The 260,648-nt window shown below is 38.0% G+C and overlaps 8 protein-coding genes and 1 long non-coding RNA gene across 24 annotated transcripts; 5 read left to right on the forward strand and 4 right to left on the reverse strand.

Annotated features, from left to right (window-relative positions):
- Positions 1-27,391: 27,391 nt before the first annotated feature.
- Positions 27,392-36,773, forward strand: paqr3a (progestin and adipoQ receptor family member IIIa). 3 transcript variants are annotated; one of them, XM_027138438.2, is made up of 7 exons: positions 27,392-27,575; positions 28,150-28,368; positions 31,469-31,631; positions 32,243-32,398; positions 34,416-34,613; positions 34,825-34,915; positions 35,795-36,773. In XM_027138438.2, the coding sequence occupies exons 2-7, from the start codon at positions 28,181-28,183 to the stop codon at positions 35,935-35,937; spliced, it is 939 nt and encodes a 312-aa protein (XP_026994239.1). In that variant the 5' UTR covers positions 27,392-27,575; positions 28,150-28,180; the 3' UTR covers positions 35,938-36,773. The 3 variants fall into 3 exon arrangements, with proteins under 3 accessions (XP_026994239.1, XP_047674617.1, XP_047674616.1); XM_047818661.1 differs by lacking the exon at positions 27,392-27,575 and adding an exon at positions 27,636-27,855; XM_047818660.1 differs by lacking the exon at positions 27,392-27,575 and adding an exon at positions 27,935-27,956.
- A 539-nt stretch (positions 36,774-37,312) lies between these two features.
- Positions 37,313-75,919, reverse strand: bmp2k (BMP2 inducible kinase). 5 transcript variants are annotated; one of them, XM_027138435.2, is made up of 16 exons: positions 75,107-75,919; positions 55,179-55,297; positions 54,665-54,770; positions 54,136-54,278; positions 53,205-53,326; positions 52,155-52,236; positions 51,023-51,155; positions 50,473-50,576; positions 50,308-50,387; positions 50,065-50,213; positions 49,720-49,904; positions 47,360-47,473; positions 46,282-46,436; positions 46,040-46,194; positions 45,524-45,619; positions 37,313-39,699 (listed from the first exon to the last, which is right to left on the reverse strand). In XM_027138435.2, the coding sequence occupies exons 1-16, from the start codon at positions 75,258-75,260 to the stop codon at positions 38,312-38,314; spliced, it is 3,285 nt and encodes a 1,094-aa protein (XP_026994236.2). In that variant the 5' UTR covers positions 75,261-75,919; the 3' UTR covers positions 37,313-38,311. The 5 variants fall into 5 exon arrangements, with proteins under 5 accessions (XP_026994236.2, XP_026994235.2, XP_026994234.2 ...); XM_027138434.2 differs by having other exon boundaries at positions 45,524-45,622; XM_027138433.2 differs by having other exon boundaries at positions 47,360-47,476.
- On the forward strand, positions 72,059-82,915 carry LOC125145520. 2 transcript variants are annotated; one of them, XR_007143927.1, is made up of 3 exons: positions 72,059-73,939; positions 81,914-82,049; positions 82,777-82,915. It is a non-coding gene; the product is annotated as an uncharacterized LOC125145520 (long non-coding RNA). The 2 variants fall into 2 exon arrangements; XR_007143928.1 differs by lacking the exon at positions 72,059-73,939 and adding an exon at positions 81,631-81,772.
- Positions 79,785-199,180, reverse strand: fras1 (Fraser extracellular matrix complex subunit 1). Of its 2 annotated transcripts, XM_047818657.1 has the most exons (74): positions 198,784-199,180; positions 197,026-197,057; positions 164,510-164,617; positions 163,853-163,945; positions 163,210-163,369; positions 162,074-162,207; positions 160,629-160,712; positions 159,856-159,957; positions 159,231-159,422; positions 157,114-157,203; positions 156,964-157,002; positions 156,684-156,831; positions 153,901-154,047; positions 152,929-153,063; positions 147,720-147,863; positions 146,379-146,519; positions 145,871-146,011; positions 145,089-145,256; positions 140,966-141,106; positions 139,076-139,219; positions 136,217-136,372; positions 134,402-134,548; positions 134,125-134,271; positions 128,857-128,997; positions 127,231-127,371; positions 126,809-126,949; positions 125,266-125,536; positions 124,364-124,448; positions 120,456-120,776; positions 116,536-116,695; positions 115,489-115,664; positions 113,713-113,829; positions 112,811-112,925; positions 112,072-112,209; positions 110,907-110,939; positions 109,039-109,170; positions 108,733-108,861; positions 108,162-108,409; positions 107,814-107,965; positions 106,841-107,003; positions 106,621-106,753; positions 105,446-105,633; positions 105,152-105,308; positions 103,743-104,006; positions 102,930-103,118; positions 102,440-102,559; positions 102,159-102,338; positions 100,689-100,813; positions 98,429-98,569; positions 97,917-98,144; positions 97,299-97,412; positions 95,975-96,125; positions 95,685-95,841; positions 94,699-94,861; positions 94,193-94,439; positions 93,607-93,951; positions 93,235-93,395; positions 92,994-93,141; positions 91,640-91,845; positions 91,258-91,414; positions 90,960-91,160; positions 90,668-90,855; positions 90,140-90,415; positions 89,794-90,026; positions 89,535-89,695; positions 89,163-89,377; positions 88,498-88,648; positions 88,187-88,294; positions 86,672-86,831; positions 86,470-86,586; positions 86,210-86,376; positions 85,543-85,748; positions 82,770-82,916; positions 79,785-81,796 (listed from the first exon to the last, which is right to left on the reverse strand). In XM_047818657.1, exons 1-74 carry the CDS (start codon positions 198,848-198,850, stop codon positions 81,248-81,250), a joined length of 11,976 nt encoding a protein of 3,991 aa, XP_047674613.1. In that variant the 5' UTR covers positions 198,851-199,180; the 3' UTR covers positions 79,785-81,247. The 2 variants fall into 2 exon arrangements, with proteins under 2 accessions (XP_047674613.1, XP_047674615.1); XM_047818659.1 differs by lacking the exon at positions 110,907-110,939.
- Positions 199,181-201,653: 2,473 nt separating this feature from the next.
- mrpl1 (mitochondrial ribosomal protein L1) lies at positions 201,654-207,105 on the reverse strand. The gene is made up of 9 exons (XM_027138306.2): positions 206,884-207,105; positions 205,697-205,808; positions 205,187-205,475; positions 204,777-204,860; positions 204,591-204,662; positions 202,922-203,033; positions 202,738-202,838; positions 202,440-202,521; positions 201,654-201,816 (listed from the first exon to the last, which is right to left on the reverse strand). Exons 1-9 carry the CDS (start codon positions 206,912-206,914, stop codon positions 201,719-201,721), a joined length of 981 nt encoding a protein of 326 aa, XP_026994107.2. The 5' UTR covers positions 206,915-207,105; the 3' UTR covers positions 201,654-201,718.
- Positions 207,106-207,623: 518 nt separating this feature from the next.
- cnot6l (CCR4-NOT transcription complex, subunit 6-like) lies at positions 207,624-223,090 on the forward strand. 8 transcript variants are annotated; one of them, XM_047818743.1, is made up of 13 exons: positions 207,652-207,772; positions 209,718-209,847; positions 211,257-211,378; positions 211,495-211,702; positions 212,367-212,452; positions 212,553-212,642; positions 212,805-212,873; positions 213,895-214,052; positions 214,386-214,540; positions 214,634-214,785; positions 220,038-220,265; positions 220,807-221,009; positions 222,152-223,090. In XM_047818743.1, exons 3-13 carry the CDS (start codon positions 211,267-211,269, stop codon positions 222,359-222,361), a joined length of 1,671 nt encoding a protein of 556 aa, XP_047674699.1. In that variant the 5' UTR covers positions 207,652-207,772; positions 209,718-209,847; positions 211,257-211,266; the 3' UTR covers positions 222,362-223,090. The 8 variants fall into 8 exon arrangements, with proteins under 8 accessions (XP_047674698.1, XP_047674702.1, XP_047674699.1 ...); XM_047818747.1 differs by having other exon boundaries at positions 207,655-207,772; positions 211,516-211,702; XM_047818742.1 differs by lacking the exon at positions 209,718-209,847 and having other exon boundaries at positions 207,624-207,772.
- Positions 223,091-227,056: 3,966 nt separating this feature from the next.
- LOC125145525 lies at positions 227,057-233,329 on the forward strand. The gene is made up of 5 exons (XM_047818685.1): positions 227,057-227,282; positions 231,888-232,046; positions 232,228-232,363; positions 232,618-232,701; positions 233,135-233,329. The coding sequence occupies exons 1-5, from the start codon at positions 227,057-227,059 to the stop codon at positions 233,148-233,150; spliced, it is 621 nt and encodes a 206-aa protein (XP_047674641.1). The 3' UTR covers positions 233,151-233,329.
- Positions 233,330-241,380: 8,051 nt separating this feature from the next.
- LOC125145411 (CCR4-NOT transcription complex subunit 6-like) lies at positions 241,381-244,489 on the forward strand. The gene is made up of 3 exons (XM_047817995.1): positions 241,381-241,678; positions 242,216-242,418; positions 243,551-244,489. Exons 1-3 carry the CDS (start codon positions 241,501-241,503, stop codon positions 243,758-243,760), a joined length of 591 nt encoding a protein of 196 aa, XP_047673951.1. The 5' UTR covers positions 241,381-241,500; the 3' UTR covers positions 243,761-244,489.
- A 5,982-nt stretch (positions 244,490-250,471) lies between these two features.
- LOC113637707 (alveolar macrophage chemotactic factor-like) lies at positions 250,472-251,915 on the reverse strand. Its single transcript, XM_027138531.2, has 4 exons — positions 251,754-251,915; positions 251,437-251,572; positions 251,101-251,184; positions 250,472-250,667 (listed from the first exon to the last, which is right to left on the reverse strand). Exons 1-4 carry the CDS (start codon positions 251,803-251,805, stop codon positions 250,652-250,654), a joined length of 288 nt encoding a protein of 95 aa, XP_026994332.1. The 5' UTR covers positions 251,806-251,915; the 3' UTR covers positions 250,472-250,651.
- Positions 251,916-260,648: the final 8,733 nt, after the last annotated feature.

Here is a 260,648-nt window from a genome sequence, read left to right on the forward strand (position 1 = left end):
GTCACATAACATGGCAACAGAGATTCTACAAGGATTGCTAAGGCTGATGCTATTGATAGCGTAACAGAAAGATGAATCCACACATTTCTCTGATCTTGAGGAAAATAAACTAACAGAGTGGATCATTGTTTTTTGAAAAAAAAAAAATCTTCTAGTAATATAAACATTTCTACCTTAAATGTTGTGTGCAACTTTGATACAAATTTCAACTAAATAATTTATGATTTGACCCACTTATAGGTAAAAAATTATTAATTAATTAATTAATTAAATAGCTAGCTGTTTTGATTGCGCATTTAGACGTTTGGCACAGTGTACACTAATTTCTTTGTCTATTTGTGCCATTATGATGGATCTTTTTGGATGGAAGCGTTCTTCATTAGCGTGGCATTGTTGTTTTGCTTGCCCTTGCAGAAGCTGTGCAGACTCAGAACCTACTAGCTGCTGGGGCCCAAGATGTTTTCAAAGCTCCTCTACTCATGTCTTGCTGAGGGTGGCCATCTGTTTTTTCATCTCCTGGTGTAGCTCTTTCTGCTCTCTCTCTCTCTCTCTCTCTCTCTCTCTCTCTCTCTCTCTCTCTCTCTCTCTCTCTCTCTCTCTCTCTCTTTCTCTCTCTCTTTCTCTCTCTCTTTCTCTCTCTCTCACTCTCTCTCTCTCTGTCCCTCTACTGAAGGACAGTGTAAGCACTTTGTTTGACACTTTCATTTTGCTCAATTTTTTTTTCTTTTAATCATTATTATTTCCCACAAATGTGTCAAGTCAGGCCTTGTGATGCTCTTGCATAAAGTTCAAGTGTCATTTTATTATGCAGTATTAAAGTGTCTCACTATGTAGTAAATGCTGCTGGAGGACACGACTGAAGAGGCAGCATATGGACTGCCAGATTTATAGCTTTATGACACAGCTGACCGTGACATAGAAATTTATTTTATATGAGTGGAAATTTGAAGCTGAAATTCACACCAACAAGAAGCAAATTATGCAACAAAATTCTGCTAAGTAGCAAAACGTAAAATTTCTATAGCGCGGTTTGCACCTGATTGGTCAATTTGGATTTGGATGAAGTAGTTAAACATTGTTGAATATGTAGTTTAACTTTATAGCAATTAGCATTTCACTGTATTCACACCAAACTTCACTGAATAAGTAAACGTAATTTTGTTTGCATCATACTGGAGACCCAAATTAAAAAATATATATTAATCAAATCCAAATGTTTAAAATAATGCACTTTTTTGTAACCATTATTCATACATTCAAGTGCTTTATATTGGTCAGTTTTGTGGTGGATCCAGAGCCTATTCTGAGCAGGAATATACCATGGACAGGACAATATTCACAGAAAACCCACAGGCTCAGGAAAACAAACAGTAGCCTGAGTTCAAGATCGAACCAGTTTGGCGATGGGAGATGGGAACACAATTTCACTATTAGCAAGCAATAGTGTTCCATCTTATCCAACACTGTAAAAATAAAGCATCAGTGGACATATACTTGGAGTGTCCACCCTGCAAAGTCAATTAATTATTTTCCTAATTAATCAGGATATTAAGAAGCAAAAGCAAGAGTCACAGTCAGGTGCTTCCTTCCATAAATGTGCTGATTCCTGTATTAATATGTGAAAGGGTGACTTCAGTCATAGATCAAGGTAATTGCAGTATTAGGCAGAAAATTAGAGCTAGAATAACTGGATGCAAAAGAGGTGACCATATCCCACTTGTGAAGTGCTTATTCTAAGTTCAAGGAGAGTTCAAGCATAGAGGAGATAATGGTGCAGGGTCAAGTACGCTGAGACATTTCATGTTCCGCAGGAATTATCTTCAGCAAATATACGATTTTCAAAAGGGAATAGCTGTCTTTGGGCTTATGGCGGTTCATACCTCATTTGATTTTCCATAAGTCCTTATTTCTTGTGCACTATTAGTGAAATATGTCCATACCTTAGGCATGTGGATAATGTGCTCTTTTCATTGCATACAGAATCTATTGCATATGTAATCTTTAATGCAAAAATATAATGATTGAAATGTCCTTTGTGTGTGTGTGTGTGTGTGTGTGTGTGTGTGTGTGTGTGTGTGTGTGTGTGTGTGTGTGTGTGTGTGTGTGTGTGTGTGTGTGTGTGTGTGTGAGAGAAGTTTTCCTACCACAGAAAAGGGACATTAACCAGATTTAGCTCTTATTGAAGAAAAGCCTGAATTAATCATCTTAGCTCAATTAGTACACTACTGCATTGTATAGTACATTTTTAAACATAGGATGCAGTATGTTTTATAGGATGTTTTAAGAGTAATGAAAATTTTATGAACACACTTAAGGTGGCCCAAAGATTACAAGTTAATATAGTCCTAAATAATTATGATAACCCTTATAATAACTCATCATAATACTACAGAATTTAGTTACAGGTTTGAAGGCAATCTTTTACAATCAGCTGATTATATTCTCTATAACTCTGTTGTATTTAGTCTAATGATTTCTGATTTCTATCTGAACTTACCTGCCACACTCATTAAACACTGAGTGAATAAACACTGTGTTTAAACACAAAATAATGCAGTAATATGCTATTATTGCAGACAAAAAGCTTCTGTGTTCATTATTTATATCCATATTAATAGCTACTGTATAAATCAACATATAATGTGTGGACCCCTATATTTAAGTGACAACAATAAAAATGTTTGTATTACAGATACCAATCTGAACATGAGAGATTTTTTCTGCCAAAACAAGAAAAAAGTGTCACAATGTCTTTCCTTCTAAAATGTTTTTGCATGTGCTCTTGTTTACACAATTTCTGACACTGCTCCAATAATAATCTCATCAACAGAACATTGCCTCTCACCTAGACCATGTTAAATTAATAGCTTCTGTCCAATTTTGCTTTGTAATTAATCCTAGGACTGTGACATCATTTAAATGAACTTTCCAGTCAGTATGTACATTTTAAATACCTTCCAGGCTGCAATGAGTACTACCAAATCTGATCTATAATATGGTCTTTTGACACACATATTTGGAGAGCAAGCCAGGCTTGACAAAGGCCTCTATAAAACACACTCTATATCATAAGAGCTATGACTAAACCCCTTCAGCCCCCACTGCTAATTAAAGAGAAACAACATCTCACAGCCTTCTGCACACATCTAATGGTCTCTGCATGCCAAGAAAATTGATACTCGTTCTTTTCCTCTATCTGAAATGATAGAAATCCTAATATAATATACAATATACAGTGACTCAATGTTAGTCAATTAATAGCATTATCTTTTTGTCTAACAGTTGCACCTGACAAGGGGTGGAATTTATTAGGCAGCAAATAAACAGTCGGTTCTTAAAGTAAAGTCGGTGTGTTGAAAGCAGGAAAAATGAAAAATGGAAAAATGTGTAAGAATCTGAGTGACTTTGTTAAAGGTTAAATTGTGATGGCTAGACAACTGGGTCAAAGCATCACAGCAGGTCTAGAGTGGTTAGTAACTACCAAATGGTCTAAGGAAGGACAACCCGGAGAACTGGCGACAGGGTCATGGGAATGGCCATGAGGAGCAAAGGCTAGCCTGTTTCATCCAGCAGAAGAGCTACTGTAGCACATATTGCTGTATAAATTACTGTTTGATTTTATAGAAATGTGTCAGAACACACAGTGCATTGTACTGCAGCTTGCTTCATATGAGGGCTGAGTAGCCGAGTACAGGACTGAGTACCTTGCCCTGTACACTGATTAATGCGACTACAACGGCCATCAGAACTGGACCATAAAGCAATGGAAGAAGGTGGTCTCTTGAGAATCATGTTTTCTTTAGCATCATGTGTGCATTCTGGGTCATTGGATATGGGCATTGATGTGAATATTTCTTTGACATGTAGAACCTAAAAATTGTTGCAGACCAAATTTACTCTTCATGGTAACGTTATATAGGTAACAGAATATAACATATTCTGTCACACTGCAATAATTGTTCATGAATGCATTCGTGTTATTAAAAAAAATAAACCACCCAGAATATTTTCCACTAACAGAATGCCCTATAATGTTTGATTCCTTATTTATTATATTAATGCTAGGCAGTATGCGGTAGTAATAATATATAATATCTAAGTAATTTTGTTTTATTTTTGTTTAATGGCATAAATAAAAATTGTGTTCAAATGCACTTATCATCAGCATCTTTATTTTATCTCATTTTCTTGTCTGAACCCATTTCCAACATACTGTTCCTTCTATTTCAGTGCTGTGCCTTTTTACACTGGTCTCTTCCAGTTCACCCCATTTCTCATGTGTATTTAAAATGACTTTACATCTGATTCGGACATTTTTCGGCTACCTGCAGCCTCTTTTTTACTGAATGGCATGAAGTTATTTTCTTTGGACTTGTAAATGTATATTGAGTTAGTTTTGTAAATTTGAGTGGAACACATTGAATCTCACACTGGGACAAAAGTAAAGGTCAGAACATTTTATGTTCAGCATCAGTAGGGTTCCACCACATCGGCTTCAAACAAAGAGCGGCTGATTTATCTGCCTTAAAAAAAAAAGAGGTGGTCAGGAATTATCCAGAAAGGTCATCTTCAATTTCAGGATAGAAATTATCTTTTCCCACAATGTAATAAACATTTATCTGATCCTTTTATTGGCTTGATTAGACCTGACAGCTTAGTTAAGTCATTCTGCCTGGCCGTGTGGGGTCACGACAGTTAACGCAGTGAAAAGTTTCATTGGCTAGCTTCTGTATTCATGAAGGTTTAGAAACAGGAGAGAGAGAGACACAGAGAAAGGCAAGGACAGCAGGTCTCCTGCTGCTATTGTTATTGATGTGAAATGAATGTAAAGGCTGACCTGGTCATATTCATTGGGTGCCCATAAATATTGCCTCACCTGATGCTTGATGTGTGCCAGCCAAATGGGCTGTTCATATTCAGCATTTTATTTAGTATTAGAGCTCTTTGAATGAAAGCAGCTACATATAGTGGCTTCGTTTTAACTTCATAACTCATACAAGTGTCGTAATGAAAAACATGTACAAATTTTTAATTCATGAACCAGATTCAAAAACTTCCTTGCTTTCAAATATCTGGCTAAATAACTAACATGACTGAATGGAAAAAAAATTGGTAGCAAAACATATTTTACCTACATAATTGTAACAGCGCCACCCACAACAACAACACCCCACCCCCACCCTCATGTTGTCCATGCCATTATTCTTACTGTGTTTCTACCTATGCTTGCTTTTCGACTATGATTTTTGCCTTACCATTGTATTGGATTTCCTAGTGGATTGAGTTTGATTCCCTGTTTTGTTTTTTTGTTTGTTTTTCCTGTTTCCTGACCCTGCTATTTCTTTTAGTGGATTTACGCTGTTGAATTACGTTTTGGATTTGTTTGTTCGTTAATAAATATTTGCTCATTGATCCTACAAAACCTGTTCCTGGGGCGTCCTTACAATAATACATATACTATTATACAGTCATATGCAAAAGTTTAGGAACCCCTGACAATTTCCGTGATTCTCATCTATAAATATTTGGGTGTTTGGATCAACAATTTCATTTTGAGCTATCAAATAACTGAAGGACACAGTAATATTTCAGTAGTGAAATGAGGTTTATTGGATTAACAGAAAATGCGCAATATGCATCAAAATGAAATTAATAGACAGGTGCATAAATTTGGGCACCCCAACAGAAAAATCACATCAATATAGAGTAGAGACTCCTTTAGCAGAAATAACAGCCTCCAGACGCTTTCTATAGCTTGTAATGAGTGTCTGGATTATGGATGAATGTGTTTTGGACCATTCCTCCTTACAAATCATCTCCAGTTCAGTTAGGTTTGATGGTTGCCGATCATGGACAGCCCGCTTCAAATCACCCCACAGATGTTCAATGTTATTCAGGTCTGGGGACTTGGATGGCCATTCCAGAACATTGTACTTGTTCCTCTGTTTACATGCCCAAGTAGATTTTGAGCAGTGTTTTGGGTTGTTGTCTTGTTGAAATATCCAGCCCTGGCGTAACGTCAATTTTGTGACTGATTCCTCAACATTATTCTCAAGAATCTTCTGATATTGAGTGGAATCCATGCGACCCTCAACTTTAACCAGATTCCCAGTACCGGCACTGGCTACACAGCCACACAGCATGATGGAACCTCCATGTTGCCACCCTTCAGAGGAGAGTCAAAGAGAACAACAACTTGCAATTGGCCACCTTAAATACCTTTTCTCATGATTGGATGCACCTGTCTGTGAAGTTCAAGGCTTAATGAGCCACCAAACCAATTGCGTCTTCCAATTAATCAGTGATAAGTAGTTACAGGTATTTAAATCAACAAAATGGCAAGGGTGCCCAAATTTATGCACCTGTCTAATTTCTGTTAATCCAATAAACCTCATATCACTACTGAAATATTACTGTGTCCTTCAGTTATTTGGTAGATCAGAATGAAATTGTTGATCCAAACACTCAAATATTTATAAATGAAAATCATGGAAATTGTCAGGGGTTCCTAAACATTTGCATATGATTGTACATATAAGTATATAATATTCATATAGGTATATATACATATACTTAAATATCTTACAGAGTATAAAATAACTCATAATCCAGTATTTTGAAAGCTAGTTGGCTAGAAGGTGGTTTAGTGGATAAGGGTTTAGTTTAGTTCCTTCATGATTTAGTTTAGTTCCATCATGATTTATTTAAAATCATGGGTGTAAATCCTAGCACTGCCAAAATGTCAAATACACTAAACTTTTAGTGTAGTTATATCCTGCATCAATGGTAAATCTAAGTTTTTAAATGAGCAAATACACTGGATTGTTTTATTTTATACTATGTTAGATATTACAGTTATTTACTTTACATATCTTTTACAGTTTTAAAATTTATATCCAGTTTCTGTACAATGTAGTAGGTAGACTTTGGATGGATGAGCTGTCCTCAGATAAAGAATTTAAATAAATATACGTGATTGGATTGAGGACCGAATGAATGAATGTTTAGAAATCTGGAGTAGCTGCCATTTTTTCATACAGTTTTTTTTTTTTCAGTTTAGTGCTAAAGTGCTAAATTTGTGACTGCACTAGAAAATCAGGTGAGTCTGATCTGTACTGTATAGAATGAAACAGCATTACACTGTTAGTTTTACATGCCTTGCCATAATTGTACTTAAAATAAAATTAGGAACGTTATCAAAAACAGAAAAATTGCTCACAGACAAGCTACAGTAATATCTATTACATGAAATAGCAGTGCCATCTCCAAACCTCTTTCATATGCTAGAGCAGACTGTGGCACGGCACAGTTTTTCGATCACAATCATCCTTCCAGATGTGCGTGGAGGATGATTTGCCTTAAAAATAGTTTAAATACATCTTTCATCTCTTTTTTGATCTTCAATGCATCTCTCTTCCTTCTACTATTATTTTTGTGAATGAACAGAAACAGTATTTATCAGTATCTCCAGATGTTTTCAAGCGTGAAAGTCCATTGTTTTCTACAGTATGAGGCCATTTTTCAGTTTGACTGATAAGCAGAGTTTATAACATATTTTCAGTTCATAAAACAAAATGCAAACCTACCCTCATATACAAATGCAAGTGAATCCACAGCCTGGTTGTTCATGTTTGAGAAAGAGCTACTTAATGAGATTTATTGCAGACCTTGCCATGGTTCTAGTCTGCGACGTGTCCAAATTAGTCATTGCCCTACAAGGTTAATTAGGTGATCATGTCTTTAAATAGCAAGATCACATTGCTCTTCATCACTGCTGTTTCTCTCTCTCTCTCTCTCTCTCTCTCTCTCTCTCTCTCTCTCTCTCTCTCTCTCTCTCTCTCTCTCTCTATCTATCTATCTATCTTACTCTATCTCACTTTCTCTACTTACATCCTTCTGGGGACACCCTTGCTCAGAGAACCTGTCAGCCACTTTAAGAAAGCTTGGCTCCCTGGCACAGGGAATGCAAGGAAGTTAGTGTGAAAGTGAAGTTGTCACTCAGCGACAGCGGAGGTGCGGTGTGGGCCGAAGAAGCTAACGGCTCCAGCACTGCTCTGAATCCAGACCATCTGTGGCCCCAGCTGGAGCTCCGGCGATGGTCTGGCACTTGTACCGCGCCATATTTACAGATCTAAACACAAATGGCTACTGCCTGATTGTTTCACGATTCATTAGTCAGACAAGCTCCGGTCTCTCGCCAGCCCAGCTGTTACAGAGTAAACCTTTGTCACTTAATAGGGCCGATTATTGTCTTCCATCAAAAGTATTGATCTGTGGTTGCAGCCCCTGCACCATAAGTGACCGAAGGAAGAGGGTGAAATATCGGTCTGGGCGACTCAGAGCTCGTCAGCTATTGCAGGAAAGAAGTGAGAATCAGGACATCATTGCATCGTTGCATCATCTTCGGGAGACCCTGAAAAATGGGACTGGATTTCCTGATAAAGTGGAATCTTAAGATTTCAAACAATCAAAATAATTCTATAGTGTACAATATCACATATATCATATTTAATCACTGTGGACAAACGTGTACTGCATTTGGAGGGATCACCTCGCATATATTTACTGTAAAGTTGCAATGAAATATAGGTCAGTGCCCGAATGTATCATAACCACAATGATACAGGTGAAATTGTGGATTAGTAAAATAATCTGAGATGATTAACACACTTTGCTTTCCAGCGTGCAAAGAGCTGCAAAAAAAAAGACATGACCTTTATCACATGGTCTACTTACAAACCAAGATAATGTGAGGATGAAAAAAATGGAACTTCGGGTCAAGCGTTTTATTCTGCCAGGGCCTATTGATTTCACATTAAAGCTCCCACACACTCGCGAGATAACTCACTGATCAGGATGCTCAAGAACATGCGTTTGTATTGGCTTTCTGCCATTCTCCATCCTGCTTGCCGCTTTGTATTTACATCCCTGTGTCAAAAGAAGCAGCGAGCATATGGCAGTTTAAAATGGCCAGCTGCAATGGCGATCAAACGGTCATTTATTGCCATTTTGTTTTTTGTTCCATTGCGTGATTGATCAGTGGAGAAGGAAGTGGACCACATGCTTGCAAAAGGACTCAGAAAAGGACAAAGAGGATACATGCTAATTGAAGCCTCTCTTTCGTATTAATTTACCGTTACAGTCACAGCTCTCATGACAGTCGAGCCTGAGCACTGAGGGCTCCATGCTAGGCTAAGCATTACACATCTCTGAACTTTAAATACCCGATTTAATTAACATGTTATTACCTAATTAACGCATGTTGATTAATGCTCTATTAATTTTTCCAGACCCAATTGATTCTTTAATGACTATCGGACATCAAAGTACCAAATGTATCATTAGTGTAATGGGGTTCTTTCTTCAGCTGTGTTAAGCTAACGATAATTCTGCTTTAAATCCATAACACCTTTTTTCCAGTTCTCAACCTCTAAACCAAAGATCCTTTGAATAGAAGCTTCATTTCTGTGCCTGTATTTCTATCAGCCATGTCACATAGCAGTCATACTTCCTCATCTCTCTTTTTGTGTTCGTTCTTTCCATCACATACAAAATGCCGTGGCTCTGAGGGTCTGTGAGTGCATGCAGTGGGGTGCACCTCTGCCTCCAGTGCATCCATCATTACTACGACAGCCCAAGTTAACCCTCACACTACTAGAAACTCTTCACTATCGCTGCTTAGAAAAGGACAGATACAGCAAAAATTTAAAGGAAGAAATGTTACAAATATTGCAGAGGAGGACATTGAATGCTATAAACTCGTCCTCTGCGAATGATACAAAATGCAACTGCACTACTGTTTTTAACTGCCTAAGTTCTGAAACACCACCCTGCTGCAGAGATCCCTCCACTGGCTTCTGGTATCTGTACTCATCAGATTCAAAACACTGATGCTTGCCTACAAAGACAAAAATGGGCCAACTCTCTCTTACTTCATCACTCCTAGCATTGCACCTCGCACCCTCAGAGCTACCAGCACTGCTTGACTGGTTCCACCACCTCTCAGGGTAAGATGTACTGTAAGTATACAACAAGACTCTTTTCTGTTCTGGCAACAAGGTGGTGGAATGAACTTCCCCTAGGGGTTCGGACAGCTGAGTCACTGGCTATTTTCAAACGACGGTTGAAGACCTACTTATTCATGAAACACTTCAACTAGCACTTCCTTCCCTGTTGTATGTGTGTATTAAAAAAAAAACTTGGAACAGTGATTTAGGCTCTTAAGTCTGTAACCTAGTGAACCAGAGTTCATGCATTCAATAGAGACTTAAGCACTTTTGTACGTCGCGCTGGATCGTCTGCCAAAAACTGTAAATGTAAATGTACTGTAAACTCTTAGGTTGAATTATTTATCGTAAAGCTTGTTATTTGATAGCTACTATGAATTATTAAATAACTACAATGAAACTTTAGGCACAGCAGTTTAAGGAGTAATTGCCATGCTTGATTCACTCTTTACTAATTCTCGTAGTGTGGATGTGTTTGCATGTCTTTTCTGTTTCACTGCTGCCACCTTTCGCTACTCTTAACACTGTAAGAAACTGTTAAAGTACTCAAACATTCAGACATTTAGACAGTAACAAATTATTTGTAGCCTACACTTCTTAGAATTTTTCTTATTTTTTTAGTTTTGTGAATATATATATATATATATATAAGTTTCCTTCCACATCCCAATCATGCCAGTAGGGTGGAACCACTACGCTAATTGCACTAGGTATTCATGAGTGTGTGAATGTGTGTGTGCTCAGTCCACTGTGATGGTCTAGTGTCCCATGGAGTGTATCCCAACCAGAACTCTCTCTTGCTCTATTAATCCATGACCCAGATCGAGACCACGGTGTGAAGAGGAATAGATGACAATAATGAAGAATCTATTTCGTGCAACAGAATTTCGGCCAATTTATCAGATTATCAGCTTTCAAACAAACCAAACAAATAAACAAACAAACAACCAAATAAATAATATCTTTATTGTAATTTCTTTTAGATGTTTGTTTTATTAAATTTGTGAAAATCATGCAAATTGAAAAAATCAAAAATCACACAGATTTTACCTTTTGGGAAAAAATATACTTCCTTATTCATTTTCTCTGACTTATTTTCTTTTACTTTAACCCCTTTAATCCAAGTTTATTAAGGATTTATCTTAAATTTATCTTCAGGCTGCTTCTGTGCAGGCCGTTAAAAGAAAATAAAGAATATTCTGTTCCGTCACACCATCTCCTCACCACCACCAAAATCTGGCCTTACGGAAGTGTGTGCCAATGCAGAGGTGTAACCTGCTGGCAGCAAGTCCCTGTGCTTTTCACTGCTGTTATTGTCCGTCAGTGCGAATGGAGAGACTGAGAAAGAGAAATGGGGGGGTGAGGAGGTGAGGGGGAGCATGCATGCAGCACCTTCCCAGCAGATGGACACCAAATATGTGCATGATTTATCTGCCCAGTGATTAACTGCGAGAAACAACACCCCAGCACATGGGTGAGAGGAGCTGGTAATGTATTCATGAAAATGTATTCATAAAAAAGAGAACGAGCGAGTGAGAGAGAGAGAGAGAGAGAGAGAGAGAGAGAGAGAGAGAGAGAGAGAGAGAGAGAGAGAGAGAAGGGGGGATTGTGATCAAAGCCTAACTCAGCAGATGAGTCAATAAAACAGCTTAAATTGACAAGCGTTTGTTATATGGACGGCGCTAGGGCTAGCAGATGGAGCGGCATCAACACTGTAGCATGCTGATTGATTGTGGACGGAGGAGTGTGAAGATCCGGAATGTGTTATCTAGCAACCAGACTCTTAACACTTTCGCCCAATCAAAAGTGGCCAGACGAGGAGGAAACTAAAAAAAAAGGATATATCGTTCCTTGACTTTTCAGCATGCTTAGTGTAAATTAAAAGTGAGCAGTTCTTTCCGTCCTGCATATTATTTGCAAAACAATGTGTTACTTTGAAGGTCCAAACCACCAGCTGAGGTGCTTTTTTAGCAGCTGACAGGTTGTAATAGGGAACTGGCTGTTGCTAAAACTCAGACAAATATCTGCCATTACCTCCAGCAAGTCTGTCTGGCACTGCAAGGTGGAAAAACTCAGGGCCCTGCGGGGAGCACAGGAACAAAATACAAATTAATTACTCTCTAATGATATCTATCCTTCCCGGAATGAGCAGATAAGTTTTATTTTGGCGCATCGATTTTGGAGGATTTCTTAATGGCCTGTTTAATGAGTTGGCAACAAGTAGTGTGTGTGTGTGTGTGTGTGTGTGTGTGTGTGTGTGTGTGTGTGTGTGTGTGTGTGTGTGTGTGTGTGTGTGTGTGAGAGAGAGAGAGAGAGAGAGAGAGAGAGAGAGAGAGAGAGAGAGAGAGAGAGAGAGAGAGAAGGAGAGACAAAGACAGAGTGAGGCCTTGCTGGTGGACTTGTGACCTGCTCTGACCCATCTGTCCATGCCAGGTCCATCAGTGGAATTTCCACCTGGGCACAGCACCTGCTTCTGGTGTGTCTTTGCTGGTGTGTGTGTGTGTGTGTGTGTGTGTGTGTGTGTGTGTGTGTGTGTGTGTGTGTGTGTGTGTGTGTGTGTGTGTGTGTGTGTGTGTGTGTGTGTGTGTGTGTGTGTGTGTGTGTGTGTGTGTGTGTGTGTGTGTGCAGTAAATCTTCAGCATTATATCATTTTTGTGCAGGGACAGAACAATTTTTTTTTTATCTGTAATAATTTGTTAATTCATTTCTTTTTTACTTTTGTAATATGTTACGTTTTGATTAATATGCACAAGTAACAGCCCAGGAAAGCCCATAAAATATTTTCTTCACCTGGGTTACTACTCATATAATCTATATCTTGCGTATGTTTAAATCTCAAGCATCCACATACTTTTGACCATATAGTCTATTAATAGTTTTTTATAAGTTGTCAAAGACATCATTAATTATAGGCAGAAAAAGACTTCCCAAACAGGAATGATTTATGGTGTTACCTGGAACCTGTAGCTTTCACAAGGAGATCAAGTCCCTAAACCATACCAGGTTTCAAAATCAGCTTTGGCATTACATAAACCAATCCAAACTTTTAATGGAAACGACTCAGGTCATAAAAAAATGGAATTGCTACGTGGCTTTTGTTCGCACTGTGAAGAGTGTGGCGTTTGATCTATACCACAACTGTGTTAAATGATCAATTCTGTTGGGACTAATTGCTGTTGTTTAGTTTTATATCGTGCATCACAGCTATGACATTAGACTCAACTGCAATGTCTGTATTCATGCTCCTGTTATAATGCAATAACATTTCTGTAGTAACATCTTATACAGATCTCCACATAAACATGCTGTGTTAGTGAATCATGTGTAATTGTTGATATGGTGAAGTTTTCTGTGAGAAGATTATTATATTATTTAGCATTTTGGGAAGGAGTGGTCAATGTCAGGGCTTGTACAGTAGCATGCCATATTCCAGAAATTCCAGATGTTGTCTTTTGAAAAAAAAATTGATGGTCACCTTCTTATTGCTGTCTCTCTAGCAAGAGAATACCATTTTAACAAGTGTCCACCGACTAACATATCAGGGACATTTTCCTACACAGAGGTCAGTGCATTTCCTTGTTCTCTGTGAATAACCATAAGAGAATGGCCTCAGAAAGAGAACATTAGACCTAATGAAGCCTTGCCCAGAGTTGCTGAGTGAGGGAACTGGGCTGAAGCACAGAGATATACGGTCATGGCTTCACTGTATTTGAAACAGTGTAGGAACTCAGCTGTGAAGGCAGTCCACTGCATGAAGGTCAGTCCTCCACCTCTGAGGTCCTTTACTCTGGACACACATCTTACGCTCTCTCCCACTCTCTCGTTATGTACAGGCTGGACTGAGACACTTGCTATTCCACCGCTGTTTTAGAGGAAGCTTGCAGTCAGGAAATATGAATATTTCATATCTGCAAGAATTATATCAATTATTCAGATAACACTCACTTTCAAATTGATTAAATTAATTATGTTGATAGACTCTGAATTGACTTTAAAGGTTAATATGATAATGTTTATATGAAGATTGCGAGTGATGGATTCAAGTCATTATTATTAATTGGATTAATGACAGCAGAAAGCCACCAGGGTCATTTACACATTGTCTTTTGGCACTCTACCTGACGGCATTCATGTACCATCTCCAAAGTTCCTCCTTAAATAATTAGGACAATAGTGACTAGGGGCAAGAGTGTGTGTACCTGATCACAGAACTTGCCCCGTGATTTAGTAGCAATAAACCAAATTTACTAAACAACTAACAGTCTGCTTGAAAAAGTTTAATTCCCTAATTAACATTTTTTTCAATAAAAAGATAGAAAATGAGATAAAGTTGGAGAAATGGTATATTTTATGTTAGACAGATGTCCCTCAACATTATTAACTGGTCCTATATAGATATATACTGTATAAGTTCAATCCTTTTAGAGGACACAGGACAAAATGGGAGCCTGTTCGCTTCATAAGCACTACCTTAACACTACAGACTAGGGGCAAGAGGGCTAAATATCTCTCGGGTGTGACCCCTCGACCAAACACATCAACTCTTTAAAATCATATTACCTTCTCGGGCAGTCCCACGTTTAAAATTTCCCTGTCCATGTCACCGAGACGCTGCTCCGACTGCTACTGCCTCATCATACTTAATCTAGGGTGAAATTTCCTAGTCTGTGCTAAATGACTTGCAGCCGTTGCACGAGGAGCGATATTTATTTTTCTCAGGGCTAATGACCTGTCCTTTGGACCCACCCTCTGATGGTTATTTACTAGGGCCCAGATGCTTGAGCTCAAAATGAGTGGTTATGGCAGCGGGTGCCATCCGTCATGGCCGCTCCCTGATTGAATCCGAGTGATCCCATTGACATTGACTCTGTGACTTTTAAGGCCATTACCTTCCCGCCTGCCGCGCTGTGATCGCCTCATCATCGCTTGCGAGCTGACAGCTGATTAGCAACAAATTACCAACAGGACGGAACTCTGACACTCAGGGGTGGTGTGGGGGGAAGTCGAGCAGCCGAGAGACGAAGAAGGCTAAGTAATAGCCTACATCTGGAACAGTAGCATTAGCAGCAATTAGTGCAGTTGAACTTAGAAATCTAAGGAATCTAAAAAGATGGTCAACACATATGGTTTACATGTTGTTTTATTTAAAGGTTCAATCAGGATTTAGTGTAGTGCTTTGTTTGATTCCAGAATTAACTCTATGTGTAATTTACATAGCATTGTATGTCTTGTGTATAAATTTGGATTTTTTTTTTTTTTTGGATAAGATTGGATTTTGGAATTTGTTTTATTTCTTTTTTTTTAATGTATGAGTGGTAAAAATGTTAGCTCCATTCCTGAGCCTTAGTTTTAATAGTTTAACTTTAGTAATTAAGTTGTGTGAGCTTCTGTGGGGTATAAATCCATTTGTGTTAAATATACCTACAGTAGGAATCATTCCTCTGAGTTCTCTGAGGTAAACTGACCACAGATGATTACTAAAATTTCACTTACATTAGTATACTACATATCCATGAAACATTGCTACATGTCTAGATACAATGACTTCTACATTCTGTAAATGTTTTTGTATTTCTAATCTAACACTGAAAAGACTGGACTAGTAAATTGACAGCAGTGATGGCTCTACTCTCTTTGGAAAAGTATGGACCATTGCTTTTAGATTTGTTACTGATTACTCAGAAGCAAATGGATTTAATGAGGAAAAAACATGTCTCTGTTTTAGCATGATGTTTTTCTTAACTTTATATATATATAAAAATATATAAAAGTACAGCATGCACATTGCATTTATTGACAATAATCAAATCCATGTACACAGTGCTTAAATGTCCATCAAACATCTTTGTATTACTAACTCACAGCTTAATAAATCCATCACCCAACACATTAAGTTGAGGGCAAAAGGAGGGGGGATTGGGGGTTGTGGGCACCTGTGGTGGCCAGCCAAATGTCACTGGGGGCCGATAGCATACCCAGTCTTCCCAAACATGCCCCTACTCATATAGCATATGCACTAATCCATTCATTCATTTTCAGTAACCACTTTATCCTGGTGTGGGTCACAGCAGATCTGTAGAACACCTGGATACACATCTGTGCATTGTGTTACAAGTGTTAAAAGGATATAAATGGATATAATATTGCACACAATAGGGCAACATATCAAGTCACCATGAGCTTCAAGTGATGTGAACAGACCCTACTGTAAGCTCTCTGTACAGGTTTAATGCAAATTGTAAAAAAAAAAAAAAAATAAAATAGATTATTTAAATCAACCAATCAGAAAAATATGCTTAAAGTCTGAGACAGAAATTTCAAACAACTGTAACTACATACAAGCAGTTATACAAGCTATAGATTATAAAGTATTAAGCATAGAATATTTTACCCATCTTATAAATAACAAAGGATAAATTATGACAAATGCAAAACATACTGAATCCCCAGGTGAAGAAATACCTTGACAATGTGCTTACAAATTACTGTATATCCAATTCAGATGCATAACACGTTTAAGCTGAAATCATTAAAATGAACAATTTGTAAGCCAGATCTGCTCCTGTTTTGTAGCTTTAAAAATTAATCATACCCCTGGGTGGCATGGGGACAGGTAAATGCAATAAAATCACTGTCAACCTAGTGTGCTTTGGTCTTTCGTAATTGACAGTAGCTGCATTAAATGGGGATTAAATCAGACATCAAACTGTTCGCTATGCTGTGTGTGTGTCAGAATATCTCTTCCTAACATCTGTCACAGGCTTCCTCTAGGACACATATGATCTCCGAAGAGTGGGGATACTCCATTTGCTCCATGGGATACATTTTTAATGCTCCTAGTGGTTTGAAACTCATTTAATTGCTAAAACAACCTCCCTACACACCAAGAGTAAGGAAGAGTGCATATTGTCATTTTAGTGGAAAGGGTGATGTGGCAGTAGAGGGTCAGCATAAGAAAAGGCATTATAGGCCGTGTGTGTGTGTGTGTGTGTGTGTGTGTGTGTGTGTGTGTGTGTGTGTGTGTGTGTGTGTGTGTGTGTGTGTGTGTGTGTGTGTGTGTGTGTGTGTAAAGTTGCCTTTGAATAACAATTTGTATACAGTAAATTCTGTAAAATTGTCATTATTGCCAGCATAATCCCGCAGTACTGTTGAGGTTTTGAGTAAATGTAGAATTGCAATAAGAAGGTTTATTTTTGTGGTACATTAGCTTCTGTTAGCTGACATTAGAAATTAAAAATTAAAAATACTATTCAATTAAGTCACGTGAGCTTGCTGTGTACAGTACATTTACATTCATGGCATTTGGCAGATTATCCCTATCCAGAGAAACTAACAGAAGTGCTTTTGAAGTCTCCGTGGATGAATACATCAATACTGGTTCACTAGATCACGAACTAAAACCAACATCAGACTAAAAACTCTGTTGGGAGAAAACATAGAAAGGAGCGCACACAGACTTGCAGTGCCAGAGGATCTGAGAGAGCGTGGTGTAGTGCCATGTGTGATGTGCGCTGATGAACGTGTCTTAAAATGTTTTAAATCTGATGCAGTCAGCTACCGGAAGCCAGTGAAGGAAGCTCAGCATTGCAGAGATGTGGGAGAACTTTGGCTGAGTAGTGATATGCATGAATGTAATGAGCTTCTTCTATCATAAATTGAAAACAAAACTGACTGGACTATTTATTACTGTTACTAATTGCTAATTAGTGTTTCTAATACTAATATACATCCATGTCTACAGCACCAACTGTCATATTAAACTGTTTACATGCAGTTTTACACACTGTTTTTGCTCTTTGCTGTCTCACATTTCAGTTGATTGCTGTTCTGCATAATACATTACAATACCTTGTGTAACTGTTGCTATAATACTAATGTGTTCATTTTAGTATTTCTGCACATGCAATATTGATTGAACATACAGTATTAACACTGGTCAGCACTGTTTTTGTGTATTGTCTTTTGTGTATTGTCTTTTGTGAAATGTCTTGTATTTTTTGTTTGCACTGTCTTTTGTCCTGCACTGTCTTTTTGTCTTGTCCTGCACTGTTTACACCAGGTTGACTAATTTATTAAGTCATTAGCTCTGTCTTTGTTTTATGTAGCACCATGATCCTGGAGAAACGTTCTCTGTGTACTGCAACAGCTATATATGGTTGAAATGACAATAAAAGCTTCTTGACTTGACTTGACTTGACTAATACTACTTATTGATTCATCAATAAGTAGTATTAGTCAAGTCTTATTAGTACTTATTAGTACAAGTCTGTAGTACTTATTGATTCATCAATAAGTAATATATAAATATTATAATTATTAGTAAACTTTGCTTCAGTGGAGTTCAGTTAACACGCATATGTCTAATGATTGGATATTCACTTAGATTTGGTCAAAGTTTTGACTCTTAAGAGTCAAATGACAAAATTCCATATCGGTCACAGTGCAGATTTGTCTATTTGATTCAGAAGTCAAGATAAGAAATGAATACCTTAAAAAGTTCAAAGTAATGTTGGGGAAAGAATGGTCACAATGAGTGCTCCTGGGTTCTCTACAATAATAAATATATTTATTGACATATTTTCCTCAATATGTATCCCAGAATTCATTAACATTCTGCTACAAGGATGCAACATATGCATCCTTAACTCCAATAACTCCAGCACAATGCTATAGTACATCATGTGGCAACTGCCCATAAAACACATGGAGTTTTGTTCATGAATTCAAATTACACCTCACACATGCTCATCCCACCAGTTCCTAACTTATTCATATCGCACATTTAGCATGTAGTCGGTTCTAGCCTTCAAAAGCCAATTCCCTAGGATTTAGCTCTCTGTTATCAAAAGTGCATTTAAATCAGCAGGCCCACAAAGGCCTCTCTCTGGCCTACATTAGCAGACAACTAACATTATTCATTCTCATTATTGTCTGTTTGGTTACATGTACAGGTGAATGATGGTGGTTTCTATTTAAGTGGTGAAATTCTGACACCTTTTGATCATCATTTAAGATGGGTGAGTAAACTTGCTACCTCACTGATAGCTGCATTAATACACAAAAAGTGTCATTAACAACTTTACTGACACTTTATTGATATGATGTCTGAAGCCCATATACACCAATGTGAGCTTTAATGAAAATGTTTGGGCTGTTCAATAGTTCAATAACTATACATACTTTTTGTTCTTATTAGAGAACTTTGGAGTCTTGGTTCCAATAAACTTTAATTACATTATAAATAAGTGCATTTTGTTAATATTTAAACAAAAATCAATTAATACGTGTTAATTTATTTTGCTGTATGTTCATTTTAATTATAGTTTGTGGTTTGTTAATGTTAATTTCTGCTAGTTAAGGGAACTTTAAGGTAAAGTTCTAATCCAGTTTTAAAAAAATATCCATTACCTGACTGTTCAATAGCCATCTGTCTTTTTTGTGTTCTCTCCGTACTCATGGATAACAAAGGTTTCACATGTATGCATTCTCTCATTAACAGAAAGCTTCAAAACATTAAAAAGGGGATTTGTGAAAGTAACATTAATTGGAAAGTAATCAAATTTGCTTCAACATTTACAATTTTGGTTGTAAAATCCTCTTTGTTAAAAGGAAATCCTCCATATCACCCATTTTGCTGTGTCACTGGTCATCAGGAATTTTAGCATAAATCATCACACAATGCTGTCCGTAGTTATTCATTCTACTACAACAAGTCATTCCTAGTAATTCGAAAAGGACGATCCTTCACCTAAAACCCAACACATCCACCGTATTCAAAAACAATGCCACACGCCACGAACATAAGCCAGGGCCTTGTCAATTCTCACTGCCTTTCTCTGAGTGACTACTCTGTCAAACACTCGACAGCTACCACATAAAGGCCTTTCAAGTGAAAGGATGGATTTCCCACAACATAGGCTATGATGCTAGAGGCTGAGCTATAGATCTGCAAATGTTTATGCTGTATGACATTTTGTGAGGTTTGAAGAGGCCTCAGGTCTAAAAGGTCACCGAATAAGTAAAATGTATTCGAAGATGTATGAAGCCTCAGCATGAATTTACACCCAAAGGTTCTACAGTGCACACACCGGGCTGTCTGATTGCATAAGTTTAAACACTAGACATGACATATGTACAGTATGTGGCAAAATATTATGAAAATATGATTTTTAAAGAAAACGGGTAAGGGTTTTTTTCCCTTGCGCACAGCTGTGTAACATCTCTATTAGTGCTGGAGGCAATTACACATTTTCTTTATATGGTAATGAAGCGGTAGATTCAGTTGAGCTTGCAATAGTCAAACCAACCCCCAGAGACAGAGAGAGAGAGAGAGAGAGAGAGAGAGAGAGAGAGAGAGAGAGAGAGAGAGAGAGAGAGAGAGAGAGAGAGAGTGAGAGTGTACTCTGTATGCATTATGTCCACATTGACGTGTCAAGTGTTAGATTAACTGCCCCCTCAAGTTCCTTTTATTTCCCTGTTCCAGGGCAACACTCATTTACATAAACAGATAATCCCTGATAAAAATTTCCATTAGACAAAGGTGAAATGGATCAATTTCCTCTGCCAAGATAAATCTTACGTTTTACACCGACAGGGTCATTACCCAGGCCACATTTCAGAAATAATGTATTTAAAAATCAGCCGATAGCAGCCATTTCCAGCTTTCCAATTACTTTTAAGAAAAGCTTATTCTGTGGACAATAAAGCACATTACGGCACAATATGATACAGTCCATAAAGATCATGGTGTTTGATGAGAGGTTAGAGAGAGCTCAGCATATTCAGCGGGGGGTGTCACAACCTCCCCGTTATCACCATAGCGTCCCCATGCAAATGTCTTTTTACACCCAGTCCAAATAGATTAACTGTCCTGTTAAAAAATAAACAGTTTTTATCCCTTTCTCTCATTTTCCCACCTCCTCTTGCCGTCCTTTTCAGGGATGATGAAAGATTGTGGATTGACAGGGCCTGCAAGGTGATGCCACAGTGACGGAGAGAAGGAGAGAATGAAAATCTCATTAGTTCTCCCCTTCTAGCTTAGTTCCCCCATTCACAGATCCCCCAGCTCTGACCTTGAGAAACCACCACGCATCAAGACGGCTTTCTCCTTTTCCTCGTTTTCTAGCCTAAGGTAAGTCCCTTGTGCTGTCTTGGGTTTCTCAGAGAGCTGGATGTTCTTTAGAGCATTATAGTACTGGAGCCAGGTGTAAATATTTTTGAAGAGATCAGGAGAAGAAAAAATAATTAAACCGTGTCTCAAAGCCAAACTGAATGGTTGCTCGTGCAGTTTTAAACAGGTAACATTTACATTTTGAATCTGTTTATTTTGGGAGATGGTTTTATGTACAAAGCTGAGGCAACAGAGTACAGAGTATTACAATCTTCTAGAAGACCAGAAGCAAATCCAAGAACCACTGATGTATAAACCGTATGCAGACATAATACTTCATTACAAAATGACAGTAATTCATATAATTCATCAATATTTAGTATTTGGAGTCAGTCGTATAAACAAAACCAGATTTGAAATGATATTTAAAATCTGTAATCACTTGTTCTATATATTTCTCACCTGTGTGGTAAAAGCAGACACTGAAACCAATAAGTCCTTAACTTACACAAACAATATTAACACAGAAAAATGTAAAAAGAAAAGATAATGCTACATCTATGTGTAAAGTTATATTTGTGGTTATAAGTTCGGTAAAGTTTCTCATTAAACCTAAAATTATACTTACAATATTCTGTAATAAATATCACTTATTAATCTGGTTGTACTGATGGTCATATACAGGTCTTACAAAAAGTCCTGTAACTGCTGCTGATACTTTAACATGACAAAAACATTTAGATTCATAAGTTCAGGTTTTATCTCTGATTCTCTATTTTACTATTGGTCTTTTTGTCATGTTATAATCCATCGGTCACTTTTAGATCATAATTATTACATTCAGTTTTTTGGGAATGCTTATTCAGAAATATATTTACAATATTTATTAGTTTGAAAAACATATTTTAAAAGTGAGGAGACTGCAAAGGAAAGTGTTCAAGTGTGTAGAGAGAGTAGACGTGACAGAAAAGAGCTCATAAGACTCCAACACAAAGAGTTGTTATAGCACCATCTAGTGGATAAAACACACTATTCACATCCTATCAACCAATAACTATATGTGTGTGTGTGTGTGTGTGTGTGTGTGTGTGTGTGTGTGTGTGTGTGTGTGTGTGTGTGTGTGTGTGTGTGTGTGTGTGTGTGTGTGTGTGTGTGTGTGTGTGTGTGTGAATCGTTAAACGAAGTGTTACAGAGGTCTTTATGACACTTGGTGCCTTATTAAGCCTTTATAAATGTTTATGTAAATTCATGTCAAATTTCATGCCTGGCTTTACTTTTAATTCTAAGGAGATATTTACTCTATGCTAGTATTTGCTTTACAGATTTACACATTTACCATTTGTCATACAATTGTGTATAATCTTAAAGAATCGAAGATGTTTGGACCTTTAGATAAACTTCTTAAACATAATTTGAAGACCTTATTGAGAGAAAAAGCTGATAATGGCTGCAGAGTGACATCTACAGGACAGATGAGTGCATGTCTTCATCCTCCTCTCTGTTTAGACCTCTGTACACATACTTATTACAGTAAATATTTTCTCATTAACAACACTACTTTTCAATCATATTTATATTGTGGGTAGGAAAGAATCAGTATATTCTTAGTAAAAAGGAAAAAGCTGTGTTTATATCATGATATCAGTTTCAGTGTAATATAATATTGTAATATATTATTGGTGCTTTTCAAAGAATGAAAAAGAAAAGAAAAATGTATGATTATTATATGGTTTAAATTCTTTTCTGTGAGTTACATGATTTATTTACGTCTAATCTGGAATAGTATATTAGAAAATTGTGTCTGTTTAGAGTGTCTTTGTGTCTAGTGTCAATATGTTATTAATAATCTGCTTTATAATTGTATTAATAAAAGTGCCAATTATTCTATTAATATTTTAATACTAAATAAACTACTCATTTTCTAGTGCCAATTACTAATACTGTTACTGAGTACTGATTATACCTGTAATACTTTAGTGGCAATTATACCACTAATACTCTATAGCTAGTTAGGCTACTAATACTCTAGTGCCAATTGTACTACTGAACAGTGTTATTTAAGGCTAGTTCTATCCGCATAATGCTAACTGGAAAAACTGGAAATTCAGTCTAAAAAAATTACAAAGATATTGGAAATCTGTACTCTGTCATCTTTTGAATTGCTGTGATAAAATAATGACCAATAAAATGCCCAGGTTGCACCTGGCACACACTGTATAGATACTGTAAAGTAGCTATAAAGCTCATTTTTACTTGACCACAGAGAATTACATGGTCTGTTTTCAACTGGTATCTCTGTTTTGGGATTAGATTACACATAAATTATCTATTGAGAATAAAAGCCAAAGGAAAAATCAGTCATTCAGTCAATGTTTTTAGAAATTGGTAGCTGAGGCAGGAATATAACCATTTACTCTGATATTGTCACAGAGATTGTCATGCATGCCGACCTTTAAAATAAATTAAAACAAAAATAAGCAATAAACTGCCTCTGTTATTTTGCTTCAAGACTATTGTTTGACCTCCTGCTGCTATGCTAGGCTAAGAAAGGAGCGTCAGAGCAGAACACATCCCCAGCTCCTGATCTGCCCTAATGTGTCAGCCATCTCAAAAATAAGCCTGTGACCAGACACCAAACAAACAAAAGCATTCAGATCGAGTAAACAGCAAGCCAAGCTACTCGCGCCTTGAAGCCTCTCTCTGTCCTCCATATCGTAGCGATCAGACAGTAGGGAACGAGATCGGCCATGACACCCATCCTATTGGAGGTTCTCATGACGATGAGCCAGACTTCGGAACAAGTTGCAATGAAACCGTTGACACAACCTTTGCGCAAACTGAGGCTCGGCCATAGCAGATGTCTCATGGCGGAGATTATAAATAAAGCTGACGAGAGTTTGGGGGGATGGTGGTGGTTACTGCCAGGCCAGACAGCTTTTTTTCAGTGTTTCTCAGCATGACTTTATGCTGGTCTCTGCTGTGTCTGGAGGTGGCCTTGCAGAGGTTGTTGTCATGACATGGAGGGATTTCTTTTCATGATCAGAACTCAAAAAAGCAAAGGATTTTAACAAATTGGCTTGGATTAAAAGGTTAAATGTCAGCAAGGAGTATCATGTGTTGGGATGTAGAGTTTATGAATAAAGTTTAGCTGAAAACTAGAAGTTTTATTATTGACTTGTTCATTTATGGTTTAAGATTGTATCTTTTTTTAAAGTAAGATTTACAGGACAACTGCTTGAGACTAGACTTTTGGGTCTGTGGGTTCTTCCTCTACCTCTCAGTTTTTCCAGTTTTACAGTGTTTCTTTGGGCATAATAGTTTATTTATTTATTTGATTGTTTGTTTGTTTAAATTGATTTAGGCCACATCTACTTTATATCCACAATATATGGAAATAAACTAATAAATGTAGTAGTATTGTGTATTGTGTACCTGTTTGCATGTAGGATTCTAGGGTGTCATGTTGGCTTTGATTGTGGCATGAGGTGATCAAGGCAACATTGTTTGACAGGATACTGAATCACTCTTTCAAATGAATTTGCTGTCATGCCATGTTGAAGTTCCATATCAGATCAGCACAGAATACTGGAAGGAGACAGCTAAGCAAAAGATGAGAGTTTGATGAAATGTCAAATGTGTTAGCAGGTTGTGTATTGTGGGTGTGTACAGTTTCTACCAGAAGGTTAACTGTTCTCTTTGAGTTCTTAATTATGATTTAAAACTGCTAACCACATAGACATGTTTCTAGACTGATCCTCAGGCCAAAGACACTGGAAGAAAAATTGTGATAGCACTCTGTAGCTGCCATGATGGAACTGCCTGAGTTGGGCAAATTGTGTTGGCAGAGCATTTGACAGCCTGTTGAAGAGCAGTGTGCTGAAAGGTGAATTAGGAGTGTTAATGAAGAACACACTCCCACTTGAGAAGGCAATTATCTTGGGTGTAAAAGCTGAGGGAAGACTATGTGTGATTTTGCCTCTGAGGTGGATCATGGGCACTTCCACCTGAGACATTCGTGGAATAAAAATATCTTGGTGGAAACCTGTGTTGAACGAAGAATATCTTAATTTAGAATTTTGCGATCGCACAAGACAGGGGTGATACTGTTTTGTGTGTTGCTTGTTAGTAGTTATAACCACCTTATTGGTAAAGATAATTAGTATATTTTTGTATTTTTATGTTTTATACTGTGGATACAGTGTAGTTCAGGTAGAAAGGATATTCTAGACAATTGTCTATGATCAGATGTCCACAAACATTCAGTTACATTTTTTATGTTTAGCACTTAACATTTAGAGTCATACTAAATCTGTAGAAACTGCGATTTTGGGTAGGAAGTGGGAATACACCCTGTACAGGACACCAATTCTTTACAGTTAATATGCACACACGTTCACACCTAGTGGAAATTTTGCACAGCCAGTCCACTTACTTGCTCGGGAGGAAAAATGAAAGCCAGGAGAAATCCTATGATGACATTTACTACAGTCATATAAGAAGCTTACTGCTTTCCCTTAAAGGCTTTACTTGGAAAAAATCAAATATCAAATTCATTACTTCTAGAGCATATTTGCTGATGACTGCTTGTGATACTGTTGCCGGGCCTTGACTGAAAAATTCACTGGAATAAATTGATGCAACCTTTCTGTCAGAAGCATGAAGAAAGGACTAATTAAACTAGAGCTCAGGACATGCGTTAAGTCTGTATGTGGTGTGCAGTTCTTGCCAGTTGATTCGCTGACACTGTGACATCAAAAAATGTAGATTTATTTGTTCTGTCCCAGAGTGTTAAGAAAGGCATGGGGATAATGGTGAGCATGGGGATAATAAGACATCCAAAAGAAGCAGAGAAAGATTGCACAACAATAGAGTGTGAAGTCATTAGGCGGTAAGCAATTGTTTCATGACAGTTAACAAAAGATAAACTGGTCCTGTTCTGGCCCTTTTCCTACCGCAATTAAAAGAATAGTACAGGAAAAGTTTTTGTCTGTTAGTGAGAGCCAAATTTTATGACCATTTCCCAGTGGTAGAAAGTTATGCAATACAAGTACTGTAATGTTCCACCTAAATGCAACTTTTGTATATTTTCCTTGGCATGATACTTTCTTCTTTTTTTATAATAAGTTTCAACTACCGATGTTTTACTGTCTTTACACTACATTTGATCTTAGCTTTTAAAAAACCTTACTGGGCTGTATAGCAAAATCAAAGAGGAAGAAATAAAGGAGATTTCACTACAACACAGATTAGTTTCATGTTTCGCTTTTTCTTTTTCTTTTTAAAAAAAAAAGGTTGACAGATATCTTTCTTTGCTTGCTGGGGAAAGAAAAGCCGCATTCATTATTACAAGGTAATGTACAGGTTGCTTGTGCAGCATATTTAACACATTTATTCATTCATCTTTATCAATGGCTCTATCCTGGTCTGAGTCAAGGTTAGTTTAAATTGAATAACTTATTAATATTTTGGAAATGAGAATTATGCTTGGTAAAATATCAGAGGCAGATAAAATCAAAAACTGGCTAAAATAAATTGTCCCTAGTGGTAAAGGTAGTGAATGCATCGTGACCTGTGATGAACTGGCATCCCATGCAGGGTACTTCTAGTCCTCACACCTAAAACTTCAGGAACAGGCTGCTGATCCACAGGAAGTTTCTGCAACTGAGTCAGATACAATATAAAATAATATAGCTTGGAGAATAACCACTTCCAATTATCTTATATAGATTATTATTATTATTATTATTATTATTATTATTATTATTATTATTATTAAGGAAATAAAACAATCATTAATGGTTAAACATGATGCCATTCAATTATATATATGTATATATAATACAGTAAAGTATATATAAGTATATATATGTACAGTAAATAAATATAAAGGCTATTAGGCAGAATGTACAGTAGGGTATATATAGATACACATAAATAAAATAGTGCAGATGTATGTAAGGCACAATATGTGTAGAAAATTGGGAGTATAAAAAATACAATATTTAATATGTACAATACATTGTATGTATAATTGTACAGAAGTTATATACAAAAGTTTTAGGCTACTAAACACCAGCACTGCACTGTATACTTTAATATGTTTTGTTTAATTAAAATATAAAGTTTTGGAATGTTTTATGTCATAAATTTTGTTTTCTTTCTTTCTTTCTTTCTTTCTTTCTTTCTTTCTTTCTTTCTTTCTTTCTTTCTTTCTTTCGTCTAGACATATTTAAAATATGTCACTCTTGCGTGTCATCAAAACTTGAGATCCCTGCATTTGGTCTGTGGTGTAGTCTGCTGTGCTCCCACAGATGAGTTAGCTCATTAGCTTTAGCCACTAAAGAGGTGTGTGTTGTGATTAGCTATCAGACAGGGTAAAGGGTTCGGTCGGTGTTAATGATCTACGTGTTGATATACACAAATGGACTGCTTGGTGCACATATTTAGCTAATTCAGTGGTGAGTAGACTAATTATAAAAACACGTATACACGTTGTTGTGTCTTTCAACAAAACCCCTGACAAATTAGCTGTCCTAAAGTGCTAGCTGTAAAAGCTCTCGACTAACTCATCGCTAGCTAGCCAGCTAGTACAGCGGGTTACTGTTTATAGTATTAGATTAACCCTGGATTACTGGGTGTTTACCTTAGACCATAGGAATAAAATCGTGTTTTTGTGTTTATTTTAGACGTATTTAAACATTCTACGACCACAAACACAGTAGCGTTAGCTCACCGAAGGTTCTTAGAATTATACTTAGCATTATGAGCTACTCATTGAAAACTAGTGTTAGACGAAAAATAAGAAAACGAGGACTTTATTATTAATACCCAGTAAACAAGTCAGTTCGGAATATTTAGCGTGAACATGCACTTTAATGTTGTTTATAACTATTAACTAGTTAGACAGAACACTATAAACAATCTTATGTAGTTATGCTAGCTAGCTAGCTCTACTTTAGCTTTGTTTCTACGTGGCATAAACATCATATTGATGATATTCATGACTAATCTAAACTGAAATTTGTGTTCCAGCTCGATGTAGAGTCACCGTGTTTTATACAAGATGCCTTCAGCGAAAGTGCTGAAGAATACCCAGTACATAGAGCTGGGTAGTTATCAGTACTGGCCTGTCCTTGTGCCCAGAGGAATCAGACTGTACACTTATGAGCAAGTACCAGGATTTCTGAGGGAAAATCCGTACATCACTGACGGCTACAGAGCTTATCTCACCTCTAGGTTGTGTATTAAAAGGTAAGCAATCAGATTATACTTAACACTGAGCCACATTCATTCATGTGCAGTAACAGCTTCATCCAGGGTGGTGTTCGATCATTCAATCTACAGGGAAATGGATTGTAGACTGTTTACCTCCCAGCAGGTATTTAGGATATGGGTGTAAACTGTAGGAAAAGACGCACACAAGGAGAACATGGATTGATGGTAACTTGAGCTCATGATGTAACCTGGGATCCTGGAGCTGTGAGTAGGGAAAGTGTCAATACTTTTAGTTAGTGGTGGTGTATCAAGATGATTGATCCTATCTGGGGACACTTCTTATTGTGCTGTGTGTTCAAGTTAACTTTCACACACTCGACTAAAGCCTTCGCAGAGGTTTTAAGAAGGATGTGAGTGAGCGGCTGAGGTCATGACATACGGTCATGACGCCGTATGTCAAAGGACAGTCCACCGTTTACAGATTACCTGAAATATGACAAAGCATCTACAAACCTCACCGTAAAGAGCACGATCAAGTACAGCTAAGGTGAACAGAGGAAGTAGCAGACAATTCCAATCCTCTGGCAGAATGCTTTAGAGAGCCAGATACCAAGTGGTGATATTAGAGATATTACAAGGATATTACAAAAATATGATGCTGCGTATGTGTGTTGAGATTCAGACTGGACATTTCAAACTATACATTTTACATTAGACTATGTCTGTTTTTGTCTCTTGGTATCTAATGATGGATATTCTTAGTGAAATCATTTCTAAATGATTTATTTATACAACTTTTAAAGTTTAAACATCAAGTAATGCTTGCTAGAGAGTTTATGCATTTATTATTAATTCTTGTCCACCTGTTGCACAGTTTGTCCAGACATACATGTGTATTATATTTTATAGATGTCTCTCAAGAAGCATCAGAAACTACGCTTAGGATGGATGATTGTGAGGAACCTCCAATAGTTCTCAGTAGTAGAAGACATCGGGTTTATTGTATTAGTAACAGCTATTGATGTACAGTACAATATCAAATCCCTAGTGTGAAACAGATGATGAAAGGACCAATTAGCAAAATATATGCTGGCTGTAAAGCCAAACATGCATACCATGCGATCATGAAGGACAGGTTGACCTCATGTTGGACCACAGAGGCATATTGACTATTTTATTGAAAACTGTCAGGGCACAACATATGGCTGACTATTTTGGTGTGAGTCTGAAGAGAGTATGTTCACTTAAGGTGCCTGCAGTTATCACAGACTTGTGCTACAGTAGGTGTGACACCATATGCACTGTGCTTTGCATAAGGCTGGGTGGAAGCACTACCATGTTTTGACCACAATTTCAACTTGTTGGTCAAAGATGCATGCACTAAAAGCATCTCCTTAAGATCTTTCACCAGCTGGAATTGTGTGATTCTAGCAGCATAAAAGCAACAGAGAAGCTTAACCAGATACAAAAGCAAGTGAAAGTGGCAGAACATGTACTTAGGCCACGTTCACACTGCAATTCATAATGCTCAATTCGGATATTTTGCTCAGATCTGATTTTTTTTTGTTTGGCTGTTCACATGATCACCTTTTAAAATGTGGCCTATATCAGATACCAGTGTGAACTGTTTGCTGTTTCGAACTGACCCGATTGCGCAAACGAACAATAACAATGACGTCGCACGCAGCACGCCATTGAACTAAAAAGTTGGCGAGGTTATGGAGGAAGTATTGTATCATCTGGTGCAAGCAAACATATCATGTAATGCTATAATGTGATGTATTCAATGCAAACATTATGAGCTGGTTCACATAACCATATAACACTCTTAACACACACACGTTACCAGTCACGTTTGCGTCACGTTTTCGCCGGCGCAAAATTGTGACGAATGTCGATGTAGATCTGGGCCAGATTTGAGTGTTGACACTGCTCCTGAAGAAGTCTGACCTGGTCACTTGACCCCAAAAAAATCGGATTTGGGCCACTTTTACCTGCAGTGTGAACATGACGTTATTGATTCACATGAGACCAGGTAGAATTCAGTTCTCCAAATGTTGAAGAGATTACATGAGCAAAAGGAACCGTTTATCACAGCCAGCTGTCTACTTGGGACGAGTGACCTGTGCTTTACAGGGCTGTCTGTTATTCATCTGGCTATTAAGGCCTTGAGACCTTTTTAAAGAGACAACATGGACACTATCGGCAGAAAAACATTCTTATGTCTGATAGGTCATTCCTCTTGTGTCATTCCTTTTTAGAGCTGTGACCATCAAGGTAGGTCTGAGCTAGCACAGCAATTTCAGTGCAGATTCCATAGCATTGAAAACATACACGATTTTTCTGCCAGTACCTTCCTCAACATATGATATATATATATCTATATACACATTGCATTTCGTAACAAGATCCAGGTAGAAGTTGTGAAATATGGAGTGCAGTTTATCCGACTACAGGATGCCCACTTGTCTGAGCTTCACCTCAATACCTACAGCAAGTTGTGCCTCATGAGTGACTCTTCCATCAACCTCATATACTGTACGGCTTTAAATCGAGCTATTGGAGGCATATGGGAGGACTTCCAAGTTCTGTTAGCTTGCAACAAAGCACATCAGTCCATGAGCACTGGTCTGGTACAATAATTGAAATGTTCTTCTATGTAGAGGAAACATTCATTTCTGTATTATGTGTCTGTATATATCTGTATTATAGGTAACATAATCTATACAATTTTCAGCTCATTCTGGTGTTGCAAACAAAACTAATCACACATAAACTTTATGCTTATCGGCTGAAGAGATTACATGAGTGACATTCAGAGTTTGAGCTCTGCAATGACCCCCATTCAAAAACCAGAGGATGGCAAAATATAATGCAAGGCTACAAATAATAACGAACACATTCATGGCATAAACTAGGTCTGTCACCTATTTTGGTAAACGTATTGAATCCGATCTATCAGTGTTTAAAGGTTTTAAATCCTGCTAACAAAATTCTGTATTGGAGTGATACATATAAACAGAAATAGGCAGGCTAACGAGTGCTGGTGACATGTAAACGGCACAACCCTGCCTAAATAAAACCTGCACTTTTGTGGTTTCCTCCAGCTGTACTGTAAATCCTGTTGTTTTTCTAGTCTTTTCATCCTTTCCAATGAGACTGTGAACATCTGGAGTCACCTGCTTGGGTTTTTCCTGTTCTTCTCCCTGGGAGTGTATGATATGGTAGCTGTGCTGCCTATGGTCGGAGCCTCCAGAGAGGATTACGTCATCTACTCTATAAGCCTCTTCTGCTACCAGGTTTGTTTTGGTGTTTTTTTTTTTTGGGTGTTTTTACACATGCTTGGAAAACATATTAAGGAATTTATAAAACAGCAAAGAGTATTTTTTTTTTGTAATAATGACTTTTGTATTAGTATTGCACGGAGTACTTACTTAACACACGGATCTCAAAATTTCTAATCTAATGTTAGGTATGTCATGGCCAAGTAGCACAACATTTTGTTTTCAAATTATCACCTTTTGAAGTCAGCTAATCTAATGCTTGTATTTGTTAGTGTGCCATACTTCTATTTTCAGTGGTTGAGCTCCCTCCTAGTTTGGCAGTTAAACTCTCAGGCATAAGGATGTAGCTTAGAGACTCTGCTAATTCCCAGAACATACACTTTGAACATCATGCCAGAATAATCAGAGGGAGAAGAAAAAAACCGCATCAGTGTGCGTATGCTAGGTAGGCTTAAGATAATCGCATAATTGAATGACCTCAGAAAATACAGAACTGTGGGCGATCCATATTGAACCGAATATCACAATTGGGTGGGCGCTTGTTTGAAAACATGAAATTGGCCTGTTGTATATCTTTATTTTTAATTGGCCCGCATGACTGAAAACATGGGCTCTGGTTTGTTTAGGTGTGCATGCTGTGCTCAGTGGGATTTCACCTGTTCTGCTGTCATCGCTCGGAAAAAAACAGCCGGCGCTGGATGGCACTGGATTACGCAGGGGTTTCTATCGGAACGTTGGGCTGCTACGTTCCAGGTGTCTTCTACGCTTTCTACTGCAATAACGTACGTATCATAATGTACATCTGGTCCGTAAAATGTTTTAGGGCATCATGGCATGGACTTTTTTCTTTTCATTTTTTTTTTATTCGTTTTCTACTTAACCAACAACAGGAACAATGTGACATAGACCTGTGTTCCAGGGAAGAATAACAAAGTAACAGGAAGCTGAATAGAGCCCTTCAGGCTGATTGCGGGGTAAAAGGTTTGATGCTGTTTCACGTTGACTTTGTGAACTGCAGTCTGAATTCCAGTGCTTTCTTAGTATCATTCATTCACAGCGAAACACCTCGGAAGTAATCGTACATATCACTTTTAGAACTTTGAACGATTGAGAGAGGAGCACAAAGACAAATAACACTCACAAACTCAAAGTATGGTATTAACATACACAGATATTTTTAAAAAACAGATATTCAGTAAGTCAGTTCAGATCCTTATGACTCATGAGCGAGTCACTTAACTCTTCACTGAATCTTGAACTCCCAATGAATTTTGGATTGCATGCTGCCTCACCTGAAAGGAAAAATGTAATCAGATGGATTTATCTTCATTGTGTAACTGGCCTGGAAACTACTGCAAAGTTGCTTTCAGTCATTAGCATTTAGCTGGAATCCAATTCACACAGAAATAAACTGTCCCATGTGAGTGACATGAAAAGATGAGTGTTTATACTGTGCCTGCAGTGTGTGTGTGTATTTGTGTGTGTACGCGGGGTGAGATTCAGACTGGGGTAGATTAATTAGTTGGCCTGAGAAGCATCATCCCAAAGCGGTGTGATAGCAGATGGTCAGCCTGCTTTTGTTGTGGGCATACGGTACCTGTGCAACAGATACAGAGCAAAAGTTCACACGTTTGTGTAGGAAAACACGTGTGTGGGTTCCTGCGGATGATGCATACAGTTTTTATATTTGTGAATATTTTGATAGTCTTTCTCAAACAGCTAACCGTATCTAACTTTACTGCAGAGCAGCACTTTTGATGTAGTTGTTGTATACATGGTGTATGTAATATCTGCTGTGTTTGTTGCGTTAAATTCTTTTTTCGACTTTCTCCTATAAAGTACTTCTTGACTAAACAGATTTGGCTGTGAACAGAGTATCCTTTGTCTCGAGCAAGCGACGAGCGAGCTTTTAGAGAAACTTGGATCTTGAACATCCCGAGCAGGCTGCTCACTCTCGTCCTCCCACCCCCCAACTCCCACTTGCTCTTTGCGGTGGGCCGCGCGATTGGCCACACCGCTCTGCACGCGCACACACACACACAGCACACTCCCTCCCCCCACATATTGGAAGTGCTGGCTTATTGTGCCCCAGAATGCGGCGGAAATCTGCTCCAGCCCAAAGCAGATGGCCATGTTCGAGGACCCGCTCTGTCACTCCTGTTCCCCACCATATGACATTCACACACGTGGGTGAGCCATCTCCACTCTACCCCTGCCAAGTGTTTAGCTCTGCTTTTTGGGTGACTACTCAATCAGCCAAGTCCCCCAAGAGAAAGAGAGACTGTTCTCTCTCTCTCTCTCTCTCTCTCCCTCTCTCTCTCTCTCTCTCTCTCTCTCTCTCCCTCTCTCTCTCTCTCAATATTTCCTCAAAATCATTTTCTTTCTCTAGCAATAAAGGAAGTTTATTTAGGCTGCAGTGCTGTACTGTATGTCCTAAAGGAAGTTTATTCAGGCCTTGATTTATGGATACATTCTCATTCAATTAGTTGAACTTTTAAAGTAAGTAATTTAGCATTAAGTGCCTAAGATGCTCATTTGCCATGGTGTGGGTGGGACACATCGTCCAGAACAGTCAGCAGTTTGAACACTGTTCTGGTCTTTAATACATTTTGCGTTAACCAGTAACAAGGCACTTGAACTTGTTTTTGAAATGCTGTTAGACTTAATTCTTAATGCTATTACTTAATTCTTTACCACGGTGTTTATACTGTTCATCATTTACAGCAATAGCCCTGTGGGTGGACTGTGTCTCATTTTATTTATTTATTTCTCCCCCTTCTCTGCTCCCATGTTTTTCAGTACTGGCGGCAGGTGTATTTGGTTATGGTCCTGGCTATGACACTAGGAGAGTTTTTTGCTCAGATACACCCCCTTTACTTGACAAAGAAGTGGCAGAAGCTACGTTCTACCATCTTCTGCTCCGTAGTGGCCTACGGCCTCATCCCTACCATCCACTGGATCTGGCTTAGTGGAGGTTTCAGCTCAGAAATAGTGCAGGTACACGTAAGCAGCGGCCTGGGTGCCAATACTTTCTGATTTGGAATTTGCTTTTTTGACATAGTAAAATGTACATACAAGGAATTGTTGTAATGACGTATACAACTTGGTTCTAGTTTTTCAAAGTAGCTAGCAAATAATTTAATTATGATCTCATTAATAATATATAATTCATAAATTCTTTAATTCTTTGTTGTTGTTTTTTTTCCAGGATTTTATTCCCAGAGTGCTTATAATGTATCTGCTTGCTGTAGTTGCCTTCATCTTTTATGTCTCTAAAGTTCCTGAGCGCTACTTTCCAGGTGAGAGACAAAATATGTGTGTGTATAAAAATATATACATATGTGTGCGTGTGTTTTTTTTTTTTTTTTTTAAGAAGGTGAGTAGTTTGTAAAAAGTTTGTAAAGTTAAAATTTTTGGACATCTTTTTACATTTTTTGTCTTTTCAATAAAGTTGATGTTTATTGGACAAATACACAAGCACACACAGGACAGTTATCAACAATATGCCTGCAGGGACAGTTTACCATCCGGAATCTCATTTTCTTACCACATCCCAGTGTGTGAATGATCTGTTTCCAGGCTTTTCCTGATGACATGACAGTACTCCTTCTATCTCCTGGCATTAATGCTTATCTTTTGTTCGATTGACTTATCTTTCACAGTCAAAATGTGATTTATGTTCAGGGATATGGTTATTAGTGAGCTTACAGAGGACCTGAGACCAAGATTGAGGCATCTAGAGATGTTCCAGCTCCAGTTAGTCTCTATACTAAAGAGGAAATGCCAACTCCATGTGGTCTTTGAGGACAACCTCCTCATCAATACAACATTTATCAGACTGTATATTTATAATCACACCCTCCAGTGTCACCCACATGAGGATGAGTTTCACTTTGAGTTTGTTTCCTCTCAAGGTTTCTTCCTTACCATCTAAGGGAGTTTTTCCTCCCCACAGTCACCTGAGTCACCTCAGACTTGCTCATTAGGGATAAATACAAAAACATTTAAAATATCTCTAATATTAATCTTTATTATTCTTTATAATAACCTTTTGTTCTATGTTTATGTTCTGTAAAGCCGCTTTGAGATGACGTCAATTGTAAATAGTGCTATACAAATAGGTTTGAGTTTAGTTTAATTGAATTGAACCTAAAACATTGGTGTTTTCTTCCCTACAGGTCAGATGAACTACGTCGGCTCCAGCCACCAGATCTGGCACGTATTGGTGGTGCTCATGTTTTACTGGTGGCATCAGTCTGCACTGTTTATCACTAACTACAGACACATGCACCCCTGCCCTGTCTACCTCCAGCATGCTTAGAGCAGAACGACCAGCTCTGAGAAAGCAGCACAACTGGAATATAAATCACACTAGAGCAGTTTTTATCGTACAGCTTGTTGCATAGTGAGGTTATTCCAGGTGAGCTTAATTATCACTCCATTGCTCAAGCTAATCATGACTACGGGCCATTTTCATCACCATGAGGGTCTATAGTGAATCTCAAATGTGTTAGCTTGCATACATGTTCAATTTTATCTGTAAGTATAGTAGAAGTGCCTAGCGATTACATCCGACGTGCTTTAGTTTTAAAGGACCACGCACTACTGTAGATGATGATACAGTAGGAAGTACTTCTACAAAAAACACGACCATGTAATGATGGCTGTATTCATCGGTAAAGTCTTATATGTGGGCCATTATGAATGATGATAGGTGGTGAGAGAACGATTTTCATCAGTACTTTTATTATAGTTAGGAAATGATGAGTCTGTTCCACTGACATAGAGTGGAAAAGGGGAGAATATGCAGGAAATTCGGTTGTCAGCAAACTACCCAGTGGTATTTTAGATATCATACCAAAGATTTAATGCTGCAACAGTGAAGTCTAGAACTAGATGTTTTTACAAATAAAATAAACAGCTTTTCGTATGCTGCGATTTACAGTACATTGGTGAAATTGAACCAGGATCATTTAATATTTGAAGAAAAAAAACGGACTGTGACGCAGTGCAGACTCATCTGATGCGATGCAAAATGTATGTTACGTGAGGTTCATTGTAGCTCTAAAATGCTGTGGTACAAAATTTCTTTCTTTCTTTTTTTGACAAGCTATAATAGACACTGGGACCTCAATTAAAAAAAATATTTTGTATTAATAATGTCTGCCTTTTTACTGCAAAAACTAAAGTATCAGCTTTTTAAATGTACCACCTTCCTCAGAATGTGTTGTACTTTTAAAAACTGTTTGTATTATGTACTTTTTTGGTAGGCATTAATCATTGTGCAAAATGTGTAATCCTGCATAATTTATTTTAGGTGTATTGTCGAGACTGCTGTGATAGATTAGTAACACAAGTTTTCTTTTTATATCGTGACAAGCATTTGCCTTTGAGAGATTTCCTTTTTCAGGTTGTTAAATTGTAAACTGTACACTGTCTTATTATTATTGTTTATTTTCAGTGAAAAGCTTGAGAAATGGCCTCTCAAAAAAGTGATTTAAACATGAACAAAGTTAAACCAATAAGAGAATAAGAATTCAGTATTTTATTGCATTGTTAGAGAGCAGTGTAGCAAGACAAATCAGACAAATAAGAAAAATAAAGACAGTAAATATTGCAATGCTAGTTGATCAATTGATAAGCTAACAATGTGGCTGTAGTCAGTGATGGTTTCCCAAGTCTTTGTTCCATTTTTATACTGAAAAACACTGTTTTCTGTTCATTTCCAGTTAAATTAAGTACGTTTATATGCTTTGTTAGTTGAATTCAAGATTCTGTACAAAAGAAAACTGAACAAAATACATTCAAAAAGTACAAACATCATGTCCATTCCCTTTTTATGTGTATGAAGGCCTGTCTATGATTGTAGGTTGATTTCAAAAGTGTGTGTGCAGGACTGACATTCTAGTTATTAACATGTTAAGTATAACATTAGGCTTAATGTCTCTTGTGTGAAACTTCACAATGAAACCCATAACAGTCCAAGGTTCTTTAATATGATGAAGCTAAAACATCAATCACTTTGTCGAGTCTCGCTTTTTAGTCTAAGATTTTAGGAGAAAACAACCATTTAAATGCACTTAAAATGGTGCACTATGCATAGAGAATGGTACATAAAGACTAAGAATGAAAAAGGCCTACACAGAAATGATTCTGTTGACACAAAAGGCACCAAAACAACCATTTGTGTATTTGAGGTACAATAAAGCAGGGTGGAGCAAACCCATGTAAGGCAATATGGTGTGAAACTGACCCATCAGGTAGCAACAATCTACACAAGGACCGTTGATAATTTGGTGGTCTGTGATTGAGCACGCATGTAGATTCATTCATTGCTAAACCTGGGCTCTAAAAATAACAAAGGATACCGTCACCTTTTTGCTAATGTTTTCTTAGAGAACATTGTTCTGCAGCATAAACAGCTTCTCAGCAATGCAAAAAAATCAATCCATACACAGATTCAAGTCAAGTTCAGGAAAACGTTACTCAAATATCAAGTTAGGTGTTAATAGTTTAAAAAGCTGTAAATCTGAATTTCAACCAAAACAAAGGCCTGTGATCTGTTGGACCACGGCCTGAGATCGCACCACACAGCTGCCATCTGTTAGGTACATTTCAAAAAGAGTCTTTTTGACTTTGCATAATGTAGCAGCATTTGTGCATGTGCACTCTGCGTGTGCCGGAAGACGAGACATTCATTGCTTTGAAGGAAATGGTGCAGCTCCAAAGGGGTCAAAATCCATTTGTGTGGGCTGCTGAGGCTTGCTATGGATCACCATTTCAGTGAAGGGCACAGCCCCAAAGTCATCCATCTTGTTCCCATCAAATGTTTCCTGCAGAGAACCAGTCCGAGATCTGCTATTGGCTGAGCTGACATCACTTTTGTTGTCCCCCATGCCTGGGTGCTGTACATGCCGAACACTGTCTTGTGGATGGAAAGGCTTGGCGCCAAAGGGATCCAACACCGCATCTTCAGAAGGCAAAGATGGCCCTTTCTCTTTCACTTCCCCCATGCTGATGCTGATGTTCTCTTTAGAGGCACTAAGGAACTCACTGCTACTTTGCGAATCCCTTCTTCCCACTTTCTTGTGCCGCCGTGCACGCTCTGGGGTACGGAAGCTGGGCTTGTTGCTCTTTCGGCCACTTGTTGGGGTACTGTGGTGGCGCTTTCCATTACCACTGCTGGCCTCCTGTTTGGTACGCCTTTGGCGTGAAGAGAGTTTCTGAAGGCTTCGTTGCTTTAGTTTCTGCTGCTGTGGGCTTTGGGCCTCTTCAAAAGGCACTGGGCCAAAAATGTCTTCCTGGCTTCTGGAGGTGTGTATGGTGTGGCTGGGTTGGAAGGGCAAGAAGCCAAAAACGTCTACACTGGCTGGAGAGATTGGGGGTGACTGTCCAGTGGGAACATCACTGCCCCTGCTTGACTTGGAAAGATTCCTGTTAAAGGGAGCTTTGGTGAACACATCAAACTCTTCTGTGGTACTTTCCTGACTTGCCTGTCTGAAAGGAGCCTTCGCAAAGACATCTATGTTCTCTGGTGGTGTTCGGGGCTGACTACCACCAGTAAAGGGCATTGCACCAAATACATCTACTGTACTCGCACTGGTCATGGCAACACTGGGTGAGTCCGGAGGGGTGATTAGATTGGTTCCAGGTTCACCTCTTGCACTTTCCTTAGCAGAAACTTTGTCTCCTAGTTGTCTCCTAGTAGTAACTTTTGCTTTCCTCTGGTCACATTCAGAGTCAGAGCTGTGTTTGTCCTCCTCTTCCTCAATTTCTTCCTCAGAGTCCATAAGCAGTGGCCTCTGGCCCAGGTTCTCAGGCTCAGTGTCTTCATGCTCACTGTTGAGGCCTTCTTCTTCCTCCACCTCTTCTTCTTCACTGCTTTTAGGTGAGGGAGGATCTGACTCAAAGTCACTCTCTGACTCTTCTCCTGTTTTATGAGGAAGTGGACTAGCAGAGCTGGATTTTTTCACAGGCGTTTGTTCCCTAGTAACTGGTGGTTGGACGTCTTCTTCATGAGCAGATAGTACATCAGTGGCAGTATCAGACTCTGTGTTTTGTTGATCTGTTTGAAGATCAGGTCCTGATAGAGACAAGACAACAGGAAGAGTCATATGCAAATTATATTTAATTCTATTAAATATTATATATAGCACAGTTTCACCGGAATCTGGAGAGAAATTCGAGATTTAGATCCAAATAAGAAAACATGAAGCAAAGGTATGAACTGCCTGGCATGATATTGGGAGAAAAAACCTTTAGAAACATAAGTGTTGCAATGTGGGAGATGGGCCATGTGTTAATATGAAAATAGATCTAGAGGTAACAAAAAAAATGTATGTCTTAAAAAAAAAAAAAAATGTATGTCTTAAAAATGAGAACCTGTTCAAAGCTTGCTCTATATTACATAGCGGTCGTATACATCATTTTTGAAATAATCGATTTTAAACACAAGGACCAGCAAAATGTGTAAAAATATAATGAGTAACAATTACATATTAACCAATAAGCTTAATTTGAAGCAAAGCAGATATTACATAAACAAAACAAACAAGTGAAGAATCGACAAAGTCGATGTTTTTAAATTGAACGTCAAAATGCTTTCCTATTCTCTTGATTCATGTTGCATTGTAGTACACCAATCAGCAAGATTAAAACCACTGACGGGTGAAGTGACCGTCAACGGGTGGAATGAGGATGGGACCGAGCGAACGGTCAGTTCTTAAAGTTGAGGCAAGCCTAAGGATCTGATGCTCTTGGCAATGTTCTGCTGGAAGTCCATGGGTCCTGGCATTCATGTTGATGTTACATTGACACACACCTACCTAAACATTGTTGCAGACAAATCCAGCAGTATATCCTTAATGGCATTCCCTAACTCTTTCAGCAGGACACAGAGCTGTTTTGAGGAAGGCTTTATGGTGACTTTTGATAACTGTCTAAATCTCAGTCTTATCAAGCAGTGTTAAAATGGCACTGAAGTTGTTTTAACAAACTGTATTTTTTCCCTCCATACTGTGTAAACTCTAGATGTTGTTGTGTCTGAAATATTCAAACAAGCCCATTTGACACCAACACCTATGCGACATTAATCACAGATATCATACTTTTTCTCCTTTCTAACATTCTGATGTTTGATAACACTAACTGAAGGTCTTGACCTGTATTTGCGTGATTTTATGCATTGTGGTGCGGCATAAATGTAGAGGTGTTCCTATTTAAGTGCACTGTAAATGCATATAATGTCACAAATTGAAGTTTTGTAAATCCTCATATTCGGTGCTCTCACACACACGCACAGAAAACAACCGAGCCATTTTGTACCACTTCTTTCTCATTTCAGCTCCTCAGTATAGCTGGTCAGAGCCATACCTCATGCTGTGCAGGCAGATCTGCAAATCTGTTACTGACTAAACTCTCCAAACTGGCAGGACTAGACAAAGGGTTAGCCAAACATAGTGTTATCTGTGAGTAAGTTTAGAAAGGGGAGTGAGCTAAAAGGCTAGAGGGGATAAAGTTAAAAAGTAATAGGGAGGGGAATTTATTTTATCTTGAACAGTTGGTGTGAAAGCATTACAGATGTTGAATTCAGCATCTGCTTAACCTGTATTGCTGAGATTACAACTTTTTATTACACTGAAATTTCAGAACACAGGTACTTCCAGGGCAGTGCAAGTTTAATCATCTGAAATCTAAAGCTGAAAATGTATTGCGGGATGTTCTTTTGCAGAGACGACGGATTACACTACGATGACTACCTGTGTATTACGCAGGCCTGTTTATCAGAGGTCAGCAGATGCTCAACTAGCTGCTGTGTTGTCTGTGCTCGTGTGTGTGTGTGTGTGTGTGTGTGTGTGTGTGTGTGTGTATATATATATATATATTCATATTATTAATGCACGATCTTGTCGTCAACCCAACCTGCTCGAAATCAACCGTAAAGTTCAACAATTTATAAAGTGGAAGCAGCAGAATTAAGGTCGTTCTGAACCTTCATTATTGAACAATGTTTTGAAACTAATTTGATTTCCTGGGCTGAGACTTTTTAAGTCATAAAACATGATGGGGCATGTATTCATTGGAACGTAATTAGTGACTGAGTGACAGTATGATTTTTCATTTCCAACATGTCCCAAGAATGTTTTATTCCTCTTCTACCACAATGTTTTATTTTCCACAATTGAACTTATAAAATATATAAATGGTGGAAACACAGTTTACTTATATTTAACATTGCTATAATGCCCACAAACATTTGCTCACTCACCAGTCTCTGCTTTTTCTCCCTCTTGAAGTTAATCGACCAAAAAAACTGTTAAGGCTAATTACTGGAGTAAAATTACTGTTAAAATTGTTGACCCAAGAGAATCCTTCCGTAAATGCTAAACAAACATCTCAGAGAAAACATCACCATATCAGTGCTATAGAAATAACTAAGGAGAGGCAAACGTATTAGGACGAGCACATTAAAATAAACCTGATTTAAATCACAGGCAAATCAGATCTGAAAATTGGACAGTGCTGTGGCACGAGTGCTCAGCTTAATTATATCATGTGAGAAATAAAGACAGCCATGCTCATCCTATGACAAACATCTTGATTATATGGTATAGATTTCAGACCAGAAGACACTGGAATCTTTATAACAAAAATCAACAAAAGTGTGTATTGATTTTGGATAGATTTTTATTCATCATTAGCAGTTTGTAAAGAAATACATCGCAATACATTATGATACATGAGCATTTACATTTCTGTCTTATGAGAACAGAACACTCTAAAGACCTTATTGAACTATGCTTATATATAAATGTATGAAAAGCCTACTGATCTATATTTCTGCTATAGGTTTATAAATATTTGGCCTAGGAAGCATCTCGGACTCCCAAAAGCTCCACAGCACATGAACCTTAGATGGCAGAATGAGTGTTACATTAATTCCACCATCGTGATTGTTGGTGTGCTACAACATTTTAAGAATTATAACCACTCTGCACCAACAAAAATCTGCAACACTGGAAGCTGAGTGGCTACAATAAACTAACCCCATAGACTAAACTACACCCTTATTTTCAGAGACAACATGAGAGTATTGATCAGCGTTAACACCTAATGATGGAGGAAGTCTACAAAACAGCCCTTTTACAATCTAAAACTCCATTTGCCTTTTTTTGAGCTAACCATGGCAACGTACCGTTTTTGTTCTTATGTGCATGCATGTTTCTAGTGTAAAATATGGCTCAGAACAAATGTATTATTATTTTTTTTTAATCCCACTTTGCCTAAATTTCAAAATGTGTCCCACTGAACCAAGATGTCTCTGAGAATGGCTGTCTTTATCTAATACATCATCAGATAGTAGACAGGTTAAAAAAAAAAAAAAAAAGTAAAATGTACCTGTCATGTTCTGATGGTCAGAACCGAAGTAAACAATGAGATGAATGAATAATCATAAAACAAACAAACAAACAAACAAACAAACCAAAATGATAAGAAAAAAACTAGAACATGAACTGTCTAAATTTGACAACTTACCTTTGGTTAAACAAAACCCAAAGCAAAGAGGTGATGTTTGTACCCTTTTCTGCACCCAGCTTATATCTAGCATGGGTTTTCAAAGAAAGAATCCCTGAAACAATTTAATCCAAGCGTGACCTTAATCTCTGCTCAATAAGCCATCCTTACATCGTAAACGTATTGATTAATACATTTGTTTATGTCAAACGATACAAACATCCACTTTATTAGGAACATCTGTACATGTGCCCATTCACGCAATTATCTAATTAGCCGATCACGAGGCAGCGGCACAATGTGAATCGTGATGCAGATACAGGCCATGCGCTTCGGTTAACGTTCACCTCAAATACCAGCATGGGGAAAATATTACCGTGACCATGGTATGATTGTTGGTGCTGGATGATCTGGTTTGAATATTTGACAAACCGCTTACCTTCTTTTAGTCACTACAATAAGCAAAAAATAAAAAATAAAAATAAATAACCTCCAGTGAGTAGCAGTTCTGTGGCCAGCAATGGCTAATTGATGATAGAGGTCAGACGAATGACCAGACTGTTTCAATCAAACAGGAAGGCTACATTATTACAAATAATCACTGCAATTCTGTAGAGAAGAACCATGGGACAGAGGGGGAAAAAGAAAGAAATCCAAGCAAGTGTGTCCTGTGTAGCCATATATTCCTGTACTTGGTTTAAATGAGTGGAACCCAATATGGTCTTGTGCTGCTGCCACATGACTGGCTGACTGGACAACTGCATGAATGTGCAGCTATTCCTACTGAAGTAGTTGGTAAGTGAATGTTTGTACGTATACACCAGCAGGTTATTAGGTATTCCCTATGTAGTAACTAATAAAACAACACCTCCCTATTTGGTCATACTGAGTTAGTGAGATATCGTTCCTTTGTTGAATGAATAAGCACCAATTAAATATAGCATGTGTATGATTTTTTTTGTTGTAACACAAAAGTCCATGCATTCTCAGACACAACCTGGTTCTATGGCACGAAGTAACAAGTGAACAAGAAAACGTGAATGCACACAAACATAGGCTACATAGCAATGCATCACATTCAGAGATGGAAGAAGGAAGAAAAAAAAAAAAAGAAAATGAAGGACTTTGCACATTTAGATCCTACACAGATCCAACAGTCCTCCGATTATGTTTCTAAACTCATCCTAACTTAATGAATCTGCCAGCGTTCCATAAATTGGCAACGCAAAGTATCTTCACAGTTAAAAAAAAAAAAAAAAAAAAAAGGAATAAGGCTCAATGAGGGAATCAAAGCCAATTTTAACACTGGAGAGAAACTTGTGATTAACTCCATGCAAAATTGGCATGTTAAGGACAAGTAAACACAGTGGCGATGAAGATCCCTGGAAATGTTTCTTTAAGTGAGATCCATGAGTGTGTACCTGAGAAATCCTGGCTTTCGCCACAATTATCAACATGGAAAAAAATGTTACTAATTGAGACACAAAATATGTAGCTTTTAATATAAGTGAAAAACAGTTTGCTCAAGAATTAAGAGGACTATTCTTTCATGCCAAACTGATGCAATTTAGTGTGAAAATGCCAAAATGAATGAATCCAACATTTTTATTAGCAGCACTTTATATTAGTGAATTGTAACGAATCTTGTCGCACTTCACCATCATATAAAGTTACTTGCGGCTGAAAGGTTCATGGTTTCCCAACACATGCTCCTTTGAACTTCTTAATAACAAAAATCGGACTATTTTAAACCTAAATCCTACTTACACTGAAGTGGCACAAATTACAGGCCCACGATATTCTGCTTCTGTTAATGAGATTTTGACACTTTTGGTACACAGCTAAATTGTTTAGTGATTAGTTTTTTAAGATAATTAAGTTTTTGTCCTATAACAGTAAAGTGCAGAAGCCTCCCCAACAAATGTCATAAAGGGAAAGGCAAGCTAAAAAGCACAGAGGCAGTACATTGCCTATTTGGCCTCATTTTAAAACAATAAGAGCATGGTCCTGTTTTCGGTAGAACACACCAAAAGAAAGTAGAAATATTGGTACTACAAACCTTGATGCTGTTTATGCCTCATGTAGTACAGAGTAGAAAAGAGATGTATAGATCATACACATTTTTGCAGTCTGCGAAGGCTATAACTATTGCTATTTAACATTTTTCTACATATCAGGCCTATCAGGGCCTGGCTTGTTTATCTTACTCATCAACCCATCTCTGTACTTTAGGGACTTCTGATCTTGCCTCACTCCAGGGTCCAGAAGTGTAAATCCGGAGAGTAGGAGCAGAAAGGTGCAGTGGTAAGTTGAGGAGATGGACAGCGTATAAGCAGAACGAGACAATAAGAGGGTCAGAGTCTTTAGTTTGAGGCATAGCCGTTAAAACTTGCCTGCGTTGGCCACAAAGGGCACAGAGCCGAATGGGTCCTCTGGCAGCAGGGTTGTGCCACCAGCCTGCAAGCTTGCTGCTTTCTCCACTTGTTTATCTGCTGGAGAGAAACAGAAACCATTATTTATGACACAGGGCAACACTGAATAAAATGATTCAAAGAACAATGAGTAACAGATGACAAATAAGGAACACAAGGAAGAACAATATGTGCACTAAACCAAGGCAGACCTAACAATGGTGAAGAGAAATAAAAAGTAGGGAAAATAAACAGTGTACTTTCAATATAGCCTTTCACATATCCTCTGTCTATACAAACTTGTATATGCTTATACTGTGTATACAAAGTGACGTGTTAAAGAACTGAAATTATACTGAAATTGCCACTCATTTTTCTTCATGTTAAAATTATGACTGCATATTTGCGAGTAATATTGCAGTGTACTCCAATGGTAAAGTAGTGGCATAGTGCTTAGCGTAATCCAGCATAAGATGAGGATTATTTTGTAACACTTGCTTGCTCTGAGAAGGTCAAACTCTCTATCCAATAGCTCCTCTTCAGTGAGTTTCGAGAAGTTGTCCTCTCCAAACGGGTTCCAGCGAGACATGTCAGGAGGATTACTGACAGGTTGGAGAGACGGACTGACCAACTCTGAAGTAGGCAGGGCCATTCTGCAACCAACAAGAGAAACATTGTGTGTTGTTTCTTAAAGCTTGTTACAGATAACGCACAGTGGTGGAAGCAGGTGGAGTTTCTACCTGGTGTTGCTGAAGGGTGCATCCACAGGTGAAGGTCCAGCAGGGTTGTAGGAGCTCAGCGATGCATTAAACTCTAGCGGGGAAAAGTAGGGGACTTGCTGTGTTGGCACACACTGCTGCTGCTGGCCAGCAAATGCCTGCTGATACTGATGGATCTGTTACAGAGGAAAAAGAGGGCCATAATATGAGCATAATGGACTATAATGACAGAGATGGGGATGTGGGATTCAGTGTGACCTACTGAGGACACACAGATGCACACAAACACAGACAAGGACAGTGTGAGACACACATTAAAGTGGTACAGTTCCATTTTCTTCCAGTATGCTTTTTTCAAACCAGTTTTTTCCATTACTTTTTAAATACTCTAAAATCTTAAACAGCTCCCAATAATGCTTGGTATCAAAAAGGAAAACTAGACCCGGTCCTTTTCGACCCAAAGTGACCGTTCAGGACATGGAGACAGCGAGAGTGTGATGGATAACCGCATAGATTTCCCTACAGTGTAATTGCTTCATATGTTACGATTTAACACAGAGAATCGGTCGATTTCACCCCCATTCAATCCCCTGATGGCTTTGCATGGAGCAGATTGCAGCTGAAATTAAACAGATGGTAACCATTCGGTGGAAAATGAGCTAAAAATTGTGCCGCCTTAACATTATGTATTTAGAGGAAGCCTGGTTGCGTCGCCTTCGTGTTTAGCGTAAATACGTTTCTGGAGGAATTACTGATGGATGCGACCGACTGGCATCGACTTGGACTCAGCTACCATTTGGCACAAAGAGCTTTTGCATGGCGTACAGACGGCCAAATTAGTATTTGAGGCAGAGTGGTGCCATCCAACTGGACTTTTCTTAAGTGAATAATATCTGCATGCATTCACATGTTGGTGTTTCAACCCAGTGCATGGCTCATGACGGTGCTCTAGAGAGAGCTAGTGAACTCCAGTGCATCCATAAGCACACTTAGATTTAAAAGAGTTGAATATTAGATTGATTTATGCTATATAGTGGTCTTTTCCTCTTAAAATGTGAATGAATGTCTCTGGCTGCTTTGTAAATGTGTGACTACTTACCAGAGCTGCATAATGCTGCTGTTGTGGTTGATACATGGACTGCTGCATTAGCATCTGTTGGTGAAGCAAATGCTGCTGCTGCTGCATCTGGAGGCTGTGCTGCATGGCCTGATACTGCTAAGGAAGATGACCAAAGGAGGCACAAAGACAAAGAAATGTGAAATATTCCTCTTTGAGGAAACTCCTATACAGCTGTAATGAGCCACACAAAGGTCTTGTACTGAATTTCAATGAATTAAATTTGAAATGAACATTTGTTTAACTTACAACAGTCACAGAGACTTCTATTACACAAAACCCTGGACCTTAATTACTGACATTAATGCGGGAATAAGAAAAGCATGCTGGTTTCTATAAATAAAGCAGAACCGACCAGGGTTAAGCCCCGTTTAGCTAATACCGAACACATGTCCTGGTCACAAACGGACGAGAAGAGAAAACTGCTTTTGAGCATTTGTAAAACAGCTGTGTTAGGCCATCTAGCCCATTAAGAGAGTAATACACAATTAACCAGCTGACCACCTGCTGTGTTCCCCAATACAGTCTGTCTGGTCTTCATTCAAACACATGGCCCACACTGCCATCTGTCTGTGTGTGACTGAAACAACTAAAATTAGAACTCTGCCAGAGTCAATAATCTCACACTAAACCAATTAACATGGGGGCATTTCATGAAGCAAGCAAATAAAATAAAAAAAACCTATCTGAAATATCTTCGCCTAAAAGTCCATCTAAGGTCTGTATCCACTAATTCAAGCCAGAATGTACTAATCGAAGTTCAGTGCGGTTTACAAAATAACCAAACCACCGCTTGGGATTCTCCATGACTAACCAGTTCATTTCATATAAACTACAAAAGGTGAAAAGTGTTGCTTCATTAGTCAATTAATCTGTGGCAGAATTACATTACAGGACTGATGTAAACTCATGCAAATAACTATTTTAACACTTGTAACCTCAAACGTATTTGAACAGATACAATATACTGTTTAAAATACAGTAAGTAGGTGTTCTACATACTCTCTTATTCAGTGACTGTGTATAACTGAATAAAGGTATTTTTCATTTAGAGGGAAAATATTTTGCTTCTTTTATATACATTAACAAATTAAAACAACTAATGAAAAAAACAACGCAAGAAGATATCTGTTGTAAAAATCCATCCATCTGTGAGCTAATATGAATAATATAATCTAAATATATGATTATAAGAATCAGATTACAAAAATATGAGTACTTGAGTGCTACAGAATACAGACATGGCAAGTACTGTTGTGGCAACCGTTTGGTGACGAACCACATATATAGGTGATGTTCAGGTGCTCACCTACTTTTTGCCATATAGTGTATATAGAAAAATAATTGTAGAAGCATGTAAATGAAAATACAAAGAATTATGGCATGTCAAAATCATGTATATAGATCAAGTCCACTGTTTTGTCAACTAAAATAAAGAACATTTTTTAAACTGACATATATATATATATATATATATATATATATAGCTTAAATTCTGAAAGCCATACTGGCCACTGACACATTGCTTTATTTATGAATAATAAGAACTAGTTGATAATTAGCATGAAGAGCAAAATGTGGCCATGTGCATACGTGTGAAAAATTACAGATCATAACATATATTTTGAATAACTGCCAGTACACAAATGTGGTTCGTGTAGTACAAGAGTGTGTTTTGCACAAATTCTGGTAAACCATATGGAACACTAGCTTATTTTTATACTTCATGTCGCTTTACATGCTAAAATAAGTGCAATCATGTTGTTTAGTTGCAAGATCAGGAGCATGTCGGCTGCTAATGAATCCAAAATGCAAACTTGTACAAAAGTTTTTAAGGTTGTTAGACTTAATCATATTACTCAGAGCTTCACGGTGATTTAAATCAGTTACACTGCATTTGTAGGCAAGAAAGGTCAGTGGACAAAAACAACCATAAATGTATTAGCATGTCTTAACTTGCACAACAAGCAAGGATTGTTTACAAAGCTAAAAATCGATTGCTAACAACGTCTTTAATTTAAAGTTTAGGACCCTTTTATAAACCAGGAGCAATCTATGGTTAACATTATAGCTGTGAACTGTGCTGTGAACTACTATGACTCCTTCATTATTTTCAGTAACAGTTAATAACAGTTATTGTGCTGCACAGTTATAGTTATTATATAATTAGTTATATGCTACGAGGTTCAGTTTTCAACAACTAAGAGTAGTTCTTCTCAGTCTTCAGATTGCTCCTATTATATCTTCTAGCAACTACTAAAATCCTACAGTCCAAGCACGTAAGCTGCATGTCTTGGGTGCTCTGTCCCCGGTCATACAATCAAAAAAACCCTCACAATTACCTGTATGTATTGCATCTGCTGTGGACTGACTTGTTGCTGGTGGTGCAGGTTGTGGTGTTGTTGTTGTTGTTGTTGATGATGGAGTTGTTGGAGTCGGAGGTCCCCAGGCTGCAGCTGCTGTAACACTCGGTTGTGCTGATTGCTGCTCTGCATCTGCACAGCTGCTTGCTGCCCGTTTCCTTGAGCTGACGCAGGCACAAACAACCACACGCAAATTATGAGTCTAATGCTAAACACTGTCCTTAATTCATCTGCTGTGAGGAAAAAATATGGAACTCTAGTACACATTGGAACAATATGGATTGAGTATGTACTGGACAAAAGAAATGGGGAATAAAGACATACATTTCTGGCCGTTGCTGACTGTTCCAGGTGGGGCACTCATTTTCACAGGAGTTACAGTGTTGGGAAGTGGCAGCACGTTGCTGTTGGCTGCTTTTGGCCTTTGCCTTGGTGCAATGGAGGTTTCCGTAGGGCCGACAGAATCTGTTATTCTGCGAATATCATATTTTTTTTATTTATTTACAAAATTCACAGAATCCAATAAAACTACTTTCAAAATAGAATTATGATGTACATTTTAAATACCTGGCTTTTGTCTGGTTCTTCTTAGCAGCAATGTCACTGGCCGTTAGTGGCTCTGGCAGTGAGGAGGGAATGGGGGAATTCTGCACAACAGAACCCAAATATTCATCAAGTCATTGCATAAAGTTAATAATACAATTGTGAATATAATATAATGACAGAACCCACAAATAGATTTGGCACTGGACACTCCCTTCCAGCTAGTCTGAAGGCAAAATAGGAGACTTGATAAATGTCTGGTCTTTTCTCTGGATCAGGCTCCAACATGTATCCTACAGTTGTCAGAAATAAAACACCACAGTTTAGAAAAAGTTGAGAACTGTATTCCCTTTGTTTGCTTTTACTTTTGTGTTCTTTTTGGGATCACATATTTTGAAAAATATTACATTTTACAATTTTTAGATATTATTAGTATAAAACCTACATTGTTTAAAGAAAATATGAATGGAAGGATTTGTGAACGAATATTTGCCACAGGGAAAATAATAGGTACAATGTTTGATAAATACCAGGAGAGGGCAGTACAACAAAAGTAAATATCTAACTGAAGGCTGATCCCAAATACAGGAGCATGTGTTTCAATGCAGATCCGTCAATTTTGCCATATGGGAAATGAACGTTTCAGAGCAGAAGATTTTCCTGAGCAGATATAAATCATATCTGCTCAGGAAAATCTTCTGATCTGAAACTGATCTGATAGACAGTGTACGGAACTTACTGATTAAACAGTGCAGTTTGGAAGAAAACTTTGAGCTATCTGGAACACTGAAGATTCCGTCACATATGGCGACCTGACTCTCCCCAAATGGAAGTGTGAAGAAACACAGCTTGTACAACAAGCATCCAAGTGCCTAGGAGAGGTAGAGAAAGTGAAATGTAAACTCATTCATAACTGCACCAAAACAAACAAGGCACCTTACATCAAACTGCACACGGATTGCCATGTAAGGAAACAAACAAGCTGCCGTCAACATTGTGGATGAACTTGTACTATATTTAATAGAAGACAACAAGGGTCAGGAAACACTAACACATTTCCTGTACTTATCTGCGCCTGCTTTGACATGACTACCATAAAGCTGAGGCAGCGAAAAGGCAAAAAAAAAAATCCTTCTTTCTAAAAGATTTATTCTTGTATATTTTCCTCATTATGTTTGCTTAGTTAGTTGAAGGTGGAAAACAAGCTGCCTCAAATCTTTAAAGTTGAACCAGGAAATTTTCTCTTCCTCTGATTTTTCTTTCTCATGTTTATATGACAGATAAAGGGCAATACCTCAGCTTAGGTTTCATAAACTAATATTTTTTTGTCAGACTAGTCTTTTATAAGCATAAAATGATTAAATATGAAATGTTCAACTTAGATCTGTCACATGAGTTCTCATGCATGGGGGAATCTGGCATCAATTGAATAAATGGCGTTTGAAATGCTAATTACAGAGATGTCACACAAGGTATTTGAGAATAAACAAAACATTGGCTGTGGTAACCAGCACTACGGGTGCTAACAGAACAGTACTTTATAAATATAAACATGCAGAGGAATAAAGCACTGAGGCAAAGTGCTGCACCTCACATTGCTAAACTTTAAAGGAAGTCTCCTCCCATGCATTTTGACTAAATCTATTTTTTTCCCCATGACCGGAGGTGAACATAAAATAAAGCAATCCTTTCAATCAAATCCCTCCCCATTGCGTACATAATTTCTGAAGAAAACCGGTTTGACTTCTGGGTTTGTGTTGCCTGTCTAACCAAACCAGATCCTCAGCATAACAGAGAGTTTAAGCAAGCCACATAAACCAAAGACAGGAGGGGGGATTTTTTTACATGTGGATTTGTGTACATGTACCTACCCAGATATCAGCCTTGGTTGTGATGGCTTTCCCTTGGTACAAGTTAATCATCTCTGGGGCTCGATACGACAGGGTTGTGTACCTGAACACAAAGAAGAGCGGATCAAAGGTTCTTACTAGTTTCTGTTCCCCATAAACCTAATAAATTACATAACTTTCACTCTGAGTAAAGTCTGTTTATGAATCATTAAGGCTTTAGGGATGTTTTGTGTCTGGAGATTCAGGGACTTTTGTACGAATTGACAGCATAAGCTCAATATATTTTCTTAACCAGTTGAAAACACGGTTGCCTCAACCAGGAGGTTCAGAGATGGTCACTGTGTGCTTTCAACAAGCTAAAGAGACAAACCTGCTTAAAAATCTTAAGAAACACAAATTCAATGTTTTTCTTCATGAACACAACTGAAAACATGGATAAACCTAAAAACATGAGAGCTAAAATGTTCTGCATGTGCTAAAGACTCTCCAACCTTGTTTGACATTACGGCATGAGACTTTGTGCTGTTATCTTCTCCAAGGCAGGAGGAGCATTAGCTTTAAAGGTATTAATTCTGAAACCAGTGTTTTATGGGGAAAATAAAACTATTAAAAATACCTGTGTCTTACTACTATGTCTGGGCTCAAAATATCACAGTTTGCAGGCGTGATTAATGTATGGATACATTTATTATTTTTTACTTATTTATTTTCATGAAGGGTGCAAGTATTTTGAAAGGCGCTGTAATTGCATATGCCACAAATATATGGTTGTTGTTGCAAAAAAAGAAGGAAAATAAAATCAAATCTGAATGTATTTTTCATTTTGCAGAAAGAGAAAATGAAGAGGGGATATTTTTTTTTTATTAAAGAAGCCACCCTAAGAAAAAAACAACAAGAATGATGCAAAGTAATTCAGTTGGACTCAATACAATGTAGCTCCTCGTGTCTAAAATGATGACTTGAGAAGGAAGAGTTTCTCATAAGACAGAAAAGTTGTAAATCATTACCAATCTGATTGCTCACAAATTCCATTAAACACCTCAACATTTTCACAGGCTACCTCACAATTACCTCTTAATCTCGTCCTCCACAGCAGTCACGCCATCTTTGAGTGGATGCAACACTTTGTGGGTGGCACTTCCAAAATCACACAGCACATAGTTCCCTTGGTCATTCAAGAGGATATTTTCCACCTGCATGAAGACAAGTGTTTAAGAAGTGCTGAGAACGGCCACTAATCATGAAAGACAAGAGTGGAGGTGACTAAAGGTGACTGGAAAACAACTTTGACAAGTTCCTGCAGCTGTCTGCCAGAATATGTCCTTGATCTGGTCAGGCTGAGCCTAACAAGCCTGTTATGACTGGTTTTCCCTAAAACTTGTTGCTAATAACATTAGCAGGAGAGAATAATTGTCTTGGGTAATGAGGCCTGGTGTCGGTTAGAACCAATACCGGTCAATGTGTTCATTTTTGGCTTTCCTTTCGTCCCTGTTTATGTATAATTACACACAGAGCAGGGCAGGATGCCAAGAGAACTGGAAAAACAAGGAAAAAAAAAAAAGAAAAGGGAAGACAAAATTAGAGAGCACAAGCTGAAGCGAAGATGCTTAAAGATGGAGTAAAGTCCTTACAGGCTTTTGTGATATTAAGCCCAGACTATTTTTGAGTGGTATTACAAAAAATTGTATATATCACTAACATTAACTATGCATTTGTTAAGCTGTTAGTCAAACATACATTAAACTGAGACCTACGATTACTAATAGGAGACAGGGTGAAGGAGATTCCAGCAATTTCACTAATAGACTTTAATACACCACTGTTGACCATTGCAGATTTAGAGAGTCTCATATGTTTTTAAAGAGGATTGCTTATAGCAGTGTACTCTAGTTTTCACATGCAGGCTTAGAACCATGTTTATGGCAGATGTAGATTGTTGATTTTCACAGCTAAACCCACTAATTTTGGACTAAAGACTAAATCAACTTGTGCTGATTAGTACCTTCAGGTCTCTGTGGATGATTGCTGTTTTGCACTGGTGCAGTCTGGCCACAGCCTCACAAGAGTCACAGAAGATGGTGAGAACTTCAGCCTCCGTGAAGCCACCGTTCAACCTCTGATTCATCTGTTTCACTACCTGACCCGCTGGTTACAAAGGGTAAGACAAAGGGTTGTCATTTTAAGTGGCGACAAGTATTATTTTAGTATGTTTACCTCAGCCTTGTAACAGAAACAAGTAAATAAATCAATCAATCAATCAATACCAGCATCCTGAGAGGGCTCAACAATCTTGGGTTTATTGTCTATCAATTACTTAATAAACAGATTGCTTCTATTTTAGCATTTCCAAATGAAGCTGTAAAAGTTCCTATTTTGAAAGCATCTAATAAAGAATGCATAGGAACTGCATAAATTAACATTAGCAAAACAACAGAGAATTTATTAATTAATGAATGAATGAAGCATGCCAGAAACAGTGTACTCACATTTCCTATATATAAAGTACTAGCATGTTTAACATTTGTCCAGACCTTTACAGTACTCCATAAGGATGAGGACCTCCCACACGCTGTCTCCTACTGTGTTGATGATGGAGTCCAGGTAGCTCACTATGTTCTTATGGCCTGACAGCTCTTTCTGTTGAGACAAAAAAAATAAAGTGAATTCAGGTAGGTTGATTTGAGCAACAGAGGGAATTATCAATCTTAAAACAAAATAAAACTAAGTGTTGCCCAAGGGTTTGATAAAAAAAATGATCTATTAAAAAATGAATCCGATCAGCTCCTTGTTACTAAGCAGCACTGGAGTTAGTGGATGCTTGCAGAAGGACCAGTGATGTCAATGACCTTCTTAGATTAAAACAATAGCTATAAATGGAGATCGTCTCATACTGCATACAGAGATTAAATAATGAAACGGCATGTTTTAGTCATAAAGATCATTGTTGCGTCCAAGAACCAGATTTGGTCATTCGTACAGTACATAAAGTACGCAGTGAAAAATTTCATGGTGTTCTGAGATTGTATCTGGTAATGTGCAGCTCACCATAATCATAACCTCTCGCTTGAAGATGTTCAGATCAGGAACATTATTCACATACATCCTCTTCAGGGCACATCGTACTCCACTGTGGGTGCGTGCCAGGAACACCATGGAGAAACCCCCTAGGAACACACAACACACACAAAGCAAACGCAAGTGTAAGCTATTAGAAATGCTAGTCACGGCAGTACACAATGCTGATGTCAAAGTGCAGCCCAGATGCTGTACAGACTGTCCTGGGAGAAGCATCTTATATACCATGCTCTAGAAAATTAGTCCTTCATAGATAAATAAAAAGCATCATTACTGAGAACACATCGTTTCCACCGTCAGTCATTACATCCACTCCATTAGCCATGCTAAAATTCATTACCTACTCCACACTCTGAGTCAAGTCGACATCTCTTGTGCCCCTTCCTGATTAGTGACACTATACGTCTAATTCTTGAGCAAGTCTTCACCAATTTCTTTAGCGATAAAACATGAATAGGGTCTTTCTTTTAAATACTGGCTTTCATGTTTATCTGAGAGATTATAAGGACCAAAATAATGGAACAAAAAAAAAGGAACAAACTTGCTGTTACAGGAAAATAATCGATGACAGAATATTTATGTGCAATAATCAATGGGGAACTTTATTTTAGCATTTTAAAGGCTGTAAGCGTAACACACAATAGCTTGTGCATGTATTGCCCACCAATATCCAAACTAGCTATCTAGCAAATAGTCAAAAGATTAGTAGCACTTTAGAGATGCCTTACACTATATGGCAAAAGGTATGTAAATGCCTGACCATCACACCATTATGTGTCTGTCTATTAGCAGAGTTTTCCCCTTTGCTGTTATAAAAACTTCCATTTCTCAAGAGCATTAGTGAGGTCAGGCGAAGGGGTAGACAGCGTTCCAGGTCATCCCAGAAGTGTTCAGGGGGCTCTGTGCAGGCATTCACTCAAAGGCTTGATCAGCTTTTGAGAATTATTTATTCAAAGAAACCATATGGCTAATTTTTGGAGGGTTCTTTGTTTAGTTTTGTTTTTGACACTACAGTAGCCCTGCACAGTGGCTATTTTTAAGTTTATGAGTATGTTGTCCACTTCCAACATAAAGTGGGTTCAATTCACAAAATAAGATTTCAAAAAGCAAAAAAAAAAAGAAGGAAAACAACACAACAACAACAACAAAAACTCACATCAAACCAGAGCTTCTTGCCACCATCTGATGTGTGAAGCTTTCACACAGAGATCCCAGTGACAGAGACAGGGAAACAGTGGCAAAAGGAGCCATGCCTCCACAAGGCCTGGACCATTCGAGGAGGGGTGAATGAACCGTAGCAGCGTCTGACCTGCCAGCCATTTCTCATTAACACCAAGCTGAGTCATGCTGTGGGACCCACAAAGCAGATCCTACAATGGTTTGCTTGTTGCCTAACAAACTCTCTTAGCTGATCTGAATAGGGAACGTATTTTGACTGAGAGCCAGCAGAACAGACCTGGGAAAAAATGAGGACCCACAAAGCTGCTTTTTTGCTATATCAAATGGTGTCTGTGATCAGGTTAAAATAGGGATCTGATATAATGGGGACATGGGTTTATGGAATTATCTACAATGGAAGGCCATTACTTGTAGTTTAGCACAGAAGCTGTCGTAGAGGAAAACGTATGGCTAAGTCGTGAATCTGGAGCGAGCTCCGGCAGCCATTAGCAACCTGCCACACTTCAGTAAATCAAAAATAAGGAAGTCACGATTTTATAAATGAGATGTTAAACAGAATGTAAATATAACCAACAGAAACATTCAGATTTGAGCACTGCTGTGTATGCAGGCTTGACTAAACACAGCTAGCTTTGCAAGATTGTCTTCATGCACCAATTACATTTTATTGTGCTTTTAATAATCTTTCAATAAAAAAAAAACTTTATTAAACTTTTCCCTTTAACCAAAACTGCATATATGATTATGTTTGCCTTTTGAAAATGTAGAGGATACAGCAGCACAAGCCAAACTGCTCTGCACATTTGTATCATTACCCCTCAGGAGATATGCTTATCTCTGCATGCTACAATGAGCAGCTAATCAACTCACTGAGAGTGCAGATACAACAGAGAGAGAGAGAGAGAGAGAGAGAGAGAGAGAGAGAGAGAGAGAGAGAGAGAGAGAGAGAGAGAGAGAGAGCGAGCATGTCTAGCACCCAGGCTATGCAGCTAAGGTATTCTGCAAACCCCTAGTTTTGCTCTGCAGTAAAGGGGACACTATCTTGTATCGCAAAGATGTGTCGAAGGTGACAGAGCAGGCAGAAGTGAGCACACTCAAAGCTGCATGTTTATTATTCACACTAAACATTGTGCCTTGGTCTCAGCCATATCTCATTCTGAACACACAGCACCAACCATGTAATTAGGGTTTAGGTTGCACTCCGATTTGGACTTGAGTTTAAACAGTGGCATCACTAGATAGCACATCATAAATTGCATTAAGTTATTACTCAACTAAAAAAAAAAAAAAAACTGCATTGTCTGAAGTGGAAACTCTCTAAATCATATAATGGGAATGTTTTATAGAAAAGGAAGTCACCATCTTCGGGAACAAGAGACCTGGGCATACCCGTAAAACCGATTTCCAGGAACAACAAAAGAAAAACCGTGACCTGAAACCACATGTAGTGTCTTGTGAAAGTAGAATTGCTTTGATCCAAAAGCAGGATGTTCGCTGCATTGTTGCCCAGTTAAAAACACTAATAGCCTTAGCCATGATCTAGATTTGGAAAAGGTTTAGTGATGTGTAACTACTGAGAAACACTGTAGGTTTGTCAGTAATGCTTGCAGAAGTGAAGATGGGACTATAAATAAACTCAACAATTTATTAGTTGTAACTAAGTTTTTGTCTCATTATAATAAGAGAACACAATTATATAAACCACTTCATGTGCTCGGTGTTGACCAGCAGTGGAGATGCTTATTGAATTGAATAGATACACGAGACAATAGGAATATAAACTACTAAATAAGTATTGCAGCAATACTGGCAGCAGAAATGTGCTCCATAATTAAAAAAAAGGGATCTGATGCAGCTTTGTAAAGTGTGATGAGTACTGCTATTGAGTTCTAACGGTTGGAAATGAACTAAAATGTACTGTATATTTTGGGCTGTCAAACTTGAAATGCTCGATCCATTTCAGAAGTAGTTTCAAAAGCAACTCCAGTCAATTTCACAACAAGTTCTGATTTTGAACAACAGTAGTAATCTTAGAGGATAGTTTAAAAAAAAAAAAAAAACTAAAAAAAAAACAAGCAAAACACTTGGGCTTAGAAAGTGAGTAGCGTCTGTGAGAGCTGCGTGGTCTTGTTTTGTTTGTACTCTGTCAAAATACATATTTGTTCTTGTCCAATTTGGCTTTTCAGCAGTCTATAATAATGGAAAATCTAGACAACGCGACGACGACTAATCTCTTTTCTACAGCATAGGTTTAAAAAAAAATGCATTAAGTCAACGGATTTATTTGTCTTAATACAAAAGGTCTTGCAAAACCGTTGCACGTGCATCCAGGATTTCCAATCTTCTTTTGTTTACCCTTCTAAATATTTTCCCCTAACGTGGTGCCCAAGATACGATAAAATAACTCCTTCAAATACATTTAACGTCAAACAAAGTTCAATGCTCAGCAACTACAATTCATTCATGGCTCATAACCTTTGATTTCTGCACAGATCAAACTTTTCATTTTTTATTTAATACATTGTTCAGTTAGTCGATCCTGGTGCATCATTTCCATCTGTGGTCAATAAATATATGTGCAAAAATGACTGTATTGGCCTGATATAAACCTGTGGTTAAAATGAGTATTTATTAAAGTCACTTAGAATGCTTTAATACGTTTTGAAGATTATGTAGTGGTTAATTTTAATCACATTATACTTTTATAGTTAAGTTTTGTTGATGTTCTGTGATGACGTACTGAGTGTGAATTTGTTCACATTTATCAGTTAAGCTGTTAGTCATGCTGCAATGACATTTTTTTTGCTATGCCAGAAAGATTTTTTTACAGGTTCGAATGATTTCCAAAACTGACCTGCAAGTTTAGAAATGTCTGATTGATATTAGTCCTGTCTCGAGTTATCAATCAAAATGACTTTAAAATTTTAATAACATAACACGCCTAATGGCCAAAGTACGATTTGAGGTCTTCCCACACACAAATACCCAAAAGCAGACGAAAACAGCATTCTTCATATTGTCAAAAAAGCCAATGGACTAACAGGTGAGAAAACACTGCCATTTTTTCCACAGGCTATTTTTACTTCTCTGGTAGTTTCAGCACAACCATAAAGCCTTTGTAAATTATAAAAACATCTAAACGAGCTCTACTTTGTAAACTAAAAATACCATTGAGAGACAAGAACCCAAACTTGTTATGGCAGGACATTTCACTAAACTCAGAGGCTTTGCACTACGCCTGGAAAGCCCCATTTACAGCATCCACCATTCCACAGTCCAGCTCTGCTCCCACACACAAACACACACACACAGCTGTCACGTATCTGTCCATGGTCCCAAGGTGAGGAGCCTTGGGACAGCAGGTGGCTTAAGAAAGCCAGGACATTTTCAGTCCCAGTGGCGCTGCTCGCCCATGGATGGAGTCCATATGCTCCAGGGTCAGGTTCTCAGTAAATCACTGTGCTGTGGATTTTCTTCCCACTCTTCTAAAGCTTTTTCTGTAGACAAAGCACTGCATGCTTCATTAATTCCCTGAGAAAAGGGGAGGGTGAATAGTGCAGAATTGATTTGAGAGAGGGCTTGCTGTCATAGGACAATGAGGGCAAATTACTATTTGTGTGATAAAACAGTAAATAAGACAGCCACCCTTGGGACTCTGCTCCCAGCTAGAGCTCTCTGTACACACAAATACATATCAAATGACTTCATGTTTATGTGTAGATTAGACTCCTTAACTTCATCACCACAGTAACAACAAACAGGATTCCTAAAGTAAAGTTCTCAGTTCATCATAACAGCACAGACGCCGGCAAATCATCAGCAGAATGGTGTGTCTACGCTATTATTGTTTTAATTCATAGTCATGGTCATGCAGTGAACCTCAATAATGAAGCTATTCAGCAACAGTCCTGAATCCTGATGCAAAGCATACACTGGCTGAGGCAAAACAGGATTTATAGTAGTTAGTGTGCACAGTTGACTGAGCACGCAGTTATGTAGAAACAAAAAAGTAAAGCGTTAACCTGCCATTATACTATCCTGCTGTAAGTTAATCCCCTTGTAATTAAACATGAACAGAGAAAAGATACAAGCCAGACTCGAATAACATTTACATGTGATGTGATGACAGAACGGAACAACTTTGGCCAACAACTTTTTATTATAGGTGCAATCCGATGATCATAAACACATTCACATCCTTCAGTCTGTAATAATATACAAACTAGCTAAGCACTGTACATTATGCTTTTGTCTAGTTGCTCCAGTTTCCTGGCAACTAAAACCTGGTCTGGGGAACACAGTGGAGCTTGTACTTATAATAATACAGTTATGATTTTCCTACACATAAATATTTCACACTCACCTCTTTGTTGCATCAGTCTCTGAGGACAATATAGTTCAAGTTAAACAATAAAATTCCTCACCTGATCCACCAATGTATCTTTAAAGCCCAGCAATCCAGGAAAGTGCTGACTGCCTAGCAGCTTCATTAACGGTCAGCACAATTGCGCCTAACGAGGTAGCATTAGCAGAACATTGTAGCTTGTGAAGAACATAGCTTGTGAAGTGAGAGACAAATGCTGAGACTTTATTAGGAAAGCAGGAGATCCTGTCCATGAGACCTGATGCTAGAGGCTTGCAATTCTGAAGATTTTTACAAGTACATTATTATGTTGGCTTTGTAGAAGGCAACATTCTGTTTTCCTATTGAAGCTTAAACAAAATTATATCAAGAGTAACTCCTCCTAGGGCTTTTGAGCCACATGCACCAAATTTGGATATGTTGTAGACCCTGGTCTGATGTTTGTTGCTATTACTTTTCTAAGCAATCCTACTTTTCTAAGACGGCCTTTTTTCCCATAGCCTCCCATTATAAACTTTCGAGGTTTATAACTCAGCAAGCTTTCGAACTAACTACACCAAACTCGGCCAGCTCCTTTAGGGTGATGCTCTGAACAAAATTTTAAATTGGTGTACCAACTGGCCTTTCATTTGGGCTGCAGCCCCACCCAAAATATGCAAAATCAAAATACTTTTTACAACATGGACATGTGACATATCAAAACACTCAGCACAATGAGGAGAACTGCCTCACGTGTATTCTGGTCACGTCACATGAAAAAAATAATTAACACAACATGAACATTTGACATATCAAAACACTCAGCCCAATAAGGGGAACTTCCTCAAGATGACGTCACATGCTCATCTCCGTTTACCTCCAAATGTTTTGGCACCCTAGCTTTCTGTCTACTTGCTTCCAAAAGTAACACTGACACCCATGTCCACTCGCCTCCAAACAGCACCAGCCTTTGCGAATACTTGCATCGTCAAAGCCAACATCAAAGATTGTCGTGACAAACTTTACAAATCTAGTTATTATTATTATTATTAGTCGTAGTAGTAATAGTAGTAGTATTCCTGCAATAGAGTTCCGAATACACCTTCAGGGTTAGGGTTGATTGCTGGGTGTGGGTTTTCCTGGCTTTATGGGTAATGCAGCACTGGCACACATGTGAGACTAAACCTTGAGTGTTTTGCCAGGCAGGTTAAGACTGAGCTTCTCATGAGGCCTCACAGCAGAAGAATCTGGGAACCAGGTTTAGTAGTTTGACCAAGACAACACATTCGGAATCAGACTTTCCTTTCAGAAAGATTTCAAAGTATATGAATTCTAACTGATTTACCGAAGTTCCAAAGTTTTAATCAGCAACATCCATAAATGCTACATTGAGAGAAACCAATGCCTTAAGATAAAGATAGAGACGCTTTACTCTTTCTGTGACCCATGACATCATCGGTCACACTGGATGTGCTGTTGCACTGCTCCCCTCCCTGCCTCTAGGGTTTTGGTGAAACTACTCCTACAGACATCTGCACTTGTATTACTAATATCCCACTATTTACAGATTACTAGAATCCTTTACATCACAGACAATCCCTTACATGTATTGTGTGGCAAATGTTACGTTATAATTGCCTTGTTGTAGAGACATATCTGAAGTGAATGGCTAGGTTTGAGCTGACAGGAGAGTCTGTGGTAACACAACTGTACACAACCGTGGTAAGCAGAAAAGCATCTCAGAAGACAGAACACATTACTTCGACGGCAGAAGACCACATCCGGTTTAAGAGTAGGAATCTGAGGCTACAGTGGGCACATGATCACAGAAACAGGACAGGTGATGATTGAAATACAAGACCAGGCAGTAGTACAAATCAGTGGCCCAGGCACATTGAACAAGCCGATTAGATATGCATGTTTGTAATCAGTGGTTCGTCACACCTTGATGCTATAGCTACAGTGAATGCTACTACTTCCAAATTCCACTGACTGATGCACTACATACAATGGGTGGGGTTGAAGGTAGAAAAATTGTTACTGGACATATTATTCAGTGTGCAACAAAACCAAGCAACCAAAAAAAAATAAATAAGATAAAATAAATTATTTTAGTACAAAACTGTAAGTAATAAGTTTGCTGTAAGCAAAAATAACACCTAACAAAACCTAACATCGATAGCAAGTCTCAAATAATGCCCTTTATGCCTGTACATCCTACACGTTTATTTCTCTTACTCTATATTAATCCACTTAGCTAACTAACTATCTAATCACTTTGGGGCCTAGTAACAAAGAATTTATACAACCACAGCATGAATCTGGTGTACATCGAATCTTACGTGGCTAGAGGGCTAGTTAAAAAAAATTATAATTTGGCCACACCTACTTCCAATTAACGTGTTATTACATCCCAAATATTCTGTGTTTTGGTAAATACCAGCAGCTTCCCACAGCAGCTCGTTATGAGGAAACTGTGAATGTCAGCATGTTTAATAGCATATTTAATGTTCTGATTTGCAGCAGGGAAACGAACACAAAGCACAGATGTGAAACGAACACGTTCGAAAAAGGGTAAGTGTCTAACTGTCTATGAGTGAGATGTCCACCCAATAACAACAAAATGGCTAACCCCTGGTGAGATGCAGGCTGGCAGTTTCCATGTCTCCATAGGAATTCCTCCTGAGACAGACAAAAGGCCCCATCGAGCCCTGTTTCCAACAAGGATCTTCCTGAACTGAGGTAATCGCCTTTGACATGCAGCTCTCTCTGCAGCAGATGTGAACACTACACAACACTGAACACACCCTTTTCATGTAACTATTTACCACATATTTAAGAAATACAAGGAAGTAGCAGTAAGTTTTAAAATATCAAGTCAAAATCTATTTCCTGTGTTTCCCTAGCAGAAATCAGAAACTAACATTCTATAAATATTTTGTTGCACGTATACGGCTGTTAATAATAATCTAAGAAGTCTATATATAGTACAATATGGTACATAAGCCTTACACTATAGTATACATCTTGTGAACCTTAATTGTCTTCTGCATCATTGTGCCAGAAGTAAAAAATAATAATAATAAGGCACAATTTATATAATGTAGCGCAATACTTGTAGGTCATTAGAAAAAATAACGTACTAAGTAATAGACCACTTTTCAAATAAAACTGAAATGGAGAGATGGGATGTCTGGTTCACTCGAGGAAAAAGAAGCAAGGGTGACAGCCAAAGTCTGCAGAAAAACTGTGGCAGGTTCACCAAGAAGCTTGGAAAAACATACTATGTAATTTTCTTATAAAACTGCATGACGGTGTATCTAAAACCGCGATCCAATTTAAAAAACGAGCTATGGTAACAGCAAATGTCAACTTGGTCATGTTTAACTACTAACTGCACTTTACTGTCAAGTTCTTAAACACAGGAATGTTTCATTTCACATTTTTTCCCCTTTACTTGAACATACGCCTTGGGTAGGATAGTGTATATTCCTGCATGAACATTGGATTTTTGTGGAATAATAAATATATAATCAAGCTTAATATCAGGGACTACAACGTTCATGACAGATCAATTACTATCTAAATGTACATCCAGTAGTCATATGATGGTTAAATTAAATTCCTACTATGGCAAATCAGAGATGTGAACTTCAAAATGAAGTCAAGCATATTTCTTTACTAATTTTTATATACTTACGGTTTTAAGAATGATGCCTGATACTCAAGCTTCGAATGGTACCTCATCTCACCGTGTAATCTGTGATGACCTGATTTATCATATTCACTTTACCCAGGTTCAGACATAAAAGGGAAGGGGAGAAAAAACTGCAACTTTTGCTCATGCATCATTCCACACCGTGTGGGTATGCCATCCATCTTGCACTGACAGGCAAGTTAAAACGATCCCACATACAACTCACAAATATCTGCTAAAGAACACTGTTTAATCTGTTTCCCACATGTGACAAAGTTACACCACAATGATGCTCACAAATTTATCTGCCTGAATACTTGCGAGGCTAAAAATAGTCCCGCTCACTTTTGGTGTACACTTGAGAGATTCTGCACGTACTGATGGCTCCCCTGACAGCACAGCGGGATGACTGTCATCCTTCTGGAAATTTACAGCCAGTTTGTTGGGAGAATTTGCCTTTAATATTTCTCAGACGATTCGTGTGTACATGAGAATGTCCTATGAAAAGTGAAGCGAATCTATTGAAGCAAAAATAAAACACAGAGGGAAATGAATAGCATTCTGATACAAAAATCAAGTAAATGAATGTGAAACTACCACCTATTTTCCACCAGAAAAGTGCAGAACACACACACACACACACATGTGCACACACACACACACTAGTTATGCAATGCATTAGTAACAAAAGGACATGATATATACATTTGTCCCAGTGAGACCACACAAAATAGCCTAATTACTCACATGGTCATGACTGTGAGCTGTACCATGATAATCAGGAGCGTATGACTATTATCCATAACTTCCTCAAAACCTGGCACAACATTCTCCTACACTAAATTCTTTAAAATCAAATAAGAGGGATGATAGTGATATAATCCTACGCCAAACATCTGAAAAATAGCTGCAGGACTGCAAATATAATGTCAGGTATTTATCACTTCTAATATATATTTTGAGGCAAAAGGACTGTGTTTTAAAGGATCACCTACTCATTCATGCAATTATACAATCAGCAGTGTAATGCATAACCTCATGCAGATAAAGGTCACGTTAATCTTCACACCAGACATCAGAATGAGAAAAAAAATAGCAGTAATGGTTGTTGGCACCAGACAGGTTGGTTTGTTTATTTCAGAAATTGTAGATCTCCTGTAACACACAACATTCTCGAAAGTTAACACCGAATAGAGGGGAAAAAAAACATAAAAAAACAAAAAAACGACATAACAGTCCTACATGAATGCTTTGTTAATAAGAGAGCTCCAAGGTGAATGGTTTGAGCTCACAGGAAGTCTACAATAACTCAAATATTCACTCTTTAAAACTGGGGTGAGCAGAAAAGCAGGTCAGAACACAAAACATGTCAAAGCTTAAGGCACATTGACTACAAAAGCAGAAGACTACATCAGCTTCCACTCCTGTCAGCCAAGAACAGGAAACGGAGGCTACAGTGGACACAGACTCACTGAATTTAAACAGATGAAAACTTGGACAGACCCGGCGATGTCTTTTCCAAACTTCCGTAACCTTTAGCAGGCATTCCATGCTAATTTTCTCAAGATCGTGGCTCTCTATGGCTCAGAAAAGATCAGATGATTTATTGAAGATGTTTAAGATTTAAAATGTTCCTCGAGAGATCGTTGTTATGGAATCATAGAACATCCGAAACAAACTTCAAACATGAATTAAAACTTTGGGGAGTTCCAGTATCTGTTAAGAAAGATAGGAAGACTATCTGTGGTAACTCGGACATGAAATTTACATATAAAACCTCTAACAATGTTTGTTTCCCATTGCTGAGAAAACTTGTCTCTGAGGAAGTGACTGACTAGCTGAGAGTTCATTTGCTTTACTTTTTTTTTCTTCAGAAGTTGAACATGTCAGTAACAGCTAGCATCGAGACCTTCCAGAGCATCTGTTCAGCATCACTGTCGAACTCGGGCATGGTAAGGTCATGTAAACAACCTGCATAATTGCACTGCTGAGGTCCAAGCTTTAGACCAAATGATAAAGTTGCCTAAGCAATGGCAAAAAAAATAATAAATCTCTTGTTACCATAGCAGCCGTGATGCGCAGAATCAAACAAGTTCAGATCAGAACACTTTCCAAAATGTCAACATAAATAAAACTCAGCAAGAGAGAGAAAACTCATGTCCAGCACTGACGGTGGTGAAACACTTCAAACATTAGTTCTATTCACTCTAATAACAAAAGACAGCTGTGGTGTTTAGACGTACAACAAGAGAAGTCACAAAGACTTTGCTGTAAACCTGCCTGAGGGGGAAAATAATCATAATGCATATGTTTTCTGACTCTGTTCTTTCTCTTAATGACATTGAGAAGGGACATGTTGACAAAGTTGGTCTCTTCTTTTTTAAATGTGTAGGTTGGGTCAAATTTTAGGTTAAAATTTACACTTAGAAAATCCCAGGATTAAGTTTACATTAGATAATTAGATAGATGGATAGATAGATTGAGAGAGACAGAGAGAGAGAGAGAGAGAGAGAGAGAGAGAGAGAGAGAGAGAGAGAGCGCATGTCTAGCACCCAGGCTGTGAACCCCTAGTTTCGCTCTGCAGTAAAGGTGACACTATCTTGTATCGCAAAGATGTGTTGAAGGTGACAGAGCAGGCAGAAGTGCGTGTTACTGTGGTATAAGAATAGTGCACACTTTTTCTTTAGCAAATATTATGAAAAGTGAAATCTAATATGTTCATCTTTCAAAATTTGAGAAGTCAGCCAACTTCTTTTTTTTCTCTAAACAGCTGCTTCTTGCTGTATCACAGGGCCATTCGTAGGAAAGTGTCACTAAAGTCCTTCCACATACATGAGCACACAGATGCCCACAACAGGATATGGCCCCTGTGACTGAGAGGTTAGAGAGTAAAGTTCACCATCTATCCCACCCTGAGAGCGTGGGCACTTTTGTTCCCTTGTCTCCTGATCACTATTGGCATCTAAATCTATCAGATGATTTCCTGTACAGTTATAAGAATATGTACTTAGCATTTGATTTTCAGTGCTACTCTCTGTGATGCTTTTACAGAAAATATTAACATCTTCTGCCCAATCAGAGAAGATCATTTAACAGTATTTTGGTCTCAATACTTACTGTACTAAGAACAATAAAAAAAATAAATAAAAAAAACACAATTATCAGAAGTAAAGACATTTATCAAAATACTTCTACCTGCCTTCATGAGATCTATGCAACGAAATTGACAACCGAAAACTGGCTGCCTCAGAGAAACCCTGAAATTTGGTGGCATACGATCCTCCTGCGGTTAATGTGCATTGTTCAGAAAAAGAAGCAGGCCAGGTCAGATTCTAGAAATAGAGGGAAATGAATGCTTTCTGAGCTTATCCAGGATGAGAGAAACTCAGTTACACAAAATGAATTAGGTCTGCTAGCTTATGTTGTCTATTCTATGCACGATACCTTGGGAATACAAATGCTTTGACAGGTAATTACTTAAGAAACCCTTCTGAGCTGATGCACAGGGTGAGATACCAACAGTACCATTAGCAGAGACGTGAATGTCCCATTTTCTCTACAGAGGTGGTGTGTTCCTGTGTTAAGCACTGTATAACCAAGATTCTCAGTGCAAACAAGCAAGAACCTTGCCTTGAGTCTCACACCATCAGTTTTCATGAGTAAATGCTGGTCTCGATAGGGTGAAGGGAAATTACAAAGCACAACAACTAAAGTTGTAAGTCCTGGAAAGCCATGACAGTGCTTTCAGTAGAACTGATGAGTACAACAGATCAGAAAGCATTCACAAAACACAGAGTTATATAGCTTGTCCATTTAAAGGAGTTGTATTCCCATATCTTCTGCACTAATCTGCTGAGACATTAAGCGGTCCAACCATTACTGCCTGCACATGTTTCTCTAACTTCCTTTACATCTTATCTTATTTGACAGCTAAAACAAATTGCAACGTTGCTGAAAACTGGCTGAAGAATAAAACGACAGAATGATTTCCATTAATTTCAAAATTAACTTAAACATATAATCCTACTTTAATAAACCTTACGAGTTGCCTTAAAAGCAAATATATTTATAGCACTGATGAGAGACGTAATCAACATGAGGCATCACTGTTAATAGTAATAACTTGATGGCTGTTCTTTGAACCATTTTAAAAGAAACAGGGAGTCGAGCACAGATCCAGATCCACTCTGAACAGCTGGCAAAAATCCCTTTCTCTACAGGAGAGAATACTTTTTTGTTTTTTAAATTTAGATCCCAAACCAGCAAGCCAAAGGTCACCATGGTTGAGAAATCTCCCTGAGATTAGCACTTGAGGAAACTCATAGTGAGCTTGTTCTCTTCTAGGTGACGAATAGTCATTATCAGTCATCTCCGAATACATGAAGAAAACAAACAATAAGGCATGTGTTGCAATGATGGTCAAGATGAGCAGATTGTGAATAAGAGTCCTGGGATAAGCACAGAGAACCTTCTCTATGATAACAGTAGCAGTTCGTACAAGTAGCACTTCCTTTGCATTTATGTGATGTTCTCACCACAGAAAGTGAGTCACGAGTGCTAAAAGCTCCATGCTGCAGCTGATCACACAGAGAGTACAGATTCTGAGAAAGAAACAGCACTATAATTTAAACGTAATAACATTACGCACCGGCTCATTTGCAGTTATTATTAACTAAGTAGACACAGTGAGAAAGCTGTATTGCATTTTAATCAAAGAGAAAAAAGGTTGTTGGGCTCCGGAATGGTGTAAAGTAAAAAAAACAAAAAAAAAAACGTTCACCCTACGTTCCAGTGATCACAACCGTACATGGTGTAGAGTCTAAGAGCGCAAAAATGAAGCGTCGCATCCTCACTTCCCTTTTAATCTCAGTGACACTAAGCCAATCATCGATGCATATGAGCTCATGAACACAGTTAAAGGTGAGGTGCACAATGTTTGAAAGCCAATGTTGACATTTGAAATCACCAAAACAAACATGCCGCTAACCCAGATGGTTGTCACCCCTGTTTTGATAGCTCCGCCCCACACATACATGCACAACCCAGGCAACTATTATAGCAGAACCTGCTGGGGCAGCTGGCTAAGGGGATATTTTTATCAATAAATGAACTCAATGAGTAATACTATGGTAATACAGGTCAAATGTGTTTTTGTAGTACTGTTTGTTGTACTGTGAAAGTTTTAGCTACGTTTCATTTGGAACCCGAGGCAGAGGTAACGGCAGGTATCTGCCATGTCAATGTTTCAATCGCATTTGGCTAATGTCACACATGTGCACTGAACACTCTCTCCGCCACATATTGACAAGACACGCCCCTTTCTGTTAAATGACCAAACCAACACTAGGACATTTTGTGAGTATTCATTACATTTTTTATTATTTTCATTTCTCTCTTCATTTGTCTTTTCAAGACCCTCACAAAAATTGATTACAGCATTTTATAGATCATTTAAAAACTGGTAAGATCACTTTCCACTCACTCACACAGGCCTCTGTAAGTAATTTGCCAGGTGTGCAAACAGGACTTACAATAGAACCAGATGTTTCAGTCTATAAAATGCAGCATGCCAGTTATCAAATCGCTGAAAACTACTTCACACACAGCGTGACTCATCTGAAGCGTGATAAGAAAACTGGTGTGTCAGAGCTTGTTGATGTAGACTCTCTTCACAGTCATTGAGAAGGGAAAAACTCAAGGTCAGCTGAATAATGCTGCAATATTCACCACTGACCAAAATGGACCCCTCGCTCTTGACAGTAGGGACAAACATGTTTGTTTTAAGAAACCACCAGCATTGTGCTTGTGCATATCCCAAAACTGCACGCTCAGATAATTAGGCCTCTCCCTGCCATTGCATAATCCCTTGGAAGAGAAAAACAGTTTAGAACTATATACAACAGCTATACAAACACATTTGGATCACAATACCTTGTTGCAGCTTTAAGGAAAATAATACAGTAATAATTATAATAAAAAGTTCAAACCACAATAAAAAAAAAGAAGGAATGTTGTCATTGCAAAAGCATACAGATCTCTAGTAAAGCTCGTAAGTGGTGCTGGAATTGTTTAAAATGTCTAATTATGCTACAAACAAAGCTGTTTGTCAGTGTTTGCTCTCATACAAACAGTTAGACATTTAAAAGCTAACCCACATGCTACAAACACCTAAAGTTGAAGTCATTGTCCCAGAATGGAGGTGTGATCATATACCAGCAAGATTTACTCTTACACATACTAACTGTTAAACAGAGCAACAGAAAGCAGGATTTCACAATTGTCATCAAGAACTAGATTAGAAAAAATAGCGAAGCACATAAGCAAACATACTGTTTAACAAATGCCCAAAGTCATCCATCATGAGACTCTTGTGGTGAAAAACAGCTTTAAATCTGACTATGACGAAAAATTTTAATTATGAACAACATCCCCTATAGACATTCCAGTGAACAAGCTGTTACTATAGAAACCATAATGTTTTATAATACAAATCTGTGATTTGAAATTACAGTCAACTTTAGAAAATTAATGAACACCTTCTGATTAATCAGAAACATCAGCTAAACATCATTAAATCTCATCTTGTGCAAGTGTGCACTTATAATCATATACTGTCATATTCTAAAAATCCTGATATAGATGAATTCCATCTATATTTTTTATCATTTCAACCATTTCACTTTGGTTTTAAAAATGGTGGGCAAACACAAAGGAAGTGATCATCATGGCACAGCGTGCTGCATTGTACCAGCATTCTTTTATAGGCTGACACAACAAGACAAAAGCACACACACAATCCTTTCATTCATCTCCAGCATGGTATGCAGATAATGTAGACTGCAGCTTTGACAAAGCCACATTACCAAGCATATGGACCAAATATACATGACTATGGCCATGTTCACACTAATTATCAAAAACTCCAAATCTCTAAAAACATCCAAAATAACTTGACTTTAGTGTTGTCTGACCATTGTTTTCCAAATGACTAGTGCTCTGTACAACATAAATGCCACATCCCTGTGTACAAAATGAAGTACTTTGTATTCAATAGTGTGCGACTGACCTCTGCATTTGCAAAGCTCTGACCGCCTGGACAAATCAAAGTTTTTAGTTTTATTATTTGTGGTTACAGTTTCTGTAGGCTGCTCATGTTGTGGTCACCAGCGTTGATTGACTTGAACGAGAAAAACGCTACACCCTGACAACTGACTTTCAAAAAAACAAGTTTACATTTGATATGCATGCAAACTAGAATGGCGTGATGCACCTCTGTACCTACAACACGCTCACCAATTCAACTCAACTCAATTTTATTTGTATAGCGCGTTTAACAATGGATATCGTCTCAAAGCAGCTTTACAGAACATAAGAAACATAATACAAAAGATTTACCACCAACCAGGCTACACATCACCACCAGAACATTTTTTGCAAGCTGGATACATTAATGTGCACAAATGACAGAATATATGTTCACAATCAGGAACACGCAGGTTTTCGGAAACAATTATTTTTTTTTGGGGGGGGGGGGGGGGGGGGGGCACAAGCCTGTAACATAACCATCCTGCTCACTTCAAACACTGAGTACACAAAAGATATGATTGTTTATTTTCAGACTTAAATATCTTACACATACACACCAGACTTTATTAATATATTTTATGAAAATATATGTTTATGAAAACAGCACAGAGCCTGAATTCTAACCCTAACCCTGTCAAGAGTGCATCTCCATTTATAGAGGAGAAATAAGACTACAGCATCAAGACACTTGGCTTTGTTTAGTCCACTTTCTCACTATGCATTAAGATACCATGGATGTTCATTATATAGGCATTTTCCTGTATTTGAATGTATGTATGTATGCATTTATGTATGTAGGACAGGAACAGACTGTAAAACACGGTTAAAACAGCAGAAAAATAATTAATGTTCCCCTGCCCCACTCCCCAGGACTTGTACAATACAAGACCAGAACCAGAAACCAGGCAGGAAAAATCACTGACCCTTCGTACCCTGGACACAACCTCTCTCAGCTCCTCCCTTCCGGCAGGCGCTAAAGAACTTTGTTTACCAAAACTGCCAGGCAGAGTTTCTTTCCCAAGGCAATCACCCTGATTAACAACTAACCATAATTATATTCCCTGCTTCATATCTATAAGTACTGCATAATCAGAACTTTAAGTCTGTTTTGTCTTGTCATTCTGTTTGTGTCTTGTATAGTCTAAGCTAAATGTACAGTACTATTTATGTCTGTACTTGAGAGTCACCAACAGCTGGAACTAAATGCCTTGTGTGTATCAACACACATGGCCAATAAACCTGATTCTTACGTATGTATCTAGAGCACCATAAAAACCACAACAGATTCCTTGTGTGTCTGAGCACACTTGGCGAACAAAGCTGAATCTGATACAAATTCCGTGTGCTTTTGTAAGGGCTAGAAAGAGACATCGGTTTTTAAACCTCCACAAAATATTTAAAGCACAATAGACTTTCTCTGCCATGTTAATCAGCCATGAACAAATAAATTCAGTGTTAATGGCTGTTTGGCTCCAGCATCCCTCGAGTATGCAAAGGAGGAAGGAATAATATAAAAAATAAAATAAAAAAGGAACTTGCAAGATGTTTGTGTGACTCAAACTCTGTGCTGGAAGAGAAATTTCACAATTCTGTGCAGTCAGCAAGTTTCACAGTGTTGGGACCCTTTAGCTGGAAAGACAAAATGACATTTTGCAGAAAGGAAAGCTCTGCTGCTGGCATTACAAGAAATATAAGACAAGGGCTGGATTTAAGTGAAAGAACATCTGACACACGGCTTCACAATGTCCCAACAGGCTGTATGTAAAAAAAATCATAAGTCTGTGGTCAATCATTCTTCTTCCATAAGTCAAAGATAAGCCTTCACAAAAAGAAAGACAAACACCTTAAGTTAAGCATTACATTGTGATCTTTTTTGTCACTCACACAGCTGTATAAAGGGCTTTAAAATTCACACTGTTGAGACCATATATAACAAGAATAAACTACTACATCCGACATCTTGCGGATCTACCATTTCCCCCAAAGGTCATGTGACATCTTAAACATGTTAGGCTTGTTCAAGCAGTCAGACACTTTGCAAGTCAATGAGTTCAAATGTCATATCCAGAACACCTTAAGTGCTGGAAACACATGACTACAAGGAAATGGCTGCAAAGCTTTTGATACTTCTGTTTTCCAAGCAAAACACAAAAAAAAATCCCCCACACAAAATGTGTAAAAAAAAAGGCATCTAATGACAAGTTATCTCTGATTTGCTTTCGTTTCAGAGTTGGAGCTGGGGGAAAAAACCTAACCGCTCTATTTGCTGTTAAATCTGGGGAATCTGACTAGTGTATGGTGGGAGATTTAACTTTATAACTTCATGAAGGCCAAGCAGCTGACATGCGTAGGACTACAACAGGATGGCCACATGCTAGCAAGGCCAAGGTCAAGGTTCACCCTTGAGGATACTGAACTTTATTCATGGTATTTCTATATTTATAATCGTTTTTGTAGCTCAGATTGGTGGTATACAATTCAGAACTTTTAAATTTGATTTATCTCTAATAATACCATATAGTAAATAAAAAGAGGCCTAAGGTGTGGCTACAATAAAGCCTCTTAACATCCTAAACTGACAATAGTCTAAAAAATGGTGATCTTCCTAACCCTTTTTATTCATGCTGATATAAAAGTACTGACGTATACTTCAGTCAACATAAAAGATGTAAACATCTGATTATTTTCACTTTTGTATGTGCCTATAAATTCATGCTTGTTGTTTTATTTTACTGTTGGAGGGATTTCATCATAAGGTCAGTCTATGTGAGGTTTTCTGCTAAAAGTGGTTTTTAAATGATTATTTAAACTATTGAAGACAAAAGCACAACAGTACTAGATGCAATTATGTACCTTTTATGTATCCAGTGGATTCTGTGTACAAGGTGGGGACATGCTGGTCAGGGTGCCAACACACTTCAGGGCACAATCTCACACCCATTCACACTATGGTCAATTTAGAGATGCCATCAGCTTCCGATTCATGTCTTTGCAGTACCCAGAGAAAACATACAAACCCCACACACGGGCCAGAAGCAGGGATCGAACCCCTAATCCCAGAGGTGCAAGACTGACACGTTAACCTACCTCTAACTTATCCATATTCAAGTTACTGCACAAAATGTTCCTATGAAAAGGACAAGCGTTTCTACCTGGATAGTTCTTTTCTCCTCCAGAGAAATGTATGACCCATATTATTTTCACACTATTTAGTAAATTAATAATTTATTCCAAGGGTGGAAAACATCTTTGGATATTAATAAGCGTCTAAAGTGTTAAGTGAAATAACTTTATTTTACCCAAGTTAGGAAGTGACAGCTGTCAAGGAATAAGGGGCTGTCAAAGAGGATTAAGATCGTAGATAATCCTAATAAAGAGAGCTGTCATGTGGTGCACAGGGAGCAGACCACCAGTACACACCTCAGGCTAAAAAGGCAGGTTTGGGGAATAAAGCATAAAGCAGATAGATGATTGAAGGGTTGGACGCAAAACTGCATTCACAACATTAGAAATTCAAGCAAACAGGCAATCAGAAACAAGACAATCGCAAGACAACACTAATTTAGTGTCTTGTCAGCCTGTTCATCTCTTTACCTTCGGCAATGAGCTCGTCCACGGTGACCTGGTGTCTCCCGATAGCGAACACTTTTCCGATGAAGTTGCTGCCGCCGCCGCAACCGGAACCGGAGCTCGAACCACCTCCCAGTCCTCCGCTCTCCGACTTCGGCATGCGCGAAAACTTCTTCATTCTCGTTTCTATCACGCAAATAGTCCTCCTTAAACAAAAAGCAACACTTCACCGCTTCTATCTGCTCATCACCACCCGTTTTGTCCTTCGAGCTCTGTCAGAAGTCACTTGAACACCATGATCCACTTCCTCCAGCAACTCAACCTCACCAACGGTCGTTAACGCTTTTAACGGCACTCTAGACGTTAGCTAACGTTCCGCTCTTTACGCTGCTGACGCCACCGACAGCAAACCAACAGTAACCAGTTCCAAACACACACGGATTCAAATGAGTTAAAAAAAAAACAACTCAAGAACAAAATCCTCAGCCGAGCCTGGATTATGTTTTCTAACACTTTAAGTGGGTGTGTGTTTGGTGTGTAGCCACTAGACTAGCTAGGCGAGCTAATGTTAGCCTAGTGGAGAAAACGCCTCCTCCCTACTTCCCTAGTTAGCACTTTAGCATGCTAGCCGGCGCTCTGCTCCACCCGCCTCAAAAATACCCTTTCAGAAGGACAACTCGTCTCATAAAGTCGACATTACAGAGTCCAGACCCGCGGCTTGGGCCGAGTTTGGCGACGAACGCCGGTTATTTCGACCATAACCAGGCTTTCTGCTCACACCTCGACTATAAACTCCGTAACTCTGGTGACTGACTGAAGTGGGAGGTTTTGTTGTTGCTCAGCACGCGCCAACCGAACTCCAGTGTGCGCGCGCGCGAAGCGTGCTATTGTAACGATTGGTGTGTGAACACACGCTCCGGTTTCTGATGGGACGCCGCAGCTGACCGTCTGGCGGATCGGAGCCCTTTTCTATTTTTTCTTCCCCCTGTTTGGTTGAGGAAGAATTTGTGGAACAACAAAGTGAATGAACAGATGAGGACTCCAAGCTGGTTACAGCCCTGTTTCAGGCAGGACGGCGTGACTCATCTACAGCAGGGCAACAGAAACCCGTGCTTTCAGGAGTAAAATCATTTCCAACACTATGATATGATCACAAGACAGATTTAATAATAAGAGCAAGAAGATAACGATGCACCTTCATGCATATTTAAGCCATTATAATTTTATTCCTACCTTTATCTAGCTATATTATGAGTACTTCCGGGTTTTACTGAAATTACCAATCAGATTTAAATTAATATTCTTAAATGATTTGGGATTAATTCTAAACTTAATACTATTATAATTTGATACACCTAATAGTGGGCATGTGGTAGCCTGGGGGTTGGGTAATTTGTTGGGCTACCAATCAGAAGGTTGTGAGTTCGAATCCCAGGTTCACCAAGCTGCCACTGTTGGGCCCCTGAGCAAGGCCCTTAACCCTCAATTGTATAAAAAATAGATAATGAGATAATGTAAGTCGCTCTGGATATAAGTGTGTCTGCCAAATGCTCTAAAATAGTAACTTCCCCAAACATATTGAAAAGAAGTAGATAAATAAATGAATAAATATGGTTGAGAGCCATGAATCTGTGTAATCACCCCATTGCATGGTATCTAGCAAACAGACTAATGGATTAATTCTGTGATCCATTAAACAAATGATGTTTTTAGTATTTGGTTTCCCTTTGGGTGTTGTTTTGTTTTGTTTTGCTTTTTGTGAAAGTTATATTTTGGCTAATGAAGTCAGCAACGACTAGTTTGCTTTGATATACTGTAGCATTTCTGTAACCACAAACTAACATTCGAGGAACGTTCTCATAACATTCTCTCCAGGGATTTCTCAAAATGATTTTATTTATTTATTTGTTTGTTTGTTTATTTGTTTATTTATTTATTTATTGTAAACTCAAACCAACATTTCTTTAACTTTCTTTTAGATGATGTTCTGTCGATGTTTGAGAAAGGTTGCATTTTATTGTTTGTAATTACAAAGCATCACCCTGAGAATGTTTCTGTAATGTTCTCTTATGGGAATAGTTCTCAAAGCTCGACAAAAGTTGCTTTTAGTTGATTTGTTTTCTTTTAACCTCAAAACATTGTCTCAGAAATCATCCCGCAATAGCCTCTACAATAAGTTCTCAAAGTTTTCAAAGTTTTAATCATTTAAAAGAATTGTGAACGTTAAAGGAACGACGATGAACTACGATGAACAATGAAACTATAAAAAGCAAAAGCCAAAAACAAACATTTCCATAATTTTTTTGAAAAAACAATAACCATTAGCTGTGAAACCCCTCGTTTTATTATTTGTAAAAATTTAGATAACTACCAGAAACCCTTTTAATAAGTTGTCTAAGCACTTCGGGACCTTCAGTTGTAGTTCACAAAGTGCATTAACCTGTACAGAAAATGTGGAAAGTTGTAAAACCTTGCAGTCTGTAGGTTATGTATTTATTTCTAGATCAAACATGTATATTGTACATCTGGCAACCAGTATATGTGTTTTTCAAAACCACATATAGCCAACAGGAAGGCAGATTTTTTTTCCACCTGAACATTTAGTCAAGCGAGGCCTGATTTCACATCTAAGCTCATCATCCCATAAAGCGGAAGCAGTAGTCATACTTATAGAATTGGGTTACTAGTTCTGGCTCATTGGTACAGAGACCGCATAATAAAGGAGGATGGTCAAGTGATTATGACAACTGATCTGTCATAAATGACCTCTGAAGGAAAACATCAGACATACAGTAAATGTTTTTTTCCCCCTCAGAGTCTAAGAACATGCCTCCCCCTGCTGGATAATCATATGGCCTCTAGGCTACATGAACACAAAATATTGTGTGGATTTTTGGTCAAAATACTGTTACAGTAGTGATCATAATCAACCACTATGTTTATGTTGGATAGTTTTTAGATTTAGATCTATTTATAAGCCTTACTGACCTGTCAGTGTAACCGAATCAGCTGAAGTATGATCACATTTAAATCTAATTATATATCTATAATAAATAAGTAATAACTAATATGAGATGGAATATGTCTTATATTTTTAATACAGTGTATGTAGTTTGGGCTGAATAATAGTGACTGAAATGTAATAATAATAATAATAATAATAATAATAATAATAATAATAATAATAATAATAATAATAATAATAATAACCAATTATGTAATTAATAATAATAATAATAATAATAATAATAATAATAATAATAATAATAATAATAATAATAATAATATAAAGTGCTTTATTTATTTATAAACCATTTTAAACCAGCCAAAGCTGTAAATAATAACAAAATAAAATAATAACAGCAATAATTCTGAATTAAATAAAAACCAGGGAATACAAATAGGTGGAAATGTTATACTATGGTAATAAGTTGCAAATGTCTTGATTAAAGAAAGAGCAGTGTAGAATTACAAATGTAAAAATAAAACAAATACACACTCAGTGAATTAATCTCCTCTCTATAGGGAAGTGAGAGAAAGAGAATGATGCTTGTGCTTTGGAGTGGAATTCACAGCCCTAGTAAAAAGGTTGAGTGGGCAGTGAATTGTGACATCTTGACAAAGGAGACCAATGTACTATAGTGCCAGGGTTTCCAGCTTGCTTCAGATTGGTTCACTTTTGAACCGGTGTCATGGGTTGTAGAGTATATTTTTCTTCACCTTGAAGATTAGCCAGGTTTTATATGAATTTAAATGTAATATGCATTGTATATAACGTTAAAGTTCACAATACACATAACAATATATTAAATTGTTAATTTAACACACACACACACACACACACACACACACACACACACACACACACACACACACACACACACACACTTTTGTGCCATATTGGCAACTAAAAATTGTCTTCTTTTACATTTAGTGAGCTTTTGAAGCAGTTAAAAAATATTTGGGGTTTTATTGTCATGTTGAAAAAAATTGGAAAAAAAAAATTAAGTCAATTGCAGGTGAATACTTATGGGGGAAAGACACTGTACTGCTGAACCTTTACATAATTTGATAGTTGTTTTTTTTTAATGAGCTGGGTTTTTTTTTTTTTATAAATCTTCTGACATTTACTATATTCACTAGAAAATGTAGTCCACATCATGGAACCAAGGTGTAACATGGAGCAGAAGATCTCACGTGGTTATAAAGGATATATGGGATATATGGGATGACATGTCTTTGGTTTCTATTAATAGTTTGTGTTTTAGATAAATCACAATCACAAGGACATTACTGAGGAAATCTCAGATCAGTTCATCCCAGAGATATTTTGATAAATCATTGGTAGTGTTTGTATATACATTATATATATGTTTGTATATACTGCTTCGGGTGTGTTTTCACGGTGTGTGTGTGTGTGTGTGTGTGCACTTTGGATGGTTTAAATGCAGAGAACGAATTCTGAGTATGAGTCACGGTACTTAGCTGTATGTCAAGTCACTATTAATTGTACAGTGTGTGTTTGTTTCTAATACTTTTTTAAAATTATTACTATTATTTAATTATGTCTCTCATCTAACTATTTCACAGTCATTGCTGTGGCTGCAGGTTTCATCCACGATGTCCAAATTAAATTTTTATATATATATATATATATATATATAATTCATAAAATATTTTTTAAGAATGCACATTTAACAGCATAACTAACATTCCTGACAAAATAACTTCTCATTATAAACCTTTTTCTTCCTTTGGGTTTTTCATGTATTCAGGCTACACTACTGTTATATTTATTCTCCTATTATTCAATTATTAAAAGAGACCTACTTCCTGATGAAAGCGGTGTGAAATCCACCATCAGACTATATAAAAGAGACTATAGTCATGAAATGTATTCCTCACAAAACTCACACCCACAGCATGGAGCAGACAGGGAAGTGAAAAGTGCATAGAATAATTTGAGCTAAGAGATATGTTTTTTTTACAGATTTTTTTTTATTACTAAAAAGGCACATAGTACAGGCATTACATCAAAAGCATCATTATTTCTTTACAAATCATAGCACCATACATTTTCTTTTCTGTTTGATAGGCACTGCATTCTGCAAAACAGCCAAAAAAAAAAAAAAAGTAGATACAAAATAATGTCCTGCGTTTTGACTGCAGACTGTCACCGTGTGCGCCATGTGATATGTAACGAGATCATAAAAACACAACACTGAAAAACATTTGGGCAGTACGGTACATTGAATTTGCCATACATATAATATGAGCGTAACATAATAATAATAATAATAATAATAATAATAATAATAATAATAATAATAATAAATTGAGATAATATGGCATTCATCTCTCGTCAACAGTGTCACTGGACACTGATGGAGCCTGTATGTGCAGTAGAATAAAAGAAATCCACAGGGTTTAAAAAGTACAGCAGAGAGACACAGTGAAACATTATATATTAGCACAAAACACTCAGCTTTACAACAGTGTTAAAAAAACAACAACAAAAAAAAACCAGCACTACTGCTTGCAAAAGTAATCGTCAATAATACAATATGTAATAACGGTGTTGTATTTGGATTCGGAATAAAAAAATCGCACTTGGTAAAATTCAATGTGGCACCACGGTGATCAAATGATAACAAAATCCACTAAAAATCAGTTACGAGAGATGACTATGTCATCATGTAATTGCACTTTAGAAGGTATTTACATCTTTTCCTAATTCAGAACAGTGTTGGCACGTAGCCTGTGCTTAATACTTTCATTGAGATCGAACTGAAATGGATGAATAAAAATAAAGCGGATATAAGATGCATTTAAATAAAGTGATGAGGTGGCTGAGCTACCACTGATTGCTGTATCAAAAGCAATGATACAAGTGTCGCAACAATTAAAAAAAAAGTATAAATGCAAAATGAAAATCAGACTGAGATCAGAGTGAGATCATTCAATATGATGACATAACTTCCTGAGGTAGCTCAGTTGCGAGATCCTTTACACTGCATAGCTGGCAAACAGACTTTCCCTTTTCCCCCCCTCTCGGGGTCATATAAAAATACTCATCTTGTAAAGCAACATCTCTCCTTTATTACAGCCAGTAATAGAAAATATTTGCTTTTACAGTGTCTTATTAAATACTCTAGTTTCTGTTCTTCAGACCTCAGTACCATCATTAAGGTTGTTGTGAAGTTTGACCTCCAGGTTGACCTGCTTGACCTTGACCCCGTTGACCTTCCAGGTGTCGGCGCTCTGACCGAGAAGGTTTACGTTGCACTTGCCGTTCTTTAGGTTCTTCTCAAGTCGTTCAACCTCCACTTTGGTGTTCAGCGGATACTCTTCTGTGTTTGGGTTCTTCATGGCCTTCCTGTTGTCCACCTTTCGGCACTTCCTGAACAGGAAGCAGGAAGCCAGGACCAGCACAATGAGTAGGAAGATGGCCACAACACCCCCTCCGACCGAGCCGCTCGTGTGCGAGTCGAACGTGGCCGAGGGTTCCAGCTCGAGCTTCAGTGCCTTCATGTTGGTCCCGTTCTTTACTTGCTCGCCCTCGTTGTCATAGATAAGCGACTCATCCAGCACAGACTGCTCGCTAAGGTCACGTTTTAGAGCTAAACTGACAGAACGACGTACTCTAGGGCTGGAGATTGATTCTGGACCAATGACATAGATGACTTGGAGGTACCACTGATGTCCTGCCTCCACCTGGTTAAAAAGGAAACCTCTCATAAAAAATATCACTAGAATTCAATATTCTTTAATCTGTATCATTTCAGTGGTGTTCAAACTGTAAAACTGACATGTTTCCTACATTTCCAACAGTGAAATATGTTCTGCATTCGACTAAAGGGGAAACATTGTCCATCCTTTAACATCTTTCCATTCCAACTCATATATACCTACTCAGGAACATGGGCAAGTGGGGTCAAATCGACATGGCTATGCACAGAATTGAAAAGTAAGTACGAATTTTGAGGTAAGTAGCAGCATTTATTTGTCTCATCTCTACCTACAGAGACCTGAGCAGCAGAGCTTTAGTCCTTCAGTCTATCCAGTGCTTTCATCTGTTTGCCATCAACACTATTGTAGATCTCCACATGGCCAAGCGTTGAGTCCAAAGTTTGCTGGATTTCTTGTTTTTGTGAAATTAACCATGAATGGAAAATAATTGCTTGTTTTTTTCTTATTAATTATACCGTTATTACATATGTTTCAAATTGTAGAAATGCTTCTCGTGTTAACTCCACTGTAATAATGACGGTCAGAGTCCCTCTGTGACATCAGAGCAGCTAACAACCACCAATTAATTTCTCACGGCAATAATGAAAATACAGCATTATGTATAGTACGGATATTTACACAAACGAGCGACGGAAGGAAATTTTAGGGAGTCAAACAGAGCATGTGCAGCTTTAAGTACACATCAAGGAGCTGAATTGTATTGAGGAACTGAATCTTGATAACACAATCCGAATAATGACTAATAGGTATGCCAGGTATATTAGCTGATTTTAGAGGTTTCGATGTGTGCTTTGACTTTACAAAAAAAACACAAACAGGCTGCCGAGCTGTGGACAAGTTAGGAGACTTGGCTCCTCTCTTTAGAGAAGCTAACAGACTAGGCAAATGGTTGCAGGGCAAAATTTAAAAACTCTCTTTTGGAAATATTTCCACTGACCTTATAGAGGGCATCAACCTTCATGGTGAAGCCATCCACACCAGGCATTGTGCTTATGGACTGCAGCTCGGGGACATCTGATGCAAAGCTGGCTTCAAATGGAACATCGTGGAAGTAGTGGTCGCATACATCAGGCTGCTTTCGATCCTGTAAGGGAAAAAGAAACCTCGTTGATCTGGCACTTTCCATGAAAGGTGCTCAATACGGTGACTTCAATATTACACAGGTATTCATGGTCAGGCTTTAAGCTGGTTTAGATCCTATCTGTCTGACCGATACCATTTTGTAGAATTAAATGGTGAATCCTCCAGTTTACTACCAGTTAATTATGGGGTCCCTCAAGGATCAGTTCTAGGACCTCTGCTTTTCTCTATATACATGCTTCCATTAGGGAACATTATTAGAAGACATGGGATTAGTTTCCATTGCTATGCTGATGACACACATCAAAACCAGATGAAATAGCCACAGTGTCCAAATTAACTCGGTGCCTTAGAGAGATAAAAGACTGGATGAGCTGCAACTTTCTATTGTTAAACTCCGATAAGACTGAAATACTACTCATAGGTCCAAAAACCAGTGCACATAAACTCTCACAACTTAACTCCCATTTAGAGGGATGTACTATTACAAGTAGCTCGACAGTGAAAGACCTCGGTGTTATACTAGACAGTAACTTGTCTTTTAAAAATCATATCGCCCATACTACCAAAACAGCCTTCTTCCACCTTAGAAACATTGCCAAGCTGAGAAACATCCTGTCTGTATCTGATGCTGAGAAGCTAGTTCATGCGTTCATGACCTCTAGACTGGACTATTGTAATGCATTACTAGGTGGTTGTCCTGCATCTTTAATAAATAGGTTACAGTTAGTCCAAAATGCAGCTGCCAGAGTTCTCACTAGGACAAGAAAGTATGACCATATAACCCCAATTTTATCATCTCTACACTGGCTACCTGTTAGGTATAGAATTGACTACAAACTGCTGCTACTTACGTACAAGGCTCTTAATGGTTTAGCTCCCATGTATCTAACTAGTCTGCTAACACGTTACAATCCTTCACGCTCTCTGAGATCACAAAACTCAGGGCTTTTGGTAGTTCCCAGAATATCTAAGTCTACTAAAGGTGGTAGAGCATTTTCTTATTTAGCTCCCAAACTTTGGAATAGTCTTCCTGATAGTGTTCGGGGCTCAGACACACTTTCCCAGTTTAAATGTAGATTAAAAACTCATCTCTTTAGTCAGGTGTACACATAATACATCCCATAATATCATGCACCAGTACATCAGACCAGCACATTTTTATGAACGGCAGATATGTTAATCCCTTTCCACTGCTTTTCTCTTTGTACCCATCCCGAGGCATCCAGACACTGTACCAGCTCCCATCGTCCTCTGTGGGACGAAGCCTTTGGACATCCACTGAGCCGAGGCCGACTCTAAGAATCCTGAGACATCTCCAGTTAGACTCTGTGGTACTCAGAAGATCAGAAGTCCTTAAACCTCACACCAATACACCATTTGTTTGACTGTATATTACAATCACACCCCCAGTGTCACCCATATGAGGATGGGTTCCCCCTTGAGTCCGGTTCCTCTCAAGGTTTCTTCCTTTACCAATTTAAGGGAGTTTTTCCTTGCCACTGCTGCCTGAGTCATCTCAGACTTGCTCATAGGGGAATAAATACATACACACTGTGAACTATATACATCTAATAATAATCTAGAATTTTTATTCTGTTAATTCTTATTTCTTTTATTATTCGTTATTTCCTTTATCATTAATTATGTCTACCTTCTGCTTTATGTTTATGTTCTGTAAAGCTGCTTTGAGACAATGTCTATTTTAAAAAGCGCTATACAAATAAACTTGAATTGAATTGAATTGAATTGAACTTCCTGTCAAGTCTTCCTGAAATCTAAATGCAACAAAAAGCCGGTCATTTTATGAATCATTAAACCACATTGTGATTGAAATTGTAAACCTGATTGGCCAGAAGGTGTTGATTCATATTCTATAACAGTAGCTCTGTCAGTAGTGCTGACTTCAATGCAAATCACAGGTTGATATTAATGCACATGTTTTAATATGTTATTCTTTCTATAGTCACAACTATCACACAGGGGACTTGTGTGGATGAAAAGCCAGATAACTAAATCTTAAAATATGCAGAATCAAATATGAGTTGCTATTTTAACTGAAATTTCCAATTCTGTGTATAGTGAAGGACATTCTTAGCATTTTTAAAGTAATTCAGAGGTTTTCCGCCACAGGAAACTATTCAGGACAGAGGAACTATTTCTTATATTCAAGAGAGAGGAAGAAGATAAGCTGGTGTGGGAATATGTGTCTATAGCTTCTATTACATAAGTGATAACAGGACCTGACTTGTTCCTTAATTGTTCCTTGTTTCATGTAGGATTCGTTAATCATACTATCCATCCATCCATATAGCCATCCATCATTCCACCCATTCATCCATCCATCCACCCGTCCTTCCACTCACCCATCCACTTATCCATCCAGCCATCCTTCCATTTATCCACCCATCCTTCCATCCATAAACACACCCATCCACCAACCCACCCATGCACCCATGCACCCATCCATCCATCCATCCATCCATCCATCCATTCCCTAAACTGCTTATCCTTCTGGAAAATACAATTAATAATAGATACATTTTCTGCCAACCAGCTCATGTAATACACAGCAACAGTAAGCAAAAGGAAGAAGCCAGACATTATTAACAGAGTGCAGAGTCATGTACCAGGAGCAGGAAGCGGTGTTTCAGATGCTTGTTAGGTTGGATACACCCATACTGAGGCCCTTCGTTGTACAAAGTTCCCGTTGGGTCAAAGAATGGAACATAGCCATCACGTCCTGTACACAGATAAACCTTCTCCAACTGCAGCTTGTAGGCCGAGTTCAGATTCTGTTCAGGATTCCACAGCACCCTGCCGTACAGAGTCTGGCCTACAGAACAAAGTACAATGATATCTATTTAATATAGCTGTTAGCATATATTTAGTACATTATCTAATCAGCTGATGCCTCGCATCATCTTTATGAATTTATAAAGTATCTCTAAGTAATCATAGGCAAACAACCTCTGTATTTAAACTAATATTTATTGGAGTTTTATTAACAATAATAATAAATAGATGTTCTAGATTCGATACTAACAATAACTGGTCAAACAGTTGTCATGGTTACCCTGCTTTTTTCTAATCCCAAGCCAGTTCTTCCTTTTTTTTTTTTTTTTTTTTAACCTTGCATCCTCACATAGAGTAAAATAATAGTAATAGTAATATTAAAACACTGTAAAATAATTCTGGCCAGAAGGGAACCGAAATAAAATACAGATTGTATAGATATAATAATAAAAAAGATTCACTTTAAAGCCAAATAGCCTCAACAGAATAAGGAAAATTTACCCATTGAAAATGCCCCTTTGTAGTCCATCTCTGCCATGGACATGACTGTGGTTGCAGGATCCATCATAAACACCTTCTCATTGTTGCACAGTTGGAACTCAGTGTTGAGAGAGTAGACGACAGGAACAGGACGATTCGTCTGCTGGAACGCAATGGGCAGCAGGAACCTGTTGCGGAAGTTGCAAGAACATGCCATAGACATTAATAATCACTTAATTATTTTAACAGCAATTCTAAACAGGATGGATCAAAGAACGCACTTCTCAGGAGCATGAGCTGTGCAGGACAGAGGCTTATCTCCAGGATCAATCCATGGCTGAGTGGGCTGCACCGTGCAGGGAATTAAGAAGACTGTGTATTCCCCAGAATAATCCTTCCTGGAACACAAAGGAAATACGACATCAGCTTTCATCAAGATAGGAAGACAAGTGTGACCTGAAATAACCAGAATTGTTGTTGGACCTGCTGTAGGAGCTAGTGGCCCTCCACAGCTGGTAGGGCGAGTCAAAGCTCTGTGCACTCCAAACAAGCTGCAGATCAAACTCGATGCCTCCGAGGTGATCCGGTGCCGTCAAGTGAGATTTGTGGCCAGGGAGAGTGTGATGATCTGGAACAAACTGACCTATAGGACAATTCAGAAATATCAAAAGTTTCAACAAAAAAGTTTAGTTTCATCCAACATATCTTGCTTTGGTTTGAATTATTCCATGAAATCTGCAAGTACATAACTTAAAAATGTACTTAACTTGAAAAGAACCATTTTCACTATATACCTATTTTACTGATGTGCACTCAATAGAAATGTCCCCATTTTGAATAGATCTTGTGTATCATTTTACATCATTTTAGACATATAATCAGACTAGTAATAATAACATGTAATTAGACTTGTAATAATAACATGTAATTAGACCTGTAATAATAACATGTAATTAGACCTGTAATAATAACAACACATAATTAGACCTGTAATAATAACATGTAATTAGACCTGTAATAATAACAACACATAATTAGACCTGTAATAATAACATGTAATTAGACCTGTAATAATAACATGTAATTAGGCTTGTAATAATAACATGTAATTAGACATGTAGTAATAACATGTTATTAGACCTGTAATAATAACATGTAATTAGACCTGTAATAATAACATGTAATTAGACTTGTAATAATAACATGTAATTAGACCTGTAATAATAACATGTGATTAGACATGTAATAATAACATGTGATTAGACTTGTAATAATAACATGTAATTAGACCTGTAATAACATGTAATTAGACTTGTAATAATAACATGTAATTAGACATGTAGTAATAGCGTGTGATTAGACATGTAGTAATAACATGTGATTAGACATGTAATAATAACATGCTATTAGATCTGTAATAATAACATGTGATTAGACCTGTAATAATAACACGTGATTAGACCTGTAATAATAACACGTAATTAGACCTGTAATAAAATGTAATTAGACCTGTAATAACATGTAATTAGACCTGTAATAATAACATGTGATTAGACATGTAATAATAACATGTGATTAGACATGTAATAATAACATGTAATTAGACCTGTAATAATATGTGATTAGACCTGTAATAATAACACGTAATTAGACATGTAATAACATGTAATTAAACCTGTAATAACATGTAATTAGACTTGTAATAACATGTAATTAGACCTGTAATAATAACATAGGATTAGACATGTAATAATAACATGTAATTAGATGTAATATTAAAATGCATAATTGTTAATGAAGTTTGTTTAAAAGTTGAGGACAAGTCTAACCACTGCCATTTTACTGCCAAATTGTGAAGCTATCAGTGGACTTTCAAGTGTGATTTTTATCATGTTAAGTCACAAATATGTGTGACAAGATAAAATATAGAATATGCACAACATATATACACACTGTTAATACAAACAGATCTGTATATTCAATAAATAAAGAACACACCTCTGAATTTAGCATGTGTTTTAAACTCGATTACTAGACGTCCATCTTCCTTGATGAAGATTCTGATGATCTGCAGTCTGGCTGAGAGAACGCTGTCTGTCTGAATGCCTGGAAGAAGGAGAACAAGAACATTTACATCAGGCTTTGGCAGATGGATATAGACAATGAGTACTTTGCAGCTGGTAAATCTTATATAGAGAAGATTAACTATATAGTTATGAATTGGGCCAAGTGAAGATAAGTTCTGTCCCTGAGACATAATATGATATTCTGGATTAAGTCTGTATTACTGTGACTCCTACAACACACACCTGTCCTCCACAGCACAGTGTCATAGAAGAAGGAGAACTCCATCTCGGTGTGGTGCTCGAGGGAGGCCCAGCCTCGAGGAGCTGTCACGTAGATGTAGGACACATGGAGAGGAACCTGCACGGTTAGAAATGACTGTGCCGAGTCTCTCACCTGTCAAAACGAGCCGAAAAGCACAATATAAATTCACATAAAGCCGAACTGACCACAAGCAAACTGGTCTCGGTATAGTCTCGATTCGACTCAAATTGGATGCAAATGGAGTAGTCTTCCACACAGGGCCTACGAACATAACGGCAGCAAGTGTTCAAGGGTCACATACTCTCATGTGTGGTAGCCTGACTGAACACGGAGAAAGAATTTTGGTTCTGTTTGCATATAAATAACCTGAGGCAACGTTATAGAATTTGAAACTATGAATCATATGTATTGATTTAGCATTTGTACAACAGATTTGGACAGCTCGTACATCATACACTGATATTTGTACTGACATTTTCTTAGGAGTTGCTTTAAAAATGTTCTTTGCACTGTTAATAATTAAAACCAAGATAAGAGATATGTGGGTGGCTTTTTGATGTTGGTATGGAAACTGATGTTAAAAAGGATTATAATGTGAAAAATCCATTGTGTAAAAAAGTTTTTTTTGTGTATTACTGTGACTAACCTGGAAGTCGGCAGTGACCGACCCCCCACATACGTCGATAAGTTCAGTCATGTCATAGTAAGCATCGAAGGTCCAGATGCAGCTCTTCAGATTGAGATGCTTGTACAGCTGGATGGTTCTGGGCTCACGGATGTTGGGGTTGAACTGGTAGGGACGATCGTACCCGGGACCCAAAGATATGCTATCATAGGACACATCATCCAGGAAGCCAGTTTCTAGAAAGCAGAAAAGTTGAGTAAGCATCAGACCAAAATATAAAATAATGGTATATGGTGATTCGATTGAATAATATTTGAAAGGCTATGGTGACAGCAAGAGTTTAATAGAATGCTTTTTGGATTGTATGATAACCCTGCAAGAAACACTGCTTACCAGAGATGCCTTGCAGGTCTTTAAGGGTAACAAGGTTGGAGCAAATGTGTTGCTGGCGGTAAATAGACTCAGAGAGCAGGAAGTGCAGATTGTGTAGTGGCATAGTAGACACCAGAGGTAACATACCATCCTGATGAGGGATCTGAACTGAGATGTGGATTCTGCAGGGCAAATCAGATTTGTGATATATAAATTCTTGCCAAAGTCTTTATTTGGTTAAGTCTAAGACTTTTAACGAGTTTGTCCTTTATCTACTCACCTGTTAGGATGCTCTTTGTGTTTGACGTCCAGGTATTTTAGTGTGGCGATAAAGGACTGGGCTTGGAAGCCACGGGCAGTTCCAGTGGTCACTGGGGTGTGACATATAGAGCCTTCAGTTCCGATGGTAATGATGTTGCTCCTTAGTGGTGTACCCAGGTGCCCAGCCTTATCCCGTGCCTGAGCCACGCAGCGCACGTGGAAGCGCCGGCTGAAGTAGATACTGTCCAGGACCTGTGTTGTAAGTGATCAAGTTAGCAATTTAAAAGGATCTTCTAGATAATATGGAATGATTTCCATCTGTACATCGAAATCATTTTCAAAAAAAAATCTATCTGAGGACAAACCATGTGGTTGACGGTTGTGTAGGGTGTGTTGTCTGTGACTGTCTCGAACGGTGACCTGGATCCACTGCTGTCAGTGGGTGCTGCCACCTCCCAGCTGAAGTGGATGGAGGTCTGGTTGATGCCGGCCTCCTCACAGCGCTCTCTCATTACTGAGTACTTAGGATAATGAGGGTCACAAGGGGTCACGCAGACCAGAGGGTAACCTGGAGATGGAGACTTCCTGCTGTTTTCCTTTGTCACCTCTTGAACGTAGTCGTAGTCTGAGAGTGAAACTACCTGCGTGAGAATAAGGATGAAATGCTTTCAACATTATAGATGTGCTCAAATCTTCCTACAAATCATATTTAAAATCATTTAGAACTGATGACTGGGAAACTGGGAACAATGCAACAGGGAACGAAACCATTAGGTACAATTCACTGAAAATGTGAAGGATAATATAAAGGTAATATAACGACACTGAATAAGAACCGGAACAAGACCCTTGTCCAATTTCCATACATTGATGTCCAATGATGCCAAACTTACAACTGGAGGAGCAGGAAGGATTAGACTTCCTGCAGCTTCCTGATCAAGAATAGTGACTGTTGCCATGGTAACCTCTCCAAGTACAGCTTCAACCGGGTCGTCGGGGCCGAGAACCAGCGAGAAAGATTCGTGCCACTCCCTTTCCTCATTGGACAAGATCTCAACCTTGAAGAGAATGTGGTCCACACCTAGGAAACATTTGAAGGAAAACGTTTAAAGGTCACACGGTGCTTCTTGACTACAAAGAAACTTTATTGTTGCCACTGAAAAATGGATTGAAATTTTGACTAACCGTGGCTAAACTTGAGAACGCGACTCTTAGGGTTATAGTCTACTCCGGACTGCGCTGATCCGTCCCTGGTGCTGCAGCGGATCTTAGAGGTGCGGTCCAAGTCTCCTTTCCTGATGACTTTAATATTCAGGACCTCGATGCCGTCTGGACCGGGTGGCTCTCGCACTTGGTAAGAAGCTTGTTCAAACTCAATCGTTGGTGCTGTAATGTAACATAGAAAATGATTCAATATCTTCTGACCAATTGGTGTGTTCTGAACAAACCACACACTAACTGGTATAAAAAAAAAAAACCTTACCATCTTCATCATTAGTGATGGTCACAGTGACAATGTCACTGACTCCAATCATGGCTCCACTCCAGTGATCCCCCTGTGGTGTGCCTAAGTGGACCTGAAACTCTTCCTCAGGTTCAAACACGGAGTCGTCGTTGATGTGCACTGTGCAGTTCTTCACCTGCAGATTGAAAGAACATATTCCCAACAAGCTGTATTCAGATTCAACAGCTTGAGTTCAGTATGTATTTTTTCCTATTAAATGAGATAATAAGAACATGCCTTAGTTTTAAGTCTGTAATTAAGTCTGGTTTTTGAATACAGATGTGAACTGAATACGTTACTAAAACTCTGACTGTGTGGATCATTGAGATCACAAGTATTCTTGATTAGGTGAAAGCATCACCTTCTCTCCTTTGAGGAAAACCACACGAGAGACATCTGCGTTCCTCCTCTCCTCAAAGTCATCCATCACCAGGGCAGACATGGTTCGTGTGAAACACCGAACTGAAGATTTATAAGAGAGGTCGCCCGTCCTGACTATGGGGATGTGCAGGACTCTGTCTTTCTCCTTGACTGTATACGCCACCTTCTCAAACTGCATACTGGGAACTAAATAAAAAATGTATAGGAGTCATTCTACTAGATACTCTTATTCCGAGAGGCCAAAAAATGGAATTTGTGCCTGTTTTGTTGTGTCCATGTTCAGCCTTGAGTGTCTTTGTCATGTCACAGTCCACAGTGGTGGTTGATATGAAGCTTGTATGAAAGTAGACGCTCTGTTCTTTACAAATTTGTAGTTTTTCAAGTATTTTCAGTTTTTCCCTAGCCTACTAGGGACAATGAATTCATAGAAAATGTTTTTTCTTCCCACAAATGTTTCTCCAAAATCTTCAAAATAAACGATTATATCAAACCCAATTCTGTTCTCTGACATTCCCCAAGTGCCAAAATCTGAAGATGTTAACTTCAACTACTAAAATTCAGTATAAGGTTATCAAAGCAGAGAAAAAAATATTTCATACTGAAAGCCAAAAATGTCCTGACTAATTTTCTAATAATTCACATGTTAATATTGATTGAAAATGTCTGATGAGTCTATTTCCATTCCACCCAAGTGTACTGGTAAAAAGGGTTAAAGACAATGCTATGGAATGTGACCAATGGCGTAAGTTTGATTTTGACATTGGTGGGGACATAATTTATTTGACATTGGTGGGGACAACATTACCCGTATTTTGTGTATAAAACTGTTGTTATAAGAATACTTTCTTCCTCACATACCGGTAACCTGCATAATCACGTTGCATATTGCTTCATACAACGGAATTTAGCTGCAGCCGACCTCAACACATTAGCGAGAAAGACAAAGCCATTCAAACAGCGACGTGGGTTAGAAAGGCAGGACTCAAAAAAGGCAAAGGCCAATCCTTTTAGAGAGGTAAGTTACAGAGGCGGGATTCATTGCAGGGGGTAAATCTGTTAACCGTTTGTGTTCCACTAGTTGCGCTATTTTTTATAGAAAGCCGTTGTAAAATATTTTCATCTTATTTAATGATTCCTGGATAAATATTAAATGAGATAAGTAAAAAAGTACAAGACATAGACGGATATCAGTGGTTATGTATAAATATATATAGGCTTGGTCGAATTATTACTAGGGCCAATTGAGTGTTCCCTGGATATTGGCAGGGACATGTCCCTACCGTCCCTACCCAAATCGACATCCTTGAATGTGACTGATCAATAATATTACTTACGATCTTGCGTGCTGTCGACAATATAAACTGATGCCTCGTGAGGTTCTGTGAGAACAGCACCATGAGGAGAGCTGAGGAAGACGATGAAAGACTCCTTTCCTTCGATAGTGGGGTTCTGGATGTCATCCACGATGGTCAAACTACAAGTCTGGAGAAAAGAAACACGTGTTTTAGGTGTGTACATTTTCAACCAGTGCAAACATTAGCAGTGTACAAATTCTTTGCAGACTGGCTCTAATACCTCTTGAGTCTTGCCAGGCTTGAAGTCGATTTTCTTTGAGCTGGGGATGTAGTCCACTCCTGGGGTGGCAGAGTCCTGGTCAGCTGGTCGGGTGGCGCACCACACTGACGCTACTGAGGAAAGGTCACTGCCCTGACGCAACACCGGGATCTCAATTGTGCCTATAGGAAGTACAACAATTTGTAATACAGCATTAGAAAGATTATCCACTATGTCTACTTGATATGAGGATAAAAAGTGTATCATTGAGAAGAATGATGGATAAAAAGTAAGGCTTAAAAATGAAGCTAAACTGCTAATTGACTTAATATATGAGGAAAGAGAAAATCAGTAAAGTCAGAGCATCAATGAAGAAAAAACCTAACTACAGACCTGCGTCCTCACTGAAGCTGAAAGACGCGTTGCCCAGGAACACGGTGGAGGCGTCATTGGGGCCGTCGATGATAACTTTTGCCACTGTGATGTCCCCCATTCGGGCGTTATCGGAGGCATCCGACAGCACCAGCTCGAACTCCTCAGTCAGCTCGTACTCGCTGTCATCAATTAGCGTGACATCACAGGTAGACATGCTGACCCCAGGGCCCAGCACCACACGGTTCTCTGAGCTCATGCTGCGACTCTTATAGTCAGATCCTGACTCCAGAGCATGGAGGCTGCTGCCTCGTGCTGACCTGGGAACGGTGTAGCAAAGAGCAGAAACGGTGCTGCTGGTGTCACCTAAGGGATAAAGAAAAGTACATGACTCAGATTATGGCATGTAGACTAATATACTGAGGGAATCTGTGTTTATATGAATTATCACTGTGACATAAACAGTTTAAAATGAATGTTTAAAAGAGCTAAAAAATAAAGCTGTGATTATACACATTGGGGTAAACTATATACTCACGTCAGACCCTTGTTTGCCTGTTGAGGCATTTTATATGATACAACCATAGAGCAAAACATGACTGTGCACCTTTTCTCTCAATGGGAACAAAGATGAAGCCGTTGCTCTCGTTGATATGGTAGTTTTTTTTGTCAAACTGCAGGGTGGGCTCATCCTCGGTGTCATTGATGTTCACTTGGGCACGCGTCACCTGACCCAGCAGAGCGTACACGGGCATGCTCAGCTCCACTGTCAAGCTCTCGATGTTTTCAAACACCTCGTCATCGTTGATGATGATGGTACACACTTTGGTGTCCTCGCGCTCGTCAAACTGAACCTGAAGGATCGAGGCAGATGAAATATCTTTCCTGAGATTGAATGGATTTATAGCTCAAACAACAAATCTGGTGCTCCGCTGAGCCAAGAACCTCCCAGGAAGATAAAATTAGATGATGTGATCAACTAGGGTAAAAATAATGGAAAACATGTGACCCGAGAAGTTCAGATACGTGTCATTGTGACTATTAGATCTGGATCTATATATAAGTAATGATTAATGAGAATCAGATATTCTGTGTGCTAGTTTAAGTTTGTACCTGTCCTGCATGCTCCACGTAGTCATGTTTGCCTTTCTGAGAGCCAGCGGTGGAGGTGGCGGTTCCTTGCTCGGTGCGGCACAGCACAATGGCGTACTGGTTCAGATTTCCCGTCCTCTTTACCGTCACTGCCACAGTGCCCGCCTTCTCACTCACGTTATAGCTGCACATATTATTCATAACCAGTCCAATCAATAACACAACCAAAGTAAATCCTGTCCAACACCCACAGCTTTTCACTGAACTGCACCTAAATGTAAACTTCCCAGGAGGAGAAATCTCTAAAAGTAATAGCACTGAATGCTTAAAACATTCTGCTTAACACTTTCTAGAAAGCCTCATAACCTTTTATTAATAATAAAGCATTATATAAATGTCAATGAGACCAAAGTCTACCCTGTTGTAAGTAAGTTCTATGGCACTATTTATTTATAAAAGTGTTTAATAACTGCATTTTTGGAATTTGATATGCAAATAAAAATAAACTTACTAGTTACTTATAAGTTACAGAAATGCTAAAAGACACACTGAGAAATACAAAGCCAAGTTAAATATGTGGGCCCTTGTACTTTGGTGGGATTTTATAGCGCATATTTGGATGTTCTGTGTCTCTATGAGTTTCTATAATTAATCTGAAAGTAAGTGTTCGTAATCTTAACGCTTTATATTGTTAATAAGTATTACAATTGCTTTATAATTATACACAGGTCATTATTATGTCTACAGATTATCCAGTACAGCAAATAGCATTATAATGAATAGTGACGCAACATGATTATAGTTATCGATAGTTATTTATCCACATAATTAGAGCTTTATAATTTTTTTATTATAAGGGGATTATAAAAATAGATAGTAACCATTACAAACGTCCAAAGAATTTTAGGCAGAGTTATAATGATTTATAAATATGGGCTTTATAGAAAGAAATAATATGTTGAGATTATGGAAGAATCCAAACTTCAAGGTCTGAATTTAATGTCCACCTGCGATGCTCGAAGCTGATGAGGGACCACTGAATGTGGAACACGTTGTCGCTGACAATATTGGGCTTGCTGTCTTTCACCAGGAACTTGAAGTTGTCCATGGTCTCTTGGACACCATCATTAAGAACATAGCGAATGAGACCGAGGTTGACATCCGCTGTAAAAAACAACAAAAAAAAAAACATTATGTCAACTCCAGAGATACTGATTAAAGTACTGGTTAGACTTTTTGTTAAGCTGATCACTGACACAATCGTATTTAATCTCAGGGTGTTAAGTGTGAGCATCACCTTGTGTAAAAGAGTTAATGGGGACTCCGGGTTTCAGCTTGCTCTCCACATAACCGTGTTTGGGTCCGGCTGTGATCTCATAAGTCAGCTGACCATCATCTGTGTCTGGATCAATGGTGAGGAGTTCCTTCTTAGAGATCAGGTTTGTGGCCTAAAACCCATTTCGAATAATGACAAAATGTGTAAATGATCACAGAGATCAGTACCATGAGCAAGACAAGAAACTGTTTACAGTAATGTTCATGCTCCATGTAACCAACTGGGGGCAGCAGAGTGCCATTATTTACCAAGTCTAATTAACAATTTTACAATTTCTACAAATATATTTGAGTGCAAAAGTCTGCACCTCCATGGCATTGGGTGCTAATTTATGGTCAGAAACTTGATTAGAAAGAAGTTAAGATGCAATGTGGTTGCATAAGACAGTAGTATAAAATATAACAGTTAAAAGAGAATGCCTAACATATATGTCGGCAGGAATGGGGGCGGATATTGAAACTGAGAAGATCCAAAGGCTGCAAAGAGCGTATGAAAGAGATTCCAGGCAGTTATAAAGGCAAAGAGACGGCAAACGAGTTTAAGATTTTAAGAATTTAAGATTTTACCATACACTATTTTTTTTACTACTGTTTATCAAGAAATGTCTGTGATGACTAACACAGCAAAACTCTAATTTATTAAAGGATTAAGGTTGTCAAATCTTTAAAAAAAAAAAAAAAAAACCCACAAAAAATGTGCAAAATCACTGACTAACATGGCTATAGAGGATTACAGCATGACTTGTCAATTCTCCACAACCGCCTTAGTAAGCCTGCAGTGTGGGGCAGACAGACCTTAGGGTAGATTACAAGGCAGAGTCAGTGAGCAGGTTTAATTGTGATTTACTACAGCCCCAAAGCCTTTTCAAGATCGGTGACTGTGCTCATAAAACAATATCACTAAAGGTCAGGTATGACGTTTGCAGAGGCCTGCTTTGAAAGAAAAATGATATTATTTAGTAAGATTCTTTCATAGAAAAGTATTAAATTTCACAAATCACACAAATTAGCACTCATTATCTGAGTCTTAAATAAACACGAATCATACATTTCTATAAATACAATTACAATTAGAGGAATAAATCCGTAGCCAGAATTTAATATAATTTTTTATAAAAATTTAAATATCTAAATGATATGTTAAATTTGTGTTGATGGAATTCAAACTTTTGCATTTGACAGCAAGAAAATTTTGTCAAGTGATTTGTCACGAGACAGCATGCATTTTTATATATCGTTTAATGGACTCTCTGTGTCTAGTTCTGCTTCATTTAGTCACATCTTACCCTGTTGTCCATATACTCCAGCCACTGCAAGCCCAGGTTAGTGATGATGCGAGGCGTTCCATCATCAACAGGAAGGATGTCAATCTTGAACTTCTGAGGTGCAGCAGTAACAACCTGACACAACAAAACACCAAATCAAAGTTCACCAAAATGATCATGTTCATACATGTTATACACTAGTGTCCTTCACATCATGAAACACACACACACACACACACACACACACACACACACACACACACACACACACACACACACACACACACACACACACACACACACACACACACACACACACACACACAATTTTTCTGAGATTAAAAGCAGGGCTTTTATTTCAGGGCTGTCATATTGTCAGTCTATAAGAAAAGGTGTTTTATTTCACCACCAGCTTTGGTGACAACATGCCAACATAAGCCACAGTAAGAAAATTTACTGCTGAAAGGTAGACATGCACCAATTATAAGAGACTGTGAGAAGAAAGGTAGAAAGCTGGATCCAGCCAATTCAAAAATAATGTGTGTGTTTTTTTTTAAATCAAAATCAAGCAGACACAGGAAAGAAAAAAACGTTCAAGAAAATACTGTGTGCATTAAGAGAACCATCCAGCAGACTAACCTCTTTTCCACCTTCTTCTATGATGAAGAATATGTTAGTGCCGTCACTGACAGTAAAAGTGAATCGGTCTTTGAGGGAGTTGCTGCCGTCGTGATGGTAGCTGATGCGGTTCTGATAAACGTCGTCCATGGTGAAGGTGTTGGTTTGCCGGTAGTGCTGACTGTTGCTGGTGCGCTCGATGGTGCCATGACGAGGAGCCTGAACGATGGTAAACGTGATCAGGTCCTCCTATAAGTGAAAGCAAGACAGAAAAAAGACAAAGATATGATTATTAGCAGACCCACTTTCACAACCAAGTTTTTCAAATCACCTCCTTTCAGTTTGATTTCTTTGCCCTCAGCTATAATTTTTGAGTTCAAGACACTAATTCTACTAGATCATTCTGTCCAACTGGAAAAAACTGTCCCTTAAATTTGTTGGTAGAAAAAAACATGAAAAAAATTGTTAAGTAAAATACAGAATGTGAAAAGACTGTGTACATTGAAGATTCTGTCCCTTTATGTCTGCTTTACCTCTGTGTCTGTATCAGTGGCCTTGAGCTCAAACTCAGTGATGGTTTTCCTCACTCCTTCCTGCACCCTCATACCTGGCATGGCCAACACAGGCAGCGAGTCGTCCACTGGCCGGATGGTGATGTAGAATGTCTGTGAGATCTGTAGCATATGAGACACATCAACATAGACAAACACAAATTTTTTTTATTATTGTTAATGGACATGTAAGTCTGTATAATGTTGCTTAATATTAAAGGCATCAAATAGTCTGCCATTAGTAAAAGCTGGTAAACCTTTATAGTATTTGGCAGATATCCTTATCCATTAAATTTAGCTTATTTATACAACTGAGGGTTATGGACCTTGCTCAAGAGCCCATGAGTAGCATTTGTGGGATTTGAATTCATGACCTTCCCAGCAGTAGCCCAACCTCTAAGTCACCACTTTCCTGAAGTGCATATGAATAATAATAATAATAATAATAATAATAATAATAATAATAATAATAATAATAATAATAATAATAATTATTATTATAATAATAATTATTTTTTCTGATAACATGTCCGTATATATATTCAAAGTTTCCGCTACTTGAAGGCAAACCGAGATAGAATGAGGAGGAGCTTCTTCCAGCAGGCCATTCAGGCCCTCAATCAAGACTTGGAATCACTTTCTCAACACTCACTTCCTTTTCTTGCACAGTTAATACAATTGCACACATCACGACATCTGAACTACCATTTCTACTCTTTATTTAATTTATCGTTTTAATTTTTGTTGATTTGATTTTAAGACAGCTGAAAAATTTGTGACAATTAAAAAAAATGTATGAATCTGTTATCAGTTGATAGTCCAAAATTATTTGTCCTAAAAACACCACCAAAATCTCTATAAAGACTTAAACAGGCATTATGTAAGTGCTTTTCATCTCAAGAGTTTCCCAGTTCTCACTAGGCTTCCTGTCCACCTCCGGAGGGAGAGGTTTTTATGGTTTAAACCATTCTGTGTGATCATTTGAAACATACACTGATATCTTTTTTAAAATCAAAGGCACATTTAAGCACTGCTGCATGTACCGCTGTATTATCCTCATTAACAAGTACCAAATGAATTCTTAATCAGCAATAAGCTCTCAGAGATGTTCTTACAGGTTTGTAATGCTTTGCTAAGCTCTCACTGGATCCATTTTGAGTCACCGTGTAATGAGTTGGTCACATAAAGTGTGGTGATTTTATATAACACATTTACTAAACTTTAAAACCATGGTTAAAAAACATAATGGATATTAATGAATAGTACAATACATAAGAACATGCTTTATATTTTGGAGGTACTGTATATATCATCGAGGTTTATCATTTCAACAATACTGGGCTTCATATTTCATGCTTTATACCTTATTGGACTGGCAAAAAAAAAAGTGATGCTTAAATATATATATTTTTTGAATGCATGTAAAAAAAAAGATGTTACAAAATGTTCCAAATTATTGACCATAGATCTCACAGATTGATGGGATTTTTTTGGCTTGTTTGAAATGGAAAACAACAGGATAAAAAATGTACTTGTTCACTGCAGTGATAAGGGTTTGTATTTGGGATTTATTTAATGTATGTAAAACATATTTATATAAAAGACTCCAAAGGTTTTCATAGCTGCAAATTTCCATAGCTCAGATTAGAGAAGCTGTTTACAGGACAATCCTTGCCATAGTTTGGATTTATAGATTTGTCAAAAAAATTGGAAGGAGCTATACGACATCGTGTTTTAGAATTTCAAAGTATTCTCTCATCCTCAAAAACAGAAATTCAACTTGACTCATCAGCCTGTACCACTGGACTGAGACCATTGGGAAGATTCTTAAACTTTAGTACTTCTAAAGCAGTTATTTGGGAATAAATACAAAGAAAGCAAACACGTGTACAAATGAACTCTGGTACAGCGATGGCAGAAAAGGTCCTAATTGAACCCATTTCTAACTCATTGAGTTTCGGCTCATTTGTGATCAAAAGCTCTAATAGCGTCTGCTGATCCTGTGCTCCATGCTCTAATGTTCTCTCTCTCTCTCTCCATCTCTCTCTCTCTCTCTCTCTCCATCTCTCTGAAGTGGCACTTCCTTTTGCAGAGGAGAGCTTTCCACTTGAGCAGTCTCAGCTGATTACTTCTCTGTCTTTGTCTTAATCTCTTTCAGTAGTTTGTATGTGTTTGAGCATGTCGGCCACTCATTAGCATGTGCGTTTGTGTGTGTGCTGTGTGTATATGTGTGTGTTTGTACCTCATTAGCCCCATCTGATACGGTGAAAGTGAAGTCGTCTGAGTGTTTCTCTTCTTCACTGGTGTGGACATACTGAATGTTGCGTGAAGCCAGGTCAGCCTGAGTGAACGTGCTTATGCGCTTGCCTGCAACATTAGAGTCAACGTTTATCTCAATGTTTAACGAATGAAGAACTACAGAACTACATTTATAAAAATGAAAGTTTAATACATTTGTTTTTTTTGTGAGGTTCATTTTGAATTATGTCTGTCTACCTGAAAATTTGTAATTATTTTGCTTGTTTCAGCATTGAAAGTTATTATTTCTTTCTTTAAGTTAGTTATATAAGGTGTAAAGTAACTATTCTTGAGTACTAAGACATCATCATGTATTGCAGCTTATCTTAATTAATGATATATGTATCCATAAAAAAACACATATAATCATTGTGAATCAAATATCTTGACTGAAATACCTCACATACCTCACTAGATAACTCAACCAAACAACCAATCAAAAAAAAAATCCTTTGCTTACCAATTTATACATCTAACAGTTTTGTATGTAAAAAAAAAAAAAACAACAGCAACAAAAAAAACATTTTTTAAAACATCCAAACTTGGAATTAAATTAAATAAAGTAGTATGGATACAACAACCAGATGGCTTTGTTCAAGAATTGCCTTTTAGTCTCACTGGCTCTTCATGCATTAAAGTACCTCAATGAACCTTAATACCATGAAAAATATATACAAATTAATTGTGTACAAATAAACGAATGATAAATGAATGAACGTTAACTCCAACCTTAACCGTAACTTTCACAATTGAAATTATAATTTGAGACAATGTTGGGGGAAAAACAATAACTTGTTTTTTTAATCGTTGCTTTTATTTTACGCATGATAAAATTGTGGACATTTTAAATTAAGCCTACTTTTAACAAGCTACTTCCAACTGCTAATTAAGCAAGCATGTTGACACAATAGCTAAACTTCACTGAAGGTTGTAAGTTCATCAGCTTTGAGTAAACATAAAGGCCTAATGAGGGAGGACACAAATGTACTTTTTTGCAAACAAGGGAACAGATGTATTTTTTCTTCCACATGACAAGCATAGTAACACTTGGAACTCATTACCAAGCCAAGTGATCTCTAAGAGATTTTATGAAAACACTTTAAAACAAATGTAGGTTATATATGTACCACCAAACCTCAGATATATATGTATATTTTTGAAGCCTGAACATGTCTTTAAGTATAATCAGGTATTATGAGATGACACAATTTTCCATAGTGCATATTTATAAAGATGGAATCTCATATTAAACTCAAGCCTTCTACTTTATGGCATATCAAAGCCAGTAAATAAGTATTTCTCTCCATCAACCAACCAACCAACCAACCAACCAACCAACCAACCAACCAACCAACCAACCAACCAACCAACCAACCAACCAGTGTATAATTGATGTATGTGGTGTTGTGTATACCTGGATTGGTGGAAAGTTCCAGGTGGCCCAGTATGGTCTGTTTAGTGATACGGTAAACAAGTTCTCCAGGTTCGCTATCCTGGTCTGTGGAGGACAACTGCAGAGTTGTAATCTTCTTGACAGAGTTTTCATCCAGCACCAAACCCTTATTCACTACTACTGCAGGGGGAAGTCTGTCCTCTGAGTGGAATAAAAGAACGCCAAAATTCTTAGATTTTTCATTATAAGATCCAATGTTTTGGTGGTCTAAAAAATGATCTCAAAATGACTACAGTACCTACCGAGGACAGTGATGAAGAAAGTCTCATCAATTAGCTTGTTGCCCTCTGGATCTTCAAGGTTAAATTTAAAAGAAAAGCTGCCTCCACTCTCTCCTTTTTCATGGATATATTCCACAAAGCCTGATGGTAATAAAGACAAAATACTGTTATATGGCCTTGGAGGATTCTTGACTTGGTTTCCAGGTAGTCATTTAAAATACTTTTCTAGTTCAACTTTTTTCCTGCTTATAGTTTATAGATAATTAGAAAAAAAAATATCTGGCAATGAAATGAAATTTCTTTGGTTCCTACTATAGGTGACATTTTGATTTTGGCCTTTTACATTTGAACCATGTATATAAGACCTATATAATAATTCTGTTAATATCCTATATGTAAAGTATCCTATAAATAATGTTTAAATGTCCATATGATGTTTTCTGTAAGTAGAAAGCTCAGAATGGAATTGTTCCTGTGGTGATATACTGCTTAATAATGAAATGGAAGAAACCTTTGTTGATGTCATCCTGGGTGAAGCTCCTGACCGGCCCTTTGGTGGAGATCTGGACTTTGTTTCTGCCTTTTTGAAGCTGCAGTGTGCCAACACTCAGGTCTTTAGTCAGAGTGAACTTGAGTTTTAGGTTGTCTGAGTCGATATCTGTACCTTTCAGGTGCTGCTCTGTGATCTTAGATGAAAAACCTGGTTAAAAAAAGCAATACATACAGATTTAACATACATACAGCTTATGTTTAAGATACATAATAATATCAGAATCATAATGGTTGAAAGAAATGTCAAAAAAAATTTACATTAAACGAATGCAGGGATTTGATTGATAATACAAGCTGATATTTGATGATGTATTTATTGTAATTCTGTAATTGTGACTGTTATTGTATGTTATAGGAAAATAAAAATATATTACATATATATTGTTTAAACCAGTCAAATCTTCTATTATTTGTGTTTGATAGTGAAAGATACATAAAATTATAAAAAAAATCGTATGAGTAACTTTTTGTTTAGATGTACTTTATTTGCATGTATTTTAACAGCTGCAAATATTTATAGGACAAATACTGGCTACTGACAATGGTCTAGAATTCCCTCATCATCATGCATTCCCATTCTGTAGCCAACTGAAATAGTATACTGGCAACATTATTAAAATAGTTGATTCTCACTACAAATAATACACAGTTTACAAAGAAAATGCTGCAAAGTCACCATATAATGATCCTTTTCACATCCTGGAAAATCTGATTCCAATGGCCAGCCACTCTATATATCTCATCAGGTAGTGCAGCATGGCCTTGTACTGACCTGCTGCTATCTGAAGACCTCTGTTAATTGTGACTCTGGGTCCATCACTCTTTTTGACATCCATGCTGAACTCCAGGCGGCCAGTCTCCGTGTGCACACCATCCGTTACAGAAAAGTGAATCTCGTCAGTCACTGATCCATGTGTGTCTGGAGTGTACACCAGCAGCTCATCTAGAATGTCCTGGTAGGTAAATGTGGAACCCTGATCGAGCACCTTTCCAGTCCCTAGTGGCTGCGAGTAGAACTGTCTCCTTCTTAGCTTACCTGTAACACCGGTAAAAGAGTGTTGAAAGAGCATGAAATTGCCTGCAAATAACAATAATGTATACACAGAAGTGCTGACATAGGAAGCGAGAATATTTTAGCAGGCAAAGCAAAATAACTGAATTGAACCATAAAACCCCTAGTGTATGTCGGTTGAATGAGACATTGTTATGCAAAAAGAATAAATAATAAACAGAACATCCTGCCCTGCATTTTTAACCACCTTCTTGACTTCTAAGCATTCGCAAATCCATGGTTTGCAAATTTGCTCAGATGGAATGGGACAGGAAATGAAAGCAACCGCTACCAGAAGCAAATTTGTGTCTTTCACATCCTTTCCTCTTTAGTGAATTGGCTGTGAAGCTGACTGAGTTGTATTCTTGTTTGGTCTGAGCTCTACTTTAGATAAAAAAGTAGAAAGTTTTCATGCAGTTACAGATGATTTTTTCTGTCATTGCTCTTTACAACTCAATTACACTCCATTGGTGTTTGAAAAAAGACCATATTACAAAAAAAAGAGGTCAAAGTTCATAAATGCTATGACTAAACCATAGATTCGGGCACTTCTGTATACACCATACACATTTACAGAAAACTCTGTATTATATATTTTATACAATATATAATCTTTGTATTATATACAATATTTTACTTGCATATATTTTACAGGCAAAAACAATTTCCTAAAACCAGGGTTTTGATCTCTCCCTGTAGGCCTGATCGATTGGTTGATTGGTTTATTTATTCATTGAGAGGTGCCTGTTCCCGTCCTATATAATCTTGGGCATTATGTCCTGACATTATGTCCTGCAATTTCTCAGAAATGATTCATAATACTGAATTATAAAAACAAAGCAAAACAAAATGAAACAAACCCTGTACCCTGTGTTATAGTATCCATAAAAGCAAAACGGTAACCTTATATTGCCTCTAATATAAAAAATTCAAGGTCTCTTTTAAGGCATACATCAACAGAAACAAAGATATTAAGAGCAAGACTCTAACACAGTATATTCCTGCAAATATGTTTTACAATATCCACTTAATAGACAAGAGAGCACAAAATGAACTAACAAACCCCACAGCACAAAATATGGGAGAATAAAGCAAAAAAAAAAAAAAAGAGTAAGAAGAAAGAAACAGACCGTAGGAAGGCTTTTTGATGATAGTAAGCACAATCTCATTCTCTGGTGTATCCAGATCCAACACACTAAGGGAGGAATTGGTGATGACGACGCCTGTGTTCTCCTCCACATGGATGCTGTTTACAGAGATAACTGGGACTCTGTCTTCCTTCGTTTGCTGAAATATTTGCAAATGAAAATTGAATTACAAATCTCACTAAACGAACTTCCACTTTCCAGATACAGAATAAAAGTTTGTGATTGAAATAATGTGTCCAAGCAACCTGGATTAATTGAAAAATAAATCTGTGATACCTGGATATCAATGGTGACATCAAAAGCTTCTGTCTGGCTGGAGCCATCGCTAATGTAAAAGCTAAAGACATCTTGGTGGACATTTGCTGGGTGGACATTTTGAACATAGAAGATGTGGTCTGAGATGAGGTCCTCAATTGTGAACGGGACGTCAGGATTGATTACACGAGCTTCACCAATTGACCCAGCTGTGGACAAGCAAGGAGTGCACACAGTCAAAACAAAGACCAAAAAGTTAGGTCGTGACCACAGTTTACAAGGATTTAAATCAAAATACGGCTACAGAAATCAAAATAAGATGTTCAGAACAAAAATACACTTTTAACTAAAGAAAGCAGACAGTTAGATATGGCAAACAAAAAAATCCAAACAAGTCAAAACAAATGCCTTAAACAAAACACTGTAAAACACAGAATAACCAGACAGCACTCTTTCTGGGTGCAAGATGAAAAATGAGCTTCCTTTCAAGCTCTAGGAAAAAAAAAAAGCCTTCATGATTCAGTACCCTTTCATGCTTCATGATTCATATTTTCTTTGGTTCTCTTTCATTTTCAGCTCTGAATAAAAATGACCACATTCTCCCCCATTTTAGCACCATTTTTTTAACATTGTGAATGAGCCCACTATTCATGAACAAATTAGTGAAAAAAAAGCAGAGATTTCAAACAAACGTCAGTGAATGTTTAACGGCGGTTTTCAATTTGATTTGTGAAGGAATATTTCACGGTCAACCCTTTAACAAAAGGAGCTTTATGGGAACTGAAGGGTGTTAAAAACAAACAAACAAAAAAAAAAACAGTTATGCTGTGAGAAAATAAGACACAAAAGGGGAACTCAAACTGTGGGTAGTGAAGTTCCTGGCCAAGAAAACATAGACAAACTTTAATTGATATATGGTGAATTTTAACCTTATTGTCATGGAGGGATAATCAGGGACTTGGGCTAGGTAGTGGGCGTAGTAGTCCAATGACATGCACAGTAAAACCATCTGATATAAGACTGATTAGAAATTTAGGCTTCTGCATAATGTCTAGATCAGCATTTAAGTTAATATTTAGCTTTTTTGTAAAATTGTTCCTTATGGCTGTTTCCATTTTATAGGCTTTAATTGCAGGTAGTGCATCATGTATTAAAACAAACTTTCTGTGAAAAAGTACTCCCATTTTAAAACCCACCTCGTTTTGTATTCTCAATAAAGCCATATTTTGGAGGACTGATCAGCCACACAAGCAGATCCTTTTGTGCGGTGTCAGGGTCAGATGCGATGATATGATTGGCTGACAGTTGGACTCGGCCTCCCTCATGGACCTGAAAAGACAGATAAATAATTTGACCCTTTGATTTCAAATATAATAAAGGCAATATAACAGTGGTTCAAGTGGTGAGAATGCTAACCTTTATACCGCTGTGTACTGTCACTATAGGTGGCTTTGTCTGCACAGAGGTGATAGTAATGGTGCACATCTGGTTGTCCAGGCGGTTGTTCTCAGCATCATAGACAACGAAGTGGAAGATATCAGTGACAGGCTGGTTACTGGTATCAAATGATGTCACGTACCTGTTTGCAGAGTGTACACACCAAATGATTTATTCTGTATACAGTATGTATTCATCCAGATAATAATTAATTAATTAGTCACATGAAAGTCAATTAATTAATGGACACCATCAAATAGTTAATCATATTATATTATTATTATGTACAGAACATAAATATGCATGTATGTACTGTATACTAGCGTAATTATACTAGTAAAATACCGAAGCCCTTGCTAATGTTTTGTTTTATATGCTTAAGAAACTTTCTTACAGTTTATTTTAGTTATATTAAAGACAGTAATCATTTTAGCTTTATCAATAAACATGCATATATGTTTGGATTTCCTTATTAAAAAACAAACGTTCTCATAGCTTTTAACACATCACTGGAGAAATACTTAACACGATTTTGAGTCCGTTGTGCTAATTTACTGTGTGTCTCTCCACATTAACATAATAGTGCTAAATATCATGATATGGCTTAATAATACTAATAGGCAATAATACTTAATAATACTATTTTCCTATTTCTATGCACAAACAACAGTCGCTAAATGCTTCAGTCTGAGGCAGCAGACATTATTTCATCAGTAGTAGGCTACATTTGTGTTTATGTTAAAACAAATATTCATTAATGTAATCTAATTAAGCAAATACTAATGGTTATAAGAAAAGGTACCAGTGAGCGTAATGTTCTAAAACTGCATGAACTGGTTCCACATGGGTGTGTGAAAAGCCTTTTTAGAACAATGCAAAACTTATATAAATGTTATAAGTAACATAAGTTATTATTTTATTTTAGGTTGCTTTATTAGTGATATAACAGTACCGGATCTTGTGGTGGTTGATTTCTTCCATGGTGAAAGAAGAATACTCATTGAGTTCTTCATGGTTTGAGGCGGAATTTGTCTTTGTAAGGATCCCGTACATGGGCACCGAAACAAGCTGAATACGAATCTTATCATCTGATGAGTCATTGTCCTGAAGATAAACCAAATTAACTTTATTCCAAGTAACATTTATGAAATTTATGAAATATGACATTTAAATTTAATAAAAAAAATTTTTTACTGTATAAAAACAATGTTTATATATAATACACTATTTCTAATAATCAGATAATAATCTATAATCTACTACTAAAAAAAAATATTCCACATAATCCACATCATCTCACCACATAAGACAGATGGGAGCGTCTGATAACAGTGCTGCTCTTCTCTGCAACTTCCACCGACAGCAAGGCCTTAGGGTCACGTCTTGGACCATCGCCTTTGACCTCTAACACGGTCACCTGCACTGTGGTGGATGTCATGGACATTCCATCCGTTACGGAGAAGATCATGGTGTCCTCCTCAGTGGTGTGACCAGAATGCACATACTGAAGGACATTCCTGGTGATGTCACTGAAGGTGAAAGTGTCACCTGGTCCAAAGATTTAGCATAGAGACAAGATTTAATACTTATGCAGTTGTTTTATACAAAATTTGTTGTTGTTTCTTTTTTGCATGAACGTGTAAGGAGGTTCTGAAATACACAATCATTTCACAGGAACTACAATGAATGGACTTTTTGTAAAAAGTTTGAGAATTTACACTTTTCATAACATACCATTGCTTTATTAGTGATTTAACAGTACGGGATCTTGTGGTGGTTGATTTCCTCCATGGTGAAGGAAGAAGGTGATAGTTCCTTAAAAGGAACCTTTTAAAATAGAAGAGGCATGGATGGTGTTTGGGAGGACCTACCGTTAATCATTGGGGTCTGAGAGCCAAAATCCACCCTGAGCAGGGTTCCATGCACCGGACCCTCCACGAGCTCAAACTCTAGCTCATCAGGTGCAGTGTCAGCATCTGTTACTGCCAACTGCTGACCACCTACAGCAAAGAATACCACAACCATATTGATTATTCTTTTTCCCCCATAGGCTACTTTTTGAAAAAATAGATTACTTTTTAACACAGCTTTGACCACTGGATTCTACACAAATAGCTCCTGTTTGACTCAGGTTGATATCACCTAGCATGCATCTTGTTGTAAAACATGTATTTTACCGATTGGTGCTCTGCCTCCCAGGCTAACCTCCAGGACCGGGTCCAAGATTTGAAAAACTGGAGGTTGCTGATGATTGGCCAAGAGCAGGATTGAAAAGTCCATCTCAGGGGTTGTATGGTGGCCATCAGATACTGGAATATCAAGTCGTGTGGATAAGAGTGTGTTTGTTTCACTAACGAACACAGACGTGTTAATCTGTGCAATGGTACCACAACACTAACAGTATGGTCATAAATAATTAACACAGCTTTGAAGCAAAATTGTAGCAGAAGCAGTCATAATGCAATCACATTCTTAATATAGGATATTGCTATAAAGCTGCCTAGAGCAACTAACCAGTATTTTTCTGGAATCAAGGATAAGCATTTGTTATAGTTAATATAAGAGAGACAAAGATAACAGGAACAACAAGGTTGGATAAATGAGATAGGAAAGAGAGCAAACAGTTAGAGTTGACTTTAACTTTGGCCCCATTTAATTTAAAAGCAATTTCTATCACTATATATCATATGTGAAAGTGAACGGCAGCAGAAATCAGGAGAGGCAATGAAAAGGGAAGAAGCCATCAGCTATGGCGATATGACAAATGGACTGTGTAATTGAGCCCCCCCCCCCCCATCTTTTTTATTGATAACAAAATTGTCATGTGAACTTGCAATAAAACACTGAGAATTGTTGTGGTCTACCGATTAAGTACATGCACAAACAGTGATCAAAGGCAATAAAATCCATTCATCATTAAAAAAAAAGCTAAATGGGTAGATCTTGATTGTGCAGTAAAGTATAGAGCTGTTATTGCAGTGAAGTATAGCGTTTGACTAGGCGAACTGCTTTCCCCTTCTTACTCCTGATATAACATAGGCACAAAAACATGCAATAAAACCTATAAGTAGGGCATTTGATAAAATTTTTGACTCAATTTAAATGTAATTCAGGCCTGGAAACAAAAAAATGGTGAGAAGGAAACTGATTACAACATCCAATTAAACAATATCTCTAAACGAGCCCATGTTCTAATTAACACATGAACAATAATTAATCATTCCGTAAGTAACCGGTCTGTCATTAACCAACATTTTTTTAAGTGAAAGCTTATTATTTAGTAGTTTAACAAATGATCCATTAACTACAGTAAACAAGGAAAACATTTAATTACGTAATTGGACCTGTTCAGGTCTTGGCTTAAAAGGGTTAAGAGATTTGAGACTCTTTCTAAAGTAGCTTCACACTTATACTTATTTGACTTATTTCCAATGTTAAAAGAAATGATATATATGAAAATATAAGATATTTTTCCGCTTATAATTTTATTTATTTATTATTCTGTTGCAGCAATGCGAAGCGAACAAGCTGCTTTTGTTCCCTTGCAGACTTGGCATCTAATTTTCTGTCTTTATACCATTAATACTCCCATATTTTATAACTCAAGCTTGTCCAGTACACAAACACAATATAACATGTCCCCTATTAATATCACGTCTCCCCTTTAATCAAGCTCAACTTCAAACTGGTAGACACAAGGGGTCTGAGTGTGTGTTTAGAAATATGCCTCTAATTCATAGCCGTTATATGACAATGATAGAGGCATGGTATTTCCTCCTGCCTGTTACAGAGCGAGGCATACAGTATGATAGAAGATGGAAGGGGAGAAAGATGATGGAGGAAGGGGAAAAATAAGTCATTTCCCGCAGACTGAGCACCACATATAATGACCATGGAAGCGAAAGCTGAAGAAAGATTAGGTTACTGTGTGTGAAGGAAGGCTTGAAGGCTGGCAGAGATGAATACAATGAGCTACAGAAAGAGAGTGAGAGAGCGAGATAAAGAGATGAAAAGGGGAGTTGAGAAAGCTGCTGAGGCAATATACCTGTGAAATGGAAGTTCACTGACTCTGGCAGGCCTGCAGAAATGAAACACTGTGAGTAGAGTAGATGTGGACGAACACAGAACTCTCAGGGCTGGTGAGGTGCACTCAAAAGTCAATAACTGTTTAAATTGCCAATAAAGCGGTGGAGAAACAGCTTAGTTCAAAAATAGTAAGTCATTATTGGTTCGGTTTGGGCTATTTTAAACATGCATTGACTTTCAAGACTGTAGCTTACCATTTTGGGGTTTAGACTTTCTGAGACTTTCATGAACTGAGTAATTCTTCAGTTCATGCATTTCATCTATTTTTAAAGAGCTATGTGTGCCTAAAGTGCAATGCAGTATAGCACTGAGCATACTTCGAGAAAATATACATTAGCATTTATATTGTGGAAAATGTTAAAAGGGTTATGAATTATTCAGTGATTTCCTTGATGTCTACTCCTTCTCTTACTTTTAGTACTGTAAATAATACTAATATTAACACTAATACTACTCCTCCTACTACTACTACTACCACTACTACTAATAATATAGTAGTTCTTCTACTGCTATGACTGCAACTAGTACTAAAGGTACAACAACAACAACAATCATATACAATAAAAAGAGTAGAGCTTTTAGAGACTATTATTAATGTATAATTTTGGACAGGAAGGCATGCATCACAACTCTTCTCTATTCTGGCACCAATGTGGTGGAACTTTTCCTAGATGGCTGTAGAGTAACTGGGGGTCACCAAACCGCATCTAACAGACCTACCTCTTCCTGAAATACTTAACTAAAAAGTATTAAGAGCATCAAAAAAGAAAAATCGTCTATGAATTTGTTGCTAAATTACCTCCCAAGAGTTGACTTAGACTGATGGTATTCTTAGTCTGTGACCTAGTGAACCTTTTCACTTTTGTAAGTGGCTCTGTTTTAATGGCGTCTGTCAAATACCATAAATGTAAATATACATGAAGACAATAGAAATTAGGTATGTTCATCTAGAATTTTATCAGAAAATCAACATGAAAGAATGGGTCATTTGGACATAGACATAAGGGTTAAACTGTGCTGTTTTGGTGAGTATGCCATGTCTAACCCTCAAATAAAACTAAAACGAAACTGAAGTCCGAGGAATAAGGTTGTGATATATTTGCTTTATTTTTCCAGTGACCTACCAGTGAATGAGTACTGGTAAAGTTCCTGCAGATGGGATGGAGCCTGTGGTGGCCTGTAGATAATTTTTCCAGCATCTACATCGGCCTGTGTAAAAAAACGGACATGAGTGTACGGCCTGTCCCTGTGCTCCAGAGTGCCTGAAAGAAACACAAAAGCTTTTCAACACTTTGCATCTCCACAAAAAAAACAAAAAAAAAAACAGATATGCAGTTGTCATAGTAATCAAATATTCTTCAATCTCAATGTCTCGCTGAAGGTATATTGGTATAAAGGTCCTTTCTTATTTCACTATTCTCTGTCTATATCTTCTTTATCTTTATCTGTAGCCAGTGACTACAGTGATAATTAGAAAGGTTTGTGCTTTCGACAGTGGGGAATGTAATTTAGACCTACAAACAGGTCCTGGGTGATTGAAAGTTTATAACTGACCTGTGTTTCTACCAGTTCTAAAGTACTTAAAGTACTTCTTAAAACACAATGTAAAATCAACAACTCATGAAGAATTTAAAAGTTGTATGTCTGGTTTCGAGAACATAGTTAAAGTTAATGAACCGCAAATAAAATACTAACACTAAAAGACCAATATCATAGTAAAGCAATGTGAAGAATTATCTTCCGAGTACCACTGGATTTGTCTAGTGATTGTAATTTCTGAAGCTTTTACACAGCTCTCTGGCACAATGTTTGTCAGAGCTATTGGGTTGAATCATATTAAGCTATAAGAGAGGTTAAGGTTACCGTGGCCTGAAGGTAGTGGTTTGGTGATGTTGTAAATCAACTTGTTGCTTGGCGTCTCTGAGTCAGTGAAGGAGAGAGCGGAGGGTGTTATCAGGGTAACTCGATCTTCTATTGCCTACACACACACACACACACACACACACACACACACACACACACACACACACACACACACACACACACACACACACACACACAATGTCCATCAACAACAGAAAATCACCCAGATGAAACACACTGTCTGGAGATTGCTGAGATTAAGTCAGCTTTATTACACAGCTGAACAGCAGGCAGGAGGACACACAAAGTGCTGCACAAATAGAACTTCTGCACCAAAATGAATCTTAGATTTCATTTTGCTTAGTCCAGTCTGGTCCAGACATCTGATTCCACTACCAAAAAACATTTGAGAAATGTTTGATCTAACTATTTTATTGAATGAATATCCAACATTTAATGTTTATTTCCAGAATCATTCCAGCCATGTGTTTTAAATGGCAAGTCTCGTGTCCTTCTAACACAGTGTGAATAGACTAACGTGTGAATCTGTCAGTGTCTCTCATCCTTACAGTACAAATTTAAGTAAAATAATACCCAACACATTTGACTGAGACCAGTGAAGAATGACGTTTGAAAATTTGAGATTTGTTTTGCTTGCATTTGTTTTTAATAAATGCATTTTTATCAAATTTTCAGACATCATTCTTAACTGGCATAAAAGTCAAAGCTTTTGATATTTCACTGAAGTTATACAGTCAGTTCTGGAGGGTGCACAAAATTTATATACTCAAAAATATCTATGATTTAACTTAATGCTATCAGTATCCACTTATTAAGGATGCAAACTTTTACAGTCAGTGTAACTATATGCGAGAATGTGTGCACTGTGATGTTTCCATTACATTGATCTGAAGATCTGCTCCAGGAGTGAGATGAGGAAGACCTGGAGTCTGAGGCATCACTCCGATGGTAAAGGTCTGAGCATCACTGCGTGTGTCTGGAAAAGTCTCTGCAGAGACCTGCGACATCATAAAAATCACAGTACATGAGGTACAAGAACTAAACATCCCACTGCTACTTACACACCATGTTCATTTAATCTTCATCAACCAAAGCTGCTTTATTAAGCGCTCCTAAACTCATGTGTGCAATGTGTAACTGCACAGAAAATCAACTTAACTTAATTAATAAATCCCTCAAGTACCTCATTTCACATAAATGTCTATCATTTCCACATCTCTACATTTATCTTCATTCAGAATCAAAGGCATGATAATTTCAGTTATAAAATGCCGCTGTCTTGTTCAGACACATCAAGTATTTAGTGCAGCGTTTTATACACAAACGATTTTAAACCACAGTGAGAAACACATTATTTTCATAAGCACACATCCTGCAAAAAAAAAAAAAAGGTAAGAAGTTGAAAGGTCAAAGGAAAGAGATTTATTGTTCTACGGAAGGTGAGGGTCGAGCTGATATCTCAAATACTTCTCAAGGGTATTTAATGTAGGGGCGGGAAATAACGTTTGGATTGGATTCAGTATTAGATAGGGACATCTGGGACAAACTAAATTAGAAGACTAGGACAGAGTAGAAGAAAGTAAATTTAAGGTGTGAAGAGATATAATGTTCTTCTGTAAGAAAGAAGATTGAAGACCAGGTAAGGAAAGAACACAGTTGACTCACATACTTATCACTCATTTACACTCTGGAGTGTTAGTAAACGATTTAAGGAACGGGAAAGGCAGGGCTAAGCTAAACGAGAATTATATATTGTATAATATTATTATATATTTTTTGAGAATTTACTTAGAATTCTCTTAAGAGAGACACAATCGTTATTTGGTTATTGTTATTATTCGTCTAGATTGAGATGTAGTGAAATAAACCAATTTTTCTCAATATCACTATGACAAAGTGAAAAATATTAATAAAATAAAGGGAAGTGGTGTATTTAATCCTGTCACTCCTAGCACATTTATTATACTGCATACACTTAATCAAATCTAAATACATTTCAGTGACATCAGGCACTTCTAGTTCTTCCTAGCTAGCACTGTATTAGTGGAAGAAGGTGTTACAAAAAGCAGCTTGTTATCCAGGAGATAAATTGTGTTACAAAAAAAAAGGCAGTTTCGCTCTGGATAAGGATAAGGGCTCCGGATAAGGGCGTATGCCAAATGCCATAAATGCAGTTTCACTAAACTAAATGAGATAAAATATTCCACTAAAATAAAGTCAATGTAGTTAAACAAATGTAATTTTACTAAATGAGTTAACAGAATCCGCAAAGCTAGACATTAGCATACACAGATAGAGAAGGAGTGGGAAAGAGCACATTCTGTAGCAGATAGGATTTAGCGCACTTCTGATCATTTCTGGGAATAACTGACTTAGCAAACTGAGTTCACAGATTTTGACATTTTAATCTTGATTCTATTATGATTTTAGATACTTTTGATTTAGCTGTCACAATGGAAAAAGATTAGAAAATTCAAAATGAATAATGTACAAAGACTGGTCATTTTATATACCTTGTCATTGTCAACTCAAGATAACCTGAAGCGGAATGATAATTATCAAAAGAAAAAAGACTCAAGGGCTGAAATTCTGCTCTTTAATCTAAAAATGAGACATTTTGACCACCCAAAATGTAAAGACAGATGTGTGTGTGTAACCTGAAACTGGAAGGTGTCTCTTTGAGTGCCTCTCCCATAGTGACGGTACCACACAGTGCCCTCGTTGATGTCTTGCTGGGTAAAAGAAGAGGTTGGTGTTGTATCTCTGCGCTCTGGAAAAGCCTGCCAGGCCTCCATTGGACCATCAGCTGCCATGGACACCAACACAATCTCACCTACACACACACACACACACACACACACACACACACACACACACACACACACACACACACACACACACATTTACATTTATGGCATTTAGCAGACACTCTTATCCAGAGTCGCTTACAACTGAGCAACTGAGGGTTAAGGGCCTTGCTCAGGGGCCCAGCAGTGGCAGCTTGGTGCACACACACACACACACACACACACACACGCAAATTTGTAGAGTTACTGTGTACTAATATGTAAAATTAGTAAAATAAGTCCTACTAAAGTATAAATATGAAGACAAATTAAATATTTAAATTATGTTCAGATTTATACTGTATCTGTTCTCCATTAGTACGTCCTGTACTAAATAGAGTTTAAGTTAGAGTTGACTTCAAAATGATAAAAACAAGAAATTCAAAAAGAATTTGAAAGAAAAAAAAAAAGGCAAAAAAATTATGTTAAAAATATTTAGATAAAAACTTTATTTATTTTTTTGATATTTTTGTTCCCATTTGCTCAGTCTAGCAGTCTTTTCAGTGATTTCACTATCAATGCATATTTCTTCCAGATTTCCACTGCCAACCTGACTGCTCACTGCAAACTGCATTTTTCATATTATCACTCAAACCAAGACAGATCCAAACGTTTGCCCTCGAAAGTATTGTAACATCGTATACAAATATTACATGAAATTTGTGTTCAATATATAGCTGAGCATTTTTCTTCCTCTGTTGTTCTATATTACATTGACTTGATTCATCAACTGAATCATCTAAATCTTGTCTTAAGTGCAAATGACTTTCTTTTCTGTGAAGCAAATACAAGCGAAGCATGAATAGTTTACTCTGAAACAGAGATGATGTAGTTAAGGTTTGGGGAGATGAGTGGTACCGTATTGGGGCTGTCCGCTGTTAGACTGGATTGTGTAGAGGATCTCAGAGTCACTGGCTCCTTTATATTCAGCCCTGAGTTGTTTCTTGGACAGTTGCACCATCCCTCCTTCTCTCACCCAGGTCTTAGGAATTGATCGCATGTGAGGAGCGAGTCCATTCTACAGAAACAAATCAAAACTCTGTTCTCATTTCATGCCATGACAATGTGTTTAATGTCAGCCACTGGCTATATCTACAGTAAAAGATGTAAGCTTCTGGATACCACTGAGCCTTTCAACCAGTTAAGAAAAAAACATTTTTGAGCCAGATACTTCAATACTTGATCACTTTTCTTCAACTCACTTTTCTTTTAATCATTTTCCACAGTTAATTTTTCCACAATTTATCTAAGTGCACCTATCCTGGATGCTCATTTTCTCTGATTGTTTATAACATATGAGCCATTAAACATTTCATTATTCTGGGTGCGTTTACGTTGTTTTATGGTCATTAAATATATTATTAGCTTTCTCTAATTTGCACTTTAAAATTGCCCTTTGAAACGTGGGAAGGTTGCAGCATGCTGGACAAAAGAAAAAGAAAAAAGAAAGAAAAAAACAACAATTAAAAGCTCTGGACCATGAAATAAACTCAATTTTACCAAATGGAACGTTAATGAATTGTCCTTGTCTTAAATTTTTGTAGTACCTTCTTTTCACACAAGGTCACTTTACACTTTGCATAAAAAGCAAAGAAACAAAAAAAGAAACAAAAACAAACAAGAAGATTTAATAAGTATTGGGACATTAGTGGGATTTTAAAATAAGTAGGATGTTTATACCACACAGAACTCATGTGTCATGTGCTCATGTGTGTGAGAGAGATTAAGCTGAATAAACTACAATACGTATAGAAGAATACTTCTTTCCATCATCTCTTGTTTCCATCACATCCTGATAAGATAAGTGAGACATCCCTCAGATTTCAGTCTATGTCTGTCTTCTTAGGAGCATCGAACACCTTCTTTCAGATTCCATCAGCTGCTTAGCAGATAATCAAAAGCTCAGAATGATGGTGAGATGAAAGCTCACGGGAATTCCTTGGCAGTACTTCAAACCTAACTGCGCTCAAGCAGATCTGCAGCCATCACAGTGGCTCAGGTGGGATGAGATACTGTGCGTTTCGGAAAAAAAAATCCCTCTACCACTGTGATGATCTGTTCATAATACTGTAGTGAGGAATTGAGAAGGCAGAATTTGTTGCATGGATCAGAACTAGTGTGAAGCTAAAATGTGAAGTGAAACTGATGATGAATAGAGTATCAGAAGAGCGTGGTTACACATAATGCGAATATAGTGCACACGTCGGACCGATTCCAATAATCACGGATATAATCGTGCTTGCTTTTAAATAAAAATTCCTACTGGAGCATATATCAAAGTGGTAGGTATTAGATTCCATTTGCCGTATTTATTTTATATATATTGTCCTTTGGTACCAACACTCACGTGGTGAAATACAGTCAAATTGATGGCATTGTGTAGCAACAAACACAAAGAAGATTTAGAAACCATGCAGGACAACACAAGACATGCATTTTTCACAATGCACTCAATGCACATACTTTGAGCATTTCTATCTCACTTTGTCAAGAAAGTATTCCACATCCGTAGCAAACCCTTTCACCTCTATCACCAAACTTGTAACAGGAATGTGGTATGGTTTAGTTGAAGCATGTCCCAGTTACGAGAATCAGGGACCGGTTCTCACGAGAGCCACCAGGTTGGAAAAGCATTCATACTTACAAAAAGTACAGTATCTGATGTGACAATGTGAAAGGGACGTTTCCATATCATTAAGAGTTTGAATCTTTATGATGCTACAGCGATCTGTGACTGGGAGCATATGTGGTAAACTTGGTGGGTGGGACACACCTGTCAATCACACCTGTGGGTATTTGTGAGCTCATGTATGTGGAAGATGGCAGATTGTGATTCCCTTTGAATTAGAGAGAAAATGGGGGACAATTTTGCCTTAACAACTTCTAACATGTTTAAGTAAGATTTTTGCTCTGCATCACTTTGCAAAACAAAAGTGAACAGGCCATTTAGACGAAAAAATTCCCGAGATCATTTCTTTCAAGAGGCTTTCCGTGACATTCGGTGGTTCATGGATTTAATCAGGGATTAATCGCCACTCCCATCCAACAAAACATCCTGCTGTGCTTCAGAAAATCCAACAGATTTCCCCTTTTTTTAATTGCATTTAATTAAAAGATTTCCACTTTTTCTTTCTTGTTTCCTCTTCATTGTGAACAAACTGAATGAGTATCTGCTCTTGTCCAGGAGAAAAATCCTTCACATCCTGAGCTGAAGCTGCAATCAGTCAACTAACTGCTGGTCTATTGTTGCCTTATGGCTGGAGTGTCACAGCGACTCGTGATTTCATTCACCGAGTCCGAAGCTTCATTGTGTGATTTAATGCAGCAGGAATAAACAGCTGAGAAAGTCTTTTTTTAAAGAGATAATGTAGTTGTATGTAGAGAAAAGATAGTGAGAGGTAATTTGATAAATATAAAAGGGAGATCCATGAGTGAGTGTGAAGAGAAAGGCACTAGAGCCTGAAGGAACGGAAAAAAAAAGACAAGAGGAGACAGTGGTGCTTGGACCATGACCAAAGTGGGAAACACTCCTATCAGTCTAGACATCAGCGAGGCTGAGGGCGACACGTGTCTGGTCTTGTTCCGGAAGCTGAGAGCATCTGAACGAGTGAGAAGTGATGATAGCATTTTGTGTGTGTCCGTGTGCGTGTGTGTGTGTGTGTGTGTGTGTGCGTGTTTGGCTCTGTCAAACACATGTCATCTTAGCACTACTTAATACATGACATCATCTATTGTGTATCCTTCACAACTTTGGATAAGTTTCTAAAGACACTGACGCAGCTAAATAAATACTGCTGTGTGTTTTGTTTTTAAGGAATACATAAAATTGAACATTATTTAACGCAATACTTACCATCATAACTTCATAACACATTCAAAAAGCATATGAGAAAGACTTAGTGTCTGAAAGCTGGGTTTTAAGTGTAACTGTTTATTCTTACCTTACGCTTCATTGCTTAGCTTTTTATAGCTTTTTATTCACATAAGGTTTTTTTTCTAGATAAGCTCATATTGTATTAATGTAATTACACCTCCATGTATGATGCAAACATCTGTGTTGTGTTCATTTTAGGGAGTCTGGAGGTCAGATTTTTATGATAGAGCAGACATTTTTTTTACTGACCCCATCATGAGAAATGAATGGTTTGAACATGGTGTTATTTTTTGACAGTTTTAAGTTTCTGCAAACAAAGGAAATCTGAGCAAACAGAGAGGCTGACTTTTACCACAAAAACCCCACTGTTTGTTGATCAACAAAATGGAGTATGCTAACAGCATAAATGATAATCACAGTGTTCTCCCCTGCTAGTAAACTGACCAGAGATAACTGTTTCACCCAAATTCAATTAAAACACTCTATCATGTAGATAAAGTTAGAGAAAATCTCTTTCATATCCCACATCACCACAGCTTAATGAGCTAGCATTCTAGTCAAGCTAAGAGTATTTGCAATTTGTCTGAAAAAGTCTATATTTCTGCCATAGTGAGGAGTGTTTTAACCAAAATCATAGATATTGTGGTTAAATGGTCAATTTTGGCACTTTGGTAAATGACTAGAATAAAGTATTATACATAAGATTGCTTAGCAAAAACAAAACTATTGTTCTATGAGTCTCCAGCATGTGTTAGACCAATGTAATAGTTTTAGCTTTTTAGAATTTTAGCAAATTCAATAATTAAAATAACAACCATAAAAAAACTCCATACTACTAGAACAAAAAAATGCTGTATCCAGTGGTCAAAAGTCAAAATCCTACAGATTAATAACCATTGCCTACCCTCTGAGCAATGTTGACATGGACGAGGGCATTCTGGTAGCTGTATCCATCGTTGATCTGAAGAAGAAATCTGTCGTGCTCCCCACTGGTGCCATGGTGAACGTACTGTAGCTGCTCACGTACCAGCTCTTCCAGCTTAAAACGAGACACCTGTCCATCTCCATGAACCCGGGTAAGACGGCCATGTTGGGGAGGCTCCAGAACCATCAGAAGAACGTCTTGAGGGTTGTCATAGTCCTCGATGTGAAAAACAGCTCTAGTAAGAATAAAGGTTTCACCAGGCTCGATGTAAATGGGTTGGTTGGTTACCAATATAGGTGGCTGAAAAGAGAGAAAAGAGGCATAAAATTACAATCGCTTGAAAACATTAGAAGAAACTCTTTCAAGATGAAGCCATTAGAATAGTTATTATAATACAATAAATGATTAAGAATAGTATGTGAGCAGATCTTCCAGCACCTCAAAACAAACATGATATTACCCAGAAGTGTTAAAATAATCTGCTTTAACTGCATAGATTGTACAAATATCTCTTACATATGAGCAAGTTCGACTTCTCTTGGGTTGTTTGTAAACTAATATCAGACTATTAGACCTGTTTCTAAATGTCTTCTTTTGAAATTATTTTATAGAACGTTTTATAAGACTTTAAGAGAATAAATCAAATTCAAGCCTCTACAAATCTACATAATGGGAAATCTCAGAAAAACAAGATTTCCTTTATACAAAATATTTTCAATTGCTAATAAATTATTTGTGGCGTGCAAGTTCTTCATCGAGTAGAAGTGTAACTACTCAGTGAAAAAATGACTGTACTAAAGCTAAAGTACAGCTTTAAATGCATTCATAGTATAAAAAGAACTGCACTTTAGGTGCAGATGGTAAATTAAAGGCCAGAAAAGTGTGAAGGCTAACTAACAATAGCTTTATGGCTAATCTTAAATGTTAGTTAGCACTATAGTAACACCGACAATCCAATCTAGCTGATTGCTAATAGAAGTGTCCACAGAAGCAGATAGAATACAGTGATGGGTATTAGATCTTCTTCGTGCTGTCTTGTCTGTTAAACTTTAGCTTTGTTATGAAGTTAGATCTTGTTTAATAACTAAAAGTTGTCTGGTGCTGGAAAAGCGTAATGATGTAATGTCTAAATTGGACTGAGCAGAAAGTAGAAGTTTTACTTTGGAAATGTGATGAATAAAACTTTGTTAATGAAAACTCAAGTAGAAGTCTTTGTCCTTTTGTTAATTCCCATTGTTATATTACCGCATTTAGCAGCTCTGAAGTATTTCTTTTGAAATGTTGTGAACAAGGATTTCAATAATTTAGTGAAATAAAAAAAAAACTCAAGTAGAGATTATTTTACAAAGGTTAATTCCCAGCTCTGATATTACTAGCCTTTAGAATGATGAATTAACGGATGGAAGGAGAATAAGTCAGAGAGATCATGGGGTTTGCTCTAAGGAGAAAGCCTGTTAATCTCTTTTCCTGACTGGCTTGTGCTGTGAGCCGCAAAAGACCACCCAGAAATATCCAACATTTCACAGCTAGTGACTGAAAGTAGACAAAGAGTCTAATTAAAATGGCCTTAAGAGGTTTGATCAAACATTAACAAAGTAAAGAAATCAGAGCGGCTTTGGAAGAGGAAGATGGAAGCGTTACTGCAAACAAACAAACCAAAAGGGGTTAAAACTATAATGATGTTCTTAATCACTAGCTGAGATCTGCTTTGAATGTTCACTGAGTAATCTTAACAGCTCAAGCTGTGACTGAAATACAGAACTGATTTTGTGGAACTGACTTTATAAATGGATATAAATAGCAACATAATTAGGGAATCATCTTAATAGTAAATTAAACTGTATAAATTGTGCGGCTATACAAGGTGTAACTATGCGTGGAAATTGCTTTGAATTATGTGCAAATGGTAATATTTGCTTGTAATTTATATTCATTTCATAAATGTGATGGTTCATAATTAGAACAGTAAACAAGTTCACAGTCTAATGCTGAACATGTATTTTGAGCACAAAATGGTGAGTTTATTGAATGCAAAAAAAAAAAAAAGTAGATGTAGACTTTCAGCAAAAGCAGTGTCAAAATTATTGCCACCCTCAAAGTAATATATGGTGGACTGAGCCTAGATCTCTAATGTCTAAGAAGCATGGAGACACTTGTAAAGCATCTTGATCATTGGTATTGATCCTTAACTCCTTTTCTAGATTTCTAGCTCAGGTTTGATCATGTGCCGCTTCGACTCTGACCACACGTTACAGAAAAGTTCAAATCCTGAGACTGAGATGGTCTATCGATCTATCTATCTATCTATCTATCTATCTATCTATCTATCTATCTATCTATCTATCTATCTATCTATCTATCTATCTATCTATCTATCTATCTATCTGTCTGTCTGTCTGTCTATCTGTCTGTCTGTCTGTCTGTCTGTCTGTCTGTTGTTAACTTACATAAATGTGGTTTGTTTGTGTATTCCAGAAACTGAGAGAAAAAAGCTGACAAGCCGAATATGGCATGAACAAGGATGCGTGCATTAAAAGCCCAGTTATTCATTTGTAGACCCTTAAATTATACTTCAGACAAGAAGATATTAACATTTGACCTGATTTTATTCATTCATATCCTGGGTACAACCATAATTCCCTATAAATAACACAACAGCCACTTGAGAAGTTCTTCAGAAATAGCACAATAATGCCTTTGTCTTTGTTCCCAAAGACGATGATATGTGTGTAATTTAATACAAAGTTTTGGAGATGATTTTTGAAAGATATGTTTTTCAGAGGAGTGCTTATGCAAATGTTTTTTTGTTAGAACCATTGTCTGTATTCTTTATTTTTATTTTTCAATTTTGTCCATTTTCCCCGAAGAAGCCAATATGCCCAGAGCAGACTGTATGCCGTGTCATTTGCATACACGCGATTGCCAAAAACTTCAGCAGAATGAGTTTGCATCAATTTATATGTGCATATAGATGAATATAAACAAACAGATGATGTGTAATATTTTACACTACGTTCAAGTGAAAATATCAATGTCATTTTATCCAAGGCTTAATACATGCATGAAAATCTAAATATAGAAATTCATATTATCCGGTTTTAATTTCTCACACAGGAAAGATTAAAAAAAAAGTAAAGTCACTGTCATGCAAATGAGCTTTTCAATTTTAGTACAGCTTGAACTGCCAAATGAACATTTTACAATTTGCACAAGAGTTCTTGATATTTTTTCAAAACTCTCTCTCTCTCTCTCTCTCTCTCTCAGGGACAGGCTTGTTCACCAACTATAAGCAGTAACTCCTTCCTCAGCAAAAGATGAAATGATAAAAAAGATTCACAGTGCTCCTGGAGATGGTTCATATATTATCATTTCAGAAGGGGCAGTAATATATTTTGTGGGGTTACGGTAACTGATCCTGCAGTGTCAGGATCCTCGGGTCTAGAGAGCTTGGGTTTCTCTATGTGTGTATGTGAGTGTGAGGTTACATGAGGTCAGACAGACGCATAGCCAGTCCTCAGGAGACTGCAGATGCAAGTGATATATTTAGGAAATATAATCAGATGGCAGGAAGGAAGGCGTCAGAAAGAGACCAAGGGAATCTGTTAGATTCCAAAATGAGTCAGTGAGCTACTGTAGCCAGAGAAGCTCGATCAGTATAGGGTCATGATCGAAATGGGGTTATGTTTCCATACACACACACACACACACACACACACACACACACACACACACACACACACACACAGGCAGTGCATAATTTAATTTAGTATGAACTCGTGCAAGTACTTTATGTAACTGTGTGTGTGTGTGTGTGTGTGTGTGTGTGTGTGTGTGTGTGTGTGTGTGTGTGTGTGTGTGTGTGTGTGTGTGTGTGTGAGGGCAAGTACCTGATGAGACACAGCCTGGAAATTAACAGTCTGTGGCTGAGAGAACAGCTGTGGATCCATCGCTCTCAAAGTGAACTGACCAGCCCTGAAAAAAATAAATGAATTGTTCAACATTAAATTAGAAAGAAAACAGAATAAATGAAATAAAGAATGAGAAAAAGAATGATGTGTGTGTGTGTGCTTTAGTGCAGTAATTAAAGATAATGACTTCTTACATTCATATACAAACACACATTAGTCTGTGATACTTGTTTTGTTTCTCTATTTAAATTAGATTATATGCTATTTATCAATGCATTTATGGGTCTAAGTGAAAAATCATTACTTAATTCTTTTGATTTTGTCCTTCCAAGTAATTTAAAGTTATCAAAAACTTAAAACACAAAAGTAGTTTTGCTCCATGTTTTTTAAGCGACACTCATAACCCATACTTTCAAATACAGTATATTTAAGGTATATTAAGGTGCTTAGTATAATTATATTCTTATGCACATTTTCCCACCCCTGCATGATGATACCACTAATCATAGAGAAGAAATAATTAAAGAAATAAAAAAACATTAAGCAATTTTACAGTGGGATCTAATCAAAAATCTAAATACCGTTCTCATACGGTATTTAAGCACACAGCACGCTCACACACACACACACACACACACACACACACACACACACACACACACACACACACACACACACACACACACACACACACAAACACACACACACAAAGTACTGTCAAGCTGCCACTGAATAGACCTTTAACTGTCATGGGGATAAAAGCATCTAACATGCATGTGTAACAGGTGCAACAATGCAAAAATAAAAATAGCACACAATTTAATTTAAATTCATTTGTGATTATGGAAAAGTCCAGAAACTGCTGACAGACTTCTACTCACTTAGTTTGGGCTGCGGTATGGATGAAGCGCACAGCTCTGTTTTTCACTTGTGAGAGGGTGAACGTGTCGTCCCTGTCCAGCGTTCTCTCTCGCCCGTTCTCCAGCACCATTAGCTGCCCGTTACTTGGAGGCTGTAACAGCTGCAGTAGAAGGCTCTCTGATTGGCTGTCTGAATCTTTGACTGACAGGAGTGCAGGGTCCAGAGGGGTCACGCCACCGATAGAGATCAGAAATGAGCCGTTGATAAGAAGAGATGGGGGATGAGTGTTTGCTAAAAACAAATAAACAAACAAACAGAAAAAAAAAACAATGAAGAACAAAAGGATTATATGATATACGAAACTAGCATAAAGCATAAATCTCACTAGACCTTTTTCAGTTCATATTATTTTATCTCTGTACATATTCACAATAATATTGTCACTCATGTTAAAAGATTAAACCGTTCTTGCCCAGTCTTATTCTTAAAGGGCCGGTGTTGGTGCATGCTTCTGTTCCAACAAGCAGAAGCCACATCTGAGTCTAAAGAAAGCCAAGATCAGCTGAATAAACAAGTGACATCAGGTCTGGCTCCTGCTTGATTGGAATGAGAACCTGCACCTGGATTATACAATTAACACTATAACCCTAAATGATACCGTAAAAAACTATAATATGTGTGGTTTGTAATAATAATTCTTATCAAGAAAGAATTAAAAACGGAGTATGTCAATTAAAACCCACTAAAAATAGATCTATAATGAATAATAAGTGGTGTAATAACTTTGTCTGTTAAACACTGCTATACCTTCCCAATCAAGAAAAGAGCCTATGGGGTGCTACAATATTTGAAGAAAGCAACAGGTCACAGTGTTAAAATGTATCCCTGTACATCAAGTTATTGACCTGTGTTTACAGACCCAGCTTACAGCTACAGGTCACTGGAGGCAATTTGGGATTGTAGCTAGTTGGCTAGTTAACCTCTAATGAACATGCTAAACCGCTGAAAGGCTTGTATTTATCACGGCCAGACAAGAGTGGTGGGAATATCTTCGTTGTTTTGGTTCTTCATGGGTCCTAATGGTTATAAAATATTTCTCTAATGGAAGGCAAATTAAATGTTTGCTCTTTTTTTTTTTATTTTATTTTGGATGGTAATCTTTTACCAATAAAAGACGACCCTGAGATTTGGTCATATTTTAGTAACAACCAGAAAAATCCCAGAAACAGAATCAAACGATCTGCTGGAGTCCATTAAGCTAATTTATTATGTGATGGAAACCATCAGGAATTTTCTCAATGTTCTGTAATAGTATTTGTCCCTAACAGAGTTTTCAGTTTACACAGCTATCGTTATATTCAAATGTACAATAAAGTAGAGCTCAGGCATATGCATTATATTAAAGCTCATTAATATGGACAAAGAGTAAAAGCTACATTTCAGGGGTAATGTTTGGCTAACCTTGCCTATGTTACAATAATATACAAGTCTACCCACACAGACTAATGAAACAAATGAACTCTTATTCTTCATTAAGATAATTAAAGTAAAGGGCAGCATTACCTTGGCATTCTCTGGTCTTCCTGTCAGCATAGTATCCCTGACCGCAATCAGGAGTGCATTGTCCGTTCTTGACAAACATGTAATTAGCACAAATACGGCACTGTGCCACACTAATACACTCCACACAACCAGAAGGGCATGCTGGGAAATTTTGCAGAGCAGAAAAGTCTGATTAGCTCATTCATGAATATATAACCTTATAAATATTAATGAAAGCCTATTGTAATATGATGCATTTTTATGCCTAATAGAAAAGACTATTAATCTGTGAATGTTATTTGCAGCATCTTATCAGTAGAATTATTCTTTTTGGTTTGAGCTCATAAAATACAACAACTGCATCATCTCAGGGTGAATATGTGAGTTGATACTGTAAGTACTGAATATGATTTGAAAATGTCACTAAGTTGAGAATTACACACCGACACACTGTTGTGTGGCCGGATCGAGGATGTGGTGGCTGCCACAGTTCAGCACACACTGGCCGTTCAAAGAGGCGTACGGAAGTTGGCAGTGAAGACATTGTCCAGGACCTTGGCACTGTTTACAGTGATCATCACAGCCTGGGGTGGGAGAAAGAGAAAGAGAAGCATCTTAAAGGATTACAGCAGCATTTTTAACCTGATCTAATCTACCATATCTACAGTGTACGTGTGATGAACAGTGGACAAAAAAGGAGCTGTTGGGGAAATTATATACCTGTAAAAATGTGTACTACATGCATTCTTTAGTCCAATGTATTTGTGGTTATCATGAACCCCACAGATACCGTAGAAAAATTATACAGTATGGCTTCAGTGAAAATAAATCAGCTCTGATGTCAACAGACATAGTTACATTCACATATGTTAAATTTTTAAATGTGGAAATTACTTCATATCCTTCAACAATTTGAATCAACATGTCACTGTTTCCCGCTTTATGGTCTGGTCCCCAAAGCAATAAATGGCATGTGATCTTATATTTTAGTATTATTTTGCTCTGTCCCTCCACACGTCCAGTCATTGGCTTGTAACTGACAGTGTTCACCTTCATTTGCAATTCATATCAAGCGTTTTTTTTTAAACAAGTTTCCGGCTGCTATTCTAATTCCAAAAAGTCTTATAATAATAATGACATAACTCAGGAACTAAAATAGGAACTCTGCTAGCTTGTAATTGGAGCCAGCTACGTAATCTCAGCAGATGCATTTATCCAATGTGACTTACAAATGAGGAAATGCAACGAAAGCGAATATATCAAACAGAGTACAATGGAAGTGGAGCTACCATATAGTATTTTAATTGTGTCCTAGAGGAGCACAGTGCAAAAAGTAGAGTTGTGCAGAGTGCAGAGATTTTTTTTTGGAGTAAGGACAAGTTAGGGGTTAGTGAAGAGTTCCTAGAAGAGGTGGGTCTTTCATAACGATGGATTCGACTTTACAGAAAAAGGTCGGAAGGTCATTCCACAACTGAGGGACAGACAGGTTCTGGAAAGGGACCTCTTGCCTCACAGTCAGATATTAACTGATCGCAGGATGTGGGAGGGAATATAATTCTCAAGGAGAGTGTAGACGTAAAAGGGGAGGCATGTGAGCATCAAGGCCTTGAAATATAAAGCTTCAGCAAATAAAGCTCATACCTACTTTACACACTTTTCTATTGCCTCTGACTCTTTGTTAGAAATTAGTTATCATTATAATTACACACTATTTGTGCCATGTTTATTGGTGATGTAGCCTTTATGTATCTATGCGCACATTTAAGAACAAAATAAATATCTGTTTTTAATTACTGTCTCAGTGCTTTGACTTTCTTAGTGCCCTTTGCGGTATTAAACACAATAAAAGCTTGCACACTGACATAAAAAATAACCCAGCATCTTTTTGGCATCAAGCACAGCCATTAAAACTTGGCAGAGTGAGGTCACAGGAGCTGGCATGTACTAGCGCAGAGTCAGCTGTCTCTGTTCCATAGCTACTGAAAATGAAATTAAAATGTATTCAGACAGAAAATGTGTGAAATTTATATCCATATAAAAAAAAGTTTATTATCCGGTCGGACACTTACTCAGGCATCTCTCGCCGTCCTGGTAGGACCCTGGAGAGCATGATGGAACACAGACTCCATTCTGCAGGACATGACCTTCCATACACTGCAGACAATCAGTGCGGAGAGGACCGCGGCATGCGTTACAGCTCCAGTCACATTCTGAGAGACAGACACAGACAAAACACACAAGATGAGATCGAGACATCAAAAGATACATTGACTTAGATGAAGTGGGAGTTAGATAAAGAGAAAGATAGATGCGTGGATGACCCACGGTTACACTATTTGTGTGGAGAAATTCATTGGATGTCTCTGTGGCTGAAAAAAAAAAATCTCACTTCAACTTTAGGAAACCAGAAAAATATTCCACTAAAAAAAAGTTATACTTTTTTTGCCTGGGCTTCTTTATACAAAGATCATGTGTGCTAAGAAGCCACGTTAGCAAAATCAGTGCTAAAATCAGCCAGTCAGCATAAAAACTACCAAATCCTTGCTATCTAAATGTGATTTCCTTATACAGTGAAAAGTTACATGCTGTAGCCAGATAGATATAAATCTGAAGATTGCTTCAGAATTGAAATTTCCTTCCTGTCTTTTAAAGAGGTTTAAAATCTGTCAGTATTCAAAGCAATACATACCGGTACATATATGTATTAGTACAGACAGACAGACAGACAGACAGACAGACAGACAGACACAGACAGACACAGACAGACAGACAGACAGACACAGACAGACAGACAGACAGACACAGACAGACAGACAGACAGACAGACACAGACAGACACAGACAGACAGACACAGACAGACAGACAGACACAGACAGACAGACACTGACAGACACAGACAGACAGACACAGACAGACAGACACAGACAGACAGACACAGACAGACAGACAGACAGACACAGACAGACAGACAGACACAGACAGACACAGACAGACAGACACTGACAGACACAGACAGACAGACACAGACAGACACAGACAGACAGACACAGACACTGACAGACACAGACAGACACAGACAGACAGACAGACAGACAGACACAGACAGACAGACAGACAGACACAGACAGACAGACAGACAGACAGACAGACACAGACAGACAGACACTGACAGACACAGACAGACAGACAGACAGACAGACACAGACAGACAGACACAGACAGACAGACAGACAGACACAGACAGACAGACACTGACAGACAGACAGACACAGACAGACAGACACTGACAGACACAGACAGACACAGACAGACAGACACTGACAGACACAGACAGACACACACACACACACAGACAGACAGACAGACACTGACAGACACAGACAGACACAGACAGACACAGACAGACAGACACAGACAGACAGACACTGACAGACACAGACAGACACAGACAGACAGACAGACAGACACAGACAGACAGACAGACACAGACAGACAGACACTGACAGACACAGACAGACAGACAGACAGACAGACACAGACAGACAGACACAGACAGACAGACAGACACTGACAGACAGACACTGACAGACAGACAGACACAGACAGACAGACACTGACAGACACAGACAGACACAGACAGACAGACACTGACAGACACAGACAGACACACACACACACACACACACACACACACAGACACAGACAGACAGACACAGACACACAGACAGACAGACAGACACAGACAGACAGACACAGACACACAGACAGACACAGACACACAGACAGACAGACAGACAGATAGACACAGACAGACAGACAGACACAGACAGACACAGACAGACAGACACAGACAGACACAGACAGACAGACAGACACAGACAGACAGACACAGACAGACAGACAGACAGACAGACAGACAGACACCGACACACAGACAGACAGACAGACACAGACAGACAGACAGAGAGATAGATAGATAGATAGATAGATAGATAGATAGATAGATAGATAGATAGATAGATAGATAGATAGATAGATAGATAGATAGATAGATAGATAGATAGATAGAGGAAAACAATTTCCCAGGTCATCCCCAGGTTCTACTGATGTATCCATTGCTAGAGACTTCCAAGTTTATATGTGGCTCTTGATAAAGGTGTCTATTAAATACTCTAAGCGTAAATGTTCTAATATATAAATAAATAGAAATTTGGTAATAATGCAATGTTTTTATTCGTTATACACACATATGCAACACAATATGACATATTTTGTGTCTTTAAGGAGCCTGATGTATTTTTACCACCATGCTTGATAAACTGGCTTCTTATCCAACATCCTCTTTGCTGAAAGCCAGAACAAAATTAAAAATGAATGAAAACCTTTCCACATCATTTTGGTGTGACATATTTTGGGTTTTCTAAAAATGCATAAAAATATGTCATAAACATTAAACCCCAATTTTGGCAAAAACATGTTTTCAGTTTTATCTTCCCAACTTGGTATCCATTATATCTGAACCAACCACTTCATTTTTTTCTCTGAAATTCCCCTGAGACCTGCTTAAATTGGCTGGATTTGCTTCTGATAAAAGTCAACCATTCAGACAGGCACACATCTAATCTCTCCTCCTGACAGCAATAAATTATATCAAACTGGCCACATTGGCAGTGAAACTGGAACTGAGGCTTTGCTCCTTAAAGCTAAACATTTTCTTTCCTCTAAGTATTTTATCTTCTGCCTCTTCCTTTTCTTTTCATATGTACATCTCTCTTCTCTATAGTCTAGACATTAGCGACCAGTCTGGACTGTATACAGCGATCTCACCTGTTTAAACTAATGTAAGTTCTGTCTGCTGATGCCCAAGGTGGCTAATCTGCATGCAAGTTAATTAATACATTAGCTATTTAGTAATCCGATATCAATGGATTATTTTCCAGGCAGATTCGAACTAAAAAGAAACATAGCGACGTTGATGTTACACACTTCGGTGTAGAAGAGTTCATGTTAAAAAGAGTACTGAAGCACAGTGAAGGCTGTCAGGAAATCAATGCTAATCTTTTCTCTCCGTTTGTTCCTCTTACTGTTTCTCTCTCTCTCTCCCAACCTCCATCCCAAACAATAATCTTTTTCTTTTCTTTTTCACGCCTTCCTTTTCTCTAAACCACATCCAAGTGGTTCATACTTTGAACACTTTGGACAATCCAAACAGAGGAAAATCTCATTAAATCATTTCTCTCACATGAAAGGCTCAGATCAGAAAACGTTCCCAAAACACTTCCTACGAAACAGGTCGTGATATCCACTAATGACAGAGCAGACCGCCTTTTGCTCATTACATACACAACAAAGATTTCTCAATCAAACAGCTCTGTAATGGGTGGTTCAGCATTTAACAACACGTTTAGAGTATCACAGGCTGTGGTAGCACAATGGGCCGTTGTAGTAAAGATTTTATTAAATAATTGTGGTTGGATGATTATGTGGAATATGGATTTGAAAGAAAATATCTAGGAGGCAAAACAATCATTATGCTCCACTGGATGACATGCTTTCTGCTACACACACACACACACACACACACACACACACACACACACACACACACACACACACACACACACACACATATACACACACACACACAAATACCTACCAGGAACTGTTTTGTCATCACTTTTCAAAATATTCACACTTCTACTAATGCTTATTATTTAAAAATACATTATTTATAACTCGGAGTAATCCAGTTTAGCTTTAAAAAAAATACTTGAATTCCCAGTTTTCATCCATCGCTTCATATTTGCACTGAAACCATATATTTCACTCAAAATAAGTATCTCTAAAATTCATGACGGTGCGACGACTGTGTAAGAAATTGTGTCTTCATGTCAGATTATATTAATAAGATCCTCTAACATGACCTGTGATTAAGGATAATTACTATATCGTAAGTGCCATGACATCCATCTGAGTGATCGGAGCTCATGCATAAAATTGCGCTGCATAAAAAAAAAAAAAAAAAATCTTAAATTTCAGCTTGAGCCCATTCAGCCATGTCATCTTCTCATCTTTACACTCAAACATTTCAGCTTCCAAAGCTTCAGGTTTCATCCTGATACAACCGTGTGCACCATGGACTAGTCGAGCTGAGTCACTCCTGCACTTTAGCCATGTACATGTACTACATTGTGGAACTTTGGGTCGCGAGAAGAAGCTTGTGCACCAACCAAGAAATTATCACCAAAATGACTAAGCACATCACAAATCCTATATATATATAATGTTAAGTTTCTAAGAATTTTTTGTTTTTTAAATTGCCACTACCGTGTTTGAATTTCATCCATTTCCAATGGCTTTTACTGTAGCAGCGGTTAATCTTTGGGATTAATCCAAATTTCTGACAAGGTAGTGACCACACAATCATTTAGATAATGTCTCACTTTTCTATTGGTCCATAAGGTACAATGATGTTAGAAGTGCTACACGGTTTATAGACGTAGAAATTATAGAGATAATATAGACTTAGATTAGATAAACTTAGAGTGGTATTTCATGACATGTTCCCATCAGTAGTCATCAGCTAACATCCAGAAAACTCTTCTTAATTATCATTACATGATGGAAGACAAATGACCAAAGTACAGAGATTCTAGGTTCATATCAGTGACAAGATTAAATTATACTATTCTCTGGATGAGAGGCACATCACTGCTCTCTCCGCTATTGATCAGAAGGACACTAGTCACATCACATTAAAGATAGCTTTACCTCATATGTATTTTGCATTACAATTAAACCTGCAAATGGATTTGAATTAATATTTCAATTTGCACTACAAGGGCACGGTGGCTTAGTGGTTAGCACGTTAGCTTGAGAACGATACCGTAAGAGAGAACTCCAGAAGAGAAGATATGTAATCTAAGGAGATGTAGATGGTTCCTCTCTAATATTATCAAATAAATTATCACAGTGGGGGCACGGTGGCTTAGTGGTTAGCATGTTCGCCTCACACCTCCAGGGTTGGGGGTTCGATTCCCGCCTCCGCCTTGTGTGTGTGGAGTTTGCATGTTCTCTCCGTGCCTCGGGGGTTTCCTCCGGGTACTCCGGTTTCCGGCTCCCCCGGTCCAAAGACATGCATGGTAGGTTGATTGGCATCTCTGGAAAATTGTCCGTAGTGTGTGATTGTGTGAGTGAATGAGAGCCTTGATGCCCAATGACGCCTGAGATAGATAACAGGCTCCCCGTGACCCGAGGTAGTTCGGATAAGCGGTAGAAAATGAGTGAGTGAGAGAGAATTTGCTCTACATCATCATTGAATTGGACATGATCTCACCCCTGCAGGTGTGTGTGGTGGTGTTGAGGTAGTACTGCTGTGCACAGGTCTCATACTGACACTCGCCGAACAGCAGAACCTTCGCCGGGTCTCTGCAGGATGTACACACTCCTGCCATCTCACAGCTCCGACACTGGCTGTCACATGCTGTGAAATGCACGGGGACACACACACACACACACACACACACACACACACAAAAAGCATTAGTGTACTATAAGCTTTTCAATACAGTACAACATTGTAAATAAGTAATAATAAATAAATGTTCACTTACTTTGACATACTTGGTGTTCATCTGCATAGTATCCAACGGGGCATTGAGAGATGCACATACCAGATGGGGCAAGAACATCAGGGGCTATACAGGAGGTACAAGACAGAGCTCCTTCTCCACTGCAGTCTGCACAGGATGCATGGCATTCTAAGAAATGTAGACATAAAAATAATACAGTATGATAAGCAATAGATATCGAATTTAAGTTTACTCTTGTTTTTTTTCCTGAATAAGTTCTGGTTGCCAGGTATAGTGTGTTCCTTCGCATCAGGAGGTCCTAATGCAAGCACATGCTGTTACAGACTGATAGCTGTTGTGTGATGGAATGATTTCAGCAAGTGTGTAGAGACTGCTATAAAAAAAAAAACAGGGACAAAATAGGACATAAAAAAATCTGGAAAAGCTTCCAATAATTAATGACAGGTTTGTGAGTAGTGTTTACAGCGTGCTTGAGAATAAACAATTTCTGTAACCCTTGGGTTTAGCTGTGGCTCTTCCTAGTTTGAGTGTTGCTGTATTAATGTGCTCTCAGCTCCTTTAACAGCTCTGTGCTTGTCCAAGATTCTGCATAACTGCTTTGGATAAGAGCATCTGCCAAATAAATAACTGTAAATGTAAAGCCAGATGTGAGCCAGTGGGCTTCACTAATTAGCACGAATACTGGTGAGGAGTCTCAACACTGCTCTGAAATAGTTACATAAGTCAGTCTAGATAATCAGTGGCATTTTCAAGGCTGAGACGCTGCTGCAGCCTGGCAACTGATAGCATGGTGTTTTTTTATAGAACTTCATTCGATTCACAGAAAAAATGTAGGACATATTCATTGGATGTTTTAAAAAAACATATACCAAGCACAAAGCCTTATGTAGCCATATACACGAGACAAGGCTATTTCATTTACACAATAGACAGGAGTGCAGCTGCTTGCTGAAGACGTAGTGCTGGTTATCAGCTGAGCTGATTATGCTGCTTCAAAAGGCAGCAACTCTTTATTGAAAAGCTGAATCTTGATAGAGAAATAAAGTGTTTCAATTACTTCTTTCAAAATATTTCAGTTTTATCTCACACCGGGCTATGCCTAATGCCCAAAAACCTTCAAGCTGTATTATGATGTTACATAGAACTCCTTCAGTCTGGTACATGCTCTAATCCATCACTACTGAATTTATATTCATGGGATCAATGTGACTACATTTCGGGGTTTCTACAGAGTTTAGACATCTCTAATGCCATGGGATTATGTGTTTGGGCCAAACTATTATAAGGGGTTATTTGTTTGGGCCAAACTATGGACAGGGGTTATGTGTTATGTGTTTTTCTATCTGTGCCTCTGAATGGCAATAATTATAAAATTTTGGTATCTTTATGTTCAGCTTTTTTCTATCCTGGCCATACTTTACCATTAACCCTGTATGTATCTCTGTGTTTAGTCATATTTATGGCCAGCATTTCTGTATTTGGGCCTCTGTTTGGCCAAGTATCTGTGCCTCCGAATAGCAGGCTTTCTCTGTATGGGCCTCTCTGTGGCTAGGGCTTCAGTGTTTTGGCCTCACTGTGACTAGTGTTTCAGTGTTCGTGCTCTTCTGTGTCCAGGCTTTCTATCTTTGAGCCCCTGTGCGTCCAGTCTATGACAGTGTAAGCTCAATAATTTACAGTTCTGTGCTTGCACAGTAAAAAAGAAGTTCTAATATAAGTTTAAATCTCACCAGAGATGCAGAACGGCACTCTTAGACCTTTGAATAGTGCTTTTCATTCTCAGCTATGTGCTTGGTTAGATTCTGCCTTACATCGGATAAAAGCATCTACCATACTCACTCTTGCAGGCTCCATGGTATTTGTAGTGTCCCGGTGGACATTGATGCACACAGTGATCTCCCAGGAGCAGCAACTGGGAGCCTTTACACCACAAACACACAGTCCCAGAACCTAGCTGCAGGTCTGCTGTACACCTCTGACAGCCCTCCCGACACTCTGCAAGAGAGGAGAATGGGTACATGATTAGTACATACTGCTTATTATTTTTTCACTTCCCTGTGCAAGTATCAGACTATAGCTCTGAATTTGGGATATCTACTGGAAATCTAACCTGAATAGAAGTGTCGGTAAACAAAAAAATCAGTCACAGGCACAATAAGCCATTATCATGCCCACATAAGGTGCTTAGTGTACAAAGACAATCTTTTCATCTTTTCATACCTTACCCTTAAACCCTGATTTCTTATCTGATAAGAGGAGAGAAGACAGAGCTTTAGGCAGGTAGCAAGTAGATCTGATAGATCATTACAGTGAATAAGAACATGTGTGTGTGTGTGTGTTTGTGTGTGGGTTTGTACATGCCATAAACCCAAGCATAAAAAATATTGAATCATTTTAGCATTGTTACAGTATATGATGAGAGTTAAAGGGTTGAGTGAAGGTCACTCAAAAATGGCAGGAAAGTATTTATTGCACATAAACACTTCAGACCGCATCCTTTTAAATATTAAACAGCCATCTTCTTCCTGTTGTTTACTATAATGCCAGTCTAGCAAGGTCACTTTGCAACTAGATCATCTAATTAGCTTTAGAGTCACTGCCAAAACAATGCCAGACACAATATCCTCTGATCTTCTAAAAAAAAAAAAAAGACTAATGTTTGGATTTTATGTTATGTGACAAAAGGTATATACATACCGGGAAAGACAGAACAGCTCAATCTAAGAGAAAGGAGGCCAGAAGGTTATGAACCAGAATATTGTGGGCTTAAATCTTGGTTGTATTCTATCTTCCTTCCATTAAAATGAATAAAATGGATTACGGATTAAAACGGATTAACAGCCGAGATCAGAACTGACATGATGAAACCTTGAAAATCTCTTTTGTCCTTGTCCAGTGTTCTAAACCAGCTTTAATCCTCTTAAAGAAATACTCCGGAGCTTTTTACACTGATGTCTATCTTCTGTTTCTGTAGTGTATGTGTGCTTTCCACAGCAAAAGTTTACGTACTGACAGACGTATGAAAAACCTGTTGTAATGAAAGTCTAAGGCTAGTTGTTGGGGCAGATTAAAAAAAAGGGTATTTTGCTAGAAAAGTAGAAATCCTTGGAAGTTTGGCTTTGAGTGATAAATAAATAAACACGTGACGTGACATACAGCTAAGTACGGCGACCCATACTCAAAATTCGTTCTCTGCATTTGACCCATCCAAAGTGCACACACACAGCAGTGAACACACACCCAGAGCAGTGGGCAGCCATTTATGCTGCGGAGCCCGGGGAGCAATTGGGGGGTTGGGTGCCTTGCTCAAGGGCACCTATTCGTCGTGGCCGGCCCGAGACTCGAACCCACAACCTTAGGATTACGAGTCAGACTCTCTAACCATTAGGCCACGACTTGCCCATTAGGCCACAACTACAGCTGTGGTCATCAGCAGTCAGTACAGCCTTCGAGTGAACATAGAACATGTCTCAGTTACTTATTAATCATGCATAGATCCCAAAATGTCTTCATGAACAGGAGTCATTTCCCCAAGAAACAGAATAAAATAGCTTTGAAAAGAAATGCATTTATGTCTGTTTCATCTAAAAAACATTAAAATTTGTGTTATGTCTGTAGATTTAAAGCATGTAGTTTTAAAATCACCCAACAACTTTAGACTTCCATTAGGATTGGAAACATTTTTTTTTCCTGTCAGGAAACAGAAAAGGGAGAAACACTGCATATTTGTTATTATTGTCTGAGATGGAGAAGACATGCAGAAAGCTCTGAGCTAAGCGTAAAACATCTGATCTATTATTAAAAATGTATTTATACAGCTTGTGTAAGACATTATCTTAGAATTGGTGATGAGACCATTTGATTATGTGAGAGAGATGAAATGTGCCTCTCTGAGAAGTCCCACCAGGCATTCCTTAGTAAACGAGTTGAGCTGAAGTGATATTAAAAACCCAGCAAAAACCTGTTTGATCTCTTTTTTTTAATGGTGGAATAATTAAACCATGTATATATCAATCCATTTGTTTACATCCTAATTTCTCCCTGCAAAAGTCTTGCTAGCTTAGAAGATAACGTTGGACTCGCTAAATCAAAGACAGCTAGCATAATTTTCCCAGTAAACCACAATGCAGTTAGATCTCATGCTAGTTACCGGTCTCGTTGACAGGAATTTTCCAAGATTTACCAGGAATAAGTCGATCCTTTGCAGTGCAGCTCATCATCTCTTTTGTGTTGTTGTTTTTTTTTTTTGTTTTAATCTATGTTCAGACTTGTTATCATTCCTTTTCTAGTTTCTATCTATTGGCCAATTAGGATTCTCTTATTCATATCTCCATGCTTGTTGAGGCACAACCTTACACAAGACCAGAGACACAGCAACCTTTATTTGGTAGCAGAAATCCTTAACAATATTGAGTCAGACAAATAAAAAAAGGCAAAAAAGGCAAAATAATGGTCAGTCATAAGAAAAAGCTTTACTTCTTGATATAAAATCCCAAATACATAATCATCTTAAGTATTAGCACATTATTTCTGAATAAAATTGAATTTTGCAATGTTTCTTTTACATGGTTGACAAAATAACCTAACCAACTATTAATTATGCATATAATATATACCCCATGTTCAAATATCAGTTTAGAATTGTGGACTAAATTATTATTATTATTATTATTATTATTACTAATGTGACCTACTCACCACTACAGTAGCCCACAGCGTTTAGGTACTGTCCCTCGGGGCAGCTGGTGCGGCAGTATCCGTTGTGGAGGCTGGCGTGAGGTGGGCAGATTGTACAGTCGGCTTGAGAGGGACCCGAACACTCCTTACATGTTGGATGGCAAGCTAAAAAAAAAAACACACAACACCATTTATATATCTATTTGAACTATTATAACCAAACACACCAACAACCACAGAGTCAGTTTATGTAGCAACTGGAATATTTGCAGCAAACACAAGTCAAATTTGAACACCACCACGCTCTTCTTATGGAATTAATCATGCCAGAACTACCTTTAAAATAGAAAAAAATTTATATATATATATATATATATTTCAGACATTTACACATTTGAACTGATTCCTATTTGGAGAAATTCCATCTTATTCCTTAAAATTCCATACAAATCCTAAAATCATCACTCATTCTTAAGATACTTTACTAATGAGAACCTCGGACAGATGGACGGATGGAGGGACGACCCCAAAACAGAAATCCTTCCCAACTCAGACGCATAAAACAATTAGTACCGTGCTGAAGTCATGATTTAATCGCAATATGAACATAAAATGAATCATGTTGCTTCATTACTTTAACCTCAGATTTCTATTTCAAACAGAGATTTGTTTTAATCTTGCAGCTCAGGCGAATAACAACAAAATATCAACATAATATTTTAGATTGGAGTTATTCAAGAAGTTATAGTTATAGATAAATGAAAAGTGACAAAATTAAGGAAGCAAGAGATGAACTGGACTGAAGAGAACTGGACTGTAGGAAGTACTTAATAGCGCTCCATGAACAAAACATGAAAAAAATAAAAATGAAAAGAACCCTTTGGTGTAAAAATCGTTTATCCCACTTCCTCATTCCTGTGAGAACATGTCACAAGCGCATGTTAATAGTCATTGACATTGGCTAAAGTCAATGAATGCTCATGACCTCTGAATGGGGCAGAGTCATCTTGAAACAGGCCACTCCCATCAGGACAGATTTGTTCTATTGAAGTATAATAGTGATCAGTCAGAAAAACCGTGTATTGATTTGCAGTTGGAAAAACTGTTGCTAGCAAAATGCCTCCAACAACATAACACTGCGACAGATTTTTCTTTTAAATCACTAACCCCGAGCAAATCATTCAGAATGTGACACTCTGATATAGAATCACCTTGGGTTGACCAACTGAAAAGAGTTTAGCACACTCAATTAGCCTTCCTAAATGAGCCTGATACTGAAGCCGTTCACTATCTAGCACTGGCTCAACATATTTAATAGTTTATCTTCAAAAGGCGGCCAACAAGGAATTATGTTGCCATTAACTTTAAGTACGTGGGATTCTTCTTGGCTTGTACTTCATCTTAAAATGCCTGCAGCGTGGAATCCAACAGACTTTTAAACGATGTTTAAAGTGCAGAGCCAAAAGGCGATACAGGGAGCCGGATTCGCGTCAGGAATTACAGCCCATTACTGGCATGTGTTGCTGAAAAGCTTTAATACACTCCCCCTGTATGTTATAATGAATCCTACTGACAAACGCCAATACTCCACCACATATACTGCTATTAAATCTGTCAGTGTCTTCACAGTCATATTGATTCATGTTCATTTCTTTTCTCATAACAGAAAGTTTCCTAGGTAGGTCTTAAAAAAGGTATAGGATAATTTATCTTTTAAAGCTTATTTGCAACTTTTACAGTTTTTTTTTTTTAATGAAAAATCATTTTCCTAGCAAAATAAAAGACAGAGAGAGAGAGAGAGAGAGAGAGAGAGAGAGAGAGAGAGAGAGAGAGAGAGAGAGAGAGAGAGAGAGAGAGAGAGAGAGAGAGAGAGAGAGAGAGAGAGAGAGAGAGGAGAAGGACTGTACTTACCATGGCAGGTTCGGTCTTGGACATAGAAGCCATGAGGACATTGACGGAGGCATTGTCCGTTGTACAGGACACTGGTTTGAGGGCAAGAAGTACAGTTGTAGACATTTCCTGCTGTACAATGTGAACATGACGCATGGCATTCTGAAAAGAAAACAAGTTTCTTGTGAACAAATGCTTAAGGACGAAGAAAACACTGAACAGAACAGAGATTTTAACTCTGTTAAACTGTAACTACTCGAGAAACAAAGCTTTAGAGTCGAGTGCAAAAGTTTGTGTACCCTTAGGAGAACATGAAGAGGACATTTCAATTAAATCAACACAACTTGTTATGCTTGGTTTCACAGATGTTCTTTCATTTTCACAAGCTGTACAAATTAAATTAGATAGAAAAAAAAACTTTACAGGCTTTATAAATGTACAGCTGGTTTTCTGAGTGTGCTATAAGTAAAGAATAAAACATGATGGGACTTGCTGTTACAGGAAAACAATAAATGCAGCCCAATGCCAACACCAGATACTGTTGGTTATTATCCAGGTGAAGCACATCACAAAGTCTTTTATTCCTTTTGCAACTTTTAATTGCTTCTTAAATGTCAGTTTTAACAGAATGACATCTTGACCAAATCCATGCTGTTGTATAAATATTCTCTAGTGACTTGTCCACAGTCATCCTTTAGAACTCTCTCTAGTCTCGTTGTTTATCCAGATAATACACAACTATACATTACCTTCTTTAAATCAGGTCTGAAGACAAAAATTCTTTTCTTTACTTTCATCTACGTGATTGTTGTCTCACTGCAGAAGACACTAACACTTCGTAAATAAACTGCAAAATGTTTTTTCACTCAGAAAACATAGAGAATGCAGACTTTTGTTCTTAAAAACAAACATGCAAAAAAAGAGGCAGTTCTAAGCCTGGCCCATGACCATTACTGACAATATATCATGCCATTATATAAAGGGCACTCTACAACAAGCTCCGGCTCCATTTGGAAAAGTGCTTGAAGGGAACACGATTTCGAAAAAAACCAACAAAGGCAAACACGCATGCTGCATCTTGTCAATGATAAACACATCCTCTCATATGGGATGTTAATGTTAAAGAAACCTTTTGGCTTTTCCAAGCAAAATGTCACATTTTCTATTCAGCCCTCACACACTCACACACACACACACACACACACACACACACACACACACACACACACACACACACACACACACACACACACACACACAGTCACTTTATTATATCATCCAACCTTTCCACAGCTCCCAATGTCAGCCAGCAGAAATAATTGATCTATAACTGTAATTGAGTATTTTGCCCTCAAGAAGAACAGCAAGCAAATTAAATCCCAACCATTGTCGAACCACGTTCTTCACACTGAGGCTACAAAGATGTATGTAAAACACTTTTCTTGCCTACTTCTGATTCATTTCTTGGTGATTGGTTCGCCTATTGATCGTTCTACATTTTCAAGACATTTGAACCATCGATAAAAAAAACAAAGGCAGAAGAAATGAAACTGAGACATCGGTCGATGAGATGCTAATTGATAGTAGCAGGAAGTGGAGTGCTTTAATTCATAACTGATTTGTAATAATTTGGAACAGAAGATATATGCTGGAAGACAAAGAAATGAATCTCAAATGATTTCATTTGGTAATATCGGGCATTGATATTACATCCGTTACACATTTTAAACCCCAGAATTTGTAACATTATGTGCGCATCATTTTAGTGTGATTTCCGCTTTTGAAAAAAAAAAAAAAACACACATTATCAGGCAGTCTGCTGAAATGTGAAACAAAAGTGATTTACACACTGGGATTTCCTGGCTCTGATATCCGATCAGCCAGCACACATACACAGACTAAACAAACACTCACAAATATGTACCCCCACATATACAGCTCAGCCTGTAGCCTGGAGTACGCTGAAGATTTGTCTGAGCATGCAAGCTTAGCACAATGGATGCCATTGATGTCAAGGGGACACATCATCATTTACTTAGTGAGAACCCTGACAGTGGACACATTGATAGTAGCCTGAAGCTGATTTTCCACAAGCTACAATATCACAGTTGATGATGTGCACCGGAGTGTTCTAAAGCCTTGCACATCACACACATTGGTTAAGATAGTAGGCATGGATTTTATTAAGTATATCTGAAATATAAATATAAAAATAAAATAAATAAAAATCTATAAATGTTACAAGGATACATTTATACCAACAGGCGTCTAATGTTTTTCCCAAACATCATATTTCCTACGTCTAATCTTAGAACTATCTTTCTCTTGAATTACAATAACATTTCAGTGAGCAGTGAATTTCAAACCGTTTGTGTCTGATGGAGGTGTGTAATGCCTGTGTGAGAGAAAACCGCCTACGACTCTTTGGAAACTTGCACCACTCAGGTTCCTAGAACACCAAGGACTATCCTAGAAGTCTACACGATGCAAAAATAGCCCTAAGTATTCTCCATGAAGGATGCTACAACCACCATTAAGTATATCGGTTCTCTTAACAAAACAATAAAAAAACTAATGTTTTAAAAGTTTAGAGGTAGAAAAAACTGGTCGTGAACTTCTATGTAATAAATAGAGGAAGCAAGGTCTGCCTTTTTGAGTGTTTTTCAAACAATTTTAGCCATGAGCAGGTAGATATATTATGATGGTGCACTCTGGTCTAATGTTAGAAGGCGTTTTCTGGGTTCAGATCATTTGAAATATTAATAAAACTGTTCTTTACACTATACAAAAGATCTGACCCTGAAACCAGCTCCGCTCCCAGACAGAACAGGGCCGCTAAAAAGACAGTCCATAATACATAAGTAGTTTCAACAAAGATGATAGGGATGATGGGTTTAGGAGGAAGGCTTATCCCTGGCAAATTGTCTCATAGACAGCAGAGGAATCTACAAATTAGAAACTGGGTTGGAATCAGTCTACTGGAACCGCCTTTGACTCCTCCACTGGTCTTCCAGTGATTGCAATTCACATCGGTCCTTCGTCAGCAAAGTAGCTCTATTCCATTATACTCCCACTGTACTGTATACTTTGCAGAAGGGAGGATGCTGAATTCCATCAGAGAACTACGGTCTTCAAGAAAACACAGCCATCTAAATTCTAAATTTCTTCTATTTAGCCTTAAATTCAGTGTATAACCTCATGACTGAAAAGGTTACAAGCAGAACCTCATTATAAAGCTAGAAATGTTAACCAACGAAAGAACCCCTCAGGTAGTGTGCTTCAAAACCTTTCTTTATATATCTCTTTATTTTTCTTTATTTTAGTTTCTACCAGTGACATACTGAAACCAATTAGGAGCCTCATTATGGAAATGTACACATTAGGAACAATCCTGAATGACCTGTTCATAGCATAAGCTGAACATACATGTGGCAAGTGTTACCGCCATACCATTGTGTTTCACAACCCCCCCTTTCATTGTTCTTTGTTCATATCAAGCTACTAACCACCACATGCATACAGTATCTGCACCTCATCACCACCACCTCCATGACTCTTATCTGTTCTCAACTCTTAGACAGATTAACTCTAATATTTATATTCACAGTACTTCTTTGTAAGCTTTCTATTCCCATTTGAGTTTCTGCACCATTAATTTCACTGTACGGATTTTTCTGTGAACAAGCCCGAGGCTGTTTTCCTATATGCAACTTTTTGGACTACTGGGACTGAATTTTGAACCAAGGTTCTCCAGCATGTGCATCCTGTCACCTTTAGGTGATTATTGACAAAATGGGATGCAGATTGTGGTTTCGTATATCGACTGCAAACTTTTTTCTCACAGGGGGCCAACTACAATTAATTACATTTCAACTTCATCTAGAAACTGGAATACTAAAACAGAGCCGCAACTTGGCTCGCAAACAGGTCTCAACACTATGTCGGTCCGGGGAGACTGTACCTTTAATATAGCAGATTCAAAAGCCTCAGAAAAGGGCTTTGTCTAAACAGGGTTTTAATCATTTGTATCATTTTTTATATTAGAAATTATGTTGATCAACATTTAACAATATCAATAAGAATGTCAAAATGAGTAATTCCAGAATCCCTGTGAGAAATGAAGGCCTTGTCTTGGTGTACTTGCCTCTGCAGATGAGATCTGAGTCCAGGTAATGCTGTGACAGACAGGAGGATAAACACATGCCATAAGAAGCGTGTGCATTCTGAGGCTGCAGCACTTCCTCTGGCTTTACACATCGCACACAGTCTGAGGAATCGGGACCTACACAAGCCCGGCAAGATGCGTGGCAACCTGCAGAGAGAAAGCAAATAATAGAGGAAAGATGGATGACAAGAAAAGAAGGAAAAAAGGAGGGAGAGGAAGAAGGATGGAGAAAGGCAATGGGAGGAGGGAAAGAGAATAATAGTGAGAAAGAAGATAGAAAAAAAGCAGAAAATGGATTGACTGGCTTCTGTGATGCAAACATCTCTGCATCCTTGGATCTTGATCTCTGGATTAGCTCCCAGCTGGACTACCTATATCTGTTACTTTGAATTCAGTTCATACAAAACCCAATGGCGTAATAACTTGTGTTTATGTTCGCCATCTGCACTCTGCTGTAGTCTCTGCTAGAAACTGCTCATAAAGTATCCTCAGAGTCATGAGACTTTGAAAAAGAAAAGTCTGTATGGCAAGTCTGGCCTTAACCATGAAGCGTTTAAACTTGCAAAAAAAAAAAAAAACAGCAAGCAAGTTTCAGAATAACTTACAACAATGGATTACATAACATTTATTCTGTTTTGTGACCTTCTCCTTTGAAGGTCCACAAAATAAATATGTATCTAAGCTCGAGTCAATAATCTCAGTGCAAAATTATTATTAGTCTTTGAATATCATGTAGCTGAGGGTAGAAACTGAGCTCTTACTGTAACAGTGTCCATCTCTGTTAAACAAACTCTCTCCACATGACTCTACACACTCGCCGTGGTGTAGAATCAGGGAACCGGGGCATGAAGAGCACTGGTCTGCTGAAGGTCCGGAGCAGGATGTGCACGAGCTGTGACACACTGAGGGACATGACAAAATGTAGGAGTAGGCCAAAAGGTCATATGATTAAATGGGCAAGAAACATGTGGCTTATAAACAGTGTGTTTACAGCATACAATAATCAATGTCACTGTAAATTTTGATCAAAATAAACCATTCTTTAATTGAGAACTCTCAAAGTGTAATAAAAGAAACTTTATATCTTACTTTTATTAATTTCTAGCTCAAAGTGATGTAAAAAAAAAAAAAGAATAATGAAACAAAAATATATCCGTGGGTGGCACTTAGCAAGAATAACCTTCATATATACACACTGATCGACTCAGATGAAAGAAAAGATGTTATTTTAGATGTCTTCTAAAATGTTTCGAACTTGATGTTACTTACATTGGCAGCGACCGTGTACGTCTTTGTAATGCTGATCCGGACATTCGGAAATACATTTCCCATGATGCAGTGCATGGCCACTGGGGCAGCTCAGGCAGCTGGGGTTATCAGGCTTACAGGTGGTGCAGGATGGGTTACATTCTACATGGCAAGACACAGATACAGTTCTGAACTCCACTGAACTGATTTAAACTAAACTTGGGATGGCAATGCAGAAATAACAGAGCTAACCCTTGATATTTTACGTCTTTCAAAGGTAGCGTGTTTAAACAAGGTACGCAAACCTCTTGGCGACGTGAGCAGACAAGTGTGACATCCGTCAACACAAAACAGCAACAACAGATATCGAGCGAGCCGGCTGAACCTCCTCGAATCCGACAATATCCGAGCTGCCGATTAGTCTTTAAGCTGACGTTCATGATTTTGTTGTCATGCTGCAGCCTGAGGCTTCTTCACAGACCCTCCTGCGTGTCTCTGCACCTACTATTTGCCACAGATGATTGAAACTTAGCCCCCTGTGGAATTTTGAGCCACTCGCAACACTAAACAGCTGCCTGGGTGCTTACTGGCTGGCTGCATTTTTGTTCTTTATTTTCAAAAATCAGCTGCATTATTTTTGTTCATACTCAATTGTTTAAATGTGATTTAAAAATGAATACAAATTCTTGAAGTGCTTTTTAAATTCTTGACATGAGAAAGAAATTCAATGCTGAATAAGGACACAACAAAATAGCCACAAATTCCAATTTTTTGGCCTTAGCTACCGACTAAAAATGAAAAGTTAGCTAAAAAATCTAGCTAAAGTGTTTTTTCACATTTCACTCATTTTAAATAGATCTCAGCTACTAGATTCAGTGGAATTTTGCCGTGAATTGATTCAGTTTCAAGTTTCAAGCTGTCAGGCAAACAGCAAGTCTGTATTAATGCAGTCATTATGTTATCTTTTATATAGCAACAGCTCGTTTATACAGGGAACTGTTGGAAGGATGGTCCACATGAACAGATTCTTTTTTTAAGTGTGTAATTGCTGAAGGTTTTCTGTGGGGAAATGTTTATATAGCATTTTAGGAAGTAGACTCCGAGAGGTACACTCAGATATCAAGATATAACTTTATGTCTTTATACATTGGAAAGTCTTCTATTATTGGAAAAAATAACTGTAGGTTCAGAAATTTGCAAAATGATGTCAGAATTTTATTAGCCAGGGTTTAAAGAGATACTGAAAACTGACAAATGGGTGTTTCTTTACACTTTCGGTTTGATGACATAATTAATAATACCTGTGTTGAGCCTGAAATCTGCACAATAATACGGAAATAAGTCCGTTGTTGAGTTGCTTACCATAACAGCGGCCTTGACTGACGTAGAAGCCCGACCCACACTCTGCTACACAAAAGCCGTCCTTCAGGAGATGGGACCGGTCAGCGCATGACAGACAGTCCTGAGGTCCCACCCCTTGGCATGAGGAACAGGAGTCATGGCAACCTGCAGAGGAAAGGGTTAAAAATGCCATTGAGAATTTGAGCGCCGTCTATTCAGGGATCAACTCTGCTTGATAAGCCTTGGTGAGAACTTTCAGTAGCGTGACTTAGACTACATGCCAGTGTGAATTGGAACAAAAGATGACCTTTCTGTGAAACCCAAGCCCTATAAAACACACAGAAACACACACACACGGCCCAATTACAGTACCTTCTTTTCACACGGTCCACATCGAACCACACAGTGAGACGTCTCGCTGATCTAACAGAGAAAGTGCTGACTGCAAGCTAAATTAGCCCAGATTTTGCCTCCATAAGGGAGGTGACCTACTGAGATCTAACCTTAAATTACTTTGCTCTTAGCAGCAACTATAATCAAAAGCTTAATTATGTTTTATCCTGATGTTGCATTTTGAATAGGTTTTTAAATGCAGGGAAAAAAGAAGTAGGATTCTCAAAAATTTAGCTGAACATTTGTTTATAAAAATGTTAGTGAAAAATTCCATCCATCATACCGTTTATTCTAGACAGAGACGTGGAAAGCCTGGAGTCTATACCGGGGGTCTTAGGGTAAAAGGTTGGGGACCTTGGACACTCATCATATTGCACAATCACACACACACACACACACACACACACACACACACACACACACACACACCAGACAATTTAGAGATGCCAATCAGTCTACGGCGCATGAATTTGGATGGGGGAGGAAACCAGAGTGCCTGGAAAAAAACCCTGAAATACATGGAAGAACCTGCAAACTCCACACACACACACACACACACACACACACACACACACACACACACACACACACACACACACACACACACACACACACACACGATGGAGGCAGGAACAACCCACCAACCCCAGAGATAAAGTACAACATAAAGTGCTAAGAACTCAGCCACAGCCTCATCTCTCAATGCTGGCAAAACCAAAAGTTGTACCAAAATGTATTAGAAATATAGAAAATTCTTGTTGGTTGTTCTTGAGTAATTAAATCTTTATGGTATAAAATAATGAAGAAATAGATACTTTATATTTGTGATGGTCTTTGAGTTTCCCATGTTTCTTAATTTACCAACTGTCACTTTATCTCTAGCCAACTCCTTACTATAAATAGTGTGTGAGTCTATAGCACAATTTGAAAATTTTTTGTTGTGTTTAAATAACCATTAAAAGCTATCACATTACATGAAATGAATACATATACTGTATGGATGTCTTGTTAACACCTCAAAATCGTTTTACAGCCTCTTTTTTTCACCACACTTCCTTCCTTCACTTAGCACTGAGAGCCAGTAGAAGAGTTCTAGTTCCTACAACACATGAGAATGCTGTGCCTGGGAATCATGTTTCGTTGTTAATTGTTTATGGAGTTTCTGGCATCAAAAAAAGCTCGTAATTTGTTTTTAGTGTAAGGCATCATTTCAACAGCTTCACTGCGAGCCTCAGAAAAAGAGAAACCCAAAACTAGAGCACCATAAAATATAATAGCGCTGACAGACTGAATAAATATGGTGTCACAGATGCAAGTCAGTGAGAGTTATTGGCTACTGGAGATCTCTTATAATATGTATATGTGTGTGTGGGTGCAAGTGTATATTTATCAGACCCACCTGCCTAAATGTGTATAAAACACACATGAGCATTTGGGGGCTCTACAGTTTGTTCCCAAATATAATTTAAGAGTGGATACACCGTGTTAGCAGAAGCTGTCCAGATTTTCCTCTTTATATTCATATTTTCACAGTGAGAGCTGGTTAGGAAATAAAAATATAAAATTGTACTATTTTACTAATAATGTTTTCATGATTCGAGCATAATAGCAATGTAATAACACACATATATTACGATAAGCTGTTAAAATCTATTTCTCTGTCTGCAATCAGTGTAAAAGCCTGCAGAAGTGTATTTATCATCGTCAAGAACTTTCTATTACAGGAAAAACATAAAATAAAAAGACCAATGATATAAAGAAGAAGAAGGGAAAAAAAGAGAAGAAGAAATCTAAAATAATACAACAATCATAAATAATAAAAATTATATTTTTTAATTAGAATTTTTGTAATAAAATTGATTTCCTGGTGTAGCGTACGTTTTGTTTTTTTTATGTTTTTTTCCAGATTTTTGCTTTAGATTTTTACATTTTGTAATGTAATGAAGCTAATTGAAGCATAACAAACTTATAATAACACATAATAAAGCAGTTAAAAAGAAGTACAGCATTTTCCACCAAATTTCGCTCACTGCTACCGTTACTATCGATGTGACTGTATGAAAATGCAAGCAGGATGAAAAAATACATTGGCAGTAATGTGTGTGGTTAATGTATTTAAATGCTTTATACTTCTCCAAACTGTTAGCATAAACCTGACTAATCCGATTTGGCTTCCGAATCCTGTAAATCCTCCAGGATGTGCCTTAACATACATAATCCGCTTGAGTCGGATGATTATTCAACCACATACAAAAAATAAAATAATGTACTTTTTATTATTATTATTATTCCTCATCCCTGAATCCCATGCCCACGTCCACCTCTGTGTCTCTGCTTGGAGCTGCTACACTCATTTTGCGACTCATTTTCCTCCCTAAAGATTTGCACTTCCCAAATATAATGTATGCCCAGGCCTCACACATCCCTGCCTTTTATTTAAAGCGTTTTAGTGTCTATATTTATTGTTAAAAGTGTTTAAGGAATAAAACAGAATTGAATTGAATGAAACTACAATACTTGCATTTCATCAGTTAATATTCAGCTGTTAAGCCAATAAAATTCTCCTCGTAAGATGGAGATTCTACAGGCATTCACTCAACTGTATACATTTTAGACAAATCCAATTTCTAGTCCTGGTTCATTACAGAGTGGAATAGAGCAGCAACACCAGCTGCTGTAATTGCTTTGAATGGTCCAGTGCTCCTGTCACACACCAGTTAGCACGATCTCTATCACACGGTCCCTTCAGAATTGAAATGGCTGTGGACGGCTAGCATGTCAGAGCTGGGACCGCTTCTATTTGAGTCCCTTGATATTCATGTGAGCTTGAGAACGATACCGTAAGAGAGAACTCCGGAAGAGAAGATATGAAATCTAAGGAGATGTAGATGGTTCCTCTTTAATATTATCAAATAAATTATCACGTCGGGGGGCATGGTGGTTTGTTGGTTAGCACGTTCGCCTCACACCTTGGGGGATGGGGGTTTGATTCCTGCCTCCGCCTTGTGTGTGTCTAGTTTGCATGTTCTCCCCGTGCCTCGGGGGTTTCCTCCGGGTACTCTGGTTTCCTCCCCGGTCCAAAGACATGCATGGTAGGTTGATTGGGAACTCTGGAAAATTGTCCGTAGTGTGTGAGTGTGTGAGTGTGTGTGTGTGTGCCCTGCGATGGGTTGGCACTCTGTCCAGGGTGTATCCTGCCTTGATGCCCGATGACGCCTGAGATAGGCACAGGCTCCCCGTGACCCGAGAAGTTCGGATAAGTGGTAGAAAATGAATGAATGTATGAATGAATGAATTATCACAGCTTAATGTTTCACTGGTTTCCATGTGGCTACAGTTTAATATTTTTTTTAGAATATAAAATGAAAGAGCAGAATCGTGGAATAGTGTCTTTTATGCCTTCAAGGTTTTTGCAGAGGTTTTTGTGATTGTTGCTGCTTTTTCCAAAAAGATTTTATGCTTTTTTTGCGGAAAACTAATCAAATTTGTGAAATTGCAAGCACAGGATTCTACTTTTAAACTCCTACCAGTGAAGACATATTTTTATTTTCTTTCTATGATAGCTCTACTCATATTTAATTAAGTGGATGAAAGTGGGCTTTGGCTGAATGCCAAATGTCACATAAAACATCGTGGCCCAATCTCGGGTTATTTTTGAAAAATTGCAAGCTTCTCTAAAAATCACAGTTTGCTTAATTTTGCATTATTTTTTCTGCAATCACAAAAAGCTCTGGAACTGGTCCAATCCTTATATCTTATTATAAAATCGTACAGTATGTTTTAATGTTTAAAATATGTATGTATAAAAAAAGTAAGCCTAGTAAAATTTAAGAGAATCAAATTCAATGAGTGAGATAATGTCCAGTCAATTTTAGACAAAAATTCAAGTCCAAATTGACACATCTGAAGTTCTGATGTCAACATTTTAATTCGAATTTCATGAACTGAATTTGAACTGACTTCAAACCTTGTATCAAAATTCAAACAGGGGAACAGCAATTCAGGTTACTTTTTTACAATTGAATCTCTCACTCTCTCATTTTCTACCGCTTATCCGAACTACCTCGGGTCACGGGGTCTCGGGTCACATCTCAGGCTTCATCGAGCATCGAGGCAGGATACACCCTGGACAGAGTGCCAACCCATCGCAGGGCACACACACACTCTCATTCACTCACACACTACGGACAAATTTCCAGAGATGCCAATCAACCTGCCATGAATGTCTTTGGACCGGGGAGGAAACCGGAGTACCCGGAGGAAACCCCCGAGGCATGGGGAGAACATGCAAACTCCGCACACAAGGCGGAGGTGGGAATCAAACCCCGACCGTGGAGGTGTGAGGCACACGTGCCACCACTAAGCCACCGTGCCCCCTACAATTGAATCTCAACTTTTAAATTTGAATGTGTCAAGCATCAAATTCTGGTGTACAAAATTCCGATAGTGATTGTAAATGTTTAAATGATGTGCTTCCAAAAAAATATCAAATGTAAAGCTTAAAAAATATAAAATGGTATCAGTATACTCTGTAAGACTATCTATTTTTGATTGTTAGCAAAAAAAGAATAATTTGAAAATGTGAGTTTCAAAATGTAAATATCTGCACAGTGGAAAAAAAATAATTGAAATAAATACCTACATATCTGAGATAAATATTTGTTACTAGCTATAAATTCGCTGCTAGTTCAATTTTAATAATAAGAAGTCAATGTCTAATTTCAGAAGCACAGCTTTTTATTGTCTTCTAAAAAAAAAAGAATGCTCTGTGCGTTGTGTCAAATGTGTGGGCTTTTTTTTTTCTTTTCTAAAGCACAGAAGATGGAAGAGAACTCACTCAGGCACTGTGTGTGGTCCTGGTATAGTCCCGTCTCGCAGGCGGCCACACACTGCCTACCGCTGAGCAGCAACGACCCACCACATGCTGTACACTCAAAGCTGTTCTCACAGGTGACACAGGATGGCTGGCAGGCTAACAGAGACAGAGAAAGAGAGTGGGAGAGAGCAGGAGACAATAAATTAGGGCATAACACAACTGGAGACTACACAGGAGATTAATGCGTGTGTGTTTGCGTGTGTGTCAGAAAAAGAGAAAGAATGAGTGTGAGTCACCAAAATATCCATGACAGATTGAGACAGTATTAAACCTGCTGTGACAACCTAATTAGCATTTCGTTCCATTATTATTCTACACTGAAACTCAAGCCTCAAGAGAAGCAGTGAAACAGAGGACACGACAAAAACTGAACTGAACTGCAGCAATGACGCCAAAAACACAAGGTCAGTCTCAGGGCGTAATAGATGCCTGTCAAGTGATGTTCTATCCCACCTCTGACCTCAGAATGAAAGGGGATGTTTTTAAAACAGAAGGAACATGTTCTGGCCTGTTAGTTTCGAGTCACGCTCACATACATGCCCCTTTTTACCACAGAAGGGAAAATTATAGATCTTATCAGCCTGACTATGTAGGCTCATGGGGTGTGTTAAATGGGTGCATTTATCTGAAATATTTAAAACATATATTTAAAACCCAACCTAGATCATTGGAGCGAAGAGGTTGCATTAACACCTATCTTACAAATAATAGTGTGTGTGTGTGTGTGTATGTGTGTGTGTGTGTGTGTGTGAGAGAGAGAGAGAGAGAGAGAGAGAGAGAGAGAAATCTTCTCTGCATATTATTCAGACACTGACCAGCATCAGAGGAGAACAAAACTGAAATAACATGTAAATCAGACCCAAATGAGAGGCAAACATATTAAATAATTCAGAAGGCTAGAAAGTTATGAATAGAAAAACTCTGAAAGCGTACCTGCACAGACTCGGCCATTAGGGAAAAAACCGTGAGGACAATCGTGCACACAGTGTCCGTTCCACAGAAACGCTCCAGGGTCTTTACAGCTATTGCACTGATCCGGCGTAGTGGAGCATGTCAAACAGTCTGGATGACACTGGACGGCTGTCCACACACACACACACACACACACACACACACACACACACACACACACACACACACACACACACACACACACACACACACACACACACACACACACACACACTTTTCTAGTAGCAGAAAATCTAGATGAACAGACTCAATATAATCTTTTTTGTAACAGGTTTTCCATAAACTCAAAAGGGTTTTAAATCCTAAGGCCTAAAAATCTTCAGATATTAAAGGTGAGGTTCGTACATTAGTGCACATGACATAAAAGTCACAAAATCTGCATTATTAGTTGCTACACATTAGTGCTATACTGACTGGAATGTGCACATCTGGAATTTCCAGTTGATAGCTGTTTGTTAATAGAGGTTTAGCCTTTATATTATTACATGCAGAATACAAAACCCAAGCCAAACGATCTACAACTGGCATCTGGCAATTGATTCATGATAATGTGAAAAAATATACCACTAGAAAAAAAGTAATTGCTTGATATTTCAATAAAAAATATTTTAATAAAAAATATTTCAATAAAAATATCATTTTTTTTTCTTCTCATAATCAAAATTGTCTACTTTTTTATACTGTATGAAGTTCTACCAATAGAAAGTCTGATTGATGTATGACTGACAATTGTAATAATAATATATAAAAAACAGTCTGTAATGTTTATGTGTTTTAGGCATTTAATAAGCAAGAAAGCTAAAAGCTTATCAGTGTTATGCAACCTACAGTACAGTATCTGGCTAGCATGTTTATGTCAAGCTTCTGTTTCCATTTTTATGGCCCTGAAACTAGCTCCGCCTCTTTCCCTTAAATGGTGATACAGGAAGCATACACGTCGTCCCCCCCCCCCCCCCCCACAAAGCAGCAAGGTCAGTTGTCAAGGTTCTGTTGTAGTAATCTGAAAGGGTGTTTTTTTTTCCAGACTTCCAATCCTTAATTCCTCGAGAATATGCTTGTAATATGCTATGTTCTACTACATGGTTAATATATAAATACAGAGAAAGGGGTTAAAGAAATGATCATTACTTATATATACAAACTATAGTACATTGTATTCTGATGCTAAATAAGCCAGAGCTGAAAAACTACAAATCCTACACTGTCAATTAATGGCCAGATGAATTTCTTACTGCAAACACAATAGGTGATTTTCTTCTTAGCACCACTCTCTCATAAGTAGTAGAACTGAGTGTGTAGGAAGGAAAGCAAGAAGACACTTGGATGCTGAGAATAATGATACTGACAAGTGGAATTGTAGTGGAGGGCACTGAAACTCTGGCAACGTGCGTGCATGTTCGACAGCAGCAGACATTTCCCAGCTGTTTGTAGAATAGTTATCAGGGCAATAATAAGCTGTGCAATAATACAGTGCTTGAACCCTACATACAGTTTCTTAATAAAAGCCTAGTTTATGAACTACACAGTAATTTAAAATATAGGCATATATAATTTTGATTCCCACAAACCTATTAAAAACCATTAGTGCATTTTCCCCAAATGGCTTAAAGTGGAAAAATCCCAATACACAAAAAGTTTTATGTTCTAAGTTTCCCAACAAAATCCATGAGCAAGGTAAAACGTAATAGAGGTCCACACCGGTGCACAGTCACAAGCATGGAATTCATTAAGCAGACTCCCAGCATGCTAGCAGGTGCTATCTATCAGACGCATGCTGCTCACTATCAAGTGTGATTAATTGGATGAATGCTGAATGCAAAAGGAGAAAAGAGCTGTTTTCTGAAGGAACTCTGTTGGGAACTAGAAATCCAATTATCTCCCCACAGTCAAGTACAAGATTCATTTGGTCTGTTGTTTTGGCTCTCGTTAGTTCACAAAAGTGCGTTAACACGAAGTCAGACTTCTGTAGAGATCTGAATTTTCAGATATCTGACTCTAAATAACACACAGTGTCTTGGATAACACGTTATAATAAGAGGGCCTTAATCGATAATAATATAATAGTAATTCTATAATAGTCCGATTATTTTAATTGTTTCTAAAAATTATTAAATACTATACTATGGTTTATTAAGATGAATTAGTTGATGAGTAGGTAATTAGTACAAATAATAGTGTCATTTTTAACATTGTGTAATTAGATTTGAGCTGTGAATGAAGGGAGCCATGGATAGTGGTGCAAGGTGGCAAGCTCTCTTGCTGATAGTGGGCTTCTGTGATCTCAATTATGTGGAAGAAGGCAGACAGTACTTTCGTCTTAATGTGCCTAGCTGCGCTGTAACACAGCATGAACGCAACAGTTTGGCTTTTGTCATGAGGAAGTATTTCTAAATTATAACTCTCCCTGGTTTCTAGTTATTGTACTATATGGAAGAGCTGGCTGGTGGGTAAGAATTGGGTGTGAATGGTGAAATATTCGGTCCCAACTTATCATTAATACATAATATAATACAATACTTGAATGTGTATTTATAGAAGGTAAGGGAGTGGGTATGAGCAGCAAGATAGGCGTGTGTCAAAAATGGCAAGACAAAGCAGAAACTGAGCAATTTGAAAAGGACGCGAAATAAATTTTGATAATTTGTAGCCTGGGGCTGAAGGTTTCATGAACTTCAGAACTAAACAAATCCAGAACCAGAACTTTTGGGACTATGTTCACAAATACACACAAGCACACATCTCACCTGGGTGGCATTCGGGACAGCACTGTCCCTGTTGAGGCATGGCAAGGGTGCCAACCGGACATGTGGGACAAGAGCGCTGATAACAGGTCACATGACCATTCTGACACTGGCATTTTCGACACGGACCATCACTCACACTCTCCAAATTCTGTAATGCACACATTTAAATGTGTGAATCATTTTAATGATAGCAACTTCACAACTGTGACAAAATATTTCCAACCCATTTGAATGTGTATGGTGTATCATCACGCATATTGGGTTTCGCAGCTCTACTTACAGCAAGACGTCTGAAATTTTTCACAGTGGATTTCTCACCCTGAAGAATACGATAATGGTCATGAGTTTAAGTTTTCGCATTAAAATACAGCATATATTTGATAGCACAGCACATCATATTGTTTTAGAAATATTCGATTTTACTCCTTACCTCATTTTCCAGGTGCGTATACACACAAGAACTGACTGATGGTTTACACTCTGCACAACACTTCCCACTTAAATACACCAACTCTTCCCCCTGGTACACAGATAAAAAATGTGTGAAGGTGTTAAAAATAAACTGGCAAATGACTTTCCTTAAAGTGTTAGCAAATTCATATCACAACAAAAATGCCACATGCAAACTATATTTCAAAAGTTGTATATGTTATTGATTCCTAGTGTTGGTGGACGTCATCGTGAGAAAAGCACTGTCAGTGTCTTCTACTGTACATGATGTTGCTTGATTACCACAATGTTCATCATTTGAGATGGGATCTCATTAGAAAATGGAAACTATATTATAAAAGCTTTCACATCTCACTCTTGCTTCAACACTGGCCAACTGGGAAGCTGATCATTTGTCATTAGATATCATATTAATAGGTCATCTTGGTAAGTGGATTTTCTTTTCTATTTATTGCATTTAGGTTTCTCCCACTTGGGTAATTTACAAGTCTAAAGGTTGTTGGTCGTATCCTACTTATACATTTACACCATTAATCTGAAGAATGAAGGTTGCGTATTGTCCATGGCAGTGTATCCAATGTCCTTTCAGAACTGATTACTGCCACCTGTGTCCTATCATTGGCAACCATCCTGGCACAAGCCTTGCACCTCCACCATGGACTTACATCACAGTAAATTTCTAGTCAAGTTATTCTTCTAGTTGTGTCCAGTTTATTTTATGTCTAGCTCTTGTATCTATTTCGTGTCATGTCCAGCTCTGTTTGTGTCTAGTTCTTGTGTGTAGTTCTTGTCATGTAAGGACTTTTGTCTAATTTCATTTGTGTCTAGTTCTGTTTGTTCCTAGTTTGAGTTGTGTCTAGTATTTCCGTCTAGTTCTTATCGGTTCTAGCTCTAGATGTGCCTAATTTTATCATATATATATATATATATATATATATATATATATATATATATATATATATATATATATATACACACACACACACACACACATAGTTGTGTCTAGTTCTCTAGCTGGGTCTAGTTGTTGTGTCTAGCTGTTGTTTCTTGTTCTTGTGTTTAGTTTAAATCAAATCAAGTTCTTGTTTTGTTTCATTCTGGTTGTTTCTAATTTTAGCTGTGTCTCAATTTCTGTCTGCTTATTGTCTAATTCTAGCTGTGAATATTTCTTTTTGTATCAAGTACTTATTGTGTCTTGTCCCTGTTGTGTCTAATTTCAGTTCATTTCTAATTCTTCCCGCGTCAAATCCTGGTTGTCTTTGATCATGTCAAGTGTTTGTCTTGAAGTGTCTGTGTCTAGATCTTGTTTGCTTGGCCCAGCCTTGACCTGACTACTTTTGTGTGCTTAACTTGGTTTTCTAGAAGTCAATCTGGTTCAGATATTTTTGCTAAATCTATTTTTCATATATGGCCATCCCTCTAGTTTTTGTAATTGCCTTAAATTACCTTGTGTTGTATTTCACAGATGTTTGTTCTCGTTCCTTGTGAATAAGTCGTACTCACATTATCGTTCACATAGGACGAAACATTCATCTGATCTATACTACACTTCACAGCCATATTGCAGACTGCCTCGATGTGAGAATGATCATATCTGCCATATAAATGCTATATAAATGAGGAGATAGATCCTATAGTTCCTCCTCTGTAAAATTTCAGGTGAATTCCATTCTTGGACCTCATCAGAGATGTCAGAAGACACAGCAGACACTGACCCTATATCCTAATAGAAATTCTGACCTTAGTCCAGTCTCTGATGTGGTCATATACCAGTGGCCACAGCATAATAATAAAAGTGCACACTAAAGGATGCAAGAATCCGTAAAGGTCACACTTCAAAACTTTCAACACTTTTGAAAAGCTCATGTATAATTCTAAACATTACCGCCAATGTTGTCACCTTGGATAACCTCTTCTGCTCTAAATCTAAATCCTGCATTATAGCTCCTGTTTTCAGATATTCTTGCCTAACATGTTTTAAATTGACCACTGGATAAATTTAAGCTATTGCTTCTAAGCAAAGAAAATCATGATGTTATGTCATGATGAAAGGTACATTCAGCTAAAATATTTTAAAAAGCATGGCGATTCTCCTACCCGTGGGCAGTCCAGCCTGGCACACTCGGCATGTTGGCATAGCACCTGGCCACGCTGGCACGTGCAGAACTCACAGCCGGTAACGTTCCACATGTCATCATGATAACGTGGTGTACCCTCATACAGGCAGCTGCCTTTGGTGGAGACGCACTCCTCGCAACATCTGCCAGGCCGCCTCACCTTCATCTCACCCTGACAACACACACAATACAGATTATTTTTAAGTCTCAGTTATTAGAGAGTAACATGTAAATAAATACATTCTGTAAAGTATATATTAGTATAATAATTTTATTGCTGTTTTTAACCCCAACCTTAACCCTAACACATGTAGGTTTGGATTTTGTTTTCCCTTAATAATAAAAACCTTCATTTAAAAACGGCATGTTGTGTTTACTTGTGTTATTTTTGACTAATATTTACATTTTTCACACCACTGTATATAGGGAGGACAATCATGTGGTATGTAATGTTGTATCATACACAATTGTTTTACACTTAGAACATAAATATCTACATCAAAGCTGTGTGTTATTTTAGAGGCAAAACCAAGCCCCTGACTGGATTGGAGAATTATTATTGTGTATTGCGTATGAATGATTTAGTGTAATGGCTTGTAAATGACCTTGTCACACTGGAGAGGGCTGCATTTTTCTGTATGACATCGTGATTGCCCACGGTGACACACACAGGTGGTACAACTGCTTTTCTGCCACTGTTGACCATCCTGGGGAGAGAAGACAGGATTTCAGGCTTGAATCTAACAATAACCCAAACACTTCTCCATTATCACAGTCCTCTTGGCTTTCCTAATAATTCTTTACCATGTTATGATTTAAAAAGTTGCTGATTTCAGTCTGAATACTAAATATACATTATATAATTAAATATTACCTCTGATCTGAAGCGTAAGTCCTGGATCATAAAGCTCATTCACAATTATGTGTTATGTCCCACGAGTCAGACTCATAATAGCTTAAACGGCTAAAATGTTCAGGTCTAATTAAAGACAAGGCAAATCATGCAGAAAATAGACATCGGTGATGGAGAATTAATTTACTTGAGAAATGAACAAACTTTCCATACTGTGCTTGTTCATCAGTCGTGACTAATTTTCCTCATTAGATCATGATTGACCTGACACATAACATGACATTAGTGACCACACACTTTACTTGGACCTTCCTATAAATGTTTTTTATTATCTACCAATGACTACGTGTAGACAATAGAAACCTTGAATCAGAGTCAGAGGAGTGGCAGAAAAAGAGAAAACAGCATGAAAAAAGGCACATAATGTTCTGCTTTAAGACCTCATTTTCTTTCATGTTGTCAAGAATATTGATCTCTCCGATGCCCTGATCTCAAGAACTGGAACATCACTATTTATCCATGTACCTTGTATTCTTTTCCAGCAGCTATGCATGGGTTTGAGATGCACTGAGGGCAGCACTGTCCTGGCTGGATCACCAGGTTTTCATTCTTAAAAAGACATAAACAAACATAAGTCATATGGGGTACACAGCATGGCAAATACAGATGACTTAAACTTCTAAGATTTAAAACTCCATCTGGTCCTAATTAGGCCTTACAATTAATTACACATAATTACACATAATTACACATAAACACCATATACAAGTTTCAAATTTATAATATGCTATATAAATAATGACTACATTATAATAGAACGATTTGGAAGAATTCTGGCCATTCTTTACAACAATACTTGAATTAGTTGATGATTGAGGGCATTTTATTATTTATATGTACCCCAACACTGGATGGGATTGAGGCCTGGATTTTGGTCTTGCTGAAGCCTTCATTTTTCACCCATTTAGTTTTAATCTTTTCACTGTGTTTGGAATTATTGCATGACCCATTTTCGGCCAAGCCGTTGCTTTCAGACAGATTAGCATCATAAAAGCCTTAAGAATGCATTAATATTAAGAGGGGCATTTTTTCAACTTGATTACTCCAAAAAGAACTACAAAGGTTCTGAAAACTGTCGCTATGGGGCATTTTCGATGGCCCCGTTTGAAAAATGGTTCGTTTTTTATTTTGATTAACTTTGCAAACCTACCCTATAGTAGAATGCTCTTTTTGGAAATGTCTACCCTTCCTTTAAAGATATGTGTTTAGTCTTTTTCTAAATAGACTAACTTAACATTTGATGTTTTAACTGAAGCCAACATTTCTCCAAGTCTGTGATTTCTCAAATCAAACATTCTAGCCTTTGGGTGAATGTGCTAGGATGCACACTGTACAAAACTGTTTTTAAAGGTCTCAATTTCTTAACAATCTTTCTCAGTGTATTGTGGATTTTTTATAACTCACCATAGAATAATAAGTAGCAACTGCTTCTTTGGGGTAACTGCTCATGCCCTTTATTGTTGGAATGATGTTAATACTAACCTGAATGCTTCAGATAACCCGACTGCCAAATGTTCTGCTTTCTAATATCATTATTATTATTATTATTATTATTATTATTATTATTATTATTATTATTATAGACTTATTATTATTTCAAGAGCATTTAATGAACATCTACTGGCTGCAATTTACTTTGTGATTTACTATGTACAAAGCAAAAGTAAGCTTATGCTTGCCTATTACCTGACTTTGGTAATTAATCATCTTTATACAATGTTTAGCTACTTTATATTAGATGTATTTTAGTACCTGATTAAAACTGAGTGCTATATAAAATGCATTCGCTTTTTTCCCTCACTATATATAACAATGATAACAATAATGATATGCAACTAAAATACATCACAATTCGTACAATAATCTGAGCTGCAACTGGAAGTGAAGCTGTTGTTACTCTCTGTACTTACCGGCTTGCATGTAATGGGTTTACACTCTGCGACAGAGCACTGCACTTGTCCATTTCTACACTCACACCTCGTACAGGGACTGGGACTCCATTCCTCTCCATCCCTATGCTCTTCTCCCTCCCAAGAGCAAGAAGCTGTGAAAATGGTACGCAGTACTGTTTATATACAAGTGTAGCTACAGTATGTGTATGAATGTGTTGTTATTGTCCAGTGTGATACGTTCATCTTTAGAGAGTCTGACATCAGGTAAGAACATGATAATGTTGCTCTAGGGATTAAAGTGAAAGACAAAACAGCTACAGTTACACGTGTAAAGAGAAAAAACGTGTACAGTACATCAAGACAAGCTCAAAAGGGATCCTCAGCTTTACAGTATATGAGAGAGCAGGATCTAAGGCTCTGAGCTCCATGAATTATGAATAAAATATTGGGTCCCATAAATAAATTCAAGTTGACTCTTGTTGCAAAAGTATGATTAAAAAAAGTTTGATGTTGAAAACAGTGTGCACAAAATGAGTATTTAGGGAAGGCACACATAGGAACCTTAATTTCTGATCATAGCTTCATTAATTTTGTTAACTTTTGTTTTAAAATGAACAGAATGTCTGTTCAAGGCTCTTTAGAGACCATGGGGTTTCAATATTATTGTAGTATTTGTGTAACATGTCTGAGTCTGGCCAAGAAGTGAATTAACCAACTTTCTATTGAGACTAAGAGCATGGATACAGTTAGCATTATGGAACTATGACTAGCTTTCATTTATTTATTTATTTTTTTATCTGTTAGCATTTTTTTCAGGAAAGTCTGAAATAGTGTTCACTGAATGTGAGGAATCAGACCTGTAAATCTACATGCAGAATATTAAAGAAGAGAAGTCTGTAGCATTGTCTGGAATTTGCATTAAACCTACAATGTAAGTACCATTTTGTTGAATTTCACAAAAACTATAAAATAATTTATTTGAATTTATTTTCAAGTTATAGAACCAGAGCTCAACTCCACAGAGAAAAGGCCCTAGACTCCTTTGAAAAGTCTATCAGGCCCAAATTTACACCTGAAAGAAAGACCTCCTACGTTACTGCTACTTAAGATTAGCTTTAGTCATTTTGAAAGTTTCAATAAATCTGCACCCCTACCTCCATTTTGGGCACATTTTGGGCAGCACTCGCCGACGGGGACGTAAGGGGTCTGTCCTCTCCCGCAGCTGAGAGGAGGACAGGCAGGAGGCACACAGGTCACTTTCCCAGAAGCACATGTACACACTGAGCACTTGGATTCGCTCCATTGGCTGTCATGCTGCAAAAGAAGACAGTGAGACAGAAAGAGAGAGGTTAAGAGGTTGTGGGAGAGTTGGTGTTTGCTTTTGCTACATATTGCCATTGTCAGTGACTTTGGCCGGCAATAGCTCCAAGTTTTCACTTGGATCAATTCTTCCCTTTTCTAAAGTGTTCTATGCTGTTGGAGAATTTGTACGAACATGGGGCAAGTTAATTAGCTACGGTATTACGCCCCAGTGCCAACACAGCCAGCTTCCCTAAGTAAACGGCACTCAAGCTGGAAGCGACACTATCAGAATGTTAAGCAGAACAGCAAGCAGCTTGTCAAAGGAGGACCAACAAGAGGCTAGTTCTGTCAGGCAAGTGTGGGGCGCTAACAAGAAAGCAATTGTGCATTGACTGACCACTTAGCACTCTACAAGAAGTGGCAGGATCTACCAAGAATCTAGACTGAGGCCTTTGGCATCTTTCACTGGGCCTCGTCCACAGCAGTGTCACTTACCCCATACACTGCTCCCTGATGCTGGCAAGAGCCGGCTGACTGTGGGAAACACTCCGGACAGCATCTGTTCGCAGGGATCCTTAAACGCTCACCCTGGGAAAACATCCAAACAGTCATAGTAAGACAGTAGTAATAATAGAGGCACTAACAGTGCAGATATGACTTATTGATGAATATGTAGCAGAACACAGATAGACGGAAGGTTAAAAGAAAGGACAGGTAGAGAGAACTCCAGATTTTTTTTTGAACACAGTAGGTTCACTGAGCACAATGAGTTGTGTTTTATTGACAGTCTTAATGAAGGACATTGAAACAGTAGAAAAAAGCATTGATTGCTGACTTTGCAAAGTTTTACTTGAATGCTTAGTGCAGCAAAAGAACAAAAATGGAAACTAAATCTGTTGCTCTTACTTAATCAAAAGCAAAAGCAGAATGTAGTGAGCTTGAAGCCTGTCTCTTTAAAACACATGCATTCAGCAGTCTGGCTAATGGGGCCATCCATTTATTCATCGTACAGGCTCCACCACCCATCCATCCATCAACATCTTCACTTTGCTCCATCAATCAATCAATCAAACAATCAATTAATTGACTCATCTTTAAATCCATTACACACTTCAGTTTTATAATTGATTCATGCCAAAGTTTCAGCCTTACCCTTTGAAAGTCACACTGAGGGTTTTGGCATTGTGTAGCTTTGCACATGACAACGTCGCCGTAGCAGGTGCAGTCTTGACAAGCATCTGGTTTCCATGATGTATTGTTCTGTATGAGTCAAAAAGAAAAAATAATGAACATATGCCCTCAGGTATGGTTCTGTACACAAAAACGTGCTGCTGCTGCGTGAAATTGCACTTCATGGAGCATGTAGCACCAACTGCTTACCACCAATCTCAATCCAGTTATTTACAATACAGCGGCCAATGTTTATATGATTAACATAAAGGTGCACTGTATTATTCATTCAAGGATCTCATAATTAGAAATCTTTTTAATCAACTATTAGAAATAAGATATTCATTTTGTTGTGTTTTAAAGTTGACAAATGTTACAAAAAAAGGCATTGTTAGGTAGCTAATTAATTGTTATACATACAACATACAACAAAAAACTTTTATCTAGATCAAATGTAACAATCAATAGTAAAATAGTGAGGTGTTGTTCTTTACTTGGGAAAACTGGGATGTGGAATAAGAGGAATAAAACACTGGGTAACTTCAGGGTTTCTCAAATCCCTGTCTTATCATTAATATATTCACCCTACAGCATACATTAATGACCAGAATTATTTAGTACAGTGAAAACTTCACACCGTCCAGAACTTCACACAGTCCAGTGAGCTCAAAGGGTTTATATATATATATATATATATATATATATATATATATATATATATATATATATATATATATATATATATATATATATATATCCAAGCTTAAAGGAAAACGGGATACATGATAAGCTAGTTTGATGGTGGGCTGGTAAATGGAATAGTATATTTTGACATTATGTACATCGAAATGCTTTGAAGATAATAGGGATTTTCATTGCTGTGGTAGATTTTACTGAGTTATTTCATTACACTGTATCTGTACTATTGTGGGTACAGAGGTACAGATATAAGAAAGGCTAAAGATGTTCAATGCCAACCTTTGGCTAGAAAAAAGGTAATTAGATACGCATGAATGAATATTTATTATGGCATAGATTATAAAATAATGAAAATAAAGTGCTGAGTGCAGCAAATTAGGAGAGCAATTTACTAACAGAACTGAATAAGCTGAGTGAATAAAACAGGAGAGTGTAATGCAATTTTTTATTAATGCATTTGTTTTCTGTGCAAGTGATAAGAAACTAATAAAACTCAATTTACTGTAGTCAACTTTCAGGCTGACAGACTTTTAGTGCTTCATGCATCCCAGGTTGACATTAATCTTAAAAATAATGTGCCAGAGACTTTGAGATGATGAAGAGTATTGACAATTTTCAGTATATTTATATGTGAAATCTTCTGCAGAATCTTACAGAGAGCAAATCTTTTCTGCTTCTGGTTTAAATGATATATCAATAGTTGCAGTCCCGGTAAGGCATTTTCCCATTTTGCTGTACTTTGATGAAAATTCTTGTTTTAACGTAACACATGAACACTTGTGCGTTTGTTTTGAACACAGTTTTAAGGCAGAACGATGAAAGACAAGTAATACCAAAAACTTGCTCCAGGTAAAATTGAGTGTCCTGGATTAATTCAGGATGTATGGGACACAGTAATGAATCTCAATTGAAAAAGAGACACTATCAGTGCCACAAGACCCAAACAGAACAGAAGAATGCATTTCCTTGGAGATTTCATCACTGCAAATAAAGCTCAAAATGGCAGTTGTTAAAGTGGTAGCAAGAGGCTGGCACTTAAGACTCTACTGGGAGACTCTACTTGTTTGTTCTTCATTACAGGTATACAGTATAAAAAGAAATACAGAACAAAGGACTGGCTTTAACACCCTCCAGCCTAGACGTGGAGCTGGTGGGAGTGATCTACCATCCATCCATTCTCTACACCACATATCATACTGAGATGAAACCTGGAGCCTATCCCTGGGTGTGAGCTTCAGGGCATGAGCCAGGGTAAAGGGTAGATAGTATCACAGGGAACAATAACACAAACACTCAGTCACCCAATCACACACTTTAGAGATGTCAATCAGCCTATTACATTTCTTTAGACTGGGGAAAGAGGAGGAAACCCCCTAGGCAAAGGGAGAACAGGCAAACTCCATACAAACACTTGGTAAAGGTGGGAATCGAACCCCCAACCCTGAAGGTGTGAGGCAAACATGCTACCCACCAATTTTGGGTTTGAAAATGTTTAATGGCAGTTCCATTTGTTTACTGGCCCAAATACAGAGAAGCTGATTAGATATTTTCTACGGTTACCTATAATGACTTAAATTTAACTTAAAATTACTTAAATATTCTTAAAAATGATATTTTAAAGTAATATTTTTCAATTCCAGCTTGTGTCTGAAAGCTATAAGCCAGCTAACAGCACCTGAACATAGGGATATCAATGTAACATCCTGATAAAAACTGGATCTTTTTTGCAGTGATATTTCCCTGATACTAGCATCTTATTTTATGTCCTTTTAAGTATCATAAAAGGTATTTTATCTAACTATTTCCTTAACCTACACTGAAATTAATTCTTGGCAACATGTTCCTCCAGACTGCTTTAGTTGAATAAAATAATGGTACAATCACTCCTTAAAAAACCCTTGTCATTTGCCTGGCTTTTATATAATCAGCAATCAGTGAGCGTTGCCGCTTACTGCTTCCGTCACCATCGTATCCTTTGCCTCGGACAGTTGCAATGCTTGTTTCCTGCTATTGATTTTCTGTTGCTTGGCAGGCTAACATGAATGAGATGTCTGCATAGAGGATAAATATTTAATGGCTTGTTTCTGTTATGACAGAGTCGGCACTTAGCTAACTGTCTTGCCATTCTTTGTGTGTGCAAGTCACTGTGTATCTAAAAGCTAATGGGGTTGTGCATGTGTGTGTGGGTTTGTGATATGTTGCTTAAAGTTCAGGTAAATACAAATCTAGCATATTCCCATATAAAATTTCAACATACTGAAATATTTTTCAAACACGGTTGTCTAATAAATGATCAAATCTACATCCTACTCGTTTACATAGATCATTTCTTGTTCAATTCTGAGCTTAAATAAATGAAATGTCTATTACAAATCATTTCATAGGTTTTATGTTACAATGCATAGTCTACCCAATTATTCCATAAACCAGAAAAAGTTTTCTAATACAGTCAACATTAATGCTGAGTCAGTCATTTAAGCGGAGGTTAAAAAAAAGGCAAGGCGCTAAACATAACTGCTCATGCTGCCAGTCTACATTTAGTTGACATCATTGACCTTACCATGGCGCCAGAGCCTGAGGGACAAAATTAGACTTACTGTCATTAAAAAAAACAGTCTAGCATTTGTCACAAGCATGTCTGGTACGTTTCAGCACACAGTGAACGTTTTAGTAAAAAGCTGTCGATACATTCCCTATGTCGATGTATAAATTAACAGTATTTCTACAGGATTCTTTTTCAAAATGAGCTCCAAATAAAATCCACTAGGATCAAACTATTCTGGCAAGCTACTGATAAGGTAATTAAATGTAATTAATGCCCTTTTCCTGCCAGCTGCTAGCTTCTATTTGTTTGGATAGGAAAACATTATCTCCCCAATCACCAATCCTCCTGTCAACCTGCTACATGGCAGTAATTCTGCTGTTTGATTAGCTAGGATGAAAAAATGACAGGAAAATCATTATACTAGTTAGAACAGACTTTGAACAAGGCAATGCTTAAGATATTGTTTAACAGCAGGTCCAAACTCTCCTTACAATTCAATACCCTTTGTATTAGTTGTACTGTAGTCTTTTAATCATTTATAGTAAATAAATAACATTTCAGATCGTTTACGAATCATGGAATAATAAGTTACAGAGATACAAAATTTACAGCCACTACTAGATACGATGTGAGGCTTCTTCCCGTATTAGTACATCAGAATACGTCACTGGCGAAGCTAGGCTTTACTTAATTGCATGTACTGCACTGGATAAATCCAAAGTCTTTGTTTTATCTGCTTTCTGTCTAACTGAAATGTTTAGGTTACCAGAGGAATGCCATGGGCATAGGCTGCTCTGTAATATATATTCAGACCATGTTCCAGTTTGGCTGCAGGGAGCACCTTTGATAAATCAATTTCAAGAGAGAAAGTGACATCTTCCCTGGGACATTAAGGTGAAAATCCAAATCTGCATCATTACCACTGCAGTTTAGTATTTCACAGTATAAATAACTGAGAATTTTGCTATCCATCTGATTTATATTCTGGCTTCAACAGAACATTTTTTATTCAACTTCAAATTAATAATTAAACTTCAACATAACAGTATTATCTGTTTAGAGTCTTTTGGTTTTCATCCTGTCCAAAATATATTAGGTATGAGACGGATAAATATATACACATGAGGTCTGAATGACTCACCCTCGCCGGATGCAGCTGAGTTTTGAAGGACAAAAACACAGAAAAGCACACAAACACCTCCACCCATAACAACCTGAGTGCCTTTCACAGCGCTGACTGCCACTAAATTAACACCAGATAAGAAATAAGAAAGTTGTGAAGCTATCTCAATACTTTACAAATAAACACGGACAAAGCATTAGATGGGTTAAAATAAAGGGTGCTTTATCCAAAAACCAAACCACCCAACTTGTATATGTCAGCATGTATTGTTACCAGAGGGTTTGCACAGCTGATGCATCTACAGGTTGCAGCAACAAGAAGATTTATAAATTTCTGATGCTTACAGAAGCTCGTCACTTGCTAAAGCTAAAATTCAAGATAATAAAAAAAAGTTGTCAACTAAAAGGACATACAACTAAATCTTAAGACAAGACCATTTCTGAGATCAGGTTGATAATTAATTTTTATCATTTTAAAATATGTGGAAATATGTGTATATAAATAATATCATGTTAAAATGAATGAAATGTTAAGGGGGGGGGGGTTAATGCATGACGAATAACATAAGGAAACTTTGAGGTCATAAACACCTAAACAACAGTCAAACCAGTGGTGTAGTCTAGTTTTTTGTAGTGAGTATACTGTGATCCCCCCCTAGCCTCATACGCACCCTTCCTAGAGCGACACCCTATAGGCACCACCACACTCACTAATGCATAAAATACGCATCTACATGTAATTTAGAACATTATTAAAGACTGCTTATATGTTATCAACATTCCAATTTATTATAAGCAACAAAACAGTCAGCTGATAAAACCTGTGCTCCAGGTCCATTTAAGGCTAAATGTAGCTCTTAAAGGTATACAGTAGTTCACTCAAAAATGAAAATTGTGTTATTTCCTCACCCTCAATTTGTTCCAAAACTGTATGAGTTTCTTTCTTCTGTTTAACACAAAACATGATATTTTGAAAAATGACACAATTTTAATTTTTGGGGGAACTTTATACCTTTAAGAGCTACATTTAGCCTTAAATGTTATATGAATATGGGACCTGGAGCACAGGTTTTATCAGCTGTCAATTTTCAATGTACATTTAAGAGTGAACAATAAACATTTGTTCAGTTTTATCACCAACACTCTTTCATTGCAGAATATTATGAACTGATTGAACTGGTAGTTTACAAAGCTTTCTAAATACATTTGTACTCGGGCTGTGGGTGAAATGTCACCCGACGCTGCTGTAGCTTTAGGCGCAGGCTTCCGAAAACACTCAGAGTGTAGTTTGGGTCTGCTTTCGTTTCATATCTTCTTTTACATTAGTTAGTTAATTTCTAATTTGCCCCAAAAAACACCGCCAAGCAGCTAATTTTTCTCCTTGGTAGGTGACGTCAGATCAGGTCACAGGCCAATCCTTGGCCTTTCCTAGTGGGTATACGGAAATCCTTGGCCTTTCCTAGTGGGTATACGGAAATCCTTGGCCTTTCCTAGTGGGTATACGGAAATCCTTGGCCTTTCCTAGTGGGTATACGGCATATACCTACGTATCACGTAGGCTACACCACTGAGTCAAACCAATCAGAGATAGATAGAACCAATCAATATAAAACATGAGTTAAGAAGAGCAGAAAGCTGTGACCATACACAGCAAGTTGAGGGCAAAGGAGGACAGTGAGAGATGACAGAATCGGGGCAGATGTGACAGCAGCATGTCCAACCGTTTTCATCTGATGAAAGTGTAGCCTTTAGCCCACAACAAATGAGAAGAACAAATTTTCATTATCGCATCCTTAACAGTTCTCCCTAAATGTGTCAGTATAGCTAAATATGACCTAAATATATGAATGTGTGCCACCATGTTTTTTATCAAAGCATGCGGTTGCAGATACCAGTGCAGATATACTTTACAGATATGGAGTTTAACACATTGAAATATATTCAGTGTTTTCACTTTAATTGGTTTCTCCACAATGCCAGCCTAGCATGATTATATGCAAATGTCTTGCAAAGTAAGTGGTTGCTATAGAAAGCTTCAGAAAGCTGATGAAGAATAAGGTGCTAAATTCTATTATATTTTACTTACTAAAGCTTTACTACAGAAGATCTGTAGTAAAGTGCCTTAAATATTTTTCAACGTATGCTACTTAAACGTTTCGAGATGAAAGATAGGTATACTACAACAGAGAAAAGATAAAGGTACCACCCCAGAGACAGTTCAGGGTATGTTGTCGTTCCTTAATCTAAACTATATTTTTGGGAGGAAATATTCTAACATATTTCCTCTGAAGAGAATTTATGTTTACAAGTTGAAGAGGTGTTTTAAAAGCTGTAATTTCACCTACTTAGATGGAGTCTTCAGTACCGTCTTTATGTTTCATCCCCCTCAATATACAGGCTGTGACTGACTGGTGCCTGATGATGTAATAGTTCAGAAACAGTGGCTTCATTTATTCTGCAGATTCCCTCAAAACCATGAAGCCAACCTGAACCTGAAGCTTGAGCTCTTTCCGAAAGGTACTTATTAAACACTATTAACTGTCTTCTTCCAATTGTGTACATGAACGCATGACTGTCTGATTACAGTCTTTAAAAAGAGAAGACTATTTTTAAAACTTTTAAAAATTTAAAAGAAATTTTAGAAAAGTCTCTCAGAAAAGGCATTTGGTGTAATGTTTGTGTTTTGGTGAGATATAATGTATAGCTGTAATGTGAACTGACCCCTGCAAATAGTTTCTCCTGTGTTCTGTAACAGATATCTAAAGGTCCTTTGGTTTGGGAAAAAACCCAGTGGTCCGGGGGGCTGTGAAGCCTAGCAAGGGGGTTGGTGATATTTTAATTTTACTTTAATTTTAATTTGGGCCTGTGGTAGGCTAGTGGTTAAGGTGTTGTGCTACCAATCAGAAGGTTGTGAGTTCAATCCCAGGTCCACCAAGCTGCCACTGTTTGGCCCCTGAGCAAGGCCCTTAACCCTCAATTGCTCAGCTGTATAAAAATGAGATGATGTAAGTCGCTCTGGATAAGGGAAATGATGTAAATGTAATTTAGTTACTGTGGTGGAAATCACAACCCAGCATTATCAAATTTATACATACTTAGATATATTATCATAGTTAATTATCATAGTTAAATAATGCCCAATGAAATCATTTTCAAGGAAAAATCTGTGAAATTTATTTTACAAATAAATGTGTTTCTGGATGCAAAAGCATTGACAAGACCTACTCTGTAACTCTGTATTTGCCTCATTGCAAGCTGTGGATAAAGTATCTGCCAAATAAGTAAATGCAAATGTAAATGCAATCTGTTTTTTTTTGTTGTTGTTGAGTAGAAAACACTGTATTGCTTCAAAGGCCTAACAGACTAATTAAACAGAAATTAAGACTAATGTTCCTGGCCCAATCCATAATTCCACAGAGGCATTTTTTTCCCACCCAATCAATTGGCGTTGAACAGCTGAAACAGAAGCCGCCAAAAATTCACAATGGCACGATTCTAATATGTTTCTCATAATACGTTTGTAATGCATTCCAAAAGTGAGGAGCCCATAGCAACATTTTTTCAGAACCATATTTCTGTCTTGAACTTGGAATAAACTGGGGAGATTCCCTTGTAAATACCTTGGAAGACCACCAGACCGCTGAACTAACTATAGGCTAACTGTCAAATATAGAAGTAGGCATTAATATCATGCCTTTAAATGACAGGTATCACTACACTCCAACACAGCCATCTACAGGCATGTAGATTCCAAGCTGTGTTGGTCAAGTTAATGGAGAAGCTGGAAACAAGATGGAGAATGAGGGAAAAAATCATGTACACAAAAAGAACAAACATTTCTTCTGTCACGTATGGAGCATAGCCTAGATGCAGGTTGTCCAGCTCTATAAGAACTTTGACTCATGTATAAAACATTCAAATCAGAGAATAAATCTTATCTCTACAAGCACAAAGTTGCGGTAGCTTGATAAATCTGACTAAACTGAGAGCCATGATTTGGATAGCACATGATATCACACGGTTGTGCTAAAAAAAAACAAAAAAACAAAAAAAACAAAAAAAAACTTTGTGCCTGTACATTCAGTTAAATAATTTGTGCTAGTAAATCTTGATAAAACAGCAGAAAGAGCAACTTCTCTATCTTTATTTATGCATCTGGACCTCTACTCTGGTAAAATGTGAATTCTCTATAGAGACTAGATTCATTTGGAAACAAGAAAGCGATGATAACTGATTCAAAACACAGTAAGTGCAGGTGCTATGAAGTTCTCAATGTGGGCAGAACCGTCTGACTATCACAATCACAATGTAAATATGATGCCTGGAAGAATGAGGGAGCGGGGGCCGTCTCAAGCGAACAGTCAGTGTAAGAATTGAATGCTCACAATTGAGGGTTTGTCACTGTGTTTACCTTCCACATGCTTTACAGTGTGTGATACCGTGTAAAGGTCTGTAGGTTATTAAATAAACCGGTAAGATTATCTTTGTCATCTTTAAATAATCCGAGCATACTTTATTTACTCTAATATATCACAGTACCTAATGCACTTCACATTAATATCCTACTAGCCACAGCAAAATCTGAAGTCAATTCCCACTGCTCATTACATTTATAAATAATTCATAAGACAAGATCAGTATGGGAGAATATGAATCAACAAAGCACAAAAAGCTGTTTCTCAACAATGTGAAGTAAAAACCTAAAGTAGGTTATTAAGTCAAATCTAAAAATTACAAATGCTTAGTGTGCAATATTAAAATGTAGTTCAAGAATACAGTCATTTACAAAGGTGCACTATTTTATCTGTCTACATAAGCTAATTTTGTCAAATTTCAATCGATATATAAAGTCTACACACAGCAGTTTTATAATGTAAATAATTAAACCAAGATAATCCATGTAAGAACTTTTTCCATATTTAATGTTGTACTGATTTTGTAACCAACAAAATTAATGAAAACCATATAGAAAAATTTTTATCTTTGAAATTGACTGGAGGGTGATCATCTTTAACTGGCTAAGAGAGAACTTTAATTTAATGTTCTTTCGGCTTCTTCCTGTTCGTGCTCACCACAGCAGACCATCTGGTCCACGTATGTGATTTGACACAGGTTTTACGCCATGTACCATTCCTGCCGCAACCCTTTCTTGGTACTGGCACAAAGAGTTACACGCTTAGTGGCTGGGGTAGGTCCTTGCTAAGGAATTAAACCAAGCCAATGTGATCAGAGCATGGGATCCTGCCCCTGGACTACCAGGGTACAAGAGAAACCTTCAAATATATTACGAAAACAAGATCGTTGTTTGGATCGATCTATGATCCCCTATATTCCCTTGATTAGTGTCCCCAATCCCAGCTGAAGAGAAGCAGCCCATAATGCTGCCACCACCATGCCTTACTGTGGCTATAGTCTTCTTTGGTTCTAAAGCTATCTTCGATTATGACAAACATATCTTTTGGAATTATGCTCACAAGCACATGTCCACACATAAAGTGGTGAGGCTGGATTTCTAATTCTAATTTCACCGGGTTGATATATATATATTGCTTTTCCTGAAATGCTTCTGTTTGTTTTTGTTAATAAAACACTTGAGGAGTGTGAACAGATCTGATATAATTTATCTTTCTTTCATTATTTTCATCTTATAAGCTTCTGCATAATCTGTAAATATATGTTGTATATATATTGTAACAAATGTGGCACTTCACCCAACACCAGAATATCTAGATATAAATCTGTTTGAAAAGTTTCTCAAAAGCCAAATAATAATTTGATAACTACTATGTTATATCATGGTATATAAAACACACACACACAGATACATATAAACATTATAAACAATGAGAATTTATTACATTTTGTATAAGAATAAAATTTAGCATATGATATAGTTGTGTGGAAATAAGTATTAGGGTACATCAGGAACATTTCTTAGCATCCCAGGAACATGGCAAGTGAAAAAGATATAGCACCCTTCCACCTTTCCATGACACCACTGAGATTAACCTTTCTCCAAGTTGTTTTTGATAAATGATGAAATTAAAAGACCATTCTAGTGCCATACTATTGGATTTGGAAAACAGGCATTTAAAATCTGCTACTTTGGTCTGTAAACCAAATGACCTAGCTAAAGGTCACCCTTCTATTTCATCTTATATGTATTGGTATTTTAAGTAAATGAAGATTTGTTTTCTTGGTATTTTAAATAAATAAAGGATTATGGATTCCTGGATATTGTATTTTCTGAGCTGTAAAAAATTAATTGGAGGACAGGATCAAGTCAGCTGATTTGTGCTGAACTGATTGTGGTGAAATGATTTTGAACCTACAGACAGAATATAGTCATAAAGTGAAGACGACAAGATGTCAACTTCAAGCATTGATATTCTTGTGAATAGCATGTCACTAATGCTTCTAATCTTTTAAAATCCCTTTTCAACAAAACAAAAGATTTTCAACAAAAGCCATTTCATTTCTAGAAGCTGAAGTACCATGTCTGGATTTTGAGGATTTCCTTCCAGTCATTTTCATTCAAAATACAAAAGGTGCTATTAATTAATTCAGCTTTAGTGCCCTTAATTGCTTTCTTTCAGTCCAGCTAAGGCCATTACCATTGTAAAAAATAATTACGGTGTATTAAAAGAAAATTAAACGTTCATTGTTCTGTTGTTGAGAAAGTAAGCTTTTAAGCTGTTAACCTACACTGACCTTTTCCTACACTCACAAACAAAGTTTCAAGCATTGTCTCCTTCCATGTCTTTTAAATTAAGGCTACAAACATTTTCTTTTGTATGCTTGATATTGATGCACTTATGTATCAGCCATGGAACGATGTAAACAGGCCAAAAATGCTTGCCAGTGCACGTGTCTGTGTGTAGTTGTCAAGCGACACACATGCGGTATGCAATTACTGAACACTTCAGAATGCACAAGCTTGTAAATCAGGTCTCTCAATCATAAGCACATGAAACAGAGGTGATCCTCAGACAGATTGTTTTACTTGGGTAGAAATAAATGAGCCCGGCCATCTACTGAATGTACAAATCCACTGAGTTATGGCTAAAAATGGAAGTTCTTGTCCTATAAAAACTGTTACCTGTGTCAAGATTGTCTCTTCAAGCTCTTTCTTGGTGTCAGTGGAATGTGAGATACCAATAAATCCTGAATCCTGTTGAAACTCAGCTGCTACCTGTTGAAATCTTGGGCTTGGAATCTTAAACCACACTTTTGCACACTGTTTTGTTGTGTCGAAACTTTCTTCATAAGAAAAATTAACCCTGTAGGATGGTGTTCGACAGGAATAAAGAGGAATAAACTGGAAGCTTGTGGAATCATTTTAAAAGTTAAACAAAATAACAACCAGTGCTTTTAAACTGATCATATTTCTCCCCTTATCATGCTGCCCCCTTTGAGGTTCTGCAAATCAATCAGCAGTCACTGATATATTAACAACATCCCATGCATGTGACTATGCAGAAAGCAGCTGTTTGACTAATTTGTAGTATATAATCCATGAATAATAATAATGCAATGACAGACAGAGTCAGACAGAGATAATATAGTACAACTGACTCTGAATGGTACTGTAATTTCCCCATTACAGCACATTAGAGGTAACAACAGATACACTGTTCTGCTTGGGTCTGATTACTATACTCTGTTTGAAGATAGGATAAGGAGAGAGTGTGGCTCCTGATCTTATGACATACATAATATATATGACTGGGCTTCTGCTACACCATACTATCCCTAGTATCTTTAGTTTTCTTTAAACAATATAATGTTTTTAAAACTAAATATATTTGCTAAACCAACCTACGCTTTTAATAAACAAAATTGTATTACTTGACAGAACGTACTGAGTGAGTGAGTGATGTACATAAACTTGTATTTTTTAATGTATACTGAATTGGATAGAGGCAGCCGAAATGAGTTTCCTCCACAGGGTGGCTGGGCGCTCCCTTAGAGCTCGGTCATTCGAGAGGAGCTCAGAGTAGAGCGGCTGCTCCTCCACATCGAGAGGATTCAGCTGAGGTGGCTCGGGCATCTGTTCCAGATGCCTCCTGGATGCCTCCCTGGGGAGGTGTTCCGGGCATGTCCAACTGGAAGGAGGCCCCAGGGAAGACCTAGGACACGCTGGAGGGACTATGTCTCTCGGCTGGCCTGGGAACGCCTCGGTATTCTTCCAGAAGAACCGGAGGAAGTGTCTGGGGAGAGGGAAGTCTGGGCATCCCTGCTTAAACTGCTGCCCCCGCAACCTGGCCCCGGATAAGCGGTAGAAAATGGATGGATGGATGGATGGATGAATTGTTTTTCTATACGGTATACAGAACTGTGAAAAGGGTGAAATAGGCTTTTCCAAAGCAACTTATATTTTTATCTCACTTCATTCAAGTGAGGGTTAAGGGCCTTGCTGAGGGGCCCAACAGAGGCACCTTGGCAGACCTGGGATTTGAACTCACAAGCTTCCGATCAGTAGTCCAACACCATAACCACTAAGCTACCACATCCCACAGGCACGTCATACAAGTGGCTTAAAAAGCGTTTTTCCAGCTGTCAACATTTATTTCTACAATTTCTACAATGATTATTTTTTTTGTATCAATCCACCGTACAAATACTTGAAGTCAAATATTCTCTGAGGAATTTTTGCATTTATTTAGCATTTTTGGAAGAAGTCTCCAGTGCCTAAGCTATAAGTTCTTTGTTTGCTTTAAAGCTATAAATTTAAGTTTGTTCTTTAATAAATATAAAATGATTACTGTGGACAAATCGCTATAACAACATTTAAGGATCATCTTGAGGTTCTGATGTACTGTGATGATTTAGCAGATCAAGTTGGTAAGAAAAGAGTTTCTATGCTTCTCATTGTGTTTGGTTTCATGCCTAAAGCAAAGTCATCTTTTAATCGCCTGTTCCACCATTTACAAAAGGGTCAACCTTAGACAAATCAATAGAGCTCTTAGACAAAGTTACCAACTACTAATATTGTAATATATTCCATTATATCATCCAACAAAGATCATTTAAAATATCAGTGATACAACGACCATTTCAAATATGTTTCCCAGCACTTCATAAATGGCCAAAGCACGTGTTACACTGTATTTAATTCAGCTCTATCCATATTTAGTAAAGCCGCTGATACTCCTGATACTGCACGAGGTGATTATTTTAGTGTTCTGGCTTTAAAGTCATCCAGCTGCCACTGGAGCCATGCTTGAAATGTGTTGTCTATTTTAACTTTGTTGTAACTGTATATTACACAAAAATAATTCCAAGTGAAGATATTTAATATGTTCAACACACACAGAGATCAACCCATGCACAGAGACACATTCAAGAGTACAAATATTTGCATAGCCTTAGAACTAAATAAAAAAGAATTCCTTGATTATAAGTAATAAACACACCAACTGGGGTGATAATTGGTATCTTCTGGGTATGTGCTATGCATGTTCATGTCAGAATCAGGAAACCTTTTGTACTTTTCAAACAATTTTTGCTATACCTTATATGCTGTGTGATATATTTTCGATTATTAATTTTCATGACTTTTTTTCTTTTTGCACTTAGATTCCAAGGGGGGGAATACTTTTGCACTCAATTGTAAATACACACCACTTTCCTTGTGCGAAACGGTGTGAACAAAATATCAAAAAGTCGTTTCCAAAACTTCATTTCAGTCCAAGAGATGCACACACAGTCCACACACACACACACACACACACACACACACACACACACACACACACACACACACACACACACACACTACACAACGAATAGCAATTGTCTTTTTTTTGGCATCAGTGGCCCTCTTCATTCCTCTTGTTGATGCAATGCTGAGAATGCTGGTGGCTGTGCTGCAGTCTCTGTGGATTGGCTTACATTTAAGTAGAACACATAATATTACTAGTGAGCTATTTGTGTCCTCATAAAAATAACAGTATCTGACTTAAATACCTCATGCTTTTCAGCTTCATAAAAACTCGACATTTACATCATTTGGCAGACGCCCTTATCCAGAGCGACTAACTGAGCAATTGAGGGTTAAGGGCCTTGCTCAGGGGCCCAACTGTGGCAGCTTGGTGGACCTTGGATCGAACTCACTACCTTCCGATTGGTAGCCCAAATACAAACTACCAATATAATATAATGGTCCGCTGGATTCTCAGTTTGACATATAACGAGGTATTGCAGCTTTCAGTATATAACCGTATCGACTTACAGCTTTGCATTGCTGCTTTTGAAGTACTCGATTAGAAATAAGACTGATTACGAGGACTATCTATACATATGCACCATTTTCTCTGAATTTCTTTAAGTGTCTTTAAGAAGTAGACATTTTAAAGGGTTTGTCTTAAATTCATGTTTTAAGGTCAAATAATTCAGTCTGTACCATCTGCAGTTTTATCTGCTAACAACTCAAATGGTTCGTGGCTGAAATGAGCAAACAGCTACCGAGGCCCTATAATGGTTAAAATAAAAGCGGATGATTGTCATTTAAAAAGGAGGATGTGGAGGGATGCAGATAAGAACAGCTCACAGTAACAGCGATGCACAGCTTAGTGCAAATAACTATCCCACTGTAATTGGCTGAAATTAACATACAACACTAATAAAAGTGTCTCATTAAATGCATTTGCTGTGATTGGCAATAGTTTCTATTAGTAACCGACCATACTGGCTGCTTCCCTTAGACCATAAACCATATACTCTTATTCTTATTCTTACTCTTATTCAGCAACTCTACAGTAACCACTGATAAGTTTATATGTAACACTATGGAAGTATCTAGTGTAAGATTTGGGGCAATATATTACTGTATAGCCCTGCAGTTAATGTCTGCTATAACTCACAAAATCTCACATTAACACTAATAATTACTAAAAGACAGATAACACTATTGTACATCTTATTAAAAACTATCAACATATATTTAGATATATTTTGTAAGGTGTGTTCACATAAAATCACTTATATATGCTTCATTGACAACCAATTGATAATCATAATTTAGGGAATATCCCGTCTCTGGATATGTATCTTTGTATACCAGCATAATATATAAAAGTTATATATAAAAGGATATATTTCATCAAATAAATCAGTAACTTACTACACACCATACCATCTGAACCTATATATTTACAAATAAATCATTTCTCACTTTAGTGAAAACAGACTCTAGCTGTCTTTTCAAAAACGCCTGAAAAAAAGGCCACCTGACAATGACTATTTTTATGTTTTATTTTATGTAACTGTAATCTTAAGAAGAAAACATGGCAAAAGGGACGGGATGTCAACGGATGTAAACGTGGAGGACAGCTTTCTACCTATTTATCCCCAAGCTAGAACTTTAAAACATTAAGTCAGGTGCTTAGCAATCCTGAAAACTGGTCATTAGCAATGTGAAAAAAAATGTAAAGATCATATAATAGGTCTGCCAGCTTACATTTTTCATCTTGAATAACGGATCGTTGAAAACATCGGCACTTGCAGTCACTGTCAAGAACTGTCAAATGCACAGGAGAAATGTGCAATGGATTTTCCTTATAGAAAATCACTATAAAAAATTGTTAATAGAAGTTCAGTTCATGAATTTGTAAACACTTATAAGATAACAATATTTATTTTTCTAAATCTGTCTAGAGAGTCTGTTGCTTCTTGTCCCCATTTGGCCCCAAAACAATAAATACTCTAGAGCACTGACAGTAAATTTCTCGCTAGGTTTCTATCTTTAAAATAGCATGTAAAAGGTGTGCAAAAAAAAAAAATAGAACATTGTGCAAAAAAACAAAACAAAACAAAAAAACATTTATACATATTCCAATCATCTTATGTCATAAAATATATTAAAACATGACACTTTTGACAGAATGACTGTTTATAAATGAAGTAAGCAGTAAGTAATAACTATACATGGAAACAAGGTAATACGCTAGAAAAGTTTACGGTTAAGAATTTGTTGTGGTGTAAGAGAAATGGCACACATTCTGGACATGCTGTTATGAGAAAATCAACTTAGGGGTTGTAAGACTGATGCTGAATATCTTGTGCTAGCAGTACATACCAACTGACCAAACCAGATGATTAAAGGCATGATGATAAACCTGGACACTTGTATCTCTTATTTTTTACTGATATGAAGCTCATCAAAGAAGGAAATGGTCATTAAATGAGATGCTCCAGTAGAGTCAAAGGGTCTTAGTATAAGGTTTTAGTTTCATTAACACAAAACAAATGGATTTTGTTAAAACTCAGCTCGATTTCTCCAAAATGCACCAAATTATTGATATTGTTAGTCCTAATATTAACACGCTGAATCATGGACAGCAGAAGATCAAACGAACAGTCTATGAACTTTTTATTTTATATCTCACATCTCTTTTAATTAGATGGACCTCAAGGGGAGACTTTGAAGGGATTTTTTTAGAAGGGATTTTCCTTTTAGATCTCATGCACATGAGCTTGCTCCCTGTTAACAGTTTTATCTTTTTAAAGACTTTGTCTCCCATAAAGGGCGTGACGAGGGTCCTCCCATCAGAGGCAGCGTTCAGCAGGGACTAAAAAAAAAAAAAAAAAAGCTACAATCCCTTGCTTTTTAATTGCAGTATGTTTTAAGTGCATTGAGTCATGTTAATGCAGGCGAGACTCCTGACCTTCTGCTTCACCTCCCCCACTGCATTAAGTGCACACTAAACTGCCTATGTAAACAAAGATAGAATGAGAGAGAGAGAGAGAGAGAGAGAGAGAGAGAGAGAGAGAGAGAGAGAGAGAGAGAGAGAGAGAGAGAGAGAGAGGAAAGGGAGGACAGGTTCTGGACATTATCTGCGCTTATGAGCTACCTCTCACTGCCTGATTATGTCACCCTGAGCTCACATCCCTAACAGCTCGCTGTGGGAAAGACAAGCGTGTGGGCAACATGCCATCATTTACTGAATTTTAAAATCACTGATAAGTAATTCATAGTGCCATTTGTCATTTCGTATCTGTTGGGCTTTCTAAGCGTTAAAACATCCACACAGTAAATAAAGATAATTTATATAAGTTTAATTTGACTAAAAATGTTGCCATGTTTTAAAGTTAGCACAATGCTACCGAATATCAAATAATACTCTTTACAACCATAGTGAGTAGAAAAGCATTTCAGAATGGTCAACATGCTAAAACCTGAGACCTGAGACGTGGGCTTCATTAAAAGACCTGATCAAGAATCTTCACCTACAGGAGCTCTCAGGCTGAAACTGGAATTTTAAGGACTGGAAAAAGGCACTGGATGTCAGTTTGTTGTTATCGTTAACATTTTTAACCAATTTTAATATTAGCAACTCAATATTGACAAATTTTTGTAGACACTTGAATATGTGTCTATGAATATGTACAACAGATGTATAAATCGAGGTCTATGCAGACAGGATTTGACACGACTGGAGTGGAGGAACTCGAGTGTCCTGCACAGAGCCCTGACCTCAACCCCACTGAACACCTTTGAGATGATATGAAACACCGACTGTACCCCAGGCCTCCTCTCCTAATATGTGTGCCTGACCTCATTAATGCTCTAAATGAGCACAAATCCCCACTACCACAATCCAAAATGTGGTGGAAAACCAGTGGCAAGGGGATTAAATCTGAAATGAGATGTTCAAGAAGCACACATGGATGAAATGGTCGGGTGGCCACAAAATTTTGGCATTAGCATTGTGATTATGATATAATATACATGTAGAAAAGTGAAGCAATATATTTATAAAATTATCAGGAAAAATGTGGAAAAAACACAACTATGTTAGCAGAAATCAAGATGTAATAAACTAAAAAAAACGACCTTACAATGGTTGACACTTCCTCACTGCTCTGACATCCTCATTACCTATTTATTCAATATAAAGAGAAAACTCTGTTAACAGGTAAAGCACTGTTTTTAGAAATAAGTCCAGACTGTTATGTCTTGAGGTCCAAGTTGTGACCTTGCTCAAGAGTTCAAAAGTTCAGGAGCCAGTCGAGCATGGCATCAATTATGAGCGCCAGTGAAGCAGTCACCTGGCACAGTGAAGTGCCAGGCATTACTCAAGTCCCTGGGCACAGACTGCAATGCACAGTGGCTTTACTCCAGAAATCTTCAGGCCTCTTACTAAGCCTGGTCAGACAAAACAGTTGCCAGCTAGACCCTGGCATCACTTCACAGAGCTAGCAGCCAACGCTGAGTTACCCATAGTTTCTAGCTGTTTTTTTTTCCTTCTCTTGACTCTGGTCTACTTCAAGAAACACTTATTTACTGTGTATGTCTGTAACATGATATTAACCTCTACACTGATGCTTTTATTTATGCCAGGGTTGCTAGCAGTGTATATTATCTGGTATAAACACAAGAGGTACAGATGGTATGTTGGATTAGCGCCAGTGTTCCAGTAAGATCAAACATGGATTGTCTCATTTTACATTTTACATTTACGGCATTTAGCAGACACCCTTATCCAGAGTGACTTACAACTGAGCAACTGAGGGTTAAGGGCCTTGCTCAGAGGCCCAGCAGTGGCAGCTTGGTGGACCTGGGGTTCGAACCCATGACCTTCCGATCAGTAGCCCAACACCTTAACCACTGAGCTACCACATCCCCACGTCTCATTCTGTCTTGTATAAATGGAGACACATGCTAAATGTGCATATGACTATGATAAATGTTTATGAATAATAATTTGCGAAAACCATATCATCATATCCTCTTGTATTCACCTCACACTGGATCTTAATTTGATTTTGCAAATTCTTGAATAAGTCTTAAAATGAATACTACAGTCAACAATGCAGAAAGCAAATGTCGCCCCAGTGTCACGTTCAGTCATTACATGGTGTTGTGATTATATACTCAGGGTGTGTATATATATATATATATATATATATATATATATATATATATTAATTTTCATTCATTTCATATATTCAAGTGTTTTACCCAAATAAACATTTCTAAGAATATAATGCTGCAATCCTTCAAGTCTTTCATACAAGTGTCAAAAGATATGGGTTCATTTTCTAAAATTAGTTCTGGGTGTAACATAAATAATGATTTGATTAATGGGTTGGTCCGAATTCAATGGTATTTCTTTAGAAAACAGCTTGGACGTCTTTGGCTGACGTAGCACATCGTCTAAGCATTATAATGAACAGATCAAAGAACAAAAACATGTTATTTAACCACAAAAGCTTTCGAATCATTGATATGCTAAATAGAAGTACTGATTTCTTTAACTGGATGTTTATTTAACCTTTACGTAATGAGCCATGAATCTCAAGTGTCAAGTTTTTTTTACTTAATGTTAAGAGAGAACCTGGTGAAGGAAACCTTTATGAATTGAAAGCTGTTATGAATTAAGATTGACATCTGATGTTATGTAACTTCTGTGAGAGTTTCTGTTATCACTTAAATCACAAATAGAGATTTAAACGATTCAATGTCAATTCAATTTCATTAATAAATTCAAATCGTAATCTAAGGCACATTGCTGTGATATAAGCAGAAAAATACAATTCAATTCATGTTACACTTCACATCTTATCAACACACCACGCTACATGGATTGTTTTCTTTTAACAGCATGATCCATCAAGGTTATTCCTTAGTATTTAGTACTGGCCCATTTCTTCCTATTTCTCTTCAGCATCACTGGAAACAGATCAGAATGAGATCTGAGCTTCAGCACTGACAGTAAAGCCTACAGAACAGCATTTAATGACATGCCTTTGATGGACACTGGTTTTGTAGCCTACTTTATTGGCTCATGCATCCTTTATCACATTGGGGCTTAACAAGAATGGCAGATAGACAGTGCCCAGGCAGCGTGGCTGAATGGAGATGGTAGAGGGGGAGATTTGGAACGAGGTCAACTCCCTTTGAGATCCCAACAATGGCTTCTTTCATGCCAGTCAAACACACTATAGCAGGATTTCACACACACCTCATCCCCAACAATTCCTTTGTGTTAGATGTGAAGGAGGTTTACAGTACTCTTGTCTCCTGTCTGCCATTAGGCTCCTTTCTGTCTTGGGCAGTTCCCTCAACCTGCTCTGAACAACAAGTGCTTAATCTGCAAATTTGACTAATTTGGTGGACACACTCCAGTCGTGGTTGTTGCGAAGATCAGAACGAGACACTTTAGAGCTAATGGTGTGTGATTCTGTGGATACAGCAAGATTCCGGAAGAGATTGCTAAATTTTCTGTTCAAAGGTCCGTCGTGACATGTTAATGGTCTTCGCTCAACTGTAGACAACTCAAAGTGTTTCAGAAATCCACCTTCAGCTTTAGCGCTCAGTTAACCATATGGTACAAACGTATGCAAAAAAAGAAGAATTTAACAAAACACAGTGATTCTCTCAAGTGTCTGACAAACTTTTCTTATTGTGTTTTTACTACCAGATTAATAAAGAAACACTCATGTAATACTCTAATGTAATCATTCCATCATACGATATTACTGTTGTATCCTTAATTAAGACTTGGCATAAAGCAAACTTGGATTCCCTTCTTGGAATTCTGCCTTGAAATTATTTATTTATTTATTTTTGGTCTTAATTAGTTCAGCCCTTGTGTTTTTCACAGAGGGATTTTTCTACCAAATCCCTTTTTTTTCATATTTCTGAGAACCGTATTGTTCTACATATAACTTTTATTTATAGCAAACATCGTATCCAAAATAGCTTTAGCATAACTACAAATGACGTTATTACAAAGTGACAAATAATAGAACTTAATGCAGCAGCGACAGCAAAAATATGTAGCAGCAGTGCAATATGCATAAAATCTTACAGATACAAATCACAATGTTCAGTACACATCAGACAGCAGGATTGTGGAAAATGGGATCTCGGTGATCGTGATTGTGGCATGATGGCAGGATTACAGCTGCCTGAAATGAGCTGGTTTGAGTATTTCAGCAACTGCTGGTCGTCTGCTATTTCCATGCTCCGTAATCTCTAGACTTGACTGAAAAATGGCTAGACTTCTTCGAATTGACAGGAAGGCTACAGTAACTAAGTAAAAAAAAACACTCTTTACAGGCATGGTGAGCATTTCAGAATGCACAACACATCAAACCTTAAGGTGAAGGGGCACAGGACCAAATCCTGTGTTTCAACTCATGTCAGCCAACAAGAAGAATCTGAGGCTCAAGTAAACAGCTGGAAATTTAAAAAAGACCATCTTCAAGCTGTCTAGATTCAAAATAAGTTTTTTTTTATTTGGAGATTTTTTTATTAAGTATTAATCCTCAATTTACCTTATTTTTAGATAAAGATTTGCCTCATTTCTGAAATATATTACTTTTATGATCTCCTTAGATTCAGTAGCCATTCACGCCAGCTCATGAATGATCAACCTAACCTGATGCCGAAAGCCTGATGCCTAACCTGATGCCGAAATTCCTTGCCTTGACCTGTGAAAACAGGTCAAGGCAGTGCTATGTGTCTCTCCAAGGGCTTTTGGCTTATCAGAAAAGGCAACATTTCTAATTTACTCTGTTTGGCACAAAACAGCAAAATAAACAATCAGGACAAGATCCCCTGTTGGTTACCAACATGCATTTGTTCCTCCCACTTGCAATACACCCTACCTTAAAGAGGACAATGGAAGGGATAGTGGAATGATGATGTTAATGGACAAAAATAGTCCATTCAATCACCCCATTGTCATCCTGGAAGGGGGAGTTTTATCATTTGAGACACAGTCTGGAGTGTCCCTTAATCTGGCTTTGTCATGGTGTGTCTCTAGGGCAGGGAGTGAAATGATTGTCTGGCTTTTAGCCCTGACATACAGCCTGAATGTGACATGGATTGGTGGTGGTATTTTGGGTACACTGAGACACAAGAAGAAAAATAAAAGCTCTTTAAATGGAGGCTAATCCCTAACACTGAAAATGCATGGTGAGGTTGAGCTTTCAAACTTTAAAGCCTTCATTATGCTCAAGCTGAGTGAGTGTCTTTAAGGCTTGAGGGATTTATGCAGCTGCAAACAGTCAAACCATCACACGGATGCATGACTGATTTGCTCTAAGTTTACTGATCATGAACTTAACTAAATGAAATAACATTTTCATTAAATTGTGATGGTCGCCTGCAGACTAAACAGTAAAATACTGACATCAGACCCCATTCGAAGAAATAATTCTGTCAGATCACCAGACGTGGACTGAGTCAACATTTTCATCGTTTCAAATAAGCAAATAGGTTTCTTCATTTTAAATAACACACTGAGATGTAAAAACTGCCCAAAGAGTGTGACAAAATGCCCCGTGCTCTCCTCACAGCTGTTACCTTCAAACGCCTCTGTAGAGTTTTCACACCCAACACTTAGGAGGTCATTGGCATACCTTTAGCACTAATGCACATATGAGTTGTGTATCATTCACGCTTGCAAATGTACCTTTACCAGGATGCACATATTTACAATTGCTATGGCTGTCCCATCACACAGGTACTATAACTCTGGTTTATGTTTACACTTAACCTTGTCATAATTAATTGGCAATAAATTCCAGTGTGAACGGTCATGTGTGAAAAGAACTCCAGAGAGGCAATTAATTGTGTAAGGGCTATTCTCTGACCTGGCACTTGGTAGAAAGAACATCCCCTGGCTGTACAAACAGCTGACTTCAAACAAAAGACGAAGAAAGGCTTACCTCTTTACAAAGTACTTAAAGTAGCACAAAAAGAAACCTTGTCTAGTATTTTACACCGTATTAACATCCACGAAAAGTATTTAGACTGATTTTGCTCTTAATTCGTTACATTATGAACTAGCATGAGACTAGAAAGCACTTCTGTACGTTGCTGCCAGGTGACATAAAGTATTTATGTATGTATTTACATAAGTATTTACACAGCCAATCTATATCAATAAAATACTTAACACTAAATCTAACTATTCTTTCATTAATAGGGTTCAGAGACAGACCGGAATATAGCGTGAAAGATATATTAGTAGCAGAAAAATGTCTTATAAATTAGTAGTAAAAGGGGCAGCTTGAACTTTATGCTCTCATCCATAAGAAAATCAGCTTTAGCTGTGTGGGAGTATTTCGTTTCACAAGAGCAAAACTCCTGCTGATAGCAATCTTCTTTCCAATCAGTTTCTCCATGACAACAATTATGCGCAAAAACTCTAAACAAGTTCACATTTCTGCTCCACAGTTACGAATGTGGTGGGTTTTTAGTTTTGCAGTTGATAACAGTGAACTTTTCTGCCTGAAAATGAATCAACACCTTCTCAAATTTGAGACTTCAACACCGCTGTGGTAAAATTTTTTATTTTTTTTTGCTTTCTCTTCATCTCCTACCCAATATAATCTATGACGGACCTGTCCAAATGTGAATGTTATTTGGATTGTATAGATAATGTATTCTAGGGTGTTCCTTTTTAAAGAATGCTTGCCAGGAAGGTTTACCGGGCATCTGCTTTAGGCTATAGGAGTGTGTCGTGACTGAGATCCTACAGGAAACCAGAAAAAAGTTTTAACTTTCAGACACAAAGCTTAAAGGACAAAGAAAAACCATATTTATTTATTCGGTGCCTTTAATTATTTAATTAATTAGAGAATATTTTTTAGAGAATTTGTACTTTTTTTTACTTGGTCCATCCACGATAAACAAACAAACAATCAACCTTCAATCAACTCCAGAAATTTGCTCACTGTTGATTTCTTCATTCAAATGAACATGAAGCAGAAACAAAGGTAACATGGTTTTAATCCTTCAAATGTAATCTTTAAATGAGTTCTGACGTATTACTTATTACAGTTAGCTGGCTAGTTTGGTGCTGACAGTAGAAGAACATGGAGGCGAACGTTGCTCGAATGCACCATTAACCCAAATACAGACGCAGATACAAACACAGATTGGAACACTGTACTAACACTACTCCATAAATTAATGACTAGAACAAAAAGGTTATGACACTAAAGTTTACATGTCTGTATGTAAATATACACGGAACGAATGAATTCCTTATAGCAGTTTGTCAGCAGCAGATCCCCCAGCATGCCTGGGAAATGACTACAGAGTCTGACCTAATGACAGATGGGTGCTTGGTTATGAAAAGCCCAGGACAGACTTCTGCCTCCTTTTCCTCTCTACCTTTCCGCCTTCAGCTCTTCCCCTGCAAATTACAGTTTATTCCATGCTGTGGCTTTCCAGGTGTTTCACCTTTGTAACAATCTGTTTGTTACAGCTGTAATATACCGGAACCTGAAGAGGCTAATTGTAGCATTCCTTTGATGCTGAGGTGGATGACAGAGCAGGCAGTAAGAAGACAGTACAGAAGATAAGAACAGGGAGAGCTCTCAGAGTCTGAGTGCTGCCAGGCTCACACCACCGCCTGTGAGTGAATCATCAACTATCGCCTGGCATCTGGCCATTAGCCAGCAAGGCTGCAGACAGACAGGCCCAAGAACAAGGGCATTATTTTCAACAGAGAACCATCAGGGAGGCACTGAGCCACTGACATTGTGCCATGGAATGACAGACATGGCGAAAAAAAAACTATCCATGTGTGCAGGTCCGGCATAAAGCATTCCACTCGACCTAATATCATGTTACAGTGGGGTGAACCATTGCTGGGTAAAGACTCAAAGTCTCAACAGCATATCTTAATCTGGTAGTAGGATTCCCTTTGCCCCAAAATACATTATATAAAGTGAAGTAAGCTTGATAAAAATCAAAAAGAACATTTTTTCTGTGCATACGGGCTAAGATTTTCCGAGCTTTCTGGTCATTAATGTTGCTGTGGAACAGCTGTAACAGCTGTAGCTAATTCTCATGGGATCACACATAAAAAATATCATGCATACTATGTATACTTTATTTTAAGACCAAGTGATTATGTGAAGTTCATTAAAAGTGCTTCTTCTTGAGCATGTTGATCATTAATAAGTCACATGCTCATTAAAATGTATGTAAACTTAATCAATTTTTTAATGGTCTAAATTCTCTCTTAGACAAAAACCTTCACATTTTTTTCTGTCATCCATCATAGAAATCATTAACTGATGTTAACTGTATACTCAACAAGTTGAACACATTGACAGATTTTACTTCACGTTAACATACTTTTCTACTGACAGAAAGGGAGGGCTCCTGCAAAGAATGTTAGACTAAGTGAAAGGGGGCGGAGCTTCCAGTTCCATATCAATTAATATCATTGCGATAATCATTCCAGAGCAATATGTTGATTGGGAAGGTTAAATGGAAGATAAAAAGACTGCTTTTTTGGTGTATTCTTAAGTGATGTCTCCTACAAAAATGAGGAAAATTTAGCAGTTCTGGTAATATAAGATAATGTGTGATGATTCAATTATTATATTGCACAAATGTGATACAGATACAGAGAGTGACACTGCATTGCATGATATGTGTACTTACATAAGACATTTTTGTATAATCCATTTGTAAAACATCATAATTCTTTTTTTTTTTTAAATAACTACACAGTTATTAGAAGCTTACTTCATTATACAACATGCAACCAAAAATCTGTTCCATTTTATTCCAGCTCCAGATATCCGAAAGAATCCTTGTGGAAGGAAAAACAGTCATTACGGGCCACAGCTCTGGAGCTGAAGTTTGGTATCTAGGTCAGACCTGGGCTGCTGAGATCAATGACGGATGTGTTGGTAGCTTGTGGTTGCCACAAATGTAAGCCGCTTTGCTTATTCAGTACTCTGATAGCTTGGGACAAAGCACAGGTATACCCAAATACACACAATGTGTAGGGAATGTGGCAAGTGTAAATGTTTGCTATTATTACATATCTAAGCACATCGCAAAAAGCAAAAATTAGAGAGGATGATGAAATAATCCTTGCTGAAACATTAGTTCTGTCAGTACAACTACAGAACTAAGCTCTCATGTTTCCTGCGAAGTTAGTTATGGATTAACTGTATGGACGTCGACTACAGTAGAGAACAGTTGCCCTAGGCATTGTTTTATGTATAAAAATGTAAAACTGCCCAAGACAACACTTTGCCCATGACATCTTAAAAGCTTTGAAGCTTCTTTACAATATTTACTTTGAAGCTTCTTTACAATATATATATATATATATATATATATATATATATATATATATATATATATATATATATATATATATATATATATAGTGTGTGTGTATGTGTGTGTGTGTGTGTGTGTGTGTGTGTGTGTGTGTGTGTGTGTGTCTTTCTTTTAAAATTACTTGGCTTATTTTTTTAATTAAAAAATAATGATCTCAAAACAGCTTTACTGAAGTATAGACACAGAATAAAAATGGTAAAGTTTAAAATTAGGTTACTATTTAACTCTAACATTTATTACTATAATGAGCAAGCAAGAAGCAACATTGGTGAGGAAAAACTCCATGTGGTGATATGAGGAAAAATCCTTGAGAGGAACCAGACTCAGAAAGGAACTCATCCTCATTTGGGTGACACTGGACAGTAAATGATGTAAATGTAATAATTGTAGTTGAAAGTCAAGCGGAAAACGAGAACATACAACAAGAGGGAAAAAGTGCAGTAGTGCATGTAGGTCAGACATGAAGCATTCCACTCGACCTGTTATTAACTTACACTGGGAAAAATCCAAGCAGCACTGAGCTGACAAACTTGAAAGTATCTATCAGCTGCTCTGCTATTTCATGATTTATTTCATTATTTACATTGCTGTTGAGCCACAATGGCACTTCCGGTCCAGTTTGAAGTGTGCACCTCATCATTTTTAAATTATTAGACAATTTTTAATATGCTGTCTTTCCATGACCCTCTAGACCTGATTTAAAGAAGCCATTGTTCACTCGCACACACTCAAACACACACACACAAAAGCGATGTGGGAGGTTCAATATCGGTGAGGGGTCACTCACCTCCGGAATCCTCACTTAACCCTGCACTTCTATTGTGCACTATTCACTCCCTAATTCCTGAAGGCATCTCCGTTCTCACTCCCTATGGCTGGTATCCTTGAAAAAAGGGGGAGGTTACACTCCAAAGTGCATCACGGTCGAATGTTTCCAAATACTCCGTTGCGATAAGGAAGCGTTTCATGAAATATTCCCTCAGAAAATCAATTTCATCGCAATTAAATGCCTGATCTCGTAAGGAACTGATGATTTACTGATGAGTTTTTCGCACACAGGTGCTTTCACTCTCCATCAAGCCGAAGCGAAGTTCATTCAGTTTCCAAAAGAGACAAATTGCTGGGAGTTGTTTGCAGAACACATGGTAGATCTTCTAATCCATTTTTGTAGTACTAAAAAATCTATACAGTAAATCTATACAAAGTGTGGGGCAGTTAACTCCCTGCTGCCTACAATGAGTCAAAAAAGAGGCAAACAAGTAAACAACGGGGGGGCAACAGACCTCTCTAAAGAGTTAAAAAACAAAACATTAGAAGTAAGTGCAATCCTTTTAAACACGCTAAAGAATTCAAGCTTTTTTCTTTTTCTTTTTTAGGCTTTAATATTCAAACTGTATTACTTTCTACCCAGATCAGACTAATACAATAAAGCAGTTGATTCCATTATACTTCATCGAAATGAGACTGCAGATGGCTCGGTTTGTTATGTTAAACTGGCTATGATGGCTTTTTTTTCACACATTTATGCCACATTTTAACTTTCTGCCAGTGTGGAGCTAAAATGTGGCAACGAGGAATTATGAAAAGGGAACTGAGCTGCGCCTTCTGTTTGCCTTCTGTGTGTAAGGACAAGCCAGTCATTAAAAAAAAAATGCAGAAACATGACTACAGGGCATAGAGACCAGACAAAAATAGGAATCACTTTACACTTTGCTTCACTCAACTCTTACTTATTAAAACACTGTGAAGACACAGAAGGTGTGGACACAATGAACTGGAAATATGATTTGAGCAGGCTTAGACAATCATTCATTACCTTCACTAATACTCACATAGACAACTCACAAATCTTCATATGGGCTTTGTTTACAATGTTGACATAAGGCATGAAGTTATTTCTTCTTCTTCTCTGTATCTTGTGCACGAGGGAAATGGGGAATGTTTTGTTTTGTGTTTTTTTTTTTGAACATGGAGGAACATGAATAAGAACCATAAATTAGGAGGCAGAAAAGAAACTGGAAAAAAAGACAGGCCTGGTCTGGATCTTAATCTTCCACAAACAGCCACACACCACTCTGACATCATCTATCATTGTGGCATTCACACAAGAGGCCATGCTCCAAAATCCAACTACAACTCAGTGTGATTGATGAAGGAGAACCACACTTGAGGAAGTTCCAAAATTTACCTAAGCAAAAAAAAAAAAAAAGGTTTGAGTAAGCAAAAAAACTCAACTTTTTTTTTTTCGATGTACCATCATAACAGGTGTTTCAGATACTGTATATAAATCTGGATATATTCCCAAATGAATTTGGCTATCCATAATGTACCTCCCAAAAAAAAAGCAGAACGTAAACTTATGAATGATGTTGAATCTACATGGGATTTGATACCACATGAAAAAATGTACTGAACTGAAGCACAGGCAAAAATCGTATGCTATATTTTCAAATGCTGCTTGAGGCATCCTTCGAAAACCATCAGAATTATTGGTGAATAAAATAGTATCGTATGCTCTAATCTTGACACAGCTAGGCTACATTGAGCCCACAAGACTTTGTCTTTGTTCTAAAGCAGGAATTTTTTATTCCGAGTATCTGTAAAAATAAATAAATAAATAAAAATACACAAAAAGTGACTTGACTTGAAGTGCAATTTAAGAAAGTATAAAATGGACATTGTATATAAGAGCATGGATCTATGGGTGTACATATAACAGCAATTTATTTATTCTATCTATTCTATTTAATGTTCCACCAATTACCTAGATCTTTGGGGTTTTCTTTAAATATAGGTTAACATTATTTATATTTAATTTTATGCAAGCAAACTCAAATGCAGGCTTGTTTCTGAAAAAAAAAAAGCAAAAAAAAAAAAAGCGCAAATGGGATTAAAAATCTATTCACCACAGTGACAGAGTGTAAACATGCTTTTCTAAAAGGCTGTGGGTTTAACACTGGGATCTACAAGACAAAAGCCAGGCGGCCTCTGGGCAAACAGACCAGAAACAGTCTAAGGAAAGACGTCTGCTTGATTTGTTTATTGGTCTATTAGCCAAACGTGGTGCCTTCTTATGCTTAGCTACTGGGCTGGTAACTATAACAGTTGACTCAGGTTTACTACACTTTAGGATGGCAGTGTCTCAGGAAATGACTCTTCATTGTAAGTCAGACATCCGTTAGTTTTCTCTGCAGAAGGTAAACATTCAATAGTTTGGACAGTCGTCAGGTAAATCATTGAGAAAATCTCTCATGCATTCAGTGCTTGGCCAGAATGGGCCAGAACTGGATTAACTATGCAGTTTCTCACAACAAGACCTGGAGCTCAGCCAAACTATGAATAAATCAGATGTCTGCTTGTTGGATTGCTACATACAGTTGGATTGAGCATTGTACTGTACCTTAGATACAGTAGCTAAATTAAAAGAACTACAAGTCACAAGGTTATTTTCGGGGCCAAGTGTTTTTTTGTTGGCTTCTTCATGTTTCCAGCAGCCATATATGATTCCAAATATGATGCTTTAGAATGTATATGGCACATTGAAGTCTTGATTTGAATACAACATGCTACAAGGCCGTCTTTTCATTCGAGGAAGAAAAAAAAACTATAGCATGCACTTTGTTATTTCATACCTGTTGGAGAACAGCTGAAGGTAAATTTATTTTTCACAAGCATACTTTAAAGCTGATTGTGTCCATCAAAAGCCCATGCTTTGCCAGAAGCTACTGAACTACAAATTATTTATTTATTTCCTAGTAAGCCTGAGTAGAAAACTGAGATTCCTGACAGGTTGGACACATTGCCCGGAATTACCATATGATCAGCTATTAAAAAAAACTTGTGTCATTTCCAGAGGTCTCTGTTTAGACATTTCTATTCACCAAGTGCCCTAGATTTTGATTTCTTCAAGGATGACTATTTGCAATGCCAAGAATTTGTGCCCGGAGGCACAAGTGTTATATTTGGTTGCGGTGTACTGTATTGCAGAGTACATAGTATTACAGAAAGGGCAAGTACGGCTTCACTGGGAGGTATTAATAGTCTTCCTCCATGTCAGACTACCTCTACTATAGTTTACTAGACCCTGTCATTACATTTAGCTAACTCTCTTCAGCAAAGGCTGCCCTTAAACTTGTCCACTCATTAACAGATTTTATTAGTACTAATTCGACAAAGACCTGGATAAGGACTTGAAGGTGAGCTAAAGGTCTTTGGTTTTGCCTAAGTGTCCTTATTTCCACTGGTGTATCTGGCTGCTTCTCCAGGTGTTTGGGCAGCTTTTCTCTTTGAACTGCAAAAGGGCCTCTTCCTGAATGAGTGTGAGCATGTCTCCACCTGTCCAGCTCCATCATCCTACCCTTCTGTGCCTCTTTCTTTCTCTGTAAACCCTCCCCATTCTTAGGTCAGAGCCATGCTGTAGAGTACTATAGACGCATACCACTGGTTCTCAAAGCTAATGGTGAACAGAAACCTAAAACAGGAGAGAATCTGTTGCTGTATATTTACCTTCAATCTAATGACTAGTATTTCAAAGCTTCGTAGTCTGGGATTAGTCATTACCCACTATTACAAGCTGGGGAAAAGTAGGTAGCAACATACTGCTCTTTAAATTCCATGTCAGAAGAAACAGTTGTTACTAGTCGTCTGAAATTCAGAGTCAAAAACAGGTGGTAGAAAAATTGCAAGCAAGACTTGGCAAATTACAAATATCAGTAAAGGAGGCAACTCAACAGCAATTATGTTTTAGTTCTATACCACTCAGAAAGCCACAAGTAAAAATTCTCAGGCAAATTCTTTCCAGGTTCTCAACACAATTTCTTAAAACGTCTTGCAGAGTTCCGCAAGCTTTCTAAAGCTGTTCCACTTGGGGAAACCGGTGTTAGATCTTTACCAGGGTTATGAGCTGCCAGAGGTACATATCTCAGACTAGAGTTTGCTAAGTTCCCAACAGGAGAAAATATGTTACACTCAATTCAGAGATGTTCATAAATAGCTGAGAAGTGGATACCAATTGTTATGGCTAATGAATCCAATAAGTTATTGTCAAGATTAAAGATAATATCATAGCTTTCTAAAGAGTTTCTACCCGTGAAAAGCTAAGCCCTCTGTTGTATGGTTTTACCAGGATTAAGAAGTACAAATCTTTGACTTTAGGTTGTTGCGGGAAAAAAATGGAAAGATTTACCACAAAGATTTGGATCTGGATCTACGGTATTATCCTGAAGATCATTTTACCACTCATCCCAAAGTCATGTTTAAATGATCTACGGTATTATCCTGAAGATCATTTTACCACTCATCCCAAAGTCATGTTTAAATGCATGGGAACTGGTCATCAATTGTTACAACAGATGAGGATTAGAAGTTGTTTAATATCTTCAAGATCTGCAAATCAGGTCACCATGATCTACAACTTCAAGACATTCACACCGCTTAAAGGTACACCAGAGACGAACGTGCAATATTTTTGTGTTCCAAAAAAAAGAAAGCTTTTTTGTAAGGGGATTTGGATTTCTGGTATAACCATGAACACATGTTGCCTCTTGCCCCTTGAGACACATTTAAAAATCCTAGGAATTGGTCACCAACTGATTTATCCCAAGAGTCAGATGAGTGGTTGAATACCTTTACGATAGAGGTCTTATCACAGACCTCTAATTACAAGACATCAGAAGTGACCTGTACAACATTTCTCAACGAGACAGAGATCCATTTATCATACTGTAAAATCTAGCTTATTTCACTGCCCCTTCACATTCACAAAGTCTGTTGGCATTCATTATTCACAAGGCGCTTCTGCTCATGAGCACTGCTATTCGGTCTCTTCTCCTTGATACGTTATCAGCCTGCAGCTGTCAGAGGCGGTGCCACGATAATGTACATCTCCTGAATTATTAACAAGGCCATGCCAAGCTTGTGTAAATCGAGCACAATTACGGCTTGAAACTCAGATAATTGCAAGAATAATTGTACAACAACCTGATTAAGAAAAAGACAGTAACTGAAATGCATACATACCACAACCAGGACTCCTTGATGGACACAGACTCCTGTAGATGAGTAGAGATGAGCGGCAAAGCAAGTGCAAAAGAACCAACATGTCAGTTAGAGAAGTAAAATGACATCAAAAGCATCACAGGTAGCTTAGAAAACATGATTTCTTTCCTAAATTCACCTTAATTAAATGGCACATGATTATAACAGGCTAATAAGTTCATCACTATATGTCAGTTGAACATATTAGCTAATTATACAAAACGCACAAAAATAACTGTTATGTTACTCTTATGATACGGCAGGTAAGAGTTTAAGAAATACTTCAACTTAAGAACAAAAAACTAAATATAGTTAATAAAACGTGAACGTTAAGTAAATAGTAATAATAATAAATAGAAAATAGAAAAAAGAAAACAATTCTCAGTGCAAACAGTTGCATCTCACTTCCTGTATGATAGAGTTACTTAGAACACAATAAATTGTTTGACCAAATATTGCCTTTATACATGTAACTCCAACCGTTTGCATATTATATAAGAAGCTTTGGGGATCCTCATCTAACATCTCTGCCAGATTGCTTTGCATATTCAACGTGACATATCTATTATCTAAGCAATAGTTATTTTCAAGCCATTTTCCTGTCCATTGTGCCTAATATTTTGAATTGCTGTCTTGTTACAGATGCAATTCTGATTCATTTCTTCTGTAGATGAAGTGCACAATAATTTATCATGTTTCCCCTCACAACAGGAGAGAGGTTTTTAAGACATGAGTAGTATGAACAAAATATTACACGAGAGAGGTTTTTAAGACATGAGTAGTATGAACAAACCTATATGAACTTCTGTTTGTGGCTTTCTGATCGTTTGGGGTAAATCTCGGTCACAAAATCAAAACATAACATTCACAAAAAAATCCCTAGTGTTAAATGAACACTAGTCTATCTGAATACAAATGAACCGCCTAGTAGAATTAATTCAACAGCAATTGTTAATGCAACAAAGATGGAATCGACACTTTGGACTTTTTTTGATATACATGAAAATGAATCAGGAAATACAGACAGTGACAGCATCTTTCTGTGCAAACAAGACAAATAATAATCATAAAAAAATAGCAAGTATGAGCGAGACACCATGCATATGATGTTGGTTATTTGAAGTCTTTGTAATATCATGTAGCATTATTTATAAGTCAGAGATTAAAGATAGTAAGATCAAAGATTTGCTCTGGCTAGAAATCCCCTTCTTAAGGGAGCACTAGCCTACAAAACACCAAATTTCAAATGCACACACCTGCAGAGTCAAATAGAGGATTTGTACTGTTAAAATGCTGCATGTTAATAATAATAATAATAATAATAATAATAATAATAATAATAATAATAAGGGTTCCACTTGGTGCAATGTTTGTTGTGCACGTGCTCCACTTTACATTCATAAACACATAAAGCATCCCCAAACTTTAACTCATGCATTTTTTTTTCTGTCAAAGTGCTGCAGTTTTTTATTATTATTCTTCTTATTATTAGTTGTTGTTTTGTTTTCTATAAAGGGTTGAATATGCCACAATAAAATGTTGCAATTGATTCTGAACACAACTTGAGTTATAAGCTGTGGGTATTCAGGTGTTACTGAGAGCGCGCGCGCTCTAACAATGTTTAAGAGATTAAACTGATTTACAAACATAATGATGCATCATGTAAGAAGAACAAGTTTACTAAGCTGGATGAAACGCTAGAGCCACCTGAGAAGCTGTTAAATGAACTTTGACACAAACCTTCTGTTCCACGCGTGACCGCGCTGAATGTAGTGCACGCGGTGAGAAGAATCCACACAAGGTCCATTATGACTTTAGAAAATGTTCATTCATTAATGAACCCAAAAATAAAAAAATATTAAGGGAAAGAACCAGGAAATGTTTTAGTTAGAGTAGAAATCGATATCTCCGTGAAAGCCCATGGTCTCTGAAGGTGAGCAGAAGCACCAGGAGCTTCAATAATCCTAGAAGAAGCAGAAAGTGGAGCCGCGGATCCGCGCGCTTTAGTGCACGTCACCGCTCAGCAACTTCAAATATTAGTCCACTCGCATGTAAGGGTGCGAGCCCATTGCGTGGGAAACGGCTAGTTTGTCTGGTTAATTATAGTGTGGAGAGAGAGAGAGAGAGAGAGAGAGAGAGAGAGAGAGAGAGAGAGAGAGAGAGAGAGAGAGAGAGCAGGCTCACGACACTGAGCTCTGAGTACTGGATAGGGGAAGTTGGATAGGGATGAGAGGACTGGGACGCTCCCCCCACCCCCCAACACACACACACACACACACACACACACACACACACACACACACACACACACACACACACACACACACACACACACACACACACACGCACTTATGTCTGGGAAGGTCTCTTCTGTGTCAGTGTCCATTTAAGTTTACACTAAAGCCCAAAGCTTTACACACACATTCCCATGCACGCCTTGTTTTGCGCAAAGTATTTAGGACGCGCGCATTTACTAATTCTATCTATCATGCGCGCTCTCGCGACAATTCTACCCTGTTTATGAATGTCGCATCCATATAAACATCAATATATTGCTTTTGGGTTTTATGCGTCATGTGGTTGGGGGAAAGGATTTTCTTGTCTTGTTTATCTGCTGAGCCACGACAGGAAGGTTGCCAGATGTGCGTGAATAAATCCACCAAGACTCAGAGTGTCTTCAGATACCCAGGTGAAAAGGAATATCATCACATAAGGGATTGGAAATGAAGCAGCATTATAGACACTTTCACCAAGGCATATCATTGCACATTTAAGAAACAAAACATGATGGGAAGATTCAGATTATTGTTCTAGGCTTTACAATAGACACTTGCAATATACAGCAAGGCAGAATGCATTGTATGATGCATAGTATGATACATATAATGAGTATGATAGGATACAGAATGTACAAATACTAATGAGAGGTAGTTTATCGTACAGAGTAATTAAGCAATATATATATATATATATATATATATGGCATAAAACATACGGTAAAAATAATTATAAATAAAATAAATAAATAAATTATTAAATAAAGGTTCCACAGATGGATATGCTAACATAACAAAATAATCAATGGTGTAAAACAGTTATGTTCCTCTGTAATTCACATAACCATACAATATGTCCAGATTTGTTTTAGTGCAATTACAGCACATCCATTTAGGTTTTGTTGTTGTTATTTTTTTTTTTTACATTTTTAAGACAAAAAATGCATCTTGTTATGTTACCAAGAAACTGGAAAGCACAGTCCTCTGTTCCGAAGACTTTCTCATGGTGGAAGACTCTGAACGTTACAAAGCAATGACAGTGTAAAAAAGTCCAGCAAAAGCAGCAAAAATGCAAACTAACCGTGTAAACTTTCCAAAAATACTCAAATAAAAGTGTCTTCAGATCAACAGTTACAGGTTTTGTCACCCGATCAACAGTTACAGGTTTTGAAAATCTTTTTATGTGATGTATTTGTAGTATAAGCCTCTGTGAATGAGTAGCTACTATAGAAATAATCATATTTTAGAATGAATGCATCAATAAGTCTTCTTTGATTCCTGTATTTTCTGTCAGAACTGCTTTAGAAAGTGAATCAACACCTTCTGACCAACCAGAATAGAGAATCCAACAGCACAATGGTGTATAAAGTCATAACAAATGTAGACTAATACCACAGGAAAACGTCTGAGCTGGCAACACTGAAAATGAGGCATGCACTGACTGAAACATAATATTGCTTTAAAGACTATTAAAGTTTGACAATTAGTCATAAATTGCAGACTAAATAGTAACATATGTTGCTAATGTGACTTAAAATTTACTGAGAAAAATATGTTACCTGTAGAGAACAACATAGCTTACCTGTTTAAGCTCGTGTGTGTGTGTGTGTGTGGGGGGGGGGGGTATTATGTGCCTTATTTTACATAAATTCGTCTGCAGCTTCCAGTACTGGCACCAAACTTGTCAAGCCGTGGACAAAAGCTATAATAAATTTGTTACTGACCAAATCTTAATGGTTAGATTATAATGATGCAGCAGGTGAATAATGATGGCAGCAAGACTGCCACCTGGTGTTAAAGTTTAGTACTACACGTGGCAACGACATCTACGTACAAAAACAGAGTTTGTACAAACCCCCCGATCTTCAGTAACTGCTTTACACTGACGACTGATCGCTTTACACTGACGACTGACCGCTTTACACTGACGACTGACCGCTTTACACTGACGACTGACCGCTTTACACTGACGACTGACCGCTTTACACTGATGACTGACCGCTTTACACTGATGACTGACTGCTTTACACTGACTTACCCCAACTTATGGTGGATCCAAACCTACCCCAGTAAGACTGAGTGCAAAGCAGGGCTACATCCTGGATGGGACATCAGTACAACAAAGGGGTACCATGTCCACAGTTACACACTCATTCACCCATGAACACACACACACTCACGTGCTCACACACATACACGCTCACGCGCACACAAACGCGCTCACTCGGTTACGATTAGAACGATTAGAATGTGCACAAACACTCCACACAGACAGTATCTTTAGTTCAGAACAACACCTACACTCCATTCCTAAAGCACTACATGACAATATTACATATTTAAGAAACTTTATTACATCATATAACATTACACAGTGAAATATACACACAGCATTTTATTCAGGCCTCCTTCACCTCCTGCTGTAAAAACGCTTCATATTTGATGCGTAAACCTTCGCTGGTCTGGCTGCTCATGATGGCTCTCTCGATAAAGCCACCTGTCCAAACAAACACAAAAGCAATTAGTCACTGTATTAAATAGAACCCTCATCTCTGATCCAGCACGAGATCAGAAACCTAATTTAAAGTCTTCTGAGTAAAAGTAATGAATAAACCTGTACATTTGGATTTATTAGACAATAATAAATGTGCAGTTTTCATCTACTACGTGCTTTATTTCTGATTACCAAAATACGGAACGTTTCACTGTTTGCAAATCACTGCACTCGTGTGTTTTCTTCATATAAATTTCAAAATCTACCAACAGTTAATGTGTAATGAACCAGAGCCATTACAATAATAAAACTGGTGATATCATCAGTGGCCAATCAACACTTGACTTAAAATAAAGATGCTCGTCAGATGAAATAAAAAATAATCACCCGAAGCATGTCTGATGAGAGTGTACACATTTCCGTAAAAAAGTCCAGCAAAAGCAGCAAAAATGCAAACTAACTAGCTGTCAGTTAACCTCTGTGTTGGCATGGCAACACGCAACGCTCTATGCTTTGTTATCTTGTGTCTGAAATGTCACTTCATTGATTTTAATTTCTTGTTAATAGAACTGGAGTGAAAAGGCTTCGAAACTAAATGTCAGTCACTGCAGCGATGAAGCGCTCACCGAATTCTGCTGGCTTGTGCGATGCCACGTCCTGGATGATGACCTGCATGTTATCTATGATGTGCTCCTTGGGCATGTCCAGCTGTTTGAATAATGAATAAATCATTTCAGTAAAATGCTGAAAGTGCTGTACATTTAATGTGAGTAATTATAACATGAGGAGTATTAGATGTTCAAAATGACTGTAAAATTTAATGTATAATATTTTTATTTATGATCATACTGTAGAATGTTACCAGAGCTACGCATATGGTTTATAGGAACTGGTGTTATACACGAGGTTTAGATTCAGGTTTACCGTTCCGACTTGCGTGTAGACGTAGGTGTCCCTCTCCACTGCGTACTCATGTCCGCTCTTGAACAACTGCAGCATTTTAGGAATGTTCACCCCGACCGACCCTGAAACAACACCGACGTCATTTAGGGCGACGTAAACGAGTAATTCCTTGTGTTTTATTTTTGGTATGTCGGAGCACGCAGACCTCGTTTGCTCTTTGGGAATTTCTTTCTCAGTTTGTTTTTTAAAGCCTGCAGCTTTGGGACGATGTCTGGAACAGCCAGGTAAAAGTCTGCCGTGATCTCATCTTCCAATATCTACAAACAAAAATTCGATGGAATCAGTCCGAGTCCACCACCAACAACTCAGATCATTCAATGCTTTTTTTATTTGATGTTTTCTTTAGGAGTTTCATCACGTTAATATTCTTTTATTTATTTAGTTTATGAGGACATGAGGTGCATGTACAATGTGCTAGCTAGAAGTATTTTCATTTGAGATAAATGGACTTCAGATAAGGTTAATAATTGTGTCTAATTCATCCTGATGTCTGATTGCCAGTGTGTGCAGTTCAGATACCAGCTTCCTATTAAGCACACTTTTCATATAACATATGCAAATGTTGCTACAGAGTTCTACATTATTCTTAAGCCCGGCTCACACTGCGATTTTTCATAATCTTTTGTGATTGTTGCTTGTCAGACAGTACAAACATGATCATTGTGTCACAGTGGGATCACAGTTGTCATCATATCGGACTGTACAACAGTCAAGACGGGTCAAAATCGGACGCACACAACACACACCATCAAAACCAGCGATCAAAGACTACAGGTTTTACCCTAGGTTTATAGAAGGATTTGCAACATTCGACTCAGGCGTGATTTTGGCCATGATTTGGCCGTCTAAGGCAAATTAAAAAAGGTGTTTGACATTTTCCCTGACAGTCGATTAATAATCGTTGCGATCGTTTTTTTCCTCCGTTGAAGTTCTGGCAGTGGATTTCAGACACTTACCTGCAGTGTGACATCTCCTACGACGAGCGTCAAACCAAGATCTAATAGAAACGCTGATCAGATGACGCACTTAGCGCTTCAGGGAAGATGTCGAAATGAGTCGGGTGGCCGGTACAGCAGGAAGGAAAACTAACTAAACTAAACTGAGATCCTACAGTGTGACACGGGGATCATGTCCGTACTGTCTGATAAGCAACGATTGCAAACGATAATGAAAAATTGCAGCACAGTTTAGCCGGGCTTAAAGTTGTGCTGCCACTGTCAGATTTGATTCTTTATTTGAAAGATTAACTGACTGACTGATTAAATGACTGACTAAATCGGTTGATTGTTTAATCGGTGGGTTTAATTGAATGACCGACTGACTGAGAAATTGTATTATTGGACTGACTGATGAATTGATGGTTTATTGACCACCAGAAGGATTGACTGCCTGAATGACTGAACAACTAAATGAGTAATTGGTACATTTATGGCTTGATTGAGTAATTAATGAAATGATTGCTTAAAGAATTTACTAACTGTGTAAAGGACAGACTGGTTTACTGATTAATTGGTTTAACGGAAGCTTCTTGATTTGTTATTTGATCAACTGAATGAATGACACGATAACTGGCTGATTTATTTGTCTGATTATTAATTAATTGACTGACAGATTAAATGATTGGCTTATTGACTATTAGGCTTGACTGACTGATCAAATGGTTTGATATTAATTGATTGATTGATTGACTGACTGAAGGACTGACCATAAATGATTAACTAATTTACGGACTCTGTTAAAGCAGCTAATAGACTGTTAAGACAAAGTGATTGGTTGGACCTTGAAGGTTTGCTTTTATCAACAACATGTTGTACCTTCTCAATGAGTTCAGTTCCTCCTGCTATAGTTGCTCCGTGCTCTGTGGCCACTCTAGCTTCTTCTGGATTCTAAAAAAAAAAAGAAAAAAAAGAAAAAAGTCACAAACACAGGACTGGACACTGTAGTACAATCAGGATGCTTAAAATCTTGTTAACATTCAAACCCAAGAAGCAGATTCTCACCTCTGTGAACACGACGACTTTGTTCAGATCACTTTTAAACGAATGAGGTAAATGCACAGTGCTAACAAAGGGTTCGACTTTTCTCTGGAAAAAAAATAAAAAGGAATAAAAAAAAGATTATGAGATTGGGTATGTTCATGTGAGATTACAGCGGGGAACAAATGATTTTATTACCTTCAAATGAATTTTAAACATATTTTAAAAATGTAAATATTATTTTTAGACTCATTAACCAAAGATGCAGATATAATGAGTTCTTGAAAAGGAAAAAAACAGCTGAAAATCTATTCTTTAAAAACTGAATTTTTACTGTATTAACAGCCGATTAGATCAAATGTGACCAAACAAAAAACAAACAAACAAACAAACAAAAAAAAACCTAGCAAATTATGTTCATGATAACTGTGTACCTTTTTCTCTAGCTTCATATCCAGCATCAGTTCAATGAAAAGTGGTTGATCTTCAGGAGTAAAGTCCAGTTTCTGAAAGGTCTTCAGCATCTCCGCTGCTACATTAGCATCATACACAGGTTTAGGATAGTGCCTCACTACATACACGTCATCGATCGGTTCCCAGGCTGTCAGGCCGTACGGCTTATGACGACCCGTATCATCGATCTTCTGTTTCTCCTTCTTTTTCTCTTCTGGCTTTACTTCCTTTGTTGCTCTCTTTTCAACTTTTCTCTCTTTCTTAGCTGGTCTGCAGAAAAGAAAAAGAAAATTCTATCAAATGTGTCCTATGATATGCTAAATAAGTTAAGAACAAAGTCCAAATAAATGTTACAGATAGCTAGTGTTGTTGCATCTATCCACATCGCCCAAGATGAGCAATCATGAAAAAGAAAAAAGTGTGCACAAGTGTTCACTTTTTTGCTTGTCTGTTTTTTAATATAAAAAGACAATGAAATGCAGGATGCTCACTTGGCTGCAGCAGCATAGGACCTCACAGGATGATGCCTAGCTGCATTGTGGAACGGACATAAAGACGATGAAGCGCTGGAGATGATGAAGTGCCTCTGACATCCAGACAACACTGTGAGAAAAATCATCCAGAATTTATTTCAAACAAACCCCACACACACAATATTATATAGCATATGATGCTAGTTCCAGTGCTAATACAATACAAAATAAACACACACCCACACACAATATTATGCAGCATGTGATGCTAGTTCCAGTGCTAATACAATACAAAATAAACACACACACGATATTATATAGCATGTGATGCTAGTTCCAGTGCTAATACAATACAAAATAAACACACACACGATATTATATAGCATGTGATGCTAGTTCCAGTGCTAATACAATACAAAATAAACACACACACACACACACAATATTATGCAGCATGTGATGCTAGTTCCAGTGCTAATACAATACAAAATAAACACACACACGATATTATATAGCATGTGATGCTAGTTCCAGTGCTTATACAATACAAAATAAACACACACACACACACACACACACACACACACACACACACACAATATTATGCAGCATGTGATGCTAGTTCCAGTGCTAATACAATACAAAATAAACACACACACGATATTATATAGCATGTGATGCTAGTTCCAGTGCTAATACAATACAATATAAACACATAACACACACACACACACACACACACACACACACACACACACACACTATATTATGCAACATGTGATGCTAGTTCCAGTTCTAATACAAATTATAAATAAATATATAAATAAAAACACACACAATGTTTTTTGTGACTCTATTTATACACTGAATTTATACTACTCTATATGAGCAATTGTCTATATGTGTCTAAAAATATGTCTATTAATTGAATTAGATGTATATATACACATACACATATACTCACACATATATATATATATACACACACATATATATATATATACACACACACACACACACACACACACACACACACACACACACACACACATTCAACAGCATGTGATGCTTATTCCAGTGCTAATACAATAATAAATAAACACATGGCACATACATTCGCGCCGAAATGACTCATACAATATGTTAATTCAGTATGTTTACAGTATCTTAAACAAAACAAAAGAAAAGAAATCTATAAACCTGACCTCTCAATAAGCTCCTCGCGGAGGCTGCCATGTTCACTTGTGTTGCTGTTATTAGTTTCCGTGTATGCGCACAAAATCTGTTTAAAAGTTCCGGTACTTAAATATAATAATATACTCTTAAATAATATACAGTTTACAAATTATATCGTATAATACAGCGCTGACTTAGGCTTTGATTATAAGTTTTACACAGAATATTATATAAACAGTAAGATAACAGCCTTATGTTACTTTAGCAATTATTTAAATATTGTTAGTTTTTAGTCTTAAACCAAACCATATATATTACTTTACATAAAGGTCGTTAGAGACGTTTGACAAAACGTAGGAGATGATAAAACTATTTTATAATAAAGTGTTACATGTGTTATATGTGTTTTTTAAATTTATTATCATTCATTATTGTTTTTTGTTTTTATATTTATTATTTTTTATAAGTTATTATTTAAACGATTATTAACAATTTACTACATATTATGATTGTATATTGTGCAAGACTTTATTTATCTATATATAAATTACAGCATGTTTACTAACTTTCCCAGTGGCTATTTCGGACCTGGGAATGCGGTGTTATTTTTCAACACCCGTATTCTGTGAGATCCCGCCTTCCACACTGCAATTGGATAGAAATGAATCCTCACGTGCTGTGTAGCCAATGGAAACTGTCGTGTGCTTGTTTACATGTACCAGTAGCCAATCCGAGTGCGTTACACGAAATGCGGTGGAAGAAGAAAATGACGCGATGGGCGCTTTGAGTCGAGCGGAAGCCATGATTGTTGTCCTTCCATCTGCCAGTTGGGAGATTGAACAGCAGAGAAGCCGAGCTTTGGCTGCATGTCTGGGACAATATCACCCCAACATTTGCGTTACCACCTCCCGAATGCAGGTAAACAACTTCAGCTTAGCGGTATGAAGTTTTTAATGATTGCCTTGTGCTTTTTTTGCAGCTGTCACGGTGTCAAAATGATCCCAAGGAGAGACTTAGCACTGCTAGCTAACGGTATAACTGTCTTGTTAATAACCAGAGAACACTGAGAGCCCAGGACAATGCAATGAGGTACTGACTTATAATACTTTATAAACATAGAAACACTTCCAGTTGACCTTTAAAAGTTCACCTAAAAAACTTTTATTTTATTTTATTGCTTCTGTTTTTGTATTTCTTTTTCCAAAACTTGTCAATATGACATCCAGAGAGTAACTTTAATGCACTTTAGTAATAATACTAGATGTAATAAAAGTTATGCATACAAAATACATCAAAAGTCCAGAGAAACAAGGAGTTTCAGATAAAAGTCTTTCATCAGTCATGAACAAGCAAAGTAGAAATGCAATGTCAGGTGAACAAAGTTCTGTACAAAGTGCTGAAAAATCCAGCTTTTAGGTTTGACAAGCTACCAAAACACAGACAGAGCTGCTCTACTGTTAGACCATCTTTGCCAGCTAGTAAATCATTTTCCAGCTTCCTTATCGCTTGACGAAAGGTGCATTAGGTACATCAGGTGAGATTAGCCTTTTTATTTATAAGATCGGGTCTCTATTGGTTTGACGTTCAAATGATTCCTGCCCACGTTTACCAAACTCTGCCTCCAGCATCTGCACTGGCCATATAGTGTCTACGAAATGCAGTGTATCGAAACACACACACAAAGTTTTTTTTTTTTTGTCATTTCTCCAAACAAGCTTTCTGTATTTTTAAATATTTATTCAGTGACGTTAAAGAATATATAACTGGAGAAGCCAACAAAAAAAAAATCACTTGGCCCTGAAAGTAACCTTGTGACTTGTAGTTCTTTTAATTTAGCTCCTGTATCTAAGGTACAATGCTCAATCCAACAAGCAGACATCTGTCCATCCTGTTGAATGCTTACTTTCTGCAGAAAGAAATAACGGATGTTTGACTTCTGATCCCACTTCTGATTAGACGGCACATATCAATAAACTACATTTAGGAAAACCAAGTTAAAAATCGAACAAATAGTAATAATAAAAACGAATAAGAGGTACCAGAATACAATGTGCAATATGTCATATGTAATAACAGTGGAACATGATGTACAAGTATGTTATATGTGGTAACAGTATAGAAAGTCTAAACATTACTGAAAGTACAGTGATGTACTAAATGCGCAGATGAGTTACATGTAGTAACAGTAAAAGTACAGCATGTAGAAGGACAAGGGAGTAAAAGAGTCTTTATGGAATTGCTTTTGAATTTGTATTTTGGTTCAAACAGTAATACACCATTTACTCAAGCTGTCACATCGAAATAGCAATAGCAGTTATTCTGTTTGCTATTATACTTCTCATCTTCTCGTATGGAGCCTGCTATAATTCATAGGGAATGGAATCGCAAATCCTTCTGCATTTGCATTTTCGATGCCTAGCACAGAAACTGGTAAGGGGCATGACTATATATACTATACAGTGTGTTCGTACTCGGAAGTGATTTTCATATCGAAAAAGCAATAGCAGGGTTGTAACTCATAAGAGGTGGGAAATTCAATTACAGAGGGACTTTTTGCCTTTCCATTTGTAAACCAGCAGACATTGTATGTTTGTGTAAATGAGAACACGAAGGTCATTTGCATTTTTATTTGACTTGTCACAGTTTATGCATCGACAAATCGAAAAACCACAACTGCAAATACAATTTGCAATTAGCTTTGAAAATAGTCTGGAAAATACTTCCATTCAAACCTAGATATACAAGATGCACTCAGTTGTTTCCAGAGGCTTTGGAAATACTGTATGTTTTGGAGTTTTATTGACTGAGGAAACATGTCTGTTACAGAGACTCGCAAAAGTATGACAACATTCCTGTTTTATAGCTCGAGGAACAGGCAGCAGTAACCGTGTGGTAGATCTGAGAACCACTTAGCTGTAGAAACAACATGTATTCAAAGCAAATCTGCATGAAGAACAATGAAACCTTATACTGGATCCTAATATTAACTGAAGGCAAGTAAAGGAACATGCTAAAACCTGTGTGTGTGTGTGTGTGTGTGTACATATATATATATAAGTGTGTGTGTGATAATTCTAATTCTTCACACCTGGCTTGTTTTTAAGCCCTGTGACCTGTTGTAAGTTCTGCGATCAGGTTCCAGCTTCAGTGCCCCGTCTGTGTGTCACACCGATCAGGTTACAGTGTGTACAACTGATACGAGTAAGTTGGGAAAATATTCCACATGGCCTAAAGCTAAGCGCAGATTTTGCTTACTGTGATCGCACTGGTCAAAGTGCGTCGATTTTGTTCTGCTATGCAACAGCTGCAGGACAGTTGCCCAGAAAGTAAATGAGCTCAATTTCTTCCAGTGCTTAGAAACGATTATTATATCTAGTGCTGTTTTTAGTTACACGCATGTCGACCAGTTGGACAGCTGTAGTGTACTGTAGCAACAGCCTGTTATCTTGGGTGGAAAACCCCACCAGACCTTGTCTGCTTAACTAATCCTGAATACAGAAACAGTTCTTGCTGCTCGTTGTAATTCTCTTGTTCAGTTCTCAGCATAAGTTATTACAAATATCGTGCGTACATTAAAGTCCCTGTATCTTGTATATCCTGTGACATATTGCAAATCAAACATACACCAGAGTGTTTTTGTATACAGGGCTGAACAGATTAGATATTTTTCCATGAGGCGTGAAGGCAAAGTGGTTTAAAGCAAGTTGTTTTATGTGTTTAAGTGGATTGTGTCAAATTAAAATAAATACCAGGCGGGAATTTTATGCTATCATCAGCTCCAATGCAACTTCTCAGGATTTGCAATATTCATTTATTTCACGTTTCATTATTTCATTTTTCACGTTTATTTAATAATTCCAGTGGCTAACAGTGTGTGTGTGTGTTATTAAGTGTGTCTTTACCAGTAAAACTCATCTGATTGCTTAGTAAGATGTGGATTATTAACTTTCTGCTTGCAACCGGTTCATGAAATACTCGGTTTCTAAAAGTGCATTAACTCCTTCTTACTATAATGTACATTCCACTTTTACACCAGCTGCTTTGAAATTCTGATCTGAATATCTGATTGTAAACTACTCAAACAGTTTGATTATTCTTGCATGTAATGTACAGATCCTTTGGAGATCAGATTACAAAAGCTGTTGAAAGGTTTACATAATGCACCCAGGTGAACAAAAGGTGCCTTTCTTTGTCATCTAGTCAGCTTGTAGACAGAAAAGTGTACAGAAGTGATCTCCTGCTCTGTGGTCGGGGTTTGAAGCATCTGAGGCTAGATATGATTAGGCATCCTGATCATTCTAATCAACTGCAGGCAAACTGTCAGATCTAGTGTCTGATGGTATGGAAATCGGATGCATTGATCGTGCACATGGCAATGGACTGATATTTTTTTGTTGTCCAGATTAACAGGTATGCCAAAGGAGAAATATGAGCCTCCAGACCCGCGCAGGCTGTACACTATCATGTCGGCAGAGGAGGCAGCCAGTGGGAAGAAGTCGCACTGGGCCGAGTTAGAGATTACCGGTTAGGTCTTTTGCATGTGACTTTTTTTTCTTCTATTTTTAGGCATCTGATGCACCTCAGTGACATGAAGTAATTTTTTATTTTTGGTTGATCACATTTTTTCGACCATCTTAAAGGAGATCACTGTTTTTGGACAGGGCGGGTGAGAAACCTGAGCAGTTCGCTATGGACACTCACCCATCTGACCGCTCTGCACATCAACAACAACAACCTCAGCCGACTCCCTCCTGAAATCGCTAAGCTCCCTCACCTGGTCTACCTGAACCTGTCCTCCAACAAACTACGCAGCCTACCAGCAGAACTTGGCAACATGGTTTCTCTCAGGTAGAAGCAAGACATGGAGTTATTTCACAAATATCAAAATAATATGAAAAATGTTATCGTACGAAATGGTTTCAGGTAATACTGGACTAGTATAAAATGTTATGGGTTGAGATTTAAGTGGTGAAATGAAATAATGAAAGGATATTCATTTTAGACGTTATAACAGAGAAAGTTTTATATCTGATCTATCAGTAAAACAACAGCACAAACAGCGTCTAATCTCTAAACACGGATGGAGCGACTTATCACGATATTTAGACTGTCTGTTGGTTAACGTGTGCTAGAGATGCCTTGGTTCTGAAGGCCATGCATGGACATGTTATTACATTTATAAGAATAATACAAACATATAAATTCTATCCAGATTTGGTATCATCTTTTAAAAAAAAAAACCTTTTTAAACATCATCCAGAAAACAAACGATTTTTCTACACAACAATGTTAAAGACAAAGCAGCTTTGAAGAATTCTGGGTTACACAAATAAAGAAGGCAACAGACAGAAAAGACTCCCAAATCTGGCATAAGGAAAGGTTTAGAACAGGAATTTATTCTCCTCTGGTCTTAATTTATGTCTGTAAAATAAACCTACTTTAACAGAAACACTGGATTCCAGATGAATGTTTTTGAGAGCATGTTACAAAGCTCTGTTCATGACTTCCACAGGGAATTGCTTTTGAACAACAACTGTTTACGGGTTTTGCCTTACGAACTTGGACGGCTGTTTCGCTTACAAACTCTCGGTCTCAAAGGCAGGTCGCTTTCTACGTCATCTTGAAATCGTTTATAACGTTCAAGCTTATTTTTTTTAGCACAGTCACACAGTTTTCTGATTATTTCTATCATTCACAGGTAACCCACTGTCCCAGGATATACTCAACCTCTACCAGGAGCCTGACGGTACAAGGAAACTGTTGAATTACATGCTAGACAATCTTGCAGGTGATGTCTCAGTTCGGCAGTTCAAATCCTGTACATCGGTACAGTGGTATTTAGTCATATTTAAACATGTTAAATAATACATTCTTGTGTGTGTGTGTGTGTGTGTGTGTGTGTGTGTGTGTGTGTGTGTGTGTGTGTGTGTGTGTGTGTGTGTGAAATCAGTCCATCCAGAACAACTCCCCCAGAGACCTTGGATTACACTGAGGGAACGAGACCAAATGATGCCCACGGGTACGGAAAGTCTCCTCATAATGACTAACTAACTAAGGTTACCGCCATCAGTCTCACTATTACTGAATCTGTAATTTAATATGTTATGGCAGTAGGCATTTTATACATGAAAAATAAAAAAAAAGGAGTAAAGTTCAGTTCAGTAGTATGAAAACCTCCAGCCTGCCATTGTTTTGCTTTATTTATCAGCACCAGTTTAATAACAGAAGGATTGCAGTATAGCACAACTGGACAGTTGAATACATGTAGGATTTAAAAAGTATTTGAATGTTAATAAGCCTGTAATGAACCTTGATACTGCCCCAGACAGAACACTAGTGTATCTATTAAAGCATGTGCTCATGCAGTAGATAAACCAAACAAATCATGAAGATAATGAAAGTCACTTGTTATTTAGAAACCTTAGTGTGTGAGTAGATTTTTTTTATATTTAGAATATATTTATATTTTATAAAAGAACACATTTATTTATTTATTTATTTATTTATTTATTTATTTATTTAAGCCCTTCCAACATAGTTAGGCTAAATTACATATAGCTTCCTGTTATCCGTATTTTTTGGTGTACAATTTAATATCTTCAGACAAAGTTTGTACTCAGAATTCTCTTATTTTCTATTAATAAAGTTTTTGCACACTTGGCTTTATTCGAGTATAATTAGCATCATTAATAGACCCCAACAAACCTAGTGTCTCATGAAGAAGCCATATAAAGTACATTGCCACACAATGGATGGACAGTGTATAACTTAATTTTTTTAGAATTCATTGCACTGCCTTGTCTAATTGACACGATGTCATGTATGTGTAGCTTATGGTTACATAATACGAGCTGACTGGACTGCACTAAATGTTAGTGTACGGTGATGAATGATCATGTTACCATTGTTAATCGTTTATGATAAGTATTAATGCATAAGTCTTCATGACTGATTCTTTCCTTGTGCAGTTTCTATTTACTTTATATCGATTTTTAGATGTAGTTCATCACCTAACAATATTCTGAACTTTCCTCTTCTAGCTGTTTTCACAGTAATGTGCTACAACGTGCTTTGTGATAAATATGCAACGAGGCAGCTGTACGGCTACTGTCCTTCCTGGGCTCTCAACTGGGAGTATAGAAAGAAAGGCATCATGGAGGAGATCACCAGCTGTGATGCTGACATTATCAGTTTGCAGGTTTGCAAGCCAGTAACTCCATAAGAGCTCAACATAGCCAATAAACCAATAATTAATATCATGAACTGCCGTAGTCCCTCCTGTCTTATTTAACACAAAGTGTCCATGAAACAGTTTCATAAAATGTAATGAAGCACTTAAGTTGTGTTTTAATGGACCATGAGGACATAGAACCTGTTTGCAGTATGGAAAAAAAAATAAAAACAATTTGCTCTGTCTAAACTTTAATACATTATAAATGGCACCTTTTTAAAATAATTTTTCATTTCTTCATGGTGCTTTTTTAGCTTGAGTATTTTGTCCTCGGTCTGTAATCGATAACGTGTCTTGCAGGAGGTGGAAACAGAGCAGTACTACACATTTTTTCTGGAAACTCTAAAGGAACGTGGATATGACGGGTATTTTTGTCCAAAGTCTCGTGCCAAACTCGTATCTGAGCAGGAAAGGAAGCACGTGGATGGTTGCGCTGTGTTCTTCAAAACCGAAAAGTGAGTCCATTATTTTGCTTTTATGAGGAAATGTAGGAAGGAATAATTTTTTTTTATATATATATATTTCTTCTTTATTTTGCTACTGTCTAGATTTGCACTGGTTCAGAAACACACGGTGGAGTTTAATCAGGTGGCCATGGCCAACTCCGAAGGCTCGGAAGTCATGCTGAATCGGGTGATGACCAAAGACAACATCGGAGTAGCCGTGCTGCTAGAGGTGAAGAAAGAGCTGTTTACTGGAGGTAAACATACCTTATGGACCATTCGCTGTGTTAAAATGGGGTTCTATTATTAGGAGCTACAAAATCAGACTAGGATAAAATTATTAACAGTTATCTAATCAGCCAATCTGACAACGAGGCAGCAGTGCACTGTATAAAATCATGCAGATTTGGATAATCATCAACAATCAGAATGGGGAAAATGTGATCTGAGTGATTTTGATCGTGTCATGATTGTCGCTGCTAGACAAGCTATTTTGAGTATTTCTTTAACTGTTCCTCACCTGGGATTTTCAAACACAACCGTTTCTAGAGTTTACTCAGAATGGTGCAATAAAGAAAAACATATGCTGTGTTTCAGTTCTGCAGACAGAAACACCTTGTCGATGAGGACAATGGCCAGACTGGTTTGAGCTGACAGAAAGTCTACAGTAATTCAAAGATGTTCCACTCTGTACAATAATGGTGAGCTGAAAAGCATTTTAAGAACCTTGAGCCAGATAGGCTGCAACAGCAGAAGACCATGTCACCTTCCACTTTGTCAGGCAAGAACAGATAGCTGAGACCACACTGGGCACAGGCTCATCAAAACTGGACAAATGTAGCTGAGGTTTGGACAAATGTAGCCTGTTCTGATTCACCTTGATTTCTTCTCACAGGTTGTAGGATCAGAATTTTGGGATAATCACACGAATCCATGAACTCAACCTGTCTTGTGTCTAGTTTCATGAATATGACAATGAGTTCATAGTCCTTCAGTGATCTTCCCAGTCACCAGATCTAAACCAATGGAAAAGTTTTGAGATATGGTAGAACAACCATACATCTGGTCAACGTGGACCAGAATGTCAAAGGAATGTTTCCAACATCTTGTGTAATCCATACAAGTTTAGTCTGTTTTGAGAGCAAAGGGAGGCTCTATTCAGTATCAGTATAGTGTCCCTAATAAAGTGCTTGGTACATTATGACTAAAATTGTTGATAACAAATGTCTGAAAAAACACTAATGAATGGTAGGTGATTATTGTATGGGCTTCTATTCTAGGTTAAGTATAAAGGAAAGGTGTACAAGACAGTAGTGAGAGCAGCTCTGCTGTATGGGTTTGAGACTGTAACAGTGAGGAAAAGACATGAGGCAGAGATGGAGGTAGTAGAGATAAGGATGTCAAGGTTCTCTTTACGAGTGACGAGGATAAACAGGATTAGGAACGAGCACATCAGAGGGACAGCTCAGGTTGGAGTTTTGGGGACAAGGACAGAGAGACTAGATTGAGATGGTTTGGACATGTACAGAGGAGGGAGATGGTTATATTGGTAGAAGGATGATCGAGATGGAGCTGCCAGGTAAGAGGTCAAGAGGAAGGCCAAAGAGGAGAAATATGGATGTGTTAACTGAGGGCATGAAGGTAATTGGTGCAAGAGTAGAGGATACTGAGGATAGAGTTAGGTGGAAACAGATGATTCACTTTAGCGACCCCTAACGGGAAAAGCCGAAAGTAGAACATTTAAAAAAAAAAAAACTTTGAACAGTATTTTAGGTTCATGGTAACTTATGTCTGTAACCTAGTGAACCAGAGTTAATGTATTAAATAATAAATACTTAAAAACACTTTTGTACGTCACTCGGATAAGCGCTTCTGTTAAATACTGTAAATGTAAATGTAGAAGAAGTTATGTTACTTACTTTAAGTGGATTATAAATGGTTGTTAAAACTGATTTCATAATTGCTGTATAAAATACAAGTTCAAAACAGAAGCTTTTGTATATCCAGACCCAAGGTGGCAGAGAGGTGATGAATTTGTAAGTGGACTGGTGCAGTTGTGTCTGTAATACATGGAGTATTCCACTAGATGGCAGTAAATAACAAATTCAGAATAACTTTAAATCACTAACCTGTAGTCTGTGCCTTAATATGGTTCATTACTTCATAACAGAAATTTGTTTCAGAAGCACCTTCTTTGAAAACTGTGAAGTGTGTTGCTCTTTTTCTAATTCTATGATGAATGGGAAAATGTTTATAGTAACCACTAAACTATCAATAAAACTATCAATCACTAGGGCTGCAGCTATCGATTATTTTAGTAATCGAATATTCTATTGATTATTCCTTTGAGTAATACTAAATACATAAGAGAAAATAAGACAGGTTTTTTAAAATGAACAATTAATTTGTTTACTTTTTTAGAAAAATATGCATTTTTATTGCTGAAATTGCATACATTAATAACCATAAAAACTAAACCCACTTAGTGCATTTAATTTCTATATTACTCTCTGGTGGAATGTCGAATTTGGCAATAACGTCTTCTCCTTGTATCTCCTCCAGCGTGGTCTGAGTGAGTGAGAGAGTGAGTGAGTGAGAGTGAATAAGTGAGTGAGAGTGAATAAGTGAGTGAGAGTGTGTGAGTGAGAGTGAATAAGTGAGTGAGTGAGTGAGAGTGAATAAGTGAGTGAGTGAGGGAGTGATGGAGTGAGTGAGTGAGTGAATAAGTGAGTGAGTGAATAAGTGAGTGAGTGAGAGTGAATAAGTGAGTGAGTGAGTGAGAGTGAATAAGAGAGTGAGTGAGTGAGTGAGTGCGTGAATAAGTGCGTGAATAAGTGTGTGAATAAGTGAGTGAGTGAATAAGTGAGTGAGTGAGTGAGTGAGTGAGTGAATAAGTGTGTGAATAAGTGTGTGAATAAGTGAGTGAGAGTGAATAAGTGAGTGAGTGAATAAGTGAGTGAGTAAATAAGAGTGAATAAGTGAGTGAGTGAATAAGTGAGTGAGTGAATAAGAGTGAATAAGTGAGTGAGTGAGAGTGAATAAGTGAGTGAGTGAATAAGTGAGTGAGTAAATAAGAGTGAATAAGTGAGTGAGTGAATAAGTGAGTGAGTGAATAAGAGTGAATAAGTGAGTGAGTGAGAGTGAATAAGTGAGTGAGTGAATAAGTGAGTGAGTAAATAAGAGTGAATAAGTGAGTGAGTGAATAAGAGCAAAGAAGTGAGTGGGTGAGTGAATAAGTGAGTGAGTATGAACGTGAATGAAGCTTAGGCTTTCACAAAACACAGCTAATTAGTGACTCTTAAATAGTCACTACATGTAGCCACGATCTACATACATTTACAGGCCTTCATTTAAACTAGTAATCATAATGAATAAGTCTAAATGTGAACGCTAAAGTTACCTTGTGTCGACCCCGCACAGTTGACTTGATGTGTGGACTGAGTGTTTTCCAATGAGATTTTGAAGCATTAAACTTGTACTCTTGTAATAAACCACTTAAATCTTACAGAAAACACACTGTACGGAGCTTTAGTTTTAATTGAAATTATCACAAACTTTGGAAATTTCCTTTGGAAACTTTGGAAGTTTTCTTTCACCTGAATTTTCTCCTCGCCCCATTCCGTTTTCTTGTCGTTCCTCCGTTTTTTATTTTGGAGCATCTGTGTTTACATCACATGTCCAGAGTTTAGCAGGTTGTGCATCAGTAATTATGGTTCTTGGTTCAATTATGGTTCTTGGTTATGGTTTATGGTTCATGTTCTTGTTGAATTTCCTCTTTCCACTAGATTTTGGACTGTGGATGTGGGATCTATGTTCAATCAAGCACAAGAGCATTAGTGAGGTCAGGCACTAGTGAGAATATCAGGGTGCAGTTGGTGTTCCAGTTCTTCCCAAAGTTTTTCAATGGTTTTGAGGTCAGAACTCTGTGTAGGTCACTAAATTCTTCTGCTCTGATCTTGTCTTCATGGATCTAACATGGTGCAAAGGACATTGTCTTGCGGGAAAAGGTTTGGACCTTTAAGTTCTGCTGGAGGGAAACTGCAGTGTTACAGTATACAAAGACATCTAAATTTGTATGTTACAGACTTTTTGGCAACGGTTTGTGGAACCGATCTTCCACTTTATTAGGAACACCTGTACATTTGCAGTTGTCTGAAAATCAAACATGACCTAAATGATTCAAGTTGCCAGGAAGAATATTGTAACTCAGCAGAAGCTCACATCAGGTTTCAATCCTGAGTCAAGAACGCGTATCTAAGGTTTCAGAAGCACTTTCTTTGATCTTTCATGGCTTTCAACAAATTCAATGGTGTGAAAGACATGTTTCTTGATTTGTTTTGTCTTATTCTGTTTATATAACTGTTCATATGTAATTGTATATAACACACACACACACATATATATATATATATTTGAGAGATGTGCTTTGGGAATCCTTTTATTAGAAGACATAATGTAAAGAAAAAGAACTTAATCTATACACAACCTGCCAAAACCTTGCTGAATACAAATAAAGTACCAAATGTAAAAGAGAAGAGAAAGGAATGTTTAGTGACATTTTTTTGTGAAGGAAGCAAGATTTTGTTTCTGTTATTTATACATGACTGTGGTTTATTTTAAAGCGAGTTTCCATGTTCAGAATAGATATACAATCAGAATAGGTGTGAATATACAGCATTCGCCCAGGCGCCACTTAGTCATTTAACACTTTGTTTAACTGCTGAAGAGAGGAAGTCATTCTGCAAGCTACAGCACAATCTATATAACATGTGGCAATCAGGCTATTTTCGAGCCATGGAGGTGCTGCTTACATCCTTGTCTGCTAATCGGTTTTGATTTTCACACCAGACGTGCATGAAAAGTGGCGCCATTGTGGTTAACAAGAAACAAACTGTAGCATTAAGGCTTTATAACCTGGTTCTTAACTATGATTTCGGGTTTCACACACAAAAAAAAATCAAGGCCTAGGGTGAAATCAGCTGCCTTATTGCGGGCAGACAGGGTACATACCCTTTACATTTTCTCGGAAACCTGGTGAAAGTTGTTCATGCCTTTAAAGCTACTTGCATATACTTGCCAACATTATGTTTCACAAAAATAAATGTCCGAAGAAAATAAAGGGTCTTAATCATAATATTGATTTGTCGCTTATTTAATGGGCTTTTGCTTATATGGCAAAAAATTACTATGTGCTTATGGTGCTTTATTATTATTATTATTATTATTATTATTATTATTATTATTATTATTATTATTATTATATTTCTATTAAAAAGCACAGTTGTTTATAATCAACCCCTATCATCCCCAAAATAAATCCTCATAATCCATCATTAATTTTTTTTTATAAAAACAATGATTTGTTGGGGAAATTATAGGAATTATGATGTCAAGATGTTCTTTCTTAGTGAGAGGCTTAAAAATACATGGACAAAGAAAAAGCTGAGTGATCTATGTGTTAATTTAGTGCCCGGAAAGTACTGAGAATAATTTCTTGTGGTACCTACAGGGTTGAAACCACCTACAGAGAAGCAGCTTCTATTGGTGGCTAACGCTCACATGCACTGGGACCCTGAATACTCAGACGTCAAACTCATCCAGACCGTCATGTTCCTGTCCGAGTTGAAGAGCATCACTGAGATGGCATTAAGCTCCACTGGGTCCACGTCGGCCAGCTCAGATTCCGCCTCCTTCCCTATTGTACTGTGTGCTGACCTCAACTCGCTTCCAGACTCTGGTATGATTAGCTGTTTATTCTGATAACGAAGCACAAATGTGACAAAATTAGCTTTTTCAAGCAAATTAGATGTGAGATTAACTTAATTACACAAGCAGCATTGCTACATGACCGGGAATGTCCAGTTTACAATGTGTAGCCGGAAACCTAACTGCTGTATAATTTTAAGGCAAATTAACAGCTACACTTCTTATAATTTGACCGCCTTTTTCAGTGCACTGTTTCAGTAAAGAGCAAAAGTACCCTGTTTTTTTTTTTTTTTAATTTCCCCTCTGCCATTTATAGTTGTTTGTGGTGTTTAAAATCTGTTAATATTATCCATGGGCATGTGTTACTACATACTGGGACATTTCCAAACCCTATTTTTTTCAACTAGAGAAACCAAAACTACATTAAAATCCTTAGCGTAATTGACCTGCTTCAATTGTGCTAGTTCTCTTTTTCTTATGATGAAATTATTTCAGGATTATTTATTTCTACTAATATTGCATGATGTCAGATGAATGCTACTATTTTTACTGTTAATTTTCTGCTTCTACAGGTGTAGTGGAATACCTGAGCAATGGCGGGGTTGCTGAGAACCACAAAGACTTCAAAGAGCTACGCTACAGCGAATGTCTGACCAACTTCAGCTGCAACGGCAAGAACGGCAAACCAGACGGCAGCATCACCCACAGTTTCCAGCTGAAGAGCGCCTATGAGAGCAATCTGATGCCTTACACTAATTACACATATGACTTTAAGGTGAAGAGCCGTGGTATATATCGGGGCTTCTCACTTCTGGTTTTGGAGGGCCAGGGACCAGTGCAGTTTCACTCGCCTACTGTAACACAACCTGAGCTGGACTCTTGCTTCCCAGAACTGGAATCTGGAAGCCTCGATACCATTGATACCATTTTTTCAGTATGAGTAAATGTCAATGTCAATGTCAGCTTTATTTGTATAGCACTATTCAAGCAGCACATGTTGACCAATGTGCTTTACAACATCTAAGTATAAAATGAAATAAATACAATTTTAATAATAGCAATACACACATCAACAGTAATAATAAAATATTTCAACAAGAGGGATATGCCATGGAAAACAAGTATGTCTTAAGATGTATTTTAAAAACATGTACGGAATCAGCATCCCTGACGTACATGGGTAAGCTATTCCAAAGTCTAGGTGCTACTGCCGCAAATGCACGATCCCCTTTTTGGCTTAACTTGGTCCTTGGAATTTTAAGTAAATTTTGAGTTTTTGATCTCAATGCTCTTCCCGTTTGATGTTCAGTTAACAAATCTGATAAGTAAGATGGTGCAAGGCCATGCAGAGATTTATATACTAGTAAAATTAACTTACAATCAATCCTGTACTGTACAGGAAGCCAATGGTTTGAATGTCTCCCAAATGCTTAAGCTACTTAGTATTAATCAGTCATGGATATTACAAAACATTTTATTTAATTCTGTTTGTTTCCACAATTTAAATAATGGCCATGACAATAAACACTGTTATGTGTGTATGTGTTCATACAAACAGGTTAATTCTTTATAATGTTAACTAGCTATATCAAATACTATTGGTTGATTAAGATTGCACTTGCTAAACAATTGTTTACAGCTGCAGTTGTTGTGTGCTGCTAGCAATGACTTCGTGTTGAGTTCATTTTTAGGATGTTCTAAGAGGTACAATGTGTAGTATTTCCACATAAGTGATACACATCCAGACACAGTTGCATGATATTTCCACAGAACGCCCTTTCAGTCTGCATTGCTTTGACTAGCATTGCTAATATTCCAGATTGTGGTTGTATGATTTGGGTAATTTGTGTTTAAAACAAGTCTAGAGCCAAAAGAAATGTATGGATTCTCTAACAACGATCACTCCTCTTGTTCTAGGGCGTGATTGATTACATTTTCTTCTCCAAGACTCACATGAATGTGCTGGGCCTGCTTGGTCCTCTTGAGACCCAGTGGTTGGTGGATAATTGCATCATCGGCTGTCCCCACCCACACGTCCCCTCCGATCACTTCTCCCTCCTGGCTCAGTTGGAGTACCACCCTCCCCTGTCGTCCCTCAATGGCCTGAACCTTCCCATCCACAGGTAGTGATGGAAGAAGAAAAGCCTCCACTAACGGACACATCCCAAAGTTTCTACAAACGTCACCCAGGAGTGAAAATTCCCCCAGTCACTCCTTTTTAAACCATTGCACAGAATTGTATTATTACATTTTCCAGCATTGTAAGAAATAAGCTTAATACCAAATTAGGGTTGGGGTTTTACATTTGATTCTGACGACTGAATCTATAATATTCTCTCATGTCCATGTTGATGACTGAATGGCAGTTCTGAGATGATATACCTACATGTCTGCAGTATTAGTGTGTGTATGTCACACATCTATAAAGACTAAGAAGACTTTTCATGTAGCATAATATTTTCATCCCACTAATTGAGTGTTAAATGTGTTTTCTACTTTTGTCAGTAAACATGTTTTATATGTCCCCTTGTGTTTTATCCATTGGAACTTCTAACAGAAGAAATGCCAACATTTGTAAATGTATGCATTTATGCAAAACAATCAAAGAAGAAAATGGCATTCTTGTATATAATAATATTGTAGCATCCGGTACTTCACAAACAAAAATTCCCCAACTGTCTTTGTCTTCAATTGTGGTAGATACGTGCCTAATGGTACAAAGGAAGAAATATGACAAATAGCGAGAAAGAGAGATGTGAATTTCATGTATTTGCATTGTCAGAATTTATGCAAAATGATCTTTTGTGATGCCCTAAATAGGCACAATTAAAGAAGATCCCAGCCCTACTGATTTTACCTTTGCAACCTGTGTGTGTTTTTACTGTTGTTTTCGTGACCGTCATCCAAACTACTGTTCATGCATAATTCTTAGAATGTCTTTAGATATAATTACAGGAAGTAGAACTAAATTTAAAAAAAAAAAAAAGCTTTCAGTCGGACCAGTAGTTTCTCTTTATGAATCTAGTATGGCCATCCACCAAATCATCTGCTTCTAATCTATGACCACTGAATTTCTGACTTGTGTAGTCAGTTTGACTATGCACTGTAAGTGAAGAAGAAAGGCAATAAATAAGCACTTTGTATTAAAATAGGTTACATTTTAATAGGTTACAACAATAGGCTTCATTGCTCATCATAGATTCTACAAGCCTCTGCAACTGTAGTGGAGAGATGGGCACTATTCTTATTAAAGCTATGCTCTGGTCGGTGGTGGTACAAAAGCACTGTTTAACTTTTTTCCTTACCATTCTGTGCAAACTGTATAAATGAATATCTTTGCAAAAATGCCAGATCAGCAATTTCTCAAACTCTAAAAACAGCCCGGAACCGAAATCTTGCTTTCGTTCACAAGTCACGAGTCGATTCATGATTACAGTGTGGAGATGATCTAGTCTGATACGACACACCTCTTAACTTCATCTACAACCCGAATTCCGCAAATGTTAGGACATTTATAAAATCTGAATAAAAGGCAATAAAAAAAACTTTCAAATCATCTGAGCTAATATTTTATTCACAATAGATCATAGATAACATAAATGTTTAAATGGAGAAACTTTACACTTTTATCCACTAAATGAGCTCATTTCAAATTTCATGAAGGGGGGGGGGGCAATAAATGCCTACAAATTCAAGACATTTTGAAAAGATTCAGCTTAGAGAACATCTAGCAACTAATTAAGTTAATTGATATCAGGTCTGTAACATGATTAGCTACAAAAGGGATGTCTTAGCAAGGCAGAGGCTCTCCAGTCTGTGAAAAAGATTTAAAAACAATGTTCCTCAAATTGCAAAGGCTTTTGCAAAGGCCCAGATGTCTTCAAACTGTTTGGAAAAGAAGAGGAGATGCTGCACCATGATAAACATGCCCCCGTCCCAACTATTTTGAGCTTTGTAGCAGGCATCGAATTTGAAATGAGGCATGGGATTAGTTTCCATACCGATCGCTCGGTTTACCCTTTCTCCAGACTCTAGGACTTTGGACCACTGGGCAACAGTCTAGTTCTTCTTCTCCTTAGCCCAGCTTAGATGCCTCTGACATTGTCTGTGGTTCAGGAGTGGCTTAACAAAAGGAATACCTTAACTGTAGCCAAATTCCTTGACGTGCCTGTGTGTGGTGGCTCTTGATGCCTTGACCCCAGCAATCCAAAGCCAAGTGACAATGGAAAAACTCCCCAAGATGATAAGAGGAAAAGAGAAATAAGACTCAAAAGGTAACCTGGATATTCCTACTTTGTGTACAGACTGGCCATTTTATTAAGTGACCTGTATACAATATACAGTAGCTTGTCAACCCTCTATACATTATATAAAAATCAATAGAATTTGACTGTTACTTTAAGAATAGAAAGACAGAAAATCTAAATTAGAGTTTTTTAGAATGGCGTATAAGGACAGTATGTCCAGCTAAAAGCTAGAATCTAAAAGCTGCTAGGGTTGAGCACCTTAGAAAACTAATAGAAAATAACCAAAACAATCTCAGGTTTTTATTTAGCACAGTGGCTAGATTAACAAAAAAATTCAAGGATCTGAAAACACTATTCCTTCGCAGTTCAGGAGTGAGGACTTTATGAGAGTATTCACTGACAAAATTGAAAGTATCAGGAAAAATATAATTGATGTTGAACCCGTGAGAGGATCTAGTGACCCAGTCTCACCTAAAGCTCTACACGCACAACTACAGTGCGTTTACAAGTACAGGACAGGAAGAGTTAGATAAGCTTATTACTACAGCTAAATCAACAACTTGTTCACTAGATCCCATTCCAACTAAATTACTAAAAGAAGTGGTACATAACGCTGGTGAGCCTCTTCTTAATATTATTAACTCCTCGTTATCTTTAGGTCACCTCCTTAAATACTTCAAGTTAGCAGTTATTATGCCTCTCGTTAAGAAACCTAAATTAGATCCTAATGAACTATCAAATTAAAGACCTATTTCAAACCTTTTGTTTATGTCTAAAATACTAGAAAAGGTTGTGTCTGTTCAACTGTGCCCCTTCTTACAGGAGAACAAAATCTTTGAAGAGTTTCAGTCCGGTTTCAGGCCCCATCATAGCACAGAAACTGCACTTGGTAAAGACTGCATGTCACTATTAGTTCTACTTGACCTTAGTTCTGCATTCGACACAATAAATTTCAACATTCACCTAGATTGCTTACAAAATTATACAGGTATTCAGGGACAGGCTTTAAGTTTAAGCCAGGGACAGGCTTCCTACCTGTCTGATCGATACCATTTTGTAGAATTAAATGGTGAATCCTCCAGTTTATTGCCAGTTAATTATGGGGTCCCTCAAGGATCAGTTCTAGGGCCTCTGCTTTTCTCGATATACATACTACCCCTAGGGAATATCATTAGAAGGCATGGGATTAGTTTCCACTGTTATGCTGATGATACCCAGTTATACTGTATGTCTCATCAAAACCAGATGAAATTGTCCAAACTATCTGAGGGCGTTAAAGAGATAAAAGATTGGATGACCTGCAATTTTCTGTTTTTAAACTCTGATAAGACAGAAAAACTACTTATCGGCAGAGCCGGATTAACGCAAAGGCAAACTAGGCACATGCCTAGGGCCCGATTGGCGGGATGGGGCCCAGACAGAGGGACAAAATATATACATATATATATATATATATATATATATATATATATAAATATATATATATATATATAAATATATATATATATATATATAAATAAAGTATAATAAAAATAAAATAAAATGTACAAATGTCCTATCTACAATTTATTTCATTATTTATTAATTAAATAAAAATAGTGACAATGTTTATTTAAACCATAGGCTGTATTTATAGAGGCGCCAGCCAGTTAAGTCCGAGGAGACGTCAGCAGCGGTCAGACGTCAGAACGGGACAACAAATATAGCAGGCAGGTGTGTTTTGAGTAGTAGGCTGACTTTGAAGATGCTTTTGGGTGCGGCAAAACGTAAAAAAAAAAAAAATGAAGAAGAACAAAAGAAGAGACAGCGGGGGGCTTTGCAAAAGTTTCTGTCGGGCAGCCGTCTGACGCGGTGGAAGATGCGCCGGGAAATGCGGCGGAAGACGCAGTAAAGTCTGAATACCTTTAGTTCCCTTTCGAGGGAACTCGACGCTGCATCAGTGCTGACGCTATGGGAATGGTTCTTTGAGGAAGTTGTGTCTGAAGCTCTGTGTGCACACACGCCATTTAATGGCTCGGAAAGGACACGTGACGGAGTAATTACTCGCCAGTAAGTCCATATAAGGGCATCTAAGTCACGCTGCTCCAGCTTTCTTTGTCTTCAGGAAGCGCTCTGTGTATGTGTGTCGTTTGTCTGTCTGTCAAGTGCAGGGAAAGAAAAAAATAGGGAAAGACTAGGCAAAATGTTACAGTCTAAGCACTTTAAGAGATGCGTGCATCCGTGCCCCCACTTTATCACGGCGGGCGACGCGCCTTCTCTTTGTGTGGTGTGTTTGGGAGAGGAGAATGCCCGGTCGGCTCTCGAGGGAGCCGGCTGCGTGCATTGTGAGGGATTCCCTCTCCGCACGCACCGATCCCGCCTGGCTGTATTTTCAGCTTCGGCTGAGCCTCGTGGTTCGAGTCCTGCGTCTGCTGAGGCAGCGCGGCAGCTTCAATCATGGGGTTCCCAAGTTGAGTTAGCGGAGGCGAAGCAAGAGACGGGTGTTCCCCTTTCTCTTGCCCTCTCCCCTGACTCCAATCGCTCGGTTTCGCGTTCGGGAGCTCGCGCTGCGATTTCTCCCAACCCGGAAGAGAGCATGCTGCTTTCCGCGTCCGGCTCTGAGGAGTTCGATGTCGAAGGGGAGGGGCTTTCCACCTCAGAACGGCCGATGCAATCAGGCGCGTTCGAGGAGCTCCTCGTGGTAATAACTTGGGCTGTTGAGAAGTTGAATTTAGATTGGCCTGAGGAGGTAGTTGGTGTCGCCCAATCTAAGCTGGACGACCGCTTTCTCAGTTCAGGCCATCAGCCACCTGCACGCAGGCGTCTGCCATTTCTTCCAGACCTCCATACTGAGGTATCGAGGTCTTGGAAAAATCCCTTTTCGGCGCGTGTATTTTCTCTAGCCATGCCAGACTATTCAGCCATTATGGGGCTTGAAGACCATGGGTATAGAACGATGCCGAGGGTTGAAGAGACGCTGGCCAGTTATCTCTCCCCTGCATTCGGGGGGCAGTGGGGCCTGTGTCGGCTCCCCTTTCTTGTGCGGATCTTCCCGGGTTTGCGCCTGCCGGTGCGCTGTTTCAGGGCACTTGGAAACTTCTGCCAGGGGTGTCTCAGTGGGTCCTGAATACTGTAGAAAGGGCTTACAGGATCCAGTTTTCCTCCCGTCCTCCGTGTTTTCAGGGTGTGTTGCCCATAAATGTGGGCAGGCACCAGGCGGTGTTCCTCCGGGAGGAACTCCTCTCACTTCTGGAGAAAGGGGCCATAGAGCATGTTCCCCTCCCAGAGCGGGACTCCGGCTTTTACAGCCGATATTTTGTTGTTCCCAAGAAGGACGGGGGGCTGCGTCCGATTCTGGACCTGCGGGCTCTGAACTGTACTCTGAAGACTTACAAGTTCAAGATGCTCACGCTCAAGATGATCGTGTCCCAGATCAGATCCGAGGACTGGTTTGTCACGATCGACCTCAAGGATGCTTATTTCCACATAAGCATTCTGCCGGAGCACAGGAAGTTCCTCAGGTTCGCTTTCAGGTTCGGCGAAATGTACCAGTATCGTGTCCTTCCCTTTGGCCTAGCCCTTTCACCACGCACGTTCACGAAGTGCATGGATGCTGCCCTGGCACTATTGCGTCTCCAGGGCATCCGTGTACTAAACTACCTGGATGACTGGCTCATTCTGGCCCAGTCAGAGGCTATGGCAGCCAGGCATCGAGATGCTGTGCTTGCCCACATGAGGTCCTTAGAACTCAGGCTGAACCCAGGAAAGTGTGTGCTTTCTCCTTCTCAGAGAACCACCTTTCTGGGGGTGGTTTGGGATTCCACCACGATGCGGGCACATCTGCCTCCCACTTGGGTGCCCTCCATCTTGTCAGCGGTGAAAGCTATTCGGCTAGGCCGCAGCCTCTCTGTTGCCGAGGCACAGAGGGTGCTCGGCCTCATGTCAGCAGCAGCCAACGTTATTCCTTTGGGTCTGCTTCACATGAGGCCATTCCAGCTCTGGCTCAAGGGGGCGGGCTTTCATCCTCGCAGGCATCCCCTCAGGGTTATACGGGTTACGCGCCGTGGGATTTGTACCCTCCTTATGTGGAAAAGACCCTGGTTCTTGGCCTTGGGTCCCATTCTAGGAGCGTGTCACCGTCGCAGGACTCTTTCGACGGACGCCTCGCTCTCGGGCTGGGGCGCAGCCTTAGATGGCCATCCGGCCCAAGGTCTATGGGAGGGCCCCTGTCTCTCACGGCACATAAATTGCCTGGAGATGAGGGCTGTGTTTCTAGCATTGCAACACTTTCTCCCGCACCTCAAGGGCTGTCATGTCCTAGTGCGAACAGACAGCACCGCGGTGGTGTCCTATATCAACCATCAGGGCGGTCTGCGTTCACGTCCCCTGTTCAGGTTGGCGTGGCAGTTTCTGCTCTGGGCAGAGACCAGATTTCTTTCGCTAAGAGCGGTTTTTATCCCAGGGTGTGTAAATCGGGAGGCAGACTTCCTGTCGAGGCAGGTGCTGAGGCCCGGGGAGTGGCGTCTTCACCCTCACGTGGTGGAGCGAATCTGGCAGATTTTCGGCCGGGCGGAAGTGGATTTGTTCGCCTCAGAGGAGTCGACCCACTGTCCGCTGTGGTTCCTCTCTCACCCGGCCCCGTTGGGCCTGGATGCCCTGGTATGGACGTGGCCGAGGCTCCGTCTGTATGCCTTTCCCGCGGTAGCTCTGCTTCCGCAAGTCCTAGCCAGAGTGCGCCACGACCGGGTCAACCTTCTCCTAGTTGCCCCCCGTTGGCCCTCTCGGGTTTGGTTCACGGTCCTAGTCTCCCTCCTGAACGGCACTCCATGGGAGGTTCCCGCCAGAGGGATCAGGCGCAAGGGGCTATTCTTCACCCGCGCCTCGAGATGTGGAAGCTTTGGGTCTGGCCAGCTCCTAGATGCAGGCCTCTCAACTGAGGTGACAGAGACTCTGCTAAATGCTAGGGCTCCCTCCACTAGGAAACTGTATGCTCTGAAGTGGAGGCTTTTTCGCCTCTGGTGTGACGAACACTCTCAGGATCCAGTTCACTGCCCGGTTGGTACAGTGCTGGATTTCCTGCAGTCTTGCTTTTCTCGGGGCCTGTCCCCGTCTAATCTAAAGGTGTACGTGGCTGCAGTTGCCGCGAACCACGAACCTGTCCTTGGGGCCTCCTTGGGTAGGCACCCTTTGGTCTCTCGCTTTCTGCGTGGTGTCAGGCGGCTGAGGCCTTCCTCTAGGCGACGCCTTCCTTCCTGGGACCTCTCTGTGGTCCTGGAGGGGCTGCTGGAAGCCACCTTTGAGCCCTTGGAGTCAGCCTCTGAGAAGTTTCTGACCCTGAAGTCGGCTCTGTTTCTTGCCTTGGCCTCTCTCAGGAGAGTCGGGGATTTGCAGGCTTTGTCGATCGCCCCCGCCTGCCTAGAGTTTTCCCCCGGCATGTCCAAGGCTATCCTGCACCCCAGGCCAGGATATGTCCCTAAGGTGCCCAGGATGGCGGGATGTCCTATCATCCTGCAGGCCTACTGTCCCCCGCCCCATGAGTCGGCGGAGCAGGAGAGGCTGCACTTGCATTGCCCGGTAAGGGCCCTGAGGACTTACGTCCACCGCTCTAGCTCGTGGCGTAACTCCTCCGCCCTTTTTGTCTGTTTTGGGGGCCGGAATAGGGGTAATCCAGTTTCCAAACAGCGCATGGCGCACTGGGTGGTGGAGGCCATTACTCAGGCCTATGAGGTGCGTGGTCATGCCTCACCTCTTGGCATCAGGGCCCACTCCACTAGGGGTATCGCCTCATCCAGTGCCTTGGCCAGGGGTGTCCCCATTGAAGATATTTGTGCTGCGGCAGGATGGTCCTCTCCGCACAGCTTTATCAGATTCTATGACCTGGACTTGGACCCCACTCCAGGGTCCCAGGTACTGCGGGGCCTATGATGTGCTGTTCCCAGTATGCTTGTGCTCTCTCACGGCCTCTAGCGCAGTCATCGACCGGTGCGTGGCAGCGTGAGTATTGGCATTCCCATAGCGTCAGCACTGACGCAGCGTTGAGTTCCCTCGAAAGGGAACTACACCAGGTTACGTATGTAACCCAGTTCCCTGAGAAGGTTGCTGGCCACGCTCCAGGCATCCGTTCGCGCTTCCTTCAGACAAAGAGAGCTGGAGCAGCGTGACGTAGATGCCCTTATATGGACTTACTGGCGAGTAATTACTCCGTCACGTGTCCTTTTCGAGCCATTAAATGGCATGTGTGCACACAGAGCTTCAGACACAACTTCCTCAAAGAAGCATTCCCATAGCGTCAGCACTGACGCAGCGTCTCGTTCCCTTCTCAGGGAACCGGGTTACATACGTAACCTGGTGTAGTTTTCCATAGTTTAAATCCTCCATCCTTATATTTATTATTATTTATTGTTAGACAGTTTCTAAATGGTCTTGATGAATGTGAAGGGGTCATGTTTGCCTTCTTGTTCTTAATTACAACATTTATAAATGTTGTAAGCTATTGTATTTTGCAGAAAATCTTAATTACAACATTTATAAATGTTTTAAGCTATTGCATTTTGCAGAAAATCTTAATTAAATGTGTTGATTAAATTTAAACAGAGCAAATAAACTTATTTGCTCTGTTTACATAGTTTACTGACATCTATTGGTTATTTGCAGGTACTACTGCCTTAACAATGACACTCCCAATGGATGAGGATAATTTAATAGCATTTAATAGAGCCGTGTAATGACGTATAAATAATGAATATCAAAAAATAGTCTGATAAACTGTTTAATATACAACATAACCAATTTGTAACTAAAGACTGGGCTATGTAAAATGTGAATTAACTTTTATTAGTAACTTTGGTAAGTTTCAGATTTCAATTCATAAATAACATCGATGGAGGGGGGCCCAAAAAATGCAGCCTGCCTAGTGTAGTCCATTTATTTAATCCGGCTCTGCTTATCGGTACAAAAACCAGTACACAGAAGCTCTCACACTTCAACTTCCATTTAGTACACTGTGTGTACTGACTATACATGAGCACATTGCATCCTTTCCACATTTTCCGCATTTGCACATTTCAAATGGTACTGAGCATTTTGCACATTTTTTTTACCTGTTTGTAAATTGTTTTATTTATGTTTCTTACTACTGTATGTAAATGGTTCTGCAATTTCTGGAGCTCGCTCCCAAGAATTTCACTCACCATGGCACATGTGCCGTGGTGATGTGACAATAAAGGTGACTTGACTTGACTTGACTTGATGCAATGATAGGACTGTGCTAACACTACAATGTACTCAGCAAAATTTTTGCAACAACATAAAAAATAAAAAAAAAACACATTTTCGGTATATACCTGCCCCTGTCAGTCTATTCATACAGTAATCCCACCCCCTTTCCCAGTAAGAAACTCTCCATTTGGTCTTTCATCTAAAATTAGAATACAGTACTTCCTCTTCTGAGCATCCTTATAATGCGAGCAAAGCTGCCTGTCAGTCCCAGATCCACTCCACTGCTACTTGTGCCATCATGCCACTTACAGCCCACTGCTCACTCCTGCTGGCAGTAACTGCCTTCTGCTGCTTTGTCACCGTGTTTGGTAAGAGGATTTTTAGCATTTATTTCTTTTCATTTTTAACACCTTTTCAGTGGTTTAGTAATTGCATGAGAACAATGATGCACAATGATATCACTAAATGTTCACTAGCTAATGTCATTTTGACACTTTTGTTTTTTATCTTTGCCCAACTCTTATGTCTGAATACTTTTTGCATTTACAGCCTTCCCTATGGATGGCTTTGCCCCGGATAACCAGTGCCGCTGTTTATACACCACAAGTGAACGCCTCAACATTCGACTGTTTCAAAGAATTGAGATTGTACCTGCTGGGTTAAACTGTCGCAACACTGAAGTGATGTGAGTCAGTGGTATATATATATGGGGTATGCTTTGAAAACACAGGCTACTTCCCATGTTACATACCACTGTCATATACTACTACATGCTTTTTCCCAATCCAGTGTCCCTACACTTTTTTGAGCTAGCTTAAACATACTTCAGCTAATTAAGGATCTAAGTAATAAACAATGGATTCCACTGTTTCACTCTACAGAACAAGTCTATGTTATCATTTAATTGGTTCTATGTTAACACTTTTGTTCAATTTACAGAATCACCATGAGGCAGAAAAAAGTAGTGTGTGTGGATCCTGAGGCAGACTGGGTCCAAAGATTCATCGCTAAAGTTGTTAAAAGGTAAATATTTCAGGTTAATGTTGCTTTAACTTTTACTTTTGTACTGAATACAGATTTGCCAGTATAGTTAAGAGCAAACAATGTGGAAGCTCAGGCTAGTTTTATTAAGCTCAAAGTTAAGGCATCTATGTTGCTTACTATTAAAAAAAAATACTATCTTATACCACATCAAATAATTCTCAACTCTGATTGGTCAGAATGTGTTTATCAAAATATAGTTTATAGCTATTATAACAAAAGTGATAACAGGAACATGTTTTTTAGACATTCCATAATGTTAAATTTTAAGCTTTAAATACTTTAGCAAAACTTATATCATGTCATGTTTAATAAAAAGCAAGTTGCTGTGGTGAAAGAGGAACAAAACAATTCAGGATGCAATGTTGTAGTTTATGCATATAACATTAGCTAATGTAAGTTTCTTTTTTGACAGAGAAATGGCACAATGAACTGAGAAGTGGCACCTCTGGAACCTGAGGAAATTTTCTCTTCACTCAAAATGAAACCAAGCTCAGATCATAATGTGAAAAAGTCAAGTTTATGCTGATGAAATTTTACTGAAAGTTTTATTCATTTACTTATTAAAATGGTTTTAATTTGATATACTGAATAAAATGCATTAAAATGAGTCCTGACTACAGAATATGTGCTTAAATACAGACACACACACACACACACACACACACACACACACACACACACAAAGATAAATGACTTCTAATGTTGGATATTAAGCCTCATGTATTAGTGTTTCATCTTAAAAAATGTGTGTGCTAATGTAAAATATATGGATATAAGATATATGATGTGGAACTTATCAAAGTATGAAATGAATCATTGACATTACAGGTTCAGTAGATATACAATAGAGTGTTCATAAAATTGTTAGAATGAATTTCATTAACAATAGCTACAGAATCTTATTGGCTAAATGCCTTCATTGTGCATAATAAAATTGACTGGAAATGTTGTGTTGGAGTTTGCACTGATGGTGCAACTGCAATGACAGCCAAACACAAGGGCCTGGTAACGCGTGTGCGTAATGTTGCTCCATCCTCTGTGTCAACTCATTGTTGCATTCACAGAGAACAGCTCGCGGTGAAAAAGATGCCAAGTTGCCTTAAAACTGTTTTAGACGAGGCAGTTAAAATAGTCAACTCAATCAAAGGCAAGGCCCTCAACTCGCGTCTTTTTAAAGTCCTGTGTGAAGAAATGGGGAGTGAGCACACAAAACTTCTGTTCCACACTGAAGTGCGCTGGTTGTCCTGTGGCAAGGTCCTGTCTCGTCTCTTTGAACTGCGCGATGAATTAAAATTATTTCTGCACTTCTAAGTGGGACGTAGGCTGTTACAGTAGTTGCATTTTTGTTTTCCACATGTGCAGTTTGTTGTTCATATTAAGCTGCAACTCATTTCACATTTACATAAAGATCCTCCGAGCTTTTCTTATACACCGCCTGTTGTAGATGTCCTGGAGGGAGGGAAGCTCACCTCCAACAATGTGGCTGGCAGTTTGCACGACCCTTTTCAGAGCTTTACGGTTGCCAGCGGTGCTGTTTCCAAACCAGGCGGTGATGCAGCCCGTCATGATGCTCTCTATAGTGCAGGTGTAAAATGTTCTGAGGATGCTGGGGCTCATTCCAAACTTCCTCAGCCGTCTCAGGAAGAAGAGGCGTCTTATGCCTTCTTCAGCACTGCGTCAGTGTGTGTGGACCAGGTGAGATCCTCACTGATGTTAACACCCAGAAACTTAAAGCTGCTCACACGCTCCACAGGTTGTCTTGTCGATGGTGATGGGCCTGTGTTCTCTGCTCTGTCTCCTGAAATCTACCACCAGCTCCTTGGTCTTGTCAATGTTTAGTGAGAGGTGGTTCTCCTGACACCATTTAGTCAGGGTGCTCACCTCTTCTCTGTAGGCCGTCTAATCGTTGTCGGTGATCAAGCCTATCACCGTTGTATCATCAGCAAATTTGACGATGACGTTGGAGCTGTGTATGGTTGTACAGTCGTGTGTATACAGGGAATACAGGAGTGGGCTGAGGACACAGCCCTGAGGAGCACCGGTGTTGAGGATCAGCGGGGATGAAGTAATGTTGCCCATTCTCACCACCTGACTTCTGCCTGTCAGGAAGTCCATAATCCAGCTGCACAGAGATCTGTTTAGTCCCAGAGTCTGGACCTTCGCTACAAGTGTGGCAGGCACTATAGTGTTAAATGCTGAGCTGTAGTCCACAAACAGCATTCTCACATAGGTGTTCTTATTTTTCAGGTGCGAATGACAATGCCTATGTCAAAAGTTTCAGTTAATTCTCAGACTTCAAAACTTCAACTTTATTGTGTTGCTGCCACATGATTGGCTGATCAGATAACTGCAGGTGTACAGGTGTTCCTAATAATATGGACAGTGAGATTTATACTGTTAGAGCTAATACACACGTGATGCATTTACTTCAGAAGAAATAAACTTTGATAATGATGTATTTCTGGAGTTCCGCCAGTTTGGAGACCAGCCGGATAGCGCGGGCCTCAGCCGAGCTTGCCAGGACGGTAGCCATGAGAACTGGCTTGGTCACAGGTGTGCACTGGACTGGGCTGGACAGAAGCACTGTAGAGCATTCGGGCATCCCTGGCTGGTTCCGCTCCGTGGCCCACGGACCCCGATGCTTGCTGCCCCCCCCCAAAAAAAAATATTTACGGCCGGCTTCCGTCTCTGCAATGCTCAAGGTTAATGCGGACCAAGCAAAGCGAAGTTGACGAAGTACGAGAATGATTCGATCTCTTGGCCAGCCAGCATTAAAGTAGCACACCTTGCTCTCCAGTCCATGCCTGAAGATGTCTTTCAGGGTCTTCTCCCCAAAGTCCACCTGGTTACATAGGTCCAAAAGGACCTCGGCATATTCCTCAATTGAGGAATCTTCCTGGTGTAGGCATGGGCGTAAATTTCATTTAACAGTAGGGGGGGACAATAAATATAAAATTTCTCATGAGCAATTTTTGAAGGGGGGACACAAATAATAGTCTAATTGTACTTATGAAGATTATTATTGTAAACGCGTCATTATGGGTATTTTCAAAGTTTTTATTCAAAGAAAGTAAAACATCATAAAAATAATCACAACAATAAAAACAAGGAATTAAAAAGGTTTAAAATTTTATTTAAAATTAATTAAGACACTTCATAACCATAGAAATTGATTAAACAAAAAAATACAGTGATATCAGTTCGGATGTAGCACGGTGCTCATTTAGTAAATATGCTAAACAATATGCTAATTGTGGCCATTAATGTTACGTTAATATTATGCCAAGTCGTCCCAAATAAAACAATGCATGGGAAACGGCTTTGGCGTGTTAGTTACAGTGCACTATGCAACAAGCAAGCTAACGTTAACTAGATAAGTCATATTTTAATCGCTAATATAGGAGATTCATGGAAAATTACATCCGTAATCATCATTTTTGCCGCAACTAAATTATGAATGAGTCTGCATCAACTACATTAAAGATAATCACTTTATTTAAAGTGAATAAAATCCCCTACTTAATGGAGTTTAACATTAACCTCGGATGGGGGGACATGTCCCCCCCCCGGGATTTACGCCCAAGTCAAGTCAAGTCAAGTCACCTTTATTTTCACATCACCACGGCACATGTGCCTTGGTGAGTGAAATTCTAGGGAGCGAGCTCCAGACATTGCAGAACCATTTACATACAGTAGTAACATAACAAACATAAATAGAACAGTTTACAGACAGGTTAGAAAAAAATGTGCAAAATGCTCAGTACCATTGAAATGTGCAAATGTGGAAAATGTGGAAAGGATGCAATGTGCTCATACATAGTCAGTACACACAGTGTACTACTAGACATATATATAACCATACATATATGTATGTATAAGTATAAATATAAATATATATATAAAGTATTATATACATGTAATATTATGTAGCATGTTAAGGTGCAACGGACTGTACAGATACAGAAATGTCCTGTGGTACCGATAGCTTATTTTCAGATAGATTGTTATTTTAGATTAGATGCAGTGTGTGTGTAAAGTCCCATGTGTATTGATGCATTACGAATACAGTGTGCGTGTGTGCATGTGTGTATAGTCCGGTGTTGAACTGTTGAATATGCTGTGTGCTGTGTTATTTATGGCTGTTAATTAGTCTGATGGCCTGAGGGAAAAAGCTATCCCTCATTCGACTAGTGCGGGATCGGATGCTGCGGAGACGTCTTCCTGAGGGGAGCAGAGAGAGCAGTCTGTGGGATGGGTGGCTGGAGTCATTAATGATCCTCCGAGCTTTCCTTATGCACCGCCTGTTGTAGATGTCCTGGAGGGAAGGAAGCTCACCTCCCATGGGTGTAGGCAAAACAGGATATCTGCTGGATCCATTTAGGTTGGCCGTTCTGTCACGCTGACACAGTGAGACAAAGGCGAGTGAGGATCCAAATGCAGTTTAAAGTTTTAATGAACAAAACACAAATGAACAGACAGGCAACACGGAACAAAACAGGGAACGGGAACATGAACACACCACAATCCAACAACGACCAACACCAGGGAAGTGAACAGACAGAGTAAATATAGTAAACAGGAACCAAGCACAAAGCAGAGACAATCAGAGACAAAGACAAAACACCTGGGGAAGAGATTGAGTGCAAGTAGTGTCCATGGTAACAAATGAGTGGGCGGGGCCAACAATTAACAGCAGGACAAGACAGCAGACAGAAACAGGGAAAAAACACGGACAGACTTATTACAAGGACAAACTGTATATTTTCACATCTCCAGTGTCACCCAAATGAAGATGGGTTCCGTTTGAGTCTGGTTCCTCTCAAGGTTTCTTTCTTTACCATCAAAGGGAGTTTTTCCTTTTCACAGTCGCCTCAGTCACCTCAGACTTACTCATTGGGGATAAATACAGCTCTGCTGTATGTGTTAGAGAGACTGTAACAGTGAGGAAATGACATGAGGCAGTGATGGAGGTAGTAGAGATAAGGATGTCAAGGTTCTCTTTAGGAGTGACAAGGATGGACAGGATTAGGAACGAACACATCAGAGGGACAGCTCAGGTTGGCTGTTTTGGGGACAAGGACAGAGAGACTAGATTGAGATGGTTTGGACATGTACAGAGGAGGGAGATGGTTATATTGGTAGAAGGATGATCGAGATGGAACTGCCAGGTAAGAGGTCAAGAGGAAGGCCAAAGAGGAGAAATATGGATGTGTTAACTGAGGGCATGAAGGTAATTGGTGCGAGAGTAGAGGATACTGAGGATAGAGTTAGGTGGAAACAGATGATTCACTTTAGCGACCCCTAACGGGAAAAGCCGAAAGTAGAACATTTAAAAAAAAAAACTTTGAACAGTATTTTAGGCTCATGGTAACTTATGTCTGAAACCCAGTGAACCAGAGTTAATGTATTAAATAATAAATACATAAAAACACTTTTGTACGTCACTCGGATAAGAGCTTCTGTTAAATACTGTAAATGTAAATGTTGAAGAAGAAGTTACATTACTTGGGTTAAGTGGATTATAAATGGTTGTTAAAACTGATTTCATAATTGCTGTATAAAATACAAGTTCAAAACAGAAGCTTTTGTATATCCAGACCCAAGGTGGCAGAGAGGTGATCAATTTGTAAGTGGACTGGTGCAGTTGTGTCTGCTACACATGTTGGAGTATTCCACTAGATGGCAGTAAATAACAAATTCAGAATAACTTTAAATCACTAACCTGTAGTCTGTGCCTTAATATGGTTCATTACTTCATAACAGAAATTTGTTTCAGAAGCACCTTCTTTGACCACTGTGAAGTGTGTTGCTCTTTTTCTAATTCTATGATGAATGGGAAAATGTTTATAGTAACCACATACACTATATCGCAAAACTATCAATCACTAGGGCTGCAGCTATCGATTATTTTAGTAATCGAATATTCTATGGATTATTCCTTTGAGTAATACTAAATACACAAGAGAAAATAAGACAGTTTTTTAAAATGAACAATTAATTTGTTTACTTTTTTAGAAAAATCTACATTTTTATTGCTGAAATTGCATACATTAATAACCATAAAAACTAAACCCACTTAGTGCATTTAATTTCTATATTACTCTCTGGTGGAATGTCGAATTTGGCAATAACGTCTTCTCCTTGTATCTCCTCCAGCGTGGTCTGAGTGAGTGAATGAATAAGTGAGTGAATGAATAAGTGAGTGAGTGTTTGAGTGAATAAGTGAGTGACTGAGAGTGAATAAATGAGTGAGTGAGTAAGTGTGTGAATAAGATTGAGTGAATAAGTGAGTGAGAGTGAATAAGTGAGTGAGTGAGAGTGAATAAGTGAGTGAGACTGAATAAATGAGTGAGTGAGTGAATAAGTGTGTGAATAAGTGAGTGAATAAGTGAGTGAGAGTGAATAAGTCAGTGAATAAGTGAGTGAGTATGAACGTGAATGACGCTTCGGCTTTCACAAAACACAGCTAATTAGTGACTCTTAAATAGTCACTACATGTAGCCACGATCTACATACATTTACAGGCCTTCATTTAAACTAATAATCATAATGAATAAGTCTAAATGTGAACGCTAAAGTTACCTTGTGTCGACCCCGCACAGTTGACTTGTGTTTTTCAATGAGATTTTGAAGCATTAAACTTGTACTCTTGTAATACACCAGTTAAATCTTACAGAAAACACACTGTACGGAGCTTTAGTTTTAATTGAAATGATCACAAACTTTGGAAATTTCCTGCTGTTTTCTTTCACCTGAATTTTCTCCTCGCCCCATTCCGTTTTCTTGCCGTTCCTCCGTTTTTTATTTTGGAGCATCTGTGTTTACATCACATGTCCAAAGTTTAGGAAACACAGTGCTCAGTTATTAGAGTTACTCGAGGAATCGCTTCAGCCCTAGCAGTCACACAAACATGTTCTTGTTGAATTTTCTCTTTCCACTAGATTTTGGACTGTGGATGTGGGATCTATGTTCAATCAACCACAAGAGAATTAGTGAGGTCAGGCACTGGTGAGAATATCAGGGGTGCAGTTGGTGTTCCAGTTCTTCCCAAAGTTTTTCAATGGTTTTGAGGTCAGAACTCTGTGTAGGTCACTAAATTCTTCCGCTCTGATCTTGTATTCATGGATCTAACATGGTGCAAAGGACATTGTCTTGCGGGAAAAGGTTTGGACCTTTAAGTTCTGCTGGAGGGAAACTGCAGTGTTACAGTTTACAAAGACATCTAAATTTGTATGTTACAGACTTTGTGGCACCATTTGTGGAACCGATCTTCCACTTTATTAGGAACACCTGTACATTTGCAGTTGTCTGAAAATCAAACATGACCTAAATGATTCAAGTTGCCAGGAAGAATATTGTAACTCAGCAGAAGCTCACATCAGGTTTCAATCCTGAGTCAAGAACGCGTATCTAAGGTTTCAGAAGCACTTTCTTTGACCTTTCATGGCTTTCAACAAATTCAGTGGTTTGAAAGACATTTCTTGATTTGTTTTTTTCTTATTCTGTTTATATAACTGTTCATATGTAATTGTATAAAACACACACACACACACACACACACAAACACACACACACACACACATATATATATATATATATATAATATATATATACACACACATTTGAGAGATGTGCTTTGGGAATCCTTTTATTAGAAGACATAATGTAAAGAAAAAGAACTTAATCTATACACAACCTGCCAAAACCTTGCTGAATACAAATAAAGTACCAGGGCAAATGTAAAAGAGAAGAGAAAGGAATGTTTGGAGACGTTTTTTTGTGAAGGAAGCAAAATTTTGTTTCTGTTATTTATACATGACTGCGGTTTATTTTAAAGCGAGTTTCCATATCCACGTTCAGAATAGATCAAGCGATCAGAATAGGTGTGAATATACAGCATTCGCCCAGGCGCCACTTAGTCATTTAACACTTTGTTTAACTGCTGAGAGAGGAAGTCATTCTGCAAGCTACAGCACAATCTATATAACATGTGGCAATCAGGCTATTTTCGAGCCATGGAGGTGCTGCTTACATCCTTGTCTGCTAATCGGTTTTGATTTTCACACCAGACGTGCATGAAAAGTGGCGCCATTGTGGTTAACAAGAAACAAACTGTAGCATCAAGGCTTTATAACCAGGTATGAAATCAACTATGATTTCGGGTTTCACACAAAAAAAAAAATCAAGGCCTAGGGTGAAATCAGCTGCCTTATTGCGGGCAGACAGGGTACATACCCTTTACATTTTCTCGGAAACCTGGTGAAAGTTGTTCATGCTTTTAAAGCTACTTGCATATACTTGCCAACATTATGTTTCACAAAAATAAATGTCCGAATAAAATAAAGGGTCTTAATCATAATATTGATTTGTCGCTTTTTTAATGGGCTTTTGCTTATATGGCAAAAAATTACTATGTGCTTATGGTGCTTTATTATTATTATTATTATTATTATTATTATTATTATTATTATTATTATTTTATTTCTATTAAAAAGCACAGCTGTTTATAATCAACCCTTATCATCCCCAAAATAAATCCTCATAATCCATCATTAATTTTTTTTTATAAAAACAATGATTTGTTGGGGAAATTAGATGAATTATGATGTCAAGATGTTCTTTCTTAGTGAGAGGCTTAAAAATACATGGACAAAGAAAAAGCTGAGTGATCTATGTGTTTATTTAGTGCCCGGAAAGTACTGAGAATAATTTCTTGTGGTACCTACAGGGTTGAAACCACCTACAGAGAAGCAGCTTCTATTGGTGGCTAACGCTCACATGCACTGGGACCCTGAATACTCAGACGTCAAACTCATCCAGACCGTCATGTTCCTGTCCGAGTTGAAGAGCATCACTGAGATGGCATTAAGCTCCACTGGGTCCATGTCGGCCAGCTCAGATTCCGCCTCCTTCCCTATTGTACTGTGTGCTGACCTCAACTCGCTTCCAGACTCTGGTATGATTAGCTGTTTATTCTGATAACGAAGCACAAATGTGACAAATTTAGCTTTTTCAAACAAATTAGATGTGAGATTAACTTAATTACACAAGCAGCATCGCTACATGACCGGGAATGTCCAGTTTACAACGTGTAGCCAGAAACCTAACTGCTGTATAATTTTAAGGCAAATTAACAGCTACACTTCTTATAATTTGACCGCCTTTTTCAGTGCACTGTTTCAGTAAAGAGAAAAAGTACCCTGTTTTTTTTTTAAACTTCCTCTTTGCCATTTATAGTTGTTTGTGGTGTTTAAAATCTGTTAATATTATCCATGGGCATGTGTTACTACATACTGGGACATTTCCAAACCCTATTTTTTTCAACTAGAGAAACCAAAACTACATTAAAATCCTTAGTGTAATTGACCTGCTTCAATTGTGCTAGTTCTCTTTTTCTTATGATGAAATTATTTCAGGATTATTTATTTCTACTAATATTGCATGATGTCAGATGAATGCTACTATTTTTACTGTTAATTTTCTGCTTCTGCAGGTGTAGTGGAATACCTGAGCAATGGCGGGGTTGCTGAGAACCACAAAGACTTCAAAGAGCTACGCTACAGCGAATGTCTGATCAACTTCAGCTGCAACGGCAAGAACGGCAAACCAGACGGCAGCATCACCCACAGTTTCCAGCTGAAAAGCGCCTATGAGAGCAATCTGATGCCTTACACTAATTACACATATGAATTTAAGGTGAAGAGCCGTGGTATATATCGGGGCTTCTCACTTCTGGTTTTGGAGGGCCAGGGACCAGTGCAGTTTCACTCGCCTAACACAACCTGAGCTGGACTCTTGCTTCCCAGAACTGGAATCTGGAAGCCTCGATACCATTGATACCATTTTTTCAGTATGAGTAAATGTCAATGTCAATGTCAGCTTTATTTGTATAGCACTATTCAAACAGCACATGTTGACCAATGTGCTTTACAACATAGTACAAAAAAAAGATAAATACAATTTTAATAATAACAATACACACATCAACAGTAATAATAAAAATATTTCAACAAGAGGGATATGCCATGGAAAACAAGTATGTCTTAAGTTGTATTTTAAATATGTGTACGGAATCAGCATCCCTGACGTACATGGGTAAGCTATTCCAAAGTCTAGGTGCTACTGCCGTACATGCACGATCCCCTTTCCGGCTTAACTTGGTCCTTGGAATTTTAAGTAAATTTTGAGTTGTTGATCTCAATGCTCTTCCCGTTTGATGTTCAGTTAACAAATCTGGTAATTAAGATGGTGCAAGGCCATGCAGAGATTTATATACTAGTAAAAGTAACTTACAATCAATCCTGTACTGTACAGGAAGCCAATGGTTTGAATGTCTCCCAAATGCTTAAGCTACTTAGTATTAATCAGTCATGGATATTACAAAACATTTTATTTAATTCTGTTTGTTTCCACAATTTAAATAATGGCCATGACAATAAACACTGTTATGTGTGTATGTGTTCATACAAACAGGTTAATTCTTTATAATGTTAACTAGCTATATCAAATACTATTGGTGATTAAGTTTGCACTTGCTAAACAATTGTTTACAGCTGCAGTTGTTGTGTGCTGCTAGCAATGACTTCGTGTTGAGTTCATTTTTAGGATGTTCTAAGAGGTACAATGTGTAGTATTTCCACATAAGTGATACACATCCAGACACAGTTGCATGATATTTCCACAGAACGCCCTTTCAGTCTGCATTGCTTTGACTAGCATTGCTAATATTCCAGATTGTGGTTGTATGATTTGGGTAATTTGTGTTTAAAACAAGTCTAGAGCCAAAAAAATTTATGGATTCTCTAACAACGATCACTCCTTGTTCTAGGGCGTGATTGATTACATTTTCTTCTCCAAGACTCACATGAATGTGCTGGGCCTGCTTGGTCCTCTTGAGACCCAGTGGTTGGTGGATAATAGCATCATCGGCTGTCCCCACCCACACGTCCCCTCCGATCACTTCTCCCTCCTGGCTCAGTTGGAGTACCACCCTCCCCTGTCGTCCCTCAATGGTCTGAACCTTCCCATCCACAGGTAGTGATGGAAGAAGAAAAGCCTCCACTAACGGACACATCCCAAAGTTTCTACAAACGTCACCCAGGAGTAAAAATTCCCCCAGTCACTCCTTTTTAAACCATTGCACAGAATTGCATTATTACATTTTTCAGCATTGTAAGAAATAAGCTTAATACCAAATTAGGGTTGGGGTTTTACATTTGATTCTGACGACTGAATCTATAATATTTTCTCATGTCCATGTTGATGACTGAATGGCAGTTCTGAGATGATATACCTACATGTCTGCAGTATTAGTGTGTGTATGTCACACATCTATAAAGACTAAGAAGACTTTTCATGTAGCATAATATTTTCATCCCACTAATTGAGTGTTAAATGTGTTTTCTACTTTTGTCAGTAAACATGTTTTATATGTCCCCTTGTGTTTTATCCATTGGAACTTCTAACAGAAGAAATGCCAACATTTGTAAATGTATGCATTTATGCAAAACAATCAAAGAAGAAAATGGCATTCTTGTATATAATAATATTGTAGCATCCGGTACTTCACAAACAAAAATTCCCCAACTGTCTTTGTCTTCAATTGTGGTAGATACGTGCCTAATGGTACAAAGGAAGAAATATGACAAATAGCGAGAAAGAGAGATGTGAATTTCATGTATTTGCATTGTCAGAATTTATGCAAAATGATCTTTTGTGATGCCCTAAATAGGCACAATTAAAGAAGATCCCAGCCCTACTGATTTTACCTTTGCAACCTGTGTGTGTTTTTACTGTTGTTTTCGTTACCATCATCCAAACTACTGTTCATGCATAATTCTTAGAATGTCTTTAGATATAATTACAGGAAGTAAAACTGAAATTAAAAAAAAAAAAAGCTTTCAGTCGGACCAGTAGTTTCTCTTTATGCAGTATGGCCATCTACCAAATCATCTGCTTCTAATCTATGACCACTGAATTTCTGACTTGTGTAGTCAGTTTGACTATGCACTGTAAGTGAAGAAGAAAGGCAATAAATAAGCACTTTGTATTAAAATAGGTTACATTTTAATAGGTTACAACAATAGGCTTCATTGCTCATCATAGATTCTACAAGCCTCTGCAACTGTAGTGGAGAGATGGGCACTATTCTTATTAAAGCTATGCTCTGGTCGGTGGTGGTACAAAAGCACTGTTTAACTTTTTTCCTTACCATTCTGTGCAAACTGTATAAATGAATATCTTTGCAAAAATGCCAGATCAGCAATTTCTCAAACTCTAAAAACAGCCCGGAACCGAAATCTTGCTTTCGTTCACAAGTCACGAGTCGATTCATGATTACAGTGTGGAGATGATCTAGTCTGATACGACACACCTCTTAACTTCATCTACAACCCGAATTCCGCAAATGTTAGGACATTTATAAAATCTGAATAAAAGGCAATAAAAAAAACTTTCAAATCATCTGAGCTAATATTTTATTCACAATAGATCATAGATAACATAAATGTTTAAATGCAGAAACTTTACACTTTTATCCACTAAATGAGCTCATTTCAAATTTCATGAAGGGGGGGGGCAGTAAATGGCTACAAATGCAAAACATTTTGAAAAGATTCAGCTTGGAGAACATCTAGCAACTAATTAAGTTAATTGATATCAGGTCTGTAACATGATTAGCTACAAAAGGGATGTCTTAGCAAGGCAGAGGCTCTCCAGTCTGTGAAAGAGTACATAAAAAGATTTAAAAACAATGTTCCTCAAATTGCAAAGGCTTTGCAAATCTTATCATCTACAGTGCATAACTACATCAAGGGATTCAGAGAAATTGGAGAAATCTCCTGCGTAAAGGCAGAGGAACTTTATTGGATGCCCGTGGTCTTTGGGCCTTCAGACGACACTGCATCACTCATCAGCATGATTGTGTCAATGACATTACTACATAGATCCAGGAATACTTTCAGAAACCACTGTCAGTAAACACAATTCGCCATGCCATCTGCAGATGCCAACTAAAGCTATAATGCAAAAAGGATGCAATATGTGAACATAGCTCAGAAACGTTGTTGTGTCCAGTGGGCCAAGGCTCAACAATTGACTGTTTCAAAGTGGAAAAGTGTTCTATGTTCAGACAAGTCTAAATTTAACATTCTTGTTGTAAATCATAAACGTCATGTCCTCTGGGCTAAAGAGGAGGGAGAACTTCCAGCGTGTTTTCAGCATTCAGATCAAAAGCCAGCACCTCTGATGGTATGGAGGGGAATAAGTAAATACGGTATGGGCAGACTGCATCTTTTGGAAGGCACTATGAATGCTGAAAGATATTTGTTGACTCCCCCCTCCAGATGACATCTATTTCAGGGATGGCTTTGTGTATTTCAGCAGGACAATGCAAAACCAATTACTGCATCTATTACAACAGCATGGCTTCGTCATAGAAGAGTCTGGGTGCTGAATTGGTTGCCTGCAGTCCAGATATTTCCCCTACAGAGATCATTTGGCTCATCATTAAATGAAAAATAGGTCAAAGATGACCACAAACTCTTTAGTAGCTAGAAACCTATATCTATAATCACTCAAGTTTATAGATATGCAGTTGTCGTTTTTTTCTTTAGTGGTCACTTTATAAATTACAGTGTACAATTCAATTTGTATACAGGTGCATCTCAATTGTTAAAATGTCGTGGAAAAGTTCATTTATTTCAGTAATTTAACTCAAATAGGGATTTTGTAAGTCGTGTATTATGTAAATTCAGTACACACAGACTGAAGTAGTTTAAGCCTTTATAAGTATTTAAGTTCTCTATAGGGTTCAGGCCTGGTGAGTTTGCTGGCCAGTGAAGCACACCAACACCATAGTCATTTAACCAACTGTTGGCAGTGTGAGAGGTGCCAAATCCTGCTGGAAAATTAAATCAGCATATTTAAAAAGCTGGTCAGCAGAAGGAAGCAGGAAGTGATCTACAATTTCTTTGGTAAATGGGTGCGGCGACATATTGACCAACATGACATTGCACCCATCACATCAAATCATCACAAACTGTGGAAACTTAACACTGGACTTCAAGCACCGTTGGGCTATGAGCTTCTCCACCCTTTCTCCAGACTCTAGGACTTTGGACCACTGGGCAACAGTCTAGTTCTTCTTCTCCTTAGCCCAGCTTAGATGCCTCTGACATTGTCTGTGGTTCAGTAGTGGCTTAACAAGAGGAATACCACAACTGTAGCCAAATTCCTTGACGTGCCTGTGTGTGGTGGCTCTTGATGCCTTGACCCCAGCCTCAGTCCATTCCTTGTAAAGTTCACCCAAATTATTGAATCGATTTTGCTCCAATCTCAAGGATGTGGTTGTGGAATAAAAAGATGCACATATTAAAATTTTTTGAGATTGGTGTTTTTTTGTTCAATGTGAGGCAAAATAATCACAATTAAAAGTGCCAAAGACTTAAATAAATTAAATAAATGAACTTTTCAACAATATCTAATTTATTGAGATGTACCTGTATATTTATAGCATTTAACAATGAAAATTGTCACATTGCAGATTTAGAGGAATATAAAAATGACAAAGATTAAAATTTTACTTTATATTTGTGCCTATTGAGCAATCCAAAGCCAAGTGACAATGGAAAAACTCCCCGAGATGATAAGAGGAAGAGAGAAAAAAGACTCAAAAGGAAACCTGGATATTCCTACTTTGTGTACAGACTGGCCATTTTATTAAGTAACCTGTATACAATATACAGTAGCTTGTCAACCCTCTATACATTATATAAAAATCAATAGAAAATGACCATTACTTTAAGAATAGAAAGACAGAAAATCTAAATTAGAGTTTTTTAGAATGGCGTATAAGGACAGTATGTCCAGCTAAAAGCTAGAATCTAAAAGCTGCTAGGGTTGAGCACCTTAAAAAACTAATAGAAAATAACCAAAACAATCTCAGGTTTTTATTTAACACAGTGGCTAGATTAACAAAAAATTCAAGGATCTGAAAACACTATTCCTTCGCAGTTCAGAAGTGAAGACTTTATGAGATTATTCACTGACAAAATTGAAAGTAGCAGGAAAAATATAATTGATGTTGAACCCGTGAGAGAATCTAGTGACCCAGTCTCACCTAAAGCTCTACACTCACAACTACAGTGCGTTTACAAGTACAGGACAGGAAGAGTTAGATAAGCTTATTACTACAGCTAAATCAACAACTTGTTCACTAGATCCCATTCCAACTAAATTACTAAAAGAAGTGGTACATAACGCTGGTGAGCCTCTTCTTAATATTATTAACTCCTCGTTATCTTTAGGTCACCTCCTTAAATACTTCAAGTTAGCAGTTATTATGCCTCTCGTTAAGAAACCTAAATTAGATCCTAATGAACTATCAAAATAAAGACCTATTTCAAACCTTTTGTTTATGTCTAAAATACTAGAAAAGGTTGTGTCTGTTCTACTGTGCCCCTTCTTACAGGAGAACAAAATCTTTGAAGAGTTTCAGTCTGGTTTCAGGCCCCATCATAGCACAGAAACTGCACTTGGTAAAGACTACATGTCACTATTAGTTCTACTTGACCTTAGTGCTGCAGTCGACACAATAAATTTCAACATTCACCTAGATTGCTTACAAAATTACACAGGTATTCAGGGACAGGCCTTAAGTTGGTTTAGATCCTACCTGTCTGATCGATACCATTTTGTAGAATTAAATGGTGAATACTCCAGTTTATTGCCAGTTAATTATGGGATCAGTTCTAGGACCTCTGCTTTTCTCGATATACATACTACCCCTAGGGAATATCATTAGAAGGCATGGGATTACTTTCCACTGTTATGCTGACGATACCCAGTTATACTGTATGTCTCATCAAAACCAGATAAAATAGCTAAATTGTCCAAACTAACTGAGGGCGTTAAAGAGATAAAAGATTGGATGACCTGCAATTTTCTGTTTTTAAACTCTGATAAGACAGAAAAACTACTTATCGGTACAAAAACCAGTACACAGAAGCTCTCACACTTCAACTTCCATTTAGAGGGATATACTGTAAATACTAGCTCAACGGTGAAATACCCATATTGCAAAGACAGCCTTATTTTACCTTAGAAATATTTCCAAGCTGAGAAACATCCTATCTGTATCTGATGCTGAGAAGCTAGTTCATGCATTCATGACCTCCAGACTGGACTATTGTAATGCATTACTAGGTGGTTGTCCTGCATCTTTAATAAATAGACTACAGTTAGTCTGATATGTAGCTGCCAAAGTTCTTACCAGGACAAGAAAATATGATCATATAACCCCAATTTTATCATCTTTACACTGGCTGCCTGTTAAGTTTACATTTGATTACAAACTGAGGCAACTTACATACAAGGCTCTTAATGGTTAACCTCCCAGGTGTCCAACTAGTCTTCTAACACGTTACAATCCTTCATGCGCTTTGAGTTGACAAAACTCAAGATTTCTGGTAGTTCCCAGAATTTCAAAATCTACTAAAGGTGGAAGAGTGTTTTCCTATTTAGCTCCAAAACTTTGGAATAGTCTTCCTGATAATATTTGGGGCTCAGCCACACTTCCCCAGTTTAAATGTAGATTAAAAACTCATCTCTTTAGTCAGGCATACACATGATACTTTCCATAATCCTGTGCTCTAATACATGCACATTATCATCTAATGCTTGCTACTATTATGAACAGGAGCTACGCTAATTCCTTTCCACTGCTCTCTTTCTACCCATCACGAGGCATCCAGAAATTGTACCAGCTCCGATTATCTTCCATGCCATGAAAATTTTGTACCTTCACTGAAATGAGGCTGACTCTGTGAGGATCCTGAGGCATCTAGAGCTCATTTACCAGCTCCAGCTGAACTGTGCTAAGTACTAAGATTAGTTGCCAACTCCATGTGGTCTTTGAGGACTGTCACGCTGAGACACGGTGAGACAAAGGCGAGTGAGGATCCAAATGCAGTTTAAAGTTTTAATGAACAAAACACAAATGAACAGACAGGCAACACTGAACAAAACAGTAAACGGGAACATGAACACACCACAATCCAACAACGACCAACACCAGGGAAGTGAACAGACAGAGTAAATATAGTAAACAGGAAACAAGCACAAAGCAGAGACAATCAGAGACAAAGACAAAACACCTGGGGAAGTGATTGAGTGCAAGTAGTGTCCATGGTAACAAATGAGGGGCCAACAATTAACAGCAGGACAAGACAGCAGACAGAAACAGGGCAAAAACACGGACAGACTGTATATTTTCACATCTCCAGTGTCACCCAAATGAAGATGGGTTCCGTTTGAGTCTGGTTCCTCTCAAGGTTTCTTTCTTTACCATCAAAGGGAGTTTTTTCTTTTCACCGTCGCCTCAGTCACCTTTAGTCTTTAATGCGGTATACTGTAATGTGCACTTTAAAAACAAAGTGAAACAATAAGATTCTGTAGCTATTGTTAATGAAATTAATTTAACAATTCTTTGAACACTCTATTGTATATCTACTGAACCTTTAATGTCAATGATTCATTTCATACTTTTATAAGCTCCACATCATATATCTTATATCCATATATTTTACATTAGCACACAACTTTTCATTTTTTAAGATGAAATACGGCTTAATATCCAACATTAGAAGTCATTTATCTGTGTGTGTGTGTGTGTGTGTGTGTGTGTGTGTGTGTGTGTGTGTGTGTGTGTGTGTGTGTGTGTGTATTTAAGCACATATTCTGTAGTCAGGACTCATTTTAATGCATTTTATTCGGTATATCAAATTAAAACCATTTTAATGAGCAAATGAATAAAACTTTCAGTAAAATTTCATTCAGCATAAACTTGACTTTTTCACATTATGTTCTGAGCTTGGTTTCATTTTGAGTGAAGAGAAAATTTCCTCAGGTTCCAGAGGTGCCACTTCTCAGTTCATTGTGCCATTTCTCTGTCAAAAAAGAAACTTACATTAGCTAATGTTATATGCATAAACTACAATATTGCATCCTGAATTGTTTTGTTCCTCTTTCACCACAGCAACTCGCTTTTTATTAAACATGACATGATATAAATTTGGCTAAAGTATTTAAAGCTTAAAATGTAACATTATGGAATGCCTATGAAACATGTTCCTGTTATCACTTTTGTTATAATAGCTATAAACTATATTTTGATAAACACATTCTGACCAATCAGAGTTGAGAATTATTTGATGTGGTATAAGATAATATTTTTTTTTAATAGTAAGCAACATAGATGCCTTAACTTTGAGCTTAATAAAACTAGCCTGAGCTTCCACATTGTTTGCTCTTAACTATACTGGCAAATCTGTATTCAGTACAAAAGTAAAAGTTAAAGCAACATTAACCTGAAATATTTACCTTTTAACAACTTTAGCGATGAATCTTTGGACCCAGTCTGCCTCAGGGTCCACACACACTACTTTTTTCTGCTTCAGGGTGATTCTTTAAATTGAACAAAAGTGTTAACATACAACCAATTAAATGATAACATAGACTTGTTCTGTAGAGTGAAACAGTGGAATCCATCGTTTATTACTTAGATCCTTAATTAGTTGAAGTATGTTTAAGCTAGCTCAAAAAAGTGTAGTGACATTGGATTGGGAAAAAGCATGTAGTAGTATATGACACTGGTATGTAACATGGGAAGTAGCCTGTGTTTTCAAAGCATATCCCATATATATACCACTGACTCACATCACTTCAGTGTTGCGACAGTTTGACCCAGCAGGTACAATCTCAATTCTTTGAAACAGTCGAATGTTGAGGCGTTCACTTGTGGTGTATAAACAGCGGCACTGGTTATCCGGGGCAAAGCCATCCATAGGGAAGGCTGTAAATGCAAAAAGTATTCAGACATAAGAGTTGGGCAAAGATAAAAAACAAAAGTGTCAAAATGACATTAGCTAGTGAACATTTAGTGATATCATTGTGCATCATTGTTCTCATGCAATTACTAAACCATTGAAAAGGTGTTAAAAATGAAAAGAAATAAATGCTAAAAATCCTCTTACCAAACACGGTGACAAAGCAGCAGAGGGCAGTTACTGCCAGCAGGAGTGTCATGATGGCACAGGTAGCAGTGGAGTGGATCTGGGACTGACAGGCAGCTTTGCTCGTGTTATAAGGATGCTCAGAAAAGGAAGTTCTACTTTTAGATGAAAGACTAAACAGAGTCTCTTACTGGAAAAGGGGGTGGGAATACTGTATGAATGGACTGACAGGGGCAGGTATATACCGAAAATGTGGTTTTTTTTTTTTTTTTTATGTTGTTGCAAAAATTTTGCTGAGTACATTGTAGTGTTAGCACAGTCCTATCATTGCACCATCGCAATGCCTATGTCAAAAGTTTCAGTTAATTCTCAGACTTCAAAACTTCAACTTCATTGTGTTGCTGCCACATGATTGGCTGATCAGATAACTGCAGGTGTACAGGTGTTCCTAATAATATGGACAGTGAGATTTATACTGTTAGAGCTAATACACACGTGATGCATTTACTTCAGAAGAAATAATCTTTGATAATGATGTAGTTCTGGAAATTTTTACCTCAAAACTCCATCATCTCATATCCACGTTTTCAGAAATTATCTCTGTACACATTGACAAGTTTCCATCTGTAGAAGAAAGAGTGAAACAATTTACCACAAATTTGTGGTTTTGGTTGTTTATGATGAATATATGAGCATTCGGAGGACACCTGCTTTTGTTCGTTTTGTTTCGTGTCTAGGCTGACTTCCTGTCGCAGTGTCTGCATTTTTTTCTGTTTACCCAGAAGCATGTTATGAAAAAAATGTTTAAAAGATTTGTAGAATAAATAAGGTAAATATAATAATGTATTAAGGTGGCATTTACAATTGTAAAATATAATAATAGTCTCCTTTATTCGTTTTTTTGTCCTTAAGAATAAGGAAGAGAAAAATGCAAACTATGCTGAGCATTGGTTTATTTTTTCCTGATGAAGCAATACATTAAATGCCTCCTTACATGGGGTGAAAGTTTGTGTGAATGAACTTTTAACTCACAGCTTATTATTCATTTATTATAGCACAGCATATGATTCATTGTAATAGTAAAGCACAGTAAAGACCATTTCGGTGTCAGGTCCCTGTTCAGAAGGGTGAAATGTCATGTGCATCATCTCAAAGTCGACGTATTACAACACGATCCTCTCTTTTTTTGTCTTCCATTTTCCCGAACAGAGAAAAGAATATTCCATCTATCTATAGGTTTCTGTGGCATTGTCAGGATTTAAACTCACAAGCTCACACTAGTGGACAATCCCTTTTCTGGTGTTCCACTTGGAAGCCCTGGAGCTGTTTGTATGTTTTCTTTTCTTGCTATATGGAATTAGTCCACGATGTATCGAACCAGTATCCAGATGCATTCATGGCTAGAGACTTTGAAGCACTTATCTCTATGGAAGAGGTCATCTACCAAATGCCATAAATCTACACGTAAGTCTTATTTCATTATGTGTAAATTTCCCCAGCTCATGATGACTAGTAGCACCTTCAGTTAATAAACTTTACTTTTTAACATCCATGTACTGTATTTAGCAATAAAAACATCATGCACATCATTTCACCCAAATTTTTTGTCAGAGTAAAACTTTAAAGGTATAGGACATGTACCTTTCTCAGTAAACGATAAATATTGAAATGTTTTTAAACGTCACCTAAGCAACAACGAATGGCCTATTGATGTGTTGCAATCAATGTTTTAACAGTAAATTTTGCAGAGGCGCTAAAGCAAGTGTTCTGTAAATGCAGATTTAGCACTTTCTGCTTACTTATGTTGCCTGCCTGTTTGCAACCCATGACCAAACAAATGTGGAAAGGGGAAATCTTGTTTCTCTTTACTTAGAAACAAAAAACTGTGCCAGTAAAGTTTTACCATTATCTCTATATATAGAGAATTAAAATAGAAAATGTCATTTAATAGCTGCATGGTGGTACAACAGTGAGTGATCAAGGGTCAACATCAAGGGTTGATCATGAAGTGTCTGCATGGAGTTTTACATTCTTCCCCTGTGTCTGTATGGGTTTGCTTCGGGTTTTACAGTATCTTTCTTCAAAAAAACATGGCAGTAGTAAACTTGCATATGTTAAATTGCCGTGCAAGTGTATGTGTGTATGGTGCCAAGTGGTAGAATGTGTGTGGAGTTCCATCCAGGGTGTAGAGATTGTGAGATGAGACAGTGTTCCTCGGGTTTAGGATTTGACTCCACATTCACCACCACCCTGATCAAGATAAAGCACTTAAAGAATCTAATATAAATTAACATATACACAGTTATTTTATTTAATGGATATTTAGAGCTTTTTATGTTCACGTATAATTCTGTTTTAAAGCTGGTAAAATATGATTTATTATTATTTTTTTTCCTTATCTTTATTACGGAATTCCAACTGTGTTAGCTATTAATAACTCAGTAGCTAAAACTTATTATATTTATGTCACGATTAGACATGGTGAGGCAAAGAGGCGAATGAGGATCCAAATGCAGTCTGAGATTTAATGACAAAAAACAAGCAACAGATAAGCAGGCAAAACAGAGCAGAACACTGAGCGGAACAGTGGACAGGAACAGAGACATAACCTGACAACACACTACACCAACAACGACTCACAACAGGGAAATGAACAGAGTATATATAGGGGACAAGAACCAATCACAAGACGGAGGCAATCACAGACTAAACACCTGGGGAAGAGAATGAGTGCAGTTAATGTCCATGGTAACAAATAGGTGGGTGGGGTCAACAATTAACAGCAGGGAATGACAGCAGATAGAAACAAGGGAAAACACAGACAGACTCGTTACAGACAAACCCCCCCACCCCCCCACCCCAGGAGCAGGAGGCCAGGGCGGCGCCGCCAGAGCAGGAGGCCAGGGTGGTGCTGGAGGCGGGGCCGGAGACCAGAGCAGGACCGAAGACCAGGGTGATGCCGCAGGTCGAGCCAGGGACCAAAGGGGAGTTGGCAGCCAGGGTGGTGCTGGAGGCAGAGTCATAGACCAGGACAGGACTGGGAGCCAGGGACCATAACAGAGTTGGTGGCCAGGGTGGTGCTGGAGGCGGAGCCAGAGACCAGAGCCGGACCGGAGACCAGGGCAGTGCTGCAGGCGGGGCCAGAGACTGGAGCAGGACTGGAGACCAGGGTGGTGCTGGGGGTGCTCTGAGCCTGTAAGCAGAGACAGGAGGTAGACGGCCTGGCAAATCTAGTGAAACAAAACACAGGACAGATACCACAGGAACACTGGTAGGTTCAGGCCAGGCAGAGAGTTCAGGGAGTTTGGGTGTAACCATGTCGACTGCGTTCTCCGACTCAGTCATTTCGGGTGACCCGGCCCGGTTGGTTCCGTCGACCCGGTCGGTTCTGTCGACCCAGTCGGTTCGGCTGGTTCCGTTGTCCCGTCTGGTTCTGGCGTCCCAGTCGGTCCGGCTGGTTCCGGCGTCCCGGCTGGTTCCGTTGAACCGGCTGGTTCGGCAACCCGGTCAGCTCATCTGGTTCCGATGACCCGGTTGGTTTGGCTGGTGAGGCCGACAGCTTAGGGATGCCGGCCGCCCGAGCCGACCTCATCGGGATATCTGCCAGTTTGGAGACCAGCCAGTTCGCACGGGCCTCAGCCGAGCTTGCCAGTACGGTAGCCATGAGAACTGGCTCGGTCACAGGTGTGCACGGAACTGGGCTGGACGGAGGCACTGTAGGGCATTCGGGCGTCTGTGGCTGGTTCTGCTCTGTAGCCTACGGACCCCGATGCTTGCTGCCCCTCCAAAAAAAATATTTACGGCTGGCTTCCGTCTCTGCACTGCTCAAGGTTAATGCGGACCCGCCCAGGAGCAACGCCAAGTTGATGAAGTCCGAGAATGACTCTCTCGGCTAGACAGCATTAAATCTCGCAGGATGTCCTTTAGTCTGTACTTAAAAATGTCCTTGAGAGCCTTCTCCCCAAAGTTGACCTGGTTGCACAGGTCCACGAATACTGTATCTCCGCATATTCCTCGACTGGGGAGTCCTCCTGACGTAGACAAAACAGGATTTCTGCTGGATCCATTTGGTGAGTCGTTCTGTCACGATTAGACACGGTGAGGCAAAGAGGCGAATGAGGATCCAAATGCAGTCTATTTAATGACAAAAAACAAGAAACAAGCAACAGATAAGCAGGCAAAACAGAGCAGAACACTGAGCAGAACAGGTGTAATGTGTCTGTCTGTGTTTTCCCCTTGTTTCTGTCTGCCGTCTCTCCCTGATGTTTATTGTTTTGCTCCGCCCACTCATTGCTCACCATGGACACTAATCACATTCCATCTCTTCCCCAGGTGTCTTGTCTTTGTCTCTAATCGTCTCTGCTTTGTTATTGGCTCCTGTCCACTATATTTACTCTGTCTGTTCACTTCCCTGTTGTTGGTCGTTGTTTGTGTTTGTGTTTGTGTTTGTATCTGGTCTGTGCCGTTCTCTGTTCCTGTTCAGTGTCCCGATCTGTTTTGCCTGCCTACTGTTTGTTTGTGTTTTGTTTATTAAAACCTTAAAACTGCATTTGGATCCTCACTCGCCTTTGTCTCACCGTGTCACATCGTGACAACAGGGGACAGGAACAGAGACATAACCAGACAACACACTACACCAACAACGACTCACAACAGGGAAATGAACAGAGTAGATATAGGGGACAAGAACCAATCACAAGACGGAGGCAATCACAGACTAAGACAAAACATCTGGGGAAGAGAATGAGTGCAGTTAATATCCATGGTAACAAATAGGTGGGTGGGGTCAACAATTAACGGCAGGGAATGACAGCAGATAGAAACAAGGGAAAACACAGACAGACTCGTTACAATTTATTATATATTTTTTTAAAAATTATATTCTTTTTTATATGCTTTAAATGTATTTTTATGTTTTATATTTTATTATATTTATTATATATATATTTTATATATAGTATTTTCTTTTTAAATATGGTTTAATGTATTGTATGTTTTATATTTTTATATTATATTATATTTATTATATTATATTTTTTATATTATATTCTTTTTTTAATATGGTTTAAATGTATTTTTATATATTTGATATTTTTTTATATTATATTATATTATATTATATTATATTATATTATATTATATTATATTATATTATATTATATTATATTATATGTTTTTAAACTTGGGTACCATTACTCAAATTAATGACTAAGAAATGAATTTTGTTTACTGAGAAAAGACACTGAAAGCATTGACATGGTATTGGAAACAAGTCTAAGGGAAGGATTGTTAGACCTATTGACAGAGGAAACTGTAGGAGGACTGCACTGCATCAAGACAGACTGAAGCCTAACCATTGCGGGGGAGCAAATAATAGGATTACAAACTTCAGTGAAACACCACAGTGTCTGAGTAATAATCTCCTTGATGTAATAATCCCCATGATGACTTTTACTATCTTAATACAAAGTGTGCTGCATTTTGTCAGAGATATTCCATGTTTAAAATTTAGAAGGAAAATGATTTGTTTTCTGAACAGCAATAATGACAATGTGCCTCATTTATCAAACAGCATACAAACACATTTATTGTATAAGAATTTACACAAAAAATGGGAAAGATATCAAAATCCTGTCATTTTGGACAAACCTTTGTGTCCTACTCCCACTCCCCGTGACGTTTTGCGACGCTCTGCCCTTTTCAAACATGACGTCAAGGATTATACTTGTGCGTGTGAGACATTTCTAGCCGAAAATCACAGAGAAGCTTTTCTTTTCACCTCCCATAACTCAAATGTAATTCATATAAGATAGCTTTTCAGATGCTCTTATGTAAATACAATATAAATATTTTCTTTGCCTTGGATATGTAACATCAACCTTGTTTGCCATTTACATATAACTTTATTAAAGGATTGATACATGAGGCCCAATATGAGTGATATTTTTATTTATTTATTCATTCATTCATTTATTTATTTATACACTACCAGGATCAAGCAATAAGATTTGAATAAAATAATAATAACTTTTCCAAGTATTAACTTTTATCTGCAATATATTTTAATGCATATACTGTTGATATAAATGTAGTGGTCTCTATAGCTGATAGAGAGAGTATTCTTTATATAAGATACTATTTAAATTATCCTAGTGTGGCATTGTTTATGGGAAACTCAGCTGAGTTCAGTTTTCTCAGAAGTTCTGGAGGGCCGTTTTTAGTACACCCCAACCACAAACATTGTAAAAATAAAAACGATCAATTTATGCATATAAACAACATAACACATTAGGTCAAAAACAGAGTAATAAATATTACTGTTTGTAATGTTTTATATTTAAATAATTATTTACGTCATTTTTAGTGACAATTCCTGTTAAGGCTAACATGGATTTTTCATCTTTTTTGGGGGGTTGTGGGTGCTGGTGGTGGTTGGGGGGGGGATACCACGGTCAGGGGGGTTAACGGGTAAATATTTTTTTTTTTCCTAAATCAGTGGTTCCAGGAGGGGAACTAAAGGGAATGGCCTCAAACCACCAAACCACAATTAATGCTCTTAAACTGCAGAAGGTTTCGTTTCAGAGCTTCAAGTTTAAATCTATGCTTATGTCAGCTGTAGGATATTATTATTAATATCCTTTATTATTTGTGTTATGTATAAATACTTTTGCATTTGCATTTGGCAGAAGCGATTTTGAAATATCTCAATGAATACATCGATATTGGATCATTCACCAGGTCACGGACAAAGAATACCATCTTTCCAAAAGATCGACATCGATCAGGTAAACCTACTGATAATCATTTAATACCTGTTTCTTATGCACAATGCTTCATTCCCCATTTACACTTAAAAATAAAAAGTCAAAAGTCAAAAGACAATTAGATCAATGCCAGGAAGCAAATCAGTTACTGTGGAGTGAGACCGATCAGTGCTTTATAAAGCACTGGTAGCATTTTCGTTTTTTTTAAGAACCAAAGTATCGTGTATAAGATAGAAGTGTCATAAACAGTCTTATGTACAGTAATGTATAGAGTTGCATCCTCACAGCTCCAGGGTCTCTGTTTGAGCCATGAGCTCACACAGATTCAGTTTCACATGTTCTTCGGATTGTCTGGCTACAACCCAAAAAACATCCAGATAGGTGGCTTGGATGGCTGTGCTAATTTCCCTGATCTGCATGGTGCCCTGAACAGGATACAATAGTTCCAATGGATGAATGAATGAATTTTCTGGTTTATACACCAACATTTAGCAAGCCATTAGAATACTCTCATAAAAGCATTATCTGCATTCTGTAACCACAGTATATCGGCTGTTCCAAAATGGATAGAGGAATTAAGACTTATTAGCAAAATCTAACTACAAAATATGATAAAATTATGCTTTGTAATTGTAAATATACACAAAGATGTTTCTCCTAACTTCCCAGTCACCTGGCAACAGTGTTGAGTGTGACTGTGTGTGCTTTCCAAGCCTCCTGTTATAGTCCACAGCAACTTTACGACAGCTTCCTGATCCAGCCACAAGAATCTTAATATGTTCTTAAGTATATAAAAACATTTTCTTCTATGTATATAATGTAGACTTTAGGGACGCTCAGAGGAAAAGTTGGACAAATCCCAGAGGAAAAGATGACAATCTTCAACTGAGACAATGGAGTCACACCAATAATCACACAGGGTTCTTGATTGCTGTAGCACAAATTGCTGATAGCACAGCTGAAAGACCATTACGGCTTACTGCAGTTTCCTTTTAGCTGCCTGTGGGAAAGAGAAAGTCGATGAACTTTCACACATTCCTCAGACTTGCTCATTGGGGATATATACATACACATTGTGAACTAAATCCAACTAATATTAATCTTGAATTTTGCAATCTATTAATCTTTATATTATTCTTTATAATAACCTTTTGTTCTATGTTTATGTTCTGTAAAGCTGCTTTGAGACAATGTCAATTGTAAAAAGCACTATACAAATAAACTTGAATTGAATTGAATTGAACATTCCCCAACCTTATTAAAATTACTGTGAATAAGACCTATTTTGTTAAAAGTGAAAATAAAAACACATGAAGTGAGTCAGGGGAAAAAATGCTATAACATTGACTTTCCTGAGCTGCAGTGAGTCACCATCTCAATCCTGTGATTGTATTTCACAACAGTGTGTCTGTCTGGACAGGCAGAAAATCCGTATGTGGGCTTTACACACCAGCTCAGACACACCAACTCATTGTATCCCTATTTATCTGCATTTAGATGTTTGTATTCTTACACAATTACCAAACTGCTCCTCTTATATCAGACAAGCATGAACGATTTGAGTCAGGCATCTATTAATCCTCTTCTATTTCTTTAAGATTATCAGCTAATGTTACATGGTTATTGCCAAACTATTTTTTAAAGGCTTGAGAATAAATAATCCTGATACACTTTTGTGATCAGCTACTTGCAATAAGCAATGCAAAAAAAAATCTATATAGATTTCATGAGACTCACCCTCGTGGTTTTAAGGAAAAAATCCTTGATGATTAAAGGAGGTGCTGTAGGGACAAACTTTGCTTATAGCCATATAGAACCGTCAGATGTTACTCTGTGACTGTGGTGTGTTAATTGTTGTATTGTCTGAATTGCTCTTCTCCTGCTTACTCCTCATTAGACACCGTAAATAAATACAGTGATGCTGATTAGTGGATGTCTACAGTCCTGTGTTTTAAACACCCCACACACGTACCCTTGTTTGTGTACTGAGTGTACAGAGGGATTTTATTTAGAATATGCACCTGATAAAGTGCTCATTAATGTAAATATAATCTAGATTTTCATCATTAGTAATGTAGCTTTTAATTTTATTTAAACCTTGTTTGCTTCTGCTACATTTTCCTCCCCCTGAGAGACATGCATTGTAGGCTCT

Source organism: Tachysurus fulvidraco, chromosome 9 (assembly GCF_022655615.1).
Source record: "Tachysurus fulvidraco isolate hzauxx_2018 chromosome 9, HZAU_PFXX_2.0, whole genome shotgun sequence".
Classification (NCBI taxonomy): domain Eukaryota; kingdom Metazoa; phylum Chordata; class Actinopteri; order Siluriformes; family Bagridae; genus Tachysurus; species Tachysurus fulvidraco.

Excerpts from the sequence above, each read along its gene's own strand:
- paqr3a (XM_027138438.2), top strand. The coding sequence starts at position 28,181 with ATGCCTTCAGCGAAAGTGCTGAAGAATACCCAGTACATAGAGCTGGGT. Across the intron at positions 31,632-32,242 it reads TAAGCCTCTTCTGCTACCAG|GTGTGCATGCTGTGCTCAGT; the intron begins GTTTGTTTTGGT and ends TGGTTTGTTTAG. Across the intron at positions 34,614-34,824 it reads TCAGCTCAGAAATAGTGCAG|GATTTTATTCCCAGAGTGCT; the intron begins GTACACGTAAGC and ends TTTTTTTTCCAG.
- bmp2k (XM_027138432.2), bottom strand. The coding sequence starts at position 75,260 with ATGAAGAAGTTTTCGCGCATGCCGAAGTCGGAGAGCGGAGGACTGGGA. Across the intron at positions 52,237-53,204 it reads GTGGAGGACGAGATTAAGAG|GTACACAACCCTGTCGTATC; the intron begins GTAATTGTGAGG and ends CTTTGTGTTCAG. Across the intron at positions 50,388-50,472 it reads GTCCAGTGCCAAATCTATTT|AATTCCCCCATTCCCTCCTC; the intron begins GTGGGTTCTGTC and ends TCTGTTGTGCAG.
- fras1 (XM_047818657.1), bottom strand. The coding sequence starts at position 198,850 with ATGGACCTTGTGTGGATTCTTCTCACCGCGTGCACTACATTCAGCGCG. Across the intron at positions 112,210-112,810 it reads ACCACTACCTTCAGGCCACG|GCACTCTGGAGCACAGGGAC; the intron begins GTAACCTTAACC and ends TGTTTCTTTCAG. Across the intron at positions 88,649-89,162 it reads CGGTCACTGCCGACTTCCAG|GTGAGAGACTCGGCACAGTC; the intron begins GTTAGTCACAGT and ends TCGTTTTGACAG.
- mrpl1 (XM_027138306.2), bottom strand. The coding sequence starts at position 206,914 with ATGGCAGCCTCCGCGAGGAGCTTATTGAGAG. Across the intron at positions 204,861-205,186 it reads ATATGAAGCTAGAGAAAAAG|AGAAAAGTCGAACCCTTTGT; the intron begins GTACACAGTTAT and ends TTTTTTTTCCAG. Across the intron at positions 202,522-202,737 it reads TCTACACGCAAGTCGGAACG|CTGGACATGCCCAAGGAGCA; the intron begins GTAAACCTGAAT and ends TTATTCAAACAG.
- cnot6l (XM_027138506.2), top strand. Across the intron at positions 211,379-211,494 it reads GGCCGAGTTAGAGATTACCG|GAGATCACTGTTTTTGGACA; the intron begins GTTAGGTCTTTT and ends ACCATCTTAAAG. Across the intron at positions 214,541-214,633 it reads GTGTTCTTCAAAACCGAAAA|ATTTGCACTGGTTCAGAAAC; the intron begins GTGAGTCCATTA and ends GCTACTGTCTAG.
- LOC125145525 (XM_047818685.1), top strand. The coding sequence starts at position 227,057 with ATGCTGCTTTCCGCGTCCGGCTCTGAGGAGTTCGATGTCGAAGGGGAG. Across the intron at positions 227,283-231,887 it reads TCAGCCACCTGCACGCAGGC|AATACAGTACTTCCTCTTCT; the intron begins GTCTGCCATTTC and ends ATCTAAAATTAG. Across the intron at positions 232,047-232,227 it reads CTGCTTTGTCACCGTGTTTG|CCTTCCCTATGGATGGCTTT; the intron begins GTAAGAGGATTT and ends TTGCATTTACAG.
- LOC125145411 (XM_047817995.1), top strand. The coding sequence starts at position 241,501 with ATGCACTGGGACCCTGAATACTCAGACGTCAAACTCATCCAGACCGTC. Across the intron at positions 241,679-242,215 it reads CAACTCGCTTCCAGACTCTG|GTGTAGTGGAATACCTGAGC; the intron begins GTATGATTAGCT and ends CTGCTTCTGCAG. Across the intron at positions 242,419-243,550 it reads ATTACACATATGAATTTAAG|GGCGTGATTGATTACATTTT; the intron begins GTGAAGAGCCGT and ends TCCTTGTTCTAG.
- LOC113637707 (XM_027138531.2), bottom strand. The coding sequence starts at position 251,805 with ATGACACTCCTGCTGGCAGTAACTGCCCTCTGCTGCTTTGTCACCGTG. Across the intron at positions 251,573-251,753 it reads CTGCTTTGTCACCGTGTTTG|CCTTCCCTATGGATGGCTTT; the intron begins GTAAGAGGATTT and ends TTGCATTTACAG. Across the intron at positions 251,185-251,436 it reads TGTCGCAACACTGAAGTGAT|AATCACCCTGAAGCAGAAAA; the intron begins GTGAGTCAGTGG and ends TTCAATTTAAAG.